At 40.9% G+C, this 274,399-nt stretch overlaps 2 protein-coding genes across 16 annotated transcripts; one reads left to right on the top strand and one right to left on the bottom strand.

The window, feature by feature from the left end:
* Window positions 1-39,091: 39,091 nt before the first annotated feature.
* Window positions 39,092-45,511, top strand: LOC311250218 (protein translocase subunit SecA-like; the record flags this gene model as incomplete). Its single annotated transcript, XM_084341794.1, is given in 5 exon segments — window positions 39,092-39,132; window positions 40,977-41,410; window positions 41,942-42,624; window positions 43,078-45,453; window positions 45,455-45,511. Coding segments are annotated over 5 exon segments (3,591 nt in total).
* Window positions 45,512-56,065: 10,554 nt separating this feature from the next.
* cacna1g (calcium channel, voltage-dependent, T type, alpha 1G subunit) lies at window positions 56,066-229,598 on the bottom strand. 15 transcript variants are annotated; one of them, XM_084343132.1, is made up of 38 exons: window positions 229,492-229,598; window positions 210,067-210,200; window positions 193,549-193,646; window positions 176,907-177,066; window positions 172,891-173,173; window positions 172,231-172,323; window positions 171,179-172,085; window positions 169,600-170,000; window positions 156,629-156,780; window positions 154,410-154,595; window positions 151,934-152,048; window positions 150,001-150,156; window positions 146,251-146,316; window positions 138,331-138,424; window positions 135,462-135,643; window positions 134,615-134,953; window positions 134,010-134,189; window positions 133,268-133,368; window positions 127,063-127,186; window positions 122,541-122,609; window positions 118,550-118,734; window positions 110,350-110,476; window positions 109,211-109,336; window positions 109,017-109,106; window positions 108,733-108,925; window positions 106,987-107,037; window positions 87,348-87,499; window positions 85,325-85,434; window positions 81,914-82,044; window positions 78,835-78,905; window positions 76,948-77,026; window positions 76,499-76,620; window positions 73,229-73,654; window positions 71,059-71,211; window positions 67,751-67,873; window positions 64,586-64,787; window positions 64,280-64,449; window positions 56,066-57,846 (listed from the first exon to the last, which is right to left on the bottom strand). In XM_084343132.1, the coding sequence occupies exons 1-38, from the start codon at window positions 229,582-229,584 to the stop codon at window positions 56,815-56,817; spliced, it is 7,476 nt and encodes a 2,491-aa protein (XP_084199258.1). In that variant the 5' UTR covers window positions 229,585-229,598; the 3' UTR covers window positions 56,066-56,814. The 15 variants fall into 15 exon arrangements, with proteins under 15 accessions (XP_084199258.1, XP_084199270.1, XP_084199265.1 ...); XM_084343144.1 differs by having other exon boundaries at window positions 71,059-71,163; XM_084343139.1 differs by having other exon boundaries at window positions 87,348-87,496.
* Window positions 229,599-274,399: the final 44,801 nt, after the last annotated feature.

The raw sequence follows: 274,399 nt of genomic DNA, 5'->3' as shown, positions 1-274,399 counted from the left end.
TACTCATTTTAGCCCAAACCACAACCTTTTCTTCCCCAAAGTTTTCTTGCCTTAACCAAACCAATCTGTGACTGAACAACAGAGGTCAGGTACACCTGTTACTGGTACGCTGCAATGGTCATGTAGTTTAGGTAACAGTGATATGTCATATTTGGTGTAACAGTGAATTAATTTATTCAGTCTTTTAGGTACAAGGAAGTGTTGCATCAAACACTGTCTACTGATAATGTTAATTAATATAATTTTGCCAGGTTTGAAAAACATTCAATTTTTTCATGTTAACTTTAGACTTCAGTAAGAGTTCAAAAGAGATTAAATATATGGCAATAATAACAGTGCTTGACTGGATTTTTTATTTCTTCCCACCTGTACTCAATTACTGTATATATAATTAATCCATCCATCTACTGCTCAAGTCTGGAGCAAAGCCAAGTGCATTGCTGCTCCGCCAGAGTCTGAGGTTCAGATGCAGCTAGATTTGTCGCTCCAATACACATTAGTATTCATTAGCATTAATTGGCAGTGAGTAGGAGTGATTAATGCAAGTCTAATACTGCCTTTTTTCCACTTTAAAGCAAAACTTGAAGTTACTTTTCAAAATCCTCTTCTTGATGTCCTCACTTACAAGGAATCAATTCATCCCTCTAAACATAATCTTTTACCGTTTGTACAGGTGCCAAAATCCACAGGAGAGAAGTGACAAGTTGATAAAGATGTTAATGTGTTCAGCTGGGTCCCTTTCAGATATTACCCTGTTTTATTATGAATTAGCTTTACAAGCAGCAGCTGACTTTTTGGGCTTTTATTTGGCCCCATTTTCACCTCTCAAGCTACATTGAGGCTACAGTTTCTACGCTCCGATTGGTGGAATTATACCTGCAGCATGAGAGGAAGATCTGCATGCATGTATTTAAATAAATAAAGCCCTGCAAACTCAGCAGTTTCCCAGTAAAAATCAAAAAAAGGAAAAAAAAGAATCTATTTTATTCATAGTCAGGATTCTCTCAAAAACACGTTAGTGAAGATTTGTCAAAGCTAAAGCCATAAAAGACAGTGAAGTAAACGAGCACATTTTTGTGTTTTCATATTACCGCAGTTTCTTTTCTTTGTGTTTGTTAGACTACTGCTAAGTTGGAAAACCAGCTAGACAAAACATTATTATATAGTAGATTGATATAAATATATATACACTTAAAATGGCATTCATATATTTACAGCTTAGTTCAGGATCCTCTGACTGCATGAGCCCCCGTACTCTTGCAACTAAACCTGGTGGTTGTTAAGTTGGACCTAAAACACGGGAGACACTGGAGGACTCGGGAACTGGCTCAGGTGAAACTCAGGTGATTGACACAGAAGAAAAACCCAGGAGAGTAACACAGGATGAACTGACAAAGACATCAGAGAGCACACAGACTATATACACACAAAGGAAGAAACTGAAAAGCAACACACGACACATGAGGGCAAAACTTAAATATAAAACAGGAAATCACAGAAACACAGAATCAGAACCTTTCAGTGAGACTCAACCAAAACACAAAAGTTAAAAGGCAGGTAAACTAAAACAGTTATCAGACACACACTAAAAAAAAGTTGTGTGGAACTGCAAAACTCAATCAAACAAGAAAAAAAAAGAAAAGAAGAGGAAATCCTGATCAGAGCAGCTATCAGGTTCACATCTTTCTACATTTCAGTGCTGAGTCTGTTTTTCATACCAAGCGCAAAGCAGCACATTGATCTTCAGACAGTCCCTGTAGATTAAGCCAAACATCAAGTTTCATCATCAACCTGTGTTATCTTCCCGTCCACCAGCGTCTAGACTCCAATAAACCATGCAATTTTAATGAGATTTTTTCTCTTCATTGTTGATCTGATCTGCTCTGCCAAAGGCCAATTACAGAATTCCTTCCAAAAAATTGTAGATGTGAAGACATTTGTCAGAAATTTGAGATACAGACATATTCTGTGAATGCCATATAACACTGGCTGCTTTTGTTGTAAACCCAAAAATAGCAAGATTAATTGGGATTGAGAGCTTAAAAAAAACAACAACCCTCACTGTGAGGAATGCACTAATATGATTTACTGTTACACTAACATTGCCTTTAATTTTGTTCCCTGGTTCAGTACAGTAAATTTACTGCAGTCGTTTTGTTGCCCTTGGCATATACATCAGTACGTTTTGTGAGGTTCTGGGCGGAAATTTAAGTAATGACTCTTATGGAAAATAAATCTTATGTTAATGGTGTAAAAGCACCGATAATCCATTATAATGTATACACTAAAGGAACATTGGGCCGCACTAAATCTTTGGTAATTAGTCTATATGAACACAACCACTTTTAAAGTGGCACTTAAACAACTTTATAAAGTTGAGTGAACTTGTGATAAGGAGTACTACACAGCCTGTGAAAACAAATCTATGAATATCCTCCATGATGATGTCATCAGGGTTATCTTGGCTTTGGTTTGGAGACTTGAAAGTCTTTGAATCAAATCTTTGGGCGTGGAATTTAAAAGACAAAAGAAGACTTGTGACATAAGACAATGAAAGATGCTATTGAGTTGCATTACAGGAAATAAAGAATCTTGAACAGTTAGACCCACATGTAAGACTAAAAGTTAACGTTATTTTTAGGTACACTAGCTATGTGGCTTTAGCAATTGCATTTTCCAACTCTACAGATTGAAAAAGTGTAAATAATTTACTAGTTGGATTGCCAATACATGTGGCAGATGTTCATGGTAGCCAGAGAATGAAAGCTGTTGACTTTCATGATCTTCTGACATTTATTCTCGGGCCCAGCCCAATTGCCAAAATTAGCAGTTAACATTCCTGCAAACTATGGAAACAGTCACATGTCTACATGTCATGTGTACCGTACCGACATTTCTACAATAGGTGTCATATCACATTCACATTACATATATATGACTTGGCTTTCATGTTGGAGGTGGAGGGGATGGTGTTGGTGTTGGAGCTACAACTAGGCGAGAACACTTTAAATATTTGTAATTGTGACAACTGTAAATTTTTAAGGAGACCTCAGAATCATATTCCAACTGTGTTAGGGGCGACAAAACCGGGTGCAGCACTGACAATCAAATTCAATTGACAACTAAACCAAAGAAATCAGAAAGTCGATATTTCAACTTTTCCAGTACTTTGGCGTTTGTTAATACTGGTTAATAACATTTCTTTTAGCCTTAACTTGTACTTTGTGCTTAGTGTTACATAGCAAATACTAGCTAAAATAAGATGGTCAACATAGTAAACATTACTTGTTAAAAAATCTGTTATTGTGAGCATGTTAGCATTTAAACAATCTGTCATTGTGAGCATGTTAGCATAGACCAAGACAAGATAATTGTATTTGCAACACCAGGGGCTAAACAAAGGATAACACATGTGGAGAAATGGATCACTGTCTGCCAACAGTTCTCAGATAACTTCACATGTGCAAATGTATTTTCAAGGTCCATTGGCTTCAAGCTAAAATATGACCTTTGGCAACAGAAGTTTTGCTTAAATGATTGAGCACACTTTCATCTTAGTAGAAAGAATATGAGAGAAAAAGGATAAAAAATACACCAATTAAAATAGTATATAATAGTTTTTCCTCTGATCATAGAGAGGCAGTGAGGGAGCATAGTGGTTGTGACTCATTGTGCCTTAATTGCTAAAAACAGGAGTCATACCACAAAGCGTGTGTGTTGACATCTTTATTGGTCTGTCTTTCCCTTTAGAACACAATAGTTCCCACCAAAATGTGACTTAAATTAGACATCAGTGAAATGACTTTGAGACCTAAAAAGAAAACCTCCACCTGTTCAGCCTCATCTGTTTCCTTTGGGATTCCCATGTGTTTGTGATGGGGTCACAAAGGTTTTATCATTTCCTGTGTAATCTTGCTGAAAATTCAATTTTGTTTTTTCAATTTAAATTCACTTTACAACCAGTCAGCAGGCTTGGTCTGGATGGATTTAAAAAGAATCTGGCATCACATCAAGAGTCTGTTGCTTATCCGGTGTTGTTTTTTGTCCCAAATATGAAATCCAAATATTATTAAAGCTCTCAAAGTGCTGTTTTTCTGCATAATGACTGTAACGTCCCTTTTCCAGGGCTACACCATTAGTCTGTGACCTTCAGCCTCGTCTTTGACAGCAAAGCCTGGTTAGTGGGAGCATAGAGGGAAGTGCTCTGGAAACCAGAAACTCCTGCATTCGACTGAAAAGATTCCAGCCAGACACAACCTCTGTGAGAGAGGAAGAAAGGAGTGGAGACAGATGGTGAATTATGGATGGAAGACATGCGAGAACAAGATTTTTATCATAAATAGTTTGCATCAATTTTCCAATAGTGCGTCTGTTCATTTATAATTTTGCCTGATAACACAGAAGTATTTGTTTAAAAAAGAGACAACAGAAACCAATAAGGTTAGGCATCCTGTTCCAGTTGAAAAGCAGGCACATCCTTGGGTAATAGGAAACTGAGGTTAAAATAATTAAAACTGGTGGCTGTGATTAAAACCTACTTATAGGACTGTTACAGTTGAGGGTTGCCGTAGCCTTACATTAGGGCAAGTTTGCAAGTTAGTAACTAACCAATAAATAAATAAATAAATAAATGAATAAATAGTCAAACTTAAAACTGCTCCCCTCTCTGCTGTCAGCTGTCATTTCAGGTTCAGTTCTACTCACCAGAATCAACTCCCCTGTTGTCAGATCTCCAGGGTCCTTCTTCCTCCATCACAACCACCAGTGTCTAGACTCCATCAGGGGCTTTCCTATTCTACACACAGCTTCATCACCTTCCCAAAATATTACTTCATCACGATGGAGTCTAACCGCCAGAGACTTTCTCATTCTCTTTGTACACATGGTGATAAATCTTCATGTTCACTCGTCTCTCTCCTTATTGAACTGCTGGTTCACCATTAATATGATCAGAGAGCAAGCTTCTTCAATTCTGAAAAATATAAGCAGCCCAAAATAGAATGGAAGCTTAATCTTTAGCACAGCACATCAAATAATATTTTGGCTTTTACATCTGCAGTTATGATTTATAATACTTCTCTTGGCCCTGTCTGTGTCCTGTCCTGACGTTCTCTAAATATAATGTAATTTATTTGCCACAGGCAGTGATGCACAAGTCAAACCTGCACACGGCAGGTCAAAGATGAATTACATTAACACAAATCTATCAAACTGCCCCTGTATGAGGTCATACAGACAGCGGCGGTGAAACAGCCCCTCGAGCAGTGTGTCTGCAGGTCCTCACAACAGATTGCAGCAAATGGCAGTTACTGTACAGGCTTTGACTTCACACTCAAACATCTCTGAGATGATGATTACTAAAAAGAAGAAGAGGCTTGGTGACCCAAGCTGCACACCATCTTGAGTCATACAACAGATGGCTTGAGCAATTATGAAGTGTGAAGTTTGGGCAGCATTGGAGGTGTGCAGTGAAATGTGTTATAATGTTTACTGTAATAATTGAAAACATGTATGAGGGTCATAGATGACTGTCTGTACTGTGCTGTACGTGAGAAAGATGTTCTGTTCCCAGAAAATGAGTAATTTGAAAATACATACAGACTGTCACTTTATGCCAGTGGATTCTTGGACATTGTATCTGACCATGAACTGTTGTATATGGCACACAAGGAGAAGCATCGAAAACACAATGTAAGGCAGACATTTTTTCTTCAAGAAAAAACAGAGCTTTTTTAAGCAAGCTTGCCACCCACTGAGCTTCTGTTATTGTTGATATCATGCTTTAGTGATAAAATAAAAGCTGTGTTAGGTTTGCCTTTTTTTTTAGCACCCTTAGGTACCCTAGCATGTTGAAAGCTGCTCTGAACTTGAAAGAGTTCCTCAAGTTCAGCGCTAACGTTAGCCCCAGTGGCTGTGTGTGTTAGCTTAATCCTGGTTCTGTGTGCAGCGCTCCACAAGTTTACATACCCATGTCTGAAAGTAATGCGGTGATAACCTGTTAACTTGTCACAGTAGAAAAGCACAAAGTCAAAGTGATAACATTAACGATGTCTGAATTCCATTTAGCTACTTAGAGTTTTGTTTTGTGTATTGTTAGCTGACTATCGTGACGTACTGAAACATTTGAACTGAACTGTCATCGTTAGCGTTTTCAGTATCACATGTCTCTCCCAGACTATGTCAAGCCAAAATGCCTGCTACATTCAGGCATGATCTTACTAATGAATCATTTCTGCACACCAGCTAACAAGACCCAACACGGCAAATACGACAACTCTGGAGTTACTGGAAAGAGTATTCTGTCTTGTTTGGCACAGCTAGCTTTCTCCCCAGTCCCATCACCAATCCATTCTGTCCTGGACCAGATTCTCAAATAAAACCAAATGAGACAAAGGGCTTAAACCTGATATTGGATATCATCCTGTCCTGGTTGAAAGCAAAAAAGTAAAACAGCCAAAGATTTTAACAGAGCATAGGGTTACTAATGCATTCCTAAACTGGAACTGTAATCTCTTACACTATTCGTTGGTGGTTACTGAAAAATGGATTGCATTAGTATCATGTACTACTTTCTCACTTATCAAACAAATACTTAAGGTATTGACACTGAAATTATTTCATGTTAGCTTGTTATTATTAATGTAAAATGCACCATCTTAAAAATCTCCAAAGACAAACTCTAACAAACTATTATGTGTAATATAAGGAACTAATTATGAAACAGTCTCAATGTAATACTAATGGCGTACATAAGCAAACAAGACCATCAGCCAGAATATTATTTCTAAACAGTTAATCTTACTACTTGTTACTGGGTCAAATTCTAGTATAATCTGGATAAATCATAATATTTAAACTATTTTTTATGCCAGTGTGCCGAAGATGATTTGGGGAGTCTTCCAGAGGAAAGAAGCTGCTCTGGAGTCTGGTGGTACGGTACAGCACTAAAACAAAGTTTACTTTATTTAGCTTTTGTCCACAGGGGCCGCCAGAAACAACAAAAAATAAAGTTCCTTGTAACAGCTTTAAGCAGAAAAGCAATGCATCAACTTCAAAATCAGTTTCTTTAAAAAGGCCTCATGTGGGTAGAGTGGCTTTCAGAGACTGCATCATCTTCTAATTACCTGACTTATTTTCTGTTCTGAATTAGCTACAGGTGTTATGTAAATGTAGCTGCTGTTCCACTCTCTCACGGCTGTGAGCACAGTCTTCCTATGTTAATTTAGGATAATTACTTGTTCTCAGGAAATATAACCGAGGGAGAGTGTGAAGAAAATGTTCTTGGCATGGAGACGTGCGTGGAAAATTGTCATGAAGACAACAGCAAGGTGTTTACATCCCGATTTATAATTATTTTGTGCTTCCGACACCTTCCCAGTGGACTGATTCTTCTGTCTCAGACATCTGTGCTATTGTCTGGAGCTAATTTTTGGTTACTATCAGGTGAACTGATGAGGATGTGAATAGCGATCTGTTCATAAGTGGGTTGCACTGGCTGTTTATGGGTCTATGGATCTATGGGTACACAACAGTTATTTTAATACTGCCCTACAGGGGTATGGCATTCGATTATGCAAAACCAATTATGCCTGCAACTATGCCAGAGTTTGATGTTATTGGTGACAGACATGAGTTTGGAAATTTGAGCCACATCAGGACAAACAACATCAACTGGATATATTTTATTATAAAGCTGATGGTGAGAAAGATATGTTGATCTGAGTAAATCTCTGAGTATAAAGTAAAAGTGACACCTCTTTATCACAATAACACAGGGTGCATAGTAACATGCGTCTAGCGAATTTATAATCATAAAAACTCCCTTGGAGCGCACTTGTATTATTTTATAGCTCTTCTGGAAATCTGTTTAGTCTCATCCCTGCTTTACCTTTCCCTGACCTTTTCTCGACAGCAGCTCATACAACAATCAGTCAAGCATAAGGACTTGTGAAGAATCCTTAAGTTATGCAAAGAAGATGGGCAATAACTTGAAGAATATGTGAATATGTGACAGCTTGCTTATTGTGTTTAGGTGTGATATGTACTGTCTTCCACATTTATCTAAAGCCTGGATTTGTGTGTGTGTGTGTGTGTGTGTGTGTGTGTGTGTGTGTGTGCGTGTGTGTGTGGGGGGGGGGGGGGGTGAGCTCTGAGTCAGCAGCAGACTTGAGGTGTCCCAGAAAGTGTAAGTGATGAAGAAACACAGCCACAGATTGGATTGTTAGGTTCAGGGAAATACCAAGACTGCTGTTGTAATCTAGGACTGCTCTTTGATTAACTCAGCAAAGCAATCAAACATTTGTTTTGGGCCAGCACCACCTCTCTGAATTGTGTACTGTATGTATCCTGTCTCCTCAGAGTACTCTAAAATAAGCATGTTCAACATGCAATCGGGCCTTCACCAATCCCTTCAAGACCGGCAGCAGCTCCCCACTTCCGATGCCCTGAGTGAGGTTCCTGCGAGTCAGCCAGATGGCTAACTTAGCAGATGCGCTCAGAAAGTTCACCAGGGTGTGCACAGTCTTTCTTTTTGCACAACACTTTGGGCCAAAGATAAACAAAGCAAAACTGAAAACCTCCCCCAGTCCCTCAATCCACCTTTTTAAACAAAGGAACGTTTCAGCAAGTCGAGGACACTCAACAAACAAATGTGCAAGTGTTTCTGTTTGTCTGCAGAACCCACATCCCTCCCTCAGCTCAGGATCAAGGTGTGCTCTGTATCTGTTTGTAGCTATAGCCCCATGTACAATCCTCCACTGGAGGTCTGCTGTCCGCTTTTCAACAGGCAGCTTGTACAGAGACCACCAACTGCCTTTTGGGGAAAAGTCTGGACACAAAAACTTGGCCCAATTCGACTCCCTCACACTTCTGAGCAGTCCGAAGTCTGAAGGATGCAACTTTTGCCCTGATGTTGATGAGGCCCTGTCCTCCTTCGGCCACAGGCAGATAGAGGGCTGCTGCCCACACCCAGTGCTTCCCAGACCAGAAGAAGTCCAGGATGGCACGTTGGATTTCGTCCACCAGGCTTATCGGTGGGGTCAGAGCCATGAGTTTGTGCCAAAGAGTCAAAGCGACCAAGCCATTGGCAACCAGAACTCTTCCCCTATACAACAGCTGGGGTAGCAACCATTTCCATTCAGATAACCGGGCACACACTTTCTCCTTCACTCCCTCCCAATTCTTTTTTTCAAATTTCTTTGTCCCAACATAAACCCCTAAAACCTTCAGACCTTCCCTACCCCACTTAAGTCCACCAGGCAAACTGGGAGCTACCTGATCTCTCCACGGCCCCACCAACAACGCCTCACTCTTAGACCAGTTTACCCGGGCAGATGAAGCATTTTGAAACAGGTCCAGGGTTTCCCTCAAATGTTGTACATCCTCCCGGCTGGTGACAAAGACGTTTATGTCGTCTGCATAAGCAGAAACAACGGGAGGAGGATGGCCAAGACTGTGGGACCCCGGCATTGAGAGACCACTAAGGTGCTTTCTCAACTTGCACAGCAAGGGCTCAATGGCTATGCTGTAGAGCTGACCTGAGATGGGACAGCCCTGTCTTATCCCTCTCTGCACGGGAATCGACTGACCAATCCCTGCCCCCATCTTCACCATACACTGTGCACCCCTGTACATTAAACCAACCCACTCCAGAAAACCATCACCAATACCAAAAGCCCTAAGTGCAGAAAACAAAAACGAGTGATCCACCCTATCAAAAGCCTTCTTCTGGTCCAAAGAAACAATACCCAAATTAACATTATATGAATTACAAACATCAATCACATCCCTAACAAGAAAAATATTGTCCATTATTGTCCTGTCAGGAACACAATATGTCTGATCGCTGTGTACAATTAGATCCCCAAACTCCTTCAGTCTGTTCGATAATGCTCTAGAGAGCACCTTATAGTCTGTGCAGAGGAGAGCTACTGGTCTCCAGTTCTTGAGCAGCGCCAAGTCACCTATTTTGGGCAACAAGGAAAGCACTGCTCCTTGGCAGGAGACAGGAAGAGTTCCAGTTTTAAAGCTTTCAGATAAAACCCCATTCAGATCAGGACCAAGGATGTTCCAGAATCGTTGGAAGAAATCTGCAGAGAGGCCATCGATTCCTGGTGCCCGTCCTGTCACCATCTTGTTGACAGCAGTCGTCAGATCCTCCAGCGTCAGCTCACCATCCAGAGTTGCTTTTTCCTCTTGGCTGAGCTGAGGAAGCCCCTCCAGAAGCTCCCTGCAGGAATCCATGCTGCAGCTCTCTCTCCCAAACAGACTGGTGTAAAAGTCTGAAGCATGGCTCCTCATCTCCTCTGGATCAGTGGTCACTTTGCCTCAAGGGAGTTCAAGGCAGGTCATTTGCTTCTTCTGCCCCACAGATCTCTCTAAGTCAAAGTAAAAAGAACTTGGGGCATCCATGTCCTTTAACTTCAGGCAGCGAGACCTGACGAGAGCCCCCTTCACTCTCTCCTGCAGGAAGGAGCTCAGTACCATCTTTTTTTGTTTTAGGAGCTGACCCGTAGTTAGACTCATGTCGCCGTGCAAGCCCTCCTCTATTTGTTGGATGCTGGCTTCAAGTTCCCTGACCACCACCTTGATTGTGTTTGTGGAATGGGAGGTGTACTGTTGGCAAAAAACATGGATTTGTGCCAAAATTGCACAAAGCTCTGGTTGAACAAGTTATCCTGTAGGAGCTTGTTGTTAAAAAAACAGTGCGATTTAATTCGTTCACCTGGCGAAATGACCAACTTACTACACACAAGGTGGTGGTCAGTGAAGCCAACTGGACTGATGCTGCTATGCGATAATCGAGAAGTAAGATTTTGAGAAATGTATATCCTGTCGAGCCTAGCTTCACTAACACTGTTGTTGTTGACCCTCACCCATGTGTATTGTCTGGCCTGTGGGTTTTTAACCCTCCATGTGTCTAGAAGATCCAGTTCTGTGATGATGCGGTTGAGACTCTGTGATGACTGTGGGTGTGGTTCCTCACCTGTCCTGACCATTATGAAGTCTGTTGTGCAATTAAAGTCAAGTTGGTCCTGATGATATTTAATTAACTCTGTTTTTAATAAAGAGAAAAAAGCAAGTCGCTCTGTTCCCTGATTTGGAGCATATATGTTTACAAAACAGAAAGCTGAATTATTAATTTCAGCCCTGACAATTTGTAAACGACCTTTTACGATTTCTGTGGCTGAGGAAACACGAGCCCCCCCACCATAAGCCCCAATCTGCCTCATTAGATGGGATCGTGTGCGTCTCTTGTAAGAGCAGCACATCAGCCCTTTTTAGGGTTGAGACCTCAAAAATCAACGCTCTTTTATTCTTGTCTCTCCCACCATTAATGTTTAATGAACCTATTTTGAGGCTCTGCATGGAAAAATGAAAAAGGAAAAACAGACAAGATGACACAAGTAAAGAGTAGTAAAGAAAGGAAAAACCCATGTGAGACATGATTATTTACTTCCTTGTTGTTTTTGCAGTCTTACTTTTTGCTTCTATTCTTAATGTTGTGATGTGCTTCTTGAGACGGAAGTGTTTCTTTTCGTCCAGTATGTCGAACCCAACCAGTCTCTTCAGTACACTGACATTTATCGGTATCACTGAAGTAGTCACTTACTTTAATTGATCTTTTTTATGTGACATCTAGAAAGTGGTTGATCTCTTCTACTGAGTACGTGTCAGTGTTTCTGTTGGAGGTATCACTGATGGACACAGAGTCTGACTGAGTCATCCTCCATGTCCTCTCCTTCCACTGAGACCTGGCTGCTCTCTGCATCCTGCCCTTTACTGCCTGCAGCTCCTGCAGCCTCAACACTACCTGCCACCTGTGTGCTTTCTGCAGAAGCCTCAGACTGACAGTTACTCAAGTCTGCAGCTACCGACACGTTGTTCCCCTGTTCCTATTCATCTACATTTTTCTATTTTCTACATTCTCCGCGTCCAACTTGGCACTGGATGCCACAGCAGGAGCGGCCTCTGGAGCACCGTGCTTCGTGGCGCCGGCCACGGCACCAGCGCCAGACCAGGCCCAAACTGCGGCCGGTGCCAGCCGCCCCCAGTGCCCCCGCACCACCCTCTGGTGCACCATCAGCCCCTGCAAACTGCTGCTTGTGCGGACACGCAAAGCGTTTGTGCCCCACATCACCACACTCAAAGCATTTCATGTTTCCGGTGCTCGCATAAACCATATAGGAGCTGTCACCATGCTTTACTCTGAAGGACACGTCTAAGGTTTGATCAGACGCGTCCAAAAACATGAACAACTGTCGCCTCAGCGACTGCACATGCTTCAGTTTGGGATCTCTACATCCCAAACTGACAGTTTTAAATGCACTGGCAAACTTCCCAAACCTGTGGAGCTCCTTCTCCAGCAGTTCATTTGGGATGAATGGCGGAACACCTGAGACGGTGATCCGGGTGGACGGTACCGACAGCGGGGACACCTGTACAAACATTTCCCTTATGAACACTCCACTCCCAATCAGAGAATGAACAAGAGGCTTCTCTTTTAGAAACACGACCACTGCCTTGTTCATTCGTGAGGCAAAAATGAGTTTCTCGTGTCCTACCTGCTCGCCGCTGCTCGGAGGGGATGCTGTCACAGCGCTGTGCTCTGGTTAGGTTCTCTGGTGAAGCACAAAAAACAACTTGATTTAGTTAGGAAAAGATCATTTTGTCGCCACAAAACACAGGTGGAAAATGTCCTGAGGTCTCTCTCCAGTAGTTACACACTTGCAACTGCTGAAATGCAAAAGTAAAATAAATTTTAAGCCAGGCTTCAGCCAGTATGGACAGTCTTTAAGCATATTTATAACACAATATTTAGAATTCAGATATACTGCTTTTCAGATACTTTCCACTTTCGAAAATTTGTCACAGTCAGTCATTTTCTGTGTTGGATTTGTGCTGTGGTGTTTTTTGTGTGTCTGTGCTTGTTGTGCTTGCGGAGGTGCACCGAGAGGCCAGGCGAGGTTTCCCCTCACCGGAGCTGTTGACACACACACACCTGCAGCAGATTTGCAATCATCACCTGCTGATAAGCTCTGGTCTCCACTCTACCTGCTGCCAGATGATTTTGTCAGTTCTGAGTGGTACATGGCCCCTGCTAGTGCTAATCTCTTTGATAGCTTCCTCACGTTGTTCTCTGTGCATGTTACTAAGAGATTTTAGTTTTTGCTTTTTTGCCATCAGTGATCGACTTCGTTTTCATCTCCCAGCGGCTCAGTTTCCAGTGACCCAGCCTTCAGCACCTCTGCTGCCTACAGCCTACAGTTCCCCTGAGCTCCACACTCCACGCTATCCACCAGCGCCACCGTGAGCTACCTCCCCCCCCACTTCTCTCCGGCGGATTCTCCAGCCAGAGCCTCTCACTACTCATACCTGCATCCTCCCTGTGAAGCATCAATACATTTTCTTACTACTCTACTCCCTGCCTTGTTGTGCGCTTCTGTATCCTACTACATCTACGCATTATAACAAAATTGTCAAGCTTTGGACCTGAATCAATCAACGTTACTAAATTCCCATAAACATTGATTTTTAGCTGAAAGAAGTAGTTTGGGGGTTTAGTTACTCTTTAATGTTGGAGTCAGAGATGGAGATCCTTCAAAAATAAATGAATAAAAACCCTGTTTGTGATGCTGTTTGTGGCTGCCTGTTTTTTTTTAAGCAGTGGTATTCACTATAATCATTATCAAGTTAGTTTTGAGCTTTTGGTTTGAGTTTATTGAGATTTTTTTGCTTCAGTATGAAATCAAATACAAAAGAATTGCCTATATTACTATTAAATTTCTTTTCCTAATTGGCACCATCCCAGACAGGCCATAGAAAGTAATCAAACACCGTCTCCTCCTGATCATGCATCCAACTGGGAGTTAAAGAGACACTGTTAGGTGTCTGTTAATCCATTCAAACAGAGAAAATTCGCTGAGCAGCGTATCAGGAGCCCATGATGTATGTGGAGAGAGGAATATTAAGAATTGTAAGAAAAAATAACCAATCCCACTGTTTAAAAAAAACTGAACCATAAGATATTCCTACACCTGAAATTTATCATCACTGTCCACCTTATTTCCTCTATCCAGTCCAACTTCAGGGTGAGTTAAGATTAGCATAATGTTCAGCATGATATCACAGCTGAAAAGCTCAGTTGAGTTACTCATTCAAGTTAAAATTTGCCAGACCGGATGCTACAGCAGCAAAAATGGGAAGATGAAGAGAAAAAAACATTTCATGCTGCTGGTGGTGAGAAGAGAAGAGGTAGTCAGACTAAAGAAGTAAATAGTCAAGTTAAAGTTGAGAATTTAGTTTGAGGGGTGTAACTTACCATTTTCCATCAGATTTAAGTGCTTTTGCTTCCCTGTTTAATTTGTTTTTTGTGAGGGTTAAAGTTTTCAGGTCATGGCTATGTGAGTAGATGAAGTGAACAGCAGCTGCAGTATGGAGAAGAGGAGCTTAGATTTAAAGTACAACTATGAAACCTCGCCTCAAGTAATCAGACAGCCAACATAGGGAAGCAGGGAAGAAAATATCAGATTTTTGCAATAATCAAGCTTCGCCAGGCAACTCCCAGTCGACATCTCAGCTGGCTAACAGAGTTTCAGAGATTCTGAATGCAGACTACAAAAAGACCCTCTCATCATGAAGACTTGCCACAAGCTGTGATGCTCGCATCCTGCTGATATATCAGTCTTTTTCAATCCCAGTGGGTTCGTAATGCGCAGCTGTCACCCTCAGTTAAGGTGGAGAATATACCTAAATTTTCAAGTTTAAAAAATGAAGGCAAGGAGTGATGAAGGCAGGTGAGTGAATTTCCGTTAGTTTCCACCTCTTGCCACAGTAGGTGCTCACAGACTTTGATCTGCAGAGACAGATTTTGGATTTATCAGAATTGAATCCAGTGAGAGGGATTTAAAAAAAGTTTTTCCACCAAATCCCAGTGGGTAGCATTTCTCTGAATGTGAGTTTCTAAGCTTAAAGTCGACCATCGGCAACTAAGAAAAGATCAAATGGGTTCAGCATTAAGTCACACTGAGAGAAGATTATAATCGTCAGGCTAATGCCCGCGGTCCGTCACGGACTTTATTCTTACAAACTCCTTCAGGTTTGTCCTTGTCTGCTTCACATTTGACGCATGCTTGTCCTGATGTTCTGCAGACTTGAGAGACCTAAACACACTGATACACCAACAGTTGCGTGCAGAAAGATTTAAATGTACTTAATAAAGGGCAAATTTCCACACGGGGATAATAGAACTGTAGCAGTTTTGCCTGCAGTATGCTCATCCCTGTGCAGCTGACAGTGGATCCTCCCCAACTCCCTGCTCCCCTCATGCTGAAGCAGCAGCACAGGCCAATGTGAAGTGTCAGATTATGCAGCAGTTATACTATTGGAAGCAGTAGGTAATATAAGGTCATTCATGCTCTTATAAACTAGTTCAAGTTGTGTGAAGTTTTCAACAAATGCAACATATTCATATAATGAATGGACCACAAAGTACTTTGAACAGAAAAACCAGCATGTTGTCACTCCAAACTCATCGAAAACAGCAGGTTGCTTGGTGCCCTTAAGCTTCCAACTATGACGCTCTTCCTACCCCTGCAGCGTCAGTTTTAAATGTGAAGAGGGAGGCGGTTAAGTTTGTAATAACATGCAACCGCTCTATGACTTTTGGACAGTTGTGAACATTGTCAAACAGTCAGAGTTTGGTTAGGTTTAGGAAAAGATCATACTTTGGGTTCAAAAAAATTTGCTGAGTCAAGGAAGCTTACGTCAGGGAAGTTACAGAAGTAAACATGTCATGTAACGTAATATTCCACTCACCTAACACACGTTAAGTCATTTACACATGTTAACTTAAGGTTACATAATGTAATTTTAGAACAAATCACTCTTGATTTTTGGTCACAAATGGGATGCGGACACTGGCCTGAGAAACATGTACCACTTTAAACTCTAGGTTAACTGTTACTTCTGAAAAGTTTGGAACATAATAAATATTATATCCGAGTGCACTTCATTTTTGAGTTTCTGTATCTCCTGCCCAAACTGATGTCTGCTGGCTTTGGCACATGTATTAGTGATGCCACGGGGTTTAATCCATCCACATCATTTAGCTTTACTCATCACAGCTGCTGCTCCGACAGACTTTCCAGCCCGGCCAACAGCAGAGTATACTGCAAATACAGTAGCTATTACAGACAAAGACTTTTCCAACAAATGTCTGCAGAATGTGCTTTCAAACTTCAACTGATTAATGATTATTGGCTGAGCAGCATGGCAACAGTTTGCGTTCGCAATTCAGTCTCCCTCTGGTCTGGTGTGACAGCCCTCTCTCCTAGAACTGTCCTCATGTACAACTAATTCTGCAACTAACAAAGCATCAGCCAATATGTTTTGTACAAAACCCTGTTTTAATCAACTTAACAAGAAGATAAATGTTTATATTGAATGTATCAGCAAAAAGTTCACTTTGAACATATTTAATCAGTTTATACCAACTGCTAGATGTTTGTCGATGTTTAAAGGGTCCACCAATTTTTCCAATTAAAGTGTGTTGCCAGGTCCTGAGGAGTACCACTGCATGCGTGACAAGAATAGTATAAAGCCTTTAGTGGCTCCAGAGGAAGCTACCTGTAATCGTATACATTACCTCTAGTGATGTCACCGAGTTGCATTGTGGGTAATGTAGCCAGCAGATTTTGGAAAGGAAGAACAATTAAAAAGGTGATATCTCTGGTTCTGATGTGTTGAATTTGATCATTTGTTTTTAAACTGTCTATAATGAGTCCAACAGTGCTACAGGAGTGCAACCTACACCAGTGGACTGCCTGTTTAAAACCTAGCAAACCTTACCCATAAGTGGCACCTAATCTTCCCGGGGTCCTTACAAACATAGCAACAATACAAAACAAAAATTAAGATCTAGATACATCAATATAACATAACTGACATAAAAAACAGATCCTCACATCACGAAGACATAATTCTTGGATTTGGAGAACTCACTCTGGCAAACAGCTCAAAGCAAAAATTTAATTATCGTATTTTGCTCTGTATTTTACTCATCGCCGTCTGGCTGAACCATAATCCTTCTCCCCAAAGCACGCCAGTCTTCTATCTGCAACACCCAAGATAATCCTGCAGTGTGCACACGCGCACACACACACAGCCATTATCTCCTCTCTGTTTATTTCTTTGGACTTGTTTTTAGTGTGGTGTGTGATTAGCAGGCTGGGGAGAGGCCGTGGTTGGTGTACCGGAAAAGTCCGGAATCAACCTCAGCAGCAGCCTACAGGTCCTTCTTAACCTGTTCTATCACCACACTCTGGAATGAGAGAAGATTGGAGGAGAAATGTCAGAGCGCATCAGCTGTAGGGGCATCATGTGCCGCCGGCTAGAATGGCTCTGTGAGAGGAGGCTGGTAATAACTGAAGAGAGGGATGGCAGAGGGAGAAATTATTGCGAGAAAGCATTTTTAGTGCTGTTTATCCTACTCTTCAACGCCCCCCCACCGACCCACTCAGCGGATTCTTTTATCATCAATGTAGCGCTCAGCGTGTGTTTATCTGAGTGAAAACAGAAAAGTAAGATAGAAGTTCAAAGCAAGAAAGACATCACATACAAGACTTTTTTTTTTGTAATGAGCATGTGCTGTAATGAAAGGAGACGTCTGCAGGGAATCGTGGATCCTCTGAAGTGGCAGCAGAGTCAGTTCAGCTCCCTCGTCATTGATGAATGCTCTCTGCTGGAATTAGAACGGTCTCTACATGTCTCCCTCGGGTGCGTTGCCCTTCCTAAATCTCCACTGAAAAGCATGAGTCAGACCCCTAAGGCTGGCTGACAGCACTTGTAGTGCACTGTGCAACAAGTGTGAATATTCTCCGCGGAGTTGCGGTCGAGATGAATTGCCTGTCGAGCAAGCAAGTCAATCGATGCGGTCCGAGAAGCGGCGCAGAGAGGCACTACAGCTACAGCTTTACCAGTGAGAGCTACCTAATGCAAATCCAACTACTTGAACAGGAAATGGAGGGTGTTTTATTTTTCCAGCTGGGCAAATTTCCATAAATTAAGTGGTAATGACATGATATTTTTTTACTCTGTAGTGGCATCAGCTATCTTTATTGTAGAGGTCTGTTGGGACAGCAGCATCTCGACTGCTGACAGGAAGTAACTTAACAGACCGGTTAAGAGGGCTGGCTCTGTCCTGGGATGCCCCCTCGACTCAGTGGGGGTGGCGGGAGAAAGAGAGTGATGGCAAAGGTATCGTGCCTGATGGAGTGCATGTCCCGCCCCTTGCAGGACACTCCATCAAGCTCCTTCAGTGACATGCTGCTTCACTTGTGGTGCGTGAAGGATAGAAACTACAGGTCCTGCCTTCCTGCTGCTGTCAGACTTTACAACCAACTCTGCTCCCATTAGACCACACACAACACAACTGAGAAATTCACTCATGTGTAATATCAGTTCATCCAAAAACTTTTTATTCCCTGTGTGTGATGTGAATTCAACCATAGATTCTGTTTACTTTTTATTATACTGTTTACCTCTGCCTATTTATTGCAGCTCGCTTTTTACTGATGCTACTTGCTATTGCAATGTAACTGCATATCATTTTGCTAAACACTGACAATTTAACATAACAATATATAATATAAAAATTAATATAAAAACACAACAAATAAAAAAGTATCTCTTGTGCCCTGCCTGACCCACTGCCACTGACCCACTCCAGTTTGCCATGTTTAATCTGAAAACAGGAAAGCTGAAGAATGGAGGGAGGTTCCAGTCGGACCAATTATGACGTTTGTTTCATGTGACAGAGAGAGAGAGAGAGAGAGCGGAAAATGGAAAATGTTTTAAGAGAGAGAGAGAAGACAAGGAAGTGCGTGGTAGAGTGCAGTGTAGACAGAGAGAAAAGAGGGGATGAGCCAGTAAAAGGTTAATGGCGGAGCAGCTAAGAGACAATTGATCCCTCGTAATCTTCAATATGCTGAGTGGAACATCACTTCAACACAGTGACAAGGCTATTTGTGCAGTCGAGCCCCAGGAGAGAGTCTAGCGGGAGTGTGCGTATAAGTGTGTGTGAGGCTGTTTGTCATTTTAATGTCTGGTACTGAATGTAACCTTGTAAAACATGGAGGAGCCTAAATCACTTTTATACCCTTTTATACACACAAAAGTGCGCTCACACACACATACACACACACATATCTCATGGTTTTTAAGGCGACTGAATCACAGCAGATTTATGTTTTTTTGCACTCAACATACCTTCAACTAAATCACTTGTTTTCCAGCATTATTATAAATCTGGTTTTGAGTCTGCTATAAATAAATGAACAAGTGGATGCAGTAATTAGACACAGATGTGTAAACGTGTCACCAAGCTGCCTCATCCTTGTTTCACATGGTCTTTATTTGCTGTAATATTTCATACATGGTGAAATAAACATTACGCCAGCAGATACACACTGCAGCTGTGCTATCTCCTTCATCTCTTGTCCTTGCTGGGGGAGCGAAGGGGCAAAGAAGGACAGAGGCCGTGAGGAATGGCCATGGGAAGGAGATGGCCGGAAGGACGTGAGATGGTATGGTATCTGATGAGAGGCAGGGCCGCACCCGAACACAAACATACTCATAAAAGCAGTGTTAGAGGGTATGGGAATCAAACAGTTGTGGATTCAGAAAACAATGTAAGGTAGAGAACATATCAGGACGTGAGAGGAGGGGAGACTGTCAGGGTTAGAACAGGTCAGGAAGTCATTAGCCTGTGGTTTCCCTCAGTCTCCGTTGGCTCGTCTGTTTTTCTCGTCTGTTCCCTGGTCATGTTTTCAGTCGTGTCCTCATGTCACGTATACTGGTTTGTACTTGTACTGCCAATGTTGCTGTGGCAGAGAAAAAGTGTGAATTCTCGGAGCCCCTGAGCTGGACACCAAAGATGTCAGGGATTGTGTATATCGCATACTTGCATACCTAACAGATCAATCCAATTACATTACATAATATTACATAATCACCTTATAAAATTCTTAGTTAGCAAACTATTGACTACTATTGAATGAGGACAACATTAGCATTCATCTGGTAATATTTCCGACCACCTGCTAAAGCTTGGAAATTGAGTCTGCTACCATAAATAAATGACATCACACAAGAAGTTCCACAGAGCTCCTTTAATTTACAAATGCAAGTGCAGCTTTAATCACTTTTCTTTTTGGTGGCTTTGCTTACATGCTTCATTTTCTGGAGTTAAGTGGCTAAAAAAGCTAAATTAACACTCACAACACACATCAGCTGCATACACAGATACAATAAAACCACAGACTTTAACGAACACTTCACCTCACTTGAGTGGGACCTTGTTAGCGCTGCAAATAGAAACACCCTGACACTTACAAAAGCTGATTCTGCTCTACTCTGACTAACTGCACAATTACATGAAAGTGAAAACTGTAAGGCGGTTTCCAATTAGTGTGTTTTGGGGCTTTTTTTTTTTTAACTACAAAGTGGTTTTAAAAATGACAACTTAACTGTGCATTACTTTAACTAAGCTCTGGGGCTTTGAGGACGTGCCTGCAAGCAGGTCCGCTTACGTCCCTTGTGTCTCATCAAGCTGTTGATTCGGCCAAGATATGAGATTTTCCTCAAGAGGAGCTGCACCCTGTTTATAACCAGGAACAAACTGATGGCCCACAGTCAGCATCACACATTAAAATACCTATCTTTGCAAATCTTCGCCATCAGAAAACACGTAAGCAATGCCAAGACAAAACAAACCTGAAACTAAACTAAGTGTTATTCCTCATGTAAAATGACATAACTGGAGGATAAAGAGATAAAGGATAAAAAAAAAAAATTACATGATTTATTTTATTTTTTTTACCCTATTGAAATTAATTGGAAAAAATAGGCTAATGAAGACAATTCATCAAAACAAAATTCATTACGTCATAACAATTTCATGTCTTAACAAACATGTATATAACGCTGTGATCCTGCCCTCTCACTGAGTTTACAAAGTGCAAAAACAAGTGAAGGGGGTTGCAGTGGCTGTGACAGAGACACTTACAAGACATTGCACAATAAAAAAAAATGTTAAAAGTTAAAAAGTAAAAAGTTATTTTCAGGTACAAAAGTTACATGATGTTGCTGAAATAAAGAAATAAAGCTTGAAACCAGTACCCTACCGGTGCAATGTAATATAACTGACAGCAGGCAAATACTCTAAATAATGTTTTAATGAGATCTTGAACTAAAAAGTAAATACACTGTCTGGGTTTATCTCCATAATACTTTTTGCTCTGGTTTTTGCACACCTTATATCCCACAGGCCCACTTAAATTCATATTTCTGGCAACGCAGCTGATACATACCTGGAAGGCTGCACATGAACTTTGTTGTTTTTATTATTCATAAACTGAGTGCAGACACTTAACTGTCCTTGCAGTGAAGCGAATGGAGAAGTGAATGGAAAGATGAAAAAAAAATCTATTAAAGATTAGATTACGAGTGTTGAAAGTGAAACTGAACAAAAAATTGTCCGTGAACTGACAAACTTGCTGTCAGGCAATAAGGGCCAGAGTTTTGACAGCTGGAGACAAACGCACCAGAGACATAATTTTTTCTAATTTCAGAGGTGTGTCTGGTGCGTGTCACCTTGCACGTCTTGGACTGCTCCTAATTTGCCTGTTTGTCTGCCACTCGGCTGTACCTCTGACTTCAATCTCACCATTGATTGGTCTCCACTTTCAACCTGGCAACTAAAGCTCTCCTGTCCTCTGTTGGAAAATACCAGTTCAAGAAAGGCCACTCCACCAAATTGCTATATTCCATCTGCATTTACATTACTAGATTGGATTTTCTCAATCATGCAAGAACAAGTCTTAAAACCAAATCTGGGTGTACCTTTCTGGTCTAATAATGCACGAGCTACATACTGTGATGTCTCAACCGCTTGGACTGACAAATCCACTTCACGTTAACTCAGTTTAATTGCATCAGACTCCTCGGGATGCAGCACAATGCAGAATGCCTCTATCAAACAAGTTTGGAAAACTGCATTAAAAGTTGGACTTGGCCAAACAGACAGCAGCGGCGGCAGTTTGTCTGTCATCTGATCTGCTGAACATCAGAGAGACTTGCACAACCAAGCTGTGGGGAGGATAAAAACCTCTGTGCTGCCTGTGTGAGTGTTCCAGTGATGAATAGTAGCAGGCCCTCTGTCATTAAACTGGTCTAAATTAAATAATGAATAAAGTTGATGAGAAGTTAAAATGGCAGGGTCTGGAATAATTTTCCCCCACACGTCCTGTGGGATGCCATGAACGGCATTAAAAGAGAACGATGAACTATTCAGGTCCAGCTGTCTGAGCTTCTGTCAGGTTCAAAAGTACAGACCTCCAATTTAGCAGTAGTGAAACTCATTCTCTACAGCACAGTATCCTGCAGCCACACAGCAACAGACATCTTAAGTGAACATTAACTGTAACTCCAAGAAAAAGTTGGTAATATTCTTCCTTTTCGTATTTTCAACAAATTGACTGACTTGACCCCACTATGACCAATATTGTTAGCGTATTAAAGCCTCATATATTCTTACTCTGTGCCATAGATCTCCATTGTTGTCCAACAAAACATACTGTATCAATGATCAATCTCATCAATACAGCATGATGTTTTATTAATTGTGGTCCCATTTAGAGTAAAATAGACCATAAAGCAGGTGTATGTTTTAGGTCTAGCTACTTTTACATTGACAAGTCGCTACCACCACAGATCCAATCAGAATAGAGGCGCAGCACTGCACCTCCCCAGCTACACTCTGTTGTCCAAAACATGCTCACTTCTGGCTCCAAAAAACCAAGATAGCGATGGCCGTAAAGCCAAACTCGAGGCCCCAAAGCAGTACTTTGGAAACCAGTGGGTGACGTCATTGTAGGTTAACACTTGGGATGAATATTGGTCACTGTAGTTTATTTTAGTCAATCCTTACCAAGAAACAGTTCAAACCTTCTAAAAAATGAAACAATATTTGTCTTCTTTTTGAAGACTCACATCCTCAGTAGAAACTGATGGTCCTTGGGTTAAGAGCCACAGACAGAGTAGGGAAGACGGACAGTACTGAGAGACCGACAAATGCATTGTTGGGTTTGAGCTTTATATGGATTTTTTTTTTTTTAAACGTAAACAATAACACTAACCTTATCTTTTGAATGGATTTTGAATAATCAGGAGGTGTCTTAATGTGCATCTAATAAGTTAGCGGGGAATAGTAACAACAAATGCTCAATATTTGGCAAATCAGAGGTAATGACGATGTGTTCAGGGTCTGGAATAATTTTCTCCCACACGTCTTGTCTCGTCCTGTCTTGTTACAACAGCGAGTAACCGATTAATGATTAACATTTTCCTTTTGTGAATCAGATCAAACATAATATTACATTAGCTACTTTCAGTCATAAAATGTTCTGGCCCGAGGATTAGCTTGCATCAGATCAAAGCCAAACTTTGTGCTCTTGCCCACCACTCCATTCAGGCAAAGTCACTTCCTTTAATGAGACCTGATCAGTCAAAGCAGAGAACAGACAGTAATGAATTCATCATAACTCATGAGGGGAAATGAGGATCAGTGCCTCATGGTGGCGCATCCAGCCTCTACTTTGTCTTTTAACATGGGACAGATAAGGCTGCAAAGTCATAATCCTTGACTACGAGGTTGATTGTGTCCCTGAGGTTTAAAACTGAGCAAAACATACCAGGGTATATTCAATCAAACATTTCTAATACAGAAGGGAAGGCTTTGGTGACCTTTAAAGACATAATCAATGATAGATATTCACAGTGCCCTTCCCTGACTGTAACTTAAACCTGTTATAAGCCATAAATTGATCGAGGCTGAACTGTACTTCAACTTAATCTAAAGCATCTGTGTAAACATTTCTGCAACCTGAGCTCACTTTAAACTTTCTTCATAATTCACAACATTGAACTCTGAGTTCAACAAAAATTCCTTAGTTTCCACTCGAGCTAATGTAGCCGCACCATCCAGATTATTTGAGTCCACATGTGAAACACTGCACACCCATGCAGAGACAACACAGAGCCGATATGATGAATGGAATGTAATTATGTTTATTTCTGTGTTAAATAGAAAGGTGAAGGTAGGCCTTCTCTATGGTGGCCGACGGGTGCAACTCACAACAGCAAGTCAGAAATCACAACAACACTAACCAGAGAACACATCAGAATTTGATTAAATAATTTATAAAATAAATTAATCAATCAACTTTCTCAACAGTTCACGTCATGTATTCAGTAATGTTAAATGTAACTGACACTTTACCATGTGAACTATGCGCAAATGATATAAAGAAAAACTTATTTTCTCACCAATTTTCCTTTGTCGATGTACAGCATGATGACCAAGAGCGTCTTCTTCTTCTGTATGACTTCCGGTCAGCATGGACCTCCGCACATGGACAATGATCTGCCTAATCAGATTCAACAAGCACAAGGCCCGTCCTTTCCGTTTGACAACATTCTGATGTGTTTTCTGGTTAATGTCATTGTGTTTTTGGAATTTGCAATCGTGTTTTCTGACTCGCTGTTGTAATTTGCACCTGTGGGCCACCGTACTTCTCAGATCAGAATCTATAGCAGTGTGAACCTAATCCTCTAATGCTTTAAACAAACGCTTGATATTAGATTTGATCCATTCTTCTCCAGCTCAGTTTAATAACTGGGTGAGGCCAAGGTCTGTACAGTTTCCTATTTATCTTCTCCTTCTTAATGAGTCTCATTTTATCATACTTTCATTGATCTCACACACAAAGTGTACACAAGGCTATATTTGGGTTATGTGGTGGTGTAGTTTAATAAGTTTCATTCACTGGTGCACAGATGCTTGCTTTTCATCCATGATTAAAATCATTCTGTATTATTTAGCAATCCACAGGCCTTTGGCGCATTTAATTGAACTGGAGAGAGAAATCTTGTACAAGAAAAAAATTAAATTGGCTCACCATTCATGTTTAAAATATTAATCATTTATTAGATTTTCAGATTTGTGAAGATTTCACAACCAGACGAGTGACAGCAGCAAACCCTGCAACTTCAGCATGGCTTTTGTTTTGATAATTAATCATAATAATAATAATAATTGTTTCTGGAAAAAACAAATTCATACAAATACGGTGGAAAAAGTTTTATTTGAAAATTTGAAAATGTTTCCTTAATTATGTGCTTGTTTCCTTCAGTTAAATGTACAAAATAATCAAAACTTCATTAATTACACTGATCACACACACATGAATTCAAAGGAAGGATCATATTGATAACAGATAAACTGTGATTGATGTTAGAGTTAGAGTTAAAACACCTGATCAAGGTTAGAGAAAAATCATGGTTCCAGTTAAAAAAATGACTAATGTTAAATGCAGGTCTGTGACAGGACATTCCTGTCCTAAATTTTCAGCATGTCCATCCTCATCAACCTCCACAACCTCTTTAACTTTTGTCTTGCTACACTGAAAGGTACCAGTAACACTTATATATTATGGCCCTTGTAATAAGCATCAGCTACAAGGTAATTAGGGCCTTTTGAGTCCTTATACAAGCTTATTAACATTAATAAGACTATTTAAGTGACTCACTTTAATACCGGTAGCTGCAAAGAGTGTAGCTATCGGCTGTAGCTCAGGAGGTAGAGCAATGCCCGGCTCCCCTGGCTGCATGCTGAAGTATCCTTATCCATATTGCTCCTGATGAGCAGGTCGGCACCTTGCATGGCAGCCTCTGCCATCAGTGTGTGAATGTGAGTGTGTGAATGAGTCGGTAGCCTTTAAAAGCGCTTTAGAAATGCAATTCCATTTACCATTTACCATACAATCATGAATCAGTGTGACTGGCTCAGAAACGTCTGATCTCCCCACAGAGCACAGTTATACAATCAAACAGATATTTTACTGTTTCGTATGTAGAATCAGATCATGTTTACAGATGCACCTTATCTCTGCTAACAGAGTCAGTTTGACATTAGATATAAACACTGGTGGATCCCAGATGAGAGATTCAGCCTTGTGTGAGTTTCGTTATTTTAATGAGACGGTTCAGGGATGAGCTGCAGAGGGTGGAGCCACATCAGATCAACGTCAGCATGAGAACAGTTCACTGTTAGGGTTTTTTGCGTCATACACTCAGTCGTCTTCACAGATATTTGGGCATCAAAGTCACTTTGATCATTATTTAAGAGGATCTTTCAAAATGTGCTGGGACGGTTCTTAGAGGACTAGGAACTGTTCATTATGTGCTCTTATTTCTCTACAGGGCCTTACATCACAAATGGTAATGATGCAAATCTATTATTTTTAGAACTTAAGGGGTTTGCTAGAATACTCTCCCCAGTGAGATTCATGCACAATGTGAGGCACAGCACAGTCATATCATCAAAAGAACGCGGAAGTTCCTAGTTACTTTTGATATCATTCTGATTTATCTCATTATTTTTTTTCCCAGTGATTTTGTGTAAATCTTGTTCGCTATTGTTATTATTATTCTTATTATTTGCATGTGGGTTTATATGCTGCGATACCGTAATATATTTTATACGTATTTGATTGAGTCTGGCTTAGAGATATTCACCAGTTCTACAGTTGTAGCCACACACAGAGGAGGGACACATGCCTCTTAACTCAACGAAGGACCAACCCGGGCTCAAAAGTTGCACTCTCTCTGTAGGAATTAAAGTAGTGTGTTTCAATCCTGCTCCCTGGGGCCCCCTGCCCTGCACATGATCAGCTCGTCATCAAGCTCTACTGAAGCCTAATAATGCCCTATTCATTTGAATCAGGCGTGCTGGAGCAGGGAAACACTAAAACATGCAGGGCAAGGGAGCAGGATAGAAAAACGCTGGCTTTTAGAAAAACTGCAATGTGCATCAATCAGACAGCTGAGAATGAGGATCTGTAGCTCAGTGGGTAGAGCAGGTGACCAGCAGCCAGAAGGTTGCTGGTTCGAACCCCGGCTCCCCTGGGCGGAACTGAGCTACGTGCCGAAGCATCTTTGAGCAAGATGCTGAACCCCTAAACTGCTCCTGATGTGCAGTTGGCACCTTGCAAGCTGCAAGGCAGCCTCTGCCATCAGAGGGCCCTGGATGAACTGGCGTCTCATCCAGGGGTGTACCCTGGCCTTCGCCCGGTGAGAGCTGGATTTGGCCCCAGTAACCCCGCAACCCCCCGAAAGGGGGGATAAAAGCGGCAACACCCCGCGACCCCAATAGGGAAATAGCGGAAAGGAGATGAGATGAGATTTTTTGTCTGCCATTTATAAATAGTGCCAGGAAGTTGAATTGTACTGTTGGTGTCCACCAGTAGGTTCCTAGGTTTCTAACAGGACAGGCACCAATGACCTGAGCACAGCTCCTAGCAGCCGCCTCCTCTACAAGGGAGGCTTTGAACATGGCCCAGTAGGATTGTCCCATGGGATAAGCAAGAAATACTTCCAGAGGTGGGAGTTGAAGACAAGATGGAAAGGGGCCTCTGCCAGATGTTCCTGCTTCTCTCTTCACCCGAGTGTCTAAGACATACGGCCACAGATCTGCCTTTAGCCCAGGGTGGTCTGGTACCGCCTTATGAACTACCTTATGCTTAAACATGGTGTTTGTTATGGCCAATCCATGACTAGCACAGAAGTCCAAAAACAAAACACCACTGCTTTGGTTCAGATTATCAATTATCAATCAATTATCCTTGTCCAGGTGTCTCCATCTTTGCCAACATGAGCATCGAAGTCACCCTGAAGAACTATAGAGTTGCAGTCGCATAGAGGCGAGCCTCTTGTTCTTTGGAAAGAACTCAGCCAGGGGCTTGTGGGTTCTCCCCCACATAGCCATTTATAAATGCAATTACATGTTTGACCCACATTTGTCATGTGTATTAAATTGAAATATTTCAAAATAAATTGAAGAATGCACAAGCAGGTTAATCAGGTGATTTAATCCAAATCATTTTTTGCTCTATGAGCAGAGCTCCAGGTCCCAGTCTGTGTTGGGAGGAGAAGTAATATATTTAGTTTGCCTTGTTTTCTGATCTCTCTCTGCTCCACCTATCATGACCGACGTCCCAGAAGGCCTCTGCCAAACACTGACTGACACTGGTAAACAAGAATGTCTTGTTGTGATGCCCATCAATTTGTTTTTCCATGCATGGCTGCATTGTGTTGCTAATTTCCAACCCTGTTGACGAGGAGAGAGATTGTTATTCGGAGGCCATCCACTGTCTTAATTTAGTTTAGCGAGGCTGATGGAGTGTTATTCTGTCTGTTCTCGGGTGCAGAGAAGGGTCAGATAACTGAAGCGCGGATGGAAATGAGACATCAGATACAGTCAAGGGCGCTTTCATCAGACCTACAGCATTCCAAAACAAACATAATACAGGAGTTCAGAATATTCCAGCGCATCTCAGATGACCTGCTGTCAGCCATGAAATGTTGAAATGAGAATATAAAAGGACCAAGATAGGTGAGAGAATAACCAGCAGAGACTGTAATAGGAGACAAAAACAGTGGAAAAAGAGAGAAAGGAGAGCCAGTGACAGTGAATGCAATTGTTTCTGTAATGGGTTTTGTCAGACGGTTTATAGGTTAAGCTAGAACTTCGAAATGATAGTGATTCGTACTTCTTTTACCACTGCCCAAAAGAAAATGGGATTTAGAAGGAGAAACATAGGCTATAAGTGTAGGTTATATATAAGCGCCTACTGTGGATGGGGGGGTTGTTAAAAAGTTTCCATCATTAAAACAACTTCTACTGTAACTTTATGAGTCAATTCCCTTTTCTTGCCTTCTCACTTTCCAAGCCACTTCAGAGCATCATCGTTCATCAAAAACTATGAGATGTTAGAACTAAAAAACAAACATTCACACACACTTTCATTGAAAATTTTCTGAAGGTATTCTCCAGACATGGTTGTCCACAATCAGCTTGCATCAAAGTGTTGATTCTGCTCATTTATATGCAAAAAAGAAGACCCACCTGAAAGTTCTCTAAAGTTTATTTTATTTTTTTCTACCCAGAATTTGTATAAATGAGGCCTCAAACACATATATACTAATATAGTTTTAAAACTTTTTTTAACCAGGGAGGTTTTGCTTGGCTCATAAATTGTAATGAAACATTACTTCATTGCAGTGTTTCCATCTTAAAATAATGGTGCTGGTCCACATATCCTGGAGGTGTTAATGTCCTGGAGAAATTCTGGTCAAATATTTTCAAAAACAGCCAAGAAATAATTCATGGACTCCGTGCATTACCAACACAAAGCACTGGTATTTGAATTCCTGTAACAATCAGCCATCTTTCTCATGAATTGCTCCACCTTTAATAATTCAATTCCAATTGTGCTAGTATCTAGTCAGAAAGCAAAGTTTTCTCCTTGGGTTACTCGTGCGAGTTTGACCATGAGGTTACATACCAAACACTAGCCATGAGCTAGCAAGCCAGCGCAGGCACCAAGGGTGTGTGTGAATGTGTTTGCAGTTCAGCCTCTGAATGAACTCAGCACTCACTAGAGACTGGTTATTTTCCTCCACTCTCTTCATGTTAATGAAGTCAAGTACATGTCCCCTCCAGTCAGAAGTCAACAAGTATGAAGAGAGACTAATTACAGTACATTTCACCTGACAGTGAGAGTCAGACCTCTGCAGCTCAGCACTGCAGATGCATGAGAGAATATAAATCCACTTTTTAAGCGATCTAGACATGCTACAGGTGTATCAGTGCATGGACATCAGCTTTTGGCATAGTAACGTGTGAAAACTTGCACTAAACTTGCTTGGTCTGAGCAGTGGCTTGACTCGACCTGCTCGACTCTCATGACAGTAAGGTGGGACTTGCTTGCGACCTGAAAGTTAAGACTTGAAACATGCTTGTGACTTGCATATGTGTGACTTACTCCCACCTCTGCTATTTGTACTGTAGGAACTTCTCCACTGCAAATACATCTTTTGAATATCTACAGATTGGAGACTTGACAAGAGGCTTTAGCCTACAGAAGGTGAGTAATAAGTTTTGCTGCAAGAGATTCCCATCAACTATCAATTTTGTCCGAGCCAGTAAGAACTTATTTATTTGTACAGTGTTTGTATATGCAGACTGAGACATGATTAAAAAGCTCATGAGCATAAGAAGAGTGTAGAATACTGAAATCTGGCAAAAACATTTAGTCCATAATTCAACTCTGCTCTCATTTCATCATGTTGGACTCTCTTATAGTGGTACATGCTGTTGTTGTAAAGTGGGTAGTGTATGAATTGGGAATTTCAACAGGATATTTGCATATACAATGTATAGGGCCTTTACTGTTATTTGTTTGTGTCGTTTACAGTAACACTTCTACCCGACAGGGATATACTGTTACCAGAACAGGTCTGCATTTTAATGAGTGTGCAGCCCACACACATGTACTTTGATACACACACACTCCTTACATGCTCCTAAGGAGAGTTCCTGTGTATAAGCTCAGGCTGGCGGAAGTATACTAAATATGTAAAACTACAACAGTTCATCAAACACATTTGAATGCATACATTTTCAACACCTGTTTGTGCCTCACATGTGTAACCGTTAAATTTGTGTCATAGAGCTAAACTCCTAAATAACCCAAATATAATCTCACTGAATTATGAAGGTATTTCCAGAATCCTTTTAACCATTTCAGCACTCACAAATATGGTCTTTTTGCTCTCCTGTAAAACAAACAAACAAAATACGAATATGTTATTTTGTATGAACATAAAATATTGGAAATAAATATCAACAAAAGAGGTGCAACTTGAGAAAAAGTCTTGTTATATTGTGCCACAGATGGCATGTTTATTCATCCAGATGGTTCACAAAGTCTTTAAGGATTCTGAAAAAACACCTTCAGAGCAGCGGTAAGCGCTGATTAACCACAGGAGACACTGTATATGAGACGATAAAAGACGATAAAACAAGAGCACCTCTGTTTCTCCAAGATTTGGAGAACTTCTGCTGAGCCAAAAGCAGCACTTTTATTAGAGTTAGAAACAAGACTCTTTCTTTCCTCTGCCTTTGAAACATCAATGAAAACTACCATAATATTGTTGAAATCTGTTTATCAGGCGCGTTTTACTTTGTGGGCTTATGTATCTTTACTGTTTAGTAGCAGGAGCCCTCTAAATGATACCAATGTGTCATATAGCTGGGTTTATGCTCAAATCATTTTGCCAAAGGCAGTTGTTTATTAAGCACAAGCACCTCAGGAGTTCTCTTTAACTCCTGCAGAGATCTCAGCACTTTCATAATTGTGTTGTTTGTTTTACTGTGCGCTGCTGCAGTTTGATTTGAAAACACAACTGGATAATTTAGGCTGCGATCACATTTATCTCCTGATAATGTACGTCATTATACTGGTGTTGTAACATACAGAGAAGGAGCTCAGAGTGCAACCAGTGTTACATCAGTCTGACTGCCGCACGACTGTGCAATTATGCTTTTGTGACTGACATGGTTAAAAACGAGGCGAAGATGGAGACCCTGTTCCAAAAGGAGCAACATGTTTACATCCCATGAGACATTAGTTTGGATCTGATATACAGCTGAAGCTCTTCACCTTGCAGCTGATACCAACAACAGAAGACAACTGACAACTGATCCCGAAGGAAAGCAACAGATTTTAGGGAAGGTGCCCTCTTTGTTAAAGCTACATAATGACAGCAGAGATGGCATTACTCCACAGGAAGTTAAATCACTGTGTAGATACAGCACTTAGAATGACCATGGCCTGGATGACTGAGAACCTTCACCAACATCGCTGTGTAGACAAAGTTTAGAAATGTGGAGTTGGAGATTGAAACTTATCTCTGATCAAGGTTGTTTTTCCTCTCTCAGAGGGGGCCACACAGATCCTTCATCGCTCTCTCTGTCTGAACACACTTCCTATTGGGAGTCAGTAGAGTCTGCAACTTGGAAGACGGGGCGGGAGGTGGGAGGAACAAATGAAATATTTAGGAGAGAGGGGAGGAGAGATGGAAGTAAATGCAATGAGAGGGAAGGGAGGCAGAGATGGAGGAGAACAAGGGTACGGCGAATCAGGGAGGATGAGAAGGGGAGACAAGTCAGTGTGAGGAGATGAGGGTGAGAAGCATCAGTCTGGGTCAAAGTTCACAGGCCGGCCGGGATATTCCCAGAGTCCTCTCTGTACTGGTCACTGAGGCAGCGCGGGGTTGAAATGGTATTGCAACATTCTTCCATGAATTATAACATGGAAATACAGAGGTTACACTGCATTACTCAATGGCAGAATTCCAGATTAATATTAGTCAATAGTGAGTTGGGTAAGCAACTTTTGAGATACTTGGTGACTTTACTTTGGATTTATTCATTTATTCTGCAGAACATATGTTGAGGCAGAACCATTACATTGTATTTACGTCTCATAGGAATGCTAATGTATTATTGTTGAAGCCCAGCCCCTTCTCAAGTTTAACATGTGTACACAAGTACCAGCAAGACTTTGTGACATCACAACTAGTTTGTACCCAAATGCTGATCCAGTATGCAACTTAAACAAGTGTGATGTGGAAACCTGATACTTCCAGTTCAACACTAAGAAAAGATGTAAGAAACACCTTGTCCATGTGCAGCAGTTAAACCTTTGAAGTAACAATATGCATATGTTGATACATCTGGATTCTACTTTTTAATGAGGTAGAAGAGAAGTCATTCTAATTCTATTTTTAAAAAGGATTATGCAAAACAGATCATTTTTGTTTGTCTCAAAACATGTCTGGAGGGGGTCTTTAATGGGATTTGACGACTAAAATTAGCTATGAGTACTTGAACAACCCCGAATCATGATGATTAAAATTGTTGGACAGTTTCCTCCACTTGCTCATACAGAGATTATAAATGTAACCAAAAATAAAGTTGATTTTGAGAATCTTGGAAATAAATATGGACTTTTAAAATGAAATGAAATTAATTAAACATAGGGAGAGGATGGGTTAGTAAGCACAACGGTTGCTATAAGTCATAAAAATGCCCTCATGAACTCATGACCTGTCCCTCATAAACCACAAATTAACAGTATTTGAATAAAATTGTGTTGAATTGGTTCAATCAGAATATGTTGAATCTGTAGAGTTGAGGAAACAAGGCCTGCATGAGTTTTACGGCACGGTACGTCATGGGTCCCCCTGCATGAGCCTGAACAGTGTGACCACATTGACACCCAGTGGTCAAATATATCACAACCAATCACCAGCCACAGCAATAAAACACTCAGTTACAAGTAATTAGAGTGCGTACTATAACAATGCTAGAAAATATCACCCTGTCAGACTTTTTAAAGCAAAATCAGGTTAAGTACAATAACTACTGTCAAAAACTATGAACGTTTCAAGCACAAAGCAAGTCAATAGAAGATATCCAGGTGCTCTGTCACTGTGGTACTGTGTGTAAGAAACTGCCAAATGCTTACGGATGGCACTTGCTCTTCTGTAGCAACCCATCAACTTGTATAGTTTGGTAAAGCGGTAAGTGCACTGCATTGTGGGTACATTTCTCAGACAAATAACATCTTTCTCTGGCTTGAATACATTTTAACACTCAGCAACCAAATAATCCACTGATGCAATTTTACACCAAGCTCAGACTCAGAGATGCTGAGAACACACTTGCAATATTCTAAGACAAAAGATGTAATGTTTCATATACTATGACAAAAAAGTCATTTTATTAAAAGGCCTCATTTTATGAGCCATAAAAATAGACATTAAAATTGCTTTAGCTACCAAAATGTCAGGATATGACAAAAAACTGATGCTTCACTACTCACCGACATACAAAAATGATCGGCAACTCTCTGTGTTCTTTACTCCATCAATTATATATGGATATATATTTAAACCTAAATGAATGCAACTGAAGGTAAATAGAAACCCACATTATTAGAAGCATTTCCTTGTTATGTATCCATTTACTGTCATAATAAAATAAAAAAACATCTGTTAAAAGGGCAATTATTGAGCTCCCAGTCTTTCAGTGACATGACTTTTCCATGCCACATTCAAATGTAATCACAGCCACTACAAATATTATGAAACCTGCAAATGTTTCAGTATTTGATGAATTTTTATTTTCATCTAATAGAAAATTTAAAAAATCATCATTATCATCAGTCATTTCAAAAGTCTGATGTGCTACTCTGTTCAGCTAAGTTTGGGACGGCCCACATCCTCGAGACTACAACACAACCTTTACACTGACGGACTCTATTATTCAATATGTTTTTTTTCGTTCCCAACTGATGATAAACAGAAAAACACAAGAAGTAGAGAACACAACAAGCTTAAGAACACATATTAAGTGTGTTGGAGATCAGCCACGCCTGCGCAGAATCGATCAGCTGCAATATCCGCTCAATGCATGGCAGTTCAATGACCTTGTGCTCAAATACCTGTACTACCATATTATTTAATATGCCAGAAAAAGATTTAGTATGTCAAAATATGAAGTATGTGAAATGCAGTCTGCCAAAAATACAAGGATGTCCTACTACATCCGGTCGCATTTTGCAGTATGCAAGCCAGCATGCTTTCCTGGCTATTCTGACCCACAATCCTCTGCACAGCGGAAGATATGTCACATACCTCATTGTGTGTCACGCAAATATAAACAAAGCCAAGTTAGAACAACAAATGACAGCTTACTGACAGACGACAGACACCACAATGACAGAGGAAAGCACATTTAAGTGTGAGTAGTTTGTTCCGCTAAGTCTGCGACAGATATAGGAACAAGAGGGTCAAAGCTCAAGGCACACTGTCATGATGAAGTAGTATGTCCCAACTGTATGCATACTGCAGGCAACAGTGTGTACTTTGTAAGGGCAGCTGCTGTACGTACTAAAAGATAAAAGAAACAGTATGTGAATCAGAACGCACCCTTGATCCCGACTTGCTCTGACGTCAGACACACGTTGGCAATAGTAATCTCACAGGATCAAGGTGGCTGCAGTTTCTGGAGCCAGGTGCTGCACTTGCTCTCCACCGACTGCGAATGCCTGGCTGTCACCTGATCTAACAGCTGATTGGTTTAGATGTTGACTCAACTATATGATGTTTTATAGAAAGTTTATTTTTACTGAAATTGAGAGATTTTGATCTTATTTGTCTGATTTTAAAGGTTAAGGCTATTCTGTTAACAGAATACATGCTGTGTGGCTAATGTGGAGACTAAATAGCCCACATTCACATTCTAAACAGCACTTAATTAACAATTGTTGTCTTGTTAACATTGGACTGATTTAAATCGGCCTGTAAAGTATTTAACAATACAAAAACTTGTGGTAGGCGGGATGTGAGGATTTAGATGTGAAGCCCCGACAGTAAACATCTGACAGATCAATAATGAAAACTATTGTCTTGTATTTTTTTCTTTTGCGATTGACTATTAATGTATTCCATGTATTAATGTAGTGAGAGGAACAGGTCTGCTCAGATGATGTATTAACAGCAGGAAAACAGATATGAAGGTTGATCCATGAACAGAAATAACAGATCACCTGTGTAGAGTTTTATTAGGCTGTGGCTGAAGACTGTGTACAAACTGATAAATGTATCTGATAATTACAGCCTAAATAGTTGTGTTTCACTTTCCCTTCTGTCAGGTACAAGGTCACAGAACACCCAACTGACTTGGCTTCCAGACAGATTACAGAGCGATACACTGGCACTACAAACTAGCACACACTAACACACAAACTTAATATTACAATTAATTACTGATATCACACTTTGAGAGAGAAAAACAGAAGTTTACCTGACCGCCCGCAATAAAGAGCCAAAGTCACGCTCGTTCCGGTGGACCCCATGGGACCTTATATTGGAAAAAACTTTGTATAGTAAATGGAAAAGACAAATAATGTTTTGATCCCGCTTGAATTGGGTCATGAATTACACATATGATGTTTGTCAATTCAAAAGATAATTTTTCAAGTCAAGTAAGTCGCAGTTTGTTGTAATTAAAGTAAAATATCATGTAGTTTTGTGTTAAAGAACTCAGTGAACTACATCGTCTCCAACACCAACATAGCGCAGACAAGATACTAATAAAGATGAGAATCACAATAAATCTGGCCGTATTGACAACTACAGTTATGTGAAAGGGTAGCCTAATTTGTCCGTTTTGTGAGCAAGCTAAAACACAGGGGCAGCTCTACAATGTTTAAGTTACAGGTTTTGGTGAACGTTCAACGAGACAACGTCACTAACGCGACTGTTGGCTGCGGAGTCTTTATAATGATGTATTTTCGGATACCTGTCAGGACCTGATAAAACTAAAAGGGACCAGGCTTACAGAGCTTTGGGTCTCCTAAGTCCTTTATCCTCATTCCTCTTCAGGGAGCGTGTGTGTGTGGAGTCATGATGATGTCAGCAGAACAGCGGACAAGATGTCAGCATGTATTTTATCTTTATGATCCCATTAAACAGCCACTTCATCACAACACTGGCAATTAACAGATGTGATTATGGTTCAACAGCCATACGTATCTCTGGGTGTTTCCTGTTTAAAGTTCCATTCGCTCTGAACATTGTGGCACAGATCTCCATCTGAACGTCCAGCTGAAGGTAACGTATCAAGTTTGAAATATTTTACTCATTAACACAAGCTGTCGTTGAAACAGCAAAAAAAGTGTTCATTTCTCCAAACTCACAACTCTGAGTTTGTCAAAACTGTGTCTTTCTTCTGCTTCCTACAGTTGAATGTTTGAGCTTCACTGTGTAGAATGATGTATGTAAACATTTAATATTGGATTTTATGATCACAAATAGTTTGGAAGCCAATCCTGATTCAATATTCAGCAAACATAGGTGTGATGTGGACATTTGAGGCCTCCATTGCACACCCACTGAGAATTGACTTTACACTGAAGTAGGCAGCATGTCGTGTTCAGTAAAACTTGTGAAAATGAAAAATGTTTGCTATTCATATATTGTGTAATTTTAACAAAGTGTCATTTTAAAAACCCTCAATATAGTAATTATACTTTTTTCTGCAGAGACCATGTCAGACACACATTAAATAATTATTATATATGATGTAATACATGTTTGGAGGGTCTGTAAAGAAGTAAAGTAAATGTGTCTCTAACTGAGCTGGCAGATTACTTAACACTCCTCCAACAGGACTAAGGGTCCCCTCTGTTACTTTCAGTGGTGGAAGGTAACAGGTAAAGTTACTCAAATACTGTAATAAGGTACAACTTTGAAGTACTGGTATTTCACTTGAGTATTTCTGTTTTCTGCTACTTCCTTTTTCCTTTGCACTACATGTCTGAAGGAGATATTTTCCTTTTTATTTTACTACATTTGGTGACTTTTCAGATTAAGATTTTAAATTTAAAAAATCAGACAATGAGTTTATATCTACCTCAAAGTCTATAAAACAGTTAAAACTTACTCCAATGCAAAAATAGAATACTTAAATTACCGTCAATGATACAGTAATATAATAACAGTGAGAGGAGCCTTTCAGATGATCTTTGTTCTCAGAGATGAAATATAATAAGAACGCGTCACCTCTGTGGACTTTGGGTTCTTTATCAATGTTCAACATTCAGCTTTAGTTTCATTCTTACACAGGACAGTAACAACGCCTCTGGTGCACTGATGAGAGCTCAGAGTCAACTCAGCAAACTTGTGTGGACAACTTTATTGCTTTATTATTGAGTGATTTTTTTTTCTCTTCTCATTAATTGTCATACATTTGCTTAATGTTAAAACTCACACGCACCTCTGTTTTCCTTAAAAAGTTTTCCCAATCTAACAAAGCAGATGAAACAACCTTCATTGAAAAAAATCTGCCATGTTGTGTCAATATTTGGAAGTGTAAACTCAGGAATAAGAGTAGAAGTCGGGGTAGTTGATCCCATAGACTGGGCAGCTTCAGTTGAGAGTGGGTAACTATGTGAGTGTGATCAGGGCGTTCCTGAAAAAGAGAGCTCTCAGTGAACACTCTCTGAATAAATAAAGGTTAAAAAAAGAAAAGAAAAAAAACAAGAAAAAACAAGAGTGTTGTAGCTTCTTCCAGTCTAATGTAAAGTCCAGGGTGCATCTAGCAGCTAGTGGAATAGTGAAACAGCTGGATTGTCCTTTATTATAGTATTAGAAGGAATACACGGTTATCCAGGCACTGAACTCAACTGTGTTTATTTATCACTACCAGGATGGCATGGCAGCCTTTAGAATAGTTGGATTACACATTGAACATGCAGGTATCACTACATGTAATAATAGTGCTGCTTGTCAATACTAATGTCGATGCTATTGCTACCCATGCTAGTGATGTTGATCTTGCTGGAATGGCAGTTTCGTTGCTATGGTAATAAATGCATATGGCTATTAACCACGCCCCCATTCTCTGTTTGATAAAGAACATTGACCTTTAGACAGGAAGAAAAGGTGTCTGGTGGTGGGCTTTATGGGTGTGGTTCTGCAATCACAGGGAAAAAAAGTGTAACAGAATATTAGCTAAATGTACAAATATCCATTAAAACACAAATTACAAGAAAGATATTTAAATTCTCTAAGACAGAAAGGCTTGCTACTACAATCTTAAATGCATTGTGAATATTAGCTGCAGTACCAGAATATTCCACAAGCAACAAATCTGGCTCAGTGAAGGGAATACTACATGTCAGCATGTTAGTGCCCACTACAAGGGCTGTTAGCATTAGTTTGCAACCATGCTAACTTAATTATTATAAATATGAGTCAGTACAAACATTATAAACATACAGTCTGACATGACTTCCTTCAGCAGCAGACATGTGGCTCTCTGCTTCAGAGGTAGGAATAGATGACCCCAACTGCGCTCAGAATAGTGTCACATGATCAAGCTAGGCATGTTGGGAAATGTAGTTCTTAAAGGAGAACAGGGAGTTTTCCATAAAGAAGTTTTCTAACCAGCTCCATGGGGGAGATTGTGTTGAATGCTGAGCTGAAGTCAACAAACAGTATTCTGATGTAGCTGTTCTTATTTTCAAGGTGTGTGAAGACTGAGAAGAGGGCAGTGGATATGGCACCCTCTGTGGATCTGCTGGTTCTCAATGCAAACTGGTGAGGGTCCAGGGTAACTGGGATGTTACCCTTGAATTACTGGAGAACTAGTTTATTCCATCACTCCATCAGAATAGAGGTTCCACAGGGCGGTAGTCTTTAAAACTAGACACTGTAGACTTTTTAGGTACAGGAACGATGGTGGCTGTCTTTACCAGGTGGTAACAGTCTCCTGTGAGAGTGAGATGTTAGAAAATGTCAGAAAACATTCAGGGATGTTATCAGACCCAGCAGATTTACTCATATTCACTCTCAGCAGGTTTTTGATCCAGACAAAATTGAAGTTCCTGGGGTCGTGGAGAAAATGAGACAGGAAATTGATGTAAGGATGTCTCACTTGGGCCTTAGAGAGAAGAAACCCATAGTGGCTGTCTTGAAGCAGGTCTACTGTGTTTTATAAATGAGAGCCCTGTTCTATATTTGTGACCTTTATGGATGTGTAGAAAAACACAGAGCATTCATTAACATTCAATCCTGACCACTCATGTCGGCGTGTTGGGATGTAAATAGATATAATGAAATAGATACATATAATGTTGGGATATAATTGATCACCCTACCGGTTTATGGGTGTTACACACACATGGATACGCATCACCCCTTCTCCTCAATTAAATATCAGTGCGCCTTTATGCCAAAAAGAAAAACCCTTTCTTATTTTATTGACTGAAGTTGTGACATAATTGTTGCTTTTTTTAAAAGTTTTTTTTATCTGTATTTCTCCTCTATTATTACAGTGACGGCAGAGAGACGGGATGACATGCAGCAAAGGACCTCCGGCTGGAATCAAAGGCAGGGCCTCGCTGGTGCAGTAAGAAGATATAAGCTCAACCAGGTGAGCCACCAAAGCTTTAGAAGGCTTCTTTTCTTTTCACCGATAATCAAACTAGCAGGACATTCTGTTGTGGTTGTCATATACCAAAGTCACCCAAAGTTATATTTTTTTGTCCTTCACTGTTTGCAGACAGATATCATCAATTAACTTCATCAAAAATGGGGAACGGAGAAAGTCACAAGGGCCTGGGATGCTCCAAATGTCGGATATGCTGCAAGTGTAAAAAAGACTTGCCTCCATGTAAATGCTCATCAAACCCTCACCATTTGTACAAAGATACTGTTCATGGGCGATATGTGTATGTGTACAATGGAGGTGAATACTACAGACCAGTTGACCAAGACTTTATGTATGAATGTGAGTACTGCTTTAATAAGCCAATCAGGGAACAAGAGGAGCAACAGAGAAGAGAGGAGGAGAGGAGAAGACAAGAGGAGCGACAGAGGAGGGAGGAGGAGAGGAGACAAGAGGAGCAACAGAGGAGGGAGGAGGAGAGGAGAAGACAAGAAGAGCAACAGAGGAGGGAGGAGGAGAGGAGGAGAGAAGAGGAGAGACAGAAGAGGGAGGAGGAGAGGAGAAGACAAGAAGAGCAACGGAGGAGGGAGGAGGAGAGGAGGAGAGAAGAGGAGAGACAGAAGAGGGAGGAGGAGAGGAGAAGACAAGAGGAGCAACAGAGGAGGGAGGAGGAGAGGAGGAGAGAAGAGGAGAGACAGAAGAGGGAGGAGGAGAGGAGAAGACAAGAAGAGCAACAGAGGAGGGAGGAGGAGAGGAGGAGAGAAGAGGAGAGACAGAAGAGGGAGGAGGAGAGGAGAAAAGAAGAACTGAATCAAAAACTTCAAGAATCCCACCAAAAAGCCAAAGAGCAGCTTGAAAAACTGAGCAGCAACATTTCAGAGGAACGTGAGTCCAAGCGAGATGTTCTAATAACACGTCTGGATGAGTTTGAGGCAAACTATGAACCACGCAGTGACAGTGATGACCTTCTAGAAATCCTCTCTTTGAAATGCAGTATCCCAGTTCCAGATCTCAGTCTGACTCGGCTGACAGCTGATCAGCTGGGGAACATCCTGTCAGTCTTGGACAAACTTCTGTTTGATGAATGGATTAGTGCTCACCCATCCCTCAGTACTCTGCAGCACACTCAGGTGTTCATCACAGAGCTGTGTATTCTGTCTGTGGAGATAACATGTGGAGTTTCCCTACAAAACATCTCTGATCACGTGCAGTTCCTGGTAGAGTCCATCAGCCAATCAGCATGTAATGTTTTTGAGAACTTCCTGCTGACTCAAGCCCTGTATCTGAACCTGATGCACTTTTTCACTGACTGTGGCAGCTGTGATACTGACGCAGTCCTCATAGCCAAGCAATGGGCTGAAGACGAGCTGTCCACTGAACAACTCTTTCTCTTAGACTTCCTGGGCACCTTCACATCATCACTGCAGAGTACAGTTAGAAGAGCCACCGTGTGCATTTTAAAGATGGAAATCCGGTGCTTGAAGCTTCTCGTATCCACACTGAAACATCTAAATGGCACAGAATCCTACTCAGAATCCACTGAAATGCTCATCAGACTGGTGCAAGCAAACCGATGGACCCCAGCGAAAGCAGTGACTCTTCTCAAAGCACTGTCACAAAAAAATGCAGAGGATTCTTCAATAGGTAAAATCCTGACATTGGTGCAAGTGTATGACATATCACCAGAGTGGACAGATGAGTCTGGACACTCTGTAGTACAGGCTCTTGACTTTGCTGGCCCTGAGAGATTCCATCAGGATTTCCTAAAGACTGTCATAAGGAAAGATGAGAGCAGTGTAGTTGCAGCTCTAGCAGATTTAAAAGTGTTATGGAATTTGGATGATTCTGTTATTGATATGATAACAAACATTACCTCTGGTGTCCTGCAATATTTAGAAAATGCATCAAAAGATGCACAATTAGGTAAAGGGTTCATTGAATGTGAAACTTTGAATGCAGACGACTTACAGAACTGTCTGCTTCAGCTCTGCAAAGCAGTTTTTGACACAAAAGGCCTGTGGCCCACAGTAAGGCAGATGGTGCGGTGGTGTGTGTGGGTGCTGACTGAAAAGAGTGAAGCACTACAGCTGGTCGGTGTGGAAGAAGACCCATGTGTTTCAGCCATGTTTGCAGCTACACAAGTCTACATGGGAAACAGACTGGACATTGTACTGAGCTCTGAAGTTCACGTGGAGGAGCGAACTAAGGAGTGGTCGGACTTCTACAAGCACCTTGGAATTTCTGTTTCTTCTACAAACATAAAGGCAACTGGTGCATCATACAGAGACATCTATGAAGCAGACATTGTGTATGGTACCATGGATGACTTTGTGTCTGATTACTTTCAACATGGCATAGAGGTAATAGAAAAAGGGGACCCTCATGTAAGTCGTGGATTTATCATTGAAGAACAAAGTCTCAGTGCGTCCAATAGTCTGGAACTTTCGAGGTTCAAGGACAACGATTCCCTGGTGTTTGCTGCAGAGGTCCTGCAAAGCCTCATGGGTAAATTTCACAATGAAGATATGAAACTGAGACACAGGTTTATCAAGGCCATTTTTCAGGTGCTCCACACCAACCTTAACAAAGACTCAAGCACTGACAGTAAAATCATCACCATCTCAGAGAAAATCACTGGAAAGGTATTATCTTCTAATGAAGTCTTCATTCTGACCTTTCTTGAGACTCTCCTGAGAGTGGTAACTGAAGAAACAGAAACATCTCCAGCAGGACAGTGGTGTTTGAGGATTGTATTTGCCTGTGTGGAGAAATTCCAAGCATCAACGACTACAGAAGAACTCTTCCAGAATGTCTTAAATCTTGAAGAACAAAGACTTTGGTCTCCAGGAGAGGCCTTAAACCTCCTTGGAGCATTAACTGACCACCATCATGACGAAGGCTGTATTTCCATCCTAAAGATTTTACATTTGATGGCAACATATCAGGTTTCTTCCAAGTGGACAGATGGGAACAATCAGCATCTCCTTAAGCTCTTAAATTCATCCAGAACAAAGAATCTGATTCAGTATTTAGAAAAGAGTCTCAGAGATGAGAAGACAAAAAGCATTGAGACCCTTTTTGATGAAATCCGTCAGATGAACGACATTGATGAACAAACACTGAGTAAATCATACAGTGTAGTGGCTTATGTAACAAACCTGATTGAAACCGGTAAAATTAAAAAGCACAAAGATGTACAGCGAGCGAGAAATCAAAGTCATAGCACGGACACAGAAGACCTTCAGGGGTTGCTAGCAGTCTTATGTAATGCTGTACACCTGCACAGGGCTGAAAGGAAGTGGTGGCCCAGAGCCACTCAGATGATAAGCTGGTGCCTCTTGGCCTTGTCTGACACTGGGAAGCTCCTGGAGATGGGCACTGGAGAAGGGAAGTCTTGTGTCATAGCGATGTTCACAGTGCTGCGAGTGCTTAGAGGTGAAAAAGTAGATGTGGTGTCCAGCTCCTCTGTCTTATCTCAAAGAGATGCAGAAGAATGGAACAACTTCTACAAGTTCTTTGGCATAACAGCTGACACAAACACAAATAAAACCAAAGATGAAGATAGAAAAGAATGCTACCAAAAGGATGTGGTCTATGGAACCATTGAAGCCTTCGCTGCAGATCACCTTCGCCAGACATTTGAGATGAAAGACATAAGACCTGATCGCAGCTATCAGTGCATCATAGTCGATGAAGTGGACTCACTGCTGCTAGATCAGGCAGTGCAACTGACCTACCTGTCCAGCCCCATGGTCTCCATGCAACACCTCAACATTATTCTGGCAATGATCTGGAGCCATGTCAGCCAGTATGGCTTCCTGTCTACAGGACAGCAGACATTTATACGTGGTCCTCCTGCTTCTTTCTTCAAGGCCATCTTTGACTCAATAGACACAGAAGGAACTGGAATTAATGATCCCATTGACATTTTATGTATTGCTGAAGAATTCAACATTGTGCCAGAAGGATTTACAGAGGATTTATCCAAAAGTGAAAATGATGACCTTCTTAGAAAACTGAGAACTGTGAGTCAGGATGCTGTGATAGATTTTTTCCAAGAACTTGAGCAACACGTCCCCTATGGTTTTACTGTTTACACTTTAGATGACAAGGGATTGCTCTGTCTTCAAAAGCACAGCCGATACAACAACCAGAGCATTCCAGAGCTGACATTTCTCGTCTTGGAGGAGGGCTTGTGTTGTTCTCTCTATGATTCAGAAAAAACTCTAATCAAGCCTATTGCAGAATTTATCTCAGAGAAGATTCAGTATACCCCATGTAGTACAAACAGTGAAGGCAAAATCAGCATCCCTGGATTCTTGAAGAATCTGGTGGAGAAGAAAGTGTCAGTGTGGGTTCAGAATGCCTTTCTGGCAATGCAACTGAAGAAGGGATGGGAATATGTCGTTGAAAATGACAATGTCTGTCCAGTGGATTTCAGATCTACTGGTATTGTAGAATTGAATAAGAAATGGGGTGATGGTCTGCAGCAGTTTGTCGAGATTAAACACCAAATCAAACTGAGCACAATTTCAGTAGTGACAAACTACATTTCTAACATCTCCCTATTTGAAAAGTACCATGGGAAAATATATGGAACAACTGGGACAATTGGGAGCAAAACAGACATTCTGTTTTTGCAGGACCTATATCCAGATCTCTCTGCCTGCAAAATGCCAACATTCGACAGGAAGAAGTTATATGAAGTCAAAGGTAGTGTGAGGACCTCAGCTGAAGAGTGGAAATCTGAAATAAAACGAGTGGTTTTGGCTCAGATTTCTCCAAATTCAGACAGAGATGGAAGAGCTGCCCTGGTGATCTGTGAAACTATCAACAAAGCCAAAGAGATCTATGATGAGCTGAAAAGCAGCATCCCGGGTGAAATCATTCTCTACTGCCGTTCTGACAGAGATAGTTTGAGTAAAATAGATAAAGAACTGCTTCCTGGTGATGTCATCATTGCCACAAACCTTGCCGGGCGTGGTACAGACATTAAAGTGTCCAAACAAGTTAACCATAATGGAGGATTATTTGTGATCCTCTCTTTCCTTTCTGAGAACAAAAGAGTGGAACTCCAGGCTTTTGGTCGAACTGGGCGCAAAGGTAAACCTGGATCTGCTCAGATAATCATGTCCACTGAATACCTGCAGCCGTCTTTCAGCACAGTGTCTTCTCTGGAGGAAGCCAAGAGCACGAGGGACAGACTTGCAGCAGAAAAGATAAAGGACATGATGAACGATGTCACTGAGTTGAATCTGCGGGAGGACCTCTTTTCAGAGTACCTCAAAACTCTTTACGACATTCATAAGAACACAGATGATGATGAAAAAAGAGCTGCTGTTGCTGTCATGAATGACTTCTGGGGGATATGGTTGCAAACTAAATCAGAAGACATTGAACAGTTGAAGAGAAATGAGCTGCAAAAGAGTTTGAAAGCTGATTTGTTGTTGGCAAAAAGTCAGTCTCAGAGTCAGACTTCACCATGTTCTAGCATTTATCACTACATCAAGTTTGGAAATATCGCACTGAATGACAAACAATGGGACGTCAGCAGCAGGCTATTTGAAAAAGCCATGAAACAAGATGAAAGTTGGGCAGCTATAGCTTTTTACAATAATGCATACTGCACTTTACAGCTGCGGAGTGCAGATAACTTCGCCAAGGCCAAAGAAGATCTTAAGAAGGCGCAGGAGTCCCTGAAGTATCTCAGTGAGGAATGCATTGTCTGTCTGCAGTTGGTGAAAATGTCATCTGCAAACTCAGCCAACAGTGATCCAAACAGCCTCGAAAAACAGTTAACAAACAAGGCCATCATATTGAGTTACTTCGACAAAAACATAAGTGAGGCCATCCAAAAGCTGGATGAAATCAAAGAAAGAGGGAAGAATGCAGTGGCCTATAAATCACCTATTTTTTCCCTGATGTCGAGTGCTGATGAAGGTCTCCAAGTGGAGGCTCACAACCTCTACAGTCAAGGTCTGAAATATGTGTTTTCTGTAGAAGAGGAGCCTAGATTCTCATGGGGAGCTTTGCTGGTGACCTGTCTTGGAGTTTTACAGATAGTTGCAGGAGCATTGCTCATTACAGGTACGCTTGGTACCTTTTCTGTTGTCGGCATGGAACTCATCACTGAAGGAATATTCGACTGCATGCATGGCATACAGTCCATGGTGAAAGGAGATTTCAGCTGGAAATCATGGGCTGTAACAAAAGCCATTTCTGTTGGTGTATCTCTTTTTTCATTTGGAGTTGGAAAGTGGGTGGCAAAGGGCTTCAAAGCTTGTAAGATGTCAATTAAGGGATTTGGAGCACGGTTGATGGCAAAGTTTCTCTCCAGACGGACTACAGAAAGTGTTGTAGCAAAGACAACTATGAGGAATACAGTAACACTCATTGCTAAAAAAATGGCCGAGGAAATCGATACCTGTGGACTGGTGAAGGAAGAAGAGAAAATACTGGAAGAAATACTAAACAGCATCAAAAATGCGGTGAAAGATGGAATTGTTAAAATTGTGAGATCAAACATGGAAAAAAAGCACTTGGCTACTTCAGTAGACCGAATTATCCTCTCACACCTTGAGGATAAAAAGCAACTTAGTGATCTTCTGAAGGACGAGAACAGAAGGAGTGATCTGTTGGCCATCTTCAGAATGTTAAGCAACATTGCACTACAACCATTCTATGCAGACTGCGGCTGGCAGAACAAGCTTAACTCATCCATTGATCCAGTGCTTGACCGAGCTAAAGCAGAGGCACCAGGAACAGCACAAAGATTTCTGACAGCCATTCAAGATGCCCACAAGTTGGCACTGGCAAGAGACGCCATCTGTGTAGCACTCAGTCTCTCCAATGATTTTTTCTCAAACCTTAAAGATCAACTGAATATATTTGAAAAAGAAAATGTTTTTTCAGAGAAAGTGAAGGTGAATGAGCTGTCTGCATCAGACACTGAGATGCTAAAAGAATTCAAGCAGGATTTAGGTGACAACATCAGTGCTTTATTGGCTGATGCTTTGGTAGAAGTGTTCCACCAGAGGTTTTCCCGTCACGCTGTTTCTCATGTTCAGGGCAAAGTAAATGGCATCATTGGCCGTTATGCAAGAACTGACTTAAACAGTGACAGAACAGAGGAACTACTCAGAGCTGAACAAAACAACAGATACATCACTTACATGCCAGTAGACCCAAGTTCTAGACATGAAGTTACAGCAGACGCAGGTGAACACTCTCGGTCACATGCTGAGAAGATCATAAACCCCAGGACTCCAGGCACGCTTCTTGATATCAGAGTCCTGTCAGAAGCCACCGGCACTAATGTTGTCATCCTAACGCAGGATACCATTGGTAGACTTATCAAATTGTCTGAGCTGAGCCCAAGCACTAAACCGGCCAGTCAAACTGTGACATTGATCTACAGACCACAGAGTGCCCAAAACCCAGATGGCCATTACGATGTGCAAATCAATACCCAGACAGTGAGCATAGTCAACGAGTATCGGAGCTGCCTGTTTCATGCTTTTGCACGAGGCATGAAACCAGAGGCCATTGAAAGACAGATCGCTTTGGAAGCACGACATCTCCGATTTGTAGTGGCAGACACTCTCCTCGGACACCCATGCCAATGGGAGCCTTTCGTCAAGCGCAAAGTGCAGACTGAAGCCATCAGAGGAGGGGATTGGTTCATGTTAAAGGGAGGCACACGTAAAAATAACATAGAAGAATTCAGAGAGATACTGAAGAAATATGTTGGAAAGATACAACTCTATAAAGACTGGCTTGAATACAAAAAGAATTTAGGAATTGGAAATTTTATCAATGCAGATCACCAGCCACCAGTGAATAGTTTAATAAGAGCGAGTAGAATGACTAAGAAAAGCAGATTGCTAGAAGCCATGCTTCAAGTGGGAACAAACTCATCTACTCTGAGTAACAAGCGGATTGTTAGAATGCAGGGTGATCATGGCCACGGACTTCCAACTGTTCTTGTGCCTTACGAAATTCATAGGCAGTGTCCCAGTACAACATCGAAATACTTCAGAGCACGCTTAGCTGAAGCCATAAGCGATGGTGATGTTGAGGGCACCTTCAAGCTGATGATCATTGGTTCGATGCCCAAATTCAAGTTGAAAAGCGGCAACAAAATTAAAAACTTTCAGGAGAAGGAGAAGAGTCGAATCAGTCTTGCTGTTTTTGAAGACAATTTTCAGCAGTACAGTAAAAGGATAGTAGAGACATGGTTCGACCTGCTTCAAGACAAGGGAGTCATGACAGAAACCCATCTTACCAACATTATCGATTGGATCAACAGGGAGGGCTACGATGATCAAAACGATCCATACAGGGACCAAGTCTCCAAACTACTATAATGAAAAGGTAACATTACATTTAATGTGGTACTTACATGTAAATAAAGCACATATATACATTTATATATGAGTGTTTATGGTATTAGAATATGTAATAAAGGGGTGAAAGGGACGTGGAGTAGAGCCACATGTTCATAGTGCAGTGGTCCATCCTGTGTACAAGTCATGCCTGATACTGATTGAGGGAAAAATTGGCTCAGACATGAGTAATCAGAAAACCAAGGACCTCCAAGCCTTGTAACAGATACCTGAAGCATCGCTGTCATTAGTTTAATTGACCCAGCCAGGACACCCCCACTCCCATTATACTGATGTTTAAATACCGATAATTAAACTCATCAGTCTCGTCACTCTGGTGCCTTTTCTGCACTGTCAAAAATCCTAAATGTTGTTTTGTTGTTTTTAGCCACTTCCTCCTGCATCTGTGGGAGAATTCAATACATTTATATTTACTGAATGGGTACACATTAAGAGATCACATTTACACTGTAAACGTTGCATTACAGTGAGCAGCTGACCCGAGTGGTTTTGTGTTTTCTTTACAGTAGACCAAGACCTGTGAAAAAGACTGGTAAATAAGAGGAAAACCATAGAGATCTTCCACCTGTCTGATCATCATCAAGAGACCTGACCGGATCATCAGGATTACTTTTGGCTTTTGTTTGAATTCAAAATAATTGTATTTTACTGGAGGCTTATCAGACAAAATCATAATTGCTTGTCCTGTTCCATTTTGAAAGTGGAAAAGAGGAAAAATACAAATTTGCCATCACAGAAGTCTGAAGTTTATTCTACTCTACACCCCTTTGACCTCCATAATGTAAGTAAAACTTTGTCTGGTCCAATGGCAGATAAACAAAACCGTTAACGTGCCTAATTAACACTCATGATTCTGCGGCTGTGAGTAGTAAACATGCTCACTGAAGTGTACTACTTTTCTGTCCAGTTTCTGTGATGAGGAACTTTTTTCGATTTAGCTTAAGATTCATCCCCAGTAAACCTTGTTAGGCCCCATCTCATTACACTCTTTGTCCCTACCACTTAGCCTGTACCCCTCTGTTGACATGTTTATATCTCAGTGAAGGGTGTCCCGATTCTTGCTGTGATAGAGGTGTAGGGTGAGGTGTTCAGGCTTCACGTTCCTCCAAACTGAGGTTTTTCAGAGGGCACACTTCAAACCAAAGAATATGAGAACTTTCTGTTGTTTCATTGCATTATGGGTTTTTTGGAACAGGCAAAAAATAATCACTACTAGTTTGCTGATGTCTTGGAAGCTAACTAGCTATCTAGCTAATGTAACATTGTTATTGCTGATTTGTGCATGACAGTCCTGCATTGATATCATATGACTTTTGATATTTAACTCAAGTCCTGCAGTCAAGATGCTGCACTTAATACTGCTCCTCTAATATCAGTGCAGGTTGGCAGGGTAGGCACACAGGTTGCTAATGTTAGCCCATAAAGAATATTGTTTTGCTATTGCTGTTTCCATGACTCATTCACGCATAAAAATAGAACAACCTATTCATATGCACTTTGATTATCAATTGCAACTTCATTCGAAGTGTTGAAGTGTGGAACCCTCATGGTTCAGCACCTATTAAAACATTTTGCATTCACACGTACCTGAAACATTTTGCAGAGCAGAGCAAATTATAAAGCAGTGTCATTTTCATAAAATATCATTACAGTATAATATTTAAGATCTCCTATTTCATTATTATTAGAACATAGTGAAGAGAATATTTGTGAACAGTGTTAGTGAATATTTATATTTTACAATACCTCTTCCTGTGCTTGCCATCTCTTCCCTCTTCAAGTGTTTTTTTCCAAATTTAATTCCAAACTGCTGGAGGATGGAAGACACATCCATCAGTGAAACATCCTCTTCCCAGGGTGTGTTTGTAATGCCTCGTGGTAAAAAATATAATCAAACACATTCATCAATCAAGGGAGCATGCTAGTGATTAGGTAACATTTGTTTCCCCCAATGTATTACTTATATGTTTGAAATTCATTGTAACAGGATGTCTTTCATGTGACCAGATTTTTTCTATGTTAAAATGTTCTGGTGATTATGGAATGTTTTTAAGAGAGGAATGTTTGAAATGTCTTACTCCAAAATACTCACCTATGTGTGAGTGGATAACATAGTTCTTCATATTTGCCACTAGAGGGAGCCACAGGAATGACTTAGGTCATCATGGCTGACATTTTCATCCATTAATCCATCCATTAACTTAAAAAATGTGTTTTATTCATGATTTTTTTTATTGTATTGTGTAATAATTGGTATTTGACTCAGTATTTTTGTTTTCCTTTTTGGTTGTGTAAACTTATCTCTATATCTTTTCAGTGTGGTGACATTAAGAAAACAGTCAGACCCTTCCAAATGCCTTTTTGTATTAGTGGTCATCATACCAAGCCTTTGGTTTGACATTTAGGTGTCGATAAAAACAAAATGTGATTCCGAGTGATGGAAACAGAACTTTTAAATAAATAACGACATTGCAGGATATTTACGTTTCATTTGCAGCAGCGAAGCTGTATCACCTGGTTTCCTGTCATCATTCCTTCAGCAGAAAGAAACATAAATAATAAGTCAGACAAGTCTCAGTGATAGAGCTGTCCTGAACTCCCTGGGGCCCTGAGTAAAATTCTGATGGGGGCCCTCCTACCTGACCTGTTAGCAATGTAAACCTTTGCCATTGCGACTCAGTCACAACTGACAGCCCAGTGTCTCCTCTACAATCCTCCCTCCTTTGAAACAGTATACTTCATCTGATGGAATAAATATACGTAGACCTATACAGAGGAGAATGAGGTATAAACAAGCAATATTTATCGAATAGAATATTTTCTATAGAATCTTAAAATCAATGAATATTAACGTTAACCCAAATAAGAAATTTTGGAAAATAATAAATGTAGAAAATACTAAAATATAACTCTAAGCTTTAGCTCTGCTGCCTGGTTATTAGTCCAGCCCTTACAATAATATACATATAGCTTAGGCTATACAATGTAGGTACAAGCCTGTAGGCTGTGGCTGCAACTTAATGTCTGAAAATAGCAAATCAAAACCTCAACAGCTCTGCGATTAATTTTGGCCACACAACATAAACATGAGCCGATACACAAGTTTACAAGTCACCATTACTGCGGTGGCATCTCTCGACACGTTTCAACCTTAAATATCTATAACAGTAAAATGACACATACACATTAATGCAGCAGTAATACTAATCCAAACACATCAGATATAAAACACTGAAAGGGAACTGTTTACTGCATTATGAGTAGTTTATCCTTCGGTACTTTAAGTTCATTTTGCTGATTATGCATACTTTTACTCAAAGCTGCAGTGAGTGTTATTTTCTTATTCAGTGTAGAGGACTATTTTCAGAGTGTGGTATCATCAAAGTAAATGATGTATTTTCCCACTGAACCTTGACTGAGAGACTAAATAAATAGTCTTTGTCTTGTTTTAATATTATGATGATCACGAGTGTCATCAAGCCCAGATGTTTGTTTACACCTGTATGTCCTGATGTGCTGACCTTCTCCTAACAGTTCCATCATCTCCATGTTGCACAAGAAAAATATTTTTTTTTTACAATAATTTCGATGCAAAATTTGCCAACATTGTTGCCCTCAAACCAAAATAACAGTGATTTCAAAATAAAACACTACTGTTACTACAATCCACACCTGTCCTGTGATAATCAATACATTCTATCCATCAAATAATCATTGTACACGGAGAAATCATTGTGTGAAAGTCTCTTTTGACCAAATCTGTATTTTTTTCATCAGGCCCACTAATAACGTGTTAATGACCGCTTCAAAAATTTACATTAATGTTTAAACCAAGGAGGTTTGTAAGGATTTAACTTTGATGGATGAAAAAATGTGCCACAAGAAACATAGATATTTAAAAGTTGTCTTATCTGCATGGTCGTTGTCATGGTCGTTGTCAGAGGCTACTTCAACGAGTCACAGCGATGTCTCCTGAGAGCCATTTTCCAGCTGTTTCCCGTTATAGTTCCGTAATCTACTAGTCTGTTTTCCGATGAGGTCCATTCAGAGTAGATCCAGTAGTCGCTTTCCAACAGTTTGTTTTCCCAAGTGTTAACTTTCATGTTCAGGTTTTACAGCAGGTCAGAATGGTCTGCTGACCTTTTATGTGACCTCGGTTGGCACGTCATTCTGTTTCCATGACATTTGATTATGTGTGTGCGTGTGAGATAGAGAGAAGAGCATTTCAACATATCATACAATATTTATATTAATATTTAATTTACTTAAATTAGTACTATATACATATTTGCATTTAATGTATTATTTATTTTTCATTTTAATATTATTGTTATTGTTATTTTACTCACACTGTAAACCTTGGATAATGTCCATGAATCCTGCCAATCTAAGTGCTGCTGCTGCTCTTTTATGTGCAAAGAAAAGTTTTAGTTGAGTTTTCATGCACTTGAACAGTTGAAGATCTAAATGAACTTAAATTCTAAGAGGCTTTGTATGGGTGAGGGTCAATACTTTATACAGTATACATAAATATACAGTATATGAATATTTTTAAACCCAAGGAGGGTTTTTTGGCTACACAAATTGCAGTGGCATCCTGCTTGACTGCAGTGGTCCTGTTTGAGCAGTGTGGATGCCTCTTGTCTGTGTGACGGTCCAAGCTTAAGTATTTCATTTTACAACACAGCATTGTACAATGAAATGCAAGTTGTAGTCCCTTTACGTTACACAAGAAAAACTGTTATTTATGGTGAAGTGCTGAGGATGAGTTAAGAAGTCTCACAGCCTGAGGAAAGAAGCTGCTCTGTAGTCTGGTGGTACGGCAGAGGATACTTCTGTATCTTTTGCCAGATGGCACCTGGGTGAACATTTGATGGATGCCATGATTGTTTGTACCGACATTTGTGGTTCCATTAAGATATAGCCTACTAATTTCGGTGATGAGAGATGGATTATTCGAGAGGTGGTCAGAAGTAGTCCAGAAAGTTTGATGGACCTTGTGATGACTTAGAACACTTTTCTCTATTTTTTTGCCGTCACTTTACAGTCTGTGAATCCAAGCTGACCACAGCTGACGTCCTCTGTGAAAGATCAAATTAGATCAGATGCAGCAGCATTTCAAGACTACAGAAGGTGATTAATATGTTTTCTTCAACTATCAGTTTTGTCTGCGCCAGTAAGAACTTATTTATTTGTATATACACAAATGCTTGTAGTGTAGTGTTGGATACTAAAATCTGGTAAAAGTATTTGGTCTATAATTCAACTCTGCTCTCATTACATCATGTTGACCTCTTATAGTGGTACATGCTGTTGTTGTTAAGTGGGTAGCATACAATGGGAAATGAATTATACAATGTATATTGGCTTTACTGTTAAGTTTTGCTAGTTGTTTAGCATGATGCTAATTTGAATTTCAACCCTGACAGGGATATACTGTTACCAGAGCAAGTCTGCATTTTAATAGGTGTGCAGCCCACAATTATGCACTGTGACACACAATAGCACACACTACATGCTCTAAGTGAACACATTATTAAAGTTAAGATAAAATCTGCTCATTTGTATACATTATCATTTGTGCACTACTTGTTTGACAACTCATGCTGATCATTAACAGGAGAACTGACTGTTATATAATAATGTTTTAATGGCTTGTTTAGTGGCATTCTCATCTGTTCAGGTTGGTGTTGCCATGTTGCTTCAACTGTATACTACATACTATAAAAACATGACGGTACATTTTAGGGTACGACCACATTTATCTCCTGATGTATGTCATTACACTGGTGCTGTAACATACAGAGTGCAACCAGTGTTAGATCATTGTCACTGCTGCACAACCATGCAATTATGCATCTGTGAATGAGATGGTAAAACATTAAAGTAAGATGTTATTACAAAAACATTTTCAATTGCTGGCAGGAGACCTGTTCCAAATGGGGGAACATGTTTACACCTAAGGAGACATAAATTTGGATCTGATATACAGCTGAAGCTCTTTAACTTGCTGCTGCTACCAACAATACATAACAACTGACAAAAGTTAGACATTTTAAAACGCTGCCTCCTGCGTGCAGCCTTTATTAATCTCAGATTTTAAGGAAGGTGGCCTCTTTACTGTGAAAGCAAACTTCTACAGTTTTTCCTTGAAAGTTAAACAAACAACTTTTAAAAACAAGTTGTTGATAACTTTTTACAGAAAAAAGTTTGAGTTTGTGATTAAAAAGTGATACAATAATTATTATGTTTTGAACCATTTGTTTTCCGTACTGTTCACACAGAAAGTGAAGGAAGTGATAGCGGGGAAAGCCCAACCATTATCTCTGTTTAAGGATGTTTTTCTCAGTTATGCCAAACTTATTCTTAAACTAAACTTATGCATGATGCAGCAGGGTTACTTGCAGTCCCACTGAAGATAAGGTGTAGATTTGATCAATAGTTTAGTGTTGGATTTAAACTGCTGATCTTGCATCTTCCATCATACGTAATCAAGATTTATCATCAGACTCCCATAACACTGTGGGACATTTTTTATTTTTAAAAGGATAACAATTAAAATAGCAGAACCTAATCTATTGACTTTTTTATTTCATGTAGTCTAATTCCTTGTCAAAACCTACGTCACCCACAATGCAACTCGATCATCAACAGTTGTATTGGAGATTCAGGTGATTTGTTGTGGCCAGTGTAGCCTGAAGCCTCCAGCTGAGATGAGGAGCAGCGACAGAGGTGTGGTAAGCTCACTTCTTTCTAACTCCACAGCAGGAGACTTCCTTCATTTTCAAACTTGTAGTCTCAACTGACGCCAGCTCAAGTAGCATCACTTGAGGCAATTAACCAGACTCAACACAGCTTCCCCTGGAGACACAAGAGGCTTTTTGTAACTTTTTTTCACATATGCACTTTGTGATAACGATGAGCTATGAACATACTGATATAACTATAAGACCCAAGTAAGTATTTTGGCTTGTCTCATGCTGAACAGGACACTAGGGCCATGTTGAGCAAAGGGTTTGCAGTTGAGATTGTTTTGAGCAGATAACTGAGTCTTTGACCTATCGTTGAAAACAAAAAAGTAGCCCAGGCTGACGGCTTACAGTTTTAGTTGTCTCTTTGTGTATCTCTGTAGCACCAACTTATAGTTACATCTTTGAGGAGGAGCACGTTGGCTATGGTGTAGCTTCAGAGCCTGAACACATACAGCAGCTGCTGTAGCTACGCTTTAACTCATTAATAAACAGGTATAAAGACAGATTTGATCTCAGTTAATCTATGTTGCTCATGTAGTATGGTCAGAATGTAGATAGGCCACATTGTTGTATTAACGATGAGCCATTCTTACAATGAAAACCACACATTTTACTCACCTGAGATGTCAGTGGATAAATCAGCTGTCTCATGAGGTCAGATTTAGTATTTTGTGTGTTTGTGTGATCTAAGAGTCGCGTGTCTGCAGTAACAGTCCATTCATCTCTCAAGATGAAATGTGTGGAATGGACATCAATCTGTTGTCCAGAGGGATATAAATCTTCTGCAAATATACACAAACCTAATCATTAAACGCTCGATTATCTGGTAAAAGTACAGGACTTTAGGGCTGTAGGCACTCAAAAGAATCAAGCAATCAATGAAAAACTTAAACTGCATTCTCATGTTTCCAACAAACCACCATTGTCTAATGCGTGTGCTTAAAAATCCAAGCTCAGTTTAATGACTTGTTTTTTATATATATATTTATATATTATTCCTACAAATACATGGTTTTCAGCACTTTGAAAAACGTTCACTTTCCTCAGTAAACCAAGAAAGCTAGAAATATCCTACAGTGAAAAAAAGAGACAAAGACAAACCATTTTGACAAAAAAAAAAGAAAATCACAAAAAAGACATGAAAATAACAATTCAAATGAAATTAAAAAACAACATCCTGTACAAACACTATGGCCCAATAATTTAAGAAAATAGTGTCTCTAAAACGTTCATATTGCTTTGTACCTCCACTGACCGGGCAAAGCCCACCCTGTGTGACACCAGGCAGTTCATATAGCAACCACAGAGGCCGCCAGATCCCAGGTACTGATGTCACTCCAGAGGTTATGGGGTCATGCTGCAGCCAGTGGCATGCAGGCATAGCAGAAGAGAAACAGTCATGTTTGTGTTGTTGTTCCATTGTTCTCTTCTTCTCTGGTTGTTTTGGCAGTAACAATACAAAGACAAGGGATGGTCACACTACTACAGTACTGCACTCCTTATGAAACCAAGGATGTTTTCACTGTTTGTTGTAGTTTTACCATTATTACTCTCTACAGCATTATTACTAGAACTATCACCATCACAGATACACAGAGTGCATCGTGTGTTTGTGTGTGTGGAGGGTTCGTCCGGCTGTGTGCATGTGTGTATCTGTGTGTTAGAGTTTCAGTGTTCAGTGCTCAGAGCTTGTCTTCTCAAAAGAGAAACTGGGAAGAGTCAATAGCTTGGGGTTGGTGTTGGGGTTTGACGAGCCTCCATCCTGTCCTGAACCCTCTCCAACTCCCAGGTCAAAGGAGTCCTTGGAGTCACTGGAGGGCGCTCTCCTCCTCAGACAGGTGTCCCGGCTGGGCAGAGGAGGGGGCATCCCTAATCCCCCCAGCCCCATGCCCCCAAGTCCACCCAGGCCTGGGTAGAGGCCAGACTGGGGCTCCAGTCCGTCAGGGGGGTCCACGGAGATGCAGGGTGGGCTCATCTTCTTCTTGCGTCGGGGTGAGGGGAGCAAGCTCTGAGTAGGGGTCTGGCTGTGGATCTGCAAGCTGTCGGCTCGTGACACAAAGCCGGAGGAGGTGGAGGCTGTGCTGCGCTGGGGGCTGGACTCTGCGGAGGAGCATACCTCTACAGAGTGGCGTCGTGGGTCATCTAGCCAGGAGTAAGGGCGGGGGCGGGGCAGGAGGACGCTCTGGCCTTGCGTGTCAGCACTGTGGAACCTCTTCAGCTGCCTCAAACATGGACCCTGGCTCTCCTGTTGTCCTGCGTAGCGGCTGTAACCCTCATTACTGCCAGCGCCACTGTCCTCTGTCATGATGTCATCACTGCAAGTCAACCCTGCATGGATAATGAGGGATACTTCCTGATCCTCTGAGGCTTCCTCCTGTGGGTGCAGCCTGGCTGGTAAGGGCGGAGGAGGCAATGAGGAGGAGGAGGAGGAGGAAGAGGAAGGGGAGGAGGAGGTGAGGAATTGCTGGTCATGGAGCTGGGTGTGCACGCTGCTGGGGCGCGATGGTTTAGGGGAGGCGCCTGGTGTGGGGGGGACCAGGCAGAGAGCAGGTTGCTGATGATGATGGGAGCAGGGTGAGGGAGAGTGGGAGGGGGAGGAGGTGGAAGGGGATGGAGGGAGGCTCAGAGACGCCACATTCACAAGTCCTTCATTGCTCTCCCCTCCGTTTGAACACAGAGCCTCCTGAGAGTCAGTAGACACTGCAACCTGAAAGACGGGGCATGGAGGTAGGAGAGGGATATATTTAGGAGAGAGGGGTGAAGAGATGGAGGTAAAAAATGGAATGGATGGGAGGGGGTGAGAGGGGGAGACTAGTTAGTGTGAGTCAATGAGGATGAGAAGCAGTAGTCTGGGTCAAAGTTCACAGTATGGCCAGCATATTCCCAAAGTCTCTGTGCTGGTCATCTTAGAATGTTGCAATTCCAATTTAACCTTATGATGCCTTTCATGAAGTATAACATGGAAACACAGATGCTGCACTGCATTACTCAATGGCAGATCAAATTCCTTATTAAGATTAGTAAAGAGTGAGTCATAAACAACTTGTGAGACTATTGGATGCAACCTTTGTTTTTGTTTTATTTATTTATTGTGCAGTGCTTCTGTTGTGGCAGAGCCATTATTTTGTATATTTACATCTGATAATACTGTTTATATTTGTTATTGTTATGGTTCTCCTCAACTCTATAATTAATTATTGTTACATCACTTGTATGTTTGAATACAGAATATTAACTTGGAAGGTTGTTTTCACATTCATCAGCTGAAGGGGGAGTATTTCTACAGGGTGATGTGGAAACTTGAAACCTCGCTTCATAAACACTATGAATGGACATTTCAGTGGAGTAGGAGACTCGTGTCAAGCAGTAAAACTTTTGAAATGAATAAATACAAGTTTGCATACAAATAAATCCTGGACATATTTTAATGATGGTGAAGGAACAAAAGTAACCTTAATATGTAAAACTAAAAATCCCATAAACAAGTTGTAAATTCAACTAATTTGTTGAAAACCCATGTCTGTCTTAAAACGTGTCTGCAGGGGGTCTTTAAAAGGACTTGTTGATTAAAATGAACTACTTGTAACACCACTGGTAATGTGTCCCAGCCCATCCTACGATGTATCTTTTTTTCAAGCTGGATCAGCCAGTGACACCCAGGAATAGTCTGTGTGAGCAGCAAAAACAGATCACTGACAGTTGGAGCGACCACTGATAGCTTGGAAAGACAGCAACCAGGGCAGGAAGCTCCCTTTGCCACCCAACCTGCATCCCCCATGAGAAAGAACCCAACAAAGCTACCAAGCAACCCAAAGAGACATACTCCTAGGCAAGCCTGAGAGACGGGGATTAGGACAGACCTAATGATGACGACCTCGTATTAATGCCAAAAATTGCAAGATGCATTTGCGGCAAGGTCTGCATGAACAAGTGTGGCCTTAAAATCCATCAGGGCCAAATTAATTGCATGGTGCAGGGGAGTGAAGGGCAGCATACAGGCTCCACCCCTGGTAAGTTGCAAAGAGTGCAACAGTTGACAGGGATATGGCCAGAATCATCAGCAAAGGGAGATGCAGACAAAAGGCATCAAACAGTGACCCAGTGGTGTAGCCTATGAGTTGTTCAAGTGCTGCCAAAAGCTCTTCAGAATCCTATTGAAGATCCTGTGAGTGATTTCGTATGGGTGAAGTGCTGCAGACCAGTGGAGGTGGGCAGGGGGCATCTAGATACCCAAGGAGAACTCCTCCACACTGGAGTAGTTCAGAACAATCTTGCTACTTAGCATGGAAGCCAAGATCTTCTTTAGTGTCTATACAGAAGGATACTCCTTAACAAAGAATTGCTAAATTGACACCTCGGTTCAGAGAGGTGGCAAACCCTGGAGTTCCAGGATGCCTAGAACACAACAGAGTTGTCATCTAGCTAATCAGGGAGGCTTACAATAGGAAGGGAGACCTAGTTGTGCCTTGGCTTGACCTCACTAATGCACACAGCTCAAACTCCAACAAGCTGTTTGAGAATACCCTGGACCAACACTATCCTGATCTACTATGGGAACTTAAGGCTCAGAGTCACTTCTGGGAATACAAAATTAGACTGGCACCGATTCAAATAGGGGATCTTGACTGGGTGTACCATTATTGTCTTTACCCTTGCCAAAAACATGGTGGTCAAAGCGGCGGAAACTGAGTGCAGAGGCCCTCTCCCCACATTGGGTGTTCTGCTGCCCCCCATCAGAGCTTTTTTGGATGGCCTCATTATCGTCACAACATCAGTGCCTGGTTGTAGGTGGATCCTCCAGGGCCTAGAATAGCTTAATCCTTTGGGAAGGTTGAGCTTCTAAGACGCAGGGTTTTTGCAGGCAGAAAGGCAATGAATGGGCAAAGTTAGAAGTCATCCCACCCTTGATATGATATGGCCCATGGCAAAGAAAGATGACATCTTTTCCTGAAGTACATCTAGGCATTTGTTGCAGAGGAACGGGAACAGGAGCAGGGTGGTGGGCATTGGGCAGTAGTGAGCATAAACAAGGAGGGTAACCCGGAGGGGAAGATATCTTGGTAGGATATCTGACAGAACCCCAGCATATCAAGTTCATAGCGCATGTCGCATATGAAGTCCCAACTAAACCAGCAAATCTACAAATCTGGCTCAAGAGTGATTCTCTAACACGTCATCTGTGCCCTGGAAAAGGTTCACTTGAACGTACACTTGAAGAACATTGCCTTCGTCAGGGCTGGGAAGCAGCCTAAAGCACAGGCCAGATCAGCAGCTCAGCATTAGCTCTGCTCTCCTTTGCATCAAACTGGAAGCTGTGAGTAGACTTGGGGAGGCAGCTCAAGTTCTTAGTTCTCACATAATGACAACTCCATTGAGGTCAGACGTGGTGCCATCATCAGCTTTGTCAAAGCAGGTGCTCCTTATAAAGTTGACAGTTCCCTGGGAGGACCATATGGGAGAGGCAACTAAGTGAAAGCTGTCCAAGATGGAGGAGTTGGTGGATCAGTGCCAGAGACGAGGCTGGAAGGCTTGCTGTGAGCCCTTTGAAGAGGGGCGTTAGAAGCTTTGCTGGCCCCTCACTATGCCAAACGATCTACACTCTTCTTGCCATCACTGGGGCTTCAAAAAGGAAGGCCAACAAGTCCATGGAGGCCACAGAGAGGGCCTCTAGGTAGCTTTGGATTAGTAGGAGTGACCCATGGGCCAGTACTGCTGGGATATAAGCCAAGGGGTAAAAAATGTTGAATGACCCCGAATCACAGGATGATCTTAGGAAACATCACTGATGATGTGTGCCAGTGCATCCTAGGATGTATCCCTATGTAAAATCATTCTCAAACTACCCTAACACTCTCAACATCATGTTTAAGATTCTTTTGAACAATTTTCAAGCTATATTTTATGGTTTATATTGATTATGAATGTGACCAAAATGACATTGCTTTTAAGAATCCTTCACATTGTTGGTAAGAAATGTGTATTTTCATGGGCATTTTCCTGTAAATCATGTTACAATCAGGCAGACTGGGCTAATAATTCATGCCAGGATTCTAACATCAGTCAAGGACACATTCACTCCATTCACAAAAGACAACATATACTGTAATTTTTAGTTGACTGTTTAAAGTGGTAGCTTAACTTTGTACTAATTTGAAAAAAAAAACAAACAAACAAAAAACCTCATCAAAAATAGTTAAATAGCCAACTGTGTTTCACAAGATGTAACAACTGTACTTCCATAATTAAGGGTAAAGGTATACATTTTAATATGTATATATTTTGTGCACTATGTTTTGCACCTGTCATTTCCTCAGAACCTGATTACTCCAAGTTTTTTTCACTGGGTACCAGCTGCCATGATCAATATTTTTAAGAAAACAGCTCATATTTATTGCTCTTCTCATGTGTCCCAGGAACACTACTTTTTTAGTTGGACAGAAGGACTTAGCTGATTGAGTGCTGGCTGACACAGTGAACCCTGAGCCAGACAAACTGACCTTTAACCTTTGACCATCCACACAAAACCCTGTAAACCATCAGCAACCAATTTTCAGTTAATTTACAACCAAATTCCGATCAGTCTTTCCGTGCTGTCATCCTTACCTCTGAATAAAACCATCTACAGGGTGTGAGGCCAATAGTCAGAGGGTAAACATAATATGTTGCTACTGTAGGAGAGGAAGGGTTAGTAAGCACAATGGATGCTTTAACTCATAACATGTCCTCATGAACTCATGACTTTTTCCTCATAGACCACAAATTAATAGTATTTGAATATAATTGTTGAATCAGTTCAATGAGAATATGTTGAATCTATAGAGATGAGGAAACGAGACTTGCATGAGTTTTAGGATAAAGCATTTTGAGTTTGGAATCATGGGTTTCCCTGCATGAGTTTGAATTACGTGACCACAGAGACACCTAGTGGTCAAAGATATCACAACCAGGCCAGGCCAATCACCAGCCACAGCAATAAAACACTGAGTCACAAATAATATGAGTGCTATAACAATACTAGAAAATATCACCCTGTCAGACTTTTTGAAGCAAAATCAGGTTAAGTACAATAACTACTGTACTCAACAACTATGAACGTTTCAAGTTATAAGCTTATCAATAAAAAATTCACAAGTGCTCTATCACTGTGGTACTGTGTGTACAAAATGGCCAAATGCATATGGACAGCACTTGTGCTGTAGCAATCCCCTGAGTTGTTTAGTTTGTAGTGTAGTAAGAGCACTGCATTGTGGGTAAATTTCTCAGCCAAATAACACATTTGTCTGGCTTGAATACATTCTATAACTCAGCTACCAAATAGTCCTCCTTACAATGTTACACCAAGCTCCTGCCGCTCGTATAAGAATGTAAAAGTATTACAGTTTCCTGCAGGCCAAGCTACCTGTTTAGAGAGTGTCAGATGCTTTGTGGCTGATGTTTAGCAGTTGACCAAAAGTTTATGAGTGACAAAGGGAAAGGAGGAGGGTAGCCTGTGAGTGTGTTAGTCTGTCTGTCTCTTTAAAGATGAATATGGAGTCCAGTGTTTCTGAAAGGCCCAGTGGTAGCTAGAGTCTGCTGTTTGTTGCTGTTTCAGAAACAGGAGTATCTGTGTTTGAGAAGTAGCTCAGGGTCAGGTGGCTTTTGAGCCCAACTGAGCTGAGATCAGAGAATAACAGATACAGTATGGAGAATGAGACCACAGATAAGGTAGCAGTAGATAAAAGGAAAAAGGGAAAAAGAAGGAGGAAAAGTGAAATTGTTTAGAACATGGAATGAGGAAAGAGATTTAAGAAAGCAGTAAACCATTATTTCTGTGGGACTGGGTCTAGGGACACAATTGGGGAAAATATCATAGATTTCAAGAATTAACTTGCAACATTTTAAGAAAAAGTATTTTTTACGAGAAGCTAGTTATATTGTATGAGAATAAAGTCTAAGTTGCATGACAAATAAGTCACTTTATAGAATAGGAATAAGGTCGTCATTTTAAGAGCCATAACAATAAGGTAGTAGCATCTTATGATATCACACCAGCTGTTGTCTTTATAGGTCATTACTCACTGAAATACTTGCTTTTCTTAGTTAATGTTAGTTTGTGTTTTGATCTCTGAGCTCTTTGGGCCCCGCTTTCTGGCGGAAATCAACCACTGCGTCAACACACACCCAGTTATGTCACTCAGAAGTTGTTTTATTGGTTAAAACCATGGTGGTGATTGTTTTATTGTCGTAAAATCAAGACTTTGAGGGGCATATTTGTGATATTAGAGTGGTAAATTTCACACTGAGTGGGATTGGATTTTGAGATGAAAGGTTGACCTCAGAACCTCAAATCCCTCATTTTGACATATAGAGTAAGCTGATAAGACTGCTCTCATAATCCTTGGGTGGAATTATACTGCTATCAATACTTAAAAGGGCACTATTATATTTAGTTTTGGTGAAGAAATTCTAACTCAGAATTGTAATATTTACAATATTAATGAGGTAATGATACAAACTCGAAATATATATATTTTTTCATAACTGAATAAACAAACTGTTTGTCAGAGGAAAATAAGGACCCCAGAACACTGTTTGAAGCTAGAAAGGTGGCAGGGTCCGCCAAATATAAACAAAGTAAAACAGTATGAAATTGCCTGAAAATCAGTCTCTTCTGATTCAAATTTCTTCCCAGAAAGAACATGGTGCACCTTTCAACCTTTTTCACAAAATACTACAACATCTTTCTCATAATATTATAGCTTAAGTTATGAAATATTAGAATATCATTTCAAATTTTTTTTCTTTGCTTTGTTGCCATAATATAAATTATGAGTTTTCCCACATTAACACTTCAAAAATCTATTTTTTTCCCCAATAGCAGCCACAATTGCTGTAATTATAACCATAGGTTTTCATTTTTCAAACTCCAGCAGCTGCCTCAAAGATCAGCCTCTTGTATCTACTTGAAAGTTCTTTAATCAGTAAAATCAGCCTCTATAGTGCTTGGTATGAATAAAAACTTCAGATGAATGGGTCTTAATGGCACATGATTGAATACCACTGACATTAAACACAGTTTTCCTCACATACAGTACAGATACCAACAAAATAATATATAAAGACCATAAGAGTAAAAATCTGAAACACTGTGATTTTGTCACCTGTCTGCGGAGCGTACGGCTGAATGTGTGTGCGCGTCTTGGAGGCGGTAGTCGTGGTATACTCTCCGAGTCTGAGTGGCTGTGGGGGCTGATGGGTCTGAAGAGGTCTGTGGGAACGGTCAGCTGTTGGGAAAACTCCTCCGGTTGTGAACGCACCGAGCCACTGGAGCCTGCACACAACCAAGCACAGTGAGTGATTTGGCAGTCAACCTCCCTTTAGTCAACCTGCATTATGCTTATCATCAAGGCCCCCACGTTTCTCTCGTGTGATATCTATTTGAAATGAAATGGCATATCCTACATTACCTGATTGGGCCCTGTGGGTGCCCAGTATGTGCTGGGGCCCCTGTGTCTGTGCTAGAAGCTGTGCTGGAGCTGCCTGGCCAAAGGACTGTGGGGGGAGGAACATGTAGCTGTCGTTGGGCAGGGAGTGTGTGCGTCCCACTGCAGGCTTCCTTACACTCAGTAAGTTGCCCTTCAGTGGCTCCCCAGGATCAAGCTGCTCAGGCTAGGGAGAGAGAGAAGAGAGTCAGGGTCCCTCTGGAGTTGGAAGGAGTGGGGCTAGTCTTTAAATCAACCACTTTCATACTCTTTTTTAATGCATTCACAGTTGATATCTTTTAAGACACAATGTGAACAAAGAGGCAGTAGTCGTCTGCATACACAGAAAACAAACAGGATCTTTGCATGGCACAGAGCTGCCACAGATCACAGAAACAAGACCATGCTAGGGTGAAATTTCAAAGCAGTTTCTTTTCTTTTCAAGTGTAAGACACTTGTGTCTACATTTACCCATGCAGTTGTGTATGTTTACATAAGCCTGCTCCGTGATTGTGTGTCAGCTGGGGCAGTGTCCTGCAACCTGACCCATAACAGTTCACATTCATCACATAGCTACTGGAGCTCTGGCACACTTTACAACCCAGTGGCAAACACACGACAACTCAGATAGGATTAAAAAATACTACGACAACGGTAGAGGACATAAGACAGTATAAACACAGAAGAAGACCGATAGGAAAGGACTTTGAGAAAAGACATGGACTCACATGTAAAGCACATAGGAAAAAGACATAAAACTGAGGAAAAAAGGAGGGAAAAGGACAGAGAGAGGACAGAGAGAGAAAATAAGAGTAGAGACAAAGGAGAAAAAACTGCAAACTGGCAGGTAAGGAGGCGCACTACTCTACTGGACTGGACTGGACTGGACTGGAGAGTAACACACATTAGGCTGGAAAGGTGGAATGAGAAAGAGAAGAGAAAGTTGGGGGCACATGGTTATATTCACCAGGGTCTTTCAACGCCTCTTGTTCTGCTCTACCTCTTTACTCACCCCCCTTCTTTACTTTGGATTTGTCCCAGCACAATCCAATCAACAGTGATTTCTTGTAATGTGTTGGCCAGGCTTCCCTGTTTCTGAGACTGATGGTGTATAAATCGATCTCACTGCATCGTTGGATGTGCAGCATGGGCCAAGGTTACAGTGACCCTCTCTGGGGAGGACGTGTGACTACAGGGAAGCACTGTGATCATTAATGAGCCAAACTGGTTGTTAATTATACCCTGACAACCAGATGACATTCAATTCATTTTCAATTTAGAGGAGAAGATGACCTTTCTCTCAATGACAGAGTCTTTTGTGATAGGTTGTATCATTGAGGGATGTATAGATTAATTCTGGAAAGGATGCATACATAATGCATGATGAAGTGTCCTGGTAAGAGAAAATAATGGCTGAGGTGGTGACAAAGAATGCTATGATTTGGTGTTCCTTCCAGCAGGTCCATTATTTTCTGAATCAAGACTTTCGGAGTGCATTATTGTGCTTATATCATGACCACTTAATGCAGTTGGCTCAATTTGTTTTACATGGGTCATAAATTAAAGATTGTTGCAATAGTTTGTGTGCTCAAGAACTGATTTATAATGGTGGTTTGACTGTAGATCCTCAATTATTATATTAAGTGTTTTTTAAGTGTTTTTGATATATGAGTTTAACACCCACATGCCAGCCAATCAAACACATATTCAAGATGAATACTTGTATTTTGGATAACACTTTATTTCATGGGTGTGTAATTTCCTGGTAATTCCTCAGAAGTTTTCTGGAAAGAATTATGTAAGTTCGGACTAATTAAAGAGAAAATAGAGACAAAGTTATGATTGAGTTATTTAAGTTCAGTCAGTTGTGTTTAGTTTATAAGCATCTTTTAATCCCAACTAAATATTAATTAATTACTCACTTCTTACTGGATTATTAAGTCTCTGTATATGTTGAATTTTAATGCTTACTTTTAGAAGTATCAATTTTCCATGTTCTGATCTGCTGTAAAGTGACTAAAAGACTAAAAAGTTTTACTAGTGATTCAATGGAATCACTAGTAAAACTGGCTGGGTGTCTCCACTGCCCCTACGAGTAATAACAAATTACACAATTGTTTCCAGGAAATTTCCTACAAATCTATAGTTGCATATAAGAAATTAAAGGAAACTATTGGATCTGTATAATAAAGCGTTAACATATTCTTGCAGCTGTTGTATAAATTATAGAAAAGTTAGAATTAGTAAATTTCTGACTGCCTCCCAGTGGAAGAATCACAAAGACATCAGATTGGCTCAGTTTAAGGCTCAATCCCATTTCCAATTTTTACACCCGACCCTCGTTTTCAAGTGTCCCCCTCTCCCCTCACAACAGAGTTAGAAAGGGTAGTGGTTGATATTCCCTCCAATGAAATAAGATGACTTCTCGAAACCCTCATGGTTGTTGTCAATGGTGACTGAATGTTTCTAATATACTGTCTTGGTTTGAAGTGTCACCCTACTCCTCTAATCCCAACAAGAATTGGGACACCGATAGTAGGGACAAGGGCTGTTTTGGGATTGGGCCTTGGCCTCCTTTACTTTCTAAATAAAATTTTGGTCTCTGTTCAGACAGAGCTGTAGTTGCTAAATGCCCCATTATGTTCATCAGCTATTTGTTAACTCTGCCGTTTGGTGATGGGTAGGTATTGTAGACTCAGTTTATAGTGTGCATTTTCAACCAGAAGCAATGAGAGTGATTTCAAACAGTAATGGGTCAGAAAACCAAAACGATCAGCTGAAAAACGTTCTAAAGCTTTGGAGAGCTTTTGACATTTGGAAAACAGCGGTGTTGGGGATACAGCTCTCTGGGTTCATTTGTAGGAGATACCTTTCACATACAAGCAGACTTGTGATCCATTATTAATATTAAAAATCTGATTATAGCTGCTTCAAATGTTTTTAGTTGTGCTGGGGCTTATCCAAACTAGCTGTTTAGCTAATCCAGTTGGTTTCCCTCTGTCAACCTAAGACTGTGACAGCCAGTGTGTGACAGCAGTGGGAGGACAAGAGACTTTGAAAGTGGCCTGGGAGAGGAAACACTACAAGATACTGCAAAGGGGAAGAGGAGGAAGAAGTATGGAGAGAGAGAAAGAGAGGAACTGTCAGTACATTGCATTCCAGACTGGTTAGAAAGAGGGGGTTAATATCGTCGGGGGCCGAGTCGTCTGTCAGAGCTAGGGACCAGGATTTCTCAGAGGCCAGAGACAGAGCTTCCATCTCCGCTAGAGGGATCTAGGCAGGAAGAGACAACGGCTGGTGAGCAGAGAAAACAAACGCACGCTCCGTGCAACACACAAAAATGAAGGACGCTATACACAGAAAAGACCTGCCACTGACAGGACAATACATGATTGAAACAACACATATAAAACTGGAAGTATGTGGCACGGCAACAAAAAAGACAGAGAGACAAAGCAACATTTAAAGGCTGGAAACCACATGAGGATTTTTTCTCACCTTTAGACTGTATTGCTAATATTGAACTATGGGGTTACCAACAGCAACATTACGTCACGGTCCAGACACACACACACACACACACACACACACACACACACACACAAAAATATACAGCGTGATGATTCTGAACAACAGACAAACTGTTTAATGTCATGAAATGACAATGAACAAGCAGGCAGGAGTGGATTCATTTATATTGCATGTCCTGGAATGGTGGAGGCTTAATTTTAACGGCTCTAAGTGCCTACACAGCTAAATTTGCTGAATCCAGGATGGAGTTTTGAGTTAATTCACATCACTGAACCCAGCAGCTCTGCAGAGTTTTCATTCCTGAAGTGTTAAGAAGCCTTGAGCATCGCTGGCTTCTGTATATTTGGCCTCATACCTGCTTAACAGGAGAAATGCATTCTGACAGGCAAATGGGCCATCCGCACAGACAGGGGCAGGGGCCGAAACTCAATGGAAAACATTTCTGCCAGTGTATCAGGAGGAGAGAGGTGGCCTATGGCGCCTAATAATGACATCTCCAACCCATTTAAAGCTTTTAGAAGATGGGGTTTTGCGATGCTAATGAAATCAGTCCAGATTTGCCTTCAATTGAGGAAAAGAGACACCCAGATGCATTATTCAGTGACTCAGTGATCCATAGCTTATTGACTGTGCCATTACTCTGCAGACTTGTGTGTAAAAGTGTGAGCTCTTGCTCTGGTGGGTTTATTACTTTGTTTGGCAAAGTAGGGATTCACATATGAACATAACAACATGCTGCATGTACACGCAAACACACAGCAAAGACTCTGAACTCTGAACCATGTCAATGAGGCTACTAAACCAGACCAAAACCCTGCCAAGCATGAATGAATATAAGTGAGTGGAGACGTGAGCAGGGGGATGAGATCATAGCTGAGGCGGGACATGACGCACTGCACTGTGGTGGGCAACAGGGCAGGGTAGAACGGGAAAAATATTTAATGTGGAGAAATGCCAGTACGAAAAATGGGAATGGCTGCAGGGCTGTACGACATGTTCGAAACATCACATTAGCATGCTTTTTCTTAAATCTTATGAAATGAAGTTTTAACGGACAGAATGTACCAAATCCTGCCAACTAACTTTTACTATGTAGGCCAGGGATCCTGTACTCTACAATTGTTATCCATCTTTAAGTACTTTGGTCTGGTATTCATTCATGGAGTTTCATTTTTATTAAAACAAGTGGTAAATTGTGCCAATAGAGGTGAGATAGTTTCACCTGTTTTCAATCACAATCTGTTGTTTCAAGAGTCCAAGCTCATCTCCATTACTACATGGGGAGTAATCTGCCTTATTTAAAGGGTCAGTTCGCTCAAATTCATTCAAATACTTGCAACACTGCATCATATGTCTATGAGTCAGAATAATCTCAAGAAATGATTGATAAAATTGATTGACAAAAATGCAGAATTTTGTTTTGTCTTGTTTCGTACTCTGCTACCAACCTCTTAGATTCATCTGGATAAAAGTACAGTATGTAATTGTTGCCACAAGGGATCTCTTAATCAAAGCTATGTAAACAAAACATGTAGTTTGATGACGCTGTGGAGTAGCGTGGGATACTAAGTTGTTGTCTTCATTTTTTTAAACATCAGACAAAAATCTATCTGATGTGACTCGGGCAGTGTTCATGGACAAGGTATTCTATAAAAGTTTTATTCACGTTATGTTTCGTCGCGTTTGCTGACTTCCTTCTTCTGTATGACGTATCACCTGATGTTTCCTGGAAGATTTCTCTGGGTTTGAACAAAGTTGCATTCTTTTGGTAAAGTGTGAGTAGCCTATATAACTCAACAAAATATTAGTCATTTTTTTTTTATTTTAATGCGGGAATGTTACATAATATATCTTCAACCCTTGTGGGGTTCTAACCTGCCATGTTGTTTTTATATAACAGATTTAATGTGATATCTAAATCAACATAAACAAACCAGTCAATGGTTTGATGAAAAGAGAAATGTTATTGTCAACATGGTCCTACCAGCATAATGATAGACATAAAACATGTAGAGTAAAAATAATATACATATATCACCCAAACTAAATCAGTGCAAGATGCACACGAAACCAAAAAATAAATATCCAGGCCTATACACCCAATTACTCAATCAATACACCTAAATAATGCATCTGCCGACCAGGATCTTAAGTTTACTGGCACTATATTATTCTAGCAACAACAGCCTCTCTGTTTAAAAAAAGACTGATCCTTTTTCATCCATGGAGGTCAACAAATTTGCGTTTGTGCTTCTCACAGCGCTGGAAAATGAAATCTAAAACAGCAACATCTCTTTCTAGAGTCGGTGTCCCCATTGATCATCTGGATGATCAACAGAACAGCCTGTGGAAAGTTCTCATACAAACTATGCCTTTGGCAGAAAGTAGTTCCAGTGAGGTCTGTGGATTATCTTGAACTAGCGGGACCTTGTTTCTGACTGTTGCTGTTAAATTTTTGACATGTCATTATTAAAGGCTGTAAGCATAACTACAACCACAAAAACAACTCAATTCATTGCTTTGCGGTTAGAAGCATAAATTTATCAAAAGATGGATACATCAGAACTTTTGGGCAAAATTATTTGCATGGTTAGATACCACTAACTGAGGAAACAATTATTTTTTGTAACTTGGGTGAACCGACCCTTTTTTACAGCATCATCACTTGCTTTAAGAATGTCCTTGCTTCAAACTGCATTGGAATTGCAAACAATGGATATGATTGTATTTTACCTTGTGTGAAAAACAAGATTATCTGTAATCTTCCTGGATTTTGTTTTTAATATTCAGAAACTACAGCAGAAACTACTGCATCACAATTTTCATTTTCTCATGGTTACTTGTGCAGCCCTACACACTGGAGAGAAATAAGAACCACTATATGTATGAAATGGAGGAAGTGAGTCATCATTCTGGTGATTATTGACCTTCTTGTCGCTGCTGTGCTTGCTGGGCTTGGGGGGCAGTGCGTAGTAGTGGCAGATAGAGCCGGACAGGTTGTCCATCAAACTCAGCTCTCCCTCCATTGAACCCTGGATGACCAGGGAGACCGAGTCAAACTGTGCTCTCCGCTGGACGAACTTCCGTAATGCAGAGTGAAAAGACAGAAAAGAGAGAAAGAAAGGGGCAGAAGTTTTGGGGGGAAAAAAGACAAGGACGGGGGAGAAGGAAAGACAGAAGTAATAATAGAGACACATGAATAAATGTGGAAAAAAAGAATGGGGCACAAAGACAGAAAGGGAAGAAAAAGACAGCCAATCAGGTAGAGACACATAGATATACAAACAGAAATAAGCAAAAGGAAATACAAGTAGGAAAACTACATTATCTTTCAGTGTCTTACTAAATTACTAGCAGGCTTTCATGCAGAGCACAGCAACTGAATATTCACTATCTCCTTCTAAACAACATCCAGTTCAGGCTGTCTTGTGCTGCCATTTAATCCCACAGGGGGGCACTACAACACTGCATTAGGGCTAAAGACGAGACTGCGGTTGAACCACACAAGTTTTAGAGGAGCGGCAGTGGAAGACGGATAACATCTTAGAGAGGGAAACATAACGACGGCGAGACCTCTACTTCCTATCCCTAAAAAGTTCTCTGCTGACTAGAAATAGCTGTTGAAGTGAACAACAAGGCCCCGTGGTCCAGCTTTCCCATGGCACTGTGACCTATCTATGACTGGCATGTGCTCTACAGGGACCAGCTACACTCACATACACACAGACGCACACAGTCATGCACGCACACAAACTGTTAACCATCCTGATGCAGGTCAGTATGGGTTACAAAGGAATTTGCATATCCAGGAGATTTTCTGTATACACAATTGACTTGACATGAACCATAACAATGCATTCATTACTACACGTCTAATATCTGAGGGCGATAAGTTAATCACACATATATGTATCAACTTACATGGTGCCAGAGTGTGTAGTGAATGTCCTAATATGGTCATATCCGCTATAGTTTGTTTACGTTTAGATCACAGTTTGTATACTGAGGCAGTAAAGGGACATTCCTCCCAAGAAATCCATTATTTCAGATACAATCCAGCGTGCTCAGCATCCCAGAGAGTTAACTGATGGTTTGGACCGGAGTCAGGACTAATGACCAGAGACTTTGGGGGTCATCTGACTGACCGCACAGCCTGGCCCCCAGCAGAAAGTGACTTCGGAGCATCTGTCATGTCGCCCAAGATGCTGCATTAGCCACTGAGAATGGAATGACCTTACCTAGAAGTTACCTGAATGTGCCTCACCTTTACTTGTGTGCAATGATGTGAATCGTATCCTTACATATACTGAGCCAACAGTGGTATTAATTGTATTATAAATGAATCTCTATGTCAACCACATTTGACATGGGGTTATTGCAAATATCTAAACTAGCTAAACAAGCTTTATTTAAAATCTACGAATGATCTGTTTTACAATAATAAACATTAAAGGGGAATGCTCAAAGGAAATGGTATTTTCAAACGTGGACCTAATGTTTACCTACAGTATTTTGATGTCTAAATGATTCATATTAACCAACAGTTTTGGAATCAGTCCAGCAGATCGCCTCAACGTATGCAATGGCTGCAATGCAACTCCGACCGTCAAAGCTAAATTCGCTGAAAGTGCTTGTTTTTGCCACTGATATGCTGAGGTTGTCTGACAACATTAAGGAAATTATTACAGAGTTATAACTTTTTCTTAAATAAATAGATCATTTCTGTAACCAGAAACAACACAAGTCTCCATCTGAAATCTTAGGAGAGGTGAGCTGTTGCAGCAAGACAACGCTGGAAACACGAGGAGTTTAAAGTTTACCTAGAGGAAATAAATTCTCTAGCTACAGTTTATTTCCAGTAATGGCTGGCTATATAACTATATATAACTATATAACAATCCAGATGAACAACTCACCCAGGACACCGCAATTCCCCTTTATGCACACACAAAACCAGAGTTTTGTTTTTGGAAAACATGTAAACACCGCTAATGAGGGAAGCATTCTAAAAAAATACCTTCAAACCACAACCAAGAAATAGACTCTAGATAATACACATATACAAGATGCACAAGCAAAACATAAAAGATTTATCACCTCCAGCGGGGTGTCCAGGCATGAAGCAGGGTCTGCTTGGATGTTTACAGTGTCTCTGGTTATATCAGCAGTGGGTGAGTCCATAGGACCATCCCTTTCCTGCTCCATGTCCCCTCCTCCTGTTGACCTCCAGGGGGAACCCCCAGAACTTGACCTGTCCATGACCGGTGTCATTGGGTTGAGCTGGGGTGACCTTGTTGCCATTTCTTCCGCTTGGAGCCTGTTCTCCAGCTCCAACTCTGCCTCCAGCTCCGCCTCCTCCTTGGCTTCCTTGTTGCTCTCCTCCAGATGCTTCATCAGGACGGCAATGACAACGTTGACCAGGACGAACTGAGCGGTCAAAACAAAGGAGACGAAGTAGATGGGAGAGACCACAGTGTTGTAGCAGGTGGTGGTGGTGTCACCAGCGCAGTCCCTTAACGTGTCCTGAACGAAGCATGAAAACAAGACATGTAGGCATAAATGAAAGCTGTATGAGCTAACAGCCAATCAGAACACTGATATAAGATGATTCTGGAAAACCCAACATTTCGTTAAATATTGACAGTTCTAAATGTCAAATGGCAATGTTGTGTCAGTCAGTCAGTCCTGAAATATCTTAACCAACCAATTGCCATGACATATTGCACGGTCAATTATAGTTTTTTTTTTTTTTTAACATTGATGGTAATCTAACCATGAACCTTTGTGCAATGATGTGAGCAAGCTAACATAAATGCACATTAAGTAACTGTTCAACACCTATCGTAATGGTGAACTAGTCAGCTGTAGAGGACTGAAGACAGGAATGTACAAAGAAACGTTTATTAACATTTTGATGCTTTAATCAAACGGCTTGGTGTGCACAGAGACATACTACACAATAACCCTTGAGGTTAAGGAGGAAGGATGTCAAGCAAGACAAGGAACAGACCTAAGAAGTCCAGCCTCGTCCACCAACTCTGGGAGAGTAACAACTTTGTTTGCTCTCCAGACAGCGACTCCATCCACAGAGATGTTCATTAGACCCCTCTAGAACTATCTACTTAAATGTGTAAATGTATATATCTTGTGTTTCAGAACATGTAATCGTTTTGATATTATTAAACTCTGCTTCAAGTAGAGGCCAGTTCTCTTTCCGCACAAAGGAATTAATTAGTAATCAGTAAAAGAGCGGTAAAGATCCTTTTTCTTCCAAAACACAGCCCTACACTATAAAACTTTACCACACGTTCTGGCTCTCTCTCTTTTCTTCTGTCTGTTGTCCCGACTCTTGGTTTCTGCTCATCACCCTTTTGGGTCAACAGGTATTACGGGTGCTGGCTTTTGTTTTTCGCTTTTAACTGAAGACTAAACAAAGCTCTAGAATGAACTCTGAACTGAGAAGAAAGACTGCATAGATTCCTAAAAGCAACAAGCAAAGCCCGCCCTTTGCTATATGAATAATCATGAATTTTTCTCCTCTTTTTTAAAAAAAATTACTTAACTTTTAGACTTTTGAAGATTTTTATGGCTCCATGCATCCCGACTGTGCAGCCTGTCGCTGAACGCAACAAGACCGGAGAACACATGCTGTGTTTCCTCTGTGGCCTCCAAAAGGCCTTGACTGAGCCTGGATTCATCATCCTGAAGAAGCTTCACTGAACCTACTGTACAGTTATCATCTGGCTGTCTCTACGGATCCTGAAGATTTCTTGGCGAGTCTACCTGCCATGCTGGGCGCTTTCCGGGGAGCATCATTATCAGCCAATCCGTTACCGTGGAAAAGTAGGAAATAACCATCTTGATGCGTTATGTGTGAGAGTTGATGCAGAGCTAAGTCTTACATGATTTTTTGCTTTTTATGATCTAAGTTCCTCTTCTTGCGTTTTTGGAACGTTTTTATAAAATTCCTTCATTGATTCATTCATTCTGTCGGCAATAGTTTAATAACTAAACTTACAGTTAATTTATGTCTCATCATTTCCATTTAAGTTGTATATATGTACATATATTTTTATGTTTAGTTAGGTTAGTAAATAACTTGAATTAAGTTGTTGTATTTGTGTTTTCCTACATGGCAGAGATGGAAGTCAATGTCAATCAATGTAGGTGGTGCTCCTTTTAACAGGTGCTTAATAATATTTCATAAATGTGGGGGGAACAGCGCTACACATCTAACTACATGTTGTTGAAACATATTGGCCAGTTATATTATTATAGTATCATTATCCCCAAGTGTACAGACTTTCTTGTAAGCCACAATGGATTATTTTGGAACTTATCAAGTACGAGACTCTGACATACCTTCCACCGCAGAAACTGCCGGGGAAAATACAGAGGGTGAAGCTAATGTGCCTAACAATAGCCTTGCTACAAATGCTGCTATCAAATATAGGAGGTATAGGCAGTCAGCTAATGGGTTTTTGGCCTGAAAAAAAGTTGGAAAATCCCTGACTTTGTGTAACCATGAAGTTGACATTTTTAATTTTTGGTGAAATTTATGTGGACAAAGAAATAAGCCTGCTGACTTGGGTGATCAGGTATTTATCCAGCGCCACCAGCAGGTCAAAGTTTTTTCATTTGGACAGTGATGGTGTAGAATTGGTACATACAGTAACATACAAGCTTAAACATGCATTCTGCATTAGTATTTAGCCAGTTCAGCCTCACAGAGCAGCTAGCACGGCTGCTGTATTCATGCATGGATAATCACAAATAGCTTCATGGTTAAAATTAGGGAAAGATCAGGATCACAGTACAAAAGCCTAAAAACAGGACATTAAGTTGGTTCTCTGGTGTGAAAGTCAGATGCACTATTTGCCCATCCATCACCATGACCTCCACGCTCTTACTTTCTCCTTCATTACATAAAGACCACACCACTTCTACTGGCACTGAACATTGGCACTGAACTTAAGTGCGTTGCATAATTGTGCAATATAAATGTGATTGGTAGGGATAGTGGCCTGAAATAGAACATAGAAGAAAGACAAACAACCATATTAGAAGTTATTTAAAGGTAACTGGCAACTTACCATCTGCTGCAAGCCACATTTTGAACAAATATAGCACTTGAAAAGTACAGCAAAGGCTAATATTTACTACCAACTATTGTTGGACCCTGAGGAAAAAGTATTTTTAGTCATCTGCAGAAATTGGGTAAGCTGATGTGTTGGTATGTATGTGGAGAACATACAGTACCAACACATCACCACTAGATCTGCCTCTTGTGTTCCAGATGAATGTATGTGCACATGTGGAGGAATGAAAATGCATTATGTGTTTGTATGCCTGCAGTGGTAGTTTCACCTTCATTATGCCATTCCAGTTGTCTCCAGTGGAAACTCTGAAGAGCAGCAGAAATGCCATCCCAAAGTTTTTGAATGTAGCATAGCGCCCCAGACCTTCACATGGGTGGAGCTCATCGCAAACTGGGGAGACAAGGAGGAGCAGGGAGGGGATATGGTAGGACAAGAATAGTCAGGCAGTAAAGGAGAGACATGAAGATAAAAGATGATGCTTTTTGTGGCTTTTCAGTTGTCAACGACTTGGCTTTGCAATGAAATAATGACTGTTGTACTATTGTTTTACTTGAAAGCTACTTGCTTCAGTTAGACATCAGTCAGAAAAATCAATAAGGTATTTCAAAAAAACAATTAACGTGCATGCCTGTGCATGGACTGAGTGGTATGTATATGTGTGGATCTTTGTTTCAGCTTTGTCTTGTTTGCCTGTATGCATGGTGCATGTGCCCTTACTCAAGTCACCAAACAGCTCCACTCCCAGTGCTGCAAAGATAAAGAAGAGGAGCATGAAGAGAAGACCCAGATTCCCCACCTGCAGAGAGACAACAGGAAGAGAGAGGGATTAGTCAGAGGAGAGAAATCCCTGGCAAAATATACTAATAACAAGGGACAACAAACAGCTCATTCCAGTGAGAAAACAAATGGGAGTAGCATGACGAAGCAGCCAGAAGGAAATGTAAGCTATGGCAATTGGCCATTTACTAAACTCAACCCCGGACAGAAATTGTCCAATCATAGCTTAGCAACTGGAAGGCACAGCGGGCCTGTTGAGCTTTGGATTTCTCTGCGTGTTGAAGCGGTGAACATTGGGCTGCAGAAAGAGAGATACTCCTTATCTAAAGAGTTTGGTGATGGTTTCTTGTTTCCCTTTCCAAAACCAGAAAAACAAGACAAAAGATGTAAGGATGTATTAAATACTTGTCATAGTAGTTAATATGATTTTCAGCTGTAACGTTAGCATATCTGGCTAGAATGTTTACTTGACTGATGCAGATTTAGCTGCAGTCTTTTAGCATGTTATTGTGTCTGTAGATGTAGCCATGTACCCCTCCCCAGGGTTTGTAATGGGAAAGTCAGCTGAAAATATGAAAAAGTCAGCTGAGTTGGAGAAAGCATTTTTAAACAATTCTTCATGCTACCAGCTTAGCTTAATTAGCTAGCTAGCTACAACTGACAAAAACTGACAAAACTGAAATGAGCTTGAATGAGAGGCTGCTTCTGTCTACCTGCAGCCTATCTCAAATAAAGGACGCATTGTTTTAAACATTACTACGAGTTTCTTGTGCTACATGTGCTATGTGTCATGTGTGAATGACATGAAGGAGTGAAGAGCAGAAGAAGCAAAATTCTGAATAGATATAGATATGAAGAGTGAAAAGCACAGTTGATCTGGGACAACAGTGAAAAAGATCATCGGAAATAACAGCTTTAAAGGTGCAACATGCAAGAATTGGCACTGTCAAATTCATACTCAAAAAAAAAAAAAAAAGGGACAGTACATCACCTCAGTAACCGCTAAGTGTTGCTGCCATTTGCTAAGTAGCTCAGTTTGCCATGCAGCTAGCTGTCTGGACTAGGAGCTCGGGAAGTGTTGGTGTTTACATCACTAGCACATTGGACAATGATGGGCTGGGGGTAGCTGGTTAGCACTCTAACTTCAATAGATATCTCAACAAAACAGTACACAAGCGTAATAATTCCTTCACTTTCTGTTGATAAATATTGTTTTAAATGTTGTCAACTAAAATTCTTACATATTGCACCATTAAATACAGTCAGAGAGGGGTTTTAGTAATGGAAAGTTTAGGGGTTTGTTGCTCCTGCTACTGCTCATAGTCCCACCACCCTTATCAACAGATTTATTTACTATGAACATTGCTGACAAGCTCCCGGTGGAATTAGCATAGAACAACACTCAATCTCTCTCTGAGTGACAGACAGAGGTTGTATCAAAGAATTCTGTGAACAGAGGAGCGTTATTTTTTCTCCTCAGTCCAAACACTGCCGAAGTTGTTCTAATTTACAAACTCCACCACCCTCAAATCCACCCACCATCGTTCAAAACAAAGCCTCAAGCTACAATCATTTCCCAATCTCTGCAGGGAGCTGGTTATGCAAATAAGGGTCTCTAGAGTTGGCAAAAAAGCTCACGGGAAACAACAGCGCCCTGAAACAGAAGAATAAATACTGAAAAAGGAATGCCTCTGGGAGGTAATTTTAGGGACAGCTTCTGTGGGACGTGTTAGGAAGTGAAAGATCCATGGAGAAAAATACTGAGGAGGAAGGAAAAGAGAATTAATCGGCTTTGGTGGATGTTATTTAACAGATTTGACTGTGTACCTGAGGCAGGGCTTGCATAACGGTGTCCAGCAAAGCTCTCATCCCAACCGCCATCTTCAAGAGCTTCAATACTGTGGGGGGACACACATACGCATGGAGAAAATGAAAAAGTGTCTTACCAATATTAAGATTGTTCGGTCTTACATAAGAGGACAGGGGCTTGTGCCATCACGCCTTCTGTGAAAGTGAAAGGACTCAGACTAAGCCAGCTCTGTCAGTAAAAGATTTCCTTTTATTAAAAAACATGAAGATTTTAGGTAGCCTGATTGAGGTCATATCCTCCAGATTGGGGTTGCAGTTTGATGAGGTCACTGGGCGGCATTGGGGTACCAACAGAGGTACATCAGGATTGACAGATAATGCATAATAATTAATGGAAAAGTAGAGATTCACAAAAAAATGAGTTTTTCTTGACCTGGGCCAGCGACTTCCAGGAGTCTTCATTGGCTGCCAACCGCACAACAATGAGAAAACTTCAGAAAGTCACTGGTCTAGGAGGAAATGGTTCCAACAAACGAGATATGACATGTTCATGGCAACATTTACTGGTGCTGGTAGGCAGATTTTTTAATCTTTGGATCAAGAAAGGTTAGCAGTTTCCCCTGGCTTCGAGACTTTGGGCTAAGCTAAGCTAACTGGCTGTTGATCAAACCCTTACATTGACCACACTGACATGAAAGTGGCATAAATCTTCTCATCAAATTCTTTCCAAAAATGTCAAACTATTCCTTTACGCAGGAGCAATATAAATGTACAAAGACCTTGTATGCTTACAAAATACAGCAGGGAATGGAAATTGTCTGGACTGGGATCATATTGTTGTCACAGTAGGTTTTACTTACAATATTAGCTAATAAACCATACTATTCTAATGCACAATACCAGGGCTCTAAAACTAAGCAGCAACATTGAATACAGCATTAACTGTATTACTTACACTGACACTTTTTCTACAGACAATAAAACCAATACTGGTGTGCACTTGCCTGATTATACCTCTCATCAGGACTGTGTGTGTGGTGTAAAATGGTTCTAATCCTTTACTTAAGTAAAAGTATAAATACCACAATGCATGAATATTAAAGTCCTTAATTCTCAGTGTTGCTTAAGCAAAAGTACAAAAAGCAACATGACAAAATATACTTAACGTATAAAAAGTGAAAGAAGCTTCTCATTTTGCAGAATGGCTTCATTCACAGTGTTATATTATTTGAGACTATTATATGTTTTGTTTTAATCAGAGATGAATGCCTGCAAGAGCATTAATGTTGTAGTTCCTCAATATGGAGCTGATATTAGATATTTTGTGTGTTACTGCATATATTACTGGCATGTGTTTTATATGCAGTTTTGTAAAATGTAAACAAAAGTCATACTTGAGTAAGAATGATAAAAAGATACTGTGTTAAAAACTTATATAATAAATATAAATATAAAAAAGTCTTGAAGGAATCTCAAATTATAGCCACTTTAGTATCAACAGTAATTTTCTGGCAATAAATGTACTTAAGAATCAAAAGTAAGTAAAGGTGACTTATACAAATATTTCCATGTATGTATAGAGTATATATGGGTCAATTATCGGCCTGGTCAATTGTCAGATCCGTTCACAACATTATTAATTATCAGAATTTTTTTTCTTTTATCTGATTGCCGATAAAATTAATTAATCTAAAAATGTGCTACTTTGGCTCTGATGTAGCATACAATCTGCAAAGTAATTATTAACTTAAGTTATCACATAAATGTAGTTGAGTAAAAAGTGAATAATGTGCCTCCAAAATGTAGTGGAGTGGAAGTTTTAAGCAGAAAATAGAAATAGTCATGTAAAGTACCAGTACCTCAAAATTGCACTTAAGTACAGTACTTGTGATTAATACTACACTGTAGATCCAGGCACAGCTACTGAGAAGCAGCTTGAAAAGGATCGATGTTTAAACAGCGGAAACATTAAAATAAGATGAAACTTGAAATCGGCGAGGATGATCGAATGTGATTAGGATGGAGCCATTGTGTAAATTGAATCCAGCTAAATCAGATCTACATACTGTCTGAATATGAGATACATGGTGATGCCAGATAGAAAATGGAGTTGCTTACTGTGCCCATCTAAACACAACAAGATGACGTGTATGTGCCCGGTCCTCTATGTGACAGTAATCAATAACGACTTCCATGCTACTCCTGTTATTACACATTCAGTAATCAGACAAAACAGATGAGCCTCCCTCCTGTCCGTCTTATCTCCTCTTCTTCTCAGCTCTCCCCATCTCTTCCTCCCGTTAACTCCCTTCCAGGCTTCTCTTATCTTTAATTACCTGGACAAGTAATCAGCCTGAAGCACACGGTCAGTTTAGCTTTTCCTCTTCCTCCTGCCAAATCCATCCTGTCTTTTTAACTTGACCTTTCTCCTCCACTCTTTTCCTCCATTTATTCTCCCTCCAGATACACAGCATTCCCTCTATCTCTCTAACCCACCTACAAACCATCCCTCCATCCATTTATCTCTCATTATCCTCATTCACTTCATCTCAACTTTATTCGCTCTAGCATCAATTGCTCCTCTTTCCGACTTCTTTCCATCCTTTTCTAATCTATTTTCAGGTCAGAAGTTATTTATCATCCCTGCCTCTTCCTTTGATTTTTCCTCTCTTCCCTCTCTCTTCTCATTTATTCCCTCCATACCTAGTCTACCTCTCGCAGCTTAATTCATTTACTGTCATAATGTGTCTTGGCTCTCTCCCACCCTCAGCTATCTCTCCTCACCCCTCTCCCTCTTCAGTTTTATCTGTATATCATTCTCTCTCTCTGCTCCCTCCCAGTGCTGTGTTTGTCAGCTGACTGTGTTTCTCGGTGCCATCTGGTCGACTCACACCCTGCCCGAACCCTGCTGAGACCTGTCATGCAAAAATAACAAAGCGGGAGTCCCAGGGACGTGGATATTTTACAAGGCATCTTAAAAGTGCAGCACTGTGAAAGTGACCAGAGTGTGTATGTGTGTGTGAGAGAGAGTGTGTCAGGTAGGGGTTGGGATGGATGGATGGATGGATGGTTGGATGGATGGACAGGGTGGTCGTACCTCGTGCGATCCTCAGCACTCTCATGATGCGGATGATGGTGGGGTTGATTGGTAGAGAAGCCTCCTCAATCTTCTCCAGAGTGATGCCCATGATGGACAGCAGCACTATGACCAGATCCAGCTGGTTCCACCTACACACACAAACACACACACTCATCAATCCCTAACACTGACTTAGATATCCGTCTGTCCAATGGCTGCAAAATCTGATCCAAGCAACTTGTCAAAATCTTTGTCTTTAATATGGTGATGAGTAACTTCACCTGGATTTGAATAAGAAAAGAGTTACAATTCAATTTTGACTTCAAAATAAATAACTCCACTTGCTCTTAAAGTACTCATAACCCCACACTTCTCAGAAACCAGAGCCAAACCAGCTAATTTCATTATTGCAGACATGTTGTAGCACCTGCCATTCAATGATCCATTCACATATTTAAGTGTGTCAGATTTAGTGACATCTAGAGCTGAGGTGGCAAATGGCATTGCCTCATCCTTCCCTTCCCTTCCAAGACTAAAGGGGAGAACCTACAGCAACTGTAGAAACGTGGTGGTGAAACATGGTGGCCTCTGTGGAAGTGGACCTGCTCCCTCTGTAGATTTAAAAGGCTCATTCTAACGTAAAGAAATCACAACTGTACTTCAGTTTCAGGTGATCATACACTTATGAAAAAAAAATTATAAATATAAACTAACCCTGTACTTTCATGTCACCGACTTGCTGTTTAGAGGAGCTCATTAACTAAAGATTGTTGGGAGTTAGATATAAAGATCGATACCACAGATAGTAGAGGTTAGCTTACCATAATGACTGGAAACAGGGCAAAACAGCTAGTCTCGCTCCGTTCAAAGGTAACTGAATCCACCTCCAAGGCTAATTAATGAGCTCTTCACACCTTTTGAACGTAATCCATACAAAAACCAAAGTATAACAACAAAACTGTCTGTTTCTTGGCCAGGCGCCATGACTTGATGGATTGGAATTCTGGTTGCATGGCACCCTACGGTTGCGAGATGTAAAGCAACAAGATATAATGTGATATACTGTCGCTATAATTACATATGGAAATGAATATTATGTGATATAATAAGGCGCTTTAGAGGTGCTGGTATTTGATGGATTTTGATACCTTCAAACAGAGCCAGTATAGCTGGCAGCAGTTTTTATATTTTGGTAGACAGGTGAAAGTGGTACCAATCTTTTGATCTAACTCTCAGACAGCTTATAAATATTTCCCCAAACTGTTTCTTTAAGAATACTAATGAGTAAATTTTGCATTTTCAGACTTTTGTCAGGGATATTACAATGAAAACTGTTTTTCACTAAGGCTGGATTTACATTGGATCTGGCGGCGTGGTGAAAACTCAGGTTTTCCCATTCATCTTAATGAATGTAGTCCGTTTTGGCTGCAGCAGTGCGGCTGCAGGGGGTTCCCCAAAAAATGCAGCAGACTGTGGCGAAAAAGTTGAATCCGACTCAACTTTTGTAGAAAGTCATGTGATGTGATTGGCCACTGTCACGTTGCGGTGGCCAATCACATAAGCTGGCGATCAGACTATGACTAAAGCCACAGTGGAGTGTAACATAATGTGTCGTGTTAATTCACTGAGTTTGGCATTGTGCACCAGTTTAAAACACATCCCTGGATGCTGATGATCACGGTAGCACTGGCATGCTTAATCTACTGTGGCAGAGGCATGACCAGAGATCATAAGTAGAGTAGAACATGAGTAGAACGGGTCAGTGGCAGGACACGTTATTTAGCATGGATACATACTACAGAGGGAACACAACAGATTGCGTAGCATTAAGTTTCACTTCCACTTCGGTTCAGTCTTGTCCCCCAGTTTAAAACACAGCAATGATCTGCTTCATCCTGGTTGTTTACTGTTATTTTGAATCTGTCGAGGACAAGTGATCACTAGTAAGACCAGCTTGCCAGTTGCATAACAACATAGCCGCTTCGATTTTTGGCAAACTGATCAGCCTGAGTCCCTGACACATCTCAAACACGGACCATGGAGTGACACTCCCACACCACTGCACCAACCTGTGGCTTTTCACCTCATCCAATGTAATCAGGTTCCTTTACCGTCCTGTTGATTTGAAATGATCTGATCTGTTTTGTCACTGCACATGCATGATCATTCATAGCAACAAACATAAGCTGTGTACTAGAGTGTTCTTACAAGCTATTTAATACTCTAAGATTTAAGACTAAGATTTTGTGTGAAGTATCACTTTAATTATATGGAGATTACAGGATAAAGCCAAACCTCTAGGTTTTACTGGAGTTTTTATTAGTTTTTAAACAATAAAATAATCTCATAAACTTTAAATTTAGACAAGGAAGATTTTCAGGATGCATTGGAGTGTGCAGAAAGTTGAAGTGTTATGAGGCAGCAAAAGTATCATTTAATTTTAGTGTATCATAAAGATAGATTTGATCCAATCAGGAATCAGCAGGCTACTTGTTCTCACAGATACTGGGACTGACTTCAGATCAAAGTGTTGGGACCAAATCTGATTTTCCAGCCCCTGTGCAATAAATGTGCACTGAACACATTGTTTGGAAGAGAATGAGAGTGTAAAATTTGAGTCAGACAGCGGTGGGTGGTCGTACAAATCAGGTTTGACATTTCCATTGTTCCTTCTCCACAAGCAGGCTTTTCTCTTTCTTAGAGTCCACGAGACATATCTGTTCATCTTTCAGATACTCATTTAGATCAACACAAGAAAATCAACTTAAAATTAAATGGAGAGTGCAACATTATCCCTCGGGCTAAATGGTGTTTTTATCTCTTTGTGTGTACCTGTGTGCAGCATGTGTGCAGTGAGGTACTATCAAAAGGGACTGCTGCCAAATCCAAAAAGGATAATGGTCTACTCTGGCAAAGAGAATGGACATCATGGAGCCCTTGGTGGTCAGCTTGAGTCCAATAACATGATGCCTCCGCTGAGGTGTATGTGTGTGTTTGTGTGTATATTCATGTACTGTATGTGTGATGTCAACATTTGTGCTGTTGTGATTGTGTTTGTGCATTATTGTGCGGTTTTCAGGGGGACGCCAGGGATTTCAAAGCTATGAAATCATCTAAGGCAGCATGTTTTATGGGTGTTTAACGAGGCCGTTTGTATTCATGCAGGCCTCAGTGAGAACCATCCACCAAAGCACCTAAGAAAAAGCTCATTTAAGCTCTGCGAATGCTGCCTCAGATTTTCCACATGACTCACGGGTTAAAGAAAGGTACCTTTACCCACCAATCTATTACAATATCACATCCACTAAAATGTCAAAACCCTAAACTGGGAGGTAAATGTTTATTCAGGATTACTGTCTGATTTGCGTCCAAGGTGTTTGGAAAAGGTTACATAACACTGGGAAGCACGGCAGTTACTCAAATACTGACTTGTCCTTGAAGAAGCGCCGGAAGCCGAAGGCCACCAGCTTGAAGACGGACTCCAGAACAAAGATGAGGGTGAAGATGTAATTACAGATCTTCAATGCCTCAGTCAACTCCTGAAGATGTCAGAGAGATACATGTTATAGATTAATAAACTGCACAGGTATCCATCTTAACAAGGCAGTAAAGCTATCGTTACAGTTTCTGTTATCTTAGATGAGTGAGTTGTGTTTTTCATTGACATACATTTAATGAAATGTGCTGTGCTTCACCCTATTGCTGTTTTTTCACTTGTTAAAGACAAATAATCTTTCGGCTTCACCCCACTTAATGACTTGCTGTGGTGGATATTTTTGGTGAGTAAATATACAAGTTTCCTGAATTTACAGTCTTCGCATGAAATACCAAAAGGTCCATATTGTAAACTCTGTCCTCCTCTCCGGAATTAGAAATTCCATTAATAGATCACTCACATGGCCCTCCGCTCCTCCCTCCCTCATTCTCTACGAAAGGCCATTAGAATCAAAGTGTCCATTTTTGCCTCTGGGAGAATTCAGCGCCCATCTGCATGTAAAAACTGACCTTTAGCGGCGAAACGAGGAGAGAATCGGTGGGCTACAGGGAAAATTCTAACTGGAGACAATTCATCGATTCACAGCTAGTTCCAGTTTGTGATACATTACTAGCTCTAACTCTACCCCATTCCCATCTAGCATGCCATACCACTGTCTACTCCTCTTAATGTTTGTTCTGCAGACCCTGTTCTCTTTTTTACTCCATCTCTGTGTTTCTTTCACTGTTGTGGAATCTTACTAAATACAATCTGTCGCTACACCTCTGTCAGTCATTTTTGTTTTTCCTCCACCACAGGGTTGTGATCTAGCAGGTGGCCAACAATATGTTAAAGTGATAGAAATATTTCTAAAATGAGTGGGAGGCAAATCCCAGCTGGAGCCCCTTAGGTTATGGATTTGTATTACCTTCGGGTGAAATTTGCTGTACTCTGTGTTAATTTAAATGTTTACAGTTTGAAGCATTATTATAAACTCTTGTAGTATGTCGTACTTTTTTATTACCTCTATTAATCTCATATTTAGTTTTTTGACCTCCCTGTAGGTCATCGTTACCTTTCTTACCAGGCTTTTACAATTCTTATTTTACTTTCATTCTTTTTTCTAATGACCTGATCCCTTTATCACGCTTGTTTAAAGAACTAGTAAATGTGTTTTAAAGGTGATTTTTCTTTTTTTATATATCAATGGTATTTTATTATCATTAGCACAGCTTGCAAACCTGGCACTCTGAAACCATAAACCTGGTGTTCCAGGAAGATTAACACTTATATTTCACTCCCAGCCGCGAGAAAAAATGTTGGTGTTTTAAACTTCTGCAAACCATGGCTACGTTAAATTTGTAAACGTCATACCCAACATATCAACATTTCTATAATATTTGTCATATGACATTCACGTTACGTGTGTATGAGCTGACTTCCATGTTAGGAGGGGGCAGGACAAAATAACGTAACAGCTAGCTAAGAAACCTGACTGACATTTCAACATTTGCATGCATTACACTACTGTATATTTTAAACAACACGTTTCCCAGCTGTTTTTGAGGCTAAAAAAAACAACTGTAACTGTAATTTAACTGTGTTCATTGCAACAGAACCACTTTTGTACTTAAACCTAAAAAGACCAGAAGAACGACATAAACTTGAAAATCAAGAAAATCAAGAAAATCAAAATGCAAAGTTGCAAGACAAAGAAATAAAACATACTATATGTGGTTTGCAGAAATGAACGTTGTCAACATTTATTCTGGGTGTCAGTTTTAGTCAGTGTAAGACTGACTCTTCATGCAAATAAACTGCACCGTATCCGTCTTACCAAGTGTGAGATATGTGATTTCAACGAGTGACCAATACAACAAACACTAGGAATTATTTTCAATTATTACTCAAGCCCAGGTATTAACATTTGAAGCACAGAGCCCATCATAACCCCACCTTCCTCCCCCCACATCTGACCTCAGGCTGCTGGTAGTGCTCCATGGACATGGCGATGACGTTGAGCCCTATGACTATGGTGATGAACAGGTCCAGGTAGTGGCTGGTGCACATCTTGTGGATGAGCAGGCGGGTGGGGGAGTAATCGGAGTAGTAAGGCTTACTCTGAGCTTCTGTTGGAAGTGGGAGGTAGTTGGGGGTGGGGTGCAAGGAGCGGGGTAATGAGGAGGAGGAGAAGGAGGGGGAGTTCAAAAAGTGAGATAGGAGGTAACACAGTGGGACACTTTACAGTAGACCTGCTGTGTTGAGGACTGGCACCACCAAAGCTGCTTTAAAAAGAGTTGTTATAGTGAAACACCCTCCTTTACACTTGAATGTGTTAAAGTCACTCAAGATAGATATGTAGAGAGGAATGTGAAGAGATTTGAAAAAGGGAGGGCAGATCAGATGATGGACAGAGAGAAAGAGGGACTCCGGCCAAGGCCCCCTGTGGTCTGCAGTCGTGACTAATCAAATCAAATCGCCTCTCCTCTGATCAACAATTATAGAAAATGAGCTTTGAGTGAGTGTGATAGGAGATAAACAGCAGAAAGATTCAATGTGAAGTCTGATGTTGGGACATCTCAATCTGGTGATCTGGCCATCTCTCCCTCTGTCTCTGTGATCATCACGTGACTCATCCTCCCCTTTATCCTTTCACTTCCCTCCACTCAGGAATCACGCAGGAGAAAACTTTTCCATGCCTCATCCATCACTTTGTTCCACACCTCTTTCCTCCATCCAGAGAGGATGGATGGATGGGCTGGGAGTTAGGATGAGGAAGAGAGAGGAGGCTCACCCCATCTATCACCTTATCACTCCATCAGTGAAGGAGAGGCTCTAGGTCACACGGGAAAGGGAATGACGCACACACACGACACACACTCAAAAGTCCTTTGGGTGTTGGGAGCACTCCCTCTCTGCCCAATTAGCCCAGGTGTGCTGCTGTGGTTGCAGCTGTGCTTGGCTGGAACAATTCCCACGAGTGTGTATACGTGTATGTGTGCAATTCATGGTGTGCGCCTAGTGTTTTCCCTATCCTATCAGAGAAACAGGAGAGCTGAGTAAGCAGAGTTTGTTAACACACTACCCACCTATCCCTGATGTTAAACATGTACAGTATATCTGCATATTTTGGGACTGAAATGTATAAAGATAAACCTTTCCAGGTACACACTTACTATGAATAGAGAGCTCAGAATAATCTCAAAGTAACAAAGTAAATTTTGCATAATGTACATTTTATTTTTCTTCACAAATTACTTTAAATTCCTCCAACTTAGCTGCTCTTTCCATCGGTGTTAAGCTACTGTCAATGAAAATGATGACCTAGGAGCTGCTATGAGGCTTTTAATGTGAAATCTCACTGCAGGAAGTGTTAAGTTCCTTGAAAGTAAAAGTTGAAAAACAAATGAAGGGCAAAGCTGAAGTTGAATTTAATTTGACCCCTGATTTTACACTTGAAGTCGAGTTCACTCATTATGAAGGGTATATCTAGGGTGTGGAATTTGAAGTGGCCGTTCAGCAGACATGGAAGCTGTATATAAAAAAAATGCTTACTAGTTGCATTATGGGAAATGTGGGATTGACTCGTTTTTGGGACGTTACCCTTGCTGGGGACTAGAAGTTAGGGTTTTTGCCTTTGCTGTTCATTTTTAACGATTCCTTTTTTCAGTTGGTTTGGCACAATTCACTACTCCTTAGTAAAAACGAATTAAAAAGAATCTAAGAGAGGCAGATTATTTACTAACACATGATTTGTGGCCAGTGATGGAATGTAACAAAGAACATTTACTTAAGTACTATACTTATGTACAATTTTGAGGTACTTGCCCTTAACTTGAGTTTTTCCATTTTCTGCTACTGAATAGTTCAACTCCACTACATTGTGGAGGCAAAAATTGTACTTTCTACTCCACTACATTTATCTAATAATTTAGTTACTAGTTACTTTGCCAACTACATACTGCACCAGAACCACAGTAATTCATTTTTAATTAATACATTTGGTTGCCAATTGTATTTGAAAAAACAAAACAAAAACTGATTCTGACAATATTCAGTTGGCCCATAGAATACAGTATACATACATGTAAATTCATGTATATTATTATTTTTCCTTTGCTTTTGACACTTATACTGTATCTATATAATATATCAGATACTCTAAGACTTCTATTCGATTGGTTTTTGAATGGGTGCCTTTCACTTTTACCAAAGTAATATTTTTATATGTAAACTTTACTTTTCCCCCCAAGTCTGACAATGGGCACGTTTTGTACTTATGGCATTAGTGGTTGGGAAATTTACATTATCCTGAATTTATCAAGGTAAACATGGAAAAAATCTCGAGATGGCATAACAGAAAACATTAAATTAAAAATGTATTACAAAATGTTTTGAGACAGATGAATATTACGAATAAAAGAAGTAATGTCTCTGACTACAACGCTGCAAGTTGGACAGTTGTTGAGGTTTGGCAGTGGTCTGCACTCTGATGAGTGCATTATTATTATTATTCTATATTTGTGGTCAGGTTCATCTTTGCTGAGGGCTAATTCTGCACCTGCTGGTAGTTATTGATAATGACAACAGGGGAGATGAACCTGAATACTGCTGGTATACTGGCTGAACCACAGGGCAGCCAGAGTTGGAGTTTGACTTCCCTGAACTCCTACAGAGATGTGCGTGCCAGAAAGTGAAAATAATGTGGCTTCTGGTGAGCTCGGTCCAGCTCTTCAAATAAATGCACTAAAGCAGGATGACATACTCAGTCACCTGCTTTGCTTTTCATCACCGCAGGTCCCGGAGTTGTCTCTGCAGCATCTTGTCGGCTGATCTTTATAAATGAGGCTACACTTTTGGACGTTTTACTATATGGCCCACCAAGCAGACAGTGATGAAGCAGGTTTGAAGCATCTTCGGTAAGTCTGGGCACATGTCATTGAATTGGGGTAGTTAGACATTGCCCTTGTGGGATGCAACAGCTTCATTCATTGAGAGTTCCTATTTACGAGGTCCTCAATCATCTTTGGTTGAGCAAACATTATTTTTTACTGTGTTCCACTTACCGTCTGCAGGTGCATGGCGAGCCAAGGTAGACAGACACACTCACACACAACAGTAGTCGCCAAAAACACTGTTGTTTTATGCACTTTTTTCTCTTCCTAACATTGCTTATCTGCTCTCCAATTTACATTTCCATTGAGTAATATACAGGCCCAACAGCTAAATATAGTATGGGGTAGCTGAAGCGAGTTTGCTAGATTGGTTCACTTTCTCCCTAAAAAAGTAATGTGAAGAAGTAAGTCAGCATTGCCCTTATTATTATGGATGGGGCAAAGAGTGCAAGACCAAACCAGAGACGGGGGATAAGGGAGAAGAAATAGATGGAAAGAGAGAGAGAGAAACCTCAGTTGGCTAAAGCTCAACTCGTCTCTGGAGGAGAGGGGAGGGAATCAAGTGAGGGAAGAAAAGGTGAAAGTTTAGGAAGCTAAATTACACTTGCTGCCCCAACTCTCCTGCTCGCACTTCCACTTCTCTTTTCTCCTCCACAGAGAAAAAGAGTGCTACCCATATTAATTAGGAATGGAGTTAACGTTGCTTTTTTGTGTAAGGTACTGCAGCAACAGAATTATATTCGGCGCAGTAAGGAAAACTTTTTTCCCGTCCTTCACTGATGTGACAGCCTCCTCTCAGCTCTCATCAACTTGAAAGGGAATGAGGATGGGTACAGAGGCACAGAGGGGTCACGGGAGGTCACAATGCCTGCCCTCTGCATCTCCGTCCTCATGTTTGACACCATTTCTGTTTACACTGAACAGACCATCCAGGACAATCATCTAATGGGGTCTTAGATCTCATCATGTTTGATAAATAACTGATAATTTCAACAATCAATTTTATGTTTGTTGCCCAAATGGAAGACATTTTGTTATGGTATACCATGTTGCTCGACAAAACAAATCTTACATTAATTTCCACTTAATCTTCTGACACTTTTATGACCAATGTCCACTGGCTCCATGGCCTCGCCCGCTGCAATGTCTACATGCTGGGTCTGATTTTGCATCTCTAATATCTCTCATATAAAGAGGGACTGCAGGCTTTTTTCTTCTACCTATGGACCCATGAATCTAGGATAATGCAAACTTACAAATTGACTACCATCTGTAAACTATGACATTCACTTGTACAAAGACACCAATATTTATGGCAGTTGGCTTCAAATCAGTATTTAATGATGTACTCAATTTGTTACTGAGTTTGTCTTAACAGTGCGGCCTATGCAGCAAAATAAGCTTTTTTCTGTAAAGAAGTTTAAGAAAGAAGGAAAAAGAGAAATCACATATAAATGGCCTAAGTCATTTTTGACAAAAATTATTTTTTTGCCCAAGTCAGCTCTTCATGATGCTGCCACCTCTGGTAAAATCACCTACATCCTCAGCTGAACAGATCATGTGATCCTACCTCTATAGTATAATGGCCTATGTCAAAGGCCCTTTTATTTTGCCCAAGTCACAAGACAGTGACTGAGGCAATTTTAGCTTTAGCTTTTCAAGACATATGTTTACCCCAAGGGACTATGTAAATAGTCATCTATTGTCATAACCTTTTTGTGTGAAATGATTCATAAATATCATATACTCTGTATTTGGTTCAGTTTTTTCAGAAACTTGAAAAAATGACTTAGGCCATGATTTTAAGAAGATGACTATTGCCACACCATCCTCCCAAAAAACAGCTGAATGGGTCGTCTATGCAAGCAACTTTTAACAACCCATATTTACCTTTTTTGCTAGGCAGCAACCTCTAGTGGCCACAATAATTATGACGGGAGCAAAGGAGGAAGTCAGTTGAAAAAAGTGACAAGGTCCACCAAAAAGGAGGCCAGGATGGATGGGTTGAACACAGGACTTTCACCCAGGTGACTGCTATTCATGTTCTGTGTGAAACCATTAGTCAACTTTGACTAGTTTTAATTTACAGACTCAGGTGAACTGAAACGTACTTCGCTTATGTCACATACGTAACACACAAAAATTAACGTACCAAACTGAACTTAACTAACGTACTTTCTACATACTTAACTACCATTTTTTCCGAAACCTAACTAAACAAATATGCAACGCTAACCACTTATATTGTCATATATGTCATTTTGGGAGTCATTAGCAAATGACCTATTCTGTCGTTTAGGTATTATACAGCCAGGATTGGGAAGGACGCAGCCTGGATTTATCTCTGTCCTGTCCTCCCCTGCTCTCCGTGATTACCATAACTGTCTTTTACTACCGCCATATTCACAATATAGTCGTTTCCAATTCATGTATTACCTGTTTATGTTGGTGGACAGTTTAAAGAGTATGACATAGACGATTTAATTGCGGCTCATAAATATTACAGGCAGTCATTTCCAAGCTGCTGCACTGCGGTGCTGATAAAATCATTATTTATATCATTATTATAAAATCACTGACATTTAAAATGAGTGATCACAGTTGGGGACAAAAGGTCGTCTTCTTAATGCCACACAGCACCCAGCCCTCAATGGTTAGGTCCACTGTTGTTTGGCAAAAGCTCCAAAACAAATGAATTAGTGAGGAGGGAGGACCCAAACTTTAAGAAAAATATGCGTTTTACTGGTGTAGGATACTTTATATGCAACATTAAAGCATGGGGCAGTCCAGTAATTAAACCAATTCTAGCCACAAAGCATTTGTTAACAGACCTAAATGAGCTGCAAGTGTATTGTAAACAAAAACAAAAAAATTCTGACAAGACAATTCTAAACTATATTAGAAATGCGGCTACTGAAGAACAGACGCTTCTGAAACGTAACTGAGCCATAGCGCAAGCAGAATGCAAAGCAGCTGGATCCTGTGGACATTGGGTTTTAGGTTTACTGAGCGACTTCACTGACTTTAAAGAGAACTAAAACCCCAGTTGAAAATCTGCCTGAGGTCTGCCAAACAAGAAGAAGGAAAAACATTGTCAGAAAAAAACAAAAGACGTAAATAATTCCCTGTCCAAAAACAACCCCAAACCTTATTCCTCCTTTTGCCTTCCAGTGCAGTCACCTTCCCCTTTGTGGACTCTACACTCACCTTCGGGGGTGAGGATGTGAAGGGCTGAGGACTGGGCCTGGGAGTTGCTTTTGGACGCGGCCACGCTCAAAAACATAATCCATACATTTCCGAGGCGGTCTTTGTTGGGAAATACAGACACAGTAAGGGTCCTTAGTTGTGGGACCAACAGCACAGCACAGCACTATGGCTATGCTGTGGCTGTGTGGGTTGGATTGGATATGTAGAGAATGGGTCTGAAACACGGTGGACCTGCCGCTGTCCAGAATGTGGTGATCATGTGCGGGTGTCTACTGTAGATTGTGAAGTGAAAAGGATGTTGTGCCAGCTACTCCGATGAAAAGGAGGCCTGACCATGACTCTTGAAGCAACACGAGACACTGCTATGACTTTGATTCATTAGTGCAATGGTTTCTGCTTTGCTGGATCTCTTTTCGATGTGTCTGAAGGCTTTGTGGGTTTGGTACTTCTATCAGAGATTGACAAATGACTGGAATATTGGGGTGAAAAGTGTGGATTGCTATGGGTGAGGGTAACAGAGGAGATGTAGGGACTAGAAAAGACTTAAAGTTTGGATCCGGCATGATGAAAAGAATGGCTGTGAAAAGAAGAGTAGGGCACGGGTTGTAAAAGCAGCAACAGTGCACTTTAAAGGTAAAGGGTCTGTATGGAAATGATTGAAATGTCAGTGAGAAACACTTATTTTTCACATTTTCGAGGCAGTAGTTTGGTTGCATGCGGCTGCTGCTTTTATGCCCCTGTCCTTCATGGTGAATGGCTCAGTAGTAAACCTTGAGACTCAGTGTCTGCCAGGAAAAATGTGTCAGCCTTCAATGTCATGGACTGGATGTCCAATTTTGAAATCCAGCAAACACTGAGTCTTAAAAACAAAAAACAAACATAAACAGTTACAGTAAAACAATCAAACAAAGATTTAAGTGGAATTCCCGGATGCTCTGCTGCCTTGCTTAAACATCAAACAGAGAGAAAGAGGCACAGGGAGAAAACAGACATAAACCATACAAAAAGAGAGATGAATTAAAGTGGGGAGTAACAGAGAGGAGAAGAAAAGAGGCAAAGAAAACGTGACATCATTTAAAATGACAGTGCATGATAACACACATACACATACACATACACAAACACACACACACACACACACACACACACACACACACACACACACACACACACACACACACTCATCTGCACTCTTTAACACACAAATTGTGCTGGTTCACATGGTGGACTGACACACCTCTTTCTGAGTCATACTTGAGCAGGATGGACCGATTGAAATGGGGGACTGAATGGTGAAGGCAAGCGATTGGACGGCGTGAGTGGAGGGCGGAGTTACAGGAATAACAATAATGACAAGGTGCAGACCGATGGGAAGCTTTTTAACAGTGTAATGACACAGCGTTTTACCCTTTCTCCCTTTGTGGAGTCCATGTTTATACACACAGCCCCTGCTGACAACACACAACAGGAAATAAGAAGCCCTCGACAGATCAATGATTTGGATGTCTTAGCCTCCTACGGTCAAAGGCTTATTAACTTTCAAATTCCCTATCTTGAATCTAATAGCATATTTTTTTCATGCAATATTTTCAGTTAAAACAATATAAAACCCATTCAGAGTTATGAACCACACATTAAATAAATGCAATAGATCTTGTCTATTTCACTCCGTCAGATATAATCCTTCTAGTCTGGCACTTACCCTGAGAAGATTTTAAGATTATTGAAACCTGAAAAGATAAGACACAATAACGATCTTCCAGCCTGGTCCACCAATGGCGCCAATGGCAAGTAATTTCCTGTGTATCACAACACAGGACTTTCACCCAGTAGACCAGTGTTTGTGTCTCGTGTGAAGCCAATAGTCAACATTGACTTATTTTAAATCATATTCGTAATGGAACTCACATAACATACGTAACCTGCGTATGTAACTTATTCTGTGTAACCATCGTACCCAATCCACAATGTTTTCCTAAACCTAACAAGGTCATTTTGGTGCCTAAAACTGACCAAACTATGACCACTGACCTTATAAGTGACATGCCATTTACACGCCATCCCATGATATCATAATGCTGCTTTTTGCCTATTTCTATCAACATGCACTGATTGTCAAACCTTGACAGTGTGAAAGGACAACGTTGTTGAATGAATTACTAAATACAGAGGATATCGCACCAGCACTTGTACTGAAGGCCTGTTTCTGGATATATCACATATGCATACAGAACTCCCTTATTTCAGGAGAAATACAGGAAAATTCAAAGTCCACCTCATGCTGCTTTCATCACTAAATTGAGCGCAGTAGGGCAGCTCTACAGTATCAGCCTGTCCTACCACTCTGCTCTGTGCTGTTCTCTTCTTGACATTTCTGTACATGAAATATTCAAAGAGAAAGTCTTCAAGATGAAACATTCATAGCATGTTGTTGGGGCAGTTTTTCTTCTCACAAATTATAGCTTTTCAGTCATTCTACGTATTTACTGCATGCTGTTTTCCAGCAGTTGAAGCAATTATTAATGAACACTGTCTTCTGTGGAAACGAATGAGCTTCATTACTCATTCTATTACTTTATTTCCTTTTTTCTTTTCAGGCATATCGGCAATTCTGTTGTCACCTATTGAATACATATCCGTCATCAGTCATTCATGAAACAGGTTGAATTGATGAACTAATATATTTAGTATTTCCGGGAGGCAAATTACCTTTATTGGCTAGTTCACTAGATGAAGTAACATTAACTTATGGGGCTCTATCTTATGCCTGGTGCAGTCTCAGACTGACACAGTTGTAATTGTTTAATTCCCAGGCACACCCAGCTCTTAAAGGGAATGGGAGTTGTCACTCTGGTTAAATTAAATTATGTCATGACCAAAACACACCCACGACTAATTAAGAGACCAAATACAACCCCTATGTGCCATGCGCCTTACTTTGCACACTAAATGCACTTCTGCCGTGCACTTTAAAAATAAGGGCCCATGATGTGGCTGAGTTTGACATTTCTGTTACAATTCAGGACACTGATGTCAGCTGCCGGGCAGGTATGTATCAGGAAACCTTGACACACACCCACTGGCATAACCCCAAGCAGTAGCAGTAACGTGGCATCCAATTGCTGCCAACACCCCAATGATTCTGAAAGATTTATCACATTTGTCACTTCACTTAACACTGCTACCTACACCTTGTGGCATCAAACTTTTACACCCACGGGCTGCATCTCTGAGACTTTTCTCCAAGTTGTGTCACCGTCTCTCACTCTTATTGTGTTCCCCTCTTCTCTGAGATTTTTATACACTCCTCTCCCACTCACTTTCTCGCTCGTATTTGCCCTCTCCCTAAAGGACTGGTGTTATTAATTACATCTCTGAAACAGAGGAGTAGAAGAAAGAAAGAGGGGCGATGTGAAACTTCCTTTAGATCCATCTCTGTTGGCTGTGACCCAGATACAGTTGGGATTTGCTTGTGTGTATGAGTGTGAGCTAATAGATGAAGAACAGCTATTCATGGAATGTCAAGCGCCTTTGCCTATACCCACACTTATGTTTCAGATGACTGTATGTGTCTGTGTCTTTGTGTGTGTGTTTGGCACTAGGGTAAACGATGTGCGAGGACATGATCCTATTATACTCGTCTTGTCGTTGACTGCTGGCCATGTCCTGACAACAGAGATTAACACCACTACATAGGAAACGACTCTGTTTATCCACCTCAAGGTGATGAGGACTTATGAATATACATGGATAATACAACAGTCACATTGTCCACATCAGCTGCTCACTCTACTATCTGCACAGTTGTAAGCACACTTTTTTGGAAATAAGGAAATCATTAAAGTAGTCCTGAAGTCCTATTATGTTTTTTTTGCTGACTCTTACACTGACTGTCCAGAGACATAGTGACTTAGATTATGTGGTTGATTATGATTTAGATATATTTTGGTGGAATGTAAAAAGTTCAAAAGGTTAGAGAACTGTGTGAACCTAAAAGTAAATCTGACCTGAATGTGAATTAGAGTATTTAGAGTAATTTGTCATAAACAGTCATCACTGTACATATCTATGATTTGTATTAAGAAATAAAATGGGCTCACTAAGAAAATGTATCCAGTAAATGAGTGTTTCAGAGATACATATGAGTCCTTACTGCAAACTCAATGTAAATATTGTAAGACAAAATGAGCTTGTTAGAATAAAAAGCAACAGATCAAGCTATGCTCACTGAAGTCAGCCAGATTTATTTAACTGTACCTCGGCAATCTGAAAATGTACATCACATTGAAGAAATCTCTTTCCTGTCTTTGCATCTGAATTCCCACGTTCCTTGTTGATCAGCAGATTAGCCTGAAACAAGTCACAGAACTATGCATCGTGTCGCCCTTGAGCTTCAAGAGAGCATGATACAAACGACACAGGTACCTAGTCTTGCAAATATTGCTCCATTGCTGCTAGTGGTCTAAAACTCCACAGAGTTCAAATGTTACAAAGACTACAAAAGCTACAAAGACATTTGTGGTAATTCTGCGGACAAAACTGATATGAGCACCTGTGGTAAAGATCTTAAACTGGCTAGTGTGTGCCTTTGTTTTGGAATCGAATGAAAGAATGAGGCATCACATTTTTAAAATATTTTTTGTCTTCAAACACAGCTGTTTGTAGGATGTGTAGCGATGAGGCAATGTATCTATTTGTGGCAGTGTAAGATTAATAACTGTAAAATGACGATGAAACAAAGTAAACCATTTTGGTACAGTTGACACAGTTGGTTACTAGGTAATAATTTTGGTGAGCTTAAGCTAAAGTTATCAACACACTATAGTAATGCTAGAATGCCAACATAATGCCAGTCCTGCTGATAGTCTTGTTTGTATATGTAGGTCATATATAGGCATCGGTATTACATAGGGACTGTTTCATAACCAGTTACTAACACTAAGTTAAAGGTACTGTGTGTTATTCTTTGCCACTAGTAGCGCTATTGAGCAATATCTTTTTAAGACTAGATTCCTGTTTTGTTAGTATCTTGTGCACAAGGTTACACTAACACATGGGCCATTCAATGCACTGTCCTGCAGATGGTTTTACACTATTCCACTGATCGACACCTGGTTGTGGTAACAAGCCATTAAATGTAACAATGTGCCAGCAAAGACCAGAAAGAAACAGAATGTAAAACATGTAGGTTTCAAATCCATCTAAAAATGTCTCTATAAGAGAGAAAATGCATTAGGCACGCTTGTTAATCCTCATTGATACACACAATGTGTTCTGGTGATAAATAGTGAAAGCAAATATAACTTTGTTTATATAGAAAACCTCCACAGGGCCCCTTGTAAAGTTATGCTTCGATTGCTGTCACTGGCTGTGTGCAGTTAACTTGCTAACACACAGAAGCAATGAGAGGAAAAATTGCAGGGAAGAGCTGTTTGTTGTTAGACTGTGAGTGGGAGGCCAATTTACAGAAAGCTGTAGGAATCACTGCAGGGCCATTATGTACTGCACTTGAAAATTAAGCAGTACAAAAGATGCGGTTTGCCTGGTATCACTGGCAAGCATCACTTTCATATGTGAGTTTCAAAAGCAACATGATCCCACCAACAGAGGGGGGAAGAGGTTACAATCAGTGGCCAAAAATAACAAAAGCATTCAATTCAAGAGTTACAGTCTTACCAAACTGCAAAAAGCAACAGAAACTAACACATGGGGAGGACCACAGAAAGCCAGTGTCTAAGGGGTATACATTATTCTGTCCATGCACACATCTTCCCTGATAGGATGACTGTTTGGGGTGAACTGTGATGAGAGTGTTGTTCATGTGGGGGCTGACCTAGACAGAGCTGCCTGGGCTACAGTGTTGATCTGTTCCGCCTGTTTGGGAAGTCGAGGGCCATCTGTCATCATGGCAGAGCCACAATTCTCTAACTGACGTACATGAGGAGCACTGGCATGGCACACACATTCAAACTCGTATTCTAAGCTCACAAAGCAGCATCTAACATAACATACTCCCAACAAACTCACAGAAAAGGCTGCAGAACAATGTACTGCAGTTTAGTGAGCTCTCTCCTCTGTTGACAGAATTTTGATATGCTCTCTCTCTTCTTAGATTTCCTTGTTCTGTCTTCTTGTTTCTAACACCTCCATTATCCTCCCTTCCTATTCATCCTCCCGTGTTTAACATCTCTCGCTGCCCTGGTGTTAAACAGCATGACATAAGTAACTCATAAATACTTCTGTTTTTGTATTTAGTTATCATTATTATATGTCCCGTGGCTACGATTCAGCAATGTAGTGAAGTGTGAAACTAAACAACCTTTGCACAACTAAATGTTTTTCACCTTGCACAGTTCAAACACCCTTAAATGAAAGCTAAAAGATGCTGTTTTTATATCAAAATGATCGTTTCATTTCAAATACCCCCATTTGCTGCAGTACAGAGACAGCACCACCAGTCTATCACTGTTACTGTTATACTACTCACATACTGCACTGCAGCTATTTTAGTGAAGACCATACAAGGTTGCATCTTTTTCCATGTGAATCATTTGTTGAACCTCGTCTTCGAGAAAGGTTTGCCATTTTGCACCAGCAAATACAGTAGGGTCAGAAAGTCAAAGTCATAATACAATTTTTTAAAATGTAATACTATAATTTTTTCCATTAAAAATGATCATGTAAGCTTAACGGTTTAAGTGAAAAGCTGAATCTTTTAAGAATGGATGTGACATTCAGAATATCTTAGTATTTGGTATACATTGGAATCAAATACGAAATAGTCTGACCCTAAGTTATGTTTTGGAGGAAACGTAATTCTGCTGCACATTTCATTACCGTATCAAAGCCATTGATATCCGTGATTTAATCGGTCTGAATCCACCCATAATAATATAATGAAAGCACCACATATCCATAATAGATAAGAACAAATCCTCCATGTCCAGATAAATATATATACCTCTTTGATAGAAGGATAGGTCTCCTACAAAGAGCATCCAATTTATGGGACATTGCATTTTTATGAACTATTATAGGCTATGATGCATTGTACACTGTGACAGACAGCTGACAAACACATCTCTTCTCCATCACAGCCCTGATAGGCAGAGAAACTCAGAAAAATCCTAAACTAACTGTTCAAGAGGCCTACGCATGTTACTATGATAGATTAAACAAACACAAAGTTGGATAAAGTCAGAAAGTAGAGAAAGATTGTGGTATGGTTTAGTCCTCAAAAATAAAATTAAATCAACATTTGGTTTAGTCAAAACCATGATCTTTCCTTACCCTACATCAAAGTGATTTGGTTGCCTAAAGACTAACCACACACAGAACTCAGGATGTGAACTACGGTCTCTGCTGTCATGCGTTTCATACGCCCACCATCCGCCCTGACCACCCGCCTACACCATCCGTGCAGTACAAGAATGTGGCACTTCGTTCCCTGGAAGAGAATATTCAAACCAAACATAATTCTGGCTGCAATTACACTTCCTAACAAACATAACTGAAGGATAAATTAGTAGTATATAAACATATTTTCTGGAACTAGGGTTAATTTGTTAACTCTTTGCCATGTAAGGATCAAATGTCAAAGTAATGTTACTTGCTCCTCCATAGAGCTCCCAAAGACTTTAAGGTATGGCATTAAGGAATGCAATGCTGAAAAAACAGAATGCAAAGGCAACATATTCAAAGAATGGTAACATAGCTTAATGAGTAAATACAAATCAATGATATTAGCTTTCTGCTTGTTCAATATAAGGACAGATATCATTATAAACAGAATCCTAGATAGATAGAACATATATGTATATCTATATATTTCAAATACTGGATGTGAGAATACAGCTTCCAAGGGTTATAGTAATGTGTTAGTGTAATATACTGTGACTTTTTGAGTGATACTGCTACCTATACTGCCACTGCTGCACAGCAGTCAACGGCCTATAGACTATTGCAAAAACACTGAAAGCATCATTACCAAGATACAAGCTGCTGTCTGTCAAAATATCCAGCATGCCATCTCTGTGGTGGCTCGCTGAGAGTGGAACAAATAATGCGAAACTACTGTATATTCACAATTTGCAGCATACATCATGTGCAGTGTAGTGTAGCTTCTCCTGATGTGTCTGTCAGAAGCAGCTGACTCTGACTGCAGAATGCATGACTCAACACAACAAGTCAACTCAAACAGGGAGACACTTTACAATGACCCTGAGGGAAACTAGTGCCGTCCTCTGTTTGTGTGTAGCTCATTGTGTGTCAGAGTGCATGCATGTCTCTCTCTGTGTATGGTTGAGTTTTTCTTTATGTGTCTACATGATTTCCTTCAACTTCTTACACGTCTCTTTTCTTCAGTCGCACAATACAAATGCGTGTATGAGTCAGAGCTGGTTCTAAGTCAAGCTCAACTCCAGTCATGAATCTTCATCAACAAGGTCAGGATGCGAGTTTCAGGTTCAGGAAGGTGACATTCAATATGAGACTGCATTTGGATGGTTCTCCTTTCAAAGCTGTGTTAATAGTGAGGGCCAGATTATACCAGAAACTTGGTGGTCAAATGACCTGTACCACCAGGTAGGAAATTAAGTGTTTATACCTATCTGAATGGCCACACTGGAAGTTTGAACTCAACTTTCTCACCTCTGCACAGCTGGTCTCTAACATGTGTTTGAATGTCAGACTGTGGCTTTCTTAAAGTTACAGAAACCAATTGACAAAGACCGGAGGTTGAGAAGCTATTCAAACATCCGACCAACAGCTCTGATGGATTATAATGGATCATTTTAGTCAAGATAGCGACATGGCTCAAGTAATGGAACTGTAGGTCTGTCCTTTGGTCAGTCATTTGAGCTTTGGATGGATTGCTGTGCAATTTGGTACAGACATTAATGGACCCTAGAGGTTGGAGCCAGCTGTCTTTGATGATCACCTGCCTGTTACTGAAGCACCACCTCTCAGTTGATGTTCTTAATTTCCAGTGAAATGTCTCGACAACTATTTGATGGATGATCAAGAAATTTGGTATAGATATCTGTGTCCCACAGGATGAATCAATATAATGCTTTCATTAAGAGCTTTATAAAATGTCTTGAATTGAGTGCCACAATGTTTTGTATTCGTGGTGGAAAGTACATTAACTCAAGAACTCTACTTAAGCACAATATCGAGGTAATTGTACTTAAGTATATCCAATTTGTGTCACTTTATACTACTCCACTACATCTCAGGGAAATATTTGACATCTTACTACACTATATTTATTTAACTACTATAGTTGCTTTTATATTGAACATATGATCAGTTTATGACCGATGATTAATTGTTATAGATTAAAGGCCGCACATGTTGTTGATTAGACCTCCTCGGGTTGAAGTGCTCATGGGATTTACATGATGTCATCATGTACTTAAAAGAATAATAAAGTCGGAATTTGCCCCACAATCAAATTGACAGGAGAGCCCCTGAAGTGCAGTAGTGCAGGAGTATTTTTTATTTTGTTGAACATTATAATAACTTGTGTGTACAAATTATTATCTTGCATTCATAAAATAAGTATATCACATTTGGGACCATGAAGATTACATAATTTAACCCTCTATAAGGGAACATGATGCATACCGAGTTGACACTTTTAGACACTTTCAACTTTAAAGTATGTTTTGCTGGTAATCAAGCAGAATTTTTAGGACATTTACCTGTAACAGAGAATTTTTACAAGGTGGTATTGTTACTTTAATCTGAGTATTTGATCTGAGTACTTCTTCCACCACTGTTTAGTACATAAATGTCTCCCATAGGATGAACTGTAGTGGATGAACTTGATCAGCAGGTTTTAATTTAAGTTCCTTGGTTCACGACCAAATACATGCAAAACTAATGACTGTTCCATCAACCTTAGCCAATTACTTTTTGTTTAGTGCTTATTACCTGAGTAATCATGGTAACTAAGATGGTGAACATTGTAAACATTACACCTTCAGCATTTCAGCATTGTCATTGTGAGCATGATGTTGTCTTGTGTCATCATTTTTGTAATGTACGACTAATTAGTTGTGTAATGTATGCGTGTATGCAGTTACAGGTTGATATAACTTTTCATTGAGTGTGTGCATGTGTAATTCTAGCACATCTTCCCTCCACCCCATGTATCTCTTCTCCTCCTCCCTCCTCTTCAGTCAAAATCTTAATGTGCCTCCTCCATCATCTCGTCTCCTCTCTTTGTTCTTCTCCGTCTTTGAGCTTCTAGAAAAGGCTGCTTCAGTGCAGTGCAAGCTAAAGATAAGACACATGCTCAGACACCAGCATACTGCGCGTGACACGATTACACGCCCGCCCGCACACACACACACACACACACACACACACACACACACACACACACACACACACACACACACACACACACACACACACACACACACACACACACACACACACACACACACACACACACACACACACACACAAAACACCTTATTCTCTGAGTGTTGACCACCAAGTGACACACTGTGAGGATGCTGTATTTTATGTGTGTGTTCTGCGTCCTTGGCACTTGTGTAATTACCTTTGGGTAAAAATATCAAAATGCTGCAAGCGCCTGTGAAATGCTGCACAGGATCAACAAAAGGGGTGTAGGGGTCCTGCTCGCCTCTCAGACAGTCATCCAGACTGAGAGCTGAGGGGATTTGGGGATGAGAGCTGCTCGTGCATATTTTACAACCTGTTCTGCAACCATCTGCTCCCTGACACGCTCACATATGCACACACTCACACACAAGAATACAATCTAGCACAGTCAAATCTACCAGGAACGTGCCCCTATTTAACAGCACCTGGTTGTATATGTGCAAACAAACACATAACCACACAACCACACACACACACACATTTTCATAATGCAGAGTTAGGGATGGGGTTGTCATCATCTAACACATCAACACAACCATCTCAACATGTAGCTTAACATTACCTTAAGCAGATCGCCATGGTAACAAGTTGCCACAGCAAACCAGTCGGAGTAGCCAGACCGCCCTGAGATGACCTTTATGCCCGACATGAGCCAACTGCTGTTAACAAACCTGCTGCGGTCTCGTTTAATAACAACTTGTATTGCTATGACCTTTGTACACTGTGTGTAGTAGTAAATCAGCCAGTTTGGTCAGAGACTTAACTCTCATGATTTAATAATGGTGTCCGACTGATGCAAGTCTGATGAACTAGAAGTAGATTCTTCTCCAACAAAGAAATTATTCAAGCCATCTCTTTAAGTAAAACAAGCTATTTGGGGTCAGAGCTGTGAATATTACAGCCTGAAAAACTAGTTTGATTTTCTTGCAGTTTAATTTCATTCTGATTACATTTACATATTTTGGCACTGGGCGACTTAAATTAAGTTTTTAAGTCAAGCACACGCTCAATGAGAAAATAACAATGTTCTTGATTGAATTTTTGTGGTCCAATGCCCTTTAATGGAGGCCAGTGACCTTTATTAGAGGATGTTATTAAAAACGCCAGCAACAGAGAGAATCCTTCTTCCAAGATGGCAGCAGTTGTACAACCTGATCAAGCTCTCTAAGTTCTCTGACTCTGATCTACTGTAACAGCTGTGACATTACAAGATACAATGAGAATGGGACACAGCAAGTTAGTCAAGTGTAAAGTATATTTCTAAATTATCAGAACATGGGCCTTATTATTACAGCTTTGGCCATCATTCACAATGGTAATAATAACCTTGTACTCAGGATGACAGACCTCCCTGGTTAAACTTTCTTTACTTACAAAACGTACCATAGTTGTTGGCTATGCTCCCAGTCATGCTAGTAGTATGAAACTTTGTACACATATTCATAACCCCCTCGAGATTTTCTCGATAATTTTAATAGCTTTGGCAATTCCTCTACCTTTTAGCCAGCTCCACCAATCGAGTCACAATTCGGATTTTGCATAATATTAGCATACTAACATGCTAAACTATTAGCTCTAAGTACCATTGTGCCTGAGTAGAATCCCACACATAATGTGGCTGTAGACTCTTGAAACCCTTTCACACTGCACACAAACCCCCTAAGTGGAAAAGGGAACAATCAATACAATATATGATATTGTTTATCACAATAGCAGCAAATACTTGGATGGACATGCTAATTTTTGCCCCTTTTCCAGTGCAATGCTACAATGCTTGTTGAGGTGAAGGACATTGGTGTATAAATACTTTTCCATTTGTCTTCATACATGCAGCACTTACACATCGTTCAGATTACGTTGAGTTCGAAAGATACTGAAATAAAATATATAAAAAAGTAACCGGCATAACATTGTCACTAGCCTCCATGTGAGTACCAGATCTAGTGCAACTCTCAACAGAGATGAGAAAGAAGCGAGATGTCTCACTCCTTAACTACTTTCATCATCAGCTCTGGGAAAAGTGTCTAATTCAGAGTGTTATAGTCTGATGAGGTATATGATCCAAAACTTTATACTTGCGTGTTCATGATGTCTGTTGGTTGGTCACCCACTTGGTCACCGGTTCAGACTGCTATCTAAATGCTATCCTAAAGTACTAAATTGGGTGCAAATAAATTGTGTACAGACCCTCATGGTTCCAAGAGTACGAAGTCCACTGACTATGGTGATCTGCTAACCTTTCATCTAAAGTCACCAGCAGGTACAATTTTCACTTACTCAAGGACATATCTCAACATCAACTGGTTGGATTGGTACAAAATGTGGTAGTTATTGATGGTTCCTAGAAGATAAATCCCAATGACTTTAGTGAACCCTTGCTTTTTCCTCTGATGTCACCATGAGGCAGACATTTCACCTGTCCAACATTATAGTTCATGACCAAATACCTGCAAATCTAAGCTGTAATTTGTATTTAGTGCTAATAAGAAATGTTAGCATGCTAACACTCTCAACTAAGCACTGTACTACTGTATGGTCAGAGCTTTAGTCTTGTTCCAACCCGTCTGATAGTCTTACTGCTAATCTCCTTTGCCTTGTCATACGTCCTCAGTGTTTGCATTGACAAGCACAATTGTCACAACCAAAAGCAAAGGTGGCCATCACAATGAAATTAAATCCCCAAATGTATTAAATGGAATTATTCTTTAAATGTCTACTGAAAGTACTGAATTACAACAGGTTCCCTTTCCCTGTCTCACCATGTCTCCATCTCAGTTTCCCTGCCAACCTAACTAGACAAGATTCTTCTTCTCTTGCGGTGGTGGAGCAGTGGTGCAGTGCTGTGGACGGTGGATGGATCGCGGACGGCGTGGAGGAGCTGTGAAAGACAAAGCCACGACAGAGAAAAACAGGTAACAGCATGTCCAGCGGACTGAGGGCTGATGGGAGAGAGGCAGGGGGGCGGGGACGCGGGATGGGGCCCTACCTCCCGTGATCATTGAACTTAGGACCCTAGCCACCATGGTGGGTGGTCGTGGTCAGTGGTGGTGGTGTGTGAGGTTTAAAGGGACACACAGAACATGCTGGAAACTCTGTACCTTTCAATGTGCCTTCAGAGAGGGCCCAACTCACCCCCGGAACCAATAAATCTAGAGGAATGAGACCGTGTTAGTTAGGGAGAAGCAGAAGACAGTAAGGAAGGAAGAATGGAGAGTTAGAAACAGGAGAGAGTCAAAGAGATAGAAAGAGGGAAAGAAGGATGGAGTAAGGCTAGAAGGTAGCGATGAAATATTAAGCTGGTTTATGTTCCTGTGTTTTGTCTTTCCAGTGATTCTGAGTCCAGTTCAGTTCTTTGGATTAAACACCTTTTCGCTTTTTTTTTTTAACATTCGGGAAGCCGTTGACCCTCAAACCAAAGCAGACATTAAAAACCACCTTCCAAAATTGTACTCCTTTAGGTTACACCAGTTAGTTGTCTCTTTATATAAGAAACCTGCCTTTTTATGCTTCTGTTTTGCTCAGAAACCTAGCCCCCATTTTCACCCTAAAGAGTTTCCTGGCAAAAATACTAAGCCAGAAAAAAAAAGGGAAAAAAGAAGACAGACTTTTCTACCAAAAATTACAAAAGGAAAAAATCAAAACGGGGAAAAGAACTTAGAAATCGGAAGGGTTTTGTGTGATTTCAAGAAAAAAGCGAAGGACCTCTTGAGATATAACATGTACATGTGTTGGACTGAGATGTGCAAAGGTCTGGGAAAGTTTCTCGATTGGTCGGATACCCTTGGCAGCCTCCTCCTGGAAAAGGAAGATCAATCTCCATCTGTATTTCTCAAGCGTTGGACGGTAACATTCTGATGTCAAATAAAGTTATCAAGTCATATCGACGGAAACAAAAGGGATCTTTTCAGCTTTAAGAAACCAAGTGTGTCCACTGCTCCTTGTTGACATTTAAAAAGAAAGTGCCTTTGTGGGTAAAATACTGCACTTAAAGGCACTAAATTCACAAAAAGTCTAATGCTAGCGGATGCTAGCGCTTGTATTTTTACATATAAGAGGCAGTGGAAAGAATAAAAACCAAACCAAGCAGTTTCTCACCAACTCCTATACAGCCGGAGGGGAGGGCGGACAGGCAGTGAATTAGCTACCTCCTACAAATCGCAGATCTTCACTAAAAGAAAACTAAGGGGAAACTCTTCATTTTCTTCCAGATTTTGGTCTATCCCTGCCCCTGCGGCTGTACTAAAACCACATGCAGAAGAGGGGAAGGGAGGGGGGTTGTCTTCTTTTTGTTTAGGGCGATTAAATAATCAACAACTCCCCCTCCCTCTTGCTCTGTATACCCACCACCATGCAAGCCCCGTCTGTCAGCACTCACTGGGCATGCTCCAAGGGGCCATCCCAAGCACGGCGTCTACGGTAGACCAGGCAAGGTAAGGGAGGGGGGAGAGGTGGGGGGGGCTAAAACCAGCAGTCAGTTGTTCTAGCTCTGCAAACTGGTCCATTGTGGGAGCTTTTCTTAACACCCAATGTGATCAAGTGATCAAATCAAAATTGATGCTGGAGTTGAAGAAGAGCCTCCACAGCCTGTAGCAGAGTCTGCAGAGCCAGAATAGATGACCACCAGACTGCAACAAAAATGAGCCGAGGGCCTACAAGGAAAGGCAGAGAGGAAGGTTCTACCGCAGAGTAGCAACTGTAGTTGGTACTAGCTCACTAATTGCGTTCTTCCGAGTTCGGCCAAACCAAATCAAAAAAGCAAAAACAAAATAAAGGCGCAGGCTCAAATCAAGCAGGACTCAGAAAGATGTGGAAAGACTACCGACCAGCCAGCTCCTTCTCCTTACTCCGTCTCTTTTTCTCCATGCGTTTCAGTCTCTTCTCCTCCCTTCGCTTGGCCTCCTCGGCCTCCTGATGGCGCCGGCACTTGTGGAAGTTTTCCACCACCACACCCACGAACATGTTGAGCACGAAGAAGGCCACGATCAGTAGGAAGGAGATGAAGTAGAGCAGCATCCACGGGTTGTAGTTCATTACCGGCTGAAACAACACAGAGCACAGAAGCTCTCTTTTACTGTGTGCACATATAAATGACTGTGCACAGATGTGTGACAGAGTTGAAATATTTAACCTGTTGGTCAACTCCTACAGCGTCTAGTCCGTCATACATGATATCTACCCAGCCGTCTTTTGACGCCAGAACGAACAGAGACATCAAAGCCTGAGACAGAGAAAGAGAAGAAGAGGTGTTTAGATGTGCTTCACTAAAAATCTGACAACAACGCATTTGTTTATGTATTTATTGATCAGAAATCTTTGCCTCACCTGTCCCAGGTTGTCGAAGTTGTACTTGTGTCTGACCCACTTGTAGTTGGCCTGCGTACAGTCTGACCTGTTGGTAATGTTTCTTACGTCTTCTCCTTGACAAACAAAGAACTTTCCCTTGAAGAGCTGAGGAGCAAAAACAGAAATGCCCTTTGATTTACAGTGAACCGTGACAGAAAACAGAATCATTCAACTACATTATGCTATTTGTGGCAAGTTTGGGTTCAGAAATGGGGGGAGGGGTCAGTTGGAAGTAGGGAGTTCTAGTGAAGTCCTGAAGTTACATTTTCCTTAACGTCTGCATACATAATCCTTCCAAAGGAGCTGAAGTCTAATATGTTAGATACAAAATCACAGATTTAAACATATGTATTTAGGCATTTAATACTTTGACTGAGATGTTCAGTTCAACAGTTATCAGCCTGGTTTAATCTTGGTTAACTAACTGGCTGTCTGCTTTTTCCATCTCCTGACTATTGTTATTATATCAGCCTTTAAAATATCCACTACTGCTCGACCTCAAGTATAAACTAGAGTAGAAAATACAGCAATGGTCGCTTGCTATATAAGAAAAGAACTGTATGTCACTGAATGACCGCACTAAATTGGCATAGACAATTTTCAGCAGCGGAGGTTAAGGACTGTGCAGTGAATTCCACCGATGCCTTTTAGCGAGTGACAGCTTCTCATCACTGCCTCGTGGTATCGTCACAGCCATTAACCCTTCATGACACTACTTTATGTGGACAGATGGTTTATGGGCATAAACATGCCGGTGGCGGTAGACAAGAGCCTGAACTGCGCCAAGGGCAGAGAGCTCGTTGGTATAGATTGGTCCTTGGGCTGTTAGCCATGAAATCTCCATTGAGACCAGATAAGCATGCATAAGTGTCCCAGCGTGTAAATTATAACGCAGAGAGTGCATGGAAAAGACATTTTTCCTGCTAAGACTTTGTGATGTATCTACTACCAAAATGGGACAGGGAGAAGAATTGTGGGAATATTTGTCACATGTCAAACTGTTGCAGCGTAGTAGGATGTAATGATAATGTTGAAATGGTCTTCCCGCCTTTTTGTTTTCTCATTCCCTCTGTCTGTGTCCTCCCCTCTCCTCTCCCCCCGCACCCTCCCCCTCTCACCTGTACTCCCAAGATGCCAAAGATAATGAAGAAGGCGCAGCAGATGACCACAATGTTGCCGATGGGCTTCAGTGACGACATCAGGGTCTCCACCACCAGCTTCAGCCCCGGGGCTCTGCTGATCACACTGGAACACAGCCAATAATAGGATTTTAGTGCGCTGCCTGAGTGTGTGTGTGTGTGTGTGTGTGTGCAGGGCACTTACAGTACAGCTCACACCAGATGGATCAGGGATGCCTGCAGCGTTCCAACCCACAACCCCAACACACCCTCAGGCCCTCACCCTGTCTGCACTCGCACTTACACACACACAATAAACCCTCAAGAATGTCCTTCAGTAAGTCTTTTTCACACATTGCTGAACTTTTCAAATCAAAAACACTCGTTGGCTTACAGACAGATTAAACTCTTTCATTCACTCCTGCTCTTCTTTAAAAAACATATTTTTGTCTCTTTCAAAACTCTTTCTACTTCCTTTCATTCCTTCAGTGGAGGAAGCAGACACAACTAATTAAGCCAACGGACTGATGAGGATGTTTAATTAGTGCCAGCATGGCACCCAGCACCGCGCCACACTGTACTGTAGCTGAGCTGAAACGCACACACACCACACAAAAACCTGATCATACACAGACTCTGCGCTCAAAAAACACAAATGTACATGTATGAGCACAAAGACACAACAGTACCCCCCACACACCGAGTCGATATGATGTGATAGATGAGATGATACAAGAGAAAAACAATTCTACACAGGCAGAGAGGCTGTCAGGTGATAATCAGCTCTGCCTCTGTCTTTTAGTCTTTGTACATCTCATCTTTTCCCCTGAGCAGACAGCTGAGTGAAGGAAGAGTCAATAGCACATTAAGAGAAGACATGAGATAATAAAAGGCCAAGCCCTACCCAGGCTGCTGATCAATAGCCCTGATCAGAGAATAACAAGCACATAGCTACACCTCATCACTTTGCACCTCACTGCTTCTCTTGATGTTCTACTGAAAACCATGATGGGATGCAGCACCACTGCTGAGCTATAGAGGGTAGTATTGTTCAAGAGCTGCATCTGCATGTGTCTTGTTTCAGGATTGATGCATTTGAAAACATATTTGCATCGAATACCTCCACCAGGAAGGGATTTAAGTCCAGGTTCAGTCTGTTTGTCTTGAGTCCATCCTTCTATTTAAGCAATTCTGTCTTTACAGTGAAATAGAAATGCAAAGCACTGCAAGAATCAGCTGAAGATGCTTGTTAAATCCATCTTTTTAGTCAAATGTTTAGCTTCTGATCTAGGCAGACGTGTCAGCCTTTAATTAAAAACTTTAAAAAGTAAGAGGAAAAAGAAAAACTAGTAAGGAAGAAAATAAAAGCCACAAAAAGTAGAGCGAGAAAGAAAATGCAACTTGTGGAAGTCGGTGAGTTTGCAGATTCCATCAAGGACAGAATCACATCATTTACAGCCTTGCTCTGGCTCAGTCCCTCAGATCACACACTATCTGCAAAAAAAAAGATGTTTCCACACATTGCTGCTTTGCATATGAAAACCCCAAGTCGACCTCTCTACCTCTTTACTTTATGTTCTCTTTCTGAGCTCCACTCTGACAAACGCGCTGAAGTGAAAAGGCTTATTAAAGAGGGGAGCGGAGGAGAGTCGGGCTTCTTATTATGAGTCAATACACTCTGATGATGCACTATGTGAAGGACACACACTGCGATGGGCTCCTCTCCGTTAAGTCTATTTGCATATGACACGGGAAAAAAAAGGGATGAGGAGGAGCTGGATGGAGGGAGCCAGGGGGAGAAAAGTTAGCGCTTGCTTCTTCTAATCTACTTCTCTGCATAATTTCATAGCGGTTCACAGCGTGTCCTTGTTTTGTGAGCTCTACAAAGGAGCGGGAAGGATGCTGGCGGCATGCACAACACCTGCACGCAGGCACCACCCGTCTCTCTCCCATCTACTGGTATATCCCTCACACTAAGGAAAGAGAACAACAAGTCAGGTAATATGTGGCAGGCATGTTCCCACAATGCAAAGCACTGGGTGTAATTAAGAGACGTGGGGGGATAGAAATAGGGAATAGAGGGAGGAGAGGAGGGATATAGAGGGAATATAAAATGAAGCGGCTGCTATTTTTGCTTTTTTTAATCTAAACTTTGTTTTTTGATCCACCTTGCTGTATAAATCTCTACCCATTCTCCTCTTCTCAAGCTGTCTTTCCTCTTCAGCTGTCAAACTTTACCGCTCACTGTTCTCGTACCTGTCGGTAATATGGTACGTGGTCTATGGCAGAAACGTTAACAGCCGACATTTTATTCGGCTGCAAATACAATCTAAACGTCTTCAAGAATGGTAATCATGCTCTGAGTTAATTGGCCGTCGTCAATATTGTAACATACATGCGTGAGGGTCAAAAAATGTACACACATGGTGAGTAAAATATAACCAGTGGAAGCCTCGGGATAATTACATCATCATCAAGTGACGGATGAGCTCAAAGGCTGAGCCGACAGGGGTCGACCACAAGGGGAATTTATCAATAAACAAACCTGTTGGCCCGCAGTGACCTCACAGAGCCGTTTAGATCCATCTGCTGTGTGGCAGATATAATTAATGGACACACGGCGATGCGAAGGGGGTAGGATGGTGGTTTCTAGGTTGCGGCTGAATTGTCGACAAGGTGTAGGTGGCTGGGTGACATAAAAGTGCCATTTGGTGACACAAGGTGCTAACTTCTGGGTTTCCCTGAGGCCAACCCTCAGCTCAGGATGTGGGCTTGATGAATGACTGCAGAGGTGTGTGTGTGTGTGTGTGTGTGTGTGTGTGTGTGTTTATGTTTCCTGTTAAACAAAGCCGATGTATCATTCTGTCACACACAGACCCACGCGCACATCCTAATGTTCAATCTCTAATGAGAAACAGACACATTCACACATACAGAAAGTCACCTGCCTCCTGCAATAACCCTCACAAACACATGTCGCAGGAAACTCAAGAATATGATGATGATGGCGCCTGTGTGAACCCACACGTGCACTGCACTGCCAGAGGGGAAAACACAGACAAGCTCATATTTAATTCAAACAGCCAGCGAGCGCGAGTCTGCCACAATCGAACTGCAGAGACGACAAGCTGATATTGAAACTCACACAGAGGCACTTAAGCCGCGCCTGCCTTGTAACCAAATTGTATCGATCGAGAAAAACAGTTTTTAACTTTATGGCTTAGAAGTTATACTCGTGAAAAATGAAATATAGCAAGATATTCTTAAAGTCATTACTTAGGGCTCATGTCCACATTTTTTTTTCTTGGGGGGCTAAAAAGCGCTTGAGAGCTGCGAGAAATAACACAGCATGTGCGTCTTTTCTCTATTACAACAATATCTGGACGACCGCCGCTGTGTGATCGACACTGCCCCTTTGTGGTTTTATATCTGTTTGCTTTTTATTTGACATCAGGACATCAGAGCAAGGAGGATGTGGACACATGACATTACCCGTATGAGACAAATTACAGTGAATATTAACGCCTAGGCCAGGAAACAGAAAACGAGTACTGGTCACCAGCGGCTTTCTGTAGTTGAAAGATTTTCAACTTCTCAGAATGGCCACACAAAAAAGGCGGGGCGCTCGGAAAAAAGATGCGGCACTCTGAAACCCATTATTTCCAACGTCACTGGGGATGATACGATCGTGCTCGGGTACTTTCGCAGGTCAGGACAACACAACCACTCCCCGCTCTACAATGTAGAGGCAGTTTAGAGAGTCACAGGTGTTGAGTTCCTGGGACTGTCGATGACTGACGAGTTGTCCTGGAGCACCATCGCCGCAGAGTGATTGGAAAAGCTCAACAACACCTCATTTTTCTGAGGAAATTGAAGAGAGCAAACCTGCCGCAGAAGCTTCTGGTGAATTATTAGCACTGTGCCATCGAGAGTGTGCTGACATACTGCGTGGCAGTGTGGCTCTTCAGCTGCACGAAGGCTGACCAGAGAGCTCTCCAGAGAGTCATAACAACCACCGTGACAATCATTGGGACCCAGCTACCAGACTTCACCACCATCTACACCTCCCGCTGTCTACGTCGATCTCACAGCATCATCAGTGACCATTCACATCCAGCTCGTCAGCTGTTTGGGAAGACACACGTCCATCAGAGCAAGGAGCACCAGGATGATGAACACTATATCACCCCTGAGCAGTCACACAGCTCAATCAAATCAAGAACTAATAATGCTGGTGCTTGGCTGTCTCGAGACGTGCGGGAAAAAGACGAGGTTACGTCAGAGACGGGGCTCAACGCGTCTATGTGTACTGTAATCTTTTGTAAAACAGATAAAACGGGTAAAGAAACCAAGGTATCAAGTCAAGGTGTTGGTATCAGTATTTATTTTTTCTTTTATTAAAAAAACTATTTTTATTGTTTTCACAAATAGCTGTGAGGGAGAGGCGAGCTATCTATTTCTGGCTTTAGTCACTAAGATTAACAACTGTAATATGATGACGGTGAAACAAAGACAACTTTGTTTTAGTTATGTTTCCGTTCATACACCCACTGTAGGTCACATGTAATCTTACAGCTAACAGGTTCAGTTGCTCTGTAGTAGCAATTTTGCTGAGAAAGTTAAAGTTATCAACATTCCCTAGTAATGTAACTGTAGCTCTTCATAATAAGAGTTAGCAGCAAGTTATAGCTCTGCAGCAAGGCAACATAAAATGTTATATAATAAGCCAGTTGTCATGCTGCTGTCTGGCGATACAGAAGTATCTGCTGCTGTACCACCAGATTAGCAGCTGGTGGTACTAACGAGCAGCTTCTTTTCTCAGGCGATGAGACTTCTCAATTCATCATCAGCACTCCATATAGTTTTAAAGTGATGACTTATTATTTCACAGAGAGACAGAGCTGGTGACAGGCATTAAGAATAACTACATAAATACAGCCAATCTTCTTACTGATGCTCTCGTTTGTTTATGTTGGTCATATAAAGTCATCAATATTAAATGAATGTGTTTCCTAACCAGTTTAAACCAGTAGTACCTTTCAGCTCTGCAGAAACACTTGTGGAGCCAACATACTCCATAAATGTTGTGGTCCCCAAAGGTAAATTCGTTCACTACTAATATAGATTTGTTAACAGAACCCGCGCAGTAATTCTGCTCTGTGTTTACCAGACTGCATTATGTCTAACAGGGTTTATAGTAGCTGCAGTACACTATTACCAAGCCATACAGTATACCCACAGCAGCGCACTAACAGCTTAATATGCTATAGCCTTAAATGCTGTGAACCTGCATTTGGAGCGCAAGTTAATAACTAGCTTAAAAATGATTTTATAGTATTGCTTTCTCGTAACTCATCTGCAGCCTCGGGGGAGGAGAGCACCCGGCTACTGAGCTCAGCTCTTTTATTTGTCTACTCCCTTTTCTAGTTTCTCATCCTCTCCTGTTCCTGCCTCTCTCCCTCACTCTATGCCTGTCTTCATACAGTCTTCCTGATCACGTTTCTCTCTCTGCCATGTTACATTTTTCTCAAACTGATGACATCCCTCCATTGAGCAACGGTTGCTCTATGCTCCCAAGAATATTTGCCCCAATCTGAAAATGTGTGCAGCTTCCTTCTGTTACGGCTACATATTTTCTAATCTGACTTTAACACCTTCCCTAGTTGACATTATTACATCCCCAGCCTTGCTGCCCCCTGGGGATTAAATAAGGAAGACCAACCTGCAGAATCACTTAGACGCAGTAGATTCAGCTGCAGGTACTCTTTTCAAGTGCTCGGTTTGTCACAGTTGCATAAGATCTAATTAGAAAGGCTCCTGTTTGACAACAAGTGCACTCTCTAATGTCACAGTAACATTTCACTTGTAAGTCATCAGCATGCTTGCATTTTAAGTAATTATGCACCAAAGTGGCAATCAAACCAAATTCTGAAGAATGTAGTATCAGCTTTTTAAAAGAGCCTCCTCCATCCAAGCACTCGCTCGCTGGCTATGAGAGGCTGTGTTCCCCAAGAACCACACAGTGAGGTATATATGAGATTTTGAACATTAATATGGCAGCCAACAACTATTTTCTATGTAGACATATAGTGGCTTTCTGAACAGAGCATGAAGTCATAACCCCTCTGTGTGTGTTGTCTCTGAGCTACTCTGTGTTTTGTTTTGAAAACTGGCCCACCTGTGGGGACATAGTTCAACATGGTGGCCTTGTAAGACACTTTCTCACACTCCAGCTAAACACTAAAATATGTTTCTTAAAACATTTAAAGCAAGAAATGCAGCACTACTCTGCAGTAACATAATCGTGCTGATTAAATCTCTTCAGATTCGATCAGCGCCATCATTTTGCTTTACTGAACAACAAGCACACTTTTTTAAGCCTGACGCTGGTGCTCTTGGGCATAATCTTGTGGCAGAGAACGTTGTATATAGAACCCTTACATTTGTGGAAAAAAAGAGACCGCTGACACCCTAAGATGAGAAAGCTATGCTGTTGCCTGTTGCTACTGCTGCTACCACTGCTGCTGTTGTAGACTCTGAGTGGACCCTTCCTTTGTGAGGAGGTTAGTTTTGTCACTCCTCACTGTGCTGAGCTTGGTGTTTCCTCAAGGGGAGTGACCGGGCCAAAGCCTTGATGCCAAACATCAATACAATTCATATTCTACTTTCACATAAAATCTACTCCACATAAGTTGGTTAACACCCAAATAGAAGACAGCACTTGGGCGGTCTGCTCCTGGCCATGGCCTGATGTCAGCCAAGATCCAACCAATATAAAACAAAACTGGCCCAAGTCTGGGCCATGCAGAATGTGGGCCAGATGAACGTTTCTCGTGTTGTCCAGATCTGGCCCGCAACAATTCTGCTATCTGGGACTGAAGTGCAGCAAGAACAGTAGATCAAAGCTGAACCATAGTGAGTCTGGAAATATGGAGGAATGTTTGCAGTGGACACTTGTACTGTTGAGTTTTGTCTTTTCTTTTAAATCTCTTTGGCTAAATTTGAGGTTTTGTAAAGGTCGCAACAGTAATAAACTGGAATTATCCTTTAACATATCCACAGATGTGCAGTTTATCTGTCCTGCTAAGACTGTAACAATCACTACTCATTATGAAAAACATTCTGTACCAGTATTCTTAAGCACAAGCCATCATAGCACAAAGTAGATAAAAACATAACTTCATTTCACTCAGGGCCAATTGATCAACTGTCTGCTGTGTGATAGAAAAATGAATATTCATAGAAAAAGAAAAAGTACATATACTTAACTTCAAATACACACAAGCATAGTGTCAAGCACATACAAATCACTACTTAGTGCACAGACATAAGCTTAAAAGTTTGAACTCAAAGTAGAAAGAACTATTTTGAAGGCAGTTACAGCAAAATAAGTCTCGGCACAAGATTTCACTTTCATGTCAAAGGTAAAAGTTAAAAAAGGAAAGATCAGTGGTGTTTAGTGGGTAAATTTGGCAGAATGAAAATAAATATTTGATTTTCATGCTCTTCCTGAGAACCGCGATAAATATTCAGGAGAGGGTGAAGGCTGGAGAGCTCCCCTTCATGAGATGAAACACCGGGCATGAAGCCACATGCATGCAAATATTACACACTGAGGCTAAAAGTAAAGTAGCGTGCACATGTAAAGAACCTGCTCGTTAATACACAAACACACGTCCTTGATTTCTCCCGGTTTCACACACACAACGGCACGCACACTTATTTGGAAATGTGAGTGCAAATACAGTCTCCAAGTTGGTGACTTCTGCCTTATGTCTGCTCAACTAAGCATAACTGAGCAATCGAGCCCACATGGACAATAGCACGCGCATGAATGCACACTAACATAAATGTCTACTCACACACACACACACACACACACACACACAAAATATTCACACATATCCCAAAAGCTGGTACATGTCAGAGCTGAGAGAAATCTCTGTTTGTTTATACCTCCATCTTAAAACAAAGCATCCACATCAGGCGCATTTATCATCTCATGACTCTGGGAAATCTTAATATTTTATATTGGTATACATGGCACCTGGTCGGTGCTGACTTTATCCAACTATTAATTTGAATATGATCGTATTTTTGATTTATTTCATGATTCCTTTTAACAGTTTCAAGGGTGGTTGTCTGTCTTTCAGCGTGTTGTTTGTCCATACATCTTGGCATCCCTGGGAGAGCCACTTACCGTAGCGGCCTCAGGGTCCTCAGCAGCCTCAGCACTCTGAGCATGCCCAGAATCTTGGTCCCGGAATTGGAGATGAGAGACACCAGAATGTCGATAACAGAAATCATCACCAACATCCCGTCCAGAACGTTCCAGCTGCTCCTCAGGTAGGCTTTGTCCCCGAAGCACCAGCCCAAAGCTGTGATCTGCAAACGCATGAACACATAGCAGAGTGTAGTTACTGTACTGAGCAGATGACGCAGAGTTACACTGCTGCTGTGCCACTTTGTTGGGATACATTTAAAATCTAACATTAACTCCAATGTAGGTGGCGTAAAATGATACACAAATCAGTTTTTCAATATCTATTTTTGGTCTGTGCCTTTGCAGATTTGTTTGTTATGAAGTTATCTTTTGTATTCATCATGACTCGATGCTTGCACAATGTCCTGTATGCACAGCTTATTGACTTTGCAGAGCGACTATTTACTCGGAACTTGGCAGCGGAGATCGTAAAAGCATTTTCCCAACCCCGTATCTAAATTCTATAGGTTCCACTCATCATTTATTCTGCCCATGAAGCAATTTGCATTCCAGAAAATAATAGAGGCTGGTTGCTTTGTGCTTTTTTAGCTCAAACTTATTAAATCAGGACCACTATTTGCACATCTTGCATTTTTAAACACTTAATGCAACTGAAAAGATGAGAGAGTGAGAGAGAGAGGGGGGTGGACGGAAGATAATTTACATTAGTCGATGCTAATCAATGCATAACATCGCATACTGTATATGAATAATGTGGCAGGGGAATCATCAAAGAGGCTGATCAGACTTGATCAACAAAGATAGATCACTGAGAGTTCAGACGGCCTCTACTCACTCTTCCCTTTGTGTAAACGAATGTATTCACATCCTTTACACAAGTACCAATACAACACACTCCATTACTAGTTAAAGTCCTGCATTTTTGAGTAAAAATACATAAATATTATTAGTAAAATGTCCTTATTGTGTCAAAAGTAGCTCCTCCAAAATTTCGATATTTTTCTGGCTTTGTTGCTGAAACAAGTAATACCTGTGACAGAAACAAATTCAGCATTGACGAAGAAAGCGTGACTTTTGGATTAATAATAGCAGACGACCTCTGCCCACAGCATCTTTTGACCATCCAACCTGACCAGCCAGACCGCTCCACAGAGGAGAGGAAGAGAATCAGAAAAAGGGTCTTTCCTAATCCATCTAAGATTTAAAGCTGCTCCTGGCTAATGTTCAGTCGTAGGAAAACGAAATGGACGAATGGGAGGCTGGCCAGACAGCGGGAAATCAGAGACTGTTGTGCCGACATCTTTATAGTGACCTGTCCACCACAACATCCCGGACAGGTGGACTGTGTTCCGAGCAACTGCAGTTGGACGAGGAGCGGTGAACTCTGTGTGTTTGAATCGTTGATGCTTGGTGCTCACACACAGTCAAAGTGGATGGACAGTGTTTGTGTCGCTTGAAGCAGTTAGAAATTTTCATCTCCTTCCACTGCATTCACATTACAAACCATTGTTGTTAGAATCATCCACCTCCTCAAGCAGCTGCCAGTTTGTTCACGTTGCTAACGCTACAGTTGCTAACGTTAATGTTGCTAACGCTAGCTTGCCCGAGTTAGGGCAGTACAATACTGCAACTATTCAGACTCTTGATGCTGATGAAACACAGATAACCTGTGATTCCAACATCGTATATTATTGGCTCACAAACCTTGTGAGAAGTTGGAACCTAATTCTAAAACGGTGAAAAATAAAATCATTTTGGACCCAACAAAGTTTTTTAAATTATTAATTCACAATCATAGTAATGTTTTAAGGGAAAGTGATGCACCTTTTTCTACAAGCTCTCGAGATGTATTATTTAAAAAAAATGATTTGTCAATATAAAAAGGCTATCAATATGACCTTTAGAGTCCTGTTCCTGGCATTAATTAACCCCCTGAAAACTAATCTCTGCTCCTCACAATGATATATTGGGAGTTTTTTCTTCCTTGAAAAAATCCCTACGTGGCTTTAAAATGGCTCGGATGTGTATCTTTGCCTCATTAAGTACATGAGGTTCTATTAATATGCAAATGAACACAGATTGTATCCACGCCCCTGTTCCACAGCAGCTGGAATGTACCTGCATTTTTTGGAAGTGGGGAAACTCAGAACACATAATACAGATAGCTACCTACATCTGCACACCTGACTTCTTCTGAATACAGCTCCTTTACCAGCAACGTTATGTTAATGAGATGGAATGCCCAAACATGCAGGTTAACGGGAATGGTTCCTTAGGTTTTTGACATATGAAACCCTGGCTGGCTGATTCTGATTTTTTGGACTGTTCTTGCTACACTGCAGTTCTAAAGCATCAGTGCTCAGCCATGGTGTTGACTGGTTATTTTGCTATGCTTGTAAAAAAAAAAGAAACACCATTTGGACAGGTTCACAAGGTTAAAAACATGATTTTCATTGGAGGGGGCCTTTAACTGATAAAGATTGAATTCAATAGTTCCTCGACACCCACAAAGTTTTGTTTTGCGTTTGTGTTTTTTGCCCTGCACCTGAAACAATTGCTTGAAAATGGAATGATACAACCAGTATTCTGTTTGTGTAAGTGTGTGCATGAGGCCCTATGTTTGTGAGACCGCCAATAGCACTGGAACCAAAAATAGAGACAGAGACTTTGAATGAGTGACACCCCTGAACTTTCCTCCCCTCTGCTTGCTCCTGCCCACGCCTGCACAGACCTCCATTCAAAGCTGGTCCATTTGAATATTGGCGAGACAATCCTCTGCCGAGCATTACGAAACAGCCCTGAGAGTTTGTGCAATGTGTGTGTTCGCTGTCTGTTCAAGTCGTAGTCTCTCATTCTCTTCCACCTCTTCTTCTCCCTTTCCTCCCTCTGAAATCTGTTTTCGTTCGTATTTTGGGAGCTTACTCTACAGAATGGCATACATCAGGCAGACTGTTTCTTCTCTGCGACTTTGTGTCTGAGCGGTTTTAGGAGCCTGGTTTGGGTTTCTCCAACTTATGCAAAGATTTTTGCAATGTGAATGAATTACAGATGTGTCACATTTCCTTCAAAGCTTGAGACAAATGATAAATACTGAATGTGAGGCAACCAGTGTTTATGTCGTCCCAAAAAATCCAGACCAATCAATTATTTTGTGGCAGAAGAACTGATGTCAACTTCCTGGTAGGCTACTTAGCACATGACAATCACAAAAAGATGCAGAAAACTCTGACGGAGGATGCAACATATTTTTTTCCCCTGATAATCCCACATTGTGAACAACAAATCCCTGTTAAAGGTGGCACGAGAAGCGCTATAGCTTAGCTATTAGCTGATAGCAGCAGAGTCCTGCGATGTGTTTGACAAATGGAGCTAACGGCCATTTCAGAGGAACACAAATCGTTTTAATGTGACAAAAAAATAAAAATATTTTCAGTATTAATAGCTGGCTGCACCAGCTAACCTGAAAGTGTTTTGGCATAAATCATATTTTGCTTCGTTTCATGCCGGTGCCAAGCAACTTATCTTCCTTCAACCATTTGTCATTAAACTTGCATATCCCAGTCTTGGCTCATCCATAGCTTTTTAGCTAGCTTGCAACCATGACTGACAATAATGAAAAAATTAGACACAGCAACGTGACAATGTCTGTAGCTTGCTAACGTAATGTAAACATAACGTAAAACTTTTATTAAGAAGAGTCCCTCATTGTGGATTAGTGAGGTAATCAAAGAAATACACACTTTGGAACATTTTACAGCAAACTACTATTGCAACCTCTGAAAATGTTTACTGACAGCAAATTTACCATTAAAAGAAGACAAACTAGGAATTTCCTTTATCTTTTAACTTGTCATGTAATGGCTAAAATCTTTCACCAAATGTGCAATGAGCTTTATAAAGAAAGAGAAAAGGACTCTCACAGGGAGGTTTTACAAAAATGTGCAAGTGGAAATCCAGAATGTCTCACCTTTATGGCCATCTCAGCCACGAAGATTGCCGTGAAGATGTAGTTTGACAATGTTAGGAAGATCCGCTCCTGCAGTAAAAGAAGGAAGAGGAACCTGGTTGAGTTGAGGTACATGCCTACAGCGCCAAGAGCTAATAACAAAATAGTTTTTCTGCTTCTAAATTGATCTAGTGTACAGATTAATAATGTATGAGGGAACTATTTCATAAACAATTTTCCCTGTTGCACGCACTAATGATTGCTGGCAGGCAATTAGAAAGTTTACTACTTATAAGCACTGCAGGAAGTATTCAAACAAGACATCTTTAGGCCTAAAATGTTATGTTTCCTTTAACTCTGTTGGTGGAAATAAACTTGTTACAATAATTCCCTGAATCAACTACATTGCACCGGAACAAGTGCCATTACATCAACTGTGTAACACTTGGTGAATAAAACCCTTCAGTCCACCATGGCTGAAAATTGGCAGTTTCCCAATGAAATGAGCATGATGCATCAGGTCCTGTACTTTTCATCAGATATAAACAGTCAATTTAGAAAACAAACACCATCATTTTGTTTTGTGAAAGTGCGTTCAACACAACACCATCAGGCCTGAGCTATTAGATCTCCATCTAAACACACATTACTGCACTCCATGGTTCCCTGTTGCCTGAGGCGGCATGGCTCAGTGGTGTGTGTGCACGCAGCAGAGGATGGGAGCCTATTTACTGAGCTAAACAAGGACTGAGGAGAGAAAACAAGCAAGCAAGCAAGAATAAGAACCCTTCACCGCCTGATTATTTATCCTACTTCCCCTTCGTCGGGAGACACAACCCTGTCCAGTCACTAACTGTCTGTGTGTGTGTGTGTGTGTGTGTGTGTGTGTGTGTGTGTGTGTGTGTGTGTGAGTGTGCGGGTGTACAAGCCTGCCTTTCCCACGGCCCCCGACTACCATCACCCATGCTCCAAGGAACACAAAATCTCACACACACACACACACACACACACACACACACACACATACAGACACAGACACGGCATTCCTGTAGCAGTCTCTGGGAATGTCGGACATGACATCACTGGGAATGCTGGTATTGAGAGGGTTTATAAATTCCAAGCTTGACAGCAGCCATTCCTGTCCTCTGTGAACAAGTTTCCATACTTCCATTCATTCAGAAATAGCAGGCATGTGGTAGGGAATGAGAGAAGAGAAGGTAGAGGGTAGGGGGAGGGACAGACAGAATACATGCTGTACTCCTTAATGAGACATTAATTCACCAGTCTCAATTTGCTGTCAGTCCAACTGCATTCTGGCAAAAGGCTAGAGATTTAGCTGTGCCTATTTATGCTACCAGCTGTGGTCTACAAGCTGTCAACTTTAGCTCTGGCAGGTTGATACAAACATAGCTTTTTAGATAACATATTGCATAAAATTAGCTGTAGTCATGGTAGCTAGCAAGCCTGCTAAAATGAAACAATTACAACTTATTGTTTGTATGTGCTTGAATATAGCCTATTTGGCTAACTGAAAAAAGTAGAAATTTAATTTTCAAAAAACACATTATTTTTTCTCATATGGTGCATTGCTGCAGCACCACTTTTGACACTGTGTCTTGAATGCTCCATTTAAGCTACGAGTGAGACATCTCACCTCTGTTCAATCTTTGGTGAGAGTTGCACATCTGCATTACTTAACGGGCAGGATGTAGCCAATCAGAGGCAGAGTAAGGCGGGTCATGCCGAGCAAGGTAGTGTGATCTAAAACAACGCCACTACAGCTGGTAAACATGGCTTCGGTACAGCCGTACATGTTAGAGCCCGATTCTGATACCAAAACACAGGAAGAACAAACTAAACCACCTTCGCAAGGAAGACTGGAGCAGGTCATTTCAGAGTGGTATGTTATTATTTTGTAACTATCTATTATTTCAAATACATTGTTTTAATTTTGCAATTTCTCTACACCACAGTAGCAACTGTATGCCTGCTGACTGACTTGAGTGTGTATATATATATATATATATATATATATATATATATATATATATATATATATATATATACACATATATGTATACATATACATATAATACAAAGTACCCAATGCCCCAATGCATTATGTGACTGGCTGAGAACCATCCTCCATCCAAGTATAGTGGAAACCTATTCAGTAGTTTTGGTGTAAGCCTGCTGACCAACCAACCAACTAACCAACCGACACACAATCAGACGTGGCTGAAAACCCTGGCAGCGGTAACAATCCAATTCTAAATCTAATTTGAAAATGCTGTGTGCAATCCTTGCTTCCTCTTATGCATTTTAATGTAAATTGAACGAAACAGGAATCTAGGGTTCAAAAGTAGTGAAACGCCTCCCTCATCTCGCCTCCTTCTCATTCCTCATCTCTAATGGTGGTGGTGTTATTCCTGGTTCAACGCCTCGCCTCCAGTGTGTCTGACCACAACTCAGGGAGCCACAAGCCAATCAGCCTGAAGAGCTCATTGTAGCTTGGCTTGACCCAGCAATAGCTTAAACTGAGAGGCGCTTTTCTTAGTCTCTTAGTTACAAAACCGTGAAAACAATAACCAATACCAAACACTTCCAGTAGGCAATCAGTGCTTCCATAGACATTGTACACTGGCAGCCCCAGGTGCCGGAGATGTAAATTATCTTTCTTTTAAGGAACTGAAACCAATAATTTATTAGGTCTGTACAGCAATGTGCGGTTACAGAAAAATTGTGCTTAATGCAGCATTTAATTATGCAGCAACAAAGCCTTCCTGTAGGCTAACCCTGAGCAGCAGAAAACAAGAGTGAGCCCACACCTCCTGGAAGGCTTTCATCACAGTCCAGTGTGCAGCGCCATCTCTCTATCTTAATGTCGTATGAAGCAGATGACGTGGATGCAGAAAACTCAGATTGATTGTATTTTATACTGTTAATGCTGATATAATTCAATTTTGTGCTCTAGACGGTGATGTATTGTCCCCGAACTCAATTAGGAATAATAAATCATAATAGGTGCTATAATCATCCTCAATCATTTCCACTGAGCCACAGGAAGACAGTATCCAGGCAACCCTGAGCACCAAACCAAAACAGTAAGCCAAATACAAAGTGTGTGAGATAACTTCCAGGATTATAAACTAATTATTCAGCTTGCATTCCACACTAAAATGTTGTGACTAAAAGATTTTATCTTCGTAACAATGAGGACGTTTCTATTTAAAGAATATTGCATATGTTCTTCGTCAGGCTGGCACCATGGGTGATGTAAAACAGGTACTTCAAAAGAGTAGCAGCAGAGCAGATAAATTATACATGTCTGGTTGTTATACACAGCCAAAACAGAATCAGCGAATGGAAATCGATTCACAATCGGCTTCATTAATTCAAGACAACCCACACAGACAAACAAATAGCATCATGCCAGGACCACCAGGGCCAGTAAGATCTGGAGCAATAAGCATCTCGCCTCAAACCTGTAATGACTGCTCATTCTTTAGTTTTCAGGCTTCTAGCTGCGTCATACATTTCCATCTCATTTCAATAATGGCTTCAGGGTGCAGACTGGACACGATGGCCACAGCAGGAAGCTGACAAAATATATGTGCATCCCAAAACACTGCTCTCTGGGCTGAATGTTAGTCAGGCTGCCGTGGAGGATTTTGTGCATTTGCCTGTGTTGTATTTACATATGCGTGTGTGCAAAGGTGAGAGCCGTGAAATCATCCCATCTATATGTGTGTGTGTGTGCGTGCGTGTGTGATCTCTGCCCCGATTAGACCGGGCTGCCTGCAGGGCGGTCTCCATTTGTTAAACAACTCCTTTCCTGGACATTAGCCACGTACGCCAGCCCAAAGATAATTGAATCAATTACAACGGCACTGTCTCCTCCGTGTTTGAGTCGCAAAACAAGCAGAACGGAGCGCTCCAGCGAGACCGAGCCGCAATTAGGCCCGTCCATGGAGCAACTCGCTCAGCGAGAAGAAAAAAATCAAACAGTGATAATTATTGTGTTTATGCATCGAACGACTGGGCTGTGTTCTGCTGCTATTGCTTGAAGTAGCAAAGGACACCGTTCAGCCAGCCCTCCTCTATTTGAAGCGATGGTGTATTAACTGAGGAGGTGATGGTGTTGATGATGCAGTGCAGTAGATACAGGGGTATAGCACACATTACCCAAAGCTGCCGGCTCACAGTCAAACAGGAGTGATTCCCTGCTTACACAATGTTACACTCCATTTCTCTGCAGAGAGCAAACTACAGTAGTAATTCTGTGTGTGTGTCTGTGTGTGTGTGTCTGCGTTTGAAGGTTGGACTTGCTGACAGGTACTCTCTCTCCCTTTTTCCTCCATCTCTGTTTGAGGGTTAGTGTTTCTTTATGGTTGACTCACCCTTATAACCCTTATATAAATAATGCTTCTTTGTCTCTCCACCCATCCTTTTTATTCCACTTATTTCTGTGTCACTGAAGACTGTGAAGTCAACACACTCAAGTTACGACTTTATAGAGTCTTAAAAATGTTTTGAGACTCACGGCACTGGAGGGTTCGATGCGAGGCCTCTCCATGGCGATAGTGATGCAGTTGAGGAAGATGATGATCAGTACGATATGGTCAAACATCTTGTGGTTGATGATCTTATTGCACACGATCCGTAACCTGACAAAAAAAAATACACAGAAATTTGAAACTTCAGTGAAATGGAAATGCATTAATTCAATAATTGTTTTTTATGAAGTGGCAACACTCTGGTTAGGGATTTTCTATTTTGTTTAGGCACAAACACAACCTGGTTAAGATTGGGGAAACGCTGTTGTTGGGTTCAAAACGACTACTTTACTAAAGCCAGGACACCTTCTTTATCAAGGCGGAAATAATAAATATCATTTCAAGGTTAGGGAACAATCATGGACATGATGAAATTTTTAAAAAAACACAAAAACAACATTGACTGTCAGTTGGGCACATGAAACGAAGAAGATATCTTGTTGAAAAAGGTCTAACAAAAATTCTCCAATGTGCAGGAAAGAAGGCATTATTACCATATTTAACTCGTAGAAATGCACCTACTCCTCCCTTCTTAAAAATTCCAGAATATAAGCATACACCAATATTTTCGTGTAATTGTGGGACACAAGATGTCTCATACTCATGTGCACTGGAGGCTTCAGGATTCCACATCGCGCTTGATGCCACAAATCAAGCTTATAGCCCTGTCTCTTAAAATCAGATTTTTCTAGCGTCAAACTCTGCAGGTACATCAATTTACACAGTTAAGCTTCAACATTCAACAGCAGAAACAAGAAGAAAAACACGTCTCACAGAAGTGGGACTTTAAGTCAAAGTAGCATTACTTCACCACAAAAATACTTTTGAAGTATTAGTAGAGGTGAAACTAGTTTAATCTTTTTTACATACGGATGAGTAATTTAATCCTCATTACATCATATTTCATACACTACAAAGCTACCTAATAAGTCATTAAGTAAGGTAAAAAGTAAAATCTTCCTTCCGGTGGGTTGTAGTGGAGTAGAAGTATAAAGTAGCATTACATGGGAATACTCAACAAACACGAATGCCAATCAGGATTGCAGCTCAGTCGAGGCATGTTCTATAAAACCTGATATACTATCACATACTGCAGAAGGATGTTAACTGAAAGCCAGCGCACGCTTGACAAGTAATGAAAGATATCGTTCATTTTAGGAGAGCTTGTCTCACATACAGTATCTCTAATGAACCACTGTAGAATCAGGAGTCATTAATTATGCCTGACTTTCATTACACGACATCAAAAGGTTCCCAGGCTTTTAGCTCCTGACAACAGAGAGAAAGAAAGAGGGAACACTTGTTTTATACGGCACTGGAAAGGATTTAACTGTGCATCAAATCCGCTCTGATGGCTCATATCTGTCTGAGTGTTCAGCGGGGGACAATATTGTGAAGCTCAGATCTGGATTTCTTGGCTTTATTTGACAATGCAGACACGACTGTGTCAACACTGCTGACTGTCGCTGAGTCTGTGTGCATGTGCGTGTCATCTGACTGCACTGATTATTACGCATGCACTATATAGTCTGGATGAGCTAATTCCTCTTTGATATCTAAATGCCAGACCCTTGATGCTAAAGAATTCAAGTGTATCCTCCAGCAGCAGGGAGGGAGGACACATGGCGAACACACGCCTCCTCCTCCGCAATAAGAAGAGCCAATCTCTTGCACGCGCGCACACACACACACACACACACACGTATAGAAAACCTGGGGAAAAACCTGTCACCACACACTCAGAGATGGTGCAGCAAAAATACCCCTGTGCGTCAGACCTGGGACTCTAAAAACTCACTCACATCTTGATGCCGGGATGTTTATACAAAACAATTTTGACAAGTGTTGAAAGCTTGCCACTCTCATGATATTTACTGACCTTTTGAGTTTTCTGGCATCAATGCCTCAGTTGCTTCTAAACGACAGCTGACATAATTCACTTAAATATTGATTGCAGTTAGTTTTATACTTTAAAAAAGCTTGTCCAAACATTACTTCTACAAATTAGTTCATTTAAAGCTGTAAACATGCACTTCTTGACTCCTTTTTCAAACTGCTGATTTGAACGTCGTCAGCTGACTCTTCATTTTCAGTTTCGGACTTTTTAAACATCTCTGTGGTGTTTTTTGCACTGCACTCACCTGCAAATTTAAAGGAACAGTTCATCCAAAAATGATAATTCAGTCATTTTCTACTCACAACTATGCCAACCATGTCAACAAAACAGTTCTCGAGCTTCACAGCAAAACAGTGTTGCAGCATTTTCCTAAACAGATGGGAACTGTTTTTAAAAAGGTAAAAATACAACCAAATAGAAGAAAAAAAACTAAACATAGAATGAATCCATAAAGCTCATCCGGCATAATACAAGTTTGCGGAACCAAGAGATCACAAAACAAAAAAGTCCTCTGTGACCCAAAAATCAATTTCCCCATAGACAGCCATTATAAAAGAGACGTCTGTAAAACTGTGGACACCTTGAACTGCAAACAAAGTCCGTTCTGACTCCTTTTTATTATGAATTTTTGATCCATGGAGGTTTTATATTCATACAACTTCCCTTGAGGTGAGAAAAGTAATTTAAAAATCTGTGACATCATCACAATTCAAAGTCTACGGGCTGAGCAGGACCTCAAGAGTGGGGCCAGTAGGGGAAACACTTGCGCGCATTATAAGTGGGCCGCATAAACAGAAAGTAAACCTGGAAGCTAGAAACCTTTTTTTGTATGCATCAGGCAAGCAATTCTTATTGGACTGAATGGGCACCATATTTGGGTTCACTATCTAGTTCTATTAAATCTTTGGTCTTGACAGCGCGTTGGGGGTGTCAGTAACCTTTTTTTCAAATCAATTTGAGATCTCCGGCTTTTAGAGACTTAGATTACGCTGGACGAGTTGAACCATTTTATGGTTGTCTTTTTATTGTTTTTTTTCAGCTGCCCCCAGCTACTTCAGTAACTTGGGAGAATGCTGCCATGCTGCTGTGCCTTCACATGACTTTCCATAATGACAGAATTTCCATTTTTAGGTGAACTGTTCCATTAAATGAGTTGATGGTAGTGTGACAGGGATCCTTTGCTGAAGAAGTTTAAGTTTCTGACAGCGGTACTCAGGCTCTTTCAGTAGTGGCTCCCACTAATCACCCAGAACTTCTTCTGTGCATTCCAAACAAACCATAGAGACATAAACTGCATCACTTCCTGTGTGCTGGATGATGGATTTCTAGGAAAGACCTGACAGATGCTGAGAATGTTTCCTTCAGCTATAAGCTAAAGCACTTTTATGTTATATCATCCAGCACTGGAAAGCAGGCAGACGTCTTGCAACATAAACTCGCCACAGATCATTATTTTCACTATTTACTGTCATTCTGAAACATCCTCCCTGCTGTCTATTTGTTCTATTCTTACCTGTATCTTATTAAATTCTATCAGATGACCCACTTCCCCACAACATTCAGCCTAGATCTACATAATCTAATCATGCACTGTATGAGAGACCACGTGCAAATCCCTTGTCCAATTGCTGATGGACCACTGTTCTTACACGTCCAACTCTTGCAGCGAAGACGTCTAATTGCAGTGACTGCATCACAGTATGCCTTCATGTTGGGCTCACTCCTCGGCTCATTTAAAACTTCCCCTGCAGTAATCTTCAGTGGTAGCAGTAACAACAGCGAGCACAAAGACAAGTCGAGGTGAACTCAGGTCCATGTGAAAGCCGCTGGACTCCGGCCTCCCACTACGCTGCTGTCTCTTGATGTGATTGTGAGCACAGGCAGGCGTCCACGGTGGTTCAAGGCCAGAATGGACGCCATGCGGAGCTTGTGTCCTCGGTGTCACTCTCAGCGACAGCCAAAGCTTGCTGCCCGCTGCGATTGAAAGCCAGCTAGAAGCCCGGATTGAGCCAAGATCCTTCAGGTTTCTTAATACTCTGACAATAACAGACTATGGGGAGCTTTTCCTATTAACCTTTTCCAGATTAATCGTACAGCAAACAGAGAAGATCTGCCACTTTTAAAAAAGGCTCAAATTCAAATTCAGATATACTACATGTGTTATATTTTGGGAGGACTCACCATACCGTTAAGTTCATATTCCATTTTTGGAAAATGGAAAACTGCAAGCTAGGCTAACATGTTTTCACTCAGGAAGTAGTGGCACTTAGCCTAGTTTGTTAACTTATAAGTCCAGTGTGTAGAGTTTGGGGGATACAGGGGCAGAAATGGAATATAATATTTATAATTATGTTTTCATTAGTGTATAATCAGCTGAAAATAAGAATTGTTATGTTTTTGTTACCTTAGAATGAGCCTTATATATCTACAAAGGGAGCGGGTTGTCTTCCAAGGAGACTGCCATTTATTCTACAGGAGGCCAGGCAAACCAAACACTGATTCTATACAGGACTTTTCATGTTTTTCACATTTTTAGCAGCCGCTGGATGTGAGGGTGTGATGAGGGATATTTCATTCTTTGCAACCTCACCGCTAGATGCCACTAAATCCTACACTGTCCTTTAAGCGATTTCTCTCACTAGAAATTCCTTTTCACTCATGTTGTTTTAATACCAGATAAGTCACTTGCAGCTTCTGCATACTCTGTTAAGTTTGTCCCACATCATAACACAGGGGGTTCTAGCTTGCTTTAGCTGTCTGTTATTCATGGGTTTTGGTGGTGATGCCATGGATGAGTCATGGAGTAACATAGAAAGCAATCACAGCTGGTAAACTACCTTTATTGCTCTTGGAATTGAAATGATATTACTGTGAGTAGTCACAGACCAATACGATATTGCAACAATGAAATGACAGTAACTACATTGTACTACACAGGAATAGGATTACTGTCTTGCAGTTGTACGCCGCCACACGTGTTGAATAATGGCCGGAAAATTTTTTCACAAAATTATGATGCCACAGTGAAGTCGACCTTTTACCTTTTGCATATAAAATGTCAGCACTTAACCTTATTTATCTTATTAGACATTTGTTTAAAATGTTGTCGTAATTATCATATGAATTGCTAAGTAATGGCCAAAAATGTGTTTTGTGCGGTCACAGTGATTTTGACCCCTGACCACCAAATTCTAATCAGTTCATCTTTGACTCCAAGTGGATGTTTGTGCCAAATTTGAAGACATCTCCTCAATGGGTTTCTGAGACATCTCGTTCACAAGAATGGGACGAACGGACGGACAACCCAAAACATAATGCCTTTGGCCATGGCTATTGGAGGCATAAAATTAAAAAACAACTCAAATTGATTATTTTTGGTAATCACAGTTTTGACTAAGTCTGAAAGTTAAAACACTTTGGGTGTGTGCCAATTCCTACAAAACTATTTTTCATTTAACCATTATTTTATACTGTATGGAAGACTCATTCATATGGAATGGACATTAAATGACACTGGTGATGGTTGACATTAAGTTCCAATCGAGGGGTAGGGTGGGGTGCCCACTATTTGATGTTTAATCAGCATGTTGCAGTGCAGTGGCGGCAGGCTGGGATCAACATGTTGCTTGGTGTTGCCTTCACAGCCACATCCTCCAAACAGACAGAAGAGATGCACAGATCAAAGTCCCAGAAGGGGAGGAGGAGTGAGGGAAGAGGGGCACCGAGGAGGGTGGGAAGAGATGGATACAGCACGCGGCTGAGATAACATGCAGCATTCAGTAGGAGAAACTCCCTTCCTCCCTTCGCTCCTACTTGCGCACCCCTGACATGGCAGAAATGTGCAGATAAAAGAGACTTCTGAAGTGAGAATGTGGGAGGGAATAGCACTTGATATAAGGAAGGACAGAAAAAAAAAATGCTGTGCTCACATTGCGGCAAAAAACACTCTGCCATTACAGTCAGCATTATGGGATGTCAGTCAAGTGCAATGTTAAGAATCCTCTTCTTGTCGGGAAGAGAGGGCTCTGTCTTTTCCCGTACACTGATAACAGAAACTGTCTTTTAAAAAGTGCTGTGACTAGCTCAATTTTGACATTTCATTTCATTTTCGAAATACACAACCTCATGTATTCAAACTGCCACAAGAAGAAGCGGCTTACAAGTTGTCCTTTTGGGAAACAACAAACTTTCAGAGTCCTGTGTACGAAGAACCTCAGTGAATATGTAAAAATGCCAAGATCATGCTAAACTGAAGGCAAAGGGATAGAGTTATGGAGGCGAGAGGTGAAGGCTACCTTGACTCTGGAGGGAAGAGGTAGAGCGACCAGGTGTCTCTCTGTCGACACCACTCTGGCTGTTTCTTCTCTAGCCAGTGATTCAGTCTGGCAAAACGACCCTGAGGGGAGCAAGAAGTGCACAGGACATTTATTATTCATATTTTCACAATTTCCTGTTGTATACTGCGTGCCTCAATTATTCTCCACAGAAAGAGGCTTATGAATTTGTTTCTTCTTACAACACAGTTTGTATAAAGGAGCCACCCACAGACAAACACAACACACATAGCTGAGCTAAAATTATTATTAAACAAATTACCCTAAACTTAAGAAAGCTTATAAGGCTTAAACTGGACAGGGCTTCCCCTCTCTCCCCATTCCTTTTGCAGTGGCAATAATGGAGAAAATGTGCGTATCAATACAGGTAAACATACAGTAAACTTAATTATTGTTATTTGCAGATGATCTTTTATTGACTTTAACTAATGTAGGAATATCCATATGGTCTGCTCCCATGTTTCATCTTCCCATAAAGATGAATATTACGACATGGTATTAGTATCTATACATATATTTGTTTGGCATCATCTGCATCAATCTTGCAACCTTCCCAACTCTGACATCTATATCATCAACCAGAACCTGTATGTACACCTAATCCTGATTCTAAACCCTAGAAACGATTCTCCTGTTTTTAACATGCTCGAAAAGAGATTTTTGATCATGAAGAAGCTGCCAGCGAACGTGCGTCCAGACTGACCAGGGTTACCTCCTCTTCCGCGTTTTCGTCTTCAGTGTTGTCCTCCAGAGAAACTTGTGTGGGGCCCAGAGTTGACGGAGACCCCTTCCCGTTGCAGTCGCTGTGCTCCTGGGGCCGTAAGTGGCCCAGTGAGGGGGGTCTGGAGCTGTGCATACTGGCTGAGCGGTACAGGGAGGGAACCTGTACAGGGAAATAACCAGAAATTTACTTTGCCAAATTTACTTTGCACCCAGATTATCCGCCATTTAACTAGTAAAAGGGAGTTGGACTCCCTTTTACTACACACTTGCACCTTGTGCTTTAGACCACGCACCATAGATTGTTTAAATAGGGCCAATAATGTTTGTATTCATAGTCATACCCTGAAGCTGTGTGAGTTCATTTTGGCATGTTCTGCTCAGAACAATGCTTTGGAGTAACAATGCAGTTAGTGCAACAAAGAAAAATGCCATAAAAATCTGACCATTTTAAGATGTACAGTAAAAGTTACTACTGTGAAGGGAGCAGGACTTTGTGGAGATTGTGGTATCAATGTAGTTTCTACTTGCACAGTCCCACCCCAGATATTAGTCAAAGGTAGAAACTGATGCATTCACAGAATCTACCTGCAGCAGAGTATCAGGGGGCAAATCCATGGAGCTCCGAGTCTCCACAGACTCCATCCTCCGGTGTCGGGGCCCTCTCTGCGACTGCGACATGGAGTCTGTCCTGGCCAGAGAGGCGTCATCATCCTCCATCAACCCGCCTCCTCCTTCTCCTCCACCTTCCCCGTCGTCCGAGCTGGAGCCACCCTCCCCGGACAGGAGTGACCGTCGTTCCCCAGACTGCCGCTTCTGACGTTTGAGTGACGGCGCACGACTCACGCTATTCCAGCTGGACCGTCGGCTGGTCCAGCCGCTCCCAGAGCTCCATGGGGCATGGGGAGAAGTGCTCCGGGCACTGGTCTGGAGCAGAAAAAAAGTTTAACAAGAAGGACAACATGTAAAAATGTTGATCTTGGACCTTGGTACTCTGCCAGTGTTGCTCTTTCATGCACGTAAACTGAGCTGAATTGGATTGACTCAGCTTTAGGGGAGCTGAACTGAATAGAGATTCCTGCGGGCAGGCAGACAGGAGCAGATGTAGAGATCTGGGCTTATTTTCTCAGGTCTTTATCCCGATCATCAGTTTGTCAAATAAAGAGTGGCAGTGGCAGCAGTAAGTAGAGTGTCGGACCGCATGCCACATTAATCAGAATCAATCATTATGACCTCCACACATCAGCAGGACACGTACAAGGAATTCAGGGAGACACTCAGGGGAAAGCTGGGTGGTGGCTGTGGGGGGTGGGAATAATTCCTGGCACTTATCCCTTTACACATGTATGGACGTTGGCTTTCTGACATCCCGCAACACAGTTATTACACGTGATAGCTACATGCTTTGGGTGTATGTGAGAAGAAATATACGAACCGGTGATTTGTCATAGCAGGCCGGGTCCATGGAGACGCTGCTGCCCCTGCGGGACTCGTAGCCCAGGATGGGGTCAGCTCCGACGGGCAACTTAGGTACGGGCATGGGGGTCGCAGCCGTGTGGGTGATTAGTGGTGGAGTCAAGTTGGTCTTCAGGTCCACATGGCCGTTTACAGGCACTACTAGTAGAGAATTTTGTGGGTTAGGAGTGGAGCAGAACAAAGGGGACCAGTCTCGAGTTGTGTTTGTCTGATTGATCAACCAAACCCTAACCTCGATACAAACCTTGTCCCTACCACTTAGCCGTACCCCTCAGTTTTGAGTGTTCACACCCAGGGGTATGGTGTCCTGATTCTTGTTGGGATGGAGGGATAGGGCAAAGTGCCAGGGCTACATGGCCCTCCAATCGATGGTTTCTCAAAAGCACATTTCAATGACTCTTATGGTCCTTTTCTTTATAACAAGCATTGCTACTTGTTAGATGCATCAAGAGCTAACTGCCTAGCTTGCTAACGTTACATTGTTATTGCTGATTTTTTGCATTTTGACGTGTTTCAAACGTTTGTTTACATAAACACCATCGACGGCTACTGATGATGTATGAGGGTCTTGAAGGGTCATCCAATGTCATAGGGGGAGGTTTCAACCACTATGCACTTAAAAACAAGGGGGAGGGATACAAATTGGAAATGGGATTGAGCTAAAGTAAAAGAAGTGAGAGACAGGGGGAGACAACAAAAAAAGCTTCATAGAGAACAATAAAAATGCTAAACTGAATAAAAGTAGGGTGAATTGCAGGAAGAGTTGGCGCATGGGCAGGAGTGCCACAGGGGTGCACCCTCAGTATCACAGCAGCACAGCTTACTTAAAAATGGATGCCTCATACTGTTGAGCAACATGAATATTTCAGCCAGGCATTAATCTTATGGGATGCGTGGGAGAGAATATTATGTTTGGCAGCAATACAAATACATGACATGCAGCAGGCAATGCAACTTTAATAACGCTAATTCCTCCGTCTTCCAGCCTTTATCCAAGGCCTAGCAGATATATATTAGGCTCTTCCAGCTATGTAAGCGGTTTTTATACAGAGCATCTGACATGGCTGAAGGGGAGATGATACTGTACGTCTGGGAGTTGTACACCCATACAGTAGCGTTTCCATCGGGCTCTTCAGTCTGCACGAATAGTAATTAGAGGGGATGGAAACTGGTGTATGAGGAATTATGGATGAGACTGCTGTACTGGTTTGATGCTGTGCAGGGAGACATCCAGCCACGTGCCCACTGAGTGTGGTTGGGAAGCCAGAGGGGAAAAGAGTGAGAACAGTAGACCGCAGAAATGGAACAGGTGGGACAATGTTTGCACGGGGTATACTCTCAATTGCCTTCGACCTTACTCACTGTTGTATCACAACAATACATACATTTTGTCAGGAAACAAAATGGTGTCTAATCTTCAGGGATCTACTAAAGATTAGGGAGGGGAAATGCCAGCAGTAAACACAGATGGTACAAGTTTTGCGGAGTGTTTGTAACAGGGACTTATAAATCACACAGAAGGTTGAGTTCAATCCTTTTGCAAATTCTCATAGCAGAGTGCAGGAATGCAATATGTGTTATTTAGAGTTAAAACACTATCATTAAATCGCAAAGTAATACTTTTAAAACATTTGTTTTACTCCTAAACAAATAATAAATGATGCCAATAACTTAATATTTTTAAAGGAGTTACACAAATGTCCATTGCAGTGGACACCATGCACCAACTGTATAAAAAATGATTCAGGGATAACTGTCACATCATTTTATTCTTAGAAAATCAGACAGGTTAAAACAATATTTTTGAAACTAAATAAGATAAGAAATATTTGTATTCTGATTTTGATAATATTTTTCTTGTATATGTTTTTCTGTGACTGAAAATATATGAAAACAGAGGATGAGTTGCACCGAAGGGTATATTCTGCCAACTGGACCTATATTTAGATCAAATCTGATGACAAGTCAATAAGGCAGAATAGCTTTTGATGCATAATGTCGAATGAACATTATTAAAAGTTTAAAAGTATTTCTAATACCTTATTGTATTAAGTTGAAATATAGTATAATATTGTATTGTAATATGTAAAAAGTTGAATATTTTTGACTGTCTGGTGTTCTGATAATAATATCTCAATGACAAAGAGCCAAAGACAACAGTCCACATAGCTGTCCAAGCTAGAATGTGGTAGTGCTGTGTTCCAGTTTGAGAGTCCTGTAAACACAGGGAATTTAACAATTAATCATTTCATCACTTCCTGATTAATCAGCAACTGAAAATACATTGGATAGTGGAAATCAGGATAGACAACGTAAGCTTTCATTAGACAATGCTAACATTAGCATTCAGCCACTTTCTAGCTAACAATACTGTTTGATAGCTTTACAAGATACGATATGAAAGGGAGAAATTAAGCCTAAAATATCAACCTACATCTTGGACACCCTTTTCTAAGCCTAGAAGTGAAACACACTTGTTGTGATCAATCGGTAATTTTAGCTAGAAAATGGCCGAGGCTAACGCTAGCTAAAGGCAATTATGTCATTTTACCTTGAAATAGTTTTACTCTTCTTCATCATTTCAGTTGCTGATCAACCAGGAAGTGGCAAATGATAAAAATGCAACATTATCCTGGCATTCAATGTTCCCACCCTATGCATGACATCACAGGAAAATGACATCCATATGGATATGGTCTATAATTGCAGACAAGGCTTTCGGGGTCTGCCACCTTAGGACATGGTTCAAGCTGGAGTGCTTGAATCATTAAAAATGGCTTTCAAATAAATGTCCACCATACGTGAAAGGGTTAACATGCATGCCTCACCTGCAGAGGCTGCCAAATCCTTCTTGCTGCCGTTAACATCCTCCATACTTCGTGCACAGGAATCAATCTCCGAACCTGATTTAGAAGCATCACCCTTGACACACAAAGGCACACAAAGTGTTAGAGAAAAACACCTGTGAAGCTCTCTGTTTACAGGAAGCAGGTGGGTTGAAGTTGCCTCTAAGCACCGATCCCTGCTTAGCTGTATCTCAGCCTCAATGTTGCATCAATCCTCGTTCAGATCTGACCTCGGATCAGTTGCTAGAGGCAACCCCCCTCTTGTAAGCAGACAAGTGAGGTTGTGGTCTCCCTGATCCCAAAGGTTAAAGGTCAAAGGGTACAGAGAGAGGGTGAGAAAGATTAACTTTGTAAAGTGTCGCCATGCAAGGAGAAACCACACTGAAACTCAACTGGGAAAATGCAACAAGTTCAAGTTGTTGTACAGAAACACATTGGCCGTATGGCAATTCTTTTTACTTTCAGTGACCCGCAAACAGATACAAGAGAGCTTCAGTGTGGTTGCTAGATCTACAATTTCACACTTCACAGACACACAACACACTCCGAGCGTACTTCATTGTGGTGTAATCAATAAATCAGCAACCCAGTTTAACTTTTGTCAGAACAGCAGAACTGTTTATGCATTGTTTTGTTCTCTATCATTGTTCCACACAGCGATGTCAAAACGAGTCCCTCTCATTATCTCACATTTACATATCTTTCCCCTTCTTTACTATCGCTCACAGACTTTTCTCAGGCGCTTAATTACTCTCTTCTAGCCTCTGCTTAACACTGTCTTCCACTTACAAACCTACTGCAGTGAGACTCAGAGTGCCTGCCTGCATGTGTTGCTCTATGCCAGAGCCTGCAGACTCCATTAATATGTGCAAGTGTGCCAGGTGGATGCTGGATTAATAGAATGCCGACCCAGTGAGTCAGACCTCTGTGGTAGCAAAGTGAATAAACTGTGCAGAAACGCCTCAGGACCTAATCACCATGCACCTCCTTTTAAACTAACAAATTACTTTCTTGATGCTCCCCATGAGTTTGAGAGAAAGACAAAGCAGGTGTGGATATACTGCTTATTGTTTACTGCTGGGGTGTTGGGTAGGCCTATCTTTGGGGCACCAATTTGCATTTTTTCCCTCTTGTGGTTAAAACCACTATTTCTGTATATTTATGTGCCCCAGACCGATTTCCCTGAACCTGTGAAGTGTGGGAAAATTAGGTAAGTAAAGCGGATGCTAATGAACTGGGAGAACAGACAACTCTCGGGCTACGTAGACATTGCAGTGGTTACCCTGCTCGTCTAGTTTTCCGCATCTACTTATTTATGCCAATGGTTTGTTCCTACTTAAAATGTTGGGTCACAGAAGGAAACATGGAGCACCTGGGAATGGCTACTTAAAATGCAAGATATAAAATATAAATAGAAGGGCATTATTTGTTATCGTTATTGTATCCAAAACCCATTTAAAGGGTAACTCCACCAATGTTTCACATTAGTTAAGTCCCCTGACTTTCCCTCTAGTGCCACCATGAGACTGACATTTTTGTTTTTATATGTAATATCTCAACAACTATCGGATGGATTGCCATGGATTTTAGCCCCTCGCAAGATGAACGGTGGTTAGATTGAATAAGCTTAAACTGTAATTAGCCACCATTGAACAGCGTTTTGTTCTGCATGTACAAAACATTACTCTTTCTGCAATGCTCTAATCAAAAATACCTTCCATTTATAAAGAGGACTTTCTACAGACCAATTCAAAATTTTGACTAGTCCTCTCTGCCATCTTTGTATACTGAGTCAAGCTTTTGTGGCAGGTGATTCAAACAGTAGTATATGTTTTAGAAATGTTTGGGCATAAAGACAAATGTTCCCACATCCACCATCACACATGCTGCTTCCCACAACCACACCCACAACAATTTATCACCAGACATAAATTTAAAAATAAAATCTGTTTTAACCACAGCGAGAGCCCCGTCTCCTGCTGGGCTCATCAACCCACACACAATCAATCAGACAGGACAGCTGTGATAGGACAAACCCAGTGGAGCATTAGCACTAAGCATTGTGGGTGCTCAACCTTACTGTATCTCCTCTCCCTCTCTCTCTTCTTCAGGGAGGGGGGAAAGAGAGGAGAGCAGCTGGTCTTGGTTTCGGTTCCTGCTGAGCGGTGGCCAGATAGGAGCTTGTATCTGCAGAAGCCTCCAGTCAGTGTAAAGGTCAGTGTGACAGAGTGTGTGCGTACTCACAGGAAATTCAGAGCTAAGCCAGAGGCTTTGTTGTGAGGACCTTGTAGTATAAGCACAAGGACCAGACCTGACAGGCCCAGGTGAAGAGCGACGGGACAACTTGACCCTCATCTCTCCTTTCTGAGGCACACAGACAAAACAGCTGGCTTTCAGGAACTGATCCAGGGTTTCAAAACTTAGGTTTATCAGTTTACTCGACAAGAAAAAGCCATCATCACTTGTCCTCCATAGATTGGTTGCTGTGGTTCTCCACGCTCAAGCCTGTTATATGTCAGAGACATGTTGAACAGTGCAAAGAGCAATGCAAAGGTGTTAAGACTAAATGTAAGTGGATTTTAGGGGCAATGTGAGTGTATATAAAGTCAATATAAAAGAAGCAAGTAGTCATGAGGCACTCGGTTTTAAAATATGAGCTCATCCCAAGGCCTTTACCTAGCTCTATATAATAAACCAACAAAGATGAAAAGTGTGGATAGAGGAAAATTACAGAGAGAACTAGAGTTCCTGGTGAGTGAGCTGCTCCATAAAAACACAGGCACACTCTGACCACACACATTACTGGCTATATAACTGTCCAGTGGTCAAATTTGAAAGAAATTGCTTTAGTTTCTGTCTGAACGCACCTCAAACAGTGTGAGATGATAGTTAAATATATATTCCAGAATTTGTAAAATGATGCCTATTCATATATTTTTTTATCACATTAAAAGCTTCAAGGGCAGCTCTTTAAGGAGTACAACTACATATGTGAAAAAGTAGTATTAAGCCTTTTCTGGCTCCAGAGGAAGCTGACAAAAGGCTTTATACTACTTTTTTCACATATGCAGCATCACTCCTCGAGACCTGTGAACACACTTTTACTTTTTCAATAAAATTGGTGGAGTCAGCCTTTAATATCTTATTCAAACAATTTCTACAGCCCACCACCATCTTTTCAGTAAAAGCACACATTTTTTTGTCGTGCACATTATTGAATACCCCGCTGCAGCTTCACATTGATTGTTTTCATGTATGGGTAAGGCGTTTAACTTTTCCAATAGAAGCCAATGAAAGCAGATAGCTTCTAATCCATGCAGGACTAAAACACTAGCATAATGTCACTACATACAGAATTCATTTTTATGCAGATATTTACCAAAATCAAAAAAATCTATATATAGTATATAATATACACTGAGGTTAGTACTTCTCTTGGCTCCTTATGTCAGCAATAGTACAGTGGTGATTACTTTAAGGGAATAATATAAATACGTTTTTATTGCCTGCTATGACAAACTTTTATCAGTAGACAGACTTCTCTAGTCTGGTCTAATCTTAGTGCAGCAGCATTCCAAAACTTTGACATATCACAGGTGGCACTACCATGTCAGGACAGATAGAGTAGTTTAAACTGCACAGTACTGACTGATTGTGTCAAAAGATCGAGCTGACCTAAGACCTGCTCTGCCCTAATCCTCTGATTGTCAGGTGTGCAGAGCACAGTTTAGACTTCGACTCCAAGGAAGAGATTAATCCAGCTTAGACCTGATTCTGATCTTCCAAATGTCCTCCTGCTTTTTTCTGTGGCTGTTCTCTGCCTCTTTCCTTTTCCTATTTTTTACCCTTTTCGTTCTCTAGTACCTCATGCATGTAAATTCTTCTCAGGGAGATGTTAATTTGTATCTCAGCTGTCAGAAAACTCCTGCCAGAGTGAATTAAAAAATTATCCTCCCAAAAAAGATGTTACGTTCTTTAAACTTCCAGATTAAGGTATTTTGGGAGGAGCAGAAATAAGACTGGAAGGAGGAGAAGCCTTTGCAAATTTTGGTTTTAATACTTATCTGGGGTAGGGAGGAGATGTTAGCCGGATTATATTACTGACGGTATGTTGGTGTGGTGTATACTATGAATTCAGACAAGATCGGTGAGTAGAAGGGGACTCGAGGGCTGGACTCGAGGGAAATCCCAGGTCCTGAAATAGGCACGTTTTTTTGGATAGCTTGTTTACACTCCAGCACCCCAATTTGAGCACGGTGGTGAGAGCAGGAGATGGGCCAGACCAGTCCTGCTGCTGATAGCCAGACAATAATAGACACCAGCAGCCCACAGGGGATCTCAATCACCTCACTTCAAAAAGGGTGTAAATGGGAGATAGAGAATGGATGTCGATAGGTAATTGTGTGTGTGTGTGTGTGTGTGTGTGTGTGTGTGTGTGTGTGTGTGTGTGTGTGTGTCCACCAAAATTGTATCCTACCACAGCTGCGTTTGAGACTCCTCAGGGTTAGAATTGGATTGGACAACTGTGCTGCAGTAATAAACCTCTAAAGTAACACCAAGGCATTAATGACACAACAGCAATACAGGTTTGAAGCCCAGGGATACCAATATTTAAATGAAATCATTCAATCAAAATTGCAAAATAATGTAATGTCTGTGTACAAACATTCAAATCTGAAGAAGATGAAGATCTAGCTCTCATATCCATATTTCAAAACTGGTGATTACTGCCACTCTGGGAATTAAAATGAAAACTCTGTTACTACTACATTACCACTAACATAAATATCCTTTCTCATATATTACAAACTGGCAATCTGCATCCTGAACTTCAGTGTACAGTTTGCCATATTGACCGTTTATTTCATTGTGTAAGCATGTTAAGTTTTGCTAATTTGCAATAAATCCAAAGGAAAGCTGAGCCAAAGTAATGGGCAAATACTTTTTTTTGTAACCTGGCAGTGCTTGTTTAAAATATAAGGGATTGCCAAAGTCATTATAATTCATCCTGAGAGGGTCATAAATGTCTGTACCAAATTTCATGGCTATCCATCCAATAGTTCTTGAGATATTTCAGTCTGGAACAAAGTGTTGGCCTAACCCACGCTGCTAGCTGAAAATGCATGGTCACTGCCAAAATCAAAAACAAAATGAAAAACTTCACTTGCAAATCATTCTCAGTATAGCATAACACTACCCTCGTGATAATAAAATGGAATGATTGACTTTCCATGTTCATTTATAAATTGGCTGATAATGTGCAGCATTAACTTGAAAATAAAAGGGAAAATGATTTTAAGTCAAATTTATATTCGATCAAATTATTTCATTTTAATATCGGCAGCCCTGAACATCCACAGACAGATAGTAAATACAAGGTATACAAAGTACAGAGTGTACTGACAGTTGTAATAAGAGGTAAAACAGGAGACTAAAACTATAACAACAGGTTTAACCATCACGCCAGCCAGCAGACTCAACTCAAATCCCCATTGTAAGCTCAGGACGCACAGTAGGCTGTTGCATTACAAAATTAAAAAGAAAAACTTTGGAATATTTGCCCATTGGAAGCTTCTGGATCGAGTCTGGGTAGCACTCAACAGTGTAAAGTAAGAGGACAAGAGGACAAAACTTTCCATCATCTTTTTTTAAAAGTCTTCATTTCACAGAGTGTACTGGCCCCCACTTAATAACCAGAGTCATGCCAAAACAGTTGACCACCCCCCCCTCCCCCCTCTTTATTAGCTCTCATCTTCTTGTCTGGAATTTATCTGGCTGTGCCGGGGCCTCCCAAAAAGCCAGCACCCGTCCGCCCTGATCCCCCTCTCTCCTCACTTCATCTCTACCCTCCAGCCAGATAAAACAGAGGGGGATTTTTGGCATTGCGGGTGCAACGTTCTTACCCCGAGGCTGGAAAGAAAAAAGAGAGGGGTGGAGGGGTGGAGGGCTGCTGGGAGGTGAGCATTCAATCTGAGGTTTGATGTGAAGTCTGCTTTTGAAAGAGAACGAGAACAGAAAGAAAAACACACAGCAAAGTGATGCAAGTGTTTTAGCACTTTGTTGTCTTTCCTAAACTCCACTGCACAGTCACACACCGCCCCGGTTAGTTTTTTTAACAGCTGGGGCATCATGCAAGAAGCAGGTTAGAGGACTTTTAGATTATGTGACACATTCTCTGGCAGCCATGTTAGAGGTCCTTTGCTTGGTGAACAAACTGAATTTGTGATTCAATAGTAAGAAACTTGGGCCATTACAGTAAGACCCATACTGGTATTTAGCTATGATGGTTCAACAGAGGCACAGAGATTTCAATTGCTGAGACTTGTACCGTCGCCCCAGTACAGTGGACATGCATGTAATGCCATCTGTGGTGCAGGGAATGAAAAATTACTCAAAATCAAATTCCGATTGTCTTTCTAAATCGATGCTATTTAGTCAGGATAATCCACACACCTTGCTGAAAACAGTTCTCAGTATTTTGTTTAGCCACTTATTGAGCCACTGTGGATTAGTTTATGTTGGGTTATGGTCATCAGCTCTAATTTTCAACTCTGCTTCTGCAAAATCATGTCTTTTCCTTCAGTTTGGTAAGACAGGTAGATCTAAATACTACAATACCCACAAGCCTCAGCGGCAATTCTTATTAGAGCATGGGTTGGATTTGGTCACGTCAATTGACACGTTTTTTTAGTGAAAACATAATGTAAAAATAAATGATATTAAATTACCGACTACTTTTGTTGGGGCTATATGTCCTGTTAAGTGCCTGGGTTTGTTATTTTCATGATAATTAAAGCAATTAAAAGCAAAATCCAGGCTTTTTGTAACTTCCAGGTGACAAACATTCATGTGAGACTCTGCGTGACAGGGTAACACACACTCAGTGGTTCAGCTTACATTAACTGCGTTGGGCTCGAGTTGGGTTCGGATGAAAAAAACAGAACGCCTGTTTGGGTCAGACATGATTACGACTCTCTCGGACTCGGCCCATTTCCCTAACCCTAGGCCTGAAAAATGTGCCCCGAGCTGCACTCTAATTCCTATAGAGGAGAAACCAGCAGTTTGATTTAAGCTGCTCAGCATTTCATCAGGTTTGTACAAAACCTAATCTATAGCTTCTGGATGCTGTTAAATTTACACCCTGTGATTGGATGTCCACCAGAATGCCTGTTCGGAGTTGTAGCTCACTTCCCTCTTCGCATTCTTATCTACACAGGCTTGTATCTTTGTGTTTTTCTGTTTTTTCAAACAAAGAACCAGATATTTTCAAACGAAGTTACTCATCTTCTGTACTGATGATTCATTCGGGAGAGTTTCATTCAAGCCTTGGAAAACCTCCAATTGCCAGCCACCAGATACGGTCTATGCAGAAAATGAACTGTACTCTTACTTCCCACTTCAGTACTCTATTGAATTGGGTTGGCAGCAAGACATTCAGCAGTGAGGATCTCTAAACCTTTGTGAATAAAATTGAAACGACTTGCTTGGCAACAGCAGGTTAGGCAATACAGTAGAACAATTTTCGTTATTTGGGTGGAACAGCCCTTTAAGACACTGGTCCATAACATAGGTTTTTATTATCTGCATTAGTGTATGTGATAAATGATCTATGCTGGCTTGTAAATCAGCCACAATTTTGCACAAAAGCCAGACGTAGAACATAAAAACTGACCTACATATACTTTGAGTAATCCTGCTACTGTGTACATTAATAAGAAGAAGGCGACCTCCAAGCTGTGGCTGTTGAGAGATCTGACACATAACTGGAAAGCCTCTGTAGGGAAGGATGAGGAGAACGGGTGGATAGGGAGGGCAGAGGGGAGGATGGAGGAGGGCGGTTAGTCGATTAAATGGAGGGGGGGGGGGGGGGGGGGGGAGGCAGAGCTGCAGCGCTTTACATACCCCTGAGTCTACAGGCAGCTGAATAAGGCTCAGCTGGGCATGCAAATCCTCCCGCTTGGACACTTCCTATAGTGGAAGTGATCGGTGCAGCCGGACAGGAGAGGGAGGCGCACACAGGAAAAGAGGCACAGAGGTGAGAGGTGGAACCACAACAGTAGACAAGAGCAGAAGGAGACAGTTAAAGGAGATTCAGCCTGTTGTAACATTTTTGACTTTACCATGCAGCAGAGCATATCAAAGCAACTGTCCTGGATCACAGTGCACAGTCACGTGCTGCACATGTGTATTTCAGCAAACTTTAGTAAGTCCAAAGCATGAAAAGTCAGGACAGCAAAGAGTAGAAGTGAAGAGCACAGCCATGTTTTACCCTCCGGTTGGTCCATTCACGTTTTGTATGAAAATCATCGGGACAGAAAGCAGTAATGACAATGACCTTGACATATACATTTAATGCTGCTGCAGTGCAGCTATGCATCGTTCGGGACATATTGTGCTCAGCATGGAAGCTTTCCTCTGCAGCTGACTCGTCAAGTACAGTATGTGTGCTTCTGTGTGATGTTTGTATATGTGTGAAATGTATGTTTCGTGTCACAGTGAGAGGTGTAATGAAAAAGAGCTTCAGTCTCTCTGCTGTTAATCGGTCTCCATAGAGAAACAGATCAGCCTGGTTGCACTCTCTGCAGCGGATATTCACACTGTCACAACCTGCCAGAGAAACGTAATGAGAGAAAAAGATAGATAGAAGAAATGGAGGAGATGAAGAGGGGGGAGGAAGGAGTTTAAACAAGAAAATAAAAGCAGGCGCAGAGGAAAAAACGCATCCATAAGGTGATTTCCCCTCTGCCTTTATGTCTACAGCAATGTTGTGTGTTTGGCTGTGTGTCTTGGCTCCACATCCATACTGTACATCTCTCCTGGCTTAGCTCACGTCGTTCAAGCAGCGCGTGTTACCTAGCAACCCTGACGCAGGGAAAGTTTGTCTGACTAAAAATAAACTTTGTGTTTGCAGAAAAGGATGTTAAGTTGAAAAAGGAGAGGGAGAATAAAGCCGACAGCCATGTGATGATACAGGAGAGCAGAGGGGGAGAACAGAACACGAGCTAATGGACCTTAGAAGTTTCTACATTTGTGTGTGTGTGTGTGTGTGTGTGTGTGTGTGTGTGTGTGTGTGAATGTACAAGAGTGTGTATATGTTTGTGTTTTTGAAGATTTTTTTCTCTCCTTCCCCTCATGGCTTTTAAAAGAAAGTCATATTTAAACAACGCAAAGACACTATAATTATTAAAACTAAAATTTAAATTTGTCTCAAATTTTGTAATCAAAATGAACTTAAATGACAGAGTGGCTTCTGTGCTCACGTATCATTAGCCGTAAACTGTTAGCGTTGTGAGAAGTCTGTCTTTTTACAACATCCAACCTTTGGGAGAACCCATTGTGCTTATAAACTTCCAATATCTAATTTTCGGTCACCTGGGGGCAGCAAAAACAAGCTATGAACATAACATTAACATATTATCACCCTTTAAGCTGATGTGGTAAACTTGTTAGCTGCAACTAGTAGGTATGCAGCAACCTTAGCATTCTTTTAGCTCCTTTTTTTTGGTCATTACCAACACTATGAGGGGAATATCTGTATTTTAGCTGCTAACTGCTAATTTAGCCTGCTTGCTGTTTGGTGTTGGGCAGTCACTGCACAGGGGGTTTTTAGAGCTTCCTTGCTGACTGCTGCAGCTGAAAATAATGTGAGGCTATAAGATAGATTTATTAGGTGGAACCAAAACAGCAAAGTTGAAGGCCAAAAAAACAAAACAATGAGCTGAAAAATTATAAAATGCTCAGTAGAGCTGAGGCAACACAAAGTCATGTGATCCATTAGTACGAAATAATTGATTATAGCTGCTTTCTGTTCGTATTTCACATGGAATGTGGAAGCTAGTTAACCGTGTCTTCTAACGCTAGCAGAGTTTCACTTTTCAAAACTTTAAAAGTCATCGGCAGGAGGGGGACTGGCTTGCGTAAGCTGTCTTTCACTCTCGGATCCAGTTTTGGTGATGGAATATACCCAGACTGTCAAAACTAACAACAAATGGAACGGCTATGCATCAGCTAACAATGTCGGCTCCCCATTTGGCTAACTGCCGGTTGGGTCATTGTGAAAAGTGATTTTTCAAACCATCTTTGGTTCCTGTCCATGAGATATTGCACCAATCAAATTAAACAATATCATCAGTTGGTATTAAAAAAAGTCTGCCAGCAGAACACTGATAAAAAGGGTGCTGTCACTGCAGAGAATTATATAAAACTCATGAAAAACCTCATTTAATTTCACTTGGATGTCAAGAAGTCGACAGAAACGTATTAATTCCAGTCTTGGCCTGCATGTAAAGCCTTCATCTTAAGCTGCTTTGGTCAATGTCTCCCACCTCCTATGTGATTCCACTCACTACAGTCATGCACTTGATATTTGTAAGGCAGATAAGCACAATAGCTGGAGAAGCCCATTCCAATTAATCCATATTTTATGAGGCTGTCAACCTCCCTCTCTGCCACCCCTCATCTATTTCTCTCTTCTCTTATCCAAAGAGCCAAAGAGCGTCAGAGATCAAAGCATAGGTGCTGTCACCCCTTAAAGAAAGAGAAAGAGTGGGAGACAAGTAGACAGCTTGAGAAAGGCCGAATACTCGTGTGATTTACTCTCTCCATCTCCACTCAGCTTCTATTCCTTGTTCTCAATACCTCTATCTGTCTCAAATATAGCCCTTTACGCTCCAAATGGGCTGGCTGAAAAGTAAAGAGAGGTTGCTCAATGAGTTTCAACTTCTTTGCTCCCTGTAGACCCAAAAAAGGTCCTGGGAAACAGTTTTTCTCAGCTGCTGTCTTTGAAACAGCCATTAATGTACCTTCTTCACTACCTATCTTTTCACTGTCTCTTCTTCTTTTCTGTCTCAGAGCAGAATCACTAACACGGTGCGGTGGTGGATAACACATCACTTATGTTTTACGACATAGGGAGAGTCGTACTGAGGGCGGGAAAGATCAGGGGGGCATAAAAAGAAGGTATCAGAGCATGAGACTGATGAAACAGGGGTTGTGGGAGATGTGGGCTGATGCAGTCTAGTCTAGCAGACATAGTTTTCTTATGATGTACTTTATGGCATGACTGCATTGGCAAATAAGCAGAACAATAATGAGGATGACTGCTGAGATAGTGGGAAAGAGTGGGAGGAGAAGAGGCTGACAGCGAGATGAAGATGAAGAGGAGAGGAAAAAATGAAACGCTGCAACTAGTGCGATCTCATGTCCTCACATAACCCACTGCAGAGAGTGCAAGGAAAGGTATAGGTTAATAACCACAGTGCTTATGAATTTGTTATGTAAGTGTGGGCATGAGCATCCATCCATTAGTGTAATGTGTGACTGCACTGAAAAGTAAGCACCTCATTGAGTAATTTGGCCTCATGTTTCAGTCTTAAGACCTAAAAACTAGCATGAATAATCACCAGAATATATTACTTTCACAGATATTATCTGTGTTAAGACCTGAAGCAAGCCATTTTACTTTGGAAGATTCAACTAGATGACCTACATTTAATAGAAGATAAACAATCTCACCCAGAAGGCAACATTGAGCATTTCATGACTGAATTTCAGAAAAAACAGCTGAATAATAATAATTTTTAAAAAAAGGTGTTTTTTCAATATAGTTTTGCATTAGTTAGTTTTGTGCTTGTGTGACCTGAAACATTATACCTCTGTTTGGAAACCCTCAACCAAGATGGCCACCAGCAAGTTGAAGAGGACGTAGTTGCCAAAGGTCATGAGTGCGATGAAGTAGAGGGCCGCTACAGGAGTGGTGGAGGCCATGCCATTATATAATACCTTGTTCCAGTCTTCCTGTGTTAGGATCTGCACGAGAGTTGGAGGAAAAAGTATGGTTCAGCAATTGTTGTAGTAGTTGGATAGTATGTGTTTGATAATTGACTGTTCGCTAAGCCATTTCCCCTTAAGAGACACTTTTAATACCTGTAAAGAGCAAGGCACATATAGTGTTTACATTGCTAACGCTGGTAGCTTTACCTCTCTTATTTTATCAGCTGTAGCTAGCTAGCTAAGATAGCCATGTTAGTTGAAAACGCTGTCTCTAACTGGCCTTTTAATGTTCCCTGCTGACTTGTTTTGAAATGAGAACCTTGTGAAAGATATGATTTAAATTTGCACTTTATAGTCATGTACCTGTACCAGGTAAAAACTAAGCATCCTCACCAGCTGAGGATTCATGTAGAAGACATGCTAATGCTACAGATTGTTAGTGTTGAAGTGTAGAGTACGGTAGTCCTAGAATTAATCAAATTCATATGGAAAATACTGTTATAATACCCAACATACCCTGTTTGGCTACTTAGCTGACATGCTTCATGTTTTCAAACAATGTGTTTTCACCATTAATGTTACAGAAGAAAAGGCTTTCAGGATGGAAACTAACAGATGTGTTTGACATAAATAGCGATATCTCTGCTTGGCTGGAAGTAATCGAGTGCAAAATTTTGTAAATCGAATAACAAGCAGAACAGAGACGCTAGCGTTAGCAAAAACTTTGATAGCATCTACAAGTGACTTCCATACAGTGGGTGAATACTTAATAGTGGCTTTATTAAACACATCATGTAAACATACAGACTAATACAATTATTAGATGTGCTCCTTGGCTCCTTTGAAAGTAATTGGGTTTGGCTACAATTGTGGATAGTAAGCTGGTTAGCTGGCTATGCTAACATTTGTAGCTCAGGTTAAAGCAGATAAACACTGTTTAATCCATTCCTTACACTTTTGCAATGATTGGACAATCTGAGTTTTGGGGAACAGTTTAGCAAACGGTCCATTCTGTGAAATTTCAAAGGGCTGTGTGTTGATGAAGTTTACTTTCTAGTAGGTTTCTCACTTGAATTTCTCTATCAAAAACATAAAATGTAAAACATTCTCTGCACGACACGTTAATCATTTGAAAGGACCCGAAGCTTTCATGACTATATGGACTTAATCAGAGAAGCCTCCATGTGTAACATTAGAACAGACATGTCAGTGCAATGTCCTGTACACCCAGACATGCTGATACATTATATAGTCCCTGATCAGATGTTACACTCAATTATGAATGTAACTATATATATACCTATGTTATGGACATTAAATACTATACAGAGGGGCTCTGAGTTGATTCACTAATCCAAGGTGACATGATGCAAGAGGCAGGTCTACTTAACCTATGAAAGATACTTGGAAAATTAGATGAGTGGAGGCCAGGCCAGGAGAGAGGGGATATGAGAATGAAAAGGAATATTTGATTTCATATATTTTATTTATTCAGGAGGAAATTGTCTTTCCAGCGTCTGAATGGGGGCAGCTTCAGTCAGCACCAATGAAGCAGGAAGATGTTATCTATGTTGATTGCTTGAGGGCACTTCAAACGTTAAAGTGTTATCACAGGAAGCATCCAGATGATGAGTTGATGAACTCTCATCCCAAATGGTCAACCTGCTGCTTAATTTGAACTTTTTTAACAGACTGTGAAGTCGAGCATAAAAATACAGCTAAATTGGCCATAACAAAGTGAAATAAGAATATTGAACAGAGCTAATGCTTCCATTAGCTCTGTTAAATGAGGACGAGAAGGGTTTATGCTCACCTGGAAGACAGTCACTATGGCCCAGAGAAGAGAGTCAAAGTTCTTCCTGTCTGGCAGGGTGTCTCCATCCCTCTCAGACCCAAACTTGCAACCAAACAGATGCATCCCCAGGATACTGACACAGAAGAACACAAACAGGAAGCAGAGGAATAATTGTTTAAATCCGAGCAACCCATTGAAAATACTCGTTTTGACTGTGTCATACTGATAACACTTGCTGTTTAAGAAAGTAGCTGTGGCAGAATATACTGTGCAATAAATATTACACTACATCAAGTAAAACCTGTTTAATGACCAAAAATGTAGCAAAGATAACATAACTTACTGTCGGTCAGGTTTATAAACTGTCATTTGTCAATAAACAGTTGACCCTGAATGCATTGAGGCAGAAATGCTGCCAAGAAAGGCAGTGGAAATGAAGCGCTTATGCCAGGTTAAGTTCAGCACCATGGAGAGCGTCACAACCCACAGCAATGACACCTTATGCATTTTTGTTGAAACAAATGAAGATCAAGTGCAATGGAAGGCAGCTGAACGTTATTTCAGCTACTTTGGAAATTAAATGAATAGCTCGACAAAAGTGAGATGAGCAGACTGCAGAAAACTCTTAATCTGAGCATTAAGTGTAGAGCTGGAGCTGTAGTATAAAGACTGGCAACCTCCAAGGGTCACTAACTAACTGGCTGCATGTCATTTGTTGAATCCGTACACTAGCAGGAAATGGCAATTTGTGGTTTGATGACAAGACTCTGGGAAGTCACAAGTTTTTCAAGAAATAGTTAGAGAACAAAACTTGCCCTAAAACCACATGTTGCTGTTTCTACATTTTTGTTTATGTACAGAGTGAACAAACATGATTTTGTCGGAGGCAGACCAGCTGCTTCTAGTCTTAATGCTAAGCTACTTTATTTGACTTCTAGATCTAGTTCCTTACCCTCAGAAGGAAGGCAAATGGGTATATTCCCTTTTTCTTGTTCACTAGATATCCATGTTACCAAATCTTGAGTACTACTGTTGACCTGGCGTGGATAGGTAAATGTATAAAAAGAAGAGAGTTTGAGATGGGAAGAAAGAAAGAAAGAAAGAAAATCCCTTGCTTCATGCAGTAAGTCAGCTAATAGATGGTGTTATTATTATGAAGCAGCAGTAAGTGCCCTGCAGTCTGTCATTATTCACCAACACAGACACTGAAGCTCGACTGGAGCTGAGGGATCAATGAGCAGGCCTCTGTTGTGTCAACTTGGCAAGTCTTCACTCAAATCAGGCGCTGTTTATCTCTGCTTATACAAGACCCTTGAATACTGTGTGTGTGTGTGATTGTGTATGTATGTGTGTATGTGTGTATAAAAATGCATGTGTGCCATCACATTCATGCACTAACACATACTGGAAACACACTCCAACAAGCTGCTGAAATGAAGCAGCACAGCTCGGATAGACCTGCACAACTGCAATCTGTACTTCTACTGCACCACTACGTTATATAATACAAAGACATACAGTGTGTAGATGCATGGTGAGTATCATGGCTAGGGCCTCCTTGCCACTAGGGGGCCCTGACAGTGGGGAAAAGAACATCAAGCCTGTACATCAAAAACTGTTTAACAAATATGTCACAATATTTAGACAAATATAAGAATATAACATATGTCTCAGGAGTAAAAGTTTATTTCAATGTTTTTATGTATTTATTCTTTTGTGTAAGCTTCAATGTGCAGGGAAAAGTATAAGTCATGTGCTTCTAGGCGCCAATTAGTATTTAGCGACATCTGAGTCAGAGTCTGATGACAGTTGGTGGGTCAAACGGTCTTGATGGAACAGATTGAATTGAGTCAGATTTGAGGTTTTGAGTGTTTAATTCTTTTTTTTTTTTTTACTCTGATGTTCCTCATCTACTCCCTAATATTCTGTACATTTTTGACAGGTAGGGTTGATAGGTTTGGGTTTCAAGCTCCTATATTCAACAAAAATTCCCTAAAAAACAAATAATTCTATTCCATTATTTCTTTAACGATCAGGTGTGTTTGTGTACTGGACAAGTGCAGAGAACCTCCACATATTTGATTTTGTTGAGCTCAGCCACAGGCCTAACCAGGCAGAAAGAAAGGCTGCTGACACAAAGAGTGAATCACTTAGTCTCGTCATCCCATCGACTGATCTTAGTCTTCCTGTCACGTCTGTACTGATCTCTGCTTCTCTCAGCTATTTGCTTGCCACGTTACTTATCTACCAATTGACTTTCATTCCACACCTTTGCTTTCAATTCCATCTACAGAATTTGTTTCACGGCCACTGATCGAACTCCCTTCAGATGTCCTCGTCTGTTTTCTATTACTATCTTTATTTGATATCGTTCTTCCATTAGCAAGAAGAACAAGGCAATTCAACAGACACACACATATTTATGTATATATATATACTTTTGCAGTATGAGATTGAATGTAAGGTCACTCCCTCTGCCTCTCCCTCTACCTACCTGAAGATGAAGATGAAGAGCATGAGCAGCATGCAGAAGGTGGCCACGTTGTCCATGGTCTTCATCAGCACCACCAGCTGCCTCTGCAGGGCCGGCATGAAACGGACCAGCTTCAGCACCCGCATCAGCCGGAAGGTCCTCAGCACTGACAGACCGCCACCCTGCTGACCCACAATCTCCCACACACTGGCCAAAGAAAAGAGACACACATACCGATTCAAGTTAGATCCAAGGTCTTCAAACAGCCGAGAGCGCTGGGCAGTTCAACCTACTGCTTGTTAATTCTCAACATGATGTGTTTCTTTTAAGGTCTCTCTTTTTCCTAATAAAAGGCAACACATACTGACATGCTCAATGTTTAAGCATTGTCATTGGTACTGACAACCATGTGATAGGGAGCTGCACATTGCTTATGTATGCTTTATAAAACATTCATCAGTCAATTATTTATACTTGATTTAATCATTAAAGCAGTCTAAATTGATTATTTTGAGGCAGAAAAACAGGCTGAAAGCACAACATTGATGTGTCACCTCATGAATATGTTGGTAAACAGTTGCCTGTTCACACATCAAGCAGATATGGAGCAACATTAAGATTTATTTGAAGTCGTGATTCTGTCCAACATTCACTCTCCTCTGAGCCTTGTTTTGGTCTCCACCAACACCTGAAGGAAACCTGGCTCGATGTTCCACTATGGCTGTGTCTGTTTAGTGCTGTGCAGTGGGTTTATTATTACCTGTTATGTAAAAGGGCTGCCTGCTACAGCTGGAAAAGGAGCTGAAGACAGCTGTGAGGGGAACCAAATCAGTAAAGTTGCATACCGTAAAGCCGAAACAATGAGCTGATAGACACTAAAAACGCTCTGTAAAGGGGGAACTGCAGAGTCAGGTGATAAATCTGTGTGGAACAATCACTACAAGCAACACCTTTCACATTATACATTATCATTGGACCTATTTTCTATGTAAAATTATTGATTAGTGCAGCTTAAGTTAATTTTTGGATAATATCATTTTGACGTTTATCTTTTGATTCCTCTCTGGTTACTAACTTTAACATGTCAAACACTGATGACTGAAACTGGACAGCACTTTTACTCAATAACACAATGTTGGCATAAACTAAATAGTTAGTTATTAAATATACTACAAGGAACTTTTCACCATCAGCCAGAATCTATTGTTCTTAAAACCTGCCAACTGGTCAGATTCCGACTTACTGGAGTCAGATAAGTCATAAAATTAAATTTCTTGTAGTGGAACACAGCTCACAGCCTGGCCAAAGTTTACTTTGTTGATTGTCATCTTTTGCCCTCAGGGGCCGCCAGGATCGACAAAAATGAAAGTTCCTTGATTAACTAATAACAAATTTATGATATGAAGAGGGTTCCAAATCAAATCTATGATAAAAACTGAAAAACAATAAAGAGATATTGAGGAAAGGTGATTTTCTTTATCTTTTAGGGTCTGGTCAGTAAGTAATAAGCAGGTAACTATATAAGTAATGTTCCTCATTTCATTTGAAGGCCATGCAACTGAAAAAATGGAGCGTGTGTTTCCTTTTCTAATGAGATCTTCTGCCCTGGCACAACACATTTTATCTGCCAGTTCAGGAAAATGGCAGAACATTTTTTGGGAAATGAGAGACCATTAACTCAGTGATGTGCCTTTGCCGTGTTTACCACAACACTGTACTACAACCTACAAACTGCAGAACCACTCTTTGAGACTGTTTCTAGTTTATGAACACTCTTTTTATTCCCCACATTGAAATGAAGATACAAAATTATTTTTCATTTCTTTTTCAACCCTTAAATTTGGTAAAATGGCAATAGACATATTTTTCTGCTATCCTTTTGAAGTAAATGTCGATTGCACAATGTAATAGCTATAGAATAATGACACTATGAACATTTAGAATGGTTTCCTATAAACCTCACTTTTACAATGCAATTTACACAATATCTCCTGGGAAAATGAAGTCTGACTGGTAATCCAGTCAGGTTGGCTGCCTGGCACTATTTTATCTGCTTTCACATCTCCATAATAGACTAGCTGAATGAATGAACTCAAGATTTTAATAGTGACCATGCAAGGCCTTTAGGTTATGTGTTGCCAGTAGGATTATTTTAAGAGTAGAAACAGAGAGCACGAAGGAAGGATCGCTAAATCAGTTAAGGGCTTTCTATTATCCGAAAATCTTGCTCTCTAACTCACCTGATGACCACGATGATGCCATCGAAGATGTTGTAGGGGTTCTTGATGTAGCCAAAGGGCCCGTAGACCAACACCTTTAACAGCATCTCCAGAGAGAACAGGCTGGTGAACACGATGTTACTGATCTCCAATGCATTGGTCAACTCATCAGGCTGGAGACAGAGACAATTGTAGAGACAATTAGACAATTATATAAACCGTGTTTCTCCAAATCAGACATTTGCCTCTTTTTCAGCTTGACTGCCAGCACTTAGACGCAACAGCACTGGATGTGCGTGTCTAATCTGTATGAAACCTGAAGATTGCTGCTGTATCAAGACATTTATGTGACTACAGCAAAAACACCTGCTGTGTCACATGTGCACAAAGAAATGTGCTAATGACGACAACAACACACATACAATTCAAATATGACAAATCTGTCTTTTCACACTCAATACAACACACACACACCCAACCTTTATCTCACACCAAGACACACACACACACACACACACACACACACACACACACACACAGATCACAATGCTGCAGCTGAATATGCCTGGGACGCCTGCTCAAAGCTCATCAGAGAATTGGGCTGCCACTCACATCTACATCAAACAACTGCTGTGTACTGTATGTGTGTGAGCATTTGAGCGTGGGTGAATGTGTGCCATAAAGAAAAATAAATAAATAAAAGAGAGGAAAACAGACAGGCAGTGCAGACAGACAAGAGAAAGAACACAGCCAAAAGATAAAAGGCACAGCACATCCAAATGTGACACAGTATGTAAATCAGACATCTATAGCGAGTATCTGTAATTATCGGTGAGGAGAAAAGAGCCGGTGGGAATGCTGTTATGTGTCTGCGGACTGTGAAACACCCCAGACAAGCTTCATGTGGCCTTTCATCTCCACGCAATAAACAGTTTACACAACTCAAACATGGTGTCACACACACACATTACACTGACATGACACAGAGGACGGAAGGTGTTGAGGGCCTGATCTGTGCTTGAATGTTCTCTGTCATCAATGTGTAAGTGAATGTGTGCACATATGTGTGTGTGACAGTCTCAACGTCCCACTGCGTTGCCGTCCCCGCAGAAACATTATCTCCAGGAGATCATGGAGAAAATGTAATGTAAAGTAAACAGTGTGTGCCATTAAGCCTGTCCTGGTGGGCTGCCACTAATCACAATACACCATGACTGTTTAAGCAGCCACTACTCAACACTAGCATAGACACACGGAGAAAGGAACACAGAGATTAACATCACCGGTTGAATAACAGCCCCTCATGCTGCATTAAGGCACCAGTTTGTCTAGAGCACTTAAGCAACAGTGACACAGAGTCATTTGGTGATATTGAAATATTGTCACTGGTATTGTTATACTACTATAGGTCACATGGGAAACATGGTTATTCCACTATCCCTGCTTTAGGGCAATAAACATTTAGAATGCAATCAGACCTAAGCTTTCATCTGGTGAAGTAAACACTCCGTCTAACACTCAAGAGTTTGGCAGTGGACCCTAATTTCTTTTTAAAAAGGGAAACATAGCACCAATACCAGCCATAAGTATGAGAAATTATTCAAAGAGTAAGTACAGAAAATAACTCCAGCTGAAAACCCTGTTTTTGTTCAGCTCTTTAAAGGAAAAGTTACATCAGATGAGTGAAACGTTTGTCCATTTAATATAAAACTACAGCCTGCAAAAGAAAACCCTGTAAAAAAGGCAAATAATTGTTTAATACTTCACCTTTTTTACAGCTAACTGAAGAGATATAATGTGTTATTTACTGAGCTTAAGAGGTGCTGGTAGGCGGATTTTGTTACTGTTGGAGTGAACAAGGCTAGCTGTTTCTCCTCTGTCCAGTCTTAAGGCTTTGCTAAGCTAACTGGCTGCTTCTGGCAGCACATATCAAAGTGGCATGGATCTTCTCATTTAACTCTCTGATCAAAAGTGAATATGGTTGCAAAATAATCTTTTCCTTAGCTTAACCAAGAAGCTTTGCTGCCTAAGCTTACAGTAATAAACATGGGACCATTTCACAACATTAACAATGTAATGTACTTGAAGTGACATACGAATGTCATGATCCTGGTTTTTGTGTTCTCTTATTCTCTTATCTTTCCTGTTTTACTTTGAAATTGTGCCCTCATGTGTCGCGTTGTTGCCTTCCTCCCTCTGTGTGATTTTCCCTCCTCACCTGTCCTTTCCATGCCTCACTCCACCTGTACCTCATGCCCTCGTTAGTGCATGTGTGTATGTAGTCTTTGTGCTCCCTCTTGTCTTTGTCAGTTCGTCCTGTGATGCCACCCGTGTCATCTCCAGTGTCTCCCCGTGGTATGTTTCCGTTTTTTGTTCCTGGCTTTGTGTTTTTACTTTAGTTATTAAAGCTCACCTTTTGTTCCTTAATCCTGCCTCCCGTGTGTTTTCTGCATTTGGGACCTCATCTTCTTACCAAATTGTAACACATAAGCTCCTCTCCAGTTCTGGAAGATCGGCAACAGCCATACCTCCTGAATAAGCCAAAATGTCAAAGCATTCTTTTGACCTCTCACCTTGCTGTAGTGATGTAGAGGTGTACTCTTGCGTATGTCAGTACAACGTGACATCACTTTGCACAGGCATAAAAGCACACACCCATCAGTGAAGCTAGGCATGGACAAAGATGCAACCAAAGTGTCAACCAAAGGGGGAAATCAGTGCTTTCAAACTGGTGTCAAGGGACTATTAATTCCACCTTCATTCCAAATAAACAACAAAAAACATGTAGACGACAGCAGCATAGCAGCAAAGCAACTTCTTACACAACTTTTTGAAATTTAGAGGCTAAACTTGAAATGGGTAACTCAGTATGTGCATGTGAGCCCAATGTAAGCACCGCCGAGACCGACCACTATCTACAGAAAACTTCAATAAGAGAATCTTGACAGCTTGTCTCAGTTTAAACAAGTCAACACTTACAAAGTCATTGCTTGGTATTAAGTCATTACTCCCATAAGACTGGAATGTAACAGCAGGCCCAGAGGCAGAACGGAATGTCCAGCAACACCAAGGCCTAATATTGCACCATAATTGAGAGCCTGGAGCTTCAAACTTGAATTTCACTGGCTTAAGATAAATTGGTATATTTGTTGTCACTGCAACTTTTAAGAAGCGGTTAAACATTACCAAACATAATGCCCTTTTTAAGTTTTGTAGCTTGGGATGAATACATTTGTTGAATTTAATGGAAATTGCACGTTCTCACGGTTGATTGTGTGCCACTTTTTGGGTGCGTAAACTTGAATGTGATTTGAGTAGGAGCTGAAAAATGATTTCTCGCTTTCTTCAGTTGTGGCTGGAATAATGTAAATGGAGTGTATTTCATCACATTACTTGTTAAGCATGGCATCACGCAATACATGAGCAATGTTAAATGGATAGTGTAGAAAATATGTAAGGAGGGCAACATCTTTGCCCTGCTGTCTCTTGGTTTAAAAAGAATAATTTGCCCACAGCCTGCAGTGCCGCTCCTGCCAGGGAACTCCGCTTCCTGAAAAACAAGCTTTTTCCTGTTTCATCTCACCCTTTTTGTCATTGTCTGCGTCTCTTCTGTCTGTCTCTGGGTTCACAGACACAGACAAATCTATTCGTTTGATCCCACTGCTTTATTGTGTCCATTCATTTGAACACTGACGGGGGAGGCGGAGGCGAGTCCTTCATGCACGCACACACTTTGTGCGATTAAGGAATGTTCAAAGGGTGAACAAATGCTAGGGCACTTAGATGTTTATGTGTTCTTTCGGATGAATGCCCTCACACACAGTTATGTCCAGACAAGTGTGACACCACAAATGCACAGAGGTGTACCCAAAAAGTTGCACTAATAACCATGTTTGCTCACACATCCACAGGCCACACACAGAAACCTCCTACACTCATTAGAAAATAAGCACACATACTGTACGAAAAAACCTTTGCACGGACTCACACTTATAATAGTGCGTGTAGACACACACATGCACACACAGCTTTATAATAGATGCGATTGATAAGCCAGAACAAGAAGTACAGTTTTTATGAGGTGAGACTTGGACTGCACACATCTGGCCTTGAAAGACTGAGGTTCAGGTCATTATTTTTCCCCCACTGTTTCTGTTCTGCTATTGTTCCAGCTTGTATATTAGACATTCCTCAGACATCATGCAAGATTACCGCAAGAGAATGAGACCATAAAAACCTTTCTCACACATAGAAACGCACATGGGAACACACAAAAGATATGGAGGCAGAAAAATTCCCCCACAACCACACACACATGCCAGCATCGCCAAAGGTTCACAGACATTAACTTATCAAACAGGATATATTCCTTAATTGACTAATGGCCACTGAGGTGTGCATACTACCTAGAGCGAGATGAATGTGTCCATGTGCAGAATTGTGTAAGTGAGAAAGACATTCTTGCTTTTGTAATTGCTTCCTTAGATGGCTGTTTCCTGGGTAATGAGGCTGCAGGAGCATTAGGAGGTAAAGTGTGTTAGATGAGGAATAGTGTAATCTGGTTAGCGCTAATGTAATGTCACCTAATCTGATGCGATCTAATCTAAACGGGATGCTGCGAGCCGCTCAGCTCCCGACTGTCAATGATGCAGCACTTTATCTGGTATGTGTGTGTACTGTATGTGTAGGTGTGTGTGTTGGTTTAATCAAGTGGTTTGCTTAGTAATGTTACAAAAGAGGAAATTTCAAAGCATGAAATGGGGAATGAGACACTCAACATTATAGCTGGTTTGTGGTGACTGAATGATCTAAAAGTCTACATCAACGCTTTGATATACAGTTATTTCCTTTCTTGGCAAGAATTAGACAAGAAGAGCTAAACAACCACAAATATGAAGCTACAGCCAGTTCCAGTTAGCTTAGCTTAGCACAAAGACAGGGACAACAGCTAGCCTGGCTCTGTACTAAAGTAACAAAACCCACCTCTGTACAAAAAACAAAACATTTCTTGGACAGCAGAGACTTACTCCCAGCCAAGAGACAATCCAGCATATTACCCACCTTGAAATGGCAAAAGCCTTTTGACACTTTTTTGAGTATATTAATCAAATAAGAGCATTTCAGTTTTAATTTCACATCAAAGATTGAAATAAAAGCTTCATTTTTAATGGGTGGACATAAGAGGTATATTGCTATTCTCATCTGGGTCTCCATAGAAGGTAAAGTAGTGAATTTCCGGACAGTCAACATATTCCTTGAAATCCGGTGTTCCACATGGGGTCATTTTTAGGACCCTTGCTGTTTGTAATACATCCATACATTCTGTCTTTAATGATTATTTTATCATATTAAGAATCGGACACCACTATAAGACAAAAGCTTTGGACTGTAGTTGTTCAATTTCTTTAATCAAACACACTTTGACCTCTTTTAAAAAGGTATAGTTGGTAATCCTGTTCAGAAACACTATTTGTTATACTGGGTGAAATGGTCTTCCCAGCCTGAGAGTAGTCCATACATAATGTGTTCAGAAAAAGGAACGAAATAAATCAGACCTCTGTGGCAGCTGCAGGCCTGTAAAAACTCTGACCAATCCCTCCCTCTCGGTCCGAGTTGAAAGAACCAATCAGATGCCTTCATGTCTCGTCCTGCCTGCACCCCCCTCTGCCCCCCCCTCCTCCCTGCGCGCACTCATCATGTGTCACCGTTGCCGGATATATTCAGCACACTCCATATGGAGTTAGCAGGAGATCCACACTCCAGGTCAGAAGGTGGTGGTAATGCACACCTAAAAGTTGTTTGCCAACAGCCATAAAACAACAGAAGAAGAAGAGTTAGCACAGTTAGCAGGAGATAACAGTGGCAGAGAAAATGCAGCCAAAAGTAGCACTTCCAGAAGTGATGCAGAGGTTGCTGTCTTTCTGTTGGACAGGTAATTATTTGTTTTGCTTCGGGGGGATTTGTTATTTTCATGAAATATGTAACGTTAGCCAACTTAGCTACTTTTGTAGCTTGTATTAGCCCAATGCTAACGGCTCTCCTCTGCCCTGCTGACGGACTGTCTGATGCGTGTTCAAGTTTGTGGGGGCGGGGCTTTGGACGGAGCACTGACGGGAGGGGGAGAAGGGGGCGGAGCTTAGACGAGGTGCCACTTTCAAATCTTGCTAGCTCTCCAACAATATAATTATAAATCAATTCAATATAATTTGTGGAAATAATGTATTCTGTGGGTAATGGGGGCGGGACTAGATAAGCATCTGCTTCTCCCGCTTTCCCTTTCGGCCAAACATGCCGAATTAAATAAATAAATAAATAAAACATTACCAACTATACCTTTAAAGGTGTTTTTTGTAAGAAAAGTTGATTTTTGAGTCTCATTCCCAACTTGTCAAATAATGATGCTCTGGGTTTCCCAACTTGTCAAAAACTGATGCTTTGGGCTGGCAGCTGACCCGTCCTACAATCCCAAAGCATCAGTTTTTGGGAATGAGATTCAAAACTCCACTTTTCTTACAAAAAACACCTTTAATTTTTTTTTTTTAGCATGTTTCCACCATACAGTATTGTTGAAAAGATGGGAAAATACAAAGGGAATAAAATGGTAGATTCAGAGCAGGAACTAAAAAGAGAACGTGCTAAATACAGGCAGCATGTTATTTGACATCTCACTGAACCAGAAAATAACTGGATCCATCATTTGATCACTTCATTGATTCTCTCGTTTTGGTTTCATGGCCTTCAAGGCTGGAAAAGCCCTCCCTCTATAAACCAGGATTAGGAGCTGTTGGTTTGCCGTCTACGTCTCACCATTGTACAAATCAGAAAAAAAAACACTTTTCTTAGGCCCGTCTTGGAGGGAGGCCAGTGTCTGCAGATGCCAACACTGCGTTCCTCAGGCAGGGTAGGATAAAAGCTGAATAAATATTGTCTCTGGTTGGAGCAAGAAGCTTGACGAGAGGGTCTTTCCGCTGTCTCTCTGGATTTGGCAAGGGGAGAAGCAAATGTGTGTGTGCACGATACAGCAAACAGACGTAAATACACTGACTGCTGTACATTAATTCCATAACCTTAGGAAATGAAACAAGTCTTAACTTTAAAACTAATGTCAATGTCAGTCCTTATAATAACTACAACACATTTTACCTCTCAAACTGAAATGTTAATGTAAGGCAGCTGTGGTGACGGATGAAGGATTAGGATGTAAAAAACAGATATAGCATTCAGTAAAACCATAACAGCCAGTAACAAATTTCAGTCTCCACATCCTGCAGGTCCCTGATCCTAACAACACAAGCAGGCATGACTACTGTCTGTCACCACTGAACCGCAGGCTTGGACTCAGATGCAGACTCGAACATACAGTTGCAGTTAAAATACAGTCCGCTTATTAGGCAGAGGTTGTTAACGGGATGTCAATCAGATCAGGCAGAGGGATCAGAATCGGCAGGCAGAGGCTTGGTCATAAAGTCAGGCAATGGTCACATAGCTAAACTCACAAAACACAAAGACACACTAGGAAAGGGCTGGAACACTGTCACAGGAGAACAAGATGAACTGGCACAGAGGGAAGGGAACACAGAGACTAAGTACTCTACAAGACAGTGACACAGGTTGTTACACCTGTATTAGGGCAGTGCAGGTAATTACACAGGTGGGAAACACAGGAGGGCTCGTGGGGGTGAAGGGTCTAACATGCTGGTGCTGAGCTGCATACACTAGTGGTGCTTGATTTGGCATTTAGGACCTTTAAAGTCAATCCCCATGCACTTGACCCCAACATGCCATTCTTAAGGTGACTCATCCCCTTCTGTCCACGATCAAAAACAGAAATGCATCACTGTTGAGCACCACTCAGAGTTTTAAAGACTCACTCTACAACATGTAGTTTCTTTTTCAAGTGCATAGCTTTCAAGGTTAACAAATTCAAAACGACGCCTGTGGGAAATGTAGACTGAGTGACCCAAAAGTGACTTCAGATCACTTTGTGCTCATGTAACAGCTACGGGCTGAATCAATATTCATGTCAGCGCTAAAAAGCATTCACTACTACAGCAATTACCAAAACAGGACCAATGCATTTCAACCCACTTTTCCCTCCACACCTATGTCTTTTTTGTATCTCTTGTATCATCAAGGGAGTGGGAAGACTGACAGGAGAGCTGGAGGAAAAAGAAGCAGGGAAGAAAGTGGTGGGAGGGCCATAAAGATGGAGGGAAGTTTCTTATGTAAAGCGAGAGAGAGGTTGACCTTCCCAAGTAAATAGACTATGGGCTGTGTCACATAGTTGGCAGACTCACAACTATTCCATCAGCTCCACCATAAATGGTAACGCTCTTAAACTGCACGGAGAGATAAAGCAGACACCCTCTCCTCACTCGTCCAACTTGTCCGCCTCCACTCTTCCACCCATCAACCCCTCTATCCCTTCACCTCCAAGTCCTTACACTCTGTCATCCCTATCCAACACTCTATTTAATCATCTTTTTATCCTTCCATCTCTGTGTTGCGTACACATTTACATTCGTTGCACTTGCCCCCTCCGCTGCCCTCCAGGCGAGAGCATGTATGGACCGTTTCCCAAGCAGCACAGAGTGTTAGTGTGTACATATTTGTGAGTGTTCGTTAAAGAGATAGGAAATGGAGAGGGAGGCTCTGTAGCTCCACACACACTAGTGGGTTGCAGGGTAAAAACATGTCTATGTTTGAAGGACATGTGTGTGGATGTACAATGGTCCTTGTACTTAAGATGCTGGTTTATATCTGAGGAGTTATGCTGATATAGCCTCACGAATACAAAGTATCATAGTGAGAAAAACTGAAACGCATAACCATAACTGTGGCTAGCTTTAACTTAACTTAGTCTAACTTGCCTTGAAATGACTTGACTCAACTTAAGTTTATGCTGCTGTAAGTGATATTTTTTTTAAAAAAAGTGTTAAATAGCTCTATATTCCAACAGTTATCACTGTTATAGAGTTTAGCTAAGTTAGCTTAACTTAACTTCTGTAAGTTAGAATCTAAATTGAGTCCTATATGTACTTAACTAAATCTACCTCACTTAAATTACCCAAACTAAACTTGACTTAACCTAACGTGACGTAGCTTAACCCAACCCAATTTAGGTTAACTTAAGTTACATAAACACAAGTTAACTTATCTTAACTTACTTAAGTTAGCGTTCAATTGAAGTTGTTCAAAACAATATTTCTACTTAACTTAATCCAACTCGCTTAAATTAACCAAACATGACTTAACTTTATCTAACTTAATTTAATCTAACTTTACTTGATTTAATTATACTTAACCTGATTTAACCAAACTTGGCTTAATTTACTTGAATTAACATTCAATCGGAGTCATGTTTCTACTTAACTTATTCTAACTCTCTCAACCTAACTTAACTTAACCAACTTAATTTAGCATTCAATTTGAATCATGTTTCTGTCCATTAAGAGTACAGTAAGTGTAAGTCCAATATGCACTCTCTTTAGCTATGATTAACTGTCTATCTGCACCTTGGTGCCTGGCAGGTACCATGCAGTGGGTTGAGAAGGGTTTTTGGTCTGAATACAACTGCCTGCTGCAGCTAAAACATGTTGCTTAAAAGATAGGGGACACTGAATCAAAAAAATAAAGTTGAGCGCCATGAAACCAGAACAGTTCAATTGAAAGATATTATAAATTAAAACTTTTTTTATGTCAGAGTGCTAAAGGATATTTTTAGGAAATAACCTCCTCTGTAGTCTGGGGTTATGGTACGGCACTAAAAAAAAAAATAATGTGTTTCACTTTTGCTCACAGGGGCTGCAAGAATTTGAAGGAATTTGAAAGTAGGGTTTTTTATTGGCAAAAATTAACTGCAGTGGGAAATACTGTTCTTGGAATCTGCACACATACGGTACAAACACACGCAGCTGCAGAAACTCTACCTTCGTGACAAATTGTCTCCTGTCAGATACACATATTCTGTTCATAATTACTATAATTCATGATTAATAAGCACATTATATTTAATTATTACCGCTGCCAGCAGAAGCACTGATTGACCTTTACAAATAGGTAGACGTTTTGTCTGACTTTGTACACGTGATCCTCAATTAGTAATACAGTATGTACACAGCGGCCGTCAAGCTGGTCTGAGCAGTAGGAAAACAAAAGTCAAAGTCATTTACTGGAAAAATATCATTTGTCGTTTGTCATTTGTCGAGTTCACTGCACACTGAGTAAAGTGTAGTACAAGACCATCTAATATTAGACCTCAGCATATTCCCTGTGGTGTGTCAGTATAGATTTATAGATAGTATAGATCTGAGAAATCTGCAATCAATAATTCCTTGATTTGTGCAGCAGTTGAGCCACTTAGAAGATTTGACCGCAGAAAAGGAAAAAAAGCCTCTTGAATTGATTGAAGGCTTTCATTGTGAATCAGCTGTGTTTTATTAGTGACTAAATCAGCCTTTGAGAGTTAACTTGCTACATATGTCCATTACAGAGGTGGAACACTACGTCACTAGCAATGTTGTACCCAAATGTCATGTAAAAGTAGATATCATGTTAAAATATTACTCTGGGAAAAGTGAAAGTCACTCATATTAATACTACTTGAGAAAAAGTCTTAAAATATCTGATATTCAGTGTACTTAAGGATCAATACCAACATTACATTTTTAACTAGAACTGGAAAACTCAGGCTGTAAATATCTCTTCCATCTTTCCCATTTGTACTATGGACAAACCAACAAGAGACAAAAGTTATCCGCTTTTTTCCTTGGAAACATGCTGACTATGTTTATTATCTGGGTGCAGATGAAGGATGATTTTAAACATGTGTAGAACTGAAAACAGTTGGTAAGACTTGTCTAATTCCTAAAGTGGCAGTGGCATGGGGTACACACTGTGTACAAAAATTCCAGCAGAAAACTTGGCTGGAGGATGTATGGAAATTGAAACCCAGCCTCTCCTCCATGTGGATGCAGTTACACAGACAAACAGAGGCTTAGTGATCCTTATGTCTACTGGATGTCGATGGGCTTGCAATCAATGAAGCGTCTCAGTTAAGTTTTCAGCAGCCTGTCTGGAGACGAGAGGGATCCATGTTACCCAAACCAGGAAAGGGTACTCAAGAAAGAGAGGAGGAAAGACTTGTGAGGGCTGAGAGACGAAGGAGAAGGAGAGTATAGGAAGAAAGAACGACAAAAAAAGGGGAAAGTGAATAGAGGAAGGAAAACAAGAAGAGGAAAAAAAGTGGGAGGGAAAGGAAAAGAGTAGGAGGAAGGAGGCTACATGAAAAGAGGAGGCAGAAGAAACAGAAAAAATAACATGAAGAAAGAACGAGAAAAAATGGAGAAGCAAGGGCAGACAGAGAAGGAGAAGAGACAGGAGAAGTAACGATTGAACAAAGGTGGAGATTACAAAGCCGTAAAACTTCCCGTGTGTGTGTGTGTCAGAGTGTGTGTGTGTGTGTGTGTGTGTGTGTGTGTGCGCCTGCTGCGGATGTTTTGGCATCTGGTTTTGTTTATAGGCACTAGGTCAGGGACCGAAAGTAACCCCATAAAACCTGGCTCTACTACTCCTACTACACACCTACACACACACACAAACAAACACGATACTTGTGTCAATTACTTTACTTGTGTTATATAACTTTATACAAAATCACCCGTGCCAAAAGAACAACATGATAGCCTCAAACACAACATGCATCTAAAAACTTAAACCTGCACTTGGCAAATTGTTTTATTTAAAACAGTCATCAGATGCAATGCGAAACCATGAAGTCTTGATAGAGGGATTTGATGGAATACATTTGAACAGTGGAGGAAAATCAGTTGAGCACAGGAAGTAACTGGATGAGTGATACTTGCAGCACATTACCTCACCGAGAAGTGTATCTACTACAAAAGTACCCAAAAGCCAAACTTATGTAATAGTAAAGACATCGTGCTAGACTATTACTTTGGTAAAAGTGAAAGTCATTCATAGGAATAGTACGACAAATGTTCTAATGCATAAAAAGAACAAGTAAAGGTACATGGTAACACTTTATAATAACCATGATTAATACATTTATAGTTAATTAAGCTAAGCTTAAGCAAAAGGTGGTCAGGGAGGTGGCGACCAAAGTCTGGGGTTTGCATCCCGAATCAAGTCTTTGGTCAAGTTTAGGTAGGATAAAGCTCATTCTTTTGGTAAAATGTTGTTGACATCTGATCTTATTGTGCAACCTACAGTGAGTGAGGCTTGACAACAAACACACGTTTGCTAGTATGAGGCATTCTATGCTGCTGCAACGTACTGTAGCTTTTCGATCTAGGGAGGAGAGGTAGAGTTGTTCTTGAGTGTACATGTTACATGTAGGTCTGATCACGATGCACTCCAAACGACCTGCGGATGTGCTGTGGTCGATTGCTGTGTAATCTGCGTACATTCACACCTTGCATTGCCGTGTCTTTTTCTTCATCCAGACAAAGTATCCTGACACAGATTGCATTGTTAATATCGGCAGTAAATTGGGTCAAAGAGAAAGAAGCCCTGGAGTAAAAAAAAAACTGCAGACTGAGAGTTATAGAAAGAGAAAATATCTCTGTCAGATGTTGTGGGGCCTTCCTGACCCGTTAAATCACCCCTGCTCCTCTTTTTCTCTCTCTCTGTATCCTCTGTCTCTCGTACTCTCTCATTTCCGTTTTCTCTCTCACATGGCTGTAATTACGCTTGTATAAACAAACGAGGCAAGAGAGATACATCAGGAATTCGAGTTGGGCCTGTGGGAGCTGTGGAGTGCACACAATCACACAGAATGACACACACGTGCACAGAGGATCTAAGGTAACTAACACCTGCCTGCAGTCTTTTGCTAGGCCTCATCTGACTTCCCATTACGAACGACTACATATTCCCATTGAGAACTTTTGCAACTACCTCAGTCAAGCGCCATCCAGCAGCTGCATTCAACTTCACACACTCACACATTTCATACACACACATACACTCACCTGCTCGTGGTACTCGATCCCCATGCTCAGAGTATTGATCAGAATGGCGATCATAATCCCTCGCCCAAAGTACTTGCTGTCCACGATCTTCCTGAACGTGTCACACACCAGCCTCCAGAAGCGAACAATGTTCGCCGCCGTTTTGCCCAGCCTGAGGCGCTTCTTTTTGGGCTGCCGGCTGTCTCTCCTGTCCCTGTGGTGGAGGTCCTGGGTGAACTCATACACACCATCACTGTCAGAGTCTCCGGGGGTCTCGTTGCCATCAGTGCCCCCTTCTGATTCATTGGCCAGGGCCTTGGCGCAGTAGGGGCAACTCTCAGGGTCCAGTGTCAATGCTGCTGTGTCCATGGCGCTGCTGGTGGTGCTGAGGTCACGAGCCGACAGCTGGCTGGAGAGCTGGGCTGCAGCCGAGTGAGAAAGGTCAGATGGAGAAAGTGAGACAGAGAGAAGGAACAGCAGTAAAGTCAGCGTGACTGTGATAAATTACACTCATGAAGTGGTTTAGACAAATAGTCAAATTCAATGAAAGAGATCTGTTGTGAACAATAGCATTTCAAGACATTCGCGTGTGTGTCAGAGGGAGTGTGTTTGATGGTGATGGACAGTGTGTGCTGTGTGAGTAATGCCTTGTCTCTACAGGCTGCGTTGCGGCCTGTCTGGCTGGCTGCCAATGTTGCTATCGTCTGAGAACCTGAACGGACCTGGCCTGACTTTTGCTGAGTCCACTGCCTTTAGGAACTTGGCCCGGGGAGACAAAACTGGCTGTCAGCTTAGACATGAGGAATTAACCTTTATTGACGGTAATTATCACTCTTTCTGCATCTAACGAAAAAACACGTACTCTGGATAGTGTTGTAGTTGAGGCTTAATCGTGACAAATTGATATTGTACACCAACCAATAGGTTATTGCAGAGATGGGAACACTTCCAGTGGGGTGTCACCTGGTTTCCTTCACCACTAATATGGAAATCAAGCACAGATTCTGACTGAGTGAGATACTCCTGTTCTCTTCAAGCCCTAGTTTGCCTTCCAGTATCTGTGACCTCATGCCTGTCCAACAGTGTTCGAGAAATGCAATGTTTGTAATGACATCACTGGAAGTAATTTATCAGATTACATGTAGCTTCCTTTGGAGCCACACAAGGCTTTATACTACTTTTTGCACATATCCTGTAGTACTCCCAAAGACCTGTAAACACATTTTTATGTGTAAAATTGGTGGAGTTACCAACTTTAAACAAGTGCTGTACAATTCTACAAAATATCATGTCCTAACAGACACAGAACATAAAGGTCAAGTTTGTAAGATGGTTAATTGTTTAGTCTCATTCCCAACTTATCAAATACTGATGCTTTGGGGTGGTATGTCGGGCTGGCCATCAACCCCCAGAGACTAAACAATCAAAATCTAACTGGACCTTTCATATACATTTGAAGTATATATTTTTTATAATACCAATATGGTAAAATTCAATACTGTAGATTAGCAAATGCACATGGTATGATAACTGTAGACTTTCATAACACTGCACACCTTGAAACCGCTCTGCTCTAGTTAGTTTGTTGTGATTTGTCTACCTGTGGGAGTGTGTGTGTCCACCAGGCTCGATGGACGTCTTTCCAGGGGCATGGGTGGGATATTCAGGTTGAAGTTGAAGTTTGTCAGAGTGCTGGCAGCAACACTCCCTCGTCTGGACTCTGCCAGGGCTCGAGCCTGCAGAGTGGGGTAGTTCTTTGGCCCTGGGGCCGCAAATGGTACAGAGTTCCTCTTCATGGCCCTGGGCATGGGAGCCGGGGCAAGGGAGAAGGGCCCCAGGGTTGACCCCAGGTTTGTGGGCGAGGGGGTACAGCGAAGAGTTTCTGTGTGGAATACACTGTGAAGTGAAGAAGAATTGGCACCTCTTGCAGCTGGACTGGACAAAATTGCTAGGTTTGTATCAGAGGCGGCTGCTGTAACTGAAAGTGGCAGGGCTAGAGTAAGTTGTGTGTCCGTGCTTGTTACAAGAGTCCCTCCGTTGTTGTTATGAGCACCAGCCTCCACATCCCTAGCATCCAGACACCTGATGCTCCCTCCTCCCCTTAAACTGCCATTCCCTAGGTGGTAGTGGTGGTGGTGGTGGTGGTGATGATGGTGCATCATGTGGTGAATCGACACAGATCCCTGCCTGGAGGACTTCCTCCTCCTTCTCTGGCTGCGTTGGGGCTCCACGGGCGGGGGCGTTGCAGCGATGTTGAGCCCGGCACGGCGAGCCAAGAACCTGCAGATATGGGCCACTTGTTTGGCCCCCTTGCGGATGACGTGAACCAGGTACTTGAGCAGCTCGTTGTAGCAGGAGCCCGGCTCAGAGAGGGAGGCAAGAGTGCTGGCGTTGGACATGAAGCGCACCCGCTGCTCCTTCATCAGCTGACTCTCCCTCTGCTTGGTCTCTGAGAACTGGGTGGCAATGACCACCAGGCACAGGTTGATCATGAAGAATGAGCCAATCTAAGGACAGGGAGGGGATATGATGACATTGTTATTCACACGCTCTCGACGGATGTTCACACAGCCGTCCCCAGACTGACCCACTTGTTCAATCATCAGCCGACACACATGCACACAGCTGGTGGCAATGTGAAGTGGCACTTACAATGATGAGTAGGATGAAGTAGATGAAGTTGTAGAAGGAGTGCGCATCCATCACAAAGTACATGATGTCCACCCAACCCTCCAGAGTGATCACCTAAAGAAGACCACAGGCAGGGGAAAGGGATAAAGAGAGACAAAGATACAACAGTAATCAGACAACTCATACAAGAAGAAACTGGAATTAAGAAAAGGAATTATAAGACAACATATTTCACAGTCCAGTGTTTTCTAATACCAGACTCAGCAGAAGACTAATCCCAAACATTTCCCACACAGGCAAACCAAAGCAGTGGCCAGACTTATGGGAGAACTCATCTTCAATCTGGCTTTCGTCCTACAAAATTACACCCCTCAGCTAGACAGAGTGAATGAACACTCCAAGTAAATGCTTTTCAGATGATGTGGAGATAGCAAACAAATGGTGTGGAAAAATGAGGCTGCAGTCTGGTGGTGTGGCTGTGGTGACCTGCTAATCCGGTAAGCCCTATTTCTGTTACACCAGCCTCTAGGGCAATTAGGCTCACTTTCTACCGCTTCGTCTCCATCTTGTATTACAGGCTTGCATGTCAGCCAACCAGACCGAATGTGTCTCTTTACAAATGGTCTACTTTTTTGGTCCAACTGTTCAATCATGCCTTGTAGATGTGAATAGCAGTTTTACCTGAAAGATGGCAATCCAGGCGTAGAAGATGTTGTCAAAGTTGATGGCTCCCTTGAAGGGGTTGACCATACCATCAGAGCAGTTGGTGTAGTACTGGTTCCAGTTGATACAAGTGGTGTTGTCAGTGATGTTAGAGTACATGTCCAGGTTGCACTGGAGGCCTCCTTCCTCATACAGCTTGGGCACAGAGTTGCAATCCCTCATGCCGCTATCTTTGAGCTGGGAGCAGATGAAGGGGTTCTCGTCGTCATTCTCAGTGTGGTAGTATTTATAAGCAAGTGGGCTTTAGGGAAGAAAAAGAGAGGACATTGTAGGGATTAGCCTACAGATTTACACTGAGAGTAAAGAGGCCCAGTAAAATTTATGTCAGCAGGGCTAAACACTTACTTTGAAAAGTGGCTGCTGGCTGGCAACCAGGCATCAGAACTTTTCATCCCACCTTCATACAACTTAATTTGCTTTGGTTACTGATAGAAACCTGACAACCATTACTGTGTGGCCATAGACTGCCCTGATACCCATTGCCAAAATGCCCAAATACCTAAGTCTAAAATTTACCATCATTAGCTAACGTTAGCCAATGTGAGATACTAGTCACACCAGACCAAATAAGAGTGAATTGGCAAAACTACTGAGTTTATTGAAATGAGCAAGAGGGCATTTTAATGTGTAGAAATGTAACTTTTCAATTATTATTATTATTTTTATCATTAACCACTAAAATAAAGTGCAAAAAGATACCCTTGGGTCAGGTTCTTATGGCTCTTATGAAGCATATATTTTGTATTAAATCATAAAAGGACCTGACTGATAACCATTATGATCGACAATTCTTTCACATCCCACGAAAAGAATGTAGAAATGTATGTAGCTAAATGTTGCTCAACCACATTTTTTTTTTTTTTTCCTCCAGCTTTCCCAGAAATCTCTCTCCTGTCTCCCTTCAGGGAAACATGTTTGCCCTTCGGCCTTCACCCTTCAACTGCAACCTGCTTTTGTTGCCAGGCTGTGGCTTTTAAAATAGCTGGATGTTTTTATGCAAAATTATGATTCCTCCTTTTAATTTTGGCACACACAGGGGAGAATTTTAAGTGGATCAACTTTGAAGCCCCAAAGTCTGCAGGTTCTAATTCCATGAAAATCCTCCAGCAGCTGATTTCACTGATTACAAACAGATTGGGAGAACTAATCAGTGAAGCCAGCTGTAATTGTGTTGACAAACCTGGGGCCGAATTATTGGGGAGCCCCTTGTGTGCTGTTTGAGATGAGCACACACGTTTGTCTGCCTGCTACACAACCTCTGTCTGTTACAGAGCACTTGTATGTCTGGAATAATTGGTATGTGTGTCTGGTGATTGTGCGATATCTGGCTTGTCTGTCCACACTCAGGCAGCTAGCGGGCTTCATTAATTGTATAGAAGCCTCTAACACTTTCTGGGACCAGTCCAGTTCTTATACACCTCAGGACCACCTTACACGGATTTATTTATACATTCTTAAAAGCTGCTTCACATTTTGTGATGACCTACAAGCACATTTCTCCAGCTCAGTATGAAACACATCTGATTTATCGCACCCTAAAATGATGCATGGGAAGTGGTTCCTGCCGGGTGCTCTCACATATTCTCAATCAGTCTAATAAAGAGTCACTGTCAACCCAGTTAACAGTTAACAGCTGTTACTTTGCTGCAGCACTAAAATATGCATCAGCAATATGATTTCTAAAGAAACTGAAGCAGGCGTTAAAACAAATATAATCATGACTTCAGACATAGAGCCAGCCTTCAATGGATTTCACCTGATGCAGAAATACAGACCTTCCCGATATATGGAGAAGGTTTCAAAAATGATGATGATGACAAAAAAAATGTGCCAGCTCACCATAGCCATTATGCATGAACTTAAATTACAGCTGCGAGATGTCATAAATCCTATAGAGAATAATGAAGGCCGGGTGACACAGGGAACATGAATAAGTCATGGGTGGTCATGTTCCATATACGATGGGCCACATGGGGTCTTTCTCATTATACCAGAAGCTTGTCCTTCTCCCATTCATCACTGTGATGAGACTCTGTAATTGCTAACCTCATTGACTTTGGTACATGACCTAGTTTACAGTGTGGGGTCAAGGTTTACTCCATAGTATTAAGTTGGCCTCCTGTAGACCTGTTTGCAATCTCATCTTTGTTTTTTATCTCAGCTCAAAGATAATAAATAAACAGATTAATAGATCAAGTCACCTTGTGCACCTTCGGAATACATCTGAAGGTCAATAATGGCACAAACATTTTTTCAAACTGAGAAAATAGGTGCTTTTTGTGACTAATACTTTATTATAACATCATTAATAAATGGTAACTTTATAGTTTATTAGCATTAATAAAGTATTACATGTTTTATAAACCATTTATAAAGCAATTGTTTATTGTTAAGATGCAACTGATGTTTATAATATTTTGTAAATGGTTAATCAACGGTTTGTAAAGCATTCCATTGTTTGTTCACAGTGAAATAACTATTAACTAACGTTTAATTAACTATAATTTACTTTTTAATAACCAAGGTTGTTAGGAAGTGTTATGGTTATGTTGAAATTGTACACGCCAAAGTCGCTATGACCTTGCGTGTCACAGTTTTGTCCATCCTTCATGCGGCTTCATACCCTACTGGGAGCATTTCAGAAGCAAAGTGTCAGTCCTGCTTGATATGTTTGAGGCTCTCAGATTGTGCTGAATTTTTAATTTTTCCTTAATGTTTTATGCTTTAACCATGGGTGAGTAGGCGACATTGTTAAATGGTTTCCTTTTTCCCTGTTTTAGGTGTAAGTTTGATGTTAATATTTCTGTTTTTGTTGTCTGCATAGGGTGTTGTTTTGTGTTTTTTTAAACTGAGCAGATACTGTAGACTATGTTGTTCTTGTGTCTGACTTTCTGCCTGGCTTGATCTGCTCCGTGCAGCTTGAATTGAGTACTGTCTGCTTCCATCAAAACTAGACTCATCGCGTATTCTATGCTGACAGCTGCTCCTAGGACACTTCTGAAATGCGCCGTAACGTGCCTGGTGGAGCCACAAGCATTGTCTAGAACGGCCGCGAGCAGCTCCGGTTGATGTGTCACAGAAGGAACGTAATGCAGACATGCCCGGTGAAATCTAGGTGTAAGTGGTGAGATCAGAGAACAGGCTGACTGGGAATGAATGAGGACTATAACAATTATGATGTAGGTACAAAATATAATATAATACTATACATATATATATATATATATATATATATATATACATATATATATATATATATATATATATACACATATATATATATATACATATATATACACATATATATATATATATATATATATATATATATATATAATAAATTAAATTAAAGAATGTAGGGAAAGTCTTGGGGTCTCAGTGGTTTCGTTATGTTTCTAGCTGCTGCAGAGGCTGAGAAATACAGGTTAAAATAGACAATTCTGTCAAGTCTCAGGTTTTAGGAGGGTGTTTTCATAAAATGCCTTAGGCTTTAGCATGCAATTTTAATGAGCACCCTTGGTCTTAATGGCTGAAGTAAAATAACAGAAGTACAATAATAGAAAATGGACATAAAGTACCAAAAATAAAAGTACTTTTCAGGCAGAGATTGGCACCTGTCAACGTTGCATTAAAGTAATGGATCATTATCGTTGATCAATATGTAAGTGGTACTTCAAGGTTGTTGATCTCATTCTGACTGCTTTATATGCTGCTGTAGGGTAGTTTAATCTCTAACAGTTCATCTTATTTTACAACCATGTGTTTGTAGAACAATATTACCTCCCAGGAGTAGATATATGAAGTACACAAGTAAAGTCAAGTATCTCAAGAGTGCAATTAAGCACAGTATTAGAGTTACTTTCCACCACTGTCTATTATGTTGGACATAGATGATACCAAACAACCATGATTAATCCTGCAGTTAACAATTAACTGTGTAGGACAGACACTGACATGGTAGACATGGAACTCACAAGGGGAAGGTGTCCTCCACAAAGCAGCGGTTTCTGAGCCGACCGACCCACAGCTGGACGCCGACGATGCCGAATATGAAGAAGACGAAGAAGCAGAGCAGCAGCACGTTACCCAGCATGGGCAGGGTGTCCAGCAGCAGTGTCACCAGAATACGCATACCTGAGAGAGAGAGGAGACAGGTTGGAGGTCAAACAGCTGGTAGCACACCATACACCAATACACACACAGTAGATATACAGTATACTATCGTGGATTAGGTTTATGTTACTGTGAAAATAAAACCTCTTTTTACTTCAAGTGGAAGCGCAACATGTTTTACAGAGCTGATATGAGGACTCAGTATTTTATTGAATACTCTGGTTGATATGAGTAGCAATCCAAGTGCCTCTCTATTTACAGCCATTCACACTGCCTAGTACTGGTCTATTACAGCACACTTACAGTATAGGGGCAAGTGCACAATTCACTGTCTTTATGCATTTGAGCAACAGCTCTTTTTTTGTATAATTTAATGAAAATTAAATTACAATGACAAATGGTAGACTTAATATCCTACTACAATTCACTTTCTCTAATTTAGCCTCTGAGTTTTATATGATTTAAACAGCTTAATGAGGTACTGTCAAAACAGGGTCATTCATCGTCGCAGATGAAGAGCAGTGCTGTGGCTTACTTGTAAACAATATGGCATCTGGCTTTTGACAAATAGAAGTGATTCAGGATATTGGTCTGTCAGCAGGACGTTTTCTTTTCTACTGCTGGGAAGGTTTTTATGAAATTAAATTTAACAAACTGCTAATAAAATATGGCGCTAAAGAAGTCCAAATAGAGATGATGGAATGGTGTTGGCATCACTTACCCTGTACAAAATTGTATTTCAGTCATATTTCACTGTTGTGTACCACTACTCACTGGTACCAATTAAATAAATACATAAATACATCATGCCAGTTGTGTTCCATGACGAATGCCAGTGTACACCAGCATGTAAAGTTTCTCACTGACATACAATATGATGCCACTGTGTTAACACACGACTGCTGTCCTCCTGACATTTACCACAGTTTACATTAAATTAATAAGTAAACAAATGAAATAAATACATAACATAAATAAGTGAATATGACATCATGCCCCTGATGATGTTCAATTTGAAAGAAAAGTATAGATATTGATGCCGTAGAACCCTAAAAACCATCCATTAACACTTCTCCAATGCTTTGCTTTTCAACTGGTAAGGAATGTTTTATCCGCCCCTTTGCTTGCATAGAATAAATTGGAGGCAAATATTGTTTATTTTGTGCATGTGTAACCATGCCCTAAAATCAAGACAGCTTTGTTTTTATAGTTAAAGGCTATGTACGCTGTTTGGCTACCATTGCTAGCTTTGATAGCAACTGCAAAAGGATGGCAGTCCTTTCATCACTATCAGTGTGATTACCTTCCAGTGTGACCTTATGGCATGAGCTAGATGTGCCTGTGAATGGTGGCATCTTTCAGTGGAACACTGCAATCAGCAGCTGAGTATGATTGCAAGGAATTGTCATTAGTTTTCTGGGAAGAGGTATTTGGCAGTGGGATACCTGTGTATGCCAGTGCGAACAGCAGTAACATAACACAAGCCAAAGTTGCTCCAATAGTAACTAGAAGCCTGTCAGTTGCATTGCAGGTGTGAATGTGCGTTACTGCATGGATATTAAGCAGGTGTCCCTTGAATGAATAAAGGTTTAAAATACATTTGGATGCGTCACAGGAGTCCTGAGTCAAACTAAAGTCCGGAGATTTGTTGGCAACTTGTGAAAGTGTCAGCACTACACCTCCAGTTTGCTCTGAATTAAGGCCACAGTAAAAGACCGGCTTTTTTCGCCTTTCATACAGTACATCCCTGATTGTGTCAGCTCAGGACAGTGTTCCCTCAAGTTTCTGACAACACACACACACACACACTTCCTGCCGCCCACACACTCCCTCTGCTAAATCTGGCTATGTCCCTCTGCTGCTGCAGCTCAGATTTTGCTCTTATCTTCAAGCACTGGTTTTCTCCATTCATCTTTATCTATCTATCTATCTATCTATCTATCTATCTATCTATCTGGCTGTCTATGTTGCTGCTACTGTGTAATCTCTTTGTGTCTGTCCTTCACTACTTCTGTTTCTCTCTCTCTCGCTCTCCCTCTTTTCCCTGCGGTCTATCCTCCCAGCAGTAACCTGGTGAGTCAGGCGTCAATAATGAGGATCATTTTCTGATCAGGGGTTTTCTGGGTAATTGGAGAGGCCGGGACAGTCCCTGTCGGAGCACCGGCAGAGTTTGTCTGCCGGGCTGACAGCCACCGAGGAAGAGAGGGTACAGAGGGAGAGATGACGAGATGAAGGAGAGAGCAACACAGAGGGAAAGTGAAAGGAAGAGCAACAGAGAGATCGAGAAACTTTTGAGCCAGAGCCCTGTGCAGGAGAAAAAATGCAGGGTGGCCAATCTGTTTGGATATGTGGTATTTATTAAAATGTATTTTTAATTTTGTGTTTTGCATTTTGTGTTTTATCCTTTTTGTTGTAACTTCTTCTTAGTCGGGGCTTCTTCCTGTTTTGCATGACTTTTTAGCTTTTATTCTGTTATATTGTTTTCCTGAGTTTCCTGCTCTAACTTTGTCAGTCAAAGCACTTTGTAAACTCTATTTTTAAAAGGCGCCATATAAATAAATAAAAATAATAATAAAAACATGCTGTCAATGTCTCAAGACAAAAAAGTTTACATAGCCTGAGGCTCATTTTTGTTACGTTAAAATGCTGATGCTAGCATTTAGTACAGCCTCACAAAGCTACTAGCATGGCCTCTATATCCTGTTGTTATAAAATTACAAATTACATTAATTAGTGTGGAGTGGAGAAACATAACAAACACAGGCTCTGCTCAGAGGCATGGTTTGGGCCACATCCTCAACGAGCAGTAAAGCTTATGCATCCCAACAGGGTGAGCAGTAATGCTTTTAGCTCAGCAGCTCCAGATTTTTTTCCTAAAAAATGGTGAAAATAATGTCTTTTCAAATCAATTTGGAATCTCTGGGCTTCCAGAGACTTGGATTACGCTGGTTGAAGCCATTTTAAAACAAGTTCCCATCTATTTCAGAACGCTGTTTTGCTGTGGAGCTCCAGAAATGTTTTGTAGACTACAAACCTGCACCCAACATTCCATCAGCATGAGGGTGAGTAGATAATTAGTGACTTTTCATTGTTGGATGAACTTCTCCTTTAATTCTTCACCCGTCTGTAAATAGTGATTTTCATTTAAATATGTATTTTTGTCATCTTAAATTATATATATTTTTTTAAAAATGGTCCCCCGGTCGCTGCAAAGACAAAGCATATGCAAAGTATTTCTCCTACTCAAAATATGTCTCAATTCACTGTCTTCTATGTGTGTTTGTATCCCACAATAGGGTACATTCAAAAACATGATTCTGAAGTGACATACTGCATATAGATACAATGTGTTTTATTGGGTTTTGCATGTGGTGGCATTCATTCAGATCCTCTCTGGTTTGGAGCTGTTGCTTTAAATGAAACACATGTATTTACGAGGCATGTTTAAACAAAATAAAATTCCATCCATGTTCCAACACCTTTCATCGATGTTGTGCCATCTGGGAGTGGTGCACCAAGCTGCATGAGAAACTTTTCATATTTGTAGATAGATACGGAATTCGTTTTCATGTGGGTACACACTGAGACAGAGACTTTTGCTGTTGACAGATGGGAGGAAAACAAGGAGGATTTTGCAGATTTGCGAAGATATGGAGAACAAATGAGGAGAAGACAGCCAGGAGAGGCAGGGAGGAGATAAAGGGAGGAGAGGAGCAAAGGTTCTACTGAAGGACCCGGGAGTGAGTGACAATGAGGAGCATCTGCGGGATAACACGCATGTGTGGATTGTGTCTTTCGCAGCATCTATGTATCTCAGAGGGAAAGATGTGAATATGAAACCCAGCTGAGGAGAAAGTGACATCAGTGGAAAAGAGGGAACTCTTCAATGACATCCCAGACTCTTGAAAAACACAGTTTTCAAGCTTTTTCAATTTGTGTAATAGCTGCCACATTATGTAATTTGATGTAATTCTCAACTCCCAGCATAACAGAGTATACAATCACACAGTGTGAGCTGAGACTCACAAAGAAAATCTCTCTCTGAAAATTCTCATAATCACACAAAATAGTTATTAAATGCTGCGCTTGTTTACAAGACAAACATCTTGTCATGATTCAAAAGAAGCAATCCAATGCAGGGATTTCTGTAAAAAGTGTGAGTCACTGCCTGTGGCCATTTGATGCCACGTCTTGCTTTTAAAATAACCGTTTAACGTAATTCCCCTGAAGTCGCATAGAAAGACTTTTTGTGATGCATTCTGCTGCTGTCAGAGGTGTAGAGGCTCATATATCTTGACAGAAACTGACTCTCTGCCTACAACACCAACACACATCCCTTGCCTGACTGTAGGCAGCCACATAACACACACACAGACCACGCATTAAGCAGCAGCTTCTTCACATGATTGCCCTCAGTGTAATATGCTGAGCTGTTAGGATGCTGCTTAGCTGTGCCTGAGTTAAAGACAGCAGCTGGGATTAGTGTCCGCTGCAGGCCGAGGCTCACTGACTGGTTACATATGCTGCGATCCAGAGTGGAGATAGGTCTGCACAATGACTGTTTAACCATTCTGTGCTGGTATGCAAACCTCTGAGAGAACAACATGGATCCTTTGCTACTTATTTTCTCATTTTTCATACAAAGCAGCTAAGTGTGGAGTTGTGGCAGAAATTATACACTGTGCATTTAAGGGGTCCTAAGGCTTCATTTTACATTTCCTTTAAGATTTGTGTTATAAATATTGTATTGTATGTGGTGGCACTGGCAAATACAGTTAAAACAAATACACATTTTCTACTAAGAGTAAATCTAATATGAATGTTTCATCAAGTTGTTTTGGGAATGAAGAAATCCAAAATGACTTGGGAGGTATGTACATATTTAAGACAAAAAGGGTGAGGACTACATACAAAACTTATTGTAATGTATGTTAAACAGGTGAATTTATGGAAAACTCTAGGGGGAAAAAAGGAAAACATTCTGCAGCTTGCTCATTGAGTTTCAAAAAATTATACACTGAAGGTACCGTGTGGATTTTTCTTGCAAACAAAGTTATGTTAACATTCAGTATTTCTCACCAAGGCGTAAGCACTGTATGTACAGTACATACAGTGCTTATGGGCAACAAATGTGTGTGACTGCATTTTCTTCCTACTACAACATTTGCTCGGCCAATTTTTCTTTATAACTAAGAACCATTATTTACATCCATGTGAACATCGACTCGCAGTCTTCCTTCTCTTTGTTGCCGCATTGCTACTTTTGGCGGTACTCTACAGGGAAATATAAAAAAATTATTAAATTAGCAAATTGCCTGGTGGTAAGGATACCAAAGGTATTTTATTGACCCCCAAATAGGCTACACTATATATTTTTTTTCACTTTGTTGTTGAAGATGTTGAAAAATTCTGTTTTGCAGTGATTTTTATTGTATGTTTAATTTTATTTGAGGCTATAACTGCACAGAGCAGGATAGCTCTTTGAGAGAATACTGCATTTTCAGATGAGTGATGGCAGTTAGGGAGCAATTAAGCCCAAGGTATAAGGGTGTCAAATATCCGTGGTGGCAAAAAATTAGTTTATCATCTAATGGTATAAATCAGTGGTATAAATCAAGGCATCATATAATACAGTACATTAGATGGGCAAGAGCCAGGTTTGAGGATCAACTTTTCACTGAGTGACGAAAGCAAACATGAATATGATGAAAAGCACCTCTGTTTATCACCCAGATAGGAGAATCAATCGTCTGAGCCTCTCCCGACCTGAATAGTGTGCTCATTCCAACTGATCGACATTTCATATTCAATAACAATCATCTCCTCCTCCGCCTGCGCGCCCTCTCCAACCTCGCGGTGGGCGGCCACTCCATTCCAACATGGCTGGCAGGCGGGTGGCTGTGTGTGATCGGGGAGCCATCTGTTAGCAGGCAGATTAGGTCTGCTTCCTCTGCTCTCCTGTCCAGGTCCGGCTCCGACCCGGCCAGCTTTGTAATCTGTGCACTGTGAACTAATGGGCTTTCTGAGTCGAGGGCCACTGTACACCTGCGTCTCTTCTTATTTGCTCCGAGTGGATGGTGACTAGTTGCGTGTCAGCGACTCCAGACGGAGATGACTAGACGCCCCTGAAATGGAAATGTGCCTCTGCATAAGCAAGCCATGTGACCCGAAGAGAGAGAGTACATGCAGAAAAATGAAAACTGATGGAGAGAAAGAAGAACAGAGAACCCTTCTGAACTCTGTTCACCTGCTATTTTATCTGCCCGACTGAGTTTTGTTTTTGTGCTCACGAATTTGTATGAAATTACAGGAATTCCAATCTGATCTCATTAGACCTGGGGCCTCATTTATGTGTACTCACAGTTTTGTGGTTAAACCAAGGGTAAACTCATTTCTACAGACAGATTCTCTCTTCTTTTGCATGAGAGTGTTCATATTTGTACCACACCTGATCATGTGTACAATACCAACAAACGCTTCGTAGTCCAAGGTGTTAAGGAAGGGAACCCGATTCCTAAAACACAGACACACAATCCCGAATTGTACTTCCAACCAGAGATGATCAGTTCCTGAGGATGTATAAGATGTCTTCCAAAATAGAGATGAGAAAAGAAAGAAGGCATTACTTGTATCATTTTTGTGTTCTCTCACAGCTCAAAAAGGGTGCAACAGGAGTAGCATCATTTCAACCTTGACCAATGGTGCGTAATTAATAACTGAATGACAACAAATTAAGCGTGGACACATTGGAGAACCTTATCTTCATAATACAATATTCAATGTACCAATACTCAAAAACATTAAACTAGAATGGAACTCACATTAAGTGCCCTATATTGACAATTTCTGGATTTGTCCTTTTTCCTGGATCTGCGCCAAAAGTCTATTCTGAGCCAAGACCCATCCTCCTTAGTAGTTTGTGGGTATTCCTGCTGACAAACCAACCAACAAACCAACCAACAAACAGGCACAGATGAAACCATAACCTCCTGGGCATAGATAATGACATGCAAACATGCTGATTGCTACAGTATCTCCACAACTCAAGTTCTATTCGGCTTAATATAGCTTCTACATTAAGGTTAATAGGACTTTAAAAGGGATGTCGTTGACCATACAAGGCATTCTTCTTCTTCTTCTTCTGTAGCCTATGTAAATGAGCTTGTTCATGCAGGAACAGATGGGGATAGAAGCGTTACAATCTATCATTGTTGTGTAAAGATTTGAGTAGTTGTGTGTGTTTGACACAATTTTCTTGTTTATACAGACATATTTGGAACTTGCTCCATTCTAGGGACGGGAGTTGGAAACTAGCATTAGCTACAATCTCTGTATGCAGAACATCAGTCACATTGACTTGTTTGTAACAAGTGGAAGTGTTACTATGTTAACCTGCATTGTCCCCATCAAATAAACTAAATTAAATTAAATTAAATTAAATTAAATTAATATTCTGATAAATGAGGCCCCAATACTGCAAAAAAGAGAAGAACTTTAAGCTTCTCTGAAGGGATCACTGATTTCTGTTTCCACAACATCCCACTTGATCTAATTCATTCTGTCTACAGTTTGATTTCAAAAGAATCAATTTTCCCCACCTTTATACAACTAGACGTCGAAAAGCAGCACTTACCACAGCTTAAACTCAAATCTCTTTGACAAATCGTAGCTGTGTTGGGGAGATGGTTGCCTACCTGTCTTCAGGCTATCTGGGAATACTTTACCGCAGCACGACTCCAAGTGATCAAAGAACTGAATTTCAAGCTTTAAGAAACTGCAGCAGCTTAAAACCTTGATTATTTTGGACTGAAAATACAGGTAAAACAAAAATCTCTTTTAAGCAACAATATATCACAAGCATGTCGAGAGCTGCTGGGGGTGTCAACTTGAGGTTCGACTAACAAGATCTTTTGTTTTTAGCAGGCAACGGATTGACAGCGAAGACCAAGGATTACTCTTTGACATTCTTTGCTTCTGGCAAACAACTTCCTCCCCTGAACTCTTTCTAACCTTATCAGTCTTTTATTCCTTTGGCTCCAGTCACAAACAAGAACAAGCCCTGCGGATCAAACCCGTCCCCCGACTCCTCCAGGCTCTCCCTCTTGTCCTCACATTACAATACAACAGCAGAAGTCACGGGGTGACTTATAGGCCTTGCGAAGAATAGAAGCTAGGACGTTCTTGCTGGCTCTTTAATTACAGTAATGAGGCTCTGCAAACAATGTGCTATAGGAGGAGGAGGAGGAGGGCATGAGCAGACAAGTAGCTGGGAGGTCGATGATGTTGCTGTGTTGTTGTTGCCTTTAAAGCTTATCTGGGCGGAAGTACAAGACAGTGTGTGTGAACCAGGCACTGCTTGAACATGGGGTCCAACAAAGCGTGGAGAACAGGATGAAACGCTCCGTGTAACTGATGCATGGGTGGAAATAACAACGCACCCATGCATGCATTGCAGGTCTGTTTGCATGTAAGAGTATGAGGAAAATGTGTTTGTGAGCGCAGCTTGTGTGTACGCCAGTTGGACAAGGCTTGGGGGAAAGGGCACACGCTGTGGCTAAACAATAACGAGTCATGTGAAGGCCATTCTGGGATCACTCTTGTTAAGACGGAGATGTGTCTGAGTGTGTTTATCTGAGGGTGTAAGGGTTTGTGTCCTGTGATATTCACCTATTGACCACTGCCTGTGGCTTATCAATCACTGCCTCACTCAAACATGGCTTATTCTCATTATTCAAAGCTTCATCATCGTTAACCAACTCTGAGAAAAGAAGCATGTTTGTTTGCAGGCCTGGGGCACCATGCCAGAACAGCCCTCAACCCTGATGCAAAGTATTCTCCTTCTTCAATAATACCGCTTTCACACTGGGCAAAAACACCCATCTGGCTTTTGTCTTCAGTTGGAATGGGTACAATCTCCATTCATTCACAAGTCAAATGACTATGCAGTAGTAGTAGTAGGTCTATCATCTCCAGCTCCAAACCACAGTCATGGAAACACAACACCCGGCTGGACACGCTAATTTTCATCCCTTTTCCGACGCGATGCTGTCTCTGTTCAAGCAGCGCTCAAACATCATCGCTGTCTTTGGAGGAGAGACAAAATTAAGTGCTATGAAAAACAACTGTTGTAACATTGTCACTGGCCTCCAAGCTCTTTTCTAACGTTAAAAAAGAAAAAAAAAACATGGCAATGGTAGTCAATCACAAATTTCTAGAGGGTTTAACAGACCTTAAAAGGCCTTCACATATTTTTGCATATCTGATACCATATCAGTTACACATGATAATGTCCTGCTTTATAGGGGGTAATTCAAAGTTAAAACCTTGATCTAAAAGTGAACTTGGATGGAAAATGCAGGTAAAACAAAATCTCTTTCGAAGCAAGAATATATTGTTATCTTGTCAAGGGCTGCCGGGGGTGTCAGCCTGAGGTTCGACTGACAAAATCTTTTGTTTTAGCAGGAAACAGATTGAAAGCATTGTACAAGGTTTACTCTTTGACATTCTTTGCTTCTTCCTTCCCTGAACTCTTTCTTACCTAATCTGTTTTTTATTCCTTTAGCTTCACCTATTTTTAGAGGATTTACCTCCCCTTAATGGTATCAGTTACACATCAAAAATTTCATGCTTCAAAGGGCTAATTTGACGATTAAAGTATATACAAATAGAGCACTCTCAGCTGTCCCAAACTGGACATATCTGCAGTATCGTGTTTAGGCTCGTGCTAAGTCTTGGTCTCGGACATTGTTGTAAGTTTAAGCTCAGCTATGTTTTGTTTTTCAAGACATTTCTCAGTGCCATGTGGAAAGAGGAAAAGGCAAAGACAATTAGGGCAATGTGTTGCATTACCCTGTGTAGATAATCGTCAGCATTGGGAAAAATATCTTAGGTCAGGTTTGGATCTCAAATTTGGCGGATGGGTTCCGTCGGGTTGGGTCCTAAAGATGTGAGTATGGTTGGGTTCAGGTCTCAGAGTTACTCACATTTCTCATTATGTTTTTTAAGGAGTGCACATGAAAGAAAGGAGACACGTCACTTTTTACTGCCACCTGTCATTGTGTTGGTTTGCCAGATCTGTTTGGCTTAGCAACCAAGGCAAGTACCTCCTTAATCTGTGAACAAAGGGCAAGAACACACACAGTGTTTGACAACAAGATTTGTTTTTTTTCATGCCGTATCATCAAGGTTCACACTTTTGAGGCGGTCTTAAAGTTTTAGGTGATGGATTAACTCTGGGATTGTGTAGTTTTGTGACTGTAGTGCAGGCAAGGTAGGGCTCAACAATAGGGATTGCCCCATTGCCTGGGTCAAATAAAATACTCATTGAGCTAGAATATCAAATTCACTTGCCCAATCAGGCAAGTGGTCAGAAAGAATTAAACACATTGTCGATTCCGGAGTTGATGATTGTCCCTCCTGCCTGTGAAATCCTGTGTCTTCCAGACTCCATCCCCTCTGCACTTCCATATTTTGTAAGCGCTGTCTTTTTGTTACAACTTGATGGTCTCCAAGCCCGAGCCAAGATAACCCTGATGGCATCATCATAGGTTATTTTCTCAGACCCCATCGGACAAAACTTCTCCAGTGCCTAAAATACATTATACAATTGTACTCACGAGCTGAGTAGTACTCCCTATGTGTACTAAACTGGCCTTAATGGCTATAATTGGTGGAGTTCCTCTTTAACTTAAACTTTCCTTGGCATGAAGGAACTGTGATAACCAGATTGGGAATATAGAGTAACCCCCGCCAGCAGACAAATAATGAATTACAAATTAAAACTGCAGCTGGTTGGAATGATCCCTAAACCAGGCACTTTGGCAGGAGAGCAATTATTATCCATTTCTATTCCAAAAATATGTCTGAAAAAATACAGTAGTGTTTGCTGGATATTAAATGATTGTGGCACTTTAGCCTGAGGATAAAAAAAAAACCTTATTATCATCCTGTGTATAACAATGGCACCTTTACTCCTACAAACAGAAGCTGGAAAGTTATATCTCAGCATTTCAAAGTCAGTATTCTAGTGTTTTTCATGCCCTGAGGCCTGAAGCTAAAACCCATTTAAACAGCTCTTCACTTCTAGTTGCAGCTGAATCAAGGTCACAAAAGTAGCATTTGCTGACAATTTATTCTAAATGTTACAGTATGCAGTTATTTAATACTTAATAGAAGCACCCTGTGCTTTGAAGAGAGCAAAAAAGCCAAACCAAAAAGGTTTGGGTTATGAAACCAATCTAGATTTGGATTTTTTCCTTCCGTCTTTGCTCTTTCCATGCACTACTCGTACTCACACCAATGCAAACTCATAGTACAACTTCTATCATGGCACCATATCTGTATCCATGCCACGAGCAGTGTGTCCAATAGACAATTCTTTCCTTCCAGAGAGGGAGATCCTCTTCTGTCACTCAGAGAAGCATACTGTATTCTGGACACTCAAGTGGCCAGCAGCTCCATTTGAATACTATGACCCACACAGAGGTATGTCACAGGTTGTCATGTCTGCCTTGGTGTAGCCAATGACAGGCCTGGTACAAGGTCCCTGCGGGCTGGTTCTGGACGTGACGCTAATAGCCAATCAGGTGGCAGACGGTGGGTGGTGACGTGATGGTGACACAGCATGGAATTTTTGTTTTTTGTCGGCAGCCGGTGGATGAAGCCTGCAAAATGTATCTGTCACTTTCACTGGCAGGACTGCCATGTTAGCACATCAATCAATGCCAGAGCCCAGGACGTGGACACCAGCCCAGTGTTCATTAATACAAGGCTGAGGGGGTGTGTGTGTGTGTTTTAAGATGAGCTCCAGCCTTCTGTTCCAATACAGAATTAATGTAAGAGGTAACAGACAGAGAGAGAACAGTGTGGGGCTGTAGAAAGCAAGGCAGAGGACTGTTTATACATCTGTTGATCCAGGTTCAGATACAAATAAAATAACACAGCAACATGGAGGTCAACTAAAAAGCTGAAGATGGGAAGTCTGAGTGAGCCTGCTGACCTGTAAAAGCCCACTGAAACAAGCTATTTAATATACAGTGTGAATCAGCTGAGGTGTGCAGCACTGTCTGGTCTGCATCTACAGCTATATATCAGCCTTGGCTCCATGTGCACCTGGCATTAATATGCATCTCATATATGGATTGTGTCAATTCATGATTTACTGGACTACACTGACACTGAATATAGAAATATAGCTACACTATAACAATATATTTTTCGTGTCCTTACCAAAACAGTGATTATTACACACATCATTTCCTCTAATAGGATTTATGATGTTTAAATTGATAGCACCTTATTCACCTGAGGACACTTCCCGGACACTTTATCTAACGATACTGATCACAGCATGTTTTATGTATGTGCTGTCTAATGGCCCTGTGCTATAAAATACTTTTTAATTCGCACAGCAGCTTTATTTCATAGATGAAATGCTCATTAAAATACAGTAATGGTTGGTAATGTACCAAGTGGCTCTCTTTCAACCACATTCACACAAGGTAATCAAAGTTACTAAAGAAATCCCGAAGACTGTGTCCAGATTAAGTGTAAACCCACCATGACATCGCCCATTGGTTCTGATGCCTCGAGTCTGCCATATTGGCTGTCACCATTTTGTTGTTTTGGAGCCAGAAATGACTATATTTGGACACAAGGGTGGACTTACTGTTGTGGCAACTTGTCAATCATCAAGTAGTCACTCTCCCAAGTGTCTGTTTAACTCTTAATAGGACCATAATTTACAAAATGATCATCAAACTATATTGAAGAAGACTTGAAACTACAATCAGATTTTCATTTCATTTTAAACCAGTGGAGTCGCCCCCCCCACCACTGGCCTTTATAAAATGCAAGTTTGAGGCACTTCTGCATTAACTTCACCTTTCAGAAAAGGGAAGATTTGCCCAAGTTTTATCTAGTCAATGGTCCAGATATGATTAAAGCACAATAGCTCTCTATGCTGAACAGTTACCTAACCTGCTTGAATTAGCACCAAAATCCTGTTCAAGTCTTTAATAGCTGCCACTGAAGCTTCTACAGTTCTCAACTCAAAAGATGAAGAAAAGCAGTAGAAAAGCCAATCTTTTTGTTGAATCATTTATTAAATTTTTAGTCATGCTAGCAGTTATAGGGATGGCATTGGGTAATTCCAATATTTTTAAACATGGGCCGCATTTTTGAATATGTTGGTGTCTAAATGTGGTAAAGGTACAAAAAGTTTATGAATTGGTTCAGTAGACATATTGAAGCCAGTAGCTTCTTGTTTTTGCCACTGATAGTGTCAGTACAAGTATCTGAAATCATTTTAGAAAGGATCCCTGCAGAGAAACCTTGTTGTTAAAGAATAAGATCTTTTTTTTCCACCAGAAACTCTCTTACTCTCACTCTCTTCAAAGACAACAGACTCCATCGACAAAAACAATTTTACCTCTCAAAATTTGGGAGTCTGTGGTCTTTCACTGCCTCAATTGGTTAGTTTTTTGTTACTGTAATACCTCTGTTTTAAAGGGTTATTTTGGATCTGAACTAGAGCATTTAGTGCCACCGACCTGCATACTGTAACTTTAAATTGATTCAATGCTGCTGCTACAACTATGAATCTGTGGATCTTGTCACATTTGTACCATCTGTGTCATCCCTATTTTATTCCTCTTTTGTAATGTCACTGTACCAATTCTGCAGATCAAATTCTATGTAGAGTACATGCTGAACTTTAAAAAGGCGAATTGTACTCTCCTTTTACTCTTTTTCTGCCTTGTTGCTTACCAACCAAAGATTACTATTATTAATGGAAGGGCAAAAAACACCTTAGACCCGGCCATAAATCCAGTCTAACATTGAGGAAATAAATTTGCAGCATCCAAGAAGTAAGCACCCAAGTATTCACATTTAGTATAGTGCACCTCAAAATAGCCTCCACAATAAACATCCCCAGCCAGAGTCACGATGAATGCTGCAAGCTTCTCTGCAGGACTTGATTAGGCTGGTGACGGGATGAAGGGGGGGTCAGAAGACAGATATCAGCGACACCAAACGCTTGGGTACCGCCCCTCTCCACCACCACCACCACCGTTCTAGCCAATGACATTTTCCCCGCAGGGCCAGAACCAGCCAAATCACCCACACATTACTGCTGCTATTAGTCTTGTGATTAGGATGAGGAATGGTTGGATGCTTAATGAGTGAGTCTGTGTGCATGTATGTGTGCTCTCTAGGTGCGTGTGTCCTAATGAGCAGCAGTGGACCCCTACAAAGGCTTTGAATGACAAGAGGATGAAATTAAAAGGAGTTTAAGGGAGTGTCATCGGTAGAAGGATGGGAGAGGTGGGAGGGGGTCTGATGTGCCATTTATACATCTAAACGGGGTAAACACCTGCTTGTACACACTCTGACAGAGAGACCAATGCATCCTGAGGATCATTCCTCAGTTTGACTGTAATCTCTTCTGAGCAGTTGAGAAGCTAATGACATAATTAGGGTCTGTATTTAAATGAAAGCATTACAAGGGGTGGAATCACGGTAAGAACGAACGCACAGAGTGGACTGCTGGGTGGGTCTAAAAATGCTTCTGATTTATTTAAACATTAATGTGTTCACTGGAAATTCAATCTGTGCTGATTAAACTCTAATCAAGACTAATGGAAGATAAGGGGCGGGGGATACAGAACTTTTATTGCAGGGATGTGTGTGTAAGAGAAGGGGGAGGGGGGGTGACAGATGGAGAAAGCAACTCAGGGATTTGTGTGTTTGCGTCGCAGTGAACAAGTGTGATAGTCTGTGTGTCTACACTGCTTTAATAAGAAGCGGTGAGTTGGAAAATTGCATATAAATCTGTCTGAGTCCGACACTGCTGGCTTGGGAAATACACAGAGACACAGTCGAGGCAGCGTACTAAGTGTGGATCGGCTTGTCCATGACCTACATTCCACTGCTCTGTAGAAATTCAAGCCACCTGCATGATCACCAATTATAGCCAGAGGAGCAAAAGTTTAATGTATTAAGATAAGGTATAATATTTTCTGGTGCCAAGCCTGATTAATCATGAATCATCAAGACACTAGTTGTTGGTCCCTGAGATAAGTTATTAACTGTCTCTTTACAGATCTTAGTCTTTGTGATCTAAAAACTGTGCCTTCTGTTTGATTTTTGAACTGAATTACTGTGTAAGGATACAATGAGCTCTTTCAGGCCAAGTTGTGAAGCACCATCTCTGAATCTGAGTTCAAGCTATAGCAGAAGGCAGTTTGATGTCTCTGACCGAAGTGCACATGAAAGAAAGGAGACGCGTCACTTTTTACTGCCACCTGTCATTGTGTTGGTTTGCCAGCAGCACAAGATCTGTTTGGCTTAGCAACCAAGGCAAGTACCTCCTTAATCCGTGAACAAAGGGTAAGAACACACACAGCATTTGACAACAAGATTTGTTTTTCATGCTGTATCATAAAGGTTCACACTCTTGAGGCGGTCTTAAAGTTTTAGGTGATGGATTAACTCTGGGATTATGAAGTTTTGTGACTGTAGTGCAGGCAAGGTAGGGCTCAACAATAGGGATTGCCCCACTGCCCGGGTCAAATAAAACGCCTCATTGAGCTTGAAAATCTAATTCACTGAGCCGATCAGGCAAGTGGTGAGAGAGAATTAAACACATTGTCGATTCCGGAGTTACAGTTAACTTCTGTCTTTGTTGTTATGTGATAACTGCTGATAAAACAAAATGTTGAGCCCTGCAAGGTCCAAATACATGATTCTTACTTGGGCAAACCTGCTTATTTTCTTCCTTACAGCGAGTTAAATGAGAAGACTGGTACCACTCTTAAGTTTGAATGTAAATATGAAGCTACAGCCAGCGGCCAGTTGGCTAAGCTTAGCATAAAGATTGGTAACGGGGAAACAGCCTGTTCTAGCTTAATATTTTTTATATGAGAGCAGTATGGATCCTATTGTCCTAAGCGTATTTTGAAACATATTTAACTTACTTAATGTTGGAGTTGTTGAAGCAGTTGCAGTATGACCATGTGTGTTTGCTGCCGGACTGTGAGAGGATTAATGTATATTCTGTGTAATTTTTCTTTTATTGCATACTTTGAGACTGGCCACACCCCCAGTATGGTCATGCCTTCAAAAACACAGCAAAGATAATGTGGAAACACAGTGGGTGGTGCCTGCTCAGGCTTGGAGTGCTGACAAATCAGAGCTGACTGGGCTTGTCGGGAGGCAAGCCCTGAAAAAGACAGGGACTAAAACAGTGTTCAGACAGAGGGTGGATAGAGGTGCTGCAGCAATGGACAGAAAGAGAAAAATGTGTTTTTGAACATTAAAGCTTGTATATATTTCATAGTACACACCCAAAATAAAAGTATGGACCTGCAAAACAGGCATAATACGGGACATTTATAAAACATTGACACTAAAGCAATAGTCAAACTAAACTTGTACATCGTGTCCATATCTTTAGCAGCCTGACTTTCGTTAAGTGTGAGAGGTCAGTTTGTCTGAACTCACTTGGCACTCGGTTGATGGCTCTCAGAGGTCTCAGGACACGAACCGTCCTCACTGCTGAAAAACTGACACTCTGCAGGTTGAGGGAGTACTCCAACATCCTGCAACATATGGAGAGAGAGAAAGAACATTTGTGTAGATACAGCAGCAACAAACCAAATACTTTAATTGCTCCAACTGCAGAACCTGCTCGATCATCTGGGAATAAACACACAGAAAATGCAAGGGCAATATTATGTAGCCAATTATATATGGCATGTATTACATGCTCTCCCTACTCTCACTGGGTGAGTGGTAATTAATCCTCTAATGTCCTGAATCACATTTACATTCTTCGCTTTGTAGAGAACTGCAGTACATGTGTTCTGGCACACAATATGCTTTCATTCCAACGCTCATTGGATTGCAACTAACAGACCAGAAAGTTAGAAAAACACCACACACACACACAATGCTTGTATTTGTGCTTGCATATGGAGCGCGTCATACACGCAATGTTTGTGTGCCCAACAAACACATGCATATATTCACATGCAGCCTCACACAATCAACCTTCAAAGGAGCAGGCGGCATATGTGGATCCCCTTTGAGAGATGTCAAGAGCGGGTGAATCACTCGTCATTGAGATTAGGTTGTGGCATCCACAGTACATAAAAGAGCAGCATCAGATTGCTCTGCCTCGTAACCTTGAGACGACGCGCGCACACACACTTAACAGCCTTTCCAGCAGCTCTTTAGAGGCTCTCTCAGGCTGTGATGGGAGGTTAGAAGGACAGCGCTTAGAGGAGAGAGCGACTGTGGAATGCTTGCAAAAACGTTTTTCTTGTTTCTTGATCAGTGTTTATCGGCATCTTTTCTCACTCTCTCCTAGTGTGAGTGTGTATGCGTGTGAGTGTGTGCGGAGCAGATGCTGAGCACATGTGCAGCTTGAAGGGGCGTGCAGATGAAGGAATTCCCTCCTCGCACCAAGTCCAAGTCTGTCTGTCTGACAAATTTGCAACACATGTTGGACAGTGTATATGTGTGTGTGAGTGTGAGTGTGTGCGTTCAGGCATAAGCCTTACCTTAAGAACAAGAAACTCCCTTAATGAATGCACAAATGTGTGTGTTCTCTTTTAGCACTTTGAGGTGTCCCAGTAGGAACCTTTTCTGTTTTTTTACACCAAAGCAGCACTAAAACAAGAATACACACACATACACACATTCACACATATTTGTAATGTATATACACACACATACCTAGAGCTGACAGATGGCATGTATACAGAGAGAAGGTAAATAGTTAACAAAACAGCACAGAGATGCCCTCCCATCACCAGCAGAGAGGTGCAGATCTACCGCTTTCTGGTAGTCCCTGAGAACAGGCTAATTAAATCAGCTGCTGTGGAATGTTCTGTCATGGCCACCATGGACACTCGGGTCAAAAGGAACCCACTGGCACATTTATGACAGAGTAGCTTTAAAAAAAAAAAAAAAAAAAAGATAAAGCGACTTTGGGAGCACAATATGAAAAGAACTGACACATAAATGGCTCATTAAAAACTAACCCCTAACCCTGTCCCAACAGGGATATTAAAGTTAATATCATATACCACAGGAAATGAAAAATTAATGGAGCACTCCACCAAATGGTTACATGTAAAAGACCATTTAATCCAAGTAATTGCTTGGGGACAAGAGGGGTCTACGGAAAAGATACTATTGACTTGCATTATGGGTAGTGTAGGATCAAAAGTCACTATGCTGTACTCAGTATTATTGTAGTTGTAGTAATTATCGATTTGTTTTCTTCTTCTTTTGCTTCTTCTTCTTCTAAACAAATCAATCATTCCTTTCTGGTTCTGCTACTTTGTAGAAATTGGTTGGTTGGTTGGGTGATTGGTTGGTTGCTCCATTGCTTGGTTGGTTGTTTGGATGGATGATTATTTGGGTGGTGAGCAGGATTACACAAAAACTACTGAACGGATTTCCATTTCCATCTGGCATATATAGGTATGCATATATATTTGATGCAGATCAAAATGAAATCCAGATCTAGTGGATTTAAATATGTTTTATATGATATTGGATTAGGCTTGGCTGAATGCTCTGAATGCTTTGGGATTCACTGCAACCGTTTCTGTTGTTGTCAAATCAACAAAACCAATCAGATGTGTGAGTGCCAAAGTCAAAATTCAAGATTAAATATTCTAATTGGTGATCTTTAGAGGTGCTGGTTGGCAGATTTTGTTAAATTCATATAGATCCTGGTTAGCTGTTTTGCTGTGTTTCCAGTCTTCATGCTAAGCTAACTGTCGCCATAGCCTAATATTTACTATATAAATATGAGTTGTCCTTAAGCAAGATGTTCCTAAAATGTTGAACTATTGAGTTAACTGCTCCTAGCAACCACTGCTGCTCAACTCAATGATGTTGACAGGAAAAATACATGACTCACTACCGATTAGTTAGGTCAGAATAACAAACCCTTCCAAACAGAAAACAGCAAATATGAACACGGTGTCAGACTGAATACTGAATCTAAAAAGTTAAAAAAGTTAAAATTAAGATGGCATTTCAGTCTGATTATCGGGCTAAAGGAGATTTACAGTCAACATGAGTTCAGTGTTGAGTAGCATAGTCCCTATAGTGACGGTTTATGTTAACAATAATGCCAATGGGAAAACTCATGTTTCAGTGACAAAGACCTGATAAAAATCCCCAGAGCAATACAATACAAATATTAGGGTAATTTTTCATCAGACCGGGTTACATAAATAAACTTAAAAGCAGATGATGAATGATGTCTGTTGAAAAATAAAAAATCCATGCAAAAACACTTGCTGCCCCTGATGAGAGCCAGATGAGGTTTGGTGCGCTCAGTGAAAACTGACCCATCTCTCCTCATCTGGAACAGAGAAACAGCCGAGGAGAAATGGAGTGTATCAAACAAACGATGGAAACGGCAGGAAGTCGTGCGCTGCTTTCGTCAGAGTCCGTGCCAGTGTTGATGATGCTGATACAGGGAAGAACGGTGGGAGGCGGACTAAGAAATGAGAAGCAGGAGAGGACGGGGGAGGCCCAACCTTGGAGGGAGCTTGCGTGAGGAGAATTCCCAAACTAAAGCACACGAAGCAGTTGTACGCACGGGGTTGGAGGAGAGGACGAAAAACACTTTAACATCTTGTCATAAACACATGATTTGATACTTGTGCACATCTTGATATGGAGAGGTCCCTACAAGGACAAGCTCGTATAAGAATGTAATGAAATTCATATAAGTCATGCAATAAAAAGCACCCAAAGACAAAGACGGAGTGCACAAAATCACACACAAACGCACACACACACTCCTCTGGGGTTGTAGACAGCTCGCTTCTTACCTTCTTATCAGAGAAGCTGAAAGTGTGTGTATTTGTGCCAAAGCAGCCAAGCACATGAAGGATGGTATACATACAGCTTTCCAGCTACATCTCCTCCAAAACAAAGGTAGCTAGGCACAGGTTTGCACACACACACACACACACACACACACACAGTGGACATTATGCCACCCAGAAGGACCTATAATAGGAAAAGTACGCTAGGCAGCTCAGGAATGTAGGACAGTGTCCAATGTTTAACCCACCCTGTCCTCACCTAACCTTTATCTGTCTGCCTTTCTGTCTCTATCTATCCGTCTGTCCATCTTCTGTCTATCTATGTCAGTCCTCACATCAGTCTTCCTGCAGCTACTACATTGTAACAATGTTAAGTAGTCTTATATCTGATGGATAAATAAAAAGGAATGGCTCACTGATAGATGGACCACACAGCTAAATCAATGGTGAGACAGACATAGAAGGACGTCTCTGAGTATAATATTTCATCATTCACCAGGTCCAGTATCCATTTCTGTTTTTTTATTCAAATCATGATGGATAGACTGATGAAAAGACAAATGTAATTGACAAATTTTGATGGAGCCGCCTCGGTTTTCATGCTCGATTTGAGGCTGAGGAGTTGCCTTAAAACTGTGGAGAAATTATGTGATAAATAATGCTGGAAATATATTTGCTGAGTAACTGATGAGGTGAGCTGAAGCATTCTTACCCCACAGCCAGTTGACAAATGGCTTTGGGTATTCTGCAATGTTTTCAGTGTCATTGCGGCAAAGTATGTGTGAAACAGACTCAGTGCACAGCCACCGCTATAGCCATTGGTCATAGAGGGCTGACAATTATGGCTGTTTGTCTTGTAGCTCAGAGTAACAGGATTCATGTTAATCTGAAGTACAGGAAATGTCCAAAATGTGTTTAGCCTAGCATACAGTAGCATTCAAACTGTAAGCAGGGCTGGCCTAGCTTTATCATAGCTGGAAAGACATTCATGTTCAAATAATTTAAGAGCCTTTAGCCTGTCTGTCTACATTGGGGCTCCCAATGTAGTTTCAGGCCACATTAGGTTGTCTTCCTTCAGTTAGAAATATATAAAAATGCGTCTTTACACTACCTGTAGGGCATTTAATGACAGACTGACAAAGTTAGCAACTAGATGATAAACATCGTTGAGCAATTAGCACCTAAAAAGCCACATATTTCCCTCAATTTAATTCCCCAAAATGAACAAAACAGAGCGCAAATGAGTGTGAATATTGAGGTTAAATGTGAAAAATGTGATTCTATGTAATGGAATTGGACTCCAGATGAATGCTAATGTTTCTCGGTGTTGATCTCCATCACTTGAATGTGTGAATAGGCGATAGTTTGTTAAACATATCACCTTTACAAGGCCCTAATATGTAAAATGTGTGTGGTTGTCAGCTTATTACCCTGAAAGGGCCCATAAATAAATAAGTAAATAAATAAATAAAATGAACTTTACTTAGCCCCCCAAAAACCCAATTTAATCATGAACACGTTTTTAAGCTATCTATTTGCTTCAGCCCAGTGCATTGAAGACATCTTTTAAACCGAAAGTCTTATGCCTTACATTAACCTTAATAACCAATTTATTCACAGTTTCTGGTAACCTCATCTTGGAATTCATGCCATCTGTGCCGTCTTATTGTCCTCCATTTCATTCCAAAATGGGTCAACCATATGTGAGATCATTATATTTGTTGTTTTTAATTAGTTCCATGCAGAAATAGATCTCACTTTGAAATGTCTTTGAGACTCTTTGATCGTATTAAACATTTGCATAGTGAGAGTGAAACCATTCAGACCTGAAATATCAAGTCATAGTCATAAATAATGTGAGTAATGCAACAAGTTAGCAGTTATTTGTTGTTTTTGGGAATCAAACTGTTGTTTCAGAGCTGAGTTCATCTTTAGCTTCGGTCGTCACACCAGGCGACTGATCCACAATCAAAGGGCTGCTTCACATGTCTTACTGTTGTTATTACAGTGTATAATGACTGTTTTAAGAGATTATTAAATTATACTGCTTTACCACTGAAGCTGCACATTACTTCATCATATTCTGTCATGTCATTTATCACTTCCTATGAACTAACCAGTCATCTGTCCTCTCCTCTGATATTCCCTTACTCACATATTGTTTTATTCGCCTCCACATCCCTGACAAACAAGCTGTCACGCTAGATGTTCTTCAACAAAAGCACTATGAGGGATGGCTAACTCTGAGTGTATGTGTGTGTGTTTAGGAGGTAGTTTTCAGAAGACTTTATGAACACAGGGTATTGTTAATGCGCACCAAGGAAGCAACTCATACCAGCGCTTTTACGACAACGCACATTTAAACAACATTGCAGGACAAAAGCTAACGATGATGTCGTCTGATCATATCAAAGCATGTGCATGTAGTATCATTAGAGAGAGAGGAGAAACCACAGAGAACAGACAGATGGAGTGTTTTCATGCTGAATCAGATTGAAGGCCTTTCATCAGCAACACGTTCTGCCATCAACCCACTCTGCTGCTTATCTAACCAAAATGTTAACCGACTTATACTTCACAGTCATGGTCGATTACTGAATATCTCTCTTCCTCTAGCAACAATCAGATACAGTGAGGGAATTCTCAGTAATACCCCTGTTGGAGGAGTCAGAGGTCTTATCTGGAGTGAAACCGGTCCTACATAGAGTAAGACAAGTGTGATGCTCATGGGAACTTCGAGTCAGCTTGCACAAATGGGAAATCTAACTGCTAGACCCCGTCGTTGCACCCTCTTCTACTTTCGGTTAAAAGCCCAATGGCAAAGAGGTGCCATTTGCTTAGAGTGAATAAAAACAAAAGACGTCAGTACAAGCAGCACATATTTAATAAAACATAACAGTAATAAAGTTACTATCACCCCTCCAGGAAGCTCATTATTTTGTAATTGAAGCAAACGGTGTCTACAAAACTGCTTGCAAACTGTGACAAGCTTCCCTGCATATGAAATAGTCCCATTTCAAACCAACTGTTCCCAGGTCAACCAAAATCAAGCTTAACAAACCAATTTTCCTGTGAATGCGCTGATGCCTGAGGGACCTTCTGTCTGTTATCACAACATAATATGCGTGCTATTTTTTGATAACTGCAGAGCTTGTTATCCTGCTGATGCCTTGGCCATTTGCCATCAGTCAAAATACAAGAACTTTTACTTTAGTAAAATAGTCTTTATGTCAACCTTGTGTTAGTGAAACTTCTCTACAGCAATAATAAGAAGAATCTATATTTAGTAGCAACTGAAACTACTAGAAGTACCCTTCCATTCTTCATAATAACATATAATGAGGATGTTACATGAAATTAATATACATCCTCCAGCCAATTAGAATCGAGTGGCCTCTATGGACAAGGTGTAAATACTGTTGAATACTGTGTCAAACACAAAAAGCTCTCATACTACTCATGTCCACTTATTATTACATTACAGGATCTAACATCGCTGTGTTGGTGTTGTTCCTCAAACATCTTAATCAATGTTGCTCCAAGGCCACCTAACCCTAACCCAACTGATCAATCCCATTGAGTACTTTAACTCAACCCATCTTTTACCTAACCTATCCAAGTATTTGTGTTGCCTCAACCCAACCAAACTGTGACAGAAAACTGAAAATAAAAAAAATATATATAAATTGAAAATATCACCACTAAGGGTGAATCCCGTTGGACACAGGATGCAAAGGACCGTCACCTGGATGAAAGTCTTGACCCATTCAACCACAATAACTCACTCTCTTGCTCCAGGAGCAACCTTAATTATAATGTTATAGCAACAACACCAACACGGTGATATCAGATAAACCTTAGTTATTACATTACCTTCTAGGGAACATACAAAACCAATGATTGTAGCGCATCCTTCCAGGCTTCAACTCTGAGCTTTATTACCCACAGATCCTGTAACATGATACTTTGCAGAGATTTTGTTTTTCAGTGCTGTCAGTGCTGACGAAGGCAAAGTAACAAGCAAGTGTATTGTTTTCACTGGAACTGAGACACAGTCTCAGTTTGATTTACTCCAATATCTCTGACCAGCTGCCAAAATCCAGATGAGAGAAAGGATGCATGAAGATGTGGTTACACCTATCTTTAATTACTTCTGTGGGCAAGGCACAGCAGTTAAAATTTACAAGCAGTAGTCTTTTTTGTGAACTTTTTGTCCCGAGTTTTGCTATCCAGTTACCCAGAGCTATTAAATCTTCAACAGCTGTTTTTAACTATTTTGGATGGGTTTTCATGTGTTTAGTAAAAAAAGAGACTTAAGATATATGACTTGCAAAGTAGACAAACAAAGTAGTTACAGTACATGGTCTTACTAGAGACTTAAGACACGTAGCCTTTGTGATTGTCCTAGTCTGGCCCTTGTTGTTGGGGCCAAATGCCACCAAAGAGGAAGGCATTACTCAGGGCTGCAAAAGGCACTGCCAATTCTTCTGCATGTTTTTGTATTTACCATATCTAATCACACAATGCTAGAATTGAACATCACTCTAAGATAAAGTGGCATTGTTACTCTCAATAATAACAAATAATCTATCATTATTTGCTAAAAAGCATTAATTATCAAGACTTTATCAAGAAAACTAAAAGTAATTTACAGGTCAGTGCGTTCATGATACATGATACAGAAAGCATTTGTATTCTGGAAAGCATGATGAGCAATACCTTCTGAGAGTATTAACATTCTGTGCACAGAGAGGGTTTCCCACCACTGACTAATTAAAGCAGGATTTCATTTAGGAACACGGCGTATCCGTCGAGGCTGCAGGATGCTCCTCTCTATTACATTCTAATTTCAGTCGACAACACTGGCAGTTTTACATGCAAATGCATCCGTGTGAGGCTTTAAAACATTCTGCTCACACTTCTGCTCAACCTTTCTCATCTTCATCTTTCTTGCCTCTATCTCTCTCCAGGATCCCTTCCCTCCCTCTGACTGATAATCTGTGGCCGATCTGCTGACCCGCTTGTAGTGGGGAGATAATCTAGCTAATGGAGGAGAAGCCAGCCCACGAGGGTCCAGTGCAAACTTACAGAGACAAAGGGAAGAAGGAGGGAGGGAGGCAGAGAGACCTACTGCTGGACTCCTGACAGTGGACAGGTTGGTTAATGGCCATCATTGTTCATGGATGCTGTATCCTTGTCTGTGTCCTCTCTCTTTCTTTCTCCCCTGGACTGCAACATCAGTCCTATATACTCTCTCTCTCTGATTTTAATTTAAAGCAACAGTTCAACATTCAAATACACTTTTTTGCTTTGTGTCCCAGAGTGACATAAGAGGATCTATTTATAAATATGTCTGTGCGATAAGGTAAGAGCTGGAATCTTGGTGCCTTTAACCTGGATTAGTATACAGAGAAAACAGGGGAAACAGGTATTCTGGCTGTGTAAAAACGTAACTGTTAAATATTAAAATGAAAGGAAATGTAAAAATCGCAAAAACCCTGCCCGGTCATTACTCCCACAGACTGAATAAAACTACTTCCAGACATATTTAAAATGGATCCAATGTCATTGCACAGTCAACTCTTTCACTATGTGCATATTTCAGGTATAACAGGACGGAAACCCGCTAATAAGTAGTGACAGAAAGTAGGAGAAAGTTGAATTAAAAATAAAAATAAATTATATCAATTATCTCACTTTCACAAAGAAAGTAAATTAGTGTATTTTCCAAAATGTTTAAAAAACCAGTGTGTAGGATTTGTTTGCATATAGTGGTGAGGTTGCAGATTGTAACCAATAAAATGCCCCATGCTTCACCCTCTCCTACACTGGCAACTAAAAATGTGAAAGGCCCTCTCTAGAGCCAGTGTTTGGTTCGTCCATTCTGGGCTACTGTAGACATGGAGGTGTTGCAACATGGCGGACTCCAGGGAAGAGGACCCTCTCCCTTCCAAAACAAAAGGGGTTATTATATTCCATTTCTGCCAATAGATCCTCCTCAACCTGCTAAAATCCTACACACTGGACCTTTTACTAAAAATATGTACTTTCATTTATCTCCCTACCTGCCTCTCTATCAGTATCCTCCCTCCCTGTGTTCCTGTGTCTCACCTTGTCTATTCTTCTCTCCCTCGTTTTGTATACCTTTCCACCCACTTTTGTTTCGCACTCTTTTCCTCTGGACATCTCTACCACCCTCACTGTTCCTCCTCCACCCTCACACTCTTTCTTCCTGCTGCAGTCCTCTAAACTGGGCTGGAGCCGATCCAAGTGTCATCAATAAATAATAAAGAGGAGAAGGGAGAAGACTCTGAGGATTAGATTCAGAGCTACTCTCTTGCCTCCTTTAGTGAGACTCAATCACAGGTCTGAAATCCAAGAGGATGTGTTGAATATTTTAAGACAGTTAAAGGTGCTAAGCTTGCATTTTAAATATCAATATATCATGATAATTTTAAAGTGATACCTTCAATGATCATCATGGTGAAGATGATGGCTGCACCGTATACTGTATCACATAATTTTTACTTCTCCTGGGGCTTTAAAAACAACCAGTGGTACCTTGTTAAAAATATCCAGTGGGTTAACACTTGACACACTGAAAAGTGTCTCAAAAAAGAGGTCTCGCGTTAGAAATGTTGGAAAACAGACTTGGAACAGTGGTCTCTCACTCACCTTCACCATCACCTTTTCCTCTACACGCAAAAGTCAGCCCATACACAAATATAATCTGACTATGATACTGCATGTACTGTAGAAATGAAACTATGATACTTATGCAACTAAGAATCCTCCAAATTAAACAATATGAGCAGCTCACATATCTTGTCATGAGGGTCGAAGGTAGACATTGCTTGATTTTAATGAAGCCTCAAATATTTGTGAGCCACAGTTGTATTGCTTATACTGAGTTATGACTACACACTGATATACACTGGCACTGGATATAGTTAATGATTGCATGTATTGCAGGTATCGCTTAGATGAGAAATGTCATCTTGAGAAAATGTATTTTGCACTGAAAAGATTCAATAGGTAAAGAACTCCGGGTTCCTTACTATAAATAACCTATCTGAACAATGTTTTGAAATATAAAGCATCAAAATACAATTTAACCAAACTGATCAATACACCCAAAATGAATATTTTCATCTACAGTGTCTGTCATCAAACAATCAGAGCAGAAACATATTGAGGACGTCTATTGAAGCTATCCATCCAACTGCGTCAGCTTCTCTTCCTCTCTCTGTCTGCCTTTCTCTGTCAATCTATCACCCTTCCTCCTGTTTCCTCCTCCTCCTCAGTTATCCTTTCTGTCTCTCTCCAGGAGGCATTCAGCCACAGAGAGTGTGTTAAGGCAGATCGATGTACTATGGATAGGATACCCTGTCTGCTACAGTAAGAGTTGGTACACTGCCTTTTAGACTCCCTCGTCTATCTACCGGGGCTCCACTGCACCAATCAATAAATAAACGCATATATAAATGAAAACACTCTCTTAACAAGTCATTCAATCTTGAGGTGACTCTAAAATGTAAAGTTAGTTAACGTACACTTTACTTATTTTACACATATTGTGTCCGCCCCTTTATATAAATAGACTTAGTTCAAATCGTTGTCTTGTTTAATTTAAAAATCTCTGAGATAAATAGAACTCCACTGTGAATAAATACAATTAAAATGATTTTATACCCTCACTCTGTTGCTGAATATTTTCCACTTTTTAATTTGTGATAAGATGTGTAATGTCACATTATATTTTTGTGTTTCAGTCTGTGGCTTCAACTGGGGAGTAAAGTTAAATTTGGCCACACATGCATTCATAGATCCAGTGCAGAGAAAACAGAGAAAACTCTAGGCCACAGACTAATCAAATTGTCAGATTCATTATGCTGACTGCACGTGGTTGGATAGGAGAGTTGTCTGCTGCAGGAAGGGACAGTTCTGTCCATCATTTCTATCTCTTATGATAACATAGTAGGTGCCAGAGTAATTACTGAGATGTGGGAACACGGCAACAGATCAGACCTGATCTCAGAAGTTAACCTGGTAAGTTGATGTAATTAGGGGGATAATAGCCAAAGTACAACACGACTAGTACTATAGCTATGCCAGCTGCTCTGTTTGGTTGTACTTAGGCCTAGTTTTGCTTTCAGCTAAATGCCAACATCAGCATGCTAGCATGGTCACAATGACAATGTTAACATGCTGAAGTTTAGTAGGCATAATGTTTACCATTTTCAACATCTTATTATATTTGCTAATGTGCACCAAAGTAAAGCTGGGGCTAATGGGAACATGATTATTTTTGCAGGTATTTGGTCATAAACCAAAGCATGGAACAAATTGTTTCACCCGATGATGGTGGTATATGAAAAATAATTAGGAATCACCAACCTTATTACAATTAATCTGCACTAAATATAAAGCGACATTATGTAGAAATTGGCGTTTTGTGCAATTTGGCGCCCCCCACAGTTCTGAGTGCCACACCACTGACGTAAATACAAATCCAAGGTCTGTAACAATTTGTCAGACATAATATCGGTGCTAACTACAAACAAACTCATTATATCATAAAAATGTTCTGCCTTAAAAACTGGTATCTTGAAAACCTGTACGTAACTGTGATCCTACCCTCTCACATCATGCACCAACAACTCGACAGGTAAAACCAACAGCTTTGAAAGTGTTAACACAAATGATATGAAGCCATCAAGCAGCCTGAGTGATTTTTTTTTAATTCACACTGGGTGCCGTCATCAGCTTCTTCACACTTCACACACATGCAGCTGAAGAGTGATGCACATGAGTCCATGACTGTTTTCATCAAAACTGCTAAAAACTTCTTTTCAAGTTATAATCTTTCTATCTACCAATTTTATCTTTATCATGTGAACGCAGCAGTGCATCCATCCTGCACTCTCTCCACATTTCACCAGCCAAAATCTCCACACTCCACCTGTTTCATATAGCCATCCCTCCATCATTCCCTCCTGACAGAGAGGTGATTAGGAGGAGAGAGTGCAGACCTGCTGAAATAGCAGCTTAGCTGTAATTATCGTCTCGGAAAGAAACAAACAGTTCATCAGAGCCATCCTCCGCAGATTTAACAACTGTTGCCAGGATATATCAAATGCTCGACAACCAGCCGTTTCCTAGGTTACCATTGTCTCTGTATGGCTGGGGCCTCTCTGTACAGATGAGATTTTTTTTTTTTTTTGATTGTTCAGAAATAGCAAAAAACTATAAACAATGAAAGCACCAAAACATATTACCACATACAAACACACACGTGCAGGCTCACATGATCACCTACACTACAGATGGAAACCAACATACAGTAGAAATAGACTTCATGTATTTTTCCATGTTTCCGTCACGCTCCATATTATTAATGCCCTTATACGCACACTGAACCTATGGTAACACTGTCCATAAATTATTTTTTCTGACATTTCAAACAGATATAACACAGTAAAGAGTGACAGGAAATACATTAAGGGAAGAGAAAAGAGAATCATATGCAATAACGTTCCCAGGTTTCATTTCAAACCAAGACATTATAGTTGCATTTCACATTCAGACTGCTAAACCAGAGTAAAGCCTGAGCCTACGCTCTGAGCCTATGCTGGCCTTAACAATCAGCGTCCATATAATACTCCGAAAGTCAAGCAGGAGCTATGATCAAAGTCTACATTAATAAGAGGATTTCCTTACATAGTGTCCATGTACATGACATGAGCATGTCCCTGCACTTATTTTCTGCTGTATAAGAGTAACCACATCTCTCCCTATACATTATTATAATACTGTATTATTATTTTAGTCCACAATTGTGTAGTTCGCAACCTAAACATGTGTTAGGTTTAGGTACACTGCTCTGACAAGGGCTTGAATATTGTTTCTATCCTTTCTACTTTATCAACAGAGATATGTTGTGGTTTCTTTCTTGTGACAAATGTACTTATTGTAAGTCGCTTTGGACAAAAGCATCTGCTAAATGCCCCTAAATGTAAATGTAAATGTGTGCTGGTATGGGCATGCAACCTCTATACTACAATATTGACATATGCCGTTCATTTTTTAAGCATTACATTTGTGTGGTCCCATCATTACAGGCTGCTAAATTAGCTTGGTAATAAAACCAGACCAGAATGATGAATTAATCACTGGGCATGCACTGACCGTGAAACTCTGGCCCGATACCAGTGTTTAAAATAACAATTTGGCCGATGGGCAATGCTGAAACTTTTGTTGTTATTTATTCCCTCTTTTGTGCCGGAGAAACAAAAAGACTTGATCATAAAAAAATAATTGAAAGTCATTCAGTCCTTTATTTCACTATATTTGAAAGAGTAAGAAATTGGATCATGCACATTTATGAAACAACTTTTAATATAATCTTCCCTCACATTTAAACAGTTTCCAAAGCTTTTTAGCCTGCTATACAGCTATCTACTCAGTGAAAATCATTTTTCAGTATTCATAAACTGATGGCAGGGATGAGCCAGGAGCTCATGAATGTGCCAGCAGGAAATTGATGTGAGACATCACAAAAACATTCACCACTATCAGTTAATGCCATCTCATTTGCTGATTGGCCGATACTAGTCAACAAGGTGGATATTGATAAATATTAATCACTTGTAGAAGTGTTGACATCAATGAAATCTCGATTCTTGCAGTCAGAGGACAACGGACCATTCAGAGGACTGTGAGAAGCGCAGAGTACAAACCAAACATGTCCCACTTCACATTTACATGTAAGTTCTTACTAGCCTACATCACAACATGCATGTGTGAATGAGTAAAAGACAGAGGGAATCCTGCACAACTAGGGCCCACAACTCAATTTTTATAATAAACAAGGTCAAACTGACTAATAGTGTAACTAATCATCAGAGCATAAATTGAAAATAAATTGCATGCAGGGTAACACATGCCGCTGGCACACTGCCCGTCTTCATTTTTTAGTAAATTGACACTCATCATAGAAAGGGTTGCTGCTCTAGATGAATGCAAACACAGACTCTTACCTTCATCGTTGATGTTAAAATGTAAATGGTAAACATGAACCTGTGCCTGAACATAGATTGCACACAGTATTTCTGTACAGACACCACCACAACATGTACATCAATATGTTCAATAGTTACAATTAGCTGATCCTAACCACAGTCAACAATACACTCAAGTTACAATCCAAACATTTGCATACAGGCCTCATTATGTGATACAGCTGAAATGATGAGTTGATTGTTCTCATAATCGATGAACAGTAAACTATCGGCAAATATTTGAATTTAATTAATTTTCTGACACATCTGTGACGGTAAACTGAATGTTTATTATTCAGTTTATTCAGAATAAATTTAGGAGTGTTGATTGGTCAAAACAAGTTATTTAAATATGTCTATTTCTTGGCTTTGGGAAGTTGTGAAAAAACATGGAAAAATTCTGAAAGAATATTGTCAGATTAACCGATAATGAAAAGAAATGAGAGTTCTAGCCCTCTGTGCAAACACAGGCAATACATAAAATGGATGCCTATTTGTTTATTCATATTGTTTTACAAAAAAAAATCCACAGTGTAATATTTATTGCCAATTTCTTATGGATATCTTATCCTGCACTGTTGCAATGACCCAGTTTCCCCTACAGTTTCATCTTTATGCATCTAAGAGGAATACCTTGATTCATCACAGCTGTAACATCTGAACATTACGCCTGTTGCTGTAGTTTAAATTTGAACATGTTTTTATGGCCTTTTTATCATTTAGTGGATTAGTGCCTGCATAACAGACATTAAGGTATTTCCTATCTCCTTCACTGGCACTGGATCAGGCGCCCTCTGGGGAGGCAGCTTTTACTATCTCTGATCTTAAACGACTTCCACTCAGAAAAATGATGCAGGTATAAAGAGAGGAGGGGAATTAAACGAATGAGAGAAAGAAGACAGTGACCATCCACTGTGCAAAACAGGTCCTACTACGCTTTACAGGTGTGTTACTGCACTTATGTATGAAATGTATCTCATCTCTGCTGCTGAAGGACATACACACACACACACACACGCATGATCAGACACAGGCGCTCAGGAGGAAATGTGCCCTGTTCCCACTGATGGACAACAGAAGCTGTGACAGAAGGGTGGCATTAAAAAGCAGCAGGGGATGTGGTGTGATGAAAATGTCAGACTGACACCAGCAGGCTATGTTCAGTAACATGTTTAATCAAATTACAGTGTGTGTGCATTAGTGTATGTGCAGCATGGTGTGAAGCTGTATGCCCACTGAGTTCATATACCGCATGAATCTACTGTATGTGTGTGCAGAGTTTTTTGTTGTTGCTGAATGTTTGTGTGTCTTTGTTTGCAAGAATATTGTGTGCATGGATTTCAACATGCAGAACAAATGCTATGTGCACGTGTGTTAAGGAAGTTGTAAGGCACAAAACATAGTAAACCTGCAAGTGAAGTTATAAACTATACGCTGTTAAAATTTTTTTTTAAAAAGTTAAAGAAACCTAATTTTGCTCTCACTTGCCTTAAAGCCTGATCTCAATCTGTTCAGCTGTTTGACAGATTCTGAGCATTTAGGAATTTAACGGGGCACTTGCTACCAGTTTGTAGTTACAAGGTTTTTATTGGACAGGGAAATATATTTGATTACAAGTCCACTGGAGTGCACAAGGAAATAGACTGATGTGACTTAAAGGACTGGTTTTAAAAGGAACACATTTCAAATCGACTTTGGCTTTGGAAAACACTGACTGACCTTTTTTCACCATTCTCTGACGTTCTATAGACCAAAAGACTAATCGATGAATCCAGAAAATAAACATCAATGACAATAATCTATAGCTGCATCCCTAAATTTACTAGTCTGGGGGCCACAGGCAAAGAAAACCCTCCAGCTTGTTAAAATCTAGAGACAAATACCATTTAAATTCTCTAAACATCTATTACACTTCTGATTCTGTCCTTGCTCTTGAATCTGTTCGTGCAATCCCAGATCCTGAACAGGAGATTACTCCTGAAATTTGTTGCACGTGTGTGTGTACACTCCTTCTTGTACAACATCCAGTGTTTATGCATGGTTCCGCATGGCCACCTGTGTGTTTGTGTGCATGCGTTTGTGCGTGTAATTGCATAACTCACCCAGCCACTACTATGAAGAAGTCCAAGCGGTTCCACGTGTCTCCAAGGTAACACTTCTTGCCAAAAATCCCAAGAGCCACCATCTTGATCACCATCTCAATGGCAAAGAATGCAAAGATGAAGTCATCAAAATCCTGCAAACACAGAAAATACAAATTAGCATTTTTATGTAAAGTAAGACAACATGAAGTACAGCTGAGGATGATGGGAATGTCCTTGGTTTTACAATATTCAGTCAGGGTTGGTATATGGGAGGAAACTGATCACCACAAGTGGACACCGTGCAGCGCCAAGATATTTTATCAAGGAATACTTTCTAAGGTTGTTAATGAACCCTCCAAACTTGAAACCCATCAGCTATTGTCCAATATAGATTTAGCCTCTGGGGGCAATGGCCAATGTTTTGGGTGTAGCCTCTTCAGCACGCAGGTCATCGTTTACAGTCATGAGAAACACCATTCAGCTTATCTCTTTAAGTAGGAATCTGCATATGGATGAATACAGTTTAAAATAAAAGCCAGTCAAAAGCTAAGTAATTTTCAGACAATAGCCGATAGGTTCCATTGTGACCAATGTGTTCCATCTCTTTTGCAGTCCACACAAACTGCTTACCTGCAATCAACCAAACGTCTTCTCACGTGATTGGTCAATGCTACTGGCAATACAATGGACTACAAACACAAACCAGAAGGCTTCCAATACCAAAACCTTGTCTCTTGCCGACAGATTCTGCATTCATATTTATAGTTTGTATATAAAAATTATAAAGCCTTAAGCTTTACATCAAACAAATCTTTGCATTTCTTAACTGCACTTTGTTGTTTGTATTTGGCGTATATTTTATTATTTTATGGCCAAAATATATGGCAGAAATATATATGATAATCTATGGGATAAGCCAACCTTTTAGCCATACCTCTGTGTTAGTCAGGCTCTTACAGCAGTCATATTTGATCTTTAAAAATAGTCCACTGAGAACCCTTGACAGTAATGTTATACTTTATTAATTCCTGCAGAGGAATCCTCTTTTCTCTTTGCCCTGCCGTCAGGAGGTCAGGCTCCCTGTTGAGGGGGGAAAGAGCAAAGTAAAGAAAAAAAGAAAGGAGCCTTCTTGCATTTGCCAAGGATTTAAACACTTGCTCAAGGACACTTCAGAAAGGCACGATGACACAGTTCCTCCAATCTAACGATGGCTTTTTGCACACCGAGAGGCCACCTTGCTGCCTTAACAGAGACTCAAGTGACAAATGGCTTCCGATCCAGAGTATACAATGTAATAACCTGGAACAAGCCGCTCATTGAACTAATCAGTATTACTGCCCTCATTACTGCCATTCTGTCTGGCTGTCTGAGTGAGCTTCAACTCGCCAAATCATTATCACACAGGACTGACAACGAATTAGACAGGAATTTTAAAAAAAAGATAACCTTATTCTTGAAATATAAAAATCAAATACATTTAAAAAGGCAGAAGAGACAGAATTGGAGATGAGGAGGGACAAAATCCAGCTCAAGGGTTGAGCGAAAAATAAAAGAAAATTTCTGGAAGGAGATCAAGGCATAGGACACCCACTGATAGATGAGTCATCCAAACATGAACAGAGAAATGTATAAATATATCAAATCCTGTTAGCTTAGGCAGCAGCTAGCCTCTCGCTGCTCAAAAGTTCACTGTAAGTAAAATGTAATGGTTCACACGGGAATGCATTTGTGTGTGTACAAGGCAAACTTCTCATCGTCCCACCATTCATGTGTTCAGTGTTCTGCCCAGAAAGGCCAAAATTATTTTAACTCAACATATGGGGTTAAACCGCTATTTCCAGGGCATACAGTCTATCAGACAGTTGGTTTATTTAGCAAACAGCTGCCTCAGGTTAACTCCCCACTACTGACCATACATCACTCCAGATGTTTTACACACTACTCATTTACTCCAAAGAGACAGAAGAGCCTCCCAGCAGATTGTTCAGTGATGCGAGGCCCAAAAAGAAAAGGTAGGAGAAAAAACATTGTGTTCAGTGTTTGATCTAAATTTAATCTGTCTGCTGGAACCAACTTTCCTATGCCGCAGTACATGAGAGCTGACACAGTGATGTGGATGTTAAGCACTGCCATCATTTAATTCTCCAGCATAAACACCATAACATTATTTCGGCAAAATGGAGGTAATGAACCATAGTTAGTCACAGCTTTCTTTTCTGTCAAAGTAAAATGGAAAATATTTCCAGCTTTGATGGATGCTGTAACTTTCAACTGATTACTTTGAAGGAGCTGAAAGTGAGCCTTATTCAACCACATTACATATCAGTGCGCAGTAAGAGGGTCTAAAGACAGAGGGTGTCATTGACGGTACAGTCCACTGAGGCAATGTGATTTTGGGCTACATAAATAAAATTACTGAATGACTTGAATACAATATTTGTTCTCGCACAACTGTCCAAAACTGACTACTGTTTGCCTCATCACCAGTTTTTCACTGTGGGATTTAGGGCTGCAAGGCTATGATAAAAAAAATCATAGTGCCATTATTTTAGGAAAAAAATATTACAAATGCAATATGAACCTTGCATCGGAATTTTCGTTTTCACTGAAAAATATACCATGATGATGTGACTTTTGTTGGGGTCTGTATCCAAAAAACATGTTTTTTTTACATCTGGAGAAAAGGCTTTGTAGGCCAGGGCATCCCTGCAGCACTACAGCATTTCATTATAATGCTGTTTTGTCACTCACTTGACCTTTATCAGAATGTTGCGGATTTAATGTGGCCATTCTGATAATATTTTCATTAATTGTGCAGCCCCAGTGGGATATTCTGCCTTTGCATAATTCCTTTAACCCCAACTGCACTTGCTGCAGGAAATGTTAAAAACCAATACATTCAAATAAAACAAAATAGGGTCTATGAATGTGGTCATATCATTAAAAAGTCAACCATGGATGACAAGGTAGGGAAAATATCATCACTAGAGAGAGCAAATTGCAGGTATTGTGTTGACTCTCAACCAGGTGATGATCAATCCCTCTTAATCGATCATTACCCGATACCTTCCTCCAGTTTAGAAGGCCCAAACCACTGTAGTCGTTGACCTTGGGAGTGTGTGTGACAGACATGTACTACCACCAAGACACATTATATGACCAACTACTTCTTTTCACTTTGAGCCTCATAAAGAGTGTAAAATACACAATCATGCTATTCTCTACAGTTCTAACCTTCAGTGTGCAGGTGCTGGACCAACTTGTGAAAGTTGCTAATGTAGTGACAAAAATGTCCCCAAAAAAGATGGTTAAATGGTGGAAGTACACAGTTTATATACTTCCTATACTTTACCATACTATACAGTATATAGATATGTTTCAGGTAGAGAAATATAATAAAAACTTCATTCAGGTCTAATCCAACAACTACAAATCCAACTTTGGATGACTTCTAAGTGTTGGCAAAGACATTGCAATTAAGATGGATTCAGTGTTGCCAAACCCATTAAAAGATATGTCACTGTGAGGTATTCTGCCAACTAGCAGACTCCAGGAAGTGAGTGCAACCTGCAGCTCTGAACTCACTGTTAAACCACCATATTGTTGCTTTTTTTCTGTTTATGTCCAGATTAAATATTGGGATACAATAAATAAGTGCTTTAGGCAGGTGTATTTTATAACTAAGGACGGAGCTAGTTATTTCCTTCTGCTTCCAGTCTATACGCTAGGCTAGGCTAATCTTATCTAGGCTCCAATTCAGTATATAAAACATAGACATAAAGGGGATAATCTCATCTGACTCTATATATTGATCAGTGTCGATAATTATCACAATATACAGTATATTTAACAATAATAATGTTGAATTGACCGTTTTAAGAGTATTTTCCTTAGGACAGAACCCAAAACAAACCAGAAGGTTAATTATGGTTTATAAAATACAATTATTTATTGTCGGAATGAATAGGTGACGAACACTCAACAGAACCAACCAAATGGCTTTATGTTAAACACTGAATAAATACAATTATGTATATGTACAACAAATTGCCTTTTTCAAATGTGTCGCAAACATTTTAGAGGTACAGTAGTATACTGAACTGAACATTGATTAAAAAAAATAAAATAAAAAGGTAAATGTTGAGGATGATTATGCTGCTGTATTCTTTGAATATTGCACATTCTTGAGCTTGCAGGTAGTTGTTCAGTTCAGCTTTAATGCCTCCTGTTCTGTAAGACCTGATGTGGATCGGACGTGCGAGCAGACCACAGATCAGCGGTGACATCTCTGCTCCAACTTTACCCTTCATAACTTTTCAACCGTGCTTATAGGCATCATATCATTAGCGATACAGTACGTAACTGCGCCGGTTATGTATTTGTGTCACTTCAGTTTCTTCTCATATGGGGTAATGTATGAAAAAGCAGCGGCACCTGTTGGTTGAACTGAAGTTTGAGTAGTAGCAGCAGTGGGGCTGGGCTGTTGGCTACTCGAGGGGAGGCTGACGCTAGCATGATAGCGCTAACTCACGCTTTAGGAGTGTTGTTTGGGACGGTACCTTTTGAGATGATGGAAGAGGTTGGTGGCGTTTCCAGTTCTGCTGAGGACTGGTCGTCGACACATTTTGCACCTAATGGTGGTCTGTCCTCTGTCAGACTTCAGGTAGCCGAACTGTTTCCAAATAACCGAAGTGGTATGACCTTTCTTCGTCTTTGTCAGTTTCCTCGCACTTGGTTTCGCTAGTCAGACCGCTAATTGCCTTGTGTCGGCTAAACACGCAGGTGGTCACCGTTACTCTGAGCAGACGTTGCCATATCAGATTGACAGTTTCCAGCCCAATCACATCTTAGAACCCGCCCAATCCAATAAAAAACAGCCCAAACCACGAAGTTGCCAGACACCCGTGTAAACCCGTAAAATCATAACACATGCACTAGAAAACACATCCAGAGCTTCATACCTGCATCAAATAACCACACATAAATGATAGATAAATATTTTTTTGCAAATTGCAACCAACAAGAGCGCAGTAAATCAACCATAATCTACACAAATTGCAAAATGAACCTCTGGCATCCTAGCGCCAGGCCCAGATTAGTAATAATGCCAGCTGCACGTAAAAAGGACTGCACTTTTAAGCCGTGTAGGCCTAATAAATTTCATTATTTACATCACAGAGAGTGTTGTTTTCACAATATTAAAAACTGGCCAAATGTGGACAAAAGCAGCCCAAATGTTATTCACCTGCCCAATTTATTTTTTTCCCGCCTGACGTAAACAAAAGTAGCCCAATTGGGTGGAAAACCGCCTAATCTGGCAACACTGACTCTGGGTAGTTGTGAGTGGGAGGGTCCGGAAACATGCATCAACCACATGCATCTGTTTCTCTGCTGTGTGATTGGCTGTTGATGTAGCGTTTTCTAGGAAAACTGACTCAAAAATAACTCTGAAAATAAATGTCATAAATTTATCATCGTTATCGTGGAAAATTTTATCATGAAAATGATCGAGATCGTTTTATCGCCCAGCCCTATCCGGCTCTCAGCAAGAATCCAGATAAATGTATTTCTCTAAAACTCTATTGTCTTGTGCTACTTATATGAGATCAAATATATGTTTGAAAATTATATTTTTGTACTTGGCACTGTGGCGGTTTGCAGCCGAGTGTGGAGCAGTTGGGATGAGGGTCAGCACCTCCGAGTCTGATGCTACAGCTCTGTGCTGGAAAATGGATGGGGGATGAGGTCCTGCCCTCAGCAAAGTGCTTTAGGTTTGTCAGGGTCTTGTTCATGAGTGACGGATAAATGGAGCGTGAGATGGACAGGTGGTTTGGTGCGGCATCAGCAGTACTGCAGGCGCTATGACCGACCGCACGCGATAAGTATGCACATGATATCCACTGTTAAGTATGTGTGAATAGTTTCTGTCTGCCTGGATATGAAAGCCCTGTTACAACATCAGGGACGCACCCTGCACTTGTAAGTAATCAGCTCTTCAAAAGATGCTTTGCACATTTTGAATGATAGATAACAAGGCACATCAACAGTCCGTTGGAAAAATAACCAGAAAATCAAACTATTGACAGATGTTCCGAATCAAAGTGCATGACTGAGAGAACGAGTGTTGTGTGAAATAGAGAACAGCAGAAATGTTTACCACCATGCTGAGCATAAAATGACTGCATTGCTTTCTCCCTTCATACTCCGTCGTTGTATCTCTGTTCACTTTTGTTTAATGAAGGAGACGTTCCTCTTGTCTCTGCTGGGGAGTAATTATTCAGCTATTTTGCATTAGCTAAAGCCAGCATGCCCGCTGAGTCCATATTATAAGGAATCCCCTTAAGACTCAGGGTGATTGGTACTATATCTATACTATCACATACACACAACTTCAAACACATAAATACATATTTTTCGCACACTGATTGCATTCAAGTGCATGAACAGATACAGTACATGCATTCAACATGGGACCAACCCTTCTGGGGTTTTTAAAAATTTGACATTGAGCTGATGTCAGCCAGCTGAACCTTCCCTCTTTTCCACATGTGTGCACACGTTCTGAGCACAGCAGAGTTTTAAATTCGTCAAAGTCAACAGTACATGCTGGCCTGAGGCATTCCCAGTGAAGCATACTGGTGTAGCAGCACATGGTAATACAGCCTCTGTAACAGGATATCGATTTCCCCAAACTTGCGTCACACATCGGCGGAGCGTGAAACATGCTGCGTGATTCTGATGAACATGGATTGGATTTGATATCTAAACATAGAGCTCTGTAGATACCACATCAATCACAGGCTGAGGTCTCCAAGGTTTCTTGACGACAACAAGCTGACTATTTACCAAAATGGAAATGTGTGTGTGTATGTTGTCACCATGGTTCACTGGCTGTATGTCCATGTGGAGACCAGAGAAGCCTAACACACACACACACACACACACACACCCCTGACTCAGAGCGAACAGACACCAGTGACCTGTGCTGAACGGCTCACTGCTCACACATTCCCTAATTTCTACCCTCCGCTGCTTTCTCTCCTCTTCAAGAGATTTACTAAGGAGCACAATGTTTTAAGTCCATTGGAACATTTTCTCCAACTTTTGGAATATCTCCAAAGAATAATGAGACTTCCACATTATGTGAAAACAAAACTGAAAAGTTAATTATGAAATATCATCCAGCCTAATCCTAGTTCAGTCAAGCCACACGAAATTGGCTTTCTTTGGGCGTGACAGTCACAAATGTGTGAAATAGGCCAACAAACGACAGCAGAGAACTTGTGTTGAGTCAATGCAATCTAAATCTCTTTAAAACAGTGAGGGATGAACTAATGCAAACATAATGTTGAAGCAAAATTAAGTGGTGGATTAGATAATGAAAGGAGTGGTTATGCATTGTTGTTTGGCAAACTAAAACCCTGTAATCAGTGCATCGCAAGTCAAAAACTGTTTAAAAGGGACAGCGTTTCATTCAGGTTTTGCATGTGTTGCTTATTGTGCTCATTGCCGTGGTGTGGTTTTGAAATGTGCTACCATTTGTCAATGAAACAATGTTGGCAGTACAGTAAAGTCTTTGTCTTTTGATTTTGTGTAGGTGGCAGGTAACGCGGCTCATGCTTCTATATTTATTCCAAACAAACCAGTTGCTGCTGCCAGAAATGGAAAAGCCTTCACTTCCTGTGCACCAGACGAACCCTGGAAAGACTCACTAGACACTCGCTGTTTATAAGCAATTGTAAAAGCTTCAAGCCATAAACTGTGGGCACAGGATTAATCACTGGGGGCAAAATGTCAGTGGATTTAGATATCCAAATGATGCACATCATATGCCTTCTTACAGCAGAGATGTTGGCTTGTCGTAGTCGGAAAGGCATGGCTTCTTTCTAGTACCAAAGAGTCACGACTGTGAGCCAGCATGCACAACACCAGGACCCTGAAACTGAAGTCACTAAATAGGCCTCAGCCATCATTAACTATGATATTTACACTGATGCTTTTCAAAGCTTGACGTGTCAACTTGTGCATTGTATTGTTTGGATCTATTTTGGGATCTATTTTTCATGTAGGGGCAGAAAAAAACATAGAAACTGACTTTTAAGTAGCTTTTGTATTAGAAAGCACACCAGCAAACAATGCATGAGTGAATTTAACCCTGACTTTAAAAAAAAGCAATAAACAATATTAAAATGGTCATGGAGTAACACCAGCTTCAAGGTTTTATTATCCAGTCTGGGCTGCTAAACAATGTCCCTGATATCAGTAAGTTCACTTATGTAGTATTGCTAGCAATTTAAATTTAGGCTACAACATGCTGTATTGAGCTTCATAACAAGGACATTGTTCCTTTACTGTATCTTTGATCTTTACCAATTCTGGGGCTAGCTTAGCTGCTAAATGTCCAACGTTTTTCACTAGCTAGTTAGCTAATGTGTTTGATGAGCTCGATGGCCAACAACTGCAGTAGGGCTGCATAGTTGGGTGACTTTGCCACTATTAGTAAACATGTTGTATTTTTTATATTATATAGAGTCAGAGATAGAATAAACATATTGATTAATGTCAATTTACATCTAGTGATGCATGGTTAACGCCAACACATTGAGGCAGTACATCAGAAAACATTGATAAGAGCCAGGCAATATATGATATATATATTGTTATCATGACACCAGACAATATATTTGAAGAGAATAGATCTTGGATATCTTTATTTCAGGATAAGTGCCGTCTTTCCCTGGTTTTTAAAGCCTGCATTACAGTAAAGTGATGTAATTTTCTGAATTTATCAAACTGTTCTGCTTGTTGTAGTACCTACCTTTACCCACTTAGCCACATTGCTGATGACCGTTTATCAAAAAGCACATTGTGTATTGTGTATTTCATGACAGTACCAATAGTCATCCCTACAATATTGTGGCAATATTGATATTGAAGTAGGACCTATTTGGTCAAAAACATTGTGATATTTGATTTTGTCACCCAGTCCTAACATTTATGAAGTGCATTTGAGGAGATTTTGAAATCTCAAGATTATTTTGGATGGAATTGACAAATACTTACTGTACTTTGGCAATTTTTGGCATAAACATTATTTGCTCTGTGATACACCATGTTGTGATAGATCGTAGCTAAGGTCCTCTCAGTCTAGGGCACTATATCTGCCATTGAATTCATACTGTAAAATAGATGCTATATGCATATACTACCAGAAAGTACCACAATAAAAAAATAAAAAAGTGATGTCCATAGCATGGACGGTAGCATGGATCTTTGCCTTTGATGTTAAAAATTACATTTATGTGACCTGCAAAGATGATGGCGAGCCATGAGCCGAATGCAGACTTAAGTTATCCCTTTATTTAACCTAAAGGTGATGTCATAGAAGATGCACCTGTGTTGTTCTACAGTCAGCGAATATGACTGACTGACACCTACCACTGACCAGAGATAGAGACTAGCTTCTCATCACCTTTTCCTTTTAGAGACACACACTCAATTTTGTTTCATTTTCCAATTCAAGTAAACTTACATTTTTCATCACCTTTTTTCAGAAGAAAAAGAAGTAGTAAGATACACACTGTCTTTTGCCTTGTGCCATCCTCATCTCCTCTCCCACTCTTGTCTCCCTGCAGTAACTGCTGGACGGGATTCCTGCTGTATGTGAGCTACTGGCATTCCTCCTCCCCCTCCTCCTCCTCCTCCTCCCCCTGTCTACCACTTCCATCTCTCTCATCTTTATCTTCCTCTTATCTTTTTCTCCCACTTACTCCGTCTCTCCGTATCACTCCCCAGTTACTGTGATTACGTCTCCCGCAGTATCTCGCTGTGTGCACGGCCGAGTGTGAGTGTGGGTAATTGTACATTTGTGTGCGTGCGCACGCTTGTGTGTCTGAGGTATGTGTCATATTTCATGTCTTGCTTATAGTAACTTTTGACTGTATGTGAGTCACACACAATTACACCGCATGGACACACATAATACATCTAGACAGCTTTGTTCCCCCTCTCCCTCCATGTGTATTCAGTCCTGCGCAAACCTCTCAGCCTAAACAGCGACACCACACACCGGCTTTACAGCCCTGTGCATACGTGCGTGCGCGCATGTGTGTGCGCGTGCGTATGTGAACGCCCATGTTGCTTCTCACATTGCCTGAGAACAAGTGTAAACACACGTGTCCACCAGGCACACACAGACATCGGCGAGCACAGCGAGCTGCATTGCGTGTTATCAAGCGAGTGCCAACATTACACGCCCTCTCATCACCTTCTGAGCAGAGCCTTTATGTTCTAAGTGCACTTAATCACTAATGCTGAGTGCACTTAAAGCACTCCCTAATGACTTGATGTGGCTCACTGCAAATCCGTAAGTGTCAAAAGCAGTCATTAGATATAGTATGGTGCCCAAGTGTGAAGTGAAGTGTGAAGATGTGCAGATCAGAAACATACCTGTTCATGATGCAGATATCGCCGCGTGTTTCTGCACGAGTGCAGGCAGCTGAGGTTAAAGACTACTAAAGGGGACGTGCAGGTAACTGCCCCTCAGCAACACCCTGAAAGCCAATCATCTCCTGCGTGACCCTGACCTCTGCTCTCTATAGACCGGGTGGAAGCAGGGATTTATTCACCAGTCAATAAATTCTAATGTCATGGCATTTCAGCATGGAGATTTCAGGAGGGAGGTCCTTGGTAGTTATTATTTTTTTGCTAATTAAATGATTAATCGATTGTCAGATAAACAGTCTTCAACTAATTTGATCCATCAAAAATGCCCCAACACTCTCACGTTCCAGCTCACCAATTTCACATATTTACTCTTCCTCTTTGTCTAATGTACTCTTTATATAGTTTACAACTTGTAACTAAGGGCTAAATTGGTTAATAATGCTTTAAAAATCAGTCACAAACCGTAAAAAAAAGCTCACTAGGCTGGGAAGAGGCCTTTTGGTTAATGTTTCCTTTTGTTCTGGTAATAATGCTGTTATAAGTGATCTTAATCTATTCACATATGTTTAACATGTTGCTTGTTAATGGATTTTGCATCAAATCCTCCAGATAGAAATCCAGAAGATAGCGATCATTCCATCGATCTGTTGAATGGATTTTTTACAACATGGCAACTAAACGGTTGGCTATTAATGGCTTATAATTGACTTATTAACAATTCATAAAGCAGTTTATATTTTGATTTATTTTTTGCTGCAGCCCTCTGCAAATCCCAGAGGTAATTTAGACAAGTTAGTTTTTCCTGTCCAGGGGATGTTCTCTTTGTCTGTATGGTTCTCATGTGACCTGACCATCTGGGAAATTTCAACAAGAAACCATTAGGAAAACAAATATAGACAGGTGTCGGACCAAACCATCACCATCTATCGCAAGATAACTTCAACCAACCAGATCAACGAACGCTGAGCACTGCCACCAGCTGAGCCAATTAGTAAATCAAACTCTTGCCGAAGCCAGGTTGACAGAAGAGCGAAACTATATTTTCTATTGGGAAAAGCCTTCAGTGCAGTTCTTTGCTCTTCTTTCAGTGAGATGTACTCCCCGGTTCTGATACAACTGATGATATAGCCGCCAAGCTCTTGAGAAGCCACCATTGTTATTTTCAGACAACTATTCTGTTCTCTATCTGATCGTCAAACCTAAAGTGCGCCTGTGGCTGCCAGTAGTTCACAAGCACAAAGCACACAAGCACATAGCTTGAGGCCTGGCAAGATAGATTTGTGTGATCACATGATCTTGCGAATCCGGCTGCATGGCACGGTAAGCTTTCACCGCTAAAGCTAGCCACAAACTTTGTGTTCACTCTTGCCAGAAATATAAGTGCACTGCTTCCTGTGCAGGAGTGCATTTTCAAGGGGAAGACCCAGCTACTGAAGCCTGACTGCAGGAAAAAAATAATAAATGTCTTTCCTCCATGGCTGCTGTGTTTACCCCCACATTTAACTAAAGGACATCTTAACAGATAGGATCTGAGGTTGTATATATAAATGTATATGTTCTTCTTTTATTGGGCCCAAACAGGTGCTGTCAAATCTGTGAAAACATTTCCCTGCAACCTCTCCCGAAAATAAATCTCAGCCACTATGTATGCTAATTCTGCCTGTCACAACTCTGAATGCTATTATCACAGGGGTCAGATGCTTTCATCACACCCATGCACACATAGATGTGCTCAGACAGGCAGACGGACAGCCATACGTGCCGGTGAAGGTGTTTCATGCCTCGTGCGGTGGGGACAATAGGCCGGGCTGACTGTAATCTGCCATTCAGTTGAGATCCACTCCTCACAGGTGGAGGGAGATAATATTGTGCGAGAGACTTTTCAGCTCAATCACGACCATTCACAACAGTCGCACACAAACACATGCGCAGACACAAGATCTGGCGTTCCCTCATCCGCCAGGCGCATGCCAGGCTGACGTGGGGGTGAACCAGTGCGTGTGTGTGTGTGTGTGTGTGTGTGTGTGTGTGAGGTTTGTTCCATGTATCAACAGCACTCTGGCTCCACACAAATGTCAGGAGCTCCATCTCAGCGAGGAAATTAAATTTATGGCTCCTTCTACCAACTCCTCTACCTCCTTCGTACTCTCTTTCTTCCTCTCTCTGTGTGTCTTTCTGTAACCCAGTGTTCTTATTGTATTGCCAATGAATTTATTAGCTTTCCACAGACGTCGTTTTGTTCTGTAGCTGCGGGGGGACGATGGAAGGTTAAGTGTTTGCAGTAGCTTTCCGAGCAGAATGTATTCCATTGAAATCTCTCCTTCAGGGAAAAAAGGGACAATCCTTAACATTTAAGCTGCTACATGATAGCCAAGTTTGACATTTCCTTGAAACTACTCCATTGGCTAAATCATCACTTATCCCTCATTTTTGTCACTTTTATCTGGAGTGCCCTCTGATGGGCTGTCCTCTGTGGCTCGTCTATACTCCGTCCAGCTTTATTTTCAAGTGTTAAAAGGGGGGTATGCTTTAAGTAGACAGTCTACCAGATCACAGATACACTGTATCTGTATTAATGTCGGCTGATAACTAACAAAAAATGCATTTTCATAACACTTATTACAAAAAACCTTCACAATCGACAGTGATAGCCTGCATAACACCCATTTTGCGTTCTAGATTTCCACTTTTTAATTCATTTAATACATGTTATGAAATAGAAAGACAGTACAGTGTTTGACAAGGACTTTAAACACCCACAGCAGTTGAGCAACAAATTCTGCTGGGGTACAAAAACCACTTGAACAAACCACATGCAGCACAACCAGAAGTAGCCTAATAATAATGATGGCAATTTGTTGATTTCTTTCTTGATTTAAGTATAATAACTGCCCTGTCCTGACCACAATTCTCCAGTAACCACATTAAAGAGATCTTTATCATGAATCTTTATGTTGTTGTCTAGAAAGTTAGTTTTCTTTTTAATGGTTATCTCTTAAATATTGACATCAACATCTGGAAAGGTCCACAGCCACACCAGCAGTACTATGAGGTTGTACTGAGGAACACTGGTGCTTTAAGCTAAAGCTAACATCAACTACCATGCTCACAATTACCATACAGCGGGTATAATGTTTCTCGTGGTCATGGTTCAGTTTCAGTTTAGCATGTTAGCATGCCACCATTTGCTAATTAGCACTAAACACAGAACAGCTGAAGCTGATGAGAAGGTGATTAGGTTTGTAGGAATCTGGTCAAGTTTGCGACAAAATTCTGACCTCTTGAAGAGCGCTACATTTTATATTTAGTTTTTACAATATATTTATACGATTTCACTGTAATGTAACTTTAAAAGCCCAGATTTAGCCTCCTAGACAATGAAAAAATACAATGTATTAAATGCCAATTTAATTATTCATTGGATAATTAATCATAATATTATCCCACTATGCTGTAATGAGGCTAAAAATAAGTGAATTGAAGGCAGCTTTCAATTTGTTGAAAGGTTGCCCTGAGTCATTAAAACAAATTGTAAATAATGCCTCAGGGTAACCTTTCAACAATGCTGACACATAAAGCATGGGTCATCTTTCTTTCCACCCTGCTGCTACACAGTGGCCTGTGACCATTACAGTAGCCATTAGCTGCGTCAGGAGATGAGAGCTCATTTAGCCTGCAGATCAGACAGAAGAGCCATTGAGAGGCCTGGCAGAGCCCTCTCATTAGCACTGATGCTAGCATGGCTATGTTAAGCACAGCACTGATCTGAGAGCTCAGGCACAGACACATGTAGCACATATAACTGTGGGGCACGGTTACATGAGTGTTGCACTAGGGGATATTTTACAATTTTCATATTAATGCAACCTTTTATATAATGGAGAATAGCATCCCATCGCATTTGGACACTTCCACCACAACATGAAAACCACTGAGAGGTGACATGATGACATTCATTATTTGTTACAATGTAATGTTCTGCTGGGAAACGGTGGGTTCTGGCGTTCATGTTGCAGACCAAGGAGGACACCCTTTCATGGCAACAGCACTCCTGGATGGCAGTGGCCCCCCAGCAGGACAATGCTCCCTGCAAAATCACATTTTTGCGATATTCGCCTTTGGGTTTGACGTAGAATGCCGCAGACTATTTGTGATGCTAACAAATGACCTCATTACATTTTCTTGTTTGTTTGTTTGTGAGTGATTTATTTATTTTTACCATTGATGGACTTACCAAACAACAAGACGCAACCTGCTCTGGGACGTATACCAAAATTCTTGTATTACATTCAAGTCATTTGCACCAGTGAATCATCCAAACACTCTCTTCTTGACAAGTGGTAAGCGACAAGTAAAGTTTTTCGTCATTTTTATTGTCAGTATACGCCTTGTGTGACTATCTTTTCGAAAATGATGTAGCATCAAACTGAAGATGAAAGTGGAAAATTATTTTTGTTATTTTTGTTTGACTGATTTTTATTGGGATGATGGACATAATTCAATTAATGGTAAAAAGGTATCCACAGCTTCACTACCAGACTACATTTTTGTTCAACCCTGAATTGTAGATAAACCTTGAGTCTTGAAAGTCAAACTAAACTCTCTTGAGACGAGAAAAAGATCAGAAGTAAGGAGGGACTGGGGCAAAAATGTGTCAGGAGTATGTGAAAGTGATAAAGAAAGGCGTCAGAGTGTGTTCAAAGTGGGAAAACTGGAGTGTGTGTTCCAGACGGTGTGAGATGGTTTAAAGACAGACAAGAGCATGTGGGTGTGTAGGTCATGTTCCTTTAGAATCTACTAACATATCGATGTGGAGAGTCACGGGGACATTGAAATGGAGGAAGCGAGGAATTAATGAGAATGAGTTTAACCTCTAGGCTGTATGTTCAGCTGCGCTACGGAGAGGAGACTCACTGAATTCAATCACATTTCATATCCCTGAGCGGAGCCTTTGGGCTCGGGCTGCCCTAGCAACAGCAGCCTCAAAACCTCCGCTCCTCCGGCTTCTTTTTAAATTACAAATCATCCTCTTCTTTGAATTCACCTGCCATATTCTCCTCTCTCTACTCACTTCTTTTCCTCTGCCTTTCTCTCGCTTTTTTCCCTTTTCTTTGCTCTCCTTACCTTTCTTCTCCTCTTTCCTTTCATCTAATTCCCTTTCCTATTTTCTGCTATCCTTTTATTTCCTCTCATTCCCTCCCATTTCCTTTCTTCTGCTCTTCTTTCCTTTTTATTCCTATTCTTCCCTTTCCTCTCATTTCCTGTCCATTCTTCTGTTCTTCTTTCATTTTCTCTCCTTCCCTTTCCTTTGCTGTCCTCTGCTCTCTTTACCTTTCATTTCCTTCCCTTGGCTTTCTTCTACTCTCCTTTCCTTTTCATTTTTTCTTCTTTCCCCTTCCTTTGCTCTTATTTCCTCTAATTTCCTTTCCTCTCATTTCCCCTTCCTTAGTTTTCTCTAAGTTATTTTCCTTTGCTCTACTGCCCATTCCTTTTCTTGTCCTTCCCTTCCTTTTCACTTCCTTTCTCTCCATCTTTCTGTTTTTCCTTTCATTTTCCTCCTGTCTCCTTCCCTCCTTCTCCCTTTCCTTTCCTTTCTCTAATTTTCTGTCCTCTCATTTCCCTCTCCTTCTACCTCCCTGTCTTTCCTTTCATTTTCTTTCCTTGCCTCATCTCATTTTCTTTCCTTGTCTCTCTTTTCCTCTCCCTTCCTTTGGCCCTTCTCCTTCGATTTACTTTCCTTATCTCTAATTTCCTCTCCTCTCCTCTCCTCTCCTCTCCTCTCCTCTCCTCTCCTCTCCTCTCCTCTCCTCTCCTCTCCTCTCCTCTTGCCTCCACTCCCCTCTCCTTCTGTCTTCTTTCCTCTCACCATTCCTCTCCTCTCTGTTCTTTTACTTTCCTCTAAAAAGTAATGCTTGGACTTCATAAAAGAAATCATGTCTATCCATTTGGCGGTATGGAGGTGTGAATACATAAAAAAAAGTGTCCCCTATCAGTTTTAATAACTTACTAACTAAATTGTCTTAAATATCATACAGCATACACTGGGAGTAGGGCTCTGTTTTTTGTCACATTAAAGATATGTCATTTTGGAGTGAAACTGCTCTATTCCACTGACTCAGTGGACAAGAAAATAAGGGGACTCTGTTCTGATTCAATCTATTTGGAACCACTTTGCCAGCACATTATCCTTTCACTGCACAGGATGAACAGAGTCAGATAACAGATCTATTCTGCTGCACCTCAGCCCGCTTGATTCTCTCATTCAGCACAGAGAAATGTATTTTTTTATCCTCTGCGTTTTACAGCATGAACAAGGCTCCTCTATTAGTGCTTGTTAGGTTAAAGGAGGTCAATAAAAAATAATGGAAACGCCTTCACACAATGTTGTTGTTTATTTTCAATCAGAGCTAATGCAAATGGAGGGAGCTGCAGAGGCTAAATATGCTGCAATATTGTTTCAGTAGATCTCTATCAAAGGTATGGTTTAGAAAACGACTCGGTGTTTTGCTGTTCCTGTTCTCTGTCGTCTGCTTAGCTGTGTTTCAATAACCCTTGTGCTGTCTCATAAGCTGCCATGCAGACTGTTTAATGTCTGATTTTTTTCCAGCTATTGCTCCGCATTTGTTGTCCTTATCTCCTCGTGTTATATCTTTCCGTGTGAATGTTGTCTCTGTAATGTGTGTTTGTGTTTTTTCTTCTTGATCATCCCACTGGAAGGCCTCTCACTTGGGTTGTACATGTCTTATTAAATAAAGATCAAGGAAGATGAATGAATGCTAGTGATGAATGTGTCCCACTGTCATGTCTCTGTGTTGTTTCTTTGAACAGGGTGCCTTGAACATAGTGTTAGTCAACTGTTAAATCAATGTTTCCAATATAGAGTTCAAGGTATATAACTTCAGATAGCCATATCGACAGTACTTCTGCTTCATGCTAAGTCTCACTGGAGAGACTATACTAACTAAACTGACTACTAACACGCTTTAAAGGGGCCATCCACCTTTTTTACTCATCAAAGTGAATGCAGAAGCTTTAGGGAGTTTAAGCAGTGAGTGAAAACAACAGTACCAATGTTACAAACTGGGGGATGAAGTTTAAAAGACTGCATTGCATTATGGGAAATTTAGGATCCAGCATTTTTGGAGCTTGACCCGAAACAACAAGTCACACCACCATTTGGGTCGTCATTGAAAATAAGTAGTTCTTCTGACATGTTGTCTACAATATATTGGACAAGGATCAAAAGTGTTTATAGCTGTTCACAACAGCCAACTCAGAGGTTGAGTAAAAAGCATGCATCATAGAAAGAGGGAGACTCAATAGCTTTTAAATACAGGGATAGAAGTGCACACTTTCAGAGAGGCTCTGCCCCCTGGAGTATATTAGCAGCTTAAAAGTCTGTTGCTTTGACATTGACCTTCTCTGTGTTAATCTGTCTCTTAAAAGACTAAATGGAAGCTGAAAACAAAATAATCTAAGAGCCCCTTTAAAAGAAGCATGTTGATGTTATCATGGCTGTTTGTTTCCTTTGGTAAGCAGCGCAAGCAGTGTTGGGCAAGAGGCTTTAAACATCTAATCAATGACTTTGTACATATCACTTGTTAAAATTGTTGGCTACATTACTTTCCAAGTTGTTCAAAAGTAAAAAGTACTTAGTTTACATTAGTTGCCATACTGGCGCATTACTTCTACTTTATTTAAAATGTTTTAAAAAGTAGGTTGAGACATTGTTGTCTACCACTAATGTTAGCTTGGCGAACAGCTGAGCTCTGGTGACTGTCCAGAGCACTCCTGAAGTGCTGATTTCAAGGTTCAGTCTTCATTTATTTGTCACACAGGGCTGCACAACGAAATGTAAGTTGTTTTCCCTCACGCTACAGAGCGTTTTTAATCACTATTCCTCAGCAAAGTTTACAGTGTGCATTCAGCAGGTTTATAAACCCAAAAAACGTGGAAAAAAAGTAAACTAAAGTCTAAAAATACCAAATCAACACTGTCCCTCACGGGACTCAAACGTTGGTAACTTGCATGAAAGTTCAATGCTTTCCCCACTCGGTACCCACAGGCCCTGAAGTTAAACTTCTAACTTGTGTGTGATCAAAGACAGCTTGGATAATGACTTTTGGCACTATTAACACCACAGTCTTAAAATGATGAGACATGAATACAATCTACATGTGATTACACATAAATGGCATCAACATTCTTTTTATATTTTAAAAAAATGGACTTTGTCATAACTGTTTCATGACCAAATAAATGGTAAATAAAATGTCATTGTATTAATAAAAAAAACTAAAAAAAAAACTTTATTTGTTTTGTTCCATAGCTTTGATATTGTCATTTTTTTCTGGTCTGTAGAGGAGAGGGTCTGAAAGCACATTTATTGTACGTGAAAACAACGTCACCATCTAGCTGCCACCTCATAACTACGCTTTTTCTTTGGGGGTGCCACTTTTGGCCATGGCCAATGCTTGCTGGGTTCACAGTGAAGCCACAAGGTTAACACAGCCTTAACTTATGAACAAAAACCAACCAAAACTGTAGAATTCCCAGAAGGTTGTTTTTTCCCAGCAGAATAAACTCCTGATAAAACAAGGTGACCCGACAGAGTGTTGAAGTAATGGAGAGTTACTGAGATTAGCAGCTGTAGTGTATTGTTATTACTGAGCTGCAAGATGTAATCTTTTACACTAGAAGTTACTGAAAAAAGTAATCTCCTCTGTCTAACATGTTACTTGGTAGTACAGTATTGCCCAACACTTTCAGCAAGTGGTTGTTGTGTCAGTGATTTTTTTAGACTGTATCCAGATATCTGGAAAATAATGGACTCTGCATTCTTTGGCTCAGTTTCACCCAGTGTTTTCACTTTGTGCGTTATCACTTACATATCGCCAGCCCCTTAGGTACATATCTCCCTATCGCTCTAACAAATAAGTGTGAAGAGAAAACACATTCATTTTAATCCATAAGATATAAAATCAAAAACTGTCTTACCTCCAGGATCTTGCACCTCTCAGAGTCGCAGTGCATGTCCTCACAGGGATGAAACATGCCCAGTGTCACACAGTTCAGCAGGATCACCAACATGGACGCTCTCTCGAACCATGTAGAGGGCAACAGTTAAGGAATACAACAAAGACAGAAGACAACAGCTTGCATGCCAATGTCAAGAGTCAGAAGCTAACAGTTACATCAAGCTAAAAAATAAACATTTATTTCTCCAGCTTTTCTCCAGTGACCTCATTGTCCCATTCACGTTTATCTCTTCCACAATCACACACAAATGTCTGCGAGAGGAAAAAGGAGCCTTTTTCTTGCAAAGCCTACCTGTGGAAAAGGTCATTTCTGCCTTATCATCCTGTTTACCAGAGATCTGTTTGCAAGGCGTGTTGGAAAATGTTCAGCTTGTTAGCGAGGGCTCATGATAGGCCCTTTAAAGAGACTGGATGAGGCAAAAAAGAGACAACTGATGTAGATGCTGAGAGAATGGGAGGCTGACTAAGAGGAGGATGGAGTATCCCGCTTCAGACTTAGTGAATGTGAGGACATTGTGATACATCGGCCATGAGTTTTATTGACCACAGGGGTCAAAGTGGGCTTTCCTAATGTGGTTAGGTTAAATGCCAGCCCGAGCTGTGTGACACCGATCAATGAGACCAAACACAGATTATACTGATACCACACACACTCACACACACTCACAATGACACAGATATGTGGGCTGCATGCATACACACAAACACACACCCACATAGAGTACATTATAGATTAATGCATCCACAGTCAGCACCCTGCATCCAGCCTGGTTAACTATGTTACACAGAACAGACTGTTTGTCATCCAAGTGTGTGTGTGTGTGTGTGTGTGTGTGTGTGTGTGTGTGTGAGCTGAAAGGAAAATAGTGCTTTTCATCTATGTATGTGTGCGTGTGTGTGTGTGTGTTTGTATCTGCGCACACAGGCTGTGGGGACAAACGACCCGTCCGTCTTTTATCGCATTAGCCGCCACATGCTCATTCATCCCTCTGACCCATAATGCAGCTGGGTCAGCATGGCCACGCAGCCGACACATAGGAAAAGCGAGTGCAGGGCGAACAACAACAGTGAGGTGCAGGTTTTTAACTTCACTCCTTTATGCTGGTCAAAAGCTGGAGTTTCGAAGCAGAATCTGATAAAAGCTGTGAAAACAGATAAATAGCAGCCAGCAAAACACAAAGAATCTCAAATATCTCGCTCTACAGCTACCTTTACACTATGATATGATCAATCCACTAGGCAGATTAATGTATACCATGTATACCATAGCAGGTGGTATTAGAATTAGTGTTAGATGTGTGAAAGTAGTAATATTTGGCAATATGGTGGCACTACAGGAAAGGTCAGGGGGTCGTCAAATTCATTATGAGGAACATAAATATTACAGAATTTAAAAAATATATAGGTAATACTTTTTAAAATACCAGTCTCCAATAATGGAGACATGCCAGTATTTAAGGACTAAAGTATGCATTATTAAACAATACTAACACACACCTTTTACCACCTTTATGGAGGTACTGCAGTAATCTGTGGACTGTCATGGTAAGCAAACTACTATCTCTTGCATGAAAGTCAGTGCTCATCCACCAGCCCAACCTCCAAACCTTTACTTTATACCTCACTGAGCAAAGGGCAAACTGCTTCCCCGCTTTGGCTCTGAATACTGACACTGGACATAAATCATGTGCTGCAGAATCATCCAATCTGAATGTAATTCTAAGGAATACCCTGCCGGAGTGTGAAAGTCTGTGGTAGCTCCAACACAGTATTGAACAGGAATATCCAGTAACACAGGCAGGCTGGGGGGAAGTTGAGCCTGTGACCACAAGGAACCCCAGCAGAATCAGTTGAGTAGTGATGGCTGTGTCTGGAAGGCAGCATAGGATTATGTTACACACCGGAGGATGGACAGAAAGTTCTGCGAGTCCAAAGGGACGCAATTAAAAAGATCAGTCGGTATGGAGAGTGGGATCATTAAACAGGAAACAAAAGGTTTCGAGTCGGAGAGTGGTGGCACCGAAAGTTTTGAGGAGAGCAAACTGTTGTTGACACACGGTGGTAGCATCAACAGAGGTTCACAGGGAGAGGACTGAGAAGGTGGGGATAATTAAAAATAATGAGCTGCATGCATTGTCTGTAAGCTCCTGATATCATCAGCCTGCGTCAGGGCCAAACACATGTCATTTTAGTTCAGTGAAGGTCCAGGTCATAATGGATATCCATCAGGCTCCTGACAAAACAAAGCCTCTCCAATTACAGCACCTCCAGTGTGAGGCTTACAGCCTGTTGTTTCTAAATTGGCTTTTTTTTGTTGCTATTGCCATTTTAGTTTCTCCTGCATCAGAAACAATAAACGATCATGACATTCCGACACGTTAATGTACGTCTGTGTTATGAGGGCAACAGAATGTACGTTCTCCTATGCAACAGAACTGCAGTGCTTCCTAACCAAAGCTCTCCATGATATTTCTTCGCTCGACCATTCACACATCCACAACATCCATAACTCACAAATCTTTGGTTTGTCCAAGCTCTGTTTGCATAAGACCAGTATAATTAGCAGACCTTATAATTTATAATTACCCTCTAAACTAATTTAAACAGGATCATAAGATTTGCTGACATCACCAGTGATACGAATAGAATTATGAGAGTTCAATGAGTAATTGGTCTCTTCCGAATTTAAATTAACAAAGCGAAACTTTTGAGTTTGCACTGAAAATATATTCAGAACTTGTAGATTGTGTCTGTACCACAGTATAATCAAAAGTTCTCCCAATTAAGGAAAATTGCCTCCTCTAAGTAAAGATCAACCGCAACTAGAAAACAGAACAGAAAGCTATAAACATATTTACTATGTGTTGCACAAAGGAAACCAGTCTGCTGTTGTTCTACTGTTGCAGTACAGGACGTGAGAGTTGTACAAAACTTTTCCATGATGTCTTGCATCTGCAGCAAGACGGAGCGGGATATAAGATGGGCAGTGTGTGAGATTATGGCGTCTAACTGCTAGAGTAGGAAAGTCTGTGAGAATAAATGTTGATGGGCCACCTGAGGCCAAATCTGAGGCAATTTAAAGCGACCTTCAGATAAAATGTTCTTATTAGTGACAGAGGAGAGAGGAGAAAGAGAGAAAACAAGCACTGATTTCTATTATAAAGGGTTAAGATAAAGGAGGTTGATGAGTTATACAACAAGTGTTGGTAAAACAATAAGAACACTCTGCCTCAGTAGTGTTTGTGTAGGTCCATGGATTGTTGATTAAAAGTCAGGACCTTGGACAAGATATTGGATGCTCCCCTCAGCAGGCTGATAGAAATCACACATCAAGAAGAGGAAAACGATCCTGAATGTCAAAAACCCCACAAAGATTACAAATCACTTGATGGATGCTTTTACGCTCAGCATTCTGTACAATGTTACAGCACCAAAGACAGTCATCATGGTGTACTGTCAACATAAATACTGATGCTGATGTCATTACTGTCGACTATAATGGACAGAGTGGTTCACTGAAGGCATTACATGGCCTGCCATTTAACAAGGCTGCTATCTTGCTGCAGTAAGAATCAATAGACTGACAGGTTGGGGTTTTGTGGATTTGGACAAACTTGACTAAGACTGACTAAGGAGCCAACAGACTTAAAGTAAGACAATGTGACTTTGAAAAGAAGGAACAGCTTTCATCGTACAAATAGCTTAAAATTAGTAGCTATCACCTCTAATCAATATTTTATATTATATATATTTATATATATTCCTTGTCGTGTGATTTCTACCAGCGTACATCCAGACAAAGTAAGTTAGTCTAGCTCACTTCAACAGGTCCAAGCATGACAATATTACCAATGGACCAAATGTCTACTTGAATGTGAAAGGAGTCATTCATAGTGACTAAACCACATTTATCACCCAACTCCCCTCAGCTTTACAGAGCCTTAAGGTCTTTAGCTTGTTGTTCTAGTTTAACTTGGCTGTTTTTATTCATTCTAATTACTCTTATAGCATCATCTTCAGATGCGGCAGGTGGCTGTTTGCAATAGTCAACCCTTTGTGCAGCACCAAATGGCAATCGGACAAAGTTAGCAACTAGCTAGAGTGTTGTGAGTGGTACATTTTTTAAACAGAGTAGCTATATTCAACAGGTGGACAGGCTAATGGCTAATGTAAGCAAACATGATATGGATGTTGCTGACCTGGTATACTTCCGAGTCATTTTGGTGACTTATGACTCTTTTCTACTTGTGATACTGATCACTCTGTAATTACCACTTGTTAATGGTTTTGCTTTGTGGGAGCTAATGCTAATGCTAACATTGCCCAATTCACAGAGTTACCCCAAAGTGAGAATTCAAAAAAAGAAGATGAATGTACAAATGGGTAAAAGTATTCAAACTTTGTTGCACTAATATTGGACAACAGACTGATTTAAAATCAGTGAGAGTTAAAATTAAGCTGAAAAAACAACATCGGCGAGCCGAAGAGGAAAACAAAACTTTTTTTCCTGGATCAGGGTCACAGAGAGAACTCAGACCTACATGAAGTTGTTTTTTTTTTCCTCGTTGGCTACAACTGAGAAAACTGAGTGTTTTTTTTTAAGGGTGGATGAGTAAAGCACTGTGAACCTGGCAGCCTAACCCGCTGCCCTTGGGCTCAAGTATAGACAGCAGACAGTTTTTATTGTGCACTTAAGACCCTGTTGACTGATGAAGCGCATGAAATGCATTGTTTATTAGAGGTCTTAAACTGAATAAAGCAAAGAAGAGAATTTATTAACAGAAAGACATCAAGGCGAAGGGAGAGGAGTGCAGGAGGATGGAGACAAAGCAAAACATTAAATATGAATAATCTGACTAATTCAATCAATAACTCTTCCTCCCCTGCCCTCGCTCTCTTCCTCCGTCTCCCCAGCTGGTGGGCTATAATTAAACAATAAGGAGAGAAGTGTTTGCAGCGCGAACACGCATGCACACACACACACACCTTCATGGTGTCAGCATATAAACAAGCGGTGACGCCCTGAGGGATGGATTCAATTAGAGGAAAGATACACGAGGATATGCTCTGTCAAAACTCTGAAAGCAAGAAGCCAAAGACACACACGCATGCGAACGCACACAACAACGCTTTCATCAGAGAGGCAACACAATCAAAGTCATCAACACCTCAAAAAGTATTCTGTGTATTGCTCTCATGGGTTTGTTTCAGTCATCCCTCTCTCTCATACTCTAACACACTTTAACACACACAAACATGCACTCATACACACAAACATGCACACACACACACACACACACACACACACACACTTAAGGTCCCTTTCTTCTGTCCTAATGAAGGGAAAATAATAAGTAGGCCTGATGTCCTCGCCTGCCTCCCTGCATCACACTGCTGATTCACTCTGATTTCTGTCCACTAATGATCCAACACCAGACGCCACGACACAAACAACAAAGGGAAACAGTGTGTGTACACATCACTGTGTGTCAGTGAACTCTAGAGGAAGAAAGGCGAAATAAGGTGACGGATTCAAAAGAGCAAAGTTTGGTGCAAAAAAAGTTTCATCTCATCAAGTTTTCACCGCTTCTCCCCCACTCTCTTTCATGAGAGTGGGGGAATGAATCCTCGGCAGGAAGAGGTGAGGTGAGCACACACAGTCCGGGGCGATCAATACAGACAGGCCTCTCTGAATAGATATTATTCATTATGTTTACTATAACTCACACAGGACGTGGTTCTGCATCCGTGTCTGCTCTGCCCCTCTCTCTCCACACACACACACACACACACAGCTCATCAGCTTTGGCCTTTTCGTACGCTCTTTCTCCAAATCTGTACCTCGCCAAGGGGCCGTGCATGACGCGACACTACAGTGACATCAAGAGCTGCTGTAGATATGTGACGCCAACACAGAACCTTAATATTATCACCAGCTCGTCATCTTTATCATGATCTGTTGCTGAAATAAATATGTCTTGAAAGATCTCATTTCCTGTCAGATACTGCAGATAATTCGCCATCAGTGACTTTCAGCTAATGTGAGAGACGCCACCTCTCTGTACTCGCAAATCTCGTTAACACTTAAAACTAGGTGTTGCAGGTATGTAACAAAGCATGGTTATGCAACTGCACAGTCTTTATCACACCTTAGATTTATTCAGAAACAAATATTGTTGGATAGATTTAGAGGAATGTGTTATTTGCCATGTGTGCCGACGCAAAGATTATTAACAGCCCATAGTGGGTGAGAGGTATTCAGCACTTGAAAGCTGTCATCTTTACTGTAATGTTGAATCCTCAAGCTGAAATGAATACAGTGAATCAGAAGCTTTCTATACTGGAGCCCCCGTCAGTAGTGACCGTAAGCTGCAATTCTTCTCAGTATGTTGAACTAGCTTCTCTGCTGGAAAGTTTTGTTGAGGCCCCCAGAACTTTATTTCAAATTCTACTCGAGAAAGCAAAGTTTCTAAGGATACCAGAAGCGTCGGGGTGAATTTTGTGTGTAAAATATGAGAGGTTTGAGATGTCTATCTGATGAAACTGGACAAACATGAAAACATGGAGTCTTGGGTTTGTGCTTTTTACTCAGTGTAAACATCATAAAGGTTTAATGAAAAGCCGTACGGGAAAACTTTCAGATGACTTTCAGACTGCACTTGCCTTCCTCCACTGGCTCCCTTTCAGTTTTAGAGTTCATTTTTAAGTTTCACTATTTGTTTTTAATGCACTTCATGGATTGGCTCCCACTTACTTATCTAACCCATTACATTCCCTACACCCCACCAAGACCACTCAGGTCCTCTGATCATCCCTCAGGCTGTTTCACAACCTGTGGAAGAGATCTGTCATTTCTACTGAGCTGTTCAAAGCACAGCTCAAGACTCACCTCTTCTCTTTGGCTTTGGATCAAACTTAAATTGCAACTACTTAATGGGATCTCACGATGGTTGTTTTACTAGTTTGAACATTGCTCTGGGATTTTGTCTTGAGCTCTGGGTATATGCATGATCTTTTATTGATTGTTCTGTTGACTTTATTTTGCCTTGGTTTGTAACTTTGGTCAACTCATGTTGTTTTAAATGTGCTATAGAAATATGTTTGACTTGACTTTAGTGTTGTAGAAAGTACCAAAAACTCATACTTCAGTAAAAGTAAAGATATTGTGTTAAAATATTACTTTGGTAAAAGTAAAAGTCAGCAATACAGATAGTATTTGAGTACAAGTCTTTAATTAACTGATATAAAATGTTCTTAACTATCAAAAGTAAAAGTAATTAATTCATTTTCCGATAATCAGAAAAAATGTCCCTCTTTGGCTCAATGATCAAATAAATGTAGTGAGTAAAAAGTACAATATTTGCCTCCAAAATGTAGTGGAGTGGAAGTATAAAGTAGCAGAAAATGGAAATACTCAAGTGAAGTACAAGTACATCAAAATGTACTCACAGTACTTAAGTAAATGTACTTACTGTCAATCCACTACGATTGAGACATGTCTTTTTTTGCATTTCCTTTTAGCTGATTATCTGGAAAATCTGTTAAAACGTACTCTGGTTGGATGGACTTGACTCGGGTTAGAGTTACACAGTTTGAAAAACCAATAAACTGAACCAAGTCAGAATTCAAAACCGCACTGAGGACGGTTCAAAGCAGCCCCTTTCACAGCTTCACAGCATTGTGAATCATGAAACACTGACTTTCCCAGACATTCGCAATTCTCACCTCTAAGGCATGGTCCTCTTGATATAATGTCTAAAGTAAGAGGTGCATTGCTTTGGTTTTCCATAGGGAGGACTGATTGGTTCATCAGAAATCTCTTTCATCCACACACAATCATAATTCTGGATTTTCTCCATGTGTTTTCATGCTATAGACATAACAATCAGTGACTTCAAATCCCCACCAATACTAATTGGAATTCAAAAACATGTATGCTCCCAAGTTAAAAAGGCATGAGCGTATAGTATGCAACCAAGACTCTCTGCTTGATGCAACCTGGTGAAATTCTGTCTTCACAACTCCCCATTAGGTTCATGAAAGGGAGTTGGATCAAAGCACAGAGGGTTCCCACAGAGGATGTGCAAAGGCACCACGTTTTGATCAAGACTCACTCTGCCCTGAAGTTCAAACATGACAAAGGCCGAGTCCTGCATCAGTGAGCTCAAGGTGTCTCGGGATGGGAAGCAACTGGGACACTGAGCTAGAGGTGGGACAGGTGCGGTGACATTCAGCCGTACTTCACAACGTGCACGTGAGTGTTACCTCATTAAAAGCTGTCAGGGAGACTTGCGGGGAAACTGCAGACTGGACTGGAACAGCAAAATAGTGCTGGACAGATGGAAGAGATGGATACGGTAGGTGGATAAAGAGAGGACAGGCTGAATGAGTTATGGTGAGAAAAAAAAGGCAAGAGGAATGTTGGGTTTTGGAGTTTCAGGCCAGAAGGATGCCAAGTCAGTGACCACAGTCTGAGATTGCGTTTCAACATTTGTAACAGTGAAACCACTGGATTCTTTTTTTTAGGGGACCTAAATTTCCAGTTGTGTTTGTGGCGACAAAAGATATCTTAAGCCAATACATGATCTTTTCCTAACCCAAGCCAAGTGTTTTTGTGCCTAAACATAACCAGACTATAAGCACAGCATTGTCACAACATAAAATAGTAAACTGAGCCTAAAGAAAAGTAAAGATGCAACATAAAGAAATGTAAAGTTTCATCGTATCTGTGGTTTGCAGTATCGTACCAACATTTAGAGTATTCAGGCGACTGGGCTGCAATTTGACGAGAGGAAGATAGAAGTGAATGCCTCATAAAAGAAGTAGAGACTTTACCTTCTGCTCATGTGACTGTTCAGAGAGACATGCTAACCATCATCATGTCAAGTTTGTGAGGCTAAAATGAACTATAAAGCCCATTAAGACCATTGTCACAATAACCTGTTGTTTTTTTATCAGTCTCAGATTTGGACAGCCCTCTAAGTCTGAGGGTCTGTAAGTAAAGGGAAGTCTGTTGTTTTCAACTAGAAGTCAGTTAAGAGAGGGACGGTAATTGAAACTTTTCATGTCTGAAGACAGGAAATCACTGGGGAGACGATTATAAAATGGCGGCTGTGAAAAGGAGTGCTGACACCAAAATCAGTCTCCCCTTTCTCACTGGTGCTCCTCTTCAGTGGCCTCACTACTTTACAAAATGTTCTCTCTCCTTTACCACTCCCGAAAACAGCCCCTCTTCTTGTCTTTGTTTCCTCAGGAGTGCAGTGCCTTCTCTTCAGAGGACAAACTTTACAAAGCCGAGAAAGCACAGCAACAGTACTGTATGTGAAGGTGTGAAAAACAGGAAGGAAGGTAGCTCAGAGACAGCTGCTGCCTCACCTTTGCTGCTCATCTCCCATCAATCCCTATTTTCTCCAAAGCCCTCAAGCCTTTTTTTTCTCTCTCTGACTCCTTTCTTTTCCCTCTCCTCTCACTTCTCTGTCTGTATTGTCTTACCCCTGCTATTCTCTACGAGGAGATTGACAAAAATGAAACTTTTTTTCAGAGGAAGAATGCTGAACATGCCAGAATAAAATAAAAAATGGAGGAGGGAACTGAAAGAGGAAGGATGTTCATGAAATATTGAAAGTGATTGCGGCAACTCGTTGTAATGTGCGATCCGTCACTGTCATTGCATTTAAATGTGTGCGTGCGCGCTCGTGCCGGAGTGAGCATTCACGTGTCTACATCTATTTGTCTGTGTTTATAAGATCCCACATGAAGAAATGACAACCTATCACGAAAATAGATCGCAGTACAATGACTCCCTTCCTGTTCCTGTTCATGGATCAGTCTGTATATCCCATTACCTGAATGGTAAATTCTTGACAAGTCCTCATACTTCAAGGACAAAGTAGGTAGTTTGGAAAGTGTTTTCTGATCTGCCAACATTATGGCAGGGGTTTCGGTAAGTTTAACAACTAAAACTGCTAATTCTACTTGGTTAGGGTCGGGGACAGATGCTGGTCATGGTTAAAAGAAGTCAATTGACTGTTTTGAGGACAATCAACGTTAGAAGGTCTTATTTTGTTGAGGTAGAAGCAAGAATTATATAGGCGATACATAGGCCTAAGACTAAGCACTCTCCCATAGCAAGTGACTTGATTCACTCGGCCTCCTTTACAGGCCTGGACTTATCATTTGCATGATTGATTTATTATGTATTTATTTTTCTTTCCATTGTCCAGTATCTGTACTTAACTTTGTTTGCTTTGTCTACTTTTACTATGACCACTAACATTATGATTATTATGCTTTGTTTATCGCTCCCTTTTCTTTGTTTGCATTGCTGACGCAAAGCTTTTCTGCGCAATTGTGTTTTATATGTAAAAGCTATAAACAAAGTCACAAAAAATAACCATTCAGTTTGAAGGTAATGGTAATCATAAAAAGATTACAAACCATTATAAACTGTAGTGAGCTTGTTTAAACAGTACTGAAGTAGTTTCTGTATGTTGTTATGTTTGTTATGTATATGTTGGGGCTAACTGTGATTTAATGTGAAGTTGAACTTTGTTGTAAAACAGACCATGCAGTTGAGAATGGATTTACATAATCTAACGCTCCTTTCTTCTTTTCCTTTTTTTCCCTTTTTTTTTTCAAAATGCTTGAAGATGGAGGCCATCTTGATTGAATAAAGCTTTATTGGAATTATTGAAATTATTGGTTTGAGATGTCGTGCTACTTTAGCTTTTGCTTCCAGGCGAGCACAGTTACTTTTACCACACCAACATGCCAGAAATACACAAACGGGGCAATTTTAAAAGCACTGCTCAAATGTACAATACCATTGCTTTTTGTCAGTTTCTGGAAGACAGACTTAAAACAGTAATTGGGCTGATTGTAGTCATAAGGTTCAGAAAAGCTGGTGACCTCAGAGATGCTAGTTTGAATTTGGACTAGCTGGGAAAATGTGAGTAGTTAATGAATAAACTCTGTTATTGATGAGTAACTGCATTCATTCAAAACAGCTGGAACAGTGCTTTGTTGGTTTTCATTTAATAAATGCATTTTAAAAGAAATCTGGTATCAGTTAAATCCTTTTTACCAATCCTTTTTTTTTTAAGTCTAAAAACTATTAAACAGAGTGTTTCTATAATTCAGAGAGTCAAGAGGAAGGTATGCAAAAGGCTGTAAAGCCTGATGAATACTGGAGTTTTTGCTCTCATACAGTTGTCAGGAAGCGCTTGTGAGTTTAATCAAAACTGTATCACTTTAAATGAGTATTTAGCTTGTAAATAAGCTGCCTCAGCGACATGCTGAGAGGCTTGACTCTTAGCAAAAGGCCGGCATGTTAGAGCAGAGCATCTCGATTCGCGGTGTGGAAAATCCTGCTGGTGTAACACTGAATATCCCAACAGCTCGCTGACACGGCTTATCAGTAGCCTGAGTCAGGAGCCGGGGAGTTAGGAGGTTGAGGGAAATAGCGGCATATTGTTACGCCGGCTGTATCAGCGCAGAGCATATGAGACGAGGGTTGAAAAACGGGCAGGAGCTGAGCAGGGAGGATGGATGGGAGACAGCGGAGGGGAAGGAGGGGATGTAAGACAGAAAAGGGGGGATACGTGAGAGACACGGCATGTGAAAAAGAGGAAGGAGAGGAGTGGCAAGCAAAATGTGAAAAGGTGAAAGACAAGGGAAGAAGCATGTGAGGAAGACAGAGCCGAACACATTGTATCAGTCCAGTCAGAGTGATTGCACTATCACGTGTCGTGTGTGTATGTGTGTGTGCTTGTGTGTTTGTTTGGGAGGGCTGGGGGTTAGATAACTGACCTAATGGTTTCTCATGGGGGACCAATGACAGCAAACACCATTAAACTTTTACCAGGTTGCATTATTAATAAATTCAACCTCACTCCAAGATGCTGTCCATTCAGATAGGCAGCAACTTTGTTTCATACTCCCTGCTCATGAATATGGATACATACACTACATCAGCTATTATACTGACACAATGGGGACACCTTATATGGGGATCAATTTTTATGTGAGGTTGGCAAAAGAAAAGGCTGACTTCACAATATGGTTGCTCCGTCAATACTCCGAAGAAAATCAAGATGTCCTCTGGTGGCTGCGGCGCTTCATCTGCAGATGCAGTCTTTTAGAAGTGAGTTTTATATATGAAATGCATGCGCTGGAGGGTTCATAATGAGCTCAATGCACAACCAGATTCTCCACATAGACACACACACACATCTCTCTCATCAGCCAGGAAACACCCCTGTATCTTGCCACTGCGGACTGTGAGTTGCTAGGCAACGCAGGCTTTCATTGGCAAGTATTGCGAAGTCACATCTCTATTGCTGTGGCGTCTGTAGCTGAGGTGATGGGGCAGAGTGTGTCACAGAGCAAAACTTTGCAGAAGGCGCTTGGAAGTCTGCGAAGAGTCTGACGTTTATTTCAGCGACATCATCAACCGCAGAAACGTCCAACCCAGAACACGAAGATCCTCAACCATCTGCTGAGGCCGAAGCTCTTTTTCGTCATTTCTGCTTAGCGACAGAGCATCCCCCCCGTGTCCACATGGACTCCAGAGTGACAGGCCTCAGGTCACTGGTGTGCAAAAGCATGGTGTGACTAAAGTGTTGATCCAATACCTGTAGTGTCAAAAGCCTTCAGCACACTGAGAGCAGAAGATATTGCTCTGTGATCCTATTAAAATGCCAGCAGGCCAACACGAGAATAGAGAGACGAGAGAGCAAAAAGAGAGTGGGAGAGAGATTTCACACTTTTGAAGAAGCTTGTTTAGTGACGTAATTTTAGGAAATATCCCTTTCTCCACTACAATCAGCAGGACGGTAGATACTGTAGAGCGGCTTCACTACAGTACATCACACACTGATACAGTAGCTCTTGCTGCCATCTCACGCCTCAGATATGCTAATTCTTGCAGTATAGTTTTATGAGATACATTATTTGCTCAGTAAAAGGCTTCTCTGTACTCACTGAAGACTGTCAAATCAGCAGCTTCACTGAAGCAAAGTAACCTCTCATGTTATAATGTTGGAGTATTTATCACCGAGGCCATCCTCGGCAGTGATTACACTACTTTGCTTCTCAGGCTTGAAGGCTGATGCAGAGGGATTCTCCACTGGTGTGAGTGAACACAAGGTGAAAGCCACGTAGTTGAGTCATAGAGGTATTAGTAACATCCAGTCTTCTGGCAGAGAATCACACGCATGGAGACGCATTCAAAGACCATTCAACAAATGGACAATTGATGGCGAACAATGCTGCAGATCCCTGAATTATGATCAGTGAGAACATTTTTGAATGTGAAATACCAACATTTTTTTAAATAGCTTATATAAAAAAGAGCAACGAATGGCAACTTCAGTAAGGATACTGTAAAGGATATAATTTGTGCGCCGCAGCATTATTCAGTATGAACAATCTTCCTGGGTTGGACGACCAACATGTCCAGCAAATAACACATTTAACAACCTCATACCTAATATGGCTTTGAATAATGCCCATTACAATTTCCCTGAGCTCAAAATGACATGTACAAATTGTTCTTTTGTGAAAACAGCATTCAAAACCCTTCATTTATCATCATAAATGACAAAAAAGGCAGCAAATCCTTATATTCAAGACGCTAGAACCAGCAAATATTCGACATTTTTACGTGAAAAATGACTTAAACAATTAATCCCTAAACAAACAGTGGATTTATTGGCTAATCATTGCAGCTCTAATGAATAAAAGAGGTTGTTTTCTAAATTAGCCTGTACAACATTTTCAACAACTCATACAGGATGTGCGTTTACTGATCTGCCCATCTCTAGGTAAGGTATGGATACGTTTCATCAACTGACAGCTCTTGGTTCTAGGTTCAAAGTTCTGTCTTGAGCTGGAAACAGCAGCGGAGAAAACAATCCCACTACAAGGCCACCTGGGCAATCTTCATCCGTCTGATCAAGAGAATGCTGAAAGCACCAGAAAAGCTACATAATGGACCTTGTAGTGAGTTCGGGAACGATCGCCTTCAAGGTAAGTGAAACCGACAGTGTCGTCACACAAAACTTGAGCCTAAATTTCGAGGTGGTACACGCAGAGACAACAGAAAGACACAAGAGGGAGTGGGATCAGACACAAATTTACCCGGGGAATTGCTAATTATCCCGGAGCTTTATGAATCTGCTTCGTATGCTTACAGAGATGGGAAGACAATTTAGAGAGATCAGAGTGTAATCACAATGAAATGAGGAGTTTAGGAAGGAGAAGTGACACGAACTCCCAACCTCCTTTCTGAGACTTTTTGCATAATACCAAACAAGTTCCTTCTTTGCAACTGAAAGAGGACAGTCATTCCTACAACCATGTACAGCCAAGCAGGAAAGTCTAATTTAAGCATTTGAACGAACCACCACTGCTGCAGTTTCTCTGGTTTCGCATTGAGAAACACACGCAGCCAATAATAACACAACTGCTTTTCTGTATGCACACACAGAGCAATAAGGACACCCGCATCAAAACGCAGACACAGATAGCCAATCGCACACACAGACACACACACACAGACACACACACACACACATAGAAACACCTGTGACCAGGAGGTGCTCTGAATTAGCAGATGTGTTCTTGTCAGACAGGAAACTGCACCATATCTGTCATCCTAATTGACAGAGATGACCTGGCAAGTGTGTGTGTGTGTGTGTGTGTGTGTGTACAAGTGCTTGTTTCTTAGTATGACTTTCAGAACTTTAAACACACAGTAAGTAATTTCTGCCACCAGGGGTTCCTTAATCAGAACAATGAATAAAACGTCATTTGATGACACTGTGAAGTAGCGTTGGATCATGGGAGATTTTTCATTGGTAAACAACCACCATTGCTAATGAAAATCTGTCGGACATGTCTCAGAAAGAATTGTTCACGGAAGAGGTAATGTTAGGTAAAGTTTTATTCAATTTGGTCATGTTTGCCGACTTCCTTCCTTCCTCACTCTCTGACATCATCACCTGATGTTTCAGCGTAAGTTATAGCGACAGGCTACCAAACAAAAACCACCGATACCTTGAATAAAATTATGGATTTCTCTGAGTTTGAACATTGTTGGAAGTGCATTACTCGACAAAATATATGACAAAAGTCATATCAGTTATAGACATTTTAACATGGAGATGTTTAACATGGAAACATATTATATCTCTAACAGCCCAGAGGAACAGAAACCATATACTGAGATGTTTGAAGAGAAGATTATCTACAGAAATCACGTCAATGCTTGTGCACATTTTGCAAACACACTCACAGTAGGAACACATATTCAGGGGAAAAAATGGAGGATGGAGTTTAAATAAAAAGCTATACAAAACAAAGCAGAGATTGAGCGGTGAGATATAAAAGCGAAGGAGAGACAGATATGAGGGATGAATAATTTATCCGAAGGCCATGTGTGGGTTTATTCCCTGTCAGAGTAGGTCTTTCTTTGGTTTTGTTTTTTTTTTACCAAACGCGCACACACACACGTATGCAGAGTATGATATCACCACTAGCAGCTTCTGCCAGCTTATAGACCTGTTGTGGGTTGAATTCTCCGAAATGAGACGCAACTGGTCTGTCAGAAAGTGTGAGCCCGACAGACAAGAGAGGAGGAGAGGGAGTTAAGCGAGGGCAGAGGTCAGGCCGTGTTTCAATTCCCCCGTAGCTCCTCATTAATTACGCATTGACTGAACCGCTCTCTCGCTCTCTCCGTCTCTTTCAGCCTATCTCGCTCGCCCAGTCTCGAGTCTGCCACCGCTGCCATTTCATTCATAAGCGAAGCTATTTAGAGACCTGCTTCCAATCAGCCGAATTAGAATTGAATGCACATACACAAACACACACACACATATAGCAGTGCCTGAGGAAATCCAGTTTAATGCCACAGCAAACAAATATGTCCTTAATCGCTTTGGGAGAGGAAACAGAATAACACCTTGCGCTGCAATGACAGGTTAGCAAGAGGTCAGCATGCTAGCACAATGAGAGAATGAAGCTTTGGGGGAAAAAAAACGAAGATGTAAAGTGGAAGTGAAAAGAATGCCTGACCCGAAAAATGCAGATGGAAGGGAATTACGATATGAGAAAAATGCAGCGCCGTGCCAGAATCAGCATGATTAACACGAGGTTAGTTTTATCAATGCAGCTGATCTGGCCCTTGAGCAAGAACAGGCTAATGTTAGGGAAGTTAGCGGAGGCACGCTACTGTGGTCTGCACGCACACATGAACGCAACAAAAATGAACGCTCTCATATGCACCGGATATCCATGTGTTAGATACGGAGGTTTTTAGCAATCAGCGCTAACAACAGAAAAACAGATCCGAGCGATGACGACATACACAGACAGGAAAATGCTTATAAAAGGTTACGGTTAAAAAAGTTCAGTGGGACGCAGGATGTATTTATAGATGAAAGTAATTGTGTTAGAAAAGTGAATGGAATATTTCGATACCTTTCTAAATATAAAATCCTCTGTTTCATGTATAAACACAAGGCTGCACTGCTGAAAGTTCACTCCTGTGTACACTTTGTTCATTTTGTTACGCTCAGACAAGTGTTTTGTTAACTTCTGGCATTGTCAGCGGCACCTGGAACACTTGGAAGTCGCAAGTTTCCATCAGGAAATTCGGAATTTGAGTTTCAACAAGCTCTATTTGTTGAAGTATAACCTACATTTTGGTTAAAAGCTCTGGGAAAAGCCAGTAAGTGGACCTTGAGTTAAGATTGTTTTAACCAACTGAAGAAATAAACTGCACATAATAACCTAGGGTCTAAAGATCGGAGAACCAAGGCTGCCAGTAAAAATCCCCGGCCCGGCAGAATAAATCTGGGTGGAGAAAGTGAAAGTCAGCCCTCATTATCCACCACTGAGCTACCCATGAGCAAGGCCCTTAGTCTTGACTGCTCCAGTGGTGCTGCTTAGTGGCCAGCAGATCAGCCTGTGGATGTAATGGGCAGCTTGCAGGTGTGAATGTGTAACTGTGTGAATGTGACCACGGTGTTCCTGAAAAAGAGCGCATGGCTCTCAGGGAACACTCCACTGAATAAGAAAAGGATTCAAAAAAGATGCGTGCTGTTTTTGCTGCAGACTTTCAGATGTCTGTGTGCATCAGTTTAAACTCTGGTAGTTAGTTTCCCATACTTACTGAACTTGACAAAGAATGTGAATCTGATCCTAAAAAGTGAGAGATTCAGTGACAAGCTTGAAGTCGTTTTTATACCAGCACACCAGCAACAAAGCGCTGCAGCTCTAATCATTATTCCTGTGGCTTTTCTCATTCTTAAAGAAACACAGAAGAGCCTGTTCCTGCTGTCTTCTCCTGTCCTGTTCTGGATAAAGAAGTAATAAAAGAGTATTTGAATGTTCTGTCCTAAATCACAAACAGTAGCGTTTTTTGTTTTGTTTTTTTGGCCTGCGCTGGCAGTGATGTGCCTGTGAAGTGGAGGCTGATTGGCTGGTGTAGCATGAGGAGACATTTCTCAGCCTGCAGACGCTGGAGAGAGATAGGGGAGCGGTTTGTATTTTATTACTGCTCCTAAAATTTCAAATGTTGAAAGAGGTATTCATTTAATTCTGGGGTTGGAGGAACAACGCACAAACATCTGTCTGTGAGTGTGTCTGCATATATGCGACTGAATAAAAAGCATGTTAGTAGAGGTGTGTGTGTATTTGCCCAGCACACCAGTTACATTTAAGTGGGTTTCCTTCTGATCTGTGGCCAGTAAGACAGTAACATTTAGACCTAAGGATCATCTCAAGCCAGTATTTTGGATTTTTGACGGAACTTGATCATCGTCATGCACAAGATAACGCTCAGGTGTTATTATGTGATGGAAGTACAGGACCTTGGTCAACAGGTGGTTGTATATGGGAAGGTGGGTCATATGAGACTTTTCTGATAACCAAACTTCCTTTAGGCATGGTGAGACCTTCAATGGTCATACATTAAGGTTTTATAGATGACTAAATACTGAACATTTTCTTCAAACAACAAATCAACTGTTAAGACCGATGCCAATGTTTATGCATTAATCAATTAATCGTCCTCACGTTTCAGGTTTAGTTTAGTTCAGTTGAAGCTGCAGCACAGAAAGGGAATGGTACTCCGAAGAATATCTGAAAATGAATACACTGTATGAAAGAAATACATAAAGTAGTAAATGATAAGTAAATTATTATTTCTGCATTATTCTCTTCATCAAAATCAATTCAAGTCAATGCACATTACATTAACAATATCAGTCTGTATTCCTAAATCGCTAAGACAGCACTACAAAATGCAACATACATGAATGAGACACATGCTGCATTTGAGCTTAGGGACATTAGAGCCAACATCTGTTTAACACACAAAAACACTTTGCCTTAATCACTGACTTTACTGTAAATATTTTAAATACATGTTAATTTTCCGTCTAATTCTATTACATGAGTTCAAAGTAAAGGGTCAAATAATTTATATCATGTTGAGTAAAATCAAAGAGCTAAATGTATAATTTATTACAGCAGACGGAATAACCAATTTAAAATGCATTACGTTTATTTATAATGCTTAAATAATAAATGTAATGTTTATCTAGAGGCTCCCCTTAACCCTTATAAATAATAATCAAAACATTTGGTTTAGTCTGCATTAATTCAATTTAAGCTATTCGATTCTAATCACTCAATTTATCGACTCGAAACGACAGAAAAAGACAAAAATGTGCAACTTTATATTATACAACTAGAGCATTGAAATTTTCCATCTAGTTAAATTAGATGAAAAATGTACATGTAATTAAAATGCTTAAAGTGACTGTTTTAGTCATGTATTGTGTTAACACTTTAATGTAACCTAAACTGGGGTTTCACTCAAAGCAATTAGACTTAATTTTGAAAATTCACACACACAAAAGCTTAGTTTTGTCTCTAAGGAGCTTAACTGCATTACCTGAGGCCCTGACCTTAACTACAGCTACATGCCTAGCTCCTCACCCTGACTATAGGGTTAAGTTAGCCTAAAGCAAGAAACCTACAAAAGTTCTATCCCTGAGATGTGGTTTATCCTGTGAGGGCCGGCGTTTTATCCCATAATGGGACATAAGTCCCCATAATGTGACTGTATGAAGATTTTTGTGAGTTACAAAAACACACACACTCTCTCTCACTCTAATAGTGTATAATAAGTGGGGCACTGAGGGTGGTGTAACGTCTGGTGTGTTTCACGTTTTGTCTGGTTCTCAGGGCACTCAAAGTATCCCTCAATCTCCGCTTGGCTGCTGCCACTTCTTCATGCACGCACACACACATAAATCACACGCACACGATAGAGTCATTACAATAGAGACCTGGGGAACCTTAGGCCCAGAGCAGCAGACTTCCCTGAGCTGAACCCTCCTTTGTCTCCCCCCCTTGACTCCCATTCCTCTCCTCTGGTCTCTCCTTCCAGCCAAGCCGATCCTCTGGCACTGAGCGGCCCATTATACAAAGCATGTAAGCCAAGGCTATAGGCTCCAAAAGCTTCTGAGAAAGAGAGAGCAAGGTAGGCAGCGGGTGTGTGTGAGTGAGAGAACGAGCCCATAAACCCCAGTGACTCTAAAAGCTTTGCCAATCTCAAAGAATGCCTCGCGGATATTAAGTGTTGGATGACTCAAAACTTTCTCTGTAGCTTTACAAAAAATCCCAGGTCTGTGTTGTTTGGCTCCCTCCAACATCAGGAAGGGAAAGAAAGAAATGGAGGGAGAGAGGGAGACGATCTCTAAGAAGCAAATGCAACAGCAGCAAATTTTAATCTTCAAACATAAGCTCCTTTTGACGGTCTCTGCCTGGCGGTGATGTCTTTGTCGCAGAGTTCAAGCGTGCATGCAAAACCCAAACAAGAACAAACAGTTATTGAACAGCAAGCTCGAATAACCTCTCCCAGACCTACGCGCCAACACAAAGGCCACCATCCGGCGTGCTCCCGACCACAGCCTCCACAGCCCAGAACATGTGGAGTCTGTTGGAGTATTCCTCCACCTAAAAGTGCACCACACTGTGAGCGGCATAAATCTGCGCCGGTATTATAACTTTACCGAGCCTCAGACCTCCTCTCGCTCTCTCTCACACCCTCAGGCAACACATCTAAGGTCACACACACACAGAGTGAACACCAGGATAAAAATCAAACAGTGTCCATTTCTCCATGACAACAAAGAAAATGTTTACACTCCCGAGAAGGCAGCTCCTTCTTATTGGCTACAGTCCGGTTTCTATGGCGATGGAGTCGGCATCTCTGTGTTTGGGCATCATGAGCTGTGAGTGTGTTGATGTTATGTACAGTACAGGAATGTGTACACATATGGCTGTGATTACACAGCAGGAATATCATGTGTCTCGAAAATTGGGATTTTGACCAATGGCTTGTCTTTAAAGCAGCGGCGAGCGCTCTGATTGGCTGTTTTCATTTTTAATTTAAGTGATCATAAAGTCTTTCTCCAAGACCGGGATGGGATTCAATAATAGTTAAGTCTTTCCTTGATGGATTTTATGCTTTAATTTAAGTGGTAACATTTGTCTAAGGCGGCAGAGAGAGGTATTCGTTTCAAGTTAAGACAAATCTCCTTAAAATGCATCTACTTACAGGAGGGGAATCAGAAAAAGGCTGGAAATAATGCAAGATTTGTCATATTTTCTCTTCCAACTAAGCTACAAAAGAAAAATCAAATACACACCGAATCACACACATGCACGCACACATCTAGTCCACGCACAGCCCTCGCAGTGTAGCGCAGCGGCAAGTAGCCGTCGGCGAGCCCCTGTAATGAGGGAACACCAGTAAGCGCCAGGGGAAAATGAAGCAGATGGAAATAAAGATGGATGGAGAGAGAGCTGGGGAAAGAATCAGAGATGGAGGAAAATCCAAACAATAGGAAACAAACAAGAAGGGAGCCTCAAAAACATGACAGCTCTGTTGAAAGATGGACGGAGAGAGGCTGGAGAGTGCGGAAAGGCGCTGAGAAAAGAAAACAGAGAACAAATAGAACTGAAACCGTTAGCTTTTCATCTACTTAGTGAAATTAATATTTGTGCAATAAAAGCGCCAACATTACAACTTTTTCTCATTTTGAAAATCTGTTTTTAATGCACTGTTTTCAGACACCAATCCAACTCAAAACTTTCCAGGATAAATTTTCCAAGTGGTGCTTTCAAGTGCTTGATTGGCCTGATTGATTGACGACCTATTTCCATGTTCAACCGCAAAGGACCCAATTACAACATGACTTTGAATTTCAAAAGGACTTCTTCACTGTGTTTACCTATCTGAAGCAAAGCTTAAGTCTTTGCAAATTAAGTTTTCTACTGGACCGACATGAATCCAGTGACTGCCTGGAAGGAAGATATAATGTACAATGGTGAATGGTTGGCATGGGACAATGTAGCCTGAGCCTTTACCCGATGCTTTTCTGTAGGCCACGTGGCGTCAACACATAGACACACAGAAAACATTTGACACACTATTTGATGATTCGACAAACATTGGATAATTTTACTGGCACATTTGTCCCTCTACATGGCATGCAACATTTCAGATTTTATAACTAAAGCTTGAATGTTGACTAGTGATACAAAATTCATTAAATCAAACTTAATTTTTAAAAGCCTTTATGCTCAGACTTTTTATTTAGTAAACTATTTATTCAGTTAACTCTATATGCAGGAATGTTTTTTAGAGTCCACTGTTCCTGCCCTGGATTAAGCCTGGCCTAGTCTTGTATAGCCAGACCTATCTCCACAGCACTGCGTCAGCGCTGGAGAAAGATCTGGCTACACCAACTCTCATTCTGGTATGAGGGGAAAACACCCTGGCTTGTTTGCATGTCAGGGGGAAACTTGGTTTGCACATGAAGAGGTGAGGTGAGGTGCATTAAAATGGCTAAATACCCGCATAAGAAAAGGTAACAGCTGCTGGCTTGTTTCTGTTTGTGCCATTAGCGACCAGGTTAGCGTTAGGGTAGGCTACCAATTTCAGTGTGTAGGTTGCTAGCTTGGAGGTTGATGTTGTTTCACGTAGCGTGATTTTGAAAATAGTAACATGCACATAGTGGAAGAAAGGGGGGAATAGGCAACCAATGACAGGCCTTATACCAACAGTCTACATCCCGTTAGTCGGACTAAGCTGTTTTATCTCATTGATATCAGCCTCACTGTTCACTCTTTTGACACCATATCAGAGTTGTATTAAGCTACTGCTTGCTTCACAGTACAAGCTTTTAACTGAAGAAACATGGGGGCTTTCATTGCAAAGCTGCCCCAGGAAATACTTATGTGTAATGGTTAGCGCTAACAGCTGATCAAAAGTGCACCCACAAAACAAAACAAGGATCATTATCTGCTTCTTTTGACAGTGGAAAATCTGTCATTTTTGGAAGGACGCAATGGCAAAAGCTTTGGTGATAAACTGCACTTGCTGTTGCCATGGTTACAATGGGTATCGCCAAATCAACCAAGACCGAAATCTTAACTCTTATTACTTTGAGGCAGAACTAAAAATAAGTTAAACTCAAGCCAGGGGAAACACATTTAGCTTTGAGGGAGTAGGAACTCTGTTATATTTCTAATATATAGGATATATTTGGGACAAAAAAAAAAGGGAAGCTAGAAATTGTAGAGGAATAAAAGGAGCCAAGGGAGCAGAGGAGGAGTTAGAAAGCAGCAGACGGAGTGGGTGAGGCTCATCAGTAAACAGGGGAGCAGGGGAATAAAAGGTACAGGAGGCACAAGAGGCAGTCAGCTCTCTGGGGGCCCCGAGCTGCTCTGTGTGAAGTGGCCGGTGCACTCCCAGGTGCACGCGGCATAAACAATGTGCCTTTCACACAGAGACAAAGAGACCAGCGGACAGAGAGTCGGATCTACAGCACAATTAGAGCAATACAGTGTCTGCACTTCTCCGCTGCACTGGCTAACACCAGGGAGCCACTTTTCTCTGCTTTACAGAGAAATCAGAATCCACTTCTACATCAACACAACGGTAGCAAAGGGATGGCGTCTGATCATATGATTTCTAATATGTCTACTGAGTCACTTTTGGATGAACAATAAAACATCCTGGACTTTTAATATGGTGGTCTAAGGAGTCTGCAGGATGGTAAACAAACATAGTTCTCTCTGGTGGCTTCTCACCACCTGGTAGTCTCCAGATGTGATTTAGGTGAGTTTCAATTAAAAGCTGTGCTCAAACGTGCCTCTCATACAAACAGTGAGCTTGAAGCCGAAACAAGCACATCACCATCTCAAATGACACTTAGATCCTTTGAAAAAAAAGACAGTGAACACTCTGTTTCAGATGTTTCGCGTCACATCCATTAAAGCAATCTATTTTCCGCGAGGCTGTTATTATCCAAACTGTCTACCACCTGTTTGATTTGCATCGGTTTGATCTCGGTTTGATCCGTTTCAACAGTGTTCATGTGAGGACTGGAGACATGTGGCATTCACACCTGTAAATGTGGACACAATAGCTTTGACAACCATCAGAGCTGGTATGACTGGTGTAGAACACCTAGGCTTTGCGCATTCACTCTCTCTTGATGCATTTTATGTTCATGTCGACTGCGGAGAAGATCTTTGGTTTCATGACACGTTTCTAACCTGACGTTAAGAGACCTGGATTAATTCTAACCAGCCTTGAGAACACAAACTGTCCAGGTTCGGATGAAACATCATTGGAGATGCCGCTAACAGCTGTTGAGATAAACATGGATGTCAGTGGGGTTTGATGCACATTACAGATACGTTTGCTAGCGTGGCGGCTGGTGAATGGACAGCCTAATAACAGAGTGAAAGAGCCAGCTGGGGATGGCTAATTAGCCACATAGGCTAACAATCAGATCTAATGGGTGCTGAGTAAATACCAGCGGTTGGCTAATAGCCATTAATGCCCTACAAGAGAGCCAGATAACTGTATTTTATGTGTGTTTGTGTGTGAGTGTTGATGTGGTTTTGTCCTTATGGGGCCCAACATCCTCTCAAGCATGATGAGAGGAAACACTTTGAGGCTCTTCTGCAGGGTCCTAGTTTAAGGTGAGAAAATGAAAATAGCGTGTATAAAGTGTATAAATGCAGTACTTCTGTGTTAGTTTGGTGTCACGTTTATCACCATGTATGTAAAATTGGTAACCGTTTTGGATGTATTTGCTCACATGATGATGGTGACTGTATTTCAAAAGCTATTTCTGTTAGTCTATCAACATCTCTACTGTAGATCACATGTCTCTATGTAATGTAATCATCCCTGCCCAGCGTACTGCCGGTAGGAAATAATAAGCACAGTCCTTATTCTGTGCAAAAGTTAGCCGAGGCTAATATGATGCTTCAGTAGTCTGAATTAGACACATCAAATACTTACATTGAACTACCAGGAAGAGTCCTTCTGCCACAGCTCGGCAAGATTAGAGAAACAGAGAGAGAATTATGTACTACAATGTTACTTGAGGATACTCACTTTAATTTGCTAACTCTCAAGCCGTGTGGCAAGTATGTTTAGGAGGAATGATTACAGTCGCAACCCACACTCGGGTCACACAAGATCTCATTTGGACCACAAAAGGATTTGCAGAATTTCTTTCTTAGTCTTTTAATTAAGACTCGCTGTACATATGCAGTATACCTTTGTGCCAGATGAGGAGAGCTTGTTGGTGTATCCAGTGCTTAATTTGTAGATCAGGAGGTGTCGGAGCACAGACAGGGTGCTGCTCCGGCGGGTCAGGGGGAGAGGAGAAGTCACGGAACACATGAAAAATGTAGCCGTACTCTTTTCATCATTTCACAGCAAAAACGCCCACTTGCTTGCGGGGCTTACAGTAATCATATGCCACAAGACTTAAACACAAAAAAACATTAAACCTCATGCCACCATAACTCACAGCTTCAGGCATTTCTGTGAGACCTGACCGCTGCCTCTCTCTTTTAAATCACATTCAGTTTCCTGCCACTCTTCAGCTGCACTATCTAACAAAGCCATGAAAAGACCAACAAATGCAAATTAAAAAAAGGCTAATGTAGAAATTGCGATAAACAAACGTGTGTTACCCCAAAGAAGACATGTTCTTTCCTCTCTGCGCTTTAGAAATCGCCCACTGGCCCTGTTTTTCCTGCTTTACCACATCTGGCTGCCTCTGCATGTTGATGAACTTGCTCTACAATCATTTTCTGCTTCTCTGGTGAAAAACAGCTTAATCCAGACGCACTTTTCTAAACTTCTTATTGGTTTTTAACACATGTAAATCTCTCTCTTAATACTACAGGTGACTGGTGTAGATAACCCCCCCTCTATACATGAGCATCCAAATGCTTTTAGCTAGAAAAGCAATAACCACTGACCCATGACTGGGAAGCAGGGCTGGAATTATAGAGGAATATTGTTTACAGAATGATTCCATTTAAACATCCGGCGGGTTCTTCGTACTGTTGACAGACAGTGGTTATGAAAATACAACAGTCCAGTTGAATTCAGGACATGTGAGAAGCCCAACCGACTGCATGCTAATCTCCTGCTGTCCAGGCAATGAGGTACAGTAGCATAGCAACATGAAAGCATCCAAGTCGCTGGTTTCCTTGCGTAACCAAGCAATTGTCTTTTGAGTTGCAGTTTTTTTAAAAGCGAGGGCTGTTTAAGTGACTCACACTTGCTGTTAATTGGTGTGCCGGCAGCAGCTAGACTAACCCCGTTAAGTTGTTTCAGATTAGCATCAGTAAGACGGCTTGATTGCAGCTAATTCACTGGGATCACACAACACAAGACACTAATGGAGCTCCTAATGAGTGATCCATCCACAAATGAGAGCTGAAGGCCACTTTGTTAACTTTTAAAGGGCTGTTGGCTTTGAGGGGGGAAAAATAGGAGGGGAGAGGGTGGGGTTAGCCTGAGTGGTTGGACACACTGGGGATGTTCATAAAGATCAATTTTATAAATCATTTAAAGGTCATGCTGGTGTTAGTTAAAGCTTTGGGCCATGACCTTCACTGTGACTTATCATTTTTAGCATTTCTGCCTCATTACTGAAGTTTATTTTTGTGGAAAAAAAAGATATTCTGTCTGTTTTGGTACCAGTGATGTGTGTTCTCAATAGCTGTGTGCATCTAATTATCTACATAATTACATTCATCAACACTTTCCCCAGGGGCACACACTCTTGGTGTACTGTCTCAGTCTAAGGGCAGAGATCTCTGCTTATTTGCAGTGGCACAATGGAGCCGATCGATCAACAGGGGCCCTGGTACTGCCTTGTCTAAATGTCACACAGGGCCCCTTAGGAGCCCTAGCTGGCTTTCGGGCTAACATGAGATTACAAAGCCAACACACTAGGCCCTCGCACAGATTCAATATGCACACACGGACCCATTCGTCCACTGGTGGTTGTCGGGTGTGGGAGGACTTAAAAAGACACCAAACCATCAGAAATCCATCAAGCGCCGACAAAAGTGTAATTACAGATTGTTCATAAAGTGACAAGTAAAGAAGATGAAAGAGACAGCGTATTGACCACGAGATAGACAAAGAGATAAACACGCATCCATGCCCACGCTAACACACACACATTCTCTTCCCGTCAGAGTTAAGTATCTCCTGACACTTTGGCAGTGGTAATCAATTCCCATTTGCATTAGAGCCAGGGTTCTCATTAAACCGCTGGTCCACTTTGTCTCCTCTGGGACTTTCTATCTCTCCATCTCTCCTGCGTTCACTCCCTTACTCTGGTTGGGAAGGAGTGGAATGAGTGGTTTAATCCCTACATGCCCTCACTCAGAGGCAAACAGAAGAAGGCAGCCATTGATCTGCACACAAACACACACAGTGCCATATAGCTCTAGCTATTTGGGGAAAGAAATGGTGTGTGTGTATGGTATACGCAGTGTGGAAACGGCTTTGTTTCCTATATTTCACACACTGCTCCTTCTGCACATCTACTTATGGCCTCACCATTAGTCCATTAAATGATCAGCATGCGTTCCGTGCTTGATCAATAACTCTTTCAAACTCCAAACGGAAAGTCTTGTGGATTAGAACCGTTTGATGGAAGCCCCTGCTTGCCAACGTTTCTATGTACCACTCCACCACTACAATCAGTCTTCTGTCTTTTCTACACGAGTAGTAAATGTGTGTGGGCAGCCACCTCGGAGCAGTGATGTGGAGGCAGCAGGTATAAAGCCGTGGGGGCCCGAGGCATACTGTGCACTTCCACTGCAGGGATGAAAACGTGCTTAGAGACTAAAACTCTCTGTTCCATTAGCTCAACAAGCATTTGTTTCCACCCAGCAACGCCAGACTCCGAAAAAAAAAAACCTGCCTTGCACAAGGTGAATCCTAATTAACAGAGGATTCCCATAAAGCTTTGGGATTTACCGGCAGGCTTGTCGGAAATTCTGAAGCCGCGCTGGATAACAAGATGAGAGAGCGGCATGTGACAGGAAGAGGGGAGGCCGGTCTGGAGGATCTTTCTTTCAGTTCTGTTATTTTGTTTTTATTTTTTAAAATCATCTAACAACCGCAGGAGACCTTTGTTCAGTAGCTTGGAAATGAAGCAAAAAGCCTCTGTGCATCACAGTCTCCATAGTGTACTGTAGCTGAGAGAAAGCTGTAACTTCTTATTACGAATTCTGTGCGGATGAACTAACACGAAGATCCTGAATCCAGAGACTACTTTTACTGCATCTGCATTCCTCACACAGGAACGATAACAAGACTCACTACAACGCCTGCCTGGATCTCTATAGATTAATCCACTGGCTGAGCGATGTGTTGTGCTCTCTAGAGACGCCTCCATCGCTGCAGTTGTATAGTTAAACCAAATGTTTACCGACTGCAGATGTTTAATTGATCACGTTTGGCTACCCGTGAAGAATTAATGTATTCTATGTGGACGTGGCGATTATTTAGCCACTAAAAGGCTGGGGAAAGCAACACGAATACTTAGGTGGTAAAGTACAAACTGTACAACCTCCACATGACAAATGTAAAATAAATATTTGCCCCAGATGGCATGAGATTTCATAATTTGTTAAATTAAGAACTCAAAAAAACTACATCATAAATAAAGGGACTGGGACTCCTAGTGTGTAGGAGTTTTGGGTTCTTCTACAGTCAGTGTTTGATCCAATACACCTGTCCATAGTGTGAATGAACTTTGTAGTAGTGTAGTGTAGTAACTGTAACCTGCTGAAAGCCATGTTTTCATGAGTCATAATCAGATGAAATACATCATTCAATAAAATCAAACACATATTGTTCTGAAATTGGAATTCTCCTATTTGTGACCAAGAAATACTACACTGCGGAAACAGTGGGCTTGTTTTTTACATTTAGGATACTAACAGAACAGCCTTTGTTTGATTATATTATTCTCCAGGACATATTTCTTAGCAAAAGCTGTACAAAAGAGCTTTTAAAGCTAAAGACCCCGGAAGCATATTTTGTCAGTGTTTTACTATGAGTAATGGGGTACTGCATGAACACAAAATCATCTGCCAAGTTAAAGCAATGCTGGTTGTTTCTGTTTGTGTCATTGTCTTTGCTCCTCTGAGGGTTCTAAAGTAGGCGGAACTCAGTGGGTAAAAGATGATGTCATGTACTTATATGCACCAATCAGAGTTTAAAATTAACTTGTGCTAATTTGCCAACACTGTTGATTAAATCTGATCAAACCACACCAACATAGTCCGGATGAGGCAGATTAGCTGAGTCTGGGGCTGATAAAGTTGCTGTTATCTATATTAAAATAACAAACATCAGATAACAATGACGAAACAATGTGACAATCTGAATTACCGCCTGAGTTTCAGCTTATTGTTGGTTTGGTTTCTTTACTCTAACTGCTCTCATAGTGTCGTTTTTAGTTGCAGCAAGCGGCTGCTGTCAGTGAAAAGCGCTAATCAGAGACTATACTTCTCTATATGGAGGCGTACGTGGACAGCTGCAGACACCACAGACACGTAGTGGTTCTGTTTATACTAATTTCTGAAGTCCACTTGGAGGACGCAGTTGGCGAGTAGCTGATGAACATGCTGGAGCATTTAACAGCTGAAGATTTCTCTCAGGAGTTGGTGGAGACCAAGAACAGATCTTAAAGGAGTGAACATCAAACGTCTGCTTCATTTCCACAATCTTCTTTTCATAATGACACAGATGAATGGAAACCCCAGCACAAATATGGGAGCGATGCTGATTTTCTTTGTTTCTTGCCACCCAGTCTTAAAGAATATGCACATGCTAGCATGCTGCACCATGCTAGCATGTTCAACTTTTCACTTAAACCATGTTGTTATACTAGAACTGTATTACAGTAATCAATCAGCTACCTAATTCACTTCATGCTGTCTCTCTTTGGCACACAGCTCATATGATCAGTCGCAAATCAGCCACGGGAACAGCTTGACGTTCCGAAACACCTCCACTGCGAAACCCCTCCATTCCGACACACCGCTGTTCCGAATCCTACTTTCAACTTCCAATTACTTCCCAATATGGTTAGGGTCAGGGGTTCCACAATAGCCTTTTCGGAATAGCGGGGTCTTTAGAAAAAATGGGAAACAACGCCATTACGATGAATGGAAGTCTATTTTCGGAACAGCGGGGTTTCGGTAAAGCGGGGTGTAACCATCAGCCACAATGTTTTTAGCAGACACATTGGAGATCTCGGAGGTTCTCATGGGAATGGAGTTCCTGTCGGCCTCGCATATGTACACAGAGCTATGTGCTGTTCATTTACCAGGTGATTGCAAACACAACTCCATCTAAATGATAATGTTGCTCTGTACCTGCTAGTTGTATAAATAAGAAACTGTTATGTGTGTTCACAACTTGTTTCCACTGCCCACAGGCGGCCAGAACTCAGTTACTGCAGGCATTAGGTCTCGTTTCTTTTCAAACTTTAACTCTTATTGAGTTTGTCATGTGTCATCATATGGTAATCAAGAAAATCTGAATGTTTCAGTGACTTTAAGCCTTTACAAACAACAAGTGCGACAAAGCCACAGTATTAGCAATAGTTTAGCCTATATGGATGGATATGTGACACAGTGGTTCTTTTTACATCACAGAGTGACGCTGACCACCTCCATGCTGCTACTATAGACAGTGCAGTGGTCTTTCTTCTCGGTAAACATGCTCTTCACAGATATAAATCGAGTGTGCTAACATTTGTTGGTAAAAGGAGGGGCATATAACCTAGATTTAAGAGTATATTTACACCTAAATCCAGCCTGCTGCCTCGACCGAATGCTGGGAAACTGCTTACATGCACACACACAGATATTTAAGCCTGATGGAATCCTGTTACTGAGTCAATAGCACATGATATACCTTGATGGAATTATGGCACGCACCGATCAATATCCAATTTACTATAGCGTAATGGACAGATGGACACCATTCCTTTGGGAAATACTGGAATGTAGAAAATGTAGAGATTCAGTCTCCACATTTCGGAAATTTCCACAGGTACACCCCACAAAAAAAACACATACTCAGGAAGACATTATTTCCCAAAGAAGAAGACTCAAAAGCAATAATACTGCAAACAAATACAATCATCGCACTCTCACAGGTCATGAGATCTCATTTCCGTCTTAAATCCATCATGAGCAACCACAGACGGACGATGAAGTCTGAAGTCCCTCCGCCCCTTTGTCTGACTGTCACTTTCTATCTCTGTCTCCATTCATCCCTTTCCCTCCTTTTCAACGCCTGTCTCTTTCTGTCCATCCCTCTCTGCATCATCCTCTCTGCACAAGTTCTCCCGGCTATCGCAGGAGAGGTCACCGCTTATTTCCATGCGCACTTCACACTTCCCTCGCTCCAACTTGGGCTCCTTCCTCCATCCATAACTCCCAAACCATTGATCATCTAATGAAATCTGCCACTATCAGTCAACCCTTCTAAATGAGGTGAATCATTTGACATACAGAACAACTTAGACCCAGGAGGTTAGTCTGTGATGCATCACTGTCTGCGGATGGATGGTTAGGAAGCCGTGTCAGAAGTTGCCGTGCTCTTTTTGGGCATTCGTGAAAAGTCTGTGCTTACATGTTGAAAGTCAATCGAACAACATGATTATCACTGTGGATGTAGTCAGAAACAACTCCCTGTTTCCCTGAGAGCTGCAGTCAGACTGTAACATAGAGAGAGAGGCAAACGCATCCACAAACACAAAGGCACATGCACAGATTGATCCACTTTATCTCAACTTCAGCTGTCCTGTGGGATGTTAAGATCCATCATATAGCGTGCAGCTGCTGTGTGTGTGAGTGTTTAATCATCCTGAAAGTACCCCAGCAGCGAAAGCATCTCCAGGCACCATCTTGGTTTAAATTGCAAGTCTGGAGGGGAAGTCAGATATTTTCTACAGGCATCTGATAGATTTTCAGCATAGCTAAAGAGCAGCAGCAAAAATAAATTGTGAGGGAAAAGCAGGAGTTGTGACTCTAGCATTAACCTGATGGCCTGCCATATATACTGTGCTACTAAAATAATAATAAAAATACAAAAATATCAACATTTTTGTTGAAATGAAATCTAAACCAAGAAGCGAACATTGACTACTTGTTTTTCCTTTGGGCTTTTGGCATAGTCACTACTTGTCTTAGCTAGACATGCCATTTAAGATAATTCAGTGTCACAGGGATGCAAGAAGCAAATTATGTGACTAAGCAAGTCAAGACTAAGAGTCTACAGCCATGCTAACAGCTCTGTGAGGCTGGACTTAGTCATACTAAGAGCTAAATGCTAACAACATACTTATGTTGAGCAGGTATCTTTTTTATTATGTGGTTAATTTAATTGGTTTATTTAAAACAAGACAGTGTACAGTAAATGTATTAGGGACCCTATTTTTTCCATTATTACTTCATTAATATTGTAAATATTTAAATTCTAAGTTTGAATTCCCTCTCCAAAACTACCTTGTGCCCCTCTAACTAAAACATTGAATTAAGATCTCCCCAAAGTTCCACTGATTCCAACACTATATTAATGACGGCTGTTTCTTGGCTTGACTGAGAAAAAGCGATGCGATTTTTAACGCTTGGTGTTCAAGTGCACTTGCAGCATTTTGCCTCCGTTGAAAGTACGTAGCAAATGTGCACGGTCAAAATATAAAATCTCAAGATTTTAGAATTCAGACCGCCTTTCACTCTCACACGCTGTGCACTTCAGCTTCAAACAGAATCAGACTGCATGAAAGGACTTTGAGAAACTCAGTGGAAAGCATTAACAGAACTCTAGTGTGATTAATGCTAACTTTCAGTTCAAACACACTCCAGGGTGAAGGCTGGGCGAATTCTCAAGATGGAGAATGTCAAAAATGACTCTCAGCATAAGTCCAGAACAATGTGTGTGTGTGTGTGTGTGTGTGAGTGATACTTTTGAGGCCTGTTGTGGCTTTTAGAGGATAGCTATTAGGGTGAAGTACCTCTCTTTCTTTCTCAACATTTTTGTTCTTCGACCCTTTCTTACACTCTTTGGTTCTTGCACAAAGAAATCTGCAAGCTCTGCATATCCTCTTCCAAAAAGGTAAAAATGTTCATTACATGCACAAGCAGAAAGTGTGTATCAGCAAAGAGGCATTTGCAAAAACACATACAGTAGACTCCAACCAACACACAAACACACACACACTTACACACTGCCCAACTGCATCTGGTTTGCGTTACCACGTCGACGGTGGAGAAGTGCATTGGCGCCCTGCGCCCATTGGTCCGTTGCTGCCGGCACTGGTTTTAATTGGTCGTCTTAGTGCCAGACCCTCAAGCTCATGCTCACATACACACTCACCAACACAAACACACATATGCATGCAAGCATACACACACACACACCCCTAGCTGGGGGCTGCAAGGGGGAACGTTCTAGAAAAAAGGGGGAATGGTGGCCAAAGTTTCAAAGTTGAGCTAATTAGGAGCCATTTTCTCCTCCTTCTACCGCTCACATAGACACAGGCCTTCGACTAAATATTCTGCACAATTAGCAGAACTATTAATACCCCAAGGTGTGTGTGTGTGAGAGAAAGTTTGGTAATTAATAGAGGGCAGGTCAGGACGGGATAAGAGCGAAACAATGGGCAAATAGTGTTTCCTGCAATGAAAGAACAAAGTTAAAGCACGGTCATGGTTACCCCCTGTTGGATACACCTACACACACATGCACGCACTCGTTCGGGGTCTCCCTAAGTCAAAGCCAGACAGTCTTTTCTTTTCCTCTGGTCTGAGAGATGCTGTGAAGGAATACACACAGCTGGACACCACATGGCGACCGGCTCAAGGCTGATCCAGGATCATAAGCAGAAAAATTGGAGTGAAGCATTTATTTTCACAAACATTCTTTTAATACGTTTAGTTTCGGCTCCATTCTGCTCATAAGAACATTTGTAAACTTACTTCTGCACTTCTCTACATCATCTCCAACCATGCCTGCCTTTGCTTTGCCAGGCTTGTTAGCATGCACAAGTGTGATTCATCACCGAGCGAATCCATCAGAAATGCCTGCTGTGTGCTGAATCATGACATGGATAATCTGTCCACTCCTGGTGAAACTTCCCCTCAGTGGAATAAGGCTGAGGAGCTTTGTATGAGGCTGCAGCACTCGTCTGTAGTTCTCTGGGAACAATGCACACAAGGATCAATCGATATCTGGGATCTGGTCTGCAGCCAAGTAGGGCTCAGTAACCCCACTGCATCGCTCGTGAGGAGATATATAGAGTTGAGTCTTGTGCTTGCGTGTGCACTGAAAAGGTGTTAACCAGAGAAAAACCAAAAAAAAACACAACAGAGTATAAATACTAGAGAGAAGATGAAGTTGTTGTAGTGCAGGGATGTTATGATACTTTGCAGAGCAGGAGGAAAGTCAATCAGCCATGTCCTTCCCCTCATCCTTTCGTGTCCTTTGTCCTCTGATATGACACAAGCCCCATACACTACTAGCTTGAAGATTAAAGGAAAATTCCACCAAAAATCCACATTTGCGGCGTTAAATGCGTCGCAGGGATGAAAGCTGGCACTGACAAGTTTCTAGTTTGCTTCTTCACCTAAGATGGAAGCTACTATTTGGATTCACAGCTGTTACACCCTTCCCAAGAGGATTTCAGTTGTAGTAGTAGTGTCTCATAGTGTCTCATCGGCGCAATAGTAGGTGGTAAAACGTTAATGCTTCACAGCTAAATAACATACAAAATATATATAAACTTTACAAACGACTCCTGTAGTGTTCTCTGTTTCTCTACTATTAATCTATTTGTTGTGATGCATGCAAAACACCTCTAACACCTCAGGTCCAAGATGGCTGCATGCCACATCAGTGTTAAGTGTTTTGTTCTTTTAATATTCCACCTAAGTTAAACAAAGTACTTATTATTGAGTGTGAGGTTTGAAATGCGAGGTTCCTGTGCTTGTATATTGTCTTTTGTGTCCTTTTCGTGTTTTATTGTGTTTTTATCCTGTTTACTCTATTAGCCAGGTCTCCCTTGACAAAGAGTTTATCACTGTCAATGGGACTAAACAAATAAATAAAATGAAGCTTTATGTTCATAGTTTCATCGCCATATAGCTAAATATATGACTTCAGTGTTGTGATTGATTTATTCATTGCTCATAGTTCCACTAGAAGTAGTATATTTAGCAATTTATTGGCAAATAGACAGCTGCTCAGACTAAAATGAATATACATATTGATGTCAGGGTAATGCATTACGTTGGAGTAGATTTAAAAGCCTCTATGCTTGTTTTGATATGTATGTTTGACGTGTTTTGACACTTTTTTGCAGTGGCTTTGAGTTGCCGTTTAAACACGACTCAACCCGAGGCCCACTCATCAGCGTTTATAACAGGATGAAGTTTCAGAAGAAAATCCACCTCCTTCCAAAGGAGTTACTGCAATCAGGGGATTTGCTCAAGGTGGGGAAGCACATTTTCCCAAAGAGACTTGTATTTGCGCTGCTGACCGACCGATTCTTTTCATTATCCATGAATCGACCAGATATTCTCTTGATTGATCGCTCAGTCTGTATAATGTCAGAACCCAATGTGGCGTCTTCAAACGTCTCATTTTGGCCAACTGACGGGCCAAAACCCAAATATGTTTGACAGCCAGTCATTTTTGAAGAGTGCTTAAACAATGACTCAAACATTTAATCGATTATCAAAGAGGCTGGAAATTATTAATTGATTAATTGATTAACCTACTAATTGTTATAGAGGTAGAGTTCTCATATAAGCTATGCTGTAGCATCAAGTTTTATATAACCATGCTCTGCTAGAGTATAAAATACCCATTATAAAAGATACTGCAAGGTCTGTATTCAGTTGTGCGATAGGAGCGGATGGTACAAATACTTTCTTTTGAATGCAAGTGTAAATAGTGTCAAGATCACAAAGTTTTCCAACTATTTTATGATGAAGTGCAAATTAATTCATTTTGCCACTTTTGGTGTGAACAGGCACCAACTGTGGTGGATCCAGGCTGACTGTTCTCCACGAAGGAGTAAACTACGAGGTTTTCGAGCTATCTTTCAAACCTGTTAGGAAAAGCAGGTGAGCATTTTAAAACACAGAGGGGATGTTTTTTTTTTGTTTTTTTTTTGTGGAAAACTCCTTTAAAAGATCACACAGAGCTTATTATACGTGTTTTCCCTGAGGTTCAGCCCGGTGAATAGCATGACCTTGTGACAAAAAAGAGGAAAATAAACAGGAAAATATGGTAGAATAGAGAGGGCGAGAATGAAGCTATGAAGGGACGGAGGAAGAAAACAAGCCCCAAAAATGAGAGAACGAGCACAGAGAAGAGAGGGGGGACAGAGAGAGAGGGGGCGAGAGAGAGAGAGAGAGAAAGCTCTTTGAAGTGTCAGGCTGCAGGCTTGGCTACTGGTGGCACTTCTAATGAAGGCTGGGCTGCTGCTCGTGTGTGTGTGTGTGTGTGTGTGCGAAGTGTGTGTTTGTGATGTGCACCGGGTAGACTGAAAGGTCTGTGCAGCGCTTGACTCTCCATAAAAGTTCAACAGCCACAGGGCTTTGGAGGAAGGCCATGCTACACCACAACACGCTGGCCCCGAACCTGCCTCATGCCTGCTCCAAACACCCACCCACATACACACACACACACACACACACACACACACAACATCAACACAAGCTCCCACAAAGCACGCAATGCTGAGATCATCTATAAAGCCACAAATATGGGCAATCAAACTTTAGGAATAAAACACATTGATACTGACATGCACACACACACACACACACACGCAGCCACAAACTTGGCAAACGCTGATGATCTCGTCATACGGTCAGAACCATAACACTAATACAAAAAAGATGGAAAGTATGACAATCATACATCCCAGCGAGCCGGACAAAAAGCATACTGCATTAAAAGTCTCACATAAAATATTAATAGAAGAACAGTAACGCAAAGCAAACCGACGCCAGAGACAAACAGATACACTGTGTGTTTGAACAGGAAGTCAGAATGACTCAGACTGCTGCTAACTAGACCATCATTCACTGGACGCTCCAGTGTACTGCTGTCTCTGTCTTCACCCTGGTGCATCTGTGTGGTGTGTGTGTCTGTGTGTGTGTGAGCCCGCCACACTGCTTTCCCTCTGGCAATCTGGACTGTCCTGCATCTGTCCTGTTTTAATGTGTCTGTAGCGCCAAGGTGGAGCACAATACAAACACAGATTCACAAATCTGTCATATTAAGGGAGGGAATCTTTATGTGCTATGACTTTCACAGTCACCAGTCTGAACCTTGCTGAACACCTATGGGAGACTTTGGAGCAACATGTTAAGACAACGTTCTCCACCACCATCTCTCAAACACCATGTAAGGGAATAAGTAACCATAACCAGCCAGATTATATTTGAAATAATGAGTAATTAGATTACAGTTAAATTATCAAGGATTACTTGATTTCATTTTTGATTACGTGGAGCTCATTTTCAGTAGCCTATGAGGTGCAGTATTTTAAATTTTTGATTTTAAAGTATCTAAAATCAATCAAAAAGTACCTAAAATGATTCAGGTTAGATTACATTTTTTTGTAATCGAATGGATTTGTTATTAATTAATCAAAGCCAAGTATTTTCTATTCAGTAACAGTGCACTGATTGCAAACATTCTCACAATGCAATGAGTCACATATTATAGACTTTACACGTGTAAGCGACGATGCAAAATGGCAATGATGCAATACAATGACAATCCAAACACGCGATTTACAGCTCATATAGAGAAAACATCAATTGTCATGTTCCTGTTTTGTTATGATGTGATTTCCTGTTTTACTTATGAAATTTTGCCCTCATGTGTCGCATGTTGCTTTTCAGTTCCTAGTTTTTGAAGTGGATCTATGCAGTCCGAGATTTTCTTGGAGCCAGCATGAAGCAGTCATTACTGGCACTTCCAAATTGGCTCCAGCTTGCGGCCATGATAGTGGACGCCTGGTTGGACTTGGTGACGCTGTCACTCCATGTCAGCATCAATCAAACACTTCCCAAATCTTTATGACATGTGTACACACAGTCACTAAGACAATGTCTGTCAACACAGACAGATGCAGGAGGTAACAGTGCACTCATGAACCGAAAGGAAAGGAAAGGAAAGGAATGTAAGAGCCAATAAAGAGAAACAAAGGCTAAAGATTGAAAATGGTGAAAATGAGAGGGAGGGAACAGACGGTCATTCCCCTCGGTGCCGTTTACATAATGTCTAATGCATCTCAGGGGATTAAAGATAATTAAGATCACTTGTAATCAGTCACCAACTACTGCAACACATGACCTACAGCCATTCCTTAGTTTTCCTTTTACTACGAGCTCCCTCATTAACTCCTCCTCCTCCTCCTCCTCCAGCTGGTATTTGCAGTAAGTCGCCCTGACAGGTGAGCTTGGAAATTGACAGTAAAATCTTTCACCTCGATTGAATCAATCTTTAGCTTGCAGCCCTGAGCTCATTGTAATGTCATCATGACAGACAAATCCATCCACACATAACAGGCAGTTAAATACCATGCTGGCTGCTCCCATCACGCGCCGGCCCAATGGTTGCCGACTCCGAATTGCACACGCGCATCAATCAGCGGCCTACAGTATGTTTTTGCAGATCCCCTTTCTCCACAAGCACGATCTCTCTGCAGTAATGATACAATTTGTTCCTGAAATTCTTTATGACGGGGAAAACAATCATAAAAAACATGTGGCTCTATGTTTTGAAGGATTGGTATGTTAGTGCATGCAATGGACAGAAAGTCCTTTAAAAATCTCAAGTAAAAAACCAGAAGTCTGTCTTTAGTTACTGAGGCTTGAAATTAAGATCTGTACATGATTCATAAACCACAGCAATGGATGTTTTGCTTAGTACTGTTTGTTCTTCCAATAAAACTTAGCATGCAAATATACACAGCAACTAAACCACCCACCAATCCTGTTACATACTCACTGTTCTGCCTTGGGCCCCTAAGTCGTTTTAAACATGTATTTGCACATGTATTTAGCATTGTTTGTTGTCACCAGCTAGGCTTTAGAGTCAGGGGCTGTATTGATAAAAGCCGTCTGTACAGAGAGACTGATAGCTAGATAGAAACCCTGCAGGTTGTGGTCAGACTGAGCTGTGTTTTATGAATCAATGGCAGCAAAACAGAGTGTGACAACTGACTTTGGATTCTTCTCCAGAGCCTCAAGGGATGTGTTGTACACATCTGAACCCAAATGTGTCTTAATTTATCATCCAAAAACAATATATACCATTTGACATAATAATCTTAACTCAAGGTCCATTTACTGGCTGTTCATTGACCTTAGTATGGTATGATGACGCATGTAAAGACGTGATTGAAAGCTCTGCAGAAAGCTAGAAAATTGACTTTGTCGTACTGCGACCAAGGTGAAGAATAAAGAGTTTCCCCACCAAACAAAAAAAAACTGCTTGGGTTTTGTTTCTGCAATACAGGGCTTCATCTTGTCTTTGAACCCTGAGGGCTCCAAAATCCTTAGAACAGAAAACAGTGATGGACAACATGTGTAGCACGCCAAAAATATTATTATGTTTGCGTGTGTTTCAAAACACAATAAAGGAGACAAAAGAGACAGAAAACACAGCTCACATAAAAAGTGCCGGAAAGGGAAATGTTAGTAATTTCAGGATATAAGCTGATTTGCTGAGAAGTGGATGATGAGAATGAAACCACTCTCATGTCTGTCTGTTAAATATGGAGCCAGAATAAGTCTGATGCAAAATAGTTCTAAAAGAAAAAACAACTGCCATCATCTATTAACATCTCTAATTAATATGTTATATCTTGAGATCTTAATCCGTACAAAAAATGGGGGTTGTGTTTGGGACTATTTCTTGGCCAGATGCAGTGACTTCAGTCACTTCGATAAATAATATTAGCAAGCTTAAGAGGTGTTGATAGGTGACTGGCAGATGTAAGAGTGATATCAATCTGTAACTCTTGCCAAGAAAGTATATATGCATATTTCCCAAAATTTTTAAATTTGTTTACATGCATTAAATACCATATCCCTGGATTAAAAATAAATCTGCATGGGGCATAAAACAAGACATAATTAGGGGGTTACTATAAGTATATTAAATTAATACTTAATTACGAAATCCTCCCCACCTACAGGCTTGAAAGGCTGTTAAAAGTTTGTAGCTTGCGTCTTTGCGGCAGCTGCATTAGTTCGGACAAAAGTAGAAGTAAAAGTCAATAGAAACTACTCAGTTCACCCTTGCAGCATAATCCACGTCCATGCCACTGATCTGTATGATACATACACTCTGTAGAGTAGAAGGTCGTATTCAGCAATGATTGCTTGAATCATACTGGGCATATGGATCAACAGCAGCAAAGGTGAAGAAAAATGGGACTCCAAATGGAGCATCATTGAAATCCAATCAATCACTAGCCACCATTTAACCCTACAACTGGTTGAGTGTTAATACGCATAACCCATACATTTGTCTGATTCTGTCTTCATTATGCAATAAATGCATTCTTCATATGTTCCATTTCCCAAAGAATTTGCATCTCCAAAGGTAGGCTGTAGGAGTGGATCACATCTTAGTTAATGTGGTAAAATAGAAGTGTAGGACAGTGTAGGGGAGGCGTGTTTGAAACACTGGGGATTAATAAGGTGAATGCATAAAAGCAGAGCAGCTAATGTGGGAGGGCACTGCAGTGTTCTCCACACTGGAGATGATGCTAAATCGCAGCTGGCAGCATTTCCCTGGGAGGTAAAGGTTTCGACGTTGAGTCTGTGCGATTGCACCTCGCCTTCTTTCTTCCACCCACCCTCCTTTCTTTCTTCTCACCCCTTCAACCCATCTATACCGCACTTCCTCCGTTCTCCCCGCTGCTTTTGTCAAACTCGGTGTAAAACTGTCAGCAAGTAGCTTTTCGGGAAGCAGCAATTAGAAGAGAACAGAGACTTTTGGGGGGGAGGGCACACGCAGGCGTCTTGAGTATTTTCCAGCGGGAGCGACCTCAAAAACCGTCCTCATCACTTTGGATAATGCATTCTTAGAACAGAAATAACTCGCTGGAGCTCAGTGTTCTACCCAGTTGGATTTACATAAAAACCCCACTGTTGAAGCATGACAAGTGGTGCTTGAGTTTATTTCGATTTTTTCGCAGGAAGCTGCTGTCGCGTGCTCCCTTGCTTAGCAGATACAGTAATTCTGCTTGAAAATGCCCCCTTATGAATGAAGACATGTACACGTATCTGCAGCCAAGCATATGTAAGTAAATTCCCCTTTTCCCCATACAAAAACACAGGTCTCCTCCCACGCTGTCTCTCTCTGTCATACATAGACATATCTCACAGTGGTGATGTAACATGACCCATAGCTCTGCCCTATATTCCACCTCCCAATCCATGATTCATATAGCAGATGGGCTGCAAGCATGACAGTGCATTTGACACACATTGCACCCTGTGATCCCAATCCAATGGGTTAGTGTATTGTCAAATGGTTAACAGCGAGGGGTCAGCGGTGGCTGCACCAGGTTGTTTTTTTTAGCACTTGTCAGCCACAACAAAGAGGTGGAATAAGCGGTGAAATAAGATGAAATATTGATCTCTGCGGGGAAACATAGCAAAATAGCAAAGAATTGGAGGTCAGGAAAGAGAGAGTAAACTAATAAGAGTCGCTAATGATATAAATAAAGAAATGGGAAGAAATATTGGCGATTTCTGCAATAAAAATAAGTCTCACTAGTCTGAAAGATGTTTGCAGTTTGCAGGGAGGGTACTGTCAGGTGAATTTAAAGAAAACAATAAAACCGTCAGGGATTCCATTATTGATTTCCAGCAAATCTTTCAATGGCAGCAGCAATCCCTACAGCCCATGAGGGATTACAGAATGAAAATGTTGCAGTGCTGTGTGATGTGTCAGTATGAAAAGAAACTAATTTTCCAAGACAAAGACAGTTTTCTACCAGCAACGAACAATGTTTTTCTCAAACACTTGCTCTCTGTACTTGTAGTTTGCCATGGCGGAAGTAGAAGGTGTCAGTCTCCTTCATCTGTCCCGGAGGAGAGCAGCCCTGACACGGTGTGAACATGCTAATGGTCTCACTTCCCCAGCCGCACCTGGGCTCCACACTCACACATACATCATATACATAGACACACACACAGCAGAAAGCCAGCAGACAGACATTTGACACAAAAACATGATGTTGACAACAACAAAAGTGGCGGTGAGTGTACCAATCAGCATCATACTGACAACAATCTTCCACTGAAGTAGAATGAGGTCTCTTTTAGTCTCAAACCTCTTTTAAACTGAATATAAATGAGTTCTCGAGTTCGACTCTCGAATCCACACACAAATCATTCTACTTTCAGTAAGTGTCCAACACACTTGGAGACAAACAGCATCACTGTCATGTGCTCCAAAGAGGCTAAACCACTTGTAGACAAACTGCATCTGCATCAGACAAAAACCTTTTTAAAAAAGGTTAGCATTTTGGCTTTGTGGTGCAGTGGATGGATGGAAGCAAACTCTTGAGTACCATCCATGAGTACAGTATCCAGTTCTGATATTACATCCATGTTCATCCCAACTGGTTAATGTCGTTACTGTTTTTTTTCTCTATCTATGTTTGGCTTGTGTTGTCATGATTGAGTCTTGCCATATTAACATCTGTTTTACAATATAAAATGACTATGCCATTAAATTTGAAGTTTTTTTTTTTTTTAAAGTAGCATGAACTTAATTAAACAGGTAATAACACAAACTGCAGTGGCTGCACTCCAGCTGTGGACGAGCCCAGCCTAATCATACAAAAGGAAATGGTGCGCCCAACTCGAAATTCCTGTAATGGGTGCCAAACAAAAATCCCCAAATAATAAGTGAAGTTGTCAGCACTTGCAAATAAGTATATACACGTAACACTTTCTGACACTGAAGAAGGCCTAGTGCTGAAACTTGTATGTTCATTTCTGCTGCTGCCCATTATTAAGAAGTAGCTACACACTTTTTCCTGCCCTTTTGTTGTTCCCCCATCTTAGTAATTCAATTTGTTACAACAAGTAAGGCAAGAGCTAAATCTAACTATGATGGGAACAACAGAGAAACTAGTCCTAGCTTAGTTTTCACGGTGTCTCTGTTGATGGAGGCAAATAAAAGGACTATGCAAATTAAATACAAAAGGCTCATGGTCGGGCCTCTCAAACCTGCACTCTTTATCTAATTCAAAATGTTCCACGGTACAATAGTTTAGTCAAAACGTATTCAAGTAAAAGCAAAACTACCTGACTCCAGCTATTCAAAAGCCACATAAAAAAAGCTACTTAGTCACAACCAGGTAATTCTTCATTTCCACTCTTGCCAAAATGAACATACCAATTTTCACACTGCATTTATTTTACAAAATGGTCTTCTGTGTGAAGCCACTTGCTGGGAGAGAGAGAGAGGAGGGGAGTTGGATGAACACTGATGAGTTAAATGGAGACAAGTACTGATTCATTTGTTTTGGTTCACCAAGTGAGGCGAGACCTTGACACACAAAAGATTAAAGCCCACTCCAGAGCGATGAGCTAGAGCCAATTAGAGCCATTAAAAATCATGAGATTCATATAGATGCTAAAATATGCGGAGTGCTTCGAGATGTGAAGAGCCCGAGAACCTGAGGATGGAGATGATGGCGCGTGTGCATGAGTGTGCGTGTGAACGAGCAGTTTCCTGCAGTAGGCTGGCTCCCTACCACAGCTGAGTGCTTTTTTTCTGAAAACAAAAGAGAAATTAAAAGCAGAAAAATTCACCCATGGCTTTGTCTGCCACCCCAGCTTTTACTGTATGAACAAACAGCAGCTATTTATTCATCTGATTTCCCCTTCAACCCTTTCAGCTAACTAATGCAAACAAATACACGCTGCTGCCGCCTTTTATTGCGGCCACCCACCCTAACAAAACCACTACTCCATGGTTTTGGGAAGCCGGAACAATCTTAAGGGATGTCTTGAATGTAGCAGCCTCCTACTGGGAATAATGTGTATCTTATACAATCAATTACCTAAGCACAGTGAGTCTTTTTTCCTAAAACAAATGAAAAATCTGCCAAGGGGTTGAGAAAATTCCACTTTTTCACAAACTGAGGGGCTGTATTGAACAATTGTAAAGAATGCTGCTGCTTTTCCGCATTTTTTTAATTTTAAGAATGCAGCTGAGTCTTGACAGCTTTTTAAATGTTCCTAAAACACTGTGAGGATCTGGTTTGGTTTAACACTGAGATCAGACGGAAGGCAAGAAGGCAGGAATGAAAAAGAAACGCGGAAGGATTTGAAAACAAAGGTTAACGTGGAGAAAGGCAAGATGAAGAGTAAAGGAGAAAGTAAACACAATGGAGGAGATTTACACAGAAGAGCGTTAAACGTGGGCAGAGATGGAGGTATACAGAGGATAAGAGAGGAGGGTGGCGGTGGGCCATGTGAGGATGTTTTATGTTGATTATATTGGATGAAGTGGGGATAAGGTTGGTTAGTGATGGAGAGAAGGTAGGGATAAGACTGTCTGTGCAGCTCCCTCTGTGGCCTGTTGCACTGAGGCTGCCCTCCAACATAAACCCTTCCCCTAATGAACAGCTCGCTGCCTAACAACAAAGGAATCACTTCATTAAACCGAAAGGCATGAAAACATACCTGCATTTAATATTGTTTGTCAACAAAAACTCATGCGTTTGCCTGCGCTGAATAGATTTTAAAGGTCTCATTACAACTCCACCTTATTTTCAGACCTCATTTCTATCGGTTAGAAGAGTACGGTAAGGGCAGAAGGTCAAAGTTGAATCAGGAGGTCTTTTTCTACACTCTAAAGGATGTTTACTAGAGAGAATTTGTATAATAACTGTTTTCTCTTTGAATAAGTTTGGCTAACCTGTGGCTTACTTTTCAAAACCTGTGTGATGTTCATGTTCCCTGCTATAAAGTAACTGGAATCCAAGATCACAGCAACCCTGAACAGAACAATTCCCTACTGATGAAAAAGGGATCGTTTTTTTTAAGTGTCCTGCACCAGTCCTATGATTCCCAGCTCATATACGCTTACAAGAGAATAAATAGATTTTCAGATCTCATCAATGAACTTGGTGAGAACGATTTAGAAATGAAAACCGAACTTGAACGAATAACGCCTATTATCCTTAAAGTGAAAGACATGATTGGTGCTATTCCACCAAATTAGCTTCAGTTCATGAACCGGTTCCGTTCAAGATTCTTAGAACCCTGGTGCTATCTAGTAAACAGTGGCTGCATTTGCACCAGTTTTGAGCAGAGCTACTGTAATCAAGGAGGTCATCAATGAAAGGGGTGTTGCACAATGCACA

This window comes from Pagrus pagrus (genome assembly GCF_965226575.1).
Source record: "Pagrus pagrus genome assembly, chromosome: 21".
Classification (NCBI taxonomy): Eukaryota; Metazoa; Chordata; class Actinopteri; order Spariformes; family Sparidae; genus Pagrus; species Pagrus pagrus.
This window is presented reverse-complemented; position numbering and strand designations above follow the sequence as displayed.

Bases quoted from the DNA above. Each gene is read 5' to 3' on its own strand.
- cacna1g (XM_084343132.1), bottom strand. From the start codon at position 229,584: ATGTTGGTGATCCTGCTGAACTGTGTGACACTGGGCATGTTTCATCCC. The intron at 135,644-138,330 runs GTGAGGCATGCA...ATTCTCTACTAG, and splicing joins GGATTTGGCAGCCTCTGCAG to TAGTGCCTGTAAACGGCCAT. The intron at 134,190-134,614 runs GTAGATTCTGTG...TTCCCTGTACAG, and splicing joins CCCCTGATACTCTGCTGCAG to GTTCCCTCCCTGTACCGCTC.